Here is a 288,358-nt window from a genome sequence, read left to right as displayed (position 1 = left end):
TTGGAGTTTTTGTCAGCAAACGATGTACAAGAAGGCACGCTTTCTGCCACTTCACTGAGGCAAGAGCAGATAGCATGCTTATAACACAGACCAAATCACTGACCGTAAGAGCAGCAGGGTGTGTTGGTGTGTTTTAAAAAGCTTGCTTTCTTTATTGTTAACTTCGTGGTGGAGGTTGCATGTGAAGGCCGGGCTCTGAATCACTGCAAGAGGTAGGGGGAGGGTGGCAGAGGAATGGACGGCTGAATTGGCTATAAGAGCTATGACTCAAGAGCAAGCAACATTATGCCAGCAGGTATAACAAGGTGAAACAAGTGCCAGCAGGTGCAATGAAAAAGGAGCAATAAAATTACTTGAGTTTATATATACTTTTAAGTAGAATTGACCAAAAACTAAAAAAAACTTTGAGCAAATAAAGACATCTGAAAGTATAAAGAATATTTCCTAAAAACATAGTAGTGGCAGGAGTTTCTACCTATGCCCTTACTCCAGCCCTTCCATTACCCCCTCCTTTAACCCCAAGCCCAGCCCTAACATATCTCCTGCACAATTCCATGCAAGGGGAACAAGGGTGGCCCACAGGCAGGCTTGGGGCTGTCATTTGTATTCCCACAGCAGAGTGGGAAGCAGACTTCCAGAGTTAATCTCTAGAGCTGTAGTGTGTTACTCTTTTCCCTTTCTACATGGACAGAAATTATGATCTCTGAACATGCTTCTCTGGAGACGAAAGACCAGCTTTTGTAATCTACATGAATTTCTGTTTTCTATGTCATTCAGAAAAATCAATCTTTTATTACGTACTGAAGAATTAGAACATTTCATAGCTTATATGCCTGATATTTAGCTTATAAATTAAAATTACTTACAAAGCCCATTTTTTAAGAACGCCATTAAGTCCTTGTCCCAGTTCATCTCAGCAGAATAACATGCCCATTTTTGACTGAAAGATATTAATATTAGAAGGGATCTGTTGATTATCTAATGTGACTGCTTTCATCACATATCTACAGGGCTCCCCTAAATTAATTTCTGTATCAAGACCAATAGTACAGCTAAGTCAGACTGGAAGCTGATCTTGATTTTAAATTTTCTGTTCGGAGAAAGTCCACTGCAGTCTTCAGTAATTTTTTCCAGTGGTCAGTTCCCTTCTCTGTGGTAAATTACTTCAAGCCTAAATTTCTCTAATTCCAGGCAATGGATTTTTCTAATCTTTGCCAGAGAGATTAAAGATGCCTTTATACCAGTTTTCTGCTGTTCAGTAAGTTAAAGAGTTTGACCTTCAGTACTTCATTTTCAGCATATTTTCCAATCCTTTAAGCTCACCCAGAGTTCCTGTCAAACCCTTTAAAAAAAAACCCCAACAAAATAAATAATAATTTTTTTAAAAAATAAATAAAAAAGACAAAAATCCTTTAGAACAGGGTATCAGTAGCAGCAATGAATCATGGCGGTGGCAAGCTGCTGGATCCCAGCACAGTCACATCTGGGGAGCTGTGCAGTGCCCTACTTTCTTCTCTATCAGATGCACAAAGCCCCAAGACAGACTTCAACAAGGAGCTATGGCCTCTGTAGCACCTTCCCTTTTCCCTCTCAGTAAATCTTCGCCTGACTAATGCAAGCTCCCTGCTTTTATTCATATTCTCCTGATTACAGTCCAATGATCATTTTAGCACTTTGGCCATGGTGCACCACAGGAGTTCCGTGTGAATCTGATTATCCATCATAAAATCAAATCCTTTTCAGTCACTATTTCCCAGCATGGAGTCTCTTCCATCCTACAAGCATGGCTCACACTGTTCCTCACTGCACGGGCTTCCAAAAAACATCTTGTTCCATTTTGTAAAGAAATTCAGATTGCTCTCTGTCACCCACCGGCCTTATTTATCATTTAATTCTCCACCAGTTTTACTGGTATAAGAAAACTTCATCAACAAAATGTCATGTTTTCTTGTCTCATTAATAAAGATAATTTGGGGGGGGGGGGGACACCTCACAAGGAACAAACCCTCACCATGATGGTTCCTTATTTACTGTTATAAGACCTATTAATTTCTAATTAAATTCATAAATGTCAAATGGATTTTCTATTGCTTTATTTTCTTAACAAAATGTCTTCTGGTGTAAATGCATGTCCTTTCAAAAAGTTTATTACATCAACAATATTGTCTTGATTGAAAAGAACTTGTAATCTCATCAAAGGATGGTATCAAATTAGTCTGACAAAATTTATTTTTGCAAAGTTCATGCTGATGGACATTAATTGTGTTGGAGCAATCTCAATTTGACAAGCCCTTAATTTCCTGAGTTAGTCCTGTTATCATTTTTAAATATTGGCACAACATTAGATTTTTCCCAACTTGAAACTTCCCCTGTTTCAAGACTGTAATCATCAGCATTAAATGCCCATGGGGGTCTTTTGCTAGTTTGTTTAAAACTATCACATGCAAGTTAATTAGACATGCAGATTTTAAAATGTCTAACTTTAATAAACTGCTGTGTAACTGGTTAAAATTAAAAGGACTACATCATCATGTCATATGACTCTACCATCTGGCTTTCCCTAAATGCAGACACCAAGTGACTGAGATTCTGCTTTTCATGAATTCTTGTCAGTTCCGCTATCATCATGCAGTCACAGAACAATATGATCGTGATTCCCAGTACAACTGAACTCCTTTGACTACCTTTTCATTCTTAAATCTGCTAACCATAGATTTTGTCTTTAACATTTTGCTTCAACTATATACTTTCTAAAATCCAAGACAGTTGTTACTATGACTGTTCCAACTTTTTTTTTTTTCACTTTTCACTATGATTTATAGATGCTTTTCATTTTACTTTGACCTGTACTGTTCTTTCCTTAAGTCACTGCGACAGCATCATTCTGAAATATGCAATCTGGGCATCTAGTAAAATGTTATTCAACAATGGACAATTATCTTTCTCATTTTTCTGTTTACATTTCCTCCAGTTGATTGTCTCAAAATTATTTTCAGCTTTATTAAATTGTCCTTTTCAAACCCCTGAGAATATGTGTTCTTGGCAGAACTCACAATAAAAATGTAATCAAGATAAAATCAGCTTCATCTATTTTTTCAGTTCTGTAATTAACTCTTCACTTCATAAGATCACGTATAGAATTCTGTCCCATTAGATACAATTTTTACTGATATAGGAAACTGTTATGTATAATTTTAAAAATTCAAAGGGTGCCTTAAAATAAGCAGCCTATGTCACATGTCTTTCAAACTGATGTCAACCCATAAAAATATTTGTTCTTGCTACGTACTGTAGCTCAATGGTTGCACAGCCAGTAGCCTTATTCTCTAGCATGTCTGGACATTTCTAACAGACCAAAGCTAGCAATCTCTCTTCTGTCTTACCAATGTGACTTTGATTCTACAGAATCCTTCTCTTTCTTTATCAGTAGTCAGTAATTTGGACCTGAGCAAGGCCATTTTAAAACAGTCTCTCTCCTACTGCTGCATTTTTCATTCAGTCTTTTCAACATAGACTGTTGCAGCCAATAATTTTAACATTATGAGCATAGGAATCTTCCTATTAGTTTTCAGAAGACCTACCTTTATGCTTATAAATGAGAAATTTCCACTGTGTATGTAGCACATAACAAATTAAATGCTGTACATATTAGAATAAAATAAGTTGTAATTAAGCTATGTTATTAAACATTTTTACATTAGCCTGTTATGGTTATATTGGCCATAGACGAGGTCAGATAACTTAACTGAAGTCAGTGTGAAATGCCAGAAAAAGCAGATATTCCATATTTATTCCTCTACACTTCATTTTCTTACAATCATTCTACTGGTTATAATGAGTATGAAGTATGACTGAGTCTAGACAAATGTGTTAAGGGCTTCTATTAGCAAATTTCTTGGTACAGCTGTCATTATTTTTTTAAGTTGCTATGGAGACTTACTAGTTTGAGGCATCACTGTTTCAATGATTTTCCATAGCAATACTGCTTTGGCTCCAGTGCACACCCCAAAACAACTGTGAATATTCTCCAGGATAATTTATCTCCAGTTGAACATACTAAAATACCTATACAACTGCCTAGAATATGGTAGTAAGCAATAAGATTTGCTAAAGGACTGAGCTGATGACATACTTGCTAAAACCATTGTTAGGTAGAATGAGTTTCATAATTAAGATTTCAGTAAAAAGATAGGTAAAAATACATAGCTAGGAGAAAATAGGAAAGGCAGAGTATTCTGTCAAAATAATATTTTTATGCTTTCCCAATAATTTAGATTTTAAACCTCAAGACCAGAACACCCCTGGTAAATCTCAGACTTCTTGGAAGTTAAAATATTCAATTCTGTCAGGTTTCTTCTCTTCCTCTTCATGCTCAAACAGAAATAACTATTTTCTTTTTCCTTTTTAGATAATTGTTGCTTTGTGGAATTGTGGAAGGAATAAATTTTAAGACTTGCATAGCCCAGTGGCAATAGTGTCAAATGACAAAAATCATAAACCACCTTTATATGGACAAAGCATATAGCTATTATATGGATGAATGAAAATCTCACAGTGCAGGCGTATAAACTATTCTGTTCTGAATTTAAAACACTCAGTGCTTGATATGCCTTTCACTCGCTGTGCAGAGATATAAACAGCCAGGAGTAATTGGTTTTATGCCAACAGAAGCAGACTGCAGGAACTCACTCCAGGCTGGGAATGAGGTGGACTTTGCCTCCCAAAAGTTCTGGGGGCAGAGGGCGGGGGGGGGGGGGGGCGGGGAATGCACTGAAAATCTGAAAATTTGCTTCCCACCATTTATTTTCACTGCTGCTTCTCAGCTTTTTGTTGCAGCAGCCTCCATCCCTGACTCCTCCTCTTTTTACACATTAGCTTCAGTGACATTTTATTAGAAAACCCAATACTGGCCAAAATTTGCAGGATGACCAGCCACCCAATACAGCCTTCTAGAGACAAAAAAAGCAGAGCAGTTCAAGCGAAAACCAAAAGGGAAGTTAATCAAAGACATTTTTGCCAGTCCAATGATACTTCAGACTGTTCAGGTCAGTGATTCAAAGATCTAATTCATTATACAAAAAGGCCACAGAATAATTACTTCTGTTGAAGAAGAGAGGACAAGGTTGTTCTTTGACCACTCAGCCCCATGACTTCCATCCTCTTGGTGGGCAGGAGCAAAGCAGAAGCCCTCACATCCACCTGCAGCCCTTGAGTGGGGTCTGAAGGAGCAACAGCCATCCTGTTCCCTCTTATTTCTCATCATCACTAACAGCCACGTGCCTGGTTTGCTTTCCTGCAGCTCTCAGGTAACTCAGGGCTACGGCTGGATATTTTTTATAAGTGTAGCTTTTCTTTGCTAGTTCACTAAAGTCTACTGCTAAAGAAAAAAACCTTTCTGTTTTCCTCTTAATAATTTTATTTCACTATTTGGAAGAAGTACCAATAGGCATCTCCATTTTTTTAGATGTGTCCTGCTTTTTATTTTCCTAATGTTTCACATCGTGAGTTAATTTTCTTTGCAGGTGTTTTGCTTGCATTGCCAATATATTTTCCATTAACACACCTCTTTCTTTGTAAGCACATGCAGACCACATGATGCTCATCTAAGAACTTTTTTTTCTATAAAATTCATGCACGGTGTGTATAACTCTGAGTTTTCACCTCAACAGCAGCCCTTTTTGCTGAAAAAAAAAAAAAAGAGCGTTTCTCTTCAAACAACCTGGACTCTCTGTATGCTAGAGATACTGGCTTACAGCAAGCCAACATTGGGTTGCAAGCCTCTGAGTAGGTTTTGAACTAGTGACTAACAAACTGAGTGGCCAAACCGGTGCTGTGGACACATATGTGTAAGTTAATTAAATTCTGTGATGAGGAAGCAGAATAGAACTTGCATTTATAACCATGAGGGAAAGTCTTACCACTGTATGACATATAGCTTAATTTTTTCAAAAACAAGCCTACTTGGAATATCTCTATTGCAATTCAAGAAGGTAAAGATGCAAGATTGCAGCACCTGGTATAAATGGCCACTGTACAGAATATGTGGACTAGTACACTCTGCATTTTCCCTAACACAGAGTATGTTGACAACATAAAGTGGAACATGTAACCAAATAAATCAGTGCAGTTTGATACCACAGATCTGCTACTTTTTGGTCTGGAGTATGAAAACAGTCTGTATTTTAAGGGTGAACTTGTGCCCCAATCATTTTAGTTGATTATACATGGACATCAAAATGACCAAACTGTGTCAGACCACATGTTCATCTAGTCTAGTAGCCGAAAATGGTCCCTCTAAATTCATAAAATCATCCTCTAAACCTGTGATAGTGTGGGGAAATTCTGCTTATGTAAGTAATGTTTTACTTTGAATAAAAATAGTCTGCGAAACATGACAATAATAGCACAGTTAAAGTCTGAAGTATCTATCCATTCAAACACTATTTAGAAGTGAAGAGTGGGCTTTTTGGTATTATTTCAGCCTCTGAAAAGAAAAGCAAAATCAACATAGTTACAGTGTGTAAGATGGTAATAACTAAGAACTGAAAAAAAAATTCTAGCTTTCTGATGAATTTGTTCCTAGCCCAGGATAATAAAAGCATTGTACTTACAAAAGGGTTGCATTTACAGTTGAGAAAAAGTGTTCCTGCAGTCTCTCAAACCTTTCAGGAGGAATACCCCAGAAACTGAGATATAAGCATTTGTTTCTGTCCAGCAGTTAAAAGCCATATTTTGCAAGGAAATTTTTAATAACTCATGTGACTCTGAATTCATACCAGCAAGTCAGAGCACAGAACTGATCTGAAGTTACAAATTATTGTAGACTAATTGCACCCAAACAATCAGTCCCTATAGGCACAGATGGACTTTCCACTCCCAGAGACTGGTACGTGTCCCAAAATGAAATAGGCATAAATTGAATGACATTAATGAGCATGAAACAGAAAGCTCAATGAGCCTTCCATGCAAAGGGAAATGTGCCCTTAAGGCTTTAATCAATCAGAGCCGAGTATGATTAAGAACCATGAAGAAATGACTAAAACTCAGGGGTAATGGTATTTGAGAGAAGGTATAGCTATGCTTGCGCAGCCTGACTTTTGATCACTTAACTGTCTAATTTTATGTTTGTGTAGTACATTCCAAGAGCACATGTATTGACACTGTGGCTATCAGCAAGGAATAAAAATAGGACCAATGAACAAAAAAAATAACTAGCTGCTACGGTTCATTTTAAAGGACTCTGTCTACTGAACATGTGGGACCAGATTTCATTGCAGTCACCTCAGGAGACACCCAAGCGCCTGAGGGCTTGGAAACACTGGCCAAGCTCTGCCTCGCCAGTGCCTGGGACGAGGGCATATCCATGGTCGATCTGCCTTCTTGCAGTTGACCTGCACCGGGAACAAAAGCCTACTGACGACTGATAGCCAAAAGGATGTATCAATCGCAATGAATTGTGCAGATCTTCAATCCTGCCCTTTCTTACAGGGAAAAGGTTAACAAAATTAACATGAAATTACTAAAACTTGACTGAGATTAACAGAATAGTTCCAATCTCATTAAAACTGTTCAGAAAGTGGCTTGGGGTTTTTTTTGCCATGTGACATCTTCATATTAAAAGACTGACATCTTCACTTATGTCAATCTTTTGTTCCATTTTGATTTTTCATAGAGTGAAGAAAATCCTTCACACAAAAATTAGTATAAATGAAAAAAGAATGGTTTGCCAAAACCCAAATAGGTTTCTTTTTTGAAAACAGGTTTTATATTATTTTTTAACTAAAGAGAGATCATCCTTTAAAATAGCTGTCATGAGAAACTTTTAACCAGATTCTCCTCTATTTCAGGATCTGTACAGAAGTACTAAATTCCTTCTGTAGCAGTGACATTTGGTTTACCTTTATTTTAGGTTCTCTTCACAGGTAAAACATGTAGAAATACAGATTTCTTTAAAGTAAAAGGTGTTGAAAAATGCAGGTAGGCCTCTAATGATACTTCCAATGGCATCAAGCTATGTAATTTCTATGGATAGGGGAAAGATCCTTTTACTCCATATTTCAGGTCCACGTAGCATTTGATATTGGACCTGAGGCAGGGGATCCCGTGTTGTTTGAGGTATTCCCCTGCCTCGTGGTGACCCCATGGACTTTGCAGCATTTATTACTGAGGAGCAACGGGGAGCTGGAGGTTGCACCTTTTGCAGAATGAGAGGTCAAACCAATCCATCCATTCCTCCCTTTGACCATGCAGCCACACCACCTCAGGAAAGGCTCTGCCAAATGTAGCCATGAAGTGACTCCTAAAGTTGCAACTCACTGTTTCAGGGTGTTAGTTCTTTTTCTCAAGTAGATGATCCTTAGACTATAAAAACCTACTGTTTCTGCCAGCTAATGTAGGAAATCCATTTGTTCAAGTTACAGGTGTCTGCGCTATAAAACTGAACGTCTGGATCCAAACACAGCTGATGACTCACTTGGAAAGCTGCTACAGCCACACATAACAGCACTTGTAATAGCAGCGTTCTTTGTTAAAAAAAAAAAAAAAAATTATGTGCAAAAATGAAAGTGGATTCTCCTTCATTTGTTACTGAGCTCTATATTCACTGTTGTGTTTTTCCTGCATAGTGAATTTTATGACTTTAAACTCTGAAGGTGAAAGAGTAAGAAATCATCCCCTCACTCTTGCGATGAATACGTATTAGATTAAGTGCAAATATAATTCTTACAGTAGATGTGCATTTGGTCTGTATTATGTTAATTATACCTCTGTACATCTGCTACCCAGTTAGCTCCCAATATAGCCACACAGCTTCAGTGGCTTTACACAACTGAAAGGAGAAAATAAATCACAGTTCTAATGAGAGTTCAAAACTCCGTAACAGAATTTGCTGGAAGAAATACGAAAATAATTCAAACTGGAACAACTCTGGAATAAAAAAGAATATTTCAGTATCTATTGAAACATGACCTAAAAATGCCAGTAAAGCACTCTGCTTTTTCTATTATTTGAATGGCTAGAAGTCTGTGTACTCTCTAGAGTAAAAGTAAGTTTTCACTCCTGGTAAAATCACAGCATGTGGATTTTTCATTGTGGTATATTTTATGTTACCGAACCTCAGTTTTTCAAATTGACAATTGTGTTTATAAAACACCAGAACTGATTCAAGAAATGTTCAAAATATCAACATTTGTCTTTTAAAGATGAGGCTTCAAGAGAACTAATTAATCAATATTCAACCTCTCCAACCAAGATCTTATCACCTGGAGAGCGTGTGTGTGTGTGTGTGTTTTCTAAGATATTAGCACAGGATATTTATTAATCAGCTTGCTTCAGGAGAATATAGAGATGGGCAAAAAAAGAGGACGTTCTGCATAAAAAGTCAGAGACAAAAACCAGCAACACACATCACATTCACATTTTTGCTGTATTTGTTTAATATTGGACTTGTTCTGAGATTCTGGGTTAATACTAACTGGTTAAAAATAAGCACACAACAACTGCAGAAGCTCCAGTTTTCCAATTGCTATTGTAAGGAAGACAATTGTCCTACTTATGTAGAGTAACCCTGGTAGTAAGAGCTATATTAGCATCTCTACTGATGACTTTCTGAACATTGCGTGATGAATGACTGTTTGGGGAATCAATCCCAGCTGTTTGTTTGTTTTCTCTTGGAGATAGAAGGCGTGTTTGACACTGTTATGTTATCTCTGTAGCATAGCTGCAAAGCAATTCCAAAAAGCAAGATAAATTAATTTTTAAAAGATAGCACATTCCTCCATGTGACACACAGAAGGCAAGTCACATTTCAGCTTTGAATTAGCTTATGAAAGCTATCTTTTAGTTACAATAAGTAAGACTTTAACTGCAGAAACATGTCAAATGAGCAGGGGAGGCCACAATGCCTTCTTAAGTGTTTATAAAATTGCAAGTATAAGCTTCAAAGTATTGGCTTCGGTTTCGGTTGTTTTGTGACATGTGACATATGTGCGACAGGTCATTTATGGTCATGCAAAGCAGGTATGAAATACTACAACCTAGCCCTGAACTCAAGGCAAGAAACAGTTAAAGAAAGTATATGTGCCTGGTAATGTCCCTACAGTAAACCAAATAATCGTATCAAAAATCATCACATAATGGCACAGTCCTCATTCTTCCTAAAATAAGTACTGTTGGTTCACCAGTAATTTCAAATCACTGATACGATGTAAACTTGATAAAAATAAAAAAACCCATAGTGTTCTGTACAGGGTATCGAATTAGTTTTATGTTTTCTGTCACTCATTTAAACAGAGTGGCTTACTTTTGTACAGGTAAGCAGCAGTTTCAGGTGCACAAACAGCAACACATCTGAAAGGAGCCTTATTCCCAAAGGGGTAGCAGCCAATATGTTTTGGACTAGGTTAATATATCCTTTCCAAGGTATTTTCTTTTCCAAAAGAGTTTTGGTTATGTCTTGAGATTATCACAAAGAAAAGAGGGACAGATTCCAAAGGCTTTCCGAAACCAAGAGTTTAAGAAACATAATCAACATATACATCGTTTGATGTTCATATAATAAAAACCTGGAGTGCACAACAGAAACTCACACTCCAAAAATCAACAAGAGATCTTCAAATATAATGCCAAGAATGTGAAATCCATCCTTTGCTTAGGTGTAGTTACAGCAAGTGAGTGTTTTAGAGAACAAAAGCAACTACCCAGAAGCCAGCTGTGTACGTGTTTTTATCACTAAAACAGCTGCTGCATTCGACTATGCCACTGAGAGAGAGTCTCCTCCTCTCCCACTGGCCACTATATTAAGTAGCTTGCTGCAATTGCTGCATAGCACTTGGCAGTTGCAGGCATGGTAACAGTTAGCATTAATAAAAGTAGAAACTGTTCTCACAGTTGTGTGTCTCACAGTCGCATGTGTGAAACATATCACATTTAGTGTAGACAAACTGGACATCTACAGTACGGATGACTGCAGACTGTGACAGAACAAATATCTTCAGCTAAGTGTGTATCCATGTGACCACATACAGCATCGGAAGTTAAGTAATTATATAGTAAGATCATATATAACTATGATGATTACTGAAATCACTACTTACTTATTTTGTGTTCTTTCAGAGCTCAGTGTTGCACTAATAAAAATCAGTAACTTTGAGGGACTGTTTTAATTTGAACATGAATGTCTTACTGCATGAAAAATAATGTGGCTGTATGCATGTTTAGATGTATTTTTCCTTATACCTTCATCTGTAGGGAGGGAATGAGTCAGAGTAGCCAGCATATAGCTCTATCTGTACCTGTCTTTTCCCAAAATATCACAACAAATATTTAAGGATCTTTTCAAGTGACAGAAGTAAAGGTCAGGGTCATCGTAAAGGGCAGTTTGTGGAGGAGGGGATTAGCATTTCTCTAAGTGATTTCTTCTTCCATCTATTTTTTTATATCCTCCACAAACAGACCTCTCTAATTTCAAACACATTTTTTGAATTCTGCAGAGAAGTCAGATCTAAAAAGGTAGCGTCCAAAATAAATGTTTTTCTTGGCTCATACATCAGCTATCCTATCTTTTCTTTTCTAGTATAGACACGGGTGGGAGAAGGCATATGTGTGTGTATATTCTGTATATACACAAATATCAGCGTAGCCTCTATTTAGCATTCTGTACTCACACACTACTTATGCAAAGGTATTGACTGGGAGCTTTGCTACTAAGACTTTTTTTGTCTCTATTTCATTGAAAAATAATTATTTAATAGATTGATTAGATTAGCATTTATCTGTTTTATCTGGCTAGTAGGCTAATGCCAGAAGAAAGTTCCAGGTGCTCAGCTCCTTTACAAAACAGACCTTTATTTTGCATATCCAAATAGAGGGCAATTCTCCAGCATCCCCCACACACACTGAATTCTCCTCTTTAAGCAGCTGTAAACTGTGTGCTAGGTTATCTCTGAATTCATACAGACTGCATTCACTTTTCATTTATTTTTAAAGATTGCTTTTAGATTAGAAATTGGTAAATGGCTTTGTGGAAGGCTGACCCCTCCACTGCCACCCTCTGCCTTGTCACCACCCAGCAATAAACAGCTGCTTCTAAAAGCAAACTAAACACGATGTTTCCTAAAGATTGTAATATAAAGTGCTCATTTCAGTTTTTCTTCCCACTTGTGTTTTGGCAAGCAGTTTTCCAGGTTTCAGATGAAATTCCTCAGTAAATGGTTTTCTCTCTCTCAAAATGTGTGGCCAAAAAGCATAAAGAACCTGATTCTCAACAGCTTTTCAGTTCAGGTCCTCACCTACCATTTTGCAAAATGAAGACAGACAAGGAAAACAGAACCACTGATCTGACAGCAACTCACAGCCATCTAATACAGGTATAATTCATTCCCATTCATGCTGCTGCAGATGGCACCAAATTCTTCTCTCCCTACATATGATACATGGGTCAGTAAAGGAACTTGACCTCTCTCCAACCCACAGAAAGAGAGAAAGGAAGATGAGTGTGTGAGAGGGAGAAAGACTATAGGTTTCTCATGCTTTTAAGCTAGCCAATTAAACTAGAAGAGGAAAGAAAGGGAGCACACTACTTAGGGATAAAGATGAAGGAAAGAGAGTATTTTTATATACTTGCTTCAATGTGGGTTTTGTGCAACCTGTCAGAAGACACGCATGAATTTTACTATTGGTCTTGCTGCTTCTGTGCTTCAGACAGCCATTTGCCTAATAGGAAACTTCCCCTGCTCTAGTCTTCTTAGCTTGGGCCTCACTGTAATACAGGGTATTTTTTAAAATTACATTAATATTAAATAACTCTGATTAAATTGGGTGGTAAAATAGAAAACTGATGATAGAACATCAAGGAAATTATCATAGAATAATAGAATCATAGAAAGGTTTGGGTTGGAAGGGACCTTAAAGATCATCTTGTTCCAACCCCCCTGCCATGGGCAGGGACACCTTCCACTAGACCAGGGAAAAAGCCCCATCCAGCCTGGCCTTGAACACTGCCAGGGATGGGGCATCCACAGCTTCCCTGGGCAACCTGTTCCAGTGCCTCACCACCCTGAAATACTGAAGAATTTCTTCTTTATATCTAATCTAAATCTACACTCTTTCTGTTTAAAGCCATTACCCCTTGTCCTATCACTGCATGCCCTTGTAAAAAGTCCCTCTCCAGCCTTCCTGTAGGCCCCCCTTCAGGTACTGGAAGGCTGCTATAAGGTCTCCCCAGAGCCTTCTCTTCTCCAGGCTGAACAACCCCAACTCTCTCAGCCTGTCTTCACAGGACAGGTGCTCCAGCCCTTGATCGTCTTGGAGCGAGTCCAGAGGAGGGCCACAAACAGGTCCATGTCCTTCTTGTGTTGGAGGTCCCAGAGCTGGATGCAGTACTCCAGGTGGGGTTTCAAGAAAGCAGAGTAGAGGGACAGAATCACCTCCCTCAACCTGCTGGTCACACTTCTTTTGATGCAGCCCAGGATACCGTTGGCTTTCTGGGCTGCAAGCACACGTTGCTGGGTCATCAACCAACACCCCCAAGTCCTTCTCCTCAGGGCTGCTCTCAATCTATTCTCTAACCAGCCTGTATATGTGCTTGGGATTGCCCCACCCCATGTGCAGGACCTTGCACTTGGCCTTGTTGAACTTCATGAGGTTCACACAGGCCCACCTCTCAAGCCTCTCAAGGTCCCTCTGGATGGCATCCCTTCCCTCCAGCATGTCGACTGCACCACACAGCCTGGTGTCATCAGCAAACTTGATGAGGGTGCACTCAAACCCACTGTCCATGTCGCCAACAAAGATGTAAACAGCGCCAGTCCCAATACCAACCCCTGAGGAACACCACTTGTCACTTGTCTCCACTTGGACATCAAGCCGTTGACTGCAGCTCTTTGAGTGCAACCACTCAGCCAATTCCTTATCCACCAAGTGTCCCATCCATCAAAGCCATGTCTCTCCAATTTAGAGACAAGGATGTCGTGCAGGACAGTATCCAGTGCTTTGCATGAGTCCCGGTAGATGACGTCAGTTGCTCTTCCCTTATCCACCAATGCTGTAACCCCGTCATAGGTGGCCACCAAATTTGTCAGGCATGATCTGCCCTTAGTGAAGCCATGTTGGCTGTCACCAGTCACCTCCTTATTTTCCATATGCCTTAGTACAGTTTTCAGGAGGATCTGCTCCACGATCTTGCCAGGCACAGAGGTGAGACTGACCAGCCTGCAGTTCCTCGGGTCTTCTTGTTTTCCCTTTTTAAAAATGGGGTTACATTTCCCTTTTTCCAGTCAGTGGGAACTTCACCGGACTGCCACAACCTCTCAAATATGATGGACAGTGGTTCCTCAAGGCTCAAGGCTGCCCTTGAGCTTCACATTCCCCACCAGCCTCTCCTTGTTGGTGAGCACAAGGTCCAGCACAGCACTTCTCCCCATTGGCTCCTGTACCACTTGGAGAAGGAAGTTACTGACGCATTCCAGGAACCTCCCAGATTGCTTATGCCCTGCTGTGTTTTCCCTCCAATATATACTGGGGTGGTTGAAATCCCTCATGAGGACCAAGGCTTTTGAATGTGAGGCTGCTCCTATCTGTCTATAGAGGGCCTTATCCACCCGGTCTTCCTGGTGATGTGGCCTGTAGCAGAACCCCACTATAATGGCACCTGTCCCTCCCCTCCCTTTAATCCTGACCCATAAGCTCTTGGTCAGCTCCTTATCCATCCCCAGGTGCAGTTCCATGCATTCCAGCAGGTCATTGACATAGAGGCCAACACCCCTCCTCATCTCCCTTGCCTGTCCTTCCTAAAGAGCCTGTATCCTTCCATTCCAACACTCCAGTCATAGGAGCCATCCCAACACACCTCCATGATGCCAATAAGATCATAGCCCTGCAGGCATGCGCACACCTCTGACTCCTCTTGTTTATTCCCCATGCGTGCATTTCCACAGAGGCATTTAAGCTGGGCCCCTGATGAAGCTGACTTACTGGCTGGAGTGGCTGGAATTCCTTTGTGCTGCTCTTCAGGTGCTCTCCTGCTGACTGTGATCCTTCTCCAGGCTCTGGGCATCTGTTGCTGGCACTGGCATCAAACTGGTAGGAGTGGGATGGATTGAGGTTCCCCTCAATCTTTCAGTGATGAAAGAACAAAAATGTTTTGGGCAGAGAGGGAATGAGCAAGTATTCATGCATGGGAAAGTGGTCAGGCTTAGTGAACAACTGATTGAGGAGAAAACAATACACCCTGACTTGAGACCTTGAAGCAAAAGGGTCGGGGCGGGGGGAGGGGTGGTGTACCAGTATCATTAGTTAATGTTGTTGTGTTGTTATTAATTCAGATGTACTCTCATTACTATATATTCACCTGTCTCTAGCTTTCAGTAAGATAATAAAATGGATGAGTCTATGACTCCTACATTTATTTTTCTCCCTAGTAGACCATTCTCACTTCTGCTTCAGATCATCAGATTTTATAGGTTTCACTAGAGGTGCAATGAATTGAAAGCAGCTCCATTAAAAGCAGATGAGTCACTAGGGAATGGACCAGGTGATTAAAAAAACAGGTCACCAGAGTTCACCTGGCATTTGGCTCAGATTATCCCCAAGTCTTGGAAGGCCGCATGAGGCAGTGGGGAGGTAAAAGTGCACTAGGTCAGATCAATTGCCACCGCCTGAGGCAGCTGCATGCTGCAGCACCAACCACAACTGCCCCAATGGCCATCACTTATGTGGCAACAGCTGCAAAGCAGAGGGTGAATGCAGACCCCATCCCTGTCTGGTGCTCCTCAGATGGCTCCGTGTATGCTGGCACACCTGTTGACGGCTGCTGCAAAAGAGATCTGGCAGTGTCAGGCCATGCCTGGAGCAGGACTCAAGAGACGCTGAAGAAGAGGAAGCTCCAGAAGCACCAGCACTGGCCCAGCACTGGCTGTCAGCACCCTTGGGGCAGCAATAACCCATTCACACCAATGACACACCTGATGGTGGGGTCACTCCCCAAACCCGTCACTGACAGCACCCATGCCTCTCCCTTGCTGCAGGAATGCAAGCTATACCCTGCCTGCTCATATTTTTGAGTGCTCTTAAGGGAATATTTCCCTCAGGCCTCTCCCAGTTTTTTCCCCCTGTGGTGTCTTCCCCTGTGTTTTGCCCAGCTGGAGCACAGTTTTGCAACACAGTGCTGATCAGTGCTGAACCCAAGGAGAACTCAAAACAGGACAGTGAAGGCAAAGCCCAAGAGTGCAAGACCATTTTTCTCCACACCTTGGACTGCACCTCTGACAAAGTGCAAAAACAATGCCTAGACTAGGGAAAAACGCACAGACTACATCAGCTTAAAATTAAGACATGCACAGTAACTTGGGAATTTGCTCCTGAATTCAGGCAAAAAGGTAAGGATTCAGGACTTTCTCTCACCATATAGCAAATATGTACAAGAGTTTTTGGAAAGGACTAGGATGGTAACTAAAAGAGGCAGAAGTCAGTTCTGGAAATGAGTTTCTGTGTTGTTTGGCTGGCTTTCAAAGGATCTGATCATTTTAATACTGTAGGTATTAAACTGTTCTGTTAATGATGTGTTAAGGCAGTCATGGATTTACCAGAGGTTCTAGGCAGATCAAGGCTACATCTTCCCCACTGAGCACACAAAGTCTTGGATAGACATCATTTAGTTATGATTTAAATCAAGGAAAACAAGGTAACTGCTTTCTAGAGCGGGATGAATTACTGACATCAATTGTCCTTTTCTTGCACATCATTTTTGCCAGAAGGATGACTGTAAGAAGAATGTTTCATTGCAAATTTTACATAGCTTTTTCATCTTTGGTTTCCTTGGTGCATGGGCCTATAGTGATTCAGGTTATACTATTCTCTGTGGCCAGGAGGTACAGCCAGAGACAGGTTGACTCACTTCTTCAGAAGTGGCCTTTGTGGATGTGGTTTTAGCCAACTGGAAAAATAAACCCTTTTAAACCTACTTGTTAGTCACAAATTTTGCCATTCCACTGAAAGATAGGATGGGTTTGGGCTTTTGAGCCTGCAACATCACCAGCAATAATTTATTGAATGCCACAGTCCTGTATTGCTCCTCAAACACTTTAGGAAAAAAAAAAACCAGTAAATTATCTGTAAAGGTGACATGACAGATTGCAGGCTACCAATGATCCTCTACAGATCGTGTTAGAGAATCACACGTATACACAGAATGAAAAAGCAAGATGGTGTTATCTTTATTGGTGAAGTTCTTAGTAACTGTGGAGATGGTTATTTTAATTGTATACTCAAACATGAAATCTGCCTATGCTAGTTCTTTCATTAGCAGGTTTTTTTATTATTTACCTTGCAATATTAAGAGACAGATTCTTAACAACAGCAAATCCGCACTATTTTAAGAACAGGCCACCAGCATCTATGGAAAGGCAGGGCTTCTCATGTGCATAGCTGCAGATGGGCATTTGGGAGAGCTGTGTCCTTGTCCCAGGTTTATCACTGCTTTGCTGAGTAACCATGGAGAAGTCATTCCCTTGTCTTCTACCACAGCTTGCCCCTCAGAAAAATATGGATAATAATGTCAGGCTTCTTTAGGAAGAACTTTGAAATCTATGGGTGGAGAGCATTATGTAAGAACAAGGTATTACTGGTAATTTATTTATTTATTGCTCAGTTGTGTGGACACTGGTCTACTTTTATCCACCGCTGCACCACAGCAGCGATCACAATAAACATTACACTCTTGGCATCTAAACTACTTCTCTTGCGTTCACTGCCCAAACTCTGGTTCCAAGTCCCCCGTCTCCTGCAGCTGACAGGTGGAAGATCCATCACAGACTCCTGCCAACTCTAGAGCTGGACCTGCCTGCATAAGCCCTGTGTACCCCAGTCCCCCACCCCCTCTGGCCTGGGTCCTTCCTTTCCCCTTCCCAGACTCCATAAAGTGACGTGAGCATCTCACGAGAAGATCCACTCCCCTGTAGTGCCACCTGGTAAGGAGGGCAGCGATCCCCAGTGTACCACCTGCACCGCACCAGCTGAGGTAACAACCCCTTCCTCCCGCTTCTTCACTCTCTATTTGAGGGCTGCCACAGCTTGGGGGGGAAAAAAAAAAAAGCCACAATAGCAAAGCATGGCTGTATTTTCTTGTCTGGAAGCACAGCATCTGACAAGGATGTGCATGACTTCAGGCCATTGACAACAAATTGGATGAATGCTGGTTTGCACAGATATCCAAGCAAGCAGTCACTGCATCAGACTTGGTTCCCCACCCCATGAGGAAAGATTTTCGAAAGACAGAGCACTCTCCAATCCAGTAAGATTCACAACCATCACTGAATTAAAGAGATGGTTTGTGTTCTGGCTAAAGTTATATGCATGTGACTGGGGGGGGCAGCCGTCCCAAAGATGACTGCTTCATTAACTTTGTGAGAAACCTTGCAATTTTAGGATGACGCCAATCTGTTTTAGCTGAAAAACAAATTTAAATAATACATGGGATGAGGTCTTGAAATTGCCACAGAAAATAATATTTTGTGGGCTCAAAACCTATGCAATAATTGGTGACAGGTTCATTAAGTTTTTCCCCAAAGTTTGGTCTTTCTTTTCAACTACTACCATTCATATAATACAGTTCAGTCACCACCAATGGAAGATTAAAGTTCTGACCTAAAAATGAAATCTTCCATGATGTCTTTATTAATTCCCAAGCCACTTACTTCCACTTCTTTTTATCTTGATCTTTTTTTCCCCCCTACATCACCACTGCCTTCAGAACTGCCCGTTTACTAACCCAGTATTTACATTTTTTTGATTCATAATACATCATCATAACAGAGTTATTCTTGGTGGTAGGTCTGTGCTGCCCTCCTCCCTATTTTATTTTTTTAAATCAAAACAATTCTTTACCATAGCAACTTTTCTTGGCTACCTACCCATTCCAATAACTTGCGAGCAGCAAACACTTGACGACACTGATCAGACTCCACTGTCCTTGTGCCAAATTGAAAGGCAACTCCTCCCTGGAACAGTAAATGCAGTCCCAAAGTTACAGGATGAAGTTGTTGCAGGTCTCTCAGAAAGCTCGTATTCTTTAGAAAGTTATTGAATGCTAAGAAGTTGACTGTGCCAAAACTTTCGGAACTTTAGAAGTAACTCGAGGGACCAACTCCTCCCTAAGCCTTTTAATTTATGATAGGAAGGGAAGAGCTATAAAAGCTAACAAACTTTTTATAAAACTGGTAAAGGAAAAAAAAGTATTTAACTCAAATAAGTATCAGACACAGAACAAAAGGTGCCAAAAGTCATGCTGAACCAACTTCTTCTAACAATACTTAAGTCACTGACAGTTTGACATTAGATTTTTAAGAATATGTGAAAGTAAGAGCCAACTTTTTTAATAAGGGTTGCTATTCTACCTATCTAATCATAACTTCCCAATTGCACTTTATGTAAAAATATCACAATACATATTTTCCTTCAGAAGTTTTCAACATATATTTCCTCCATGATTTAAAGATATATATTCTCCAACATTCTGGTGAAGGAAATAATTTCAATATTCACACTTCATACTGCAAAACTTTATCAAAGTTAAACCACAAGAAAAGGGGCTTTGCCTGTTATTGAATGACTTGAAAATGGCTGAGAAAGTATTTATTAAGTATATTTATCCCATCACACTAAGAAATAGCATCGGAAGTCCCAACAAGCCATTTCATACTTCCAAATCAGCACAAAATAGTTTTCAATTAGTTTTGTACTAAAAAAAAAAAATGTTTTCCAATTTATTTTTGGTCAAAAATGCCATCATTAGTCTCTGATAACAAACCAACAACTTAAAGAAAAAAATTCTATCTGCAGTTGGTAGAGTTGGGTCAAGATAAAAAATGTCCAAGAATGTAACATTGCAGTGTAACCAAGAATCTGTGGAGGTCATTAAAAGTGGGAGATTGTGAAGCAGGAGTAGCTACAATCTAAGCATAATAAACGATATCACCACATAAATATTAAAGCATCCCATGAATTATGTCACTACAAAAAGCTGTGGGTTTTTTTTAATTGGTATATTCTCAGTGATACCATTCATTCCCTAATTTTCCTGCAAATTACCATGCTGTTGTAATTCTTTCAAGGTTCAGTTCCTAGTCTTGTTGCCAGAGATTTGCATACAAAGATGAAGATGAATTATGCAGCAGTGGCACAGACTTAGTCAAAGGGTATGGAGCAGTCATGTTCCTCCTTTTTGGAGCAACCTAGCTCTTACTGCTTAGGCCCACACCTCGGGTATTTGTTCTCTCCAAAGCCATGTGAAACGACAGTATATTCATCTCTGCTCCTGAAACGAGCTTTCCCATCTCTGCTCTTTCCTAACATTTACCAGGGCTCTTTCCTGAGTCCCTTCCTTACTGATTTCCAGACTTTGTTCTTTCTATCTATTCATCACCTCAGCTGACAACTTTAGTTGCTCCTTTAAACTTGTCGGGCTCTTCAGGATGTATCTTCCCAACACTTTAAAGGCAGCTCTCTAATGTTTACTGCCCACCTGGTCCAGGAAAATTTTTTATTCATCTTTACTCAGACGCCCACCAAGATGTGTGAGAAAGCGCTTCTGTGGGGCTTGTCCTAAAGTTCTCCAGGTCTCACCCCTCAACTTCGTTTTCCCAGCAGGAAGCACTACCATAAACATGACCTCTGTTGGTTAGATTTTTACTTCTGTGTAGCCCATGAATTCACTTCTGCCTCTCTGTATTGCTAATGTGGGGCTGCCTATCTACTCCTCTTTGGCAACCTACATCCTCTCTTATTGCTGAAATAGAAAAGATTTCTCCTCTCTCCTCCTGTCACAGGGAAAAACTGCTCAGAGCACGTAGCTTAACCAAACTGGAATCAAAGTGTTTTACTGATTTGTTAATGACATAATTAACTGGCAATCAGTGAATCCATACATTCATGACCAATATCAATAGTGAAACAGATAAACCATAATACTATATACTTACCAAATGCTAATAAACACCCACAAGCTTCTAAACTCCCTTCTGTGAGTAATCCCAAGAAGGCCTATTCCCCCCTACACACAGTTAGGTACACACTCACACACTCACACATACAGCGGGGGTGTGGGATACAAGCTCTCCTCTCCTGGGAGCCCAGCTTGCCTTATTTGCAGACACCTCCAGGGGGAGATGTGGGTGCTGTCACTTCATGTGTACCCACACTGCTCCCTACAATCCACTAATGCATGCGCCGGTGAGAAAGCATCCCAGGAGGGCACACACACACTCCCTGAGTGCCAGTCCCTGGTTGTTGCACCCCACGCCATCAGGCTCCTGGCTGGGTGCAGGCTACCCACAGCTCTGATGGGGAGGCTGCGCTGCCTGGCCTGGACAGAGGTCGTGGTGCCAAAAGGGTGACTTCTTGCAGTGTTGAATCAAGTTGTGTCAGCTGCTGTTTACTCTTAAAGGTCTCTCAAACAGAAGATTTTCACGCATCCATTATATATCTTTTCAGGCTGACTACGTTTCAAAAGTCTCTTTGCAAATTCTCAGCTGCTGTTTAATCCAGATGATGAAATTGGGGCAGACGTCCTACCAGTTTTGGATACTCCATGCACATACACACTATCATCACTTCCTTATCTTAGGGTTTTTTTTATCCAGGCCATTTGCCAAGGGTGGGCCATATGAGCATCCACATACCTTCTGAGCAGTTGTTGTTGTTGTTGTTGTTGTTGTTATTATTATTATTATTATTATTGTCTATTGAAACTTTCATACAAGTATGTATCTCATTTTGACTGTTCTTTTACTGAGTACTTTTAATGCCTGAATAATTACACCAGACTTAGGCTTAGGCTATCAGGCTATAGATGCCTCCTTTGCAGCCTAGAGAAGTTAGTTTGTCTGTTTTTAACTCAATTCACAGACTTATGTTTTGTACCCTTCTCTCTGTAAATGTGAGAGCTGCAGGGACAATGGCAACAGCCAATTTGGATGGCTGCAAAAAGAGAAACAGACGTCAATCTATAACCCCAAAACGCTGTGTAAAGACCCAAATCCATGGAACCAGAAACTTGCTAGAAGAATTCAGTGCTTGTCAACATTTTTGTGAGCTGTTCCAAAATGTGACTGGTAGCTGATTCATTTCAAACTGTTTTAGACAGTCCAAGGTTGTTTGGAGTTGTTTTTCTCAGAATGGTGATGGAGTATTTTGGAAAGAATATTACCAGAAGACTGATATAATTTTCAGAGGCTGAGAAATAAAAAACCTAGAGTAATTCAGAGCGAGCTTGCTTTGGTTTTGGTAAATCTTATTTTGTTTGCACTTTCTATCCCTTTCTTAGTTTGTCTTTATTACTTGTTTCAAACAACCAGTGATACAAAGCCATTTGAACCCCATGTCATGGAAGTGGTTTCATTTTAACAATGCCCTCCGATCAATCCAGAATTTCATCTCTATTCCAGCCTCTCCTGTGACCCAAGATATTCTGCACCCTCATAGACCAGTACCTCTCATAAAAATCAAAGGCTTAGGCTTCAACAAAAAAAAGCATCTATATTTTAGCTTTCTTTGTCTGACATTTTTGTCTGGAAAAAAAGTATCACCTTACATCGTAATCACACCAAAATTTTATAAATAAATAAGGTATGCCTTTCAGAAATCAAAACTTGCTTGGTAAGGAGCAATTGATTCCTAACTTTAATAATGGAAGATTCTCTGAACTGCTACTACTATTACCAGAAGATTATATGTGAATCTATTAAAAAAGGCCTAAAATTAGGTTCATCCAGCAAGTATAAAAGTAATTAGCTATATAATATTCACAAGGACTTTGTTGCAGCACCTCCTGTCTGAAATATTTGCACTATTTCATTTCAAGTTCCAGAAGAATGTTTCCTGTATCTTACTTCCTCTACATGATGTCCTGAATTGCACTTGAAGTCTTGCTTAAGATTTTTTCTAAAGGGAGTTACTTAATTTGTTTTGGCACTTTCTCTTCACAATTTTTCCAGTTGTCTTAAAGCTTTCACTAATACTTTTAAAACATGGCTAAGGAAGATACCATGCATTGTAGATGGCAAAGAGAGATCATATCCTATCAGATGAACATTCCTGCTGCTGGAGAGAAAGTATGAGGGATCCTGATTTCTTTTAGAATTTGTTGCTTCACCAGACCTAAAAAAACCCCAAAATTCATTAGCTGTTCCCTTGTAAAATGCATGTGTAAGATGGTGCTATTGGATTAACTATGTTTCTTTCTCCGGCCTACTGTGTGTTTTCTTTTCCTGCACATCTACTGAGAGCTCAGTAGTTCAGATTTAACCCACTGCCAATGTTCCTCTGTTGTATTGCACAACACCTCCTGCATTGAAAGAACAAGATTTTTTTCCCCACTATTATTCTCATGTTCACAATTATAACTTCTTTTATATTGAAATTACTGCTTCTCCAGATGCCTTTGAGCTGGTCTACAGTGAGGGCACCCCACTGTGGTAGAGCAGACAGGCAACTCACTGCCCCAGCAAGAGTTCACAGACCTGCAGTTTTCGTGCACACACAGAAGGCCTCTGCACTGCCAGCTTCTAGCTGCTGAAAAGGGATATCCTGGGAACTCCCAGCTTTCTGAGAAGCAGCTTTGTTTACTTGAACATGATCACTAGGAGTCAAAGAAAGGGTGAAAAATAACAAGCTGCAAAGCTGATCAGAATGTGTGAACCTAAGATGCAAGAGAAGTCCTTGCTTCAGAGTTTTAGTCTTTCTTTTCTTGTAGTACAGTTCCTAGGACCTTTCTCCTTCCTCAGTTTCAGCCCATACAAGAGACAAGCAAACATTACGTTTCTCAGCAGTAGACCCTGGCTCATTCCTCTATTGACTCTTATCAATGCCCACCACCACCTCTTACATATTCACAGGAAACCCACTGTTTTCCTCTGTTTATGCTCCCTGTTGTCCCACTGAGCCATGGCACTTACACTTAAGACTCCAAAAGGCCTCTAAGATAATCATACATCTCTCAGACATGGTATCCGATCTAGTATCTGATCTCCTACTCTCTTTGAATGGGAAGATTTTACTCACCATCTATTCAGCGACATGTTCTCTGTTCCAACTGGTACAAACATTCAGACAGCAAAAAATCTGGCAGTGATCTTTCCAAATTCCACTCATAAAACAATCTCTATTCACTTGACAGATTGAAATGAGATGCTTTACACAGTAAATATTATTATAAGTATGTTTGTGGGCTCTGTTTATGGTCTTCTTATTTCAGTGCAAAGAAAAACAGCTGAGAACAATTGACTAGAGAGCTGCAAAGCACCACAGATTAATAGAAAATGATAAGAACTAAACAATTCAGCTTCTGTAATAGTAAACATGTCTCTCTATCCTATTAAAATTCTTTGAAAGAATTAATACAATGATAGATAAAAGCAAACTGATGGATACAATTAATTTGTTCTTTCCAAAGACTTTTAAAACCCAAATCTCCTAGAAGTGGCTCTTAAGAATACCTGGAAATCATAGATGCCTGAGGGTGCTTCCACATCAGAGTTTTAATTCAAATCACCCCCAATTTCTGTGCTTTGGGTTGCATCGTGGAGCTGCCTCAGAATGCACAAACATGTTTCCTTCCAGACAGAGCTAAACCAGGAGATGCAGGCCTCAAGCAAACCTGTCACACTTCAAATGCTAACCTCCAGAGTATATTAGAAGAGATCTAGTTGAGTACAAACCCCCAAAACTCATGAAGCATGTACATGAGGGACTCCATCTGTTTTGGTCTATAGACTTGCTCCCCCTGAGCTGTTCTGTGGGCTGATGCAGACCTAGCCTGGGGCTCACGTTCACCAGGTGAAATTCACTATACCAACTTACCTATCATAAGCTAGGATGTCCCTTTAGGGCAGTAAAAATTAACCTCATGTGACTGATCATCTGCCTCTCAGGTGGTAAAATAAAATCCCTCAAAGCAACTTACTACACAGGGAGAACTGAAACGTGCTGGGGACGTTGCTGTAAGGGTGCTGGTGGTGGAAAAAGACTAAGACAGCTCGGCACACCAGTGGAGTGAAAGGACTTAAAGGCAGTTAATGGGCAGCAGGGCAGATGGTGGGGCTGGATTTGGAGAGACCCTGGGGGATGAGGGTCAAACTGAGAGAAACGGTGGAGCTTTCTTCAGGTGTCTACAAAACAGGGACTAGCGCTGCTTGTCTTCTGGCAAACTCTCACCCCTTTCTCAGCCACGGAGCAGAGGAGGAGGACGCAGGAATTTGCTGTTTATGCAGCACGCACTCCTCTTACAAAAAACCCTTGTGCCCTTTGGCATAGGCAAAGCTGTTGGCTCTGCTACTGCTGACTACTGTCTACTCTGCCTGCACAGCAAGTTGGCCCTGTCCATCTTGAACGATACTGCCCAAAGAACGAGGGTCTTCACTGGTGTGTCAGCTTACAAGCTGCCTCGCCAGCTTCACTGACTGAGACAGGCTCCAATGGCGCCTGTTACCAATTCCCCTGTGCCTGCAGGCATATCCTCTACAGTCTATATTTCTAACATTTTGACCAGGCTAATTGCAAGTATAACAAATGACAAGTGTCCTGAGATACTTCACTGCAGTCAGATCATTCCTAGCTACTAGTCTAAATATTAAAGGCAGAGAAAAGTGTTTGTAAGATCAACAAAGTCACCAGGTGCCTCTGAGACCAGGCTCTTCTCATCTCGTACTGAGACCCTCCACATGTTTAATTGTTATCCTTGCACTTCTTTAGCATTTCAATCTATACACTTAAAATACATTTCTCTTCCGCTGTTCTCAGCAAAACAACAGGTTCTCAAGACTGCAGTCTTATCTTAAACATTTCCCAGGTATTTTGCTGCTCTTTGGCTGTCCCCTACCCAGCAATGCATCCTGGCCAGCAATCTAAAAACAGAATTCCAGGTAGTGTTTGCACTGGCACTTTTCTGCAGTTCTCTCCTCCCTCTCCGATACAGCTTCTCTGTGTGCAGCATCAAATTACAATGTCCTTTTTCTACTGCCTTATTGTATTGCAGTCATATGAATTTGCTATCTACGTTTAGGCCTGTTTCAATATTCTCTCAGATGTTAGTATTAATAATAATCATCATCATTTTCGATATTAATTCTCCCTAATAGCCTTCATCAACTGCCCACATGTATAATGGTTCTTTGGATCCCAGCCTCATGAATCTATGCTTATTCATAGAAAATATTTTACATAAACTCAGTATACTCTCTCACTGCTTAGAGAAACACCAGTTGAAACAGATCTGCAAAAAACAAGTGAATTAACTTTTGAGGCAAACAACCAAGAAGCTTGGCTGAATGGCCCACATCGGCATCTTTTGGATGTTTCCTCCACTTTGAGGTACTGTGACCTCAGTTATTTTTTGTTTATTGAATATCTTGAAAAATCAAAGCTTAATTCCAGCAGTAGTTACTTCAGCAGGGTTGCTTCAGTGAAAACAAAGGCAGAACTTGCACCCAGTGTGCTGTGTTGGGCCACCACATACTCTTTCTCTCTCTCACTTCCTCTCTATTTTTAATGTCTCCTCTTGCTGCCTTTTTACTGAATAAGCATAGCCAACTGCAAGACACCTTGCTTTCATTTGAAAAAGCAAACCTAGCTGCTCTCCCAGATTTCTCATTTTAAGTTACCTGGAACATAATTTTAAACAGGAATCACATATATTTACTGGTAGGCAACCCAATAATTTCATTCTCCGCAGGAATCTTTGGGTGCATACATTAATGGTATAAGCATGGAAAAAATGTTATTCTGAATGAGAGGCCTAGTGTTTACAAAAGCAGTGTTTGATACTTCAGCTAAAATGGTCCTTTACGGGGAAAAAGAAATGCTGAAGCACTAAAGGCATTAAATACGCATTCTAATCAGTCTTTTAAAAAAAAAGATAAATCATTGCTATCACTGTCACAAAATACCATGGGAGGGTGGAATTTGGTTTCATTCCCCAGCATGTTAAATCATAACTAGGCATGTGTGATTTAATATAGCAGAGTGATTTCCTGATTTGTTTTTAATTGCCAGTATACACAGACTGCATTTTCAGCATGAGTTATTTTTATTTTAGATGAAAGAAAATGGGAACAATAACAAAGTCTTCATGAGAAAATACTTTTCTGTAACATATCATATTGACTCTGTTGTCGCAAAATCGGAGCTGCCTTTGCAGAAAGCCAGTTTCAAGAAATGTCAAGATGCCCAGAAAAGGAAGGTAACTGCGTAAGGTCCCAGATCAAGAAAGGGTTCAACCACAGGTCTAACTTCAATGGGACTTAAATACATGCTTTGTTTAAGCACATACCTAAAAGTCTTCATAAATCAGGGTTTGTTTTATACACACATACATATATATGTATTTATTAATCACTGTTCATTGTAATGGATTCATGAATAAGAGAACCACATGTAATGTATGCCTAACATGGTTCCCACTACATGTTTATGCATAAGTTTTATTCTGTATTTGCCCTATGGCTGAAGGTAGATTGTTAGGCGGCGAATTGGCATTTGTTCATTCTCAGCTCTTCATCTGTATTAAAAGATTCACATTCTACTGTAACATTTTCATTTACATCCCCTTCAGGCCAATAAAAAGCATAATCATTTTCCTCCCCAGTAACTGCATGGCCATCAGCTTTAATTTCAGCACACTTTTCTCTTCCTGAACCTTTTTGTCTGGTAACAGCTGGTCAATATATTTCTTCATTATGCCCCTTTTTGCAAAAGCAGCTATGCCATGCTCCCAGTAATACACCTTCTTGACAACACGTTTGTCGTAATTGTTTCATCCCTTGTAATTTTATGCACCTCCTACTGATGGATGCAGAATGTCTGAGAGGCATATATTATAGATTCTATTTCCTCTACCACGTTCATCCAGTTCCTGTGCAAAATAAACCATATCTATAATAATCATAAATAGTCCAGAAAGACTTCAGTTAAAGTTACCAGGATGGTGGACTGTGATACAGAGTTTGCATTTGCAAATAAAATTCTACTTCATTTTCTCCGGTGCCCTTTCAAATGTAGGTACAAAAGCCTTGTTTATCCATTTGATCCTGGGAGATAAGCAGCAGTTCTAACATGCTCTAGTGAATGTATCTGAAATTGTTTCAAAACAATTGTGGGCTGTTATCAAACAATTTCTTCAGATAATCCAGAAACATCAACAAATTCCATGATTTTTTGATATTCTGGCCAGTCAACAAAGTTATGTGCTGCTTTGAACACGTGTGACAAGCACCGGCTATAGCTAACTACGTGACTGATTAATCATCTCTACAAAATCCAGATGTAATCTCTGTCTCAGTTATGTGTCCTGTTACGACGTCAAGGATTTGAGTCCCATTCATTTTCTGTCACTTTACCACCCAGAGCAATTATTAAAGTTACAAACTGCATTCTCAGGAAGCAGCATATTTTCTGAGGCTGCTCTTTCAAAACCCTATTTATTCAAAGTAATTCTGCACACTAACCCATGACACTCTCTCAGTGCCTTCTCTTCCGTGATTTAAGAGTATTTGAACTGTTCCAGTTCTGGACACAAGTCCTTTGGCATATCCAGTTAAAGAAATACTAGGCTGCTGACAGGTTCTTAAACCATAGAAGCGTATTCAACAGACATGTTAACATTTGGGTAGAACCTACTAAATATTGTCATCTTTGTCAGTGGACTAGACATTTTTTCTTGCTCAGGACAAATTAATGATGATGCTTAAATTAAGGCAAACAAGAGAAATAAAATTTCCATGAAAGTGCTAAAAGACTGTCCCATAGCCTAATCTGATGGGTCAAATACTCTCATTGCTCAAATCGCTGGCAGAGAAAGAAACCATCTTTTACAATTAAGAAAAAGGTAACAAAATCATACAGGCAAAAATTATACTACAAGTAGCATTAGTAATTTTGGTTCCAGTTCAGCAAAGCTCTTTAGGAACCACTTAATTTGTCTGCTCTTATGAATTGGAGTCATAATTAAGATGTTCTTAATCACCTCTTTTATTTAGTGAAGGAAAACATTTTTAAGACCAAATCAAATAGAGGTTGTACCTAGACTACTAATACAAATTAAGAAATGGAGTAAGGGATTGGTGAAAAAAAGGGAATGTAAACTTTAAACCATTTTAGAAATACATGTTAATGCATAATTATAGTTGAAATATTACAATACCTGAAAAAATACCCTCTTCCTACCTTCCCCTGGGGTTAGCTAGCATTAGTATAATTGGCTGATTTTCTAAATGCACCTTCCTTAGGAGGAATATTAAGGCAGAAGATCCAAAGGAGGAGTGCATAAGTGTCTCTCCAAATCATTTCAGGGGAGGCTCTCTATAAACACAGAGCAGCACAAAATGAAGCTTAGGGACATCTGTACCAAATGCAAACTGTTGGTGGAGAGAAGGCAGCTGCCGCAAGGACAGACAAAAGAAGTAAGAACTCTCAAGGACCCATGAAAGTGAGGACGAAAAGTATGGGGATCCAGAGGAAGTATTTAGTTCAGGCAGGAAGTAGAGGTGGTCCTTGCAACATGATTGTCACTGAACTGTCAGATACCAGGTTGAAGGCCCTGGGAGGCCTTTGCAGGCACAATGACAGCATCATGTTTTCTTCCTCTTCTGTGCCAGTGACAACTTACATCTCCTCCTTTTTGCTGTGTATAAAGAAAACATCAAGGAACAGTGTAAAAATCTTAGTGCAGTTACTTTGTTTCTCATGTCCAGGAAAGACAGGTGATGGCTGAAGTCTGTCAGGGCCCTGAATGTACCCAGGTGATCCGCAACCTCTTCCCTGACCCGTTCCTGGGGCTTGGCTGCCTGTACTCAAGGCCAGCTACAATATGGCGCAGCGATGTCACTTTGGGTCAGACTGTTGGGAAAGAGCTGTGAGAGGCCTCTGGGGGGGCCCCCACCCCTGACCTTGGGAGCTGCATTCAGGCTTAGGCCCTTGCTCTTAATTGTTGCTTGAGAGGTGCCTGTGTTTTATGCATGTTTGTGCCTAGATCCCAAAATCCTCTTCTCGAAACAGAAGACAACAAAAACACTGTCCGACAGACCCTTCTACCTGCTTTTAAGACAAATCTCCAGGTGCAGTAGCTAGGTTAAGGAGAATGCTCAGACTGAGGGCTCATCTCCACATGAACGGAGAACTTCTTAACCTCTAGCTAGTGGTTAACCTGCCCCCCTCCAAATGAAGGTCAAAGCATTTCTGAGAATGAAGAAAGGTGTGGCAAGACAGGAGGCTAGATACCATACCTCCTGAAGTCTTGAGGAGAAAGCAGACCACGAAATCAAGAACTTCTATGTTCTGGTCTCTGGATGTGTTTTATTCATCTTACCCAAAACATAAGTGAATATATATTTTCATTCATTGGTAGGGTATTAGTTGTGTGGTAGACACAGACACAATACCTGTTTGGATAATAGCCCACTCAGAGATTTAAAAACTGTTGAGCAGCTGCCTCTTAACCACCCCCACCTCCCACTTCTTTGATCCTTGAAAATATTTACCTTACACTGTAAGCCAAAACCTCCTTCTAGCCAACTAAACTATCAGCTGCACAAACTTTTGAAAAACAGCTCCAAAGTTTTTTCTACCAAAAAAAGCCCAACCTGATTTGTTTGGTAAGATCTGTTCTCTATAAACTTGCTTTGATTCTCTGTTTATGGATCTGTTCCCTTCTGGAAATATAGGATACATCTGCTTGCTTGGTTGTGAAGGGCTTCTGTGTGATGAATCATTCACATATATGCCTGTCCCACATACGAACTGCCTTGCAGAGCTATATCAAAAATTGGCTTAACACCTTATATCAGCAGCTGCAAGTTTGGGTCTGACTGGGAGCTTCTCGACACTTTATACTTTGGCCTGTGTAATCTTTGCTGTTTGAAAGTAAATTTCTGAACCTGACTTCTTTGGGTATTTTGGGGTATTTTTTTCTCTTTGCAGTTCAAAATACACTGTTATGCCAGGATTGTTTTTCCCCATTTACTTAATTTCAAGTACAACTCTGAATTTTGTTCTCTGATAAAATCCTGTATTTACAAATTCTCAACAAAAATCCTACATTTGTACAAATCTTTACATTGACTTCAGGAGGTCCTGAAATAAGTTTTAAGCAACATGGCTAGCAATTTCTCCTGTCCCCACAAATCTGGCATTGTCCCTCTACAGAGCTTTTGCTCGGTATCACTCTTCTTTTCCAGCTCTGCCAAGCCTCCCAATTAAATATATCTTTTAATTTCAAGATGAATGCAGATAAACTGTAACAGACAGGTGTGGAGCTCCTCTTCCATGTAGTGCTTTCAGAGCTCTGAGGCACTTCCTTAGGTAGTATCTGACAGAGTTGCCTGGGTGCTTTCCACAAGAGTTACTTTTTGTGGAATAGCTGAGTTTGGCTGATAAAATCTTTGTTTTCAGCGAAAAGGAACAGAAAAATGCCAAAAAAAAAAGAAGAAATCACTGAAGTATGTAAAATGGCATGTTTAAGTCAGCAAACTGGATCCAAATAACTAAGAGATGAGACAATTATTTGTCCAAAAAGTAAAATGAGGATGGTCACTGCATTCTGAGCATAAATGCCCATGTCCATTGAACTGTCCGGGTGCCTAAAAACAAAAATGTGTTAGCTGGATTAGCCAAAAAAAAAATTCCCTGAAGTGGCTCAGAGAGTAACTAAAAGGCTTCCATATTTTGCAATGTACTTAAAGGGAAAGAAAACTAAGATATATCAGGAAACATGGAGGAAAACTGGCACAAAGCACGGTTATTTCTGGTGGCATTCACAGGGGTTTAGGACTTGGGCACTTTGGTGAACCACATGAAGCACTGGCAGTTGTACCCAGCTTTGTTGTAGGCTGTGCCCAGAACACCTTCAAGGATCAAGATTAAACAGCACTGAGAGTAAAGCAGAATATTTTCATTGGCAGATAACACATAGCATTAGTTTTTTTAAAAAGTAAGTAAACTGGAAGTTAGTTCATTTCCTAGGTTTTATAAGTAAAGGAGTAAAGGAAAGACTTCTGCCGAGCCTCAGCTACTTAAAGCCAACTGCACCCAAAAGCTTCAGCCTTGCCTACAACAGAATTGCTGCTACCCATTTACAGTTTGAATTTACTAATAAAAATATAAAGCATTTATGCAGTTCATCTGCCATGTATGCCATGTAGCTGTGCTGTCAATTTTGTCTACGGCAGGGATTAGACTGGGACGCCTCCACAAGCAGCACTGATCTCTCACTCACACAAAGCCGTATGCAGCTTACTATTAATACTCGAGCAAGCCACGTTTTACCGCTATTTATCACAGCGTGGTTTAGCCAGGAATTGCAGGTTTCAATAAAAATGAATAATTTTACCAGTAAGCAACACAAACTTGAGATGCCCTTCACCGGTCTCAAAATATCTTGTTTTCCTGGATCGCGTCCACAGCCTGTATGTCAATGGTAGCTGTAGCCTAGCTGAAGTGACTCAGTCGGATCCAAGGCATAAAGTGGGGATTTTAATACAGATATTTATGCTGAATCTAAGATTACTTCATTTTCATATAAACTTGTGGCGTTCTGGGTGTAGTTAGGAGCCAGCTCTGATCACTTTTGCAGCACTGCGCTCCCTAAGGGACCCCTGAGGATATAAATTTTAAAACCAGGGCCTACCCCATGCGTCAAGAGGCTTTGCTACAAAAAGAGACTAGAAATAAACTAGCGTAGCTGGTGGAAAAATCCCAAACTTGGCAGAGGCCTCGGCCCGCGGCTCTCAGCCTCCCAACCCAGCAAAACAAACCACTGATAACGCCGAGGCGGGCTGTGAGAGCCGCTGTTCAAAGCGGAGCCGTGCCTCTCCCAAGGTCAGCTATTTGAGGTACAATAAACAGGAAAACATGGTGGCGCCTCACCCCGCCCCAGAAACCCCCGGCCGTTGCCACGGTGACAGCGCCCGCGCGCCCCCGGGCGCCGCGTGCCCCGGCCGTTGGCGTCGGCCGGCGGAGCGGGCGCCACCTGGCGGAGCGGGCGCCACCTGGCGGAGCCCCCGCGGCGCAGCCGCCGCCTCCTGACCGAGCCCGGCCGCCCGGCAAGGCCGGGGCTGCGGTGGCGGAAACCCCGCCAAACCCGCGGCGGAGGAGGAAGAGCTGCCGTCTTGCGGAGGGGTGGAAGCGACGTACAAACTGCCTGATCCTACCCAGGGCCTGCCAGCAGCCTGAGGCAGGGCTGGACCCTCGCAGGCCTCGCTGCCTTCAGCGTCCCTTCAGCCCCGTGTCTCCACAGGACTCCTGTGCATCCCGCCTCTTCTTTCCTACACAGAAATAGTGGGTCCAGGTGAATATTCACAAGCATAGTAGTTGGCAGGCTTCAAAGAAGATGAACCATCAGGTTAAATAACTTGATGGTGTGTCCTTGTATGGCAGTTAGGTCTATGGTACTGAAAGTTTGGGGTTTAGCACCCTCCTCCAGGCCATATGCAGTGCGCCTTCCTCCCATGGGGGGTGTAATTAGAAATCTTGCTAGTCCGGCATGTTCCATGAGTTACGTTGCCTTGCCTGGCCGTGACCCCAAATCGCAACGGCTTTCTAAATTACACCACTTATTTGTCTTTGTGACTGGGGAAGCCCCTCTGTGAGACTATTTGAACATAAGCTCAAACCCAAATGTGAGTAATTCTTTCTAGCAAGAACAATATTGCATTTCCAGGCAAGCAGGATAAGCAGAGAGTTTAAATCTATTTGTTTCAAAGAACTCCACTTTATCTTCTGAATAAATCATTTCAGAGAATAATAGCAATAACAACCTATTCATTTTAGCATCAAAATAGCAAGAATGTATTTTAAAATAACTATTTTTTCTGTCCCAGGAAATGGCCTGCCTACCTCCTTTTTTAAATACTATTTTTATAACTCCCGGTGGCCTGGATTCAGGATAGAGTTAATATTTTTCTCCATGACGCAGTAGGCAGAACATGCTGAAACTTTATGAACCCAGAAGCGTATTCTCTATGATAAACAAAAACAAACTAAAAAAAAATCTCTAAGGACTCCGCAACTCATATGGCTTTTACCATCTGGCACACAGTCCTGGCACACTGTAAATCTTTGCAAGTGGTATCTCCTTTACAGACCCTAATACATAAAACCCATATGCCAGAGGCTCTTAGAGGCCACCCCCTTAAGCTGCAGACATCACATTATAGCAGCGTGAGAACTTCTATGAAGACAAACCTTTTTTGATATTTAGATGGTAAAAAAAATCCATTACCTCTAAACCGTAACAGTATGGATGCTGCCAGTGAGCGAACTTTTAGTGATGGTGCCTTTCTTTTAGAAAGGTCACCAATCACACTCAACACGGAGAGCTGGGAGTTGAGCAAAGGCAAAACAGGAGAGGGGGGTTGAATGTTGAGTGCTTTAAAGATAATTCCAGGGTTATCTCTGGAAAAAATTAAAACAACTCGCATCAAGACATTTAGTAATACAAGATACCGAGGTTACATTTGATGAATACCAACCCTAATGACAAATATACTCTGTGTAAATCTGAGCTCCATGACTTTTGGCAAGGATATTAGCCAGCAGCTCAAAAGTCCTGGCACAGATTATCAACATGCCCATAAGTTTCTGCAGGCACAAATACATCTGTTAAATCATTCCTCCATGCTTCCCTTCACCAAATATATAAAGTTGTGTTGACCGCTTCATCACCAAGCTGTCACAGGCTACCCTTGGCCTGCCCAGCACGGAGGGACTGAAGCCCCAAGGGAGCTCTGAGCAGGTTCCCTGGAGCGGCACGTCTCTTCCCTAGCATCTAAGAGAACACTGAAAAGCAGAAGGCCCTTAAAAAGGCAGATTACCCTGAATGAGGGCCATCCTCATGGATTGCTAGATTTTGATGCCAGAAGGCATAATCAGGTCTAACCCTATGAATAATACACATGTGGGAATGAATCCAGCTCATCTGTTCTCTAGTCTCAGCATCTTTTTGATCTGCTAAAATGAGGTTAATGAAGATATGGGATGTCTGCATCTTCCCCAGTCCTCAGTTTTGCTTTCTCTGAGGAGGAGTCGCCATTTCTTACCTGAAGTGGGGAAGCAGAAGAGCTGCAGAAGGATAAACACAAATTATTTCATAGTTTATTTTATTTATGGGGGCAAGACTTTACCCAAATGTTGAGGTCGTACAGTAGCTCTTTCTGATGGCGTCACTGATGAAGGAACATCCTGTTAGATTGCTGCTACTGTGTCTAGCTTCTCCTAGAAAGTGGTGGTTGAGCAAGGGGGCTTCTACACAAAGAATCAACCTAATGCATGTGCACGCGCAGGGGGTTATACAACTTAAAGAGCATGTTCAGGATGGGGTATAATAAGGAAAAATTAATCTGGTATGGAAAAACAGTGTTTCTTCTCCATTCATACATCCACTTAAAATTTGTAATTAATTACATTTTTGCTTTTAGATAATCAGATAACTGAATCTCTCCCTTGTATATACCTAAAAAGTGAATAGAATTCCTACCATAATAATACCAGCAGCAACTTCCATAGCTATTCATGACCGTTTTCTGTGACTAAGGGCTATACCAAGAGAAGTGGAAGAAAATATCTTTTCTTCATGTGCCACACAGTGACTTTTATCCCAATGTGTACTCTCCATTGTTCACAAGGTTCAAGCAGAGAACCTCTACCAACATTTTAGTATTGTTGTAATATTTTTATTAAAAGGATAAAGAGATTTTTAAATATATCAAGAGATTCTTAAATTGAAAAAGCACTAAAATTTGTCTGGTCCCAAATTTAACATTAAAGCAATAATAAATGAATTTGAGTTTGGTTACAATATATTATTTTTTCATACTCTTAAATTACTAATTATTATTCTGTTATCATCATGTATTCGTCTTACCATAACACCCACAAACTCTGTCATAGGCTAAGATTTCACTGTACAAAGTAACTGTACCACGTAAAAAAAGAAAAGGGAAAAAAAAAATAGCCCATTCCCCAAAGCCTTTAAATTTAAGGGTACATACAACAAGTCCCTTGTAGTACAGGGTTTACAAGCAGGGAAGTAAGAAGAAACAGTAAAGCCAATTTAATCAAGATGATGGACTGACAGCAGTTGAGAGGGTCTAGCTGCTCTGGAAGGATTTGCAGGAAATTTCACACAGGAGAATTTTAAGGAAGTGTTTACAGGCAGATAACATGGTAACTTTGCATAGGTTCACAGTGAAAACCTCCAAAATCTAATGCTGTGCAAGGAGCAGAGTCAAAAAGGCATGTATTCCAAATGTTAACAGGTGGATGATAGATGCTAGTATCTTAACATGACAGGAAGCAGAGGCAAGATCTTAAACCTGATCTGAAGAGATGAGTGGGAGAAACAATGTGGGAGGAAGTCTGAGTGGGAAGAGCAGGACACTGCACTGTAGGGGTTGAAGAACAGGGAGGCCATGTGTTAATGCACAGGAGGGGAAAAGTCTGTCAAAGACAAGAAGGAAACCAGTTTTTGCGGCAGAATTTTTAATGGATCTGGTTCCTTTTGTCAAGCTTAGAGTGGAAAGAAGAACTAGTTTTGAGATGTAGCAGGTATCTCACAAGGTAGAAAGAAATGGCATATTGCAGAGACACTGTAATAGAAAAAATTGCAGGATTTAAGCACAGCACTACTGCACAGCTCCAGAGATGCCTGAGTGGTATCATGGGCCTGTGTGATATTGAAGAAAATGATGTTGCTTGTTGTCTAGGAAAAACATTCTTGGTAAGGATGGAGAATTACAGCTGAGCCTGAATATGAGGAGGTTCTAAGAGGTTTTGTTGGGAGCATGATAAGTGGAATCTCTTTTTCTATTAAGTGTTGAACTACAATTTCTGATATAAATAGGAAAACATATATAACAATATAAGTCTTGACAGTAATATCTACCAATAATATAAAGTGCAGCACCATGGTAAAGTGAGTGATTGAAAGCAGTGACTGTAGTGGAGGAAGTAAGAGGTAAATATGACTCTGGAACTTATGCTCAACAGATGTAGCAGAAACTACAATGCAAAAATGTTCTATATACTTCTTGACATTAAACATTGTTAGGCAAAAAGAGTGAATAAAAGCCCAAGTCAGAGTTGACTGAGAAATTTCATATTATCAGCATTTATTATTAAAGTGAGGAAACCAAAGGCTGTCTATTCATATCACCTTTTTTAGGCATCTTGTTGAAGTTGAGCTTCATGGTGAATTTAAGCTGATCAAAACCAGCCTGATGCTGAGATGCATGGTCCAGCTTTCACCGCATTTCTGCTGATTCTTTTCTATTACCAAGGTAAATCAATTTAAAGTTAACCCTGGAAAAAACATTACTAGTTTTAAGCAACATCAGTGGATTGACCTGATCTCCCCATGACTGCACAAGTCACTATAACTCATGCAAGGGAGAGGGCAGGAATGAGCAGTTCTGGATGGGATGGAGCGGTGAAAGGCAGGACTGCTCTTTTCCAGGGCAGCACCTTTAGATCAACTTAACCCAGGCATGAAACAGCAGTACCAAAGAATCCAAGCTGGTCTAAAATTTAGGTGCTCTGAATGATGATTAGGAGGAGTCTCTAAGTCTCCTAGGCTTTGTGCATTTCTCTCCACTCTTCAACAGTTTTATAGTAAAGAAAAAATATTTTCTACATAAAAGAGCAATGATTTAAAAAATCCTCTTCCATAAACTACAATTTTTCATGGGGAAAAAAAAAGAACTTCTACCACAGATTTTCTTCCACATTTTTCATTCGTTTCAGTCCTTACATTCCACAGAAATGCATACATATTTTACATTAATTACATAGTTCAGATTGTCGGTGATTGAAACACTGTAGCAACTTTTTGCTTTTGCTGAATTTCTCTATCCTTAATTTATTTCCAGATTTAGCAAAATACAGTATCAATTTGAACAATTTAGTTTGCTTTCTGTTTTTTTGAAGTATCATAAAAAATCCATGAAGTTGTTCATATCTTCTCTGTGTTCTGTTTTTCTGTTTTGTTTCATCATTATTTTGGTTTGGTTTGGGTTTTTTTCCCCATAAATGACTTGGAGCTCATGCCTAATACAGTGATCATGCAAAAAGATACATTATGTAGCCAATGAAAGCTTGGCAGGATATTGTGGCAAAAACTCTGAAAATATTCCATCGCATATGTTTAAAAAAAAGAAAAAGGGGGGAAAAAAGGACAAAGGGTGGGAAAAAGAAGAAAAAGGGTGGGAAAAAGAAGAAAAAGGGTGGGAAAAAGAAGAAAAAGGGTGGGAAAAAGAAGAAAAAGGGTGGAAAAAAGAAGAAAAAGGGTGGAAAAAAAGAAGAAAAAGGGGGGGAAAAAAAGAAGAAAAAGGGGGGGGAAAAAGAAGAAAAAGGGGGGGGAAAAAGAAGAAAAAGGGGGGGAAAAGAAGAAAAAGGGGGGGGAAAAGAAGAAAAAGGGGGGGAAAAGAAGAAAAAGGGGGGGGAAAAGAAGAAAAAGGGGGGGAAAAGAAGAAAAAGGGGGGGAAAAGAAGAAAAAAGGAAAAAGCCCCAGCACATATTTTCTGTGAATATTTGGCAATTGAAATTTACTGATATTCATGTTTGCTGAACTTAAAAAATGCAGGCTTGACCACATAGAAGTAGATTTTAGACCATTCATTATTTTATTAAAAACTGCTTGCATGCTCATACAATCAGGTAACATGAATAATGTGTGATTTATCATGCTTACTCAACTAAGCAAACCAGCTCATAGTTTAAATATCTAATAGTAATATTTGTGCAAATTATTTGTGACCCATAAGTGAATTTAAAAATTCATAGAATACATTCCCATTGTGGATAATTTGGGGAGGGCACTGTTACCTGTTGCAGATAAATCTCAAGGAAAAAAAAATAGTTATATTTGTCATTATGAATTAAATGTTTATCTCTGGTAAAGTGGCTGCTGAGCTTATTTGTGGTTAGATCCATAGATGTCAGTGAGGAAAAGCACTGTCCTTTTAAACCTATTTTATCAGCTTTGATTTGCTCTCTAATCTTAATTCCTTTTCCTCCTCTTTCCCCCCTTATTTACTGCTACATTTCTATTTTTAATTATTGGGATCTGAAGTATGTTGTCCATAGTTTGAATTTTGTATCAGCATGCCATATTTTATATCAACATGTCTTAACCCTATGAAGGTTTCATGATAACCATGACATCATAAAAAAAGACTATCTAAATTTAGAAATAGGAAATCAAGTGGGAAAAAAAAAAATGAGAAAAGTCAACAAGGGTTGCTATTGCCGTAATTGCCCTGAAAATTGTGCGACAGATCCATTCCTAGTGAAACAATATGCTGAACAGATCTGTTCTAATGATATTAGTGTACAAAATATCTTTCCTATTTTAGGAATCCATGCAACATCTAAAAAAAAGATGTTCAGAAATCAAATGAATGGAGTATGTAACTCTAAAGTATGCAATTATAAAAAAGATTCAATAAAATAGAAGTGCTGAAACAATTCAAACTTACATCAAAATTTATTAAAACTATGAATATATTCAGATAGTACACACAACACTGTCCTGAATTCTGTGCAGATTCAGAACTATTGAAGAGCAAAACCAAAAAGGCAAGATCGTACTTGTCATGAGCTGAAACGAGGCATAGCTGTAGCTCTTGCTTTGCCTTTGCTGTTGTGACTCTTTTAGTGGTTCTGGCAATACAAAAACAGACTGTCAGAGATCAGTTCATAGCTTCTGCCCTGATTTATTTGGGAGCCTAGCATCCTTCTGAATATCCTGTATCCCATCTCCAGAGGCCCATATTAACCCTTAAAGGCCCCTGTTCAGGAAAGTTAATTTTAAGCATGTCCTTAATCACTTTCCTGAATCAAAACCTAGAAAATTGACTTTGTTAGTGCAATTTATAATAGATTTTGCGGGCACAGTAATTTTTATCTTATTAGAAGAAACAGTCCACCTTGAAGCCTTATCCTTTTTAATAATTGGTATTCTCATCCAGCATTTTTACAGTCCTACATTAACTGTGAAGACTTCCCGTGGAAGGTATAAAATAGCCCTTCTGAAAGATATGAGAAAGTAAACAGCCCAACAGTATGTTCACTGAAACTATGCTGATTCTGCTCTGACGTTCCCCAAAGATAATGGGACATGATCACCCATGTATTTCTTATAACTTTTGTTATTACTGAGGTTGAAGCAGTTTTTCTCCTATCAACCTTCTTGTGCATAGTTACCTGAAATCAATAACTAAAAAAAAGACTTTGCTTTCAAAGGACATTCATTTTCATGTAATACTTGACCCACACTGTTAGACTAGGATAATCTATCTATCTATCCAATAGAATCAGCTTAATTACCTAGAAATTATATGTGATAGGATATAGAATAACCATCCCATGATATGGGATGTTGTTTAAGGAGTTTCTGTATTGCTTGAAAAGAATAAATGTTCAACTAAATATGAAGTAATGTAATAAAATTATCTCCCTGGTCTCTGAGATTCTGATCATTTTATTATTCTTGATTCTTTAAAATTTAAGGAAAATTAAATCCTTTCAACAATAGATAAGGAATATATTTCTCTTTTTAAAGAGATCCTTGTCTATCAAACCTTGTAAAAAGCAACAAACCATCATACCCCATCCACAGCATCTGTTGCTAAATTTGCCTCTTTTCTACTTACTCAAATGTGAGGAATATTTCTGGAGGCCTACATTTTATAGAGTTAACATGCCAAAAGTTCACTGACCACACTGTCATCTTCATAATAGCTTTGTTTGCTAGTTAGTTGTTTCTGAGTGCACTTGTTCAAAAGGATTTTGAAGCTGCTGATGTGTTGTATTTAGTTCTTTTGAAATGCTGAAAACAGTGTCTTATTATGTTTAGCTTTTAGCTTACCTTTGTAACCAGTTCCAATTGTTTAATTTACCCATGCTCTTTTAAGGTGGACAGGAGAAAAATCCTCTCTTCTCAAATTACCTGAAGATTATCCTTCAGTCAGCTGTCATTACATCAAATTAGTAATTAAACAGCTTTTTCAGTTAAACTAAAATTACAGCAGAGAGGTTAAAGTACTCACATGGAACTTAAAGAGTTCAGGGCTTGCCCAAGGGTTCCCTGCCCAGCCTTGGGCAGGACTCTCCATCTTCTTGCACCTAAGCTCATCCTTTGTAAAATGGAAAAAAGAGCCATTCTCTTCTTCCCCACCTTTCTGCATTACTGGGATTTTAAGCAATGATGATCAAGAGCTTTCACTAATTATACAATAAGGACCATCATTTGTTAACAAATTTAACGATTCATGATTTTAAGAATAAGAGTAGTCCCACTAAGACGCTATATATGTGGCCTATTTTTTCAGGGTCATTAGGACTATTCACAAAGTATGAAGCCTATTGAAGCATTTTTGCAATTAGAATGCTATCAAATTGCCTTTTTGCTCCCATTTTTAAGAAAGACTTAGAGCCAGCTCCTAGCTTAGCCAGCTTGATAAAGACTGAGATAGAACGAAAAGAAACTTTAGTTCCCTTTGTAGCATGACATTCTGAATCCAGGCTGAAAGTTAGATCTAAGCCTACCTTTTTATGACACTCAAAATGATACATGTTTATCTCTAAATATCAGGTGCACTTTTCTTCAGCTGTCAGTTAGACTTAATTCTGTTGTTAAAGGATTTGGCAGTTTGCGACTATTAAAAACAGCTTGGAAGGGATATTGCTGCCCTTGGCTGAGTTCTGCATTTTAGCTATATCACTATTTAAAACCTCTGTATTTTCCATGTCACATGAATTCTCAAGTGTCGTCTTTCAGAAGAATGGACAACAGGCTTCAATACAAGCATACAGAGTATACCTATCTTCCCAATATCCTGTCTATGTATTTTATATATTTGCTTAATATTTACTTAAATGCACATAAAAGAGAATAATATCTGCATGTTGCACCAATGAAAAATAGACTATAAAATCATTGCAAAAATGACAGTCAGAATGACAGAATATTCTTTGTATATTCACACCAGCAGCAAAATCTAGGAATTATCTAAATTAAATCTTCCCAGATCTAAAATTCCTAAATAAAGAACAACTCAGGCTCTTCAGCATTTCCCATTTTAAAGTAACGTGCCTTGAAGGAGAGTAAATAAATTTAAGCTATTTTAGATTGGACAGAAAATTAATTCTGATTTGCAGACACCTTCTCAGAGAAACCTGTAATGCTAATAATAGAATTCTAATAATAATAGAAACAGTAATTTCTATTCTTAGCAACAGAAGAAATTCTAAGTTGAGTACTGTGACTTACACTATCTGATACCTAATGTTTCTGAGTAGTTTTTGGGCAGTGGAGTGAATTCCCACATGAGGAGACCATGGGTATGCAAGTATTTGCTCCATCTATGATACAATAACTTTAGAAGAGGAGTGTCTAAAGTAAAAAGAGTATCTTCCTTTCTAATTGAGATGAACTAGCTCTACGGACTGATTTGAAATCATTAATTTCTGCTTGGAATATATGCACTGCCTGCATTTGTATCATGTTTAAATAAGACCTGATCCCTCTCCTACTCATATTGGTTGTAAAGCCCTTACAACAGAAAAGAATTGTGCCTTATTCTGATAAAATACATGTGTTTCTCTGTGTTTATACGTGTATATATATATATATAATATACATATTTCCAAGCAATGAATAATTAAAAAATATGCTCAGAAGATTTCTCCAAGTCTCTTACTTTCTAATATGTTACACCCTTGGTAGAGGCAGACTTCTCAGTCTTTGAATATTTAAACCAATAATAATAATAATAAAACGTTAGTTGAAACAAAAATAACAGAACTATTTGAGGGTGGCTACAGTCACTTCTATACCCAGTTGACCTTGTCCCAATTTTAGCTTTGTTTCCTTTTTCTGTGTGGCTTCTGGGAACCTGCTTTGAAAATAAAATCTACTCAGAGGTCAAATCCTGAATTTCTTACCTGTTAAAACTTCTGTCTAGCTTTGCCTGGCAAAGATTTGAAAACAGTTGCCTTTGCACTCCTCTTTTTTTTCTGAATCAGGGCTAAAGTTCAACTGCTAAGGCAATGAGAACCTAGAACAAATTAGATTATACTGAATACAGTCAATTTGTGCCAAACTAAGATTCATAATAGTGGAAAAAAATTACTACCGGTTCAAGCATACAGCAATTGTAATAGTAAATAATGGTTGTACATTCAACATAAAGAATTTGTGGTGTTTTTAAGATGTGAAAGACCAAAAAAAAAAAAAAAAAAAAAAAAAAGAAAGAAAAGGAGCAAACTAAATTTACCGGAGAAGCTAATATTAGCTTCAGCAAAGTATTTCTGATTCAGACCATATGCTAAGGACTAGACTATGCCTTTAAAATGCAAGTACAGAACACTTTTCCCAGGTTTTCATCCTGAGATGAAACGAGGAGAAAGAGGTAGTACACATGCTGCTTCTTTCATAGGTTAAGGACACATTGTCCAACACTGGGCTGTAAAGCAAGATCAACACAGATATCTGCCTCTTCTTTGTCCCTTCTTGCTCCATAGTGGGAGCATGTGCTACTTGTATTATCTACCTGATAACACTGAGAAAATCACTGGGTTTTTTTCTTTTCCTCAGTTTCTTGCTCTTCCTCAGTTTCTTGATTAATCAAGATATTATTATCCTGACCTCTTTTGTAAAGTGCTTTAAAATTAATAATAAAAATGCTACATTGTTTATCTTAATTTATAAGTGAACAATAGGAAACGATTGCAGGATCACTAGTAATTGTTAGAGCAGTTTTGCTTTTAAATAGCAATGACTGACAGTCTGCTCAGTGATGATCCAGTTTGTACCAGCAAAGCTTAAATTTCTGTCCCTGTTCCTCAATTATGCTAAAAATTTGTATTCTGCTTTGATAAGCTAAAAGAATCTCAAAACTTAAACCTCAAAGATCTCATAAATCAGGGTTTGCTTAGGAACATAATATACATTTATGGTGAAATACTGTAATAAAAAGTCAGAAGGCTTAATTTGTAGCCACCACTGCATTGTGAGCATTTTGTATGCAGAAGATAGACATCTAACTGACGGTTTCCACATAAACTCTCCTGATCGCATAAGCGGTCACAATAGCTGAGCACAAACATTCATGTGTGCAGGCCTGTGCCCTGGTAAGTGTTGCAATTCTCCATTAACATGGTTAATTGCTAAGCGTCAGATGCTGCTACTCAGTATACTGTCAGTGGCTAAGAATAGAACTCTCACAGCCTGACCGAGCAATAGCAAATGAAGCACTCCACAATGCAGACTAGAGCTGCAATGACCTCCACAGTGGCAGAGGTAGACTGTGTACAAATTTGCTGGCCATCCCTTGCCTTTTCCCAAGGCAGCTGCATGCTATGGTACAAAAAAAAAAAGGCTGAGGACTGCATAATGCATCTATGAAAGCCATACTCTGCAAAACCTTCCTCTGTCTCCTGTTGTTTTTACCAGAAACACAGAGGGAAGTATAAGTTTTGCATCCTCCTCAATTTACCCAGAATAGCAGACTCTTAAGTCTAATAGAAATAGCCACAGCATTAAGACAAGAAAGATTTGTGGGCCAGTATGTCCTGAAGGAAGTACATATGGTTTGTTCCTTCTAGCAGTATAGATGTTGTGTGGGACTACCAACAAATACAGGACCGGATGTTATTCCTGCTGAAGTAAATGTTAATAGTCCCATAAGGAGAACAGGTGCTAAGAACTTGTGAAACAGGTGCTACAAAACATACAGCTAAATTTGGAAGAGATTTTTGGATGCCACCTACATGGCAGAGCATGCAGTATTGATTTCAAACTGTTTAGAGATTCATCTTGTGGAAAAACCACACAACAAAATAATTTGAGAGGAAGTCTGCAGCAGGATGGATACACAATCACAAAAATATTGCAGCAATTTCGTAAGATGATACATTACTACATGAACAATAAACCATCATATTCAGCATATGACCTTCTACATGTTGCATTTTATGTCTAGCAAAAGATTTGCAAGCAAAATGCTGACGTACTTAGAGTTTTGAAAAATTACCTTCTTGAGTAGCCAATAGGATACAGAAAGATTCTTCCGAAGAGTATCATGAGTTCTAACATCCTTTAGAGAACAACAATTTGTCAAATAATTTATGTCACAGGTAAACTATGTTCTGTTAACTGAAGTAGTAGATCATAAAGCAATTAGATACACTTGATTTCAAATAAAAATGGTCTTAAAAGAACACTAAAGTAGCAATATGATAAAATGTCATGATTAAAATAACTTTGATTTGACCTACTTGAACATATGCACTATAACAGTCTTGTTTTACAGTGCACAAAATTTCCTGGCAAAGTAAAGCTTTTGCAGGTTTTGCTTTGGTAGGTAAAGAGAAGTAAAAGAGAACATTTCTTTCTTTCTGGCTCTTTTGCTTCATCCACCATCTATCTCAAACCCTAAATGGCAGAGAGGAATATGGCATAAATTAGGCACACAAATTAGCCAAACAAAGCTTACACTACATGTCATGTGCACAAAATTAATGCTAGTCACTTGAACAGCTTAGTCAGAAAGTACAAATGAGAAGTTTTGAGACTTTTATCAGTAAGCCTTCAACAAACTCTACTGAGGATATACAAATGATGTTCTGAAAGGCTTACAATTCAGACAATTCTGCCTGGATGTTCCTCAGATGACTGAACATTTGCACAGATACTTCTTCACCTTTCATTCATTACTTTTCTTTTGAATTTAAGTTAAAATAAAAAATCTGCTTGGAACAGAGGATAAATGTAGAAATTTTCATTTCAGATTGTTGACATTGGCAAAGCTATGGGCAACTGTAATGAAAAGAACTATGCAATGTTAACTTTGAATACTAGTACTGATTCCACCTAAAATACATCAATTTCAGTATTATTTACTCTGCTCCATAATGAGGAAATACGTAGGACTTATGGCTTTTACATTTATGAAATGTTATAATCTGTTCTCGATTATTAATTATTAATGCAATTCATTCAAAAAACTGTAAGGATCAAATTCCTCCCAGAAAACTGAAGCAAAGTAAATTCCAATGGTCAGTTTGACCCAGTAGGCTTACTATTACTTCTGCAGCAATCTTTTTGAAAATGCAGCCTTGGAGGATGGAAAGAATGAAGAAGAATGAGAAAAGACCACAAGGTCTGACACGATGAATTCTTCCTTTCCCTCCTCTGGCTCATTTAAGGACTTTTTGCTTCTTCTTAGGAGTGCATTCCCCAGGAATGAGATAAGATCATTTCCTATTTTGCTTACCAAAGTGCAGAGGGAAGAACCAAGCCAAGGTCTGGTCCCCTTCTGCTCTGGCTTACAAAGCAAGTCTTAATTCTTGGGAGAGTCACCTGCTCCCAAAGGCATGTAGCAGTACCATAAATATTTCAGATACCGCCTGTACTCTGGGAAGCTCCAGGAGGCATTGGGGTCTCACTGGAACAAGATGCCTCCCCTGGGAAGTCACGAGGTTACGTACTGCCTAGCTGTGCTTACGCAGATAACCAAGATTTCTGTGTTGCTTATTAAAACTCAGATTACTTCTTTCCTTTTAAATCTACATTTTTGGTTTCTTATTAACTGTTCCTTTAGCATATTATCAAAGTCTGATGATACAAAGTCCAGTGTGTGCATTCCTTTAGTTTTAGTCCATTTTCCCCAGGAATGTGGCTTGCAACTACGGCATTTGTAAGCTTTTGTGTCACCTATCTGCCAGCCCCCTTACTTTTACACAAATTCAACAGAGAGCTAGAAGACTCATCTGTATTCATTTTCTACAAATCTCATGAAAATAAGTGGCCAGGGAGGTGAGGGGGACGCAGATGTTGCTCTCCTGGCAGGAAAGGCTGCAGTGTGAGTTCAGCCATGGTTAGGCATAAGAGAGTCCACATGGAAATTCACCCTCAGATACAAATCATAGAAAATTAGGCTTCAGTAATTCCATTGCTCATGGAACTACTTGTTTTAGGTAATATATCTACACTGAAAATTCAGATGGTAATAATATCTTTGCTAATTTATAGAGCATTAACACTTTTGTACACTAATGCATATAAACAGCAAGACATATCGATTGCCTGATCCAGCTCCCATCAACATCAAAGGAATCTTTCCACTGAGTTAAGTGGGAGCTGGACTAGACTCATGCAGAGTGTTATCCATCATAAACTTTTATAACAGCAACATTAAAACATAATTTACTCTGTAAAAGACTCAAAAGCAGAAACAAAAGAAACATTTTAATCTGGTTTTAAATGCCATGGTAGATTTTATTTATACAAACAGCAGCATAAACGGAAAACATAAATTCATATTCATAAAGGTATAAATGAGTGTACCATAAGTGCAAGTAATGTTCACTTCCTTCACTACTGCTGCAACTTTATTATATTTTGGAAATGAAACTTTCCATTATGCTAGTTCTTGTTCAGTCACACTCTGCTTACAGAGGTGGTTTTCACTGAAGTACAAGATGGCCAAAGTTATTCTGCTGGATGGAAAATTAATGTATATGAGGTATGGAATTCCATGACTCCTTTTTTAAAACATCTATATAAATTAACATGAAAATTTTCAGAAGACTTGGCTTTCATGGATTCATGGAAGTCCTACAGAGGCTTTGGTAAATGCCTCCATTGAGGAAATATTTCATATCCTCCAGTAGCCTGCTATTCCACCCACGAGAGCATTCATATGTGTTTGAACCTACGTTAAAGCTCAGCTAAGAAGCCATTAACTGTCCAGGTTAGTCCTGTACAGGAAAATCCTGCATGGGGAAATGGAAATTCCATGGCAAGCTCGTAGCAGAGTTTCCGCTGTATTGTTCTTGCAGGGAGAAAAGAGGGGTTGTGTTCCCACAGAATGAGCAGTGGGCTCAGTCCAAGGGACTCTCACAGGATTCATCAGAGTCTAGGAGCAATCACACGTAAAGCTTCTGTGTCTTCAGATTGCATTTTGGATCCTCATCTCCCAAAGAACTGTACAGTCAAGTTCTCCCTCCCTAGTTGCTACTGCCCCAGAAGCAAAATTCAGAAGGTCATTGAAATTTATATAGTTTAAATGTGGTCAGGGCAAAGCTAATGTCAGTTAAGAACTTCTGCTGGTAGGTCTAGGTCTCTGGTTTTGCCTCTCTTCACGGCAAATCCTCAGTCTTATGAAAGAGTGTCCAAAATAGGAGGAAAGTTCCTGAAAAGGAAACACTGTTTCCATCTATAGAATTCATCTTGGGGTTATGTTTTTTTGCTACTGGAAATTGTTTGGACTGCTTAAGCCTACATTAAGCTGCTGATCATTGTATCAGTACGTATGTGTGCTCACCAAATACTTTTTAAAAGGAAAAAGAAAAAGGTTTAAATACAAGCTATAGTTATAGAAATAGTTTCCAGTCCAGGAATGTGCCCTGACTGGATCCTGAATGAACAGCAGGGCAAGTGTGTAAGTCAGCCCTCCTCTCCCATATCCCTGCTCTTCTTGCCTCCATGAAAAGAAAGCATACACATAGGCCAGACCATAGCATGCCCCATCAAGTCCCCTGAACTGGGTAATCATGGGTACCTGGTAGCACCCAAGCAAACCTTGATAGAGCCTAACTGACTTAGAAGACTAGATGCTGATTTCAAATCAATACAAGCATATAGGATTTTACACAAAGGGCATTAATCACCTATATACATTTAAAAATCTAAATTGTGTCTTGTATAAGTCCCACGGGATATAGGTTCTTCAATAGGATTTCTGAACACAGAATTTAAGCACATTAATTAGCCAGGGCACTTTGGAAATTTTTAGATATCATTTCTCTGCTAGTGTACTTTTTTCAATCTCTTATTGAATGAATTTATGATTCACTTGCCTGTGATACAACTACAGCCTGTGAATTCTCAGAAAACAGAAATCTTAAGATCCAATTCTGTTTCCATTAATGACAATATGAATTTCGGTGTTAATTAAATAGGACAAAGAGCAAGGTATATTGTCAATGAAATGGTGACTCTACAGAAAAAAAGCAGACCACAATGGACGATTGCAATTCTGTCTCTTCTGCAAAGATGGTGTTGTGGTTTAACCCGGCAGGCAGCTAAATACCACACAGCTGTTCACTCACTCTCCCCCCTCCCCAGTGGGATGATGGAGAGAATCGGGAAAAAAAAAAAAAGTAAAATTAATGGGTTGAGATAAAGACAGTTTAATAGGACAGAAAAAGAAGGTTAAATAATAGTAACAATAATATACGAAGCAAGTGATGCACAATGCAATTGCTCACCACCCAGTGACCGACACCCAGCCAGTCCCTGAGCAGCTATCGCTGCTCCCCAGCCAACCCCCCCCAGTTTCTATACTGAGCATGACATCATATGGTATGGAATAGCCCTTTGGCCAGTTTGGATCAACTATTCTGGCTGTGCCCCCTCCCAGCTTCTTGTGCACCTGGCAGAGCATGGGAAGCTGAAAAAGTCCTTGACTAGAGTAAACACTACTTAGCAACAATTAAAACATCAGTGTGTTATCAACATTAGACTCATACTAAATGCAAAACACAGCGCTACACGAGCTACTAGGAAGAAAATTAACTCTATCCCAGCCGACACCAGGACAGATGGATCATTGATAAGGGACTCTGTTTCTAAAAGCTAGAGATACTATTGCTGCATTTAAAAGAACATTTAGTCTGTTCCAGTTTTGTTGACTTCGAATTAGTATTTATCTTCCCTAACAGAGCTTTTTCTTCAGAAACTTAAATTATAAACAAAAGGTTTGTAAACTGTCAGGCACTGACTGACACTGCTTCCAGCCTGGATAATGTATTTCCTTTTTGACACTCCTTGTACTAAAATTAGTAGTTTGACTCCTTGTTTCTTATCTGTTTTTCTCCTATATAGGGCAATTGGTTGTATAAAATATTTTGGATTACTATTTCTCCAGTAAAGTATGTCTATTAAATCCTTTCAGGTTCACAACATGTAGTATTTAACTTCATTATCCTTAAAATTAAGCATTAAAATATTTTCTATACACTGCTCCAGATTACTGTAGTAATCGTGTTTGGAGGAAGGAAGGAAAACATATTGCTACTTCCATTTATTTCTTGAAAAAAAAAAAAAAAAGAAACCCAATTTATTTATTTTTAACATTATCTAGACAAGCTCAGCTTGCTGAATAGTATGTATAAAATGATATCCAAAAAAATTAAGGTGAGGTATTTTGCTTAAAATGCAAGTATTTGAGATATCTATTCTAAGAGAAACACATCAACTGATTGCTGATTTTGCTAGAGACCCAATTACTTGGGAGGAAAAGACTTTGGGGCAGGGGGTTGAAAAGTTATGGCAGTAGTATTTAATTTAAAATATTTATAAGCTGACTCCTATTTTACTTTTCTTATCGGGCAGTAAATTTGAGAAAAGTTGTTTCTATAAGAAGATTGCCAAGACCTGCAAAGAACTAAAGAGGACAGCATGCCACTCAGTGCTTAGGAAACAGACAGTTGCATTACAGTTTGGTTTATCCAAAATGGTCAGAAAAAGAGAAGACTGCTCTAGAGGAGACCTGACCTGCCACAAGACAAGACAGTGGAGAAACTGGATAAGATTATTACCAAAACAGCAAGAAATCAGACTGCATTAAATTAGTTAACCATGTCTATGAGTAACTTGCAACAGATTTATCTGCAGGTGATTTATCAAGAAAGATTATCAGAATGATCATTTTCTGAGGAATACAGGAATAGAAATGGAGCATTATGAATTCCTGATTTATTTTGGGTCGCAATGATTCTGTAAGTATTTTAATGGAAGAGGCTTTACCTGGATAGTAGGAATGTAATGCAGTACAGTATATTGTTTGTAGATTCCCCTTTATATTCCTACCTTTATCTTGTATTTTTTTAAGAAGTCTTGTTTACTATCATTCAGAGTGTATTTAGGCTTCCTGTAGTGGCTTTGGTGCAAGGGAACTGACATTACTCATTAATAACATTTTGGAAGGATGTCACCAAAAACACAGAGAAACCCGTCACCAGTTTGGTTTGAATTTGCCAAGTAATTTTAGCAGAAATGTTTTTAAAATATCAAAAAGTAATAATTGACATATATACAAAATGAATTGTTTCAACATATCAGTGTTTGTGTATGTGACATAAAAGTCAAAGGAAAGAAGGGCTAGGCTCTGTAGTTAGATCATCCAGATGAGAAATGGGAGATGCATGCTGCACTCCAGCTTCTTGAGAAGATTTGAAATAGTGTTACTGAGGAGTTGCACTATCCCCTCACTATTCCCAAATAACACTATGAACAGGGCTTTCTCAATGTCTTTGATTGGTACTGTTCATTGTGAGAGGCCTATTCAGAAAAAGAGGGGTTTAGAGACAATATAGTGGTTGGTGGCTGCCAAAGACATGAAACATCTGAGCTCAAACATTGTGCTCCAATACAAAGTGGGGTGTCTCCATCTGGAGAGACTGAGGGTCTACCCAGAGTCATCTACGCTGTGCTGTGGAAGCACTGCTCAGGAAGGAGGATGGTACAGGTTCAAGTCCTCTCAGGTAGAGAAAGGATCTCCTCACCATCTCCCCCCTTCCTGGGCTGTCTGATATGAGGAGAAGCCCTGTCAGTAATACTACTAGGAATGTAATGCTCCATCTCCCTGACTTTTATCAGTGTGCACCTGAAAACTGGAACGCTTTAGAAATGGCAAACTAGCAACTAAATGCTACCAAGACATTTCAGCTTTGGAGGATCAAAAATAAGATTTCCTCAGCTGGAGGAACTGGGTTCCATTCAGTTTTCTGGATTTTAATCTTGGTGACAAGAAATAAAAGTATTCAAATAGCCTTACTGTCTGTGTAATTGGTTTGACAGCTGAACCAAAAAAAACCCCAAAACCCAAAAATAAGCAGACAGAAACAAAACCCCACAAAACTCCCTCAGAGTCTTTGCCCCCCAAGCAAGGTTCTTTGTGTAACGCAGCAGAAATGAGTGTCACCCTTCGAAGAAAAACTCTTTCAGATTGTGTTGAATAATTCATTTTCTGTTTTCTTACTGAATTTCATAACAGTTGGTTGACTTGTCAATAATCCACGTGATCATGTAGTGCACATTTGGATACATGTAAAGATGTTCAGCTTTCTCATCTTCATTTCTGGGAGTATAAAAATTGCCTCGTTATCCTTTAGATTTCCAGCCAACATTTGCTGATGTAGGTGAATGGTCACCGAGGCACAATTATCATTGCTGCCATACCTCCCATATCCCAGAAGAATGTTATTGTTGCATTTGCTGCTGTTAGCTATTGTACAAAATGAAGAGACTTAAACTAAAAATGTCATCTGTTGAGCACATATGCTTTTATTTCCAAGAATCTGGATAATTTAATTACATTATCTATTACAAAATGTGCTTCATACAAAAAGCAGTATTTGAACAAATTATTTTAATTAATACTAAATTTTAATGCATGTCATAAAATGTCTATTTTCCCCAGACAGAATATGCTGTTGTTCACTGATGTGATATGGGTAAATTCATGTAAAAAGAGGATTTAATCTATTAACTACCACTTTGACCAACTGGCAACATTCATTCTCCATCTTTTTGTATGTTCTGTATTTGGTGGCAGAGGATGCTATATACCAGACTGCATCTTCAGTCTCTCTTCTAAGCTAGTGTACTTTCTTCCTTTACTTCTATTTCCTTTGTCTATTACCTCAATTTCTCTGCTAAGGTTACACTTTTTTTATGAAAGCACAGTAAAATCCCTGTACATTGCAATGACTGCATTTAAAGTCTGGGCTAGGTTTCCATCTCTGGATGGAAAGTGCAGCATCAAAAAAAGTTCACTTAAATAAATGCTTTTTTCATTGCCTTCTGAGGCTAACAAAACTTGTGATCTGTCAAAATTGAAAAGGAAATTAATTTCAAAGATATGAAGGTGTAGGAGGAACTCTGCTGCCCTACAGAATTTATGCTGTGGCTGTTAGTTAAAGTGCCTGGGACAGTCGTAGCTGGTGTGGTAATGCACAAAGACAGTGCCTCAAATAATTCAAAAAATCTTTGGGGGAACTTATATATAATATAGCAGAGTTAACTCAAGGAAGAAGTGAGTTCTCTTAAATATCCAAAATACAGAAATATTTTGCAGAGGGTTTTTTCCCCCAGGTTCAACATAAATTCAGTTTCAATTTCATAGGAGTGTGGACAGAGATAGCTACAACTTTATGAAACCTGTGGAAATTGTGTGCTTTTAAACTTGCCTTTCACAAACTTCTTCATAACAGTCCACACAGGGAAGGGAAGGGAAGGGAAGGGAAGGGAAGGGAAGGGAAGGGAAGGGAAGGGAAGGGAAGGGAAGGGAAGGGAAGGGAAGGGAAGGGAAGGGAAGGGAATTTTGAGGAGGCTGCAGGTAGAATATTCAAGCAGGTGAGAAGTGTCTTAGGGCTGCAAAGGCAGCTTACAGATAGCTTCCCTAAATGCCCAAGTTTCCGTTGCTTTACACAGCACACTTCCCTGTGTCTTAGAGAGATTTTGCCTGTATTTAGTAAGGCTTCCCTTAGGTCTCAGGGGAGTTCCAGCTAATTAAAGAAGTATTTGTAGGTGTTTTCCCCAAAAGGTCCCAGTATCTGACAGATGAGACTGGGGACCAGTGGTATGTTGAAGTGTGAAGGTCGCTGTACTACCCAAACAGCACAAAATCACCAGATACCAACTTCCCTGCCATATCTTGCCCATATGATGCAATGATGACCAGCCCTCCTCTTCCCCCGCCACCACTCCCTTCCTTCTACAGCACTGGCTCTGATTGTATTTAAAGCAACACAGAGTTAAAACTAACATGCAATTGTGACAGAAAATAGCCATTCTTGAAGTTCAGCATTTGTTGTTGGCCCATAGAAATTATCTCCTTTTTCTTATTTTAGGTTGAGATTATTTTTATTTGTATTTGCTGATTTTTCAGTCTTTGTGCTTGGGATCTTTTAACAGTATAGTTTTTACCCTCATATATCCTGAATGAAGACCTACAAATATATGTAGATTTAGAAAGAGCAGTTTGACTAACATTAACATTGGCCACTTCAATGTGATTTTTAAAGGTACTGGTGATTTTGTTGTTGTTCTAACAATAGTAATAAAGAGAAAGGAAGTGTTCTGCACACAGTGTAGCTGTGAAAGAAGCAGAAAAATACATCTAAATGGAGTCCTAGGACTACCAAAGAACCCTTTCTCTGCCCCCCTTCACCCAAAATTATATTGACAATTTCTGATTTCCTTTAGGTTTTACCCAGCAGTAAAGGTCATCAATAATCTGTCCCACCTGACAGAAATTGCCATCACACAGTAGAACTTGAGCTCTCATCTGTCTCATCTGAAATACGTGCCACAACAAGCGATGGCAGTCATCTGCACTGTCCCCAAATTGTCAACAAAGCTCATTTTATAGCCCTGTTGCACCTTTGTATTGACTGAAATGAGTGAAAGCTCTGAGCTATAAAACACAGGAGAGGAAAGTGGTTCAGAAAACAGGCACAAATAAAATAGTATTTTGGAATGAATGAGAAGTTTTGCAAAAGACAGGGCACCTGATTGGTCTGATTTGAACTCCAAACAATTATTTCAGATAATATAGTTGCAATTTAATCAAATATTTCCATATCGGATATGAAGTGCTTTGCAGTGAGGTCCCAGGAAGTGAAAAATCAGCCCTGACTGCTCTGAATGGGTTTAAATACAATGTCTTAGAAGAATCTGAGATCAAGTCAACACAATTCCCCAGTGAATATTCTCCCCAGCGGAAGGTTTAAATAAAGACACACTTTGGCATTTAAAGGAATATAATTTAAAGGACAACTGTCAGGTTTAACCTTTTATACATGTCATGACCATTAAATGGATGAGACTATTGATAGACAAATGTATAACAGGAAAAGAACAAATAAAAAAATTAACCTCTAATAGCTTTTAATATAAGAAACAATATTAATAACTAATGTCTAGTCCACATCTGAGAATTGCAAATATCCTGATAATATTCTAAATGTTGACTCTTCCTGGGTAAGCAGTCTTGTGTCCTATTTATTCTACATATGCTATCAATATTGTCATGGTTACAGTCCAGCTAAATTAATAATGTATACATACAAAAATTCTGAGACCAGTTAGATTTAGAATGAACATAAGCAGTACAGTCTTGCACATTGCTTCTGTGCCTACAAAAAGCCAAGTTTATTACTTCAAAGTTCAGAAGAAAGGAGAAATCAGAATCACAGTTGATTAAAGATATGTGTATTTCACATAAGTAATTATTAGCTAGAACTTCATTAAGTTAATTAGAGCATTTCTATCACTTCAGTAGGTGTTCAGTCCTCTAGTTATGTGCATAAAGTTCTTGTTATGAGAAGTTAGCTTCAGTAGGTTTTAGGAGCAAGCCAAGTGCAGATTTTTCTATTAAAAATATGTTCATCAGACAGCCATAGTTAAACCAATACTCTTTTTGTTACTCTTAAGCTTTAAATATCACTTATTAAAAATTGCATTTAAATAGCAAGAAGAAAAAGCGTGGAATATAAACTAAGATGTCTATTTGCATTATTCATGGTGATTTGGAAAAATTAATTGATACAGAGAGAATAATAAATATCCGAGGAGTAGTCCTTCTGTTAATTGTCACTTTTCTTTGCCTATTTTGTAAAAAGAAAAAAACCATCTAAATTACTTTGAGTCCTCTTCTGCACTAACATATTTTCTCTTTGTTGTATGTTTCTTTACTTGGCCAGACTGAACCCAGAGATACCAATGACAAATCTGCCCTGGCTTATCTATTAATACAAAGAAAAACAAAACAACAAAAAAAGACCCCAGAAATTCAGAGAGATGATTTTCTACACTGAAAGGAAAAATAGCAGCTTTCACTAGTTCTAGTTGCTATCTAAAATTCCCATGTGTACCTCATTCTCTTTTATGACAAAGCCAAAATCTCCAGTACAGAAGAGCTTCTAAATGCTATCTCCTGCCATTTAGATGGAGTTAGGAAAGGTCTACTGATATGTTTGCTAATGGTAACTATTAAGTAGATGTATAACTCACTGGGGGATTTTCTATCAAATCAAAGGGCTTTATGATAACTCCTCTACACAGAGCAAGATAGTAACTCAACCATCTCTGTCACATGGGGGGAGGGCATGTAAAATTAGTATCTGAAAGACAAGGGTCTAAAAACACTGCAGATTTTGTAATGATTGCTTAGTCCGCACTATGAGAATGTACTTTGAAGCTGATAGCCCATCCGTCAGGGGTGATCACTCATCATGGAGCCATGGTAACAGCCACCAGATGAACTTTTCATTTATTTGTCACTCATTTTCCTTTCCCATTGAACACTCTGCATATGCATCTACCACTGCATTGATCCCACCAATGTTCTGAGTTTGTGGCAGCCCTGGCCTGAAGAAGCTGGCTCTTCAGCAGAAGTTATACAGATTCATGCTTTTAGCTCTGGAGGACACTGGCCAAAGTACCAGCTCTAACAGCTTCAACTAAAACAGAAAACCTCAGCAGAACTAAGGGAAATGTCTTTGCCAATTTATGGAAGGCAGATAAGTTGGTCAGCTGATACCATACCAGACCATTATCAAAGTTTCATAAGTCAAAGTGGAAACTTAACGCTGGGGTTTATGTTCCCTTTTGGTTTCTGTGGTAAATGGAAATATAAGCTTTGTAAAGTACCACAGGTCATTCTTAACAGCACTGTAGATAGTATGAAGGTAGAAAGGAATGCGTAAGCCATTTTTCTCTCAATTTCTTATTTTTATTTCTTTAAATTTTCTGGATGAGGTGCTTCCTGCTTCAACCTCAACTGTGAGTAAATATAGCTTTAACTGTAGCTTTCAGTGTAGGGCTATGAGGACCTTCATTTCTTCCAACAAATATAAAAGATCAAAGATATTATGGAATAATTTGTAACAGAAATAAGCAGGTGGACTTGAAATACTGCATAATTATAGTTTTTTAAGCTTCAGCTACAGAATTAAAAATACTTTATCTTTTTTATATTTTTAAAGTTTAATTGCCCCTCAAAATTGTTATATTGAGAATTAATACCTACAGAACTTTAAGAATTAAAAGAGTACATTTATATATTTTGTTTGTACTCATTCTGAAAGATTCTCTATAAAACATATGATTCCAATTGCATCACAAGCTGAATCAAGGAACATGCTTTCTTGTTGGAAAGAAAAACTAACAAGTGGAGAGACAGGAAAATGTTATTAAAAAACTAACGTACTGGGCGCTTGATCTGCTGAAGCCTACACTGGATGACCAAAGAAAGGAAGGTGGCTCGAGATGTTTTTGCCCTTGCTTGACGCTGGATATAAAAACTGATTCAGAAGGTGTAGGAAGGAGCTGGACTTTGGTTACATCCTGCTGCCAGTTGTTCTGAGTGGCTTTCAAGTATGTCAGGGAAACTGTAAACTGTTGTCCTCTTCCTGCTCACCTGCTCATGTTCTTGAGACAGTATCAGTGGTTTTATCCTCCTAAAATGTACTGCAAAGAGTAGGATGACAACAGGACTGGAACAGTGCACTAGTCTCAATCTGACCAAGAGATCCAGCTGAAGGCTGAGAAAAACATTTCTAAAACTCAAGTCAAGATGGTGACAGTGCTACACTTTCCCACGATGGACTGTAGCTGAGAGAGTGTGGAAAGGCTGTATATGTCCTGTATAATAGCCGCAGGTGTGATCTGCTTGCTGTTTGCAAATCTAGCAATGAAAAATCACCTGTAGAACCAGATTAACTGGCCAGTAAAAAATAAGTTTTTACAGCTAGTCTGCATTGCTGTGAAGAGTTCAGCGGACAAATCATAACAGCAAATCTTTCTCCTTATTACTACCTAAGAAATCTCTAATAGCTTCACTGCCATAAAATAATAGGAGCCCTGTAGCGGTGTTTCAGGTAGAATTCAAAGATTGGCTTGTGAGAGTTGATTAACCTTTCTTCCAAATTTGTCACCTAAACTCTCTGTATCTTCTTTTCTGAAGAAAAAAAAAATTAATAACAAAAATGCAAAAGGCAAAAATATGTCAGTAGAACACATTAATTATATTAAACCTTAGAAAGTCTCTTGATAAATAAACTCACTATCATGAGTTAAAGCATGCTAAAATCTACCAACTCAGTCTAGAGTCTAGTTAACCTGGGGGCAGGTTATAAAAGGCTGTAATCAGCTGTGGGGGCTAGACCAACTAACTAGGAGAGAAGAGGGGAATTTCTCCTTTAACATAATCTCATAAATAAGGGATTTCCTAGACTGGGGGATCTGCTTCAGCTCAAAAGCAATGATCACCTGAAGATTTCAAGAGAGATGAACCCTTCTGCTTTAAAGGGGATGACTTAGTAGGCTGTTGACATTAATCACCTGTATGTTGAGGGAAGGATTGGGAGAATAGTACCGATGATGTCTTGTGTTTTTATTGTTTTATTGTTAGGAAGTGATAGAACTTGAAATGTCTAGGAAACTGCTGATATCTTGCAAGTTCCTACCAATGGTAGGATGCTATTCCCCATAATTATATCCACCCCATCTTTCCCCTGGCTTGAGAAAACTGTTCTCCACCTCATCTCTACCAGTCCGTACTAATCAAACCATCCTCCTTCCCATCTTTCTTATTACCGAGGCTTCTCTGCTGTTCAGGGTTTGTTTTCCCTCACCATCATTTTCCCAACTTTATGTGAAATGTTAACTGTGTGAGGCAGAAATGTTTCGGGAAGCAGGAGATGCTGTGTTTTCTTCCTAACCATATCGCTGCCCTTGTTATAAGCAAGCCATCTTACCTTCCTGTTTCTTTCCTTAACCCCCACCCAAGCCCCTAAACTTAAGATTCCAAGTTCACACTTGAAAAGATAAATGGTGTTCAAAACACTGGGGCATACAGCAACATCCATTTGCTTCTTTCAGCCAAGCTGGACCAGGAAACCTACCGAACATATCTTCCTGCAGACTGAAAGAAAAGGTATATGATCTTGCATGATGTTGAGTATCTTCTGATATAGGCTGAGTGCATTAACATTTGTTGAAGCCTACAATGAAATCCAGATTTGCAGTCTCTCAATCTACTGAGCAGTTTACAAGACAAGTCACCATATTTCTAATTATGTAAAGAAAAAAACCAGGAGTTAGAAAATAGTAATTGCTAATATACTGAAATCAGCCATGGGAGGCCAACTAATATCACAACACGAATAAGAAAATATTAACAGAAAAAAAGCCAATGATGAGTAAGTAAGGCCTAGATACCCTTGAAAAAATATAGTAATCTGGGTTGTAAAAACTAACACACACCAAACAATTTATATGAACGCTGATTTATACTAACCTTATTCTCTCACTGTAACCACACCACGATAACTTCAGACATATGGACTTTGCAAATGGTATCCAAGCCGTGCATAGTTCTAACCAAGCTGTTAAAAAGCTGAACAGTTAGACTGGCTATTCATTATCCATCAAGAGAAATAATGAAGCTCAAACAATTTATAGAAATACTGGTTTACTTTGGGAAAATGTCTCTGCTTTGCTCTCATAAGCAACATTAGCTTCTTAGGATGGATGGATGAACTAGCAATATCTGATTTCCTCAACATACTTGGTAGATATCAGAAGACAAACTTCTTAATTTGGCATACATGAAGTTGTAGTAATCAGAACAGCCTTTGACCTTGTCCTAAACATTTTTGCTAACCCAAATCATCATCTGCAGAAATCAAGAAGGTGATTATAGACATGAATGAAAGCAAGTCAGTAGGAATAGGTGGCTTTTATGGCCGGTTACATTTATCAGCATGAAAATCTAGAAAGAGCTAGAGAAAACACTGGAAATATACTATGATTTCTTGGAATGAAAGCTTCTATCCAGCTTTAGTGAAGACATCAAAAATAGTTTTAATTTGCTAAATAAATAAAGGGCCAGGTTGAGATTGTCTTAATAACCGCTGGCATCTGTGAGTTCCAGTGGTCAGAATACAGCCACAATACACAACGCTGCCTGAAAAAGTCATAGAAAACATTGTCAGGAAACTCACAGGGGTTTATATAGCCCCCTTGCCATAAAGCAGGATCAGCTATAGTTGCCTCTCAATCAGCTGCTGGTGGCTTGTCTGGGTTATGGATTAACCGTGTTGCAAGACTGGAGACACCTAAAAGGCCCTGCATGAGCCAGCTCACGTCAGCAAGCAGAAGAGTTGTGTCTGCAGGACACTGCCACACCGGTGTACCCCACACCCGCCTGGGTCCCACCCTTTGCAGTCACCGGTATCACCAGACTACTCTCTTCCCCGCTGCATTCTCACTGAGTGATCCCAAAGACCACTTTGCATTCATCTTGTACTGCCTGCGGGTTTGGGGGTAGGGTTGGGGTTTGGGGTGTTTGGTTTTTCCCCTTTTCAGGTTACTCTTGATAATCAAGAGCTGACTAGGCCCACACATATGAATGTACCTGATGAAGTGAAATTTCTCTAGCACAGAAGATATATTTTAGAGATGTTTTCTAGGTATAATCCCCCTAGAAAAAGAGAAATGCGAGATCTTCATTGGCATTAATGTTGTTATTAAACAATCTTTTTTTCAGTGGTTTCTGAATAAGGTTGCCATTCACATATAATTAAACAACCTTCCTTTTAGTATTTGATGCAGCTGCAAAACAGAGGACAAGCTATTTTGCCCCTATTCGAATCAGTAATTTGAAGAGTTTGAAGCTCAGTCAAGTTTTGATGAGTTTGAACTGAAATACAGAGTATTACAGCGAGGGCCTGACTTACCTGGATAATCAGCTACCCACCAGCTTAGTCTTTACCCACCAACTTCAGCCTCTCATGCTTTTCCTTCAAGAGTTCAAAACCATGTTTGGAATGGGAAGTACCTTGCCTAGAACTCTATGAACTTGTCTTGGACATACTAAACTAGGAAATTAGCTGTCACAAATTTTAGCTCACACCCAGCGTATCCCTCATCCTATCTGATTTCATCTATTTCATACTGCAGTTACTGATACACGGCACATTGCAGTGAAATAAACACAGTATTTTCAGTTTTATGTTTTAAGATTTAAAATCTTATCAGTATGCAGCACTATGAAAAGGATTGTAGATGCTGATCTAATCCACCTACTTTTCTGGTGGCCAGATTTTCTGTAATAAAACGGCATATAATCCCTAGAATGACATACTAGTTTAAAAGACTTCTACTTTTCTTTTGTAAACTGACAGCAAATTGTCGTTCCTTGCTAACTGTTCTTATTTGTTAAAAATATTTTCTTCACGCTAAAGAAGCTAAAACCAATGTGACCTTGAGTGGGATCAATTTACATACAAAATTGCATTTGTAGATATAGCAGTTATTTCTCCTGATACGGTCCTGGTAGATAGCCTTAAATAGATATTGACTCCCTAGTTCTTTAACCTTGCAGTTTTTAAGATATATAGTCTAAAATGTTCAGATCTGAAAAAATCCTTATGTTGAATGCACAACGATTTCAGTGACTTAAGTGCAATGTGAAGAACTGCACCTGTAAATGGCCAGTCCTATTCATTTATAGCTTATTTATTTATAATTTTTGTTAATGTATAGTTCCTAAATTTGTGAAAAAGCATGCACAAGTAAATTAGTCATGCAATTGTATTTTAAAATTGCTTATGCAGTTTCTCTGAGGCCATTAAAAAAGCAGGGCCTTTTACTTGTATGTTCCATATGAGCAATCAAAGATGTAATAGGAAAAAGCTACAAACAATTCTGCTTGTCAGTTATTCCAGACTTAAACTTTGAACTACTGAGCTGTCCCAAGCTAGGGATTCAGCTGAGGGGAAAAGCTTATGGGGCTGAAAAAAACAACAGAGGCTACCTGATGGGATATTTATTTATTATGAACTGGTTCAAAACAATTCTTAAAAAGATTGTTTCTATTAAAATGAATTCTCGTATTCACTTTCCCGATTTCCCACCATTTTCCATTTAAGGGTTTTGAAACACCTTGCAGCTACTAACGTAGTAAGTCCATGATATCTCTGTGAAGAAGAGGCACATTATTCTCATGTGTTTTAGACTGCTTCAGCACTGCTTGTTTAGTGGCAGGTTTCATCTTGATCCTTTTTTTCTGGGAGTAGAGATTGCTCATGTGTATAACCTGTTTACGAAAGAGTTTATGTCAAGAGACTGCTACAAAGGAGACACAAATGATCTTAACAGACTAAAGAATAAAAAAGGAATTTAATGTGCAACAAAGACACAATGAGGCACAGAAAAGAAACAAAACATTTGTGTAGGAAAAAAGTACAACTTTGTTATTAAAATCACTGATGTTCCCAAAATTCAGAGATACATAATGAGTTACCAGTATATACCAGCACAGTAGAAACAATCTTTTGACTTGAAGACATTTTGATACTTTACTTAGTGTTGGGGGTGTGTGTGTGTGATGTTTTTATTTTTGGTAGTATAAATGTTATCTTCACCTATGTCATAAAATGAAATCTGTACGTCAGTTGTCATCATTGTGAATATCAGACTTATCAGGAGATTTATGCTGAACACCTATTTTTCACATGGGGAGATTTACTAGTAGGAAGGGGAGTTAATACAGGACTGAGGAATTAGTGAAGGGGGTAGTAGTTTTCTTACAGCACTGTGTGGTTTTGCAAAAGCTCCACATTACATGATGACCAAGAAAGCTATACAGCTCCACTCGATTACTGCTACAACTTCATCCAGCCTAGATGCAGCTTCGATACAACACTAACATTACAGGAAAACAAGCCCAGGAAATTTCAGCTGCTACAGCCTGTTTATCAGAATGCTTTTCTTCCTCCCACAGTTGCATTTAGCAGTATCTACTAACCTGTTTCTAGGGGGAATTAAGAGCTGGATTTCACTTCAGTAGCTGAATTTACTATCTCCTAAGCTATTTGGATCAGCAGACCCCTTAAGAAATCAAGAGGCAGCAAGAAGCAGGGGTAAGTGAATTTCCCTTTAAGGATCCTTCACTGCTTCTTGCTGGGGAAAGCAGGGATATTCACTTTCCCTGTAACATCGTCAGATATCAGATTTGCTGATGTCCAAGGAGTACCTCTTTGTCCCTATGGACTCTTCTCAGGTTTGGGGCAGGAGCATTCTGTACCTTTCCTGTTGAATCTGTGATGCTGTGCAATGAATTATTTAGATTCCTGAGACCAGAAAAGGGAAACACAAGCATACGCATGAGCAGTTTGTGACTTGTACCTAAAGGGCAAGGCATAAGGAGACAAGAACCATAAATTTTGGTCCTTGTTCCATAAATATTTCTGTATTTTGTTCCCTGACACACAGCTACCACTGGATAAACAGTGTATGAAGCAGGGTACTAATCCTGTTCACAGCTGAAGCCTCTCTCATTTGGCAGTCAGCTCAAAAGTTTGCTCTCTTTTTCTCAGGGCCCTGCAACATTCTTATCTAAGCCGTCCGTAGCTTTCCTCTTCATCTGTTTTTGTACTGCTTCTAGCGCTTCTTTGTTCGTTCCCACACAGGCAAACAGGCACAGTAGGTCCAATGAATTCTTTGTGCATTGAGTATACTGCACATCAGTACAGTATATGACTGGTAGGTCTGGCATGTCTGGGAAATATTGAACCGCCTGTGCACGCAATCCAACATGTCTGGGATTTCCATGCTGGCTATGTTCACAAGTCCTGGAAAAATACCTACATATTTTTCATAGACCAGTTCATTTTTCCACATGAAGGGATTAATACACTGTAATCAGTTCACTTTTCATCTTTTGATAAAGTAAGCTTATTGAATTCAAGGCTCTGATCATGTATTGTATTGTGCAGCATCCTCTCTAGCACTGAAATCACTTTTGTGATTCCTCTCTGCACAATCTCGGTTTTGTGAACAGTGTTTTAAAAAATACAGATGCAGGAACTGTATGCCTCATTTGAAAAGCAATCTCAGCGACGCTGTACATAGAAGGTAAAACTCCTTCACACGCCTTGTCAGTAGAAGACATGACCAAAAGGCAGTGTTTCCAGTTCGTAGGAAAAGGTATGTTTTTACAAACTGTTCTCATCCAAGTCACAGTGGGTTTTTTGGTGGAAACTTCTGGTGAATCAAAAGTACTCTGACCCCTGCAGGTGCTTCGGCAAACTGACACGCGAGGGCTGAGGCTGAGGGAAGAACCTGCATTTTTGAGGGAACGGTACAAAATTTCTTGCTTGGTGTGGTGCTGCACCTGGGAGTATCGCCCATGTGCCATAACATTCAGAGTTTGAGTGCTTGTCTAATATGACCTTCAGGGTTCTTTCCTGAGTTACTGCTTTCCAGAATACAGGAACACACAATGTTTTTGGTCACTCTCAAAAGTATGCATTGGGTTTGTTTATACAAAAACGCCGTGCCTTTCATGAGATCAGCTTGCCATTTACTTTCCAAATCTATTAAAAAATGTAGCACAGTTTCAGTTCAAATACCGATGCCCAGTAGATGGCTGCTTCTCGTTGTCCGTTTGTTGTTGAGATATGTCAGCTGAATGGTCCTAGTCCAGGTAACGTATGCTGTATCGATAGTGTTTTATCACAATAATGACGTTTCACTGCAAAACAGACCAACGCCGTGCACACTACTGGGCCTAATTAAAACATCTGTAGCTCTTGAAAAATAATCTTCTACAATTCAGTTTTAACTTCTGAATGGATCAGAATATAGTCAGCTATTCTGATATGGTAAAAACATCATTATTTTTAATAATAGGCAAATATGGGAAGTGCTTTCTGTTAGACAAATATGGAAATGCTTTATTTTTCAGCATCACGTTACATAGTTGTACTGTTTCCATTAGTAATGGGCCTCTGCTAGTAACTGGGAACCTTTGCCACCGGTAGGCATTCGGGCTGGAGTGAACGACAGTGAATTACAGTGCTTTGTAATACACACCAAAAAGGTACGCTGCTGCTGACAAAGCTTTACGCTATAGTTTCTTCTGTTACTGGTAGCAACTTGTCCTTTGCCTTGCTAATGGGGAGTTTCGCCCTTACGTAGGAGCTCCTCCACCGACACGAGAACTGGTTCTTTCTGCTGAAGCGGACGAGCGCGTGGGACTGGCGAAACCGTAGAAGCCATACCTTGGCACTCTCCGTAATAACCCATATTAAGTTTCCAAAACCTCTCTCCTAAAATTTCCCCGCATCGCTGGCACCAGCACGCGCAACCCAAGACTTTCCAGGCTCAGCACCGCGCAGCTGACACAACCCCACCTGCCGAGTACATGACTTCATTCTCCCCATCGCCACAGCTTCGGGCACTCCGACAGCGCAGCGCGTTGCTCCCCAGAGCCGCCTTCGCACCCCGGGCAGGGCGTGGCACGGGGCCGCGGATGCTGCTCGCGGGCTGCACCCCGGGGCAGGGGCCTCCCCTGTCCCTGCTGTCGCTGCCGCCCGCGGCGACCGAGCGGAGCCGAGCCAAGCCAGCGGTTCGCCTTTCGGCAACACCGTTCATTTTGTTTTCCCTCCGCTGGCGCTTTCGTCCCGGCTCGGGGCACGCAGCTCCCTCCAGCCGCCGCCGGGCCTCCCCCGCCGCCGGGCCCAGCCGCCGCCACCGCACCGCCCGCCGCCTTCCCCGGGCCGCGGCTCCGGGCCGCGCTCCCCAGCGCACCGGGCGCCGGCAGGGCCGCGGCCGCCCGCCCCGCGGCGCTCGGCTCCGGGCAGCGGCGGCAGCCGCTCGGCAGCGAGACCGGCCGCTGGCCGCGGGCGCCTCTCGTCCGTGCGCCGGCGACGAGCGCTCGGCCGGCCCGGCGGCGGCCCCGGGCGCCGAGGTCCACGGGCGAGCCGCGGCAGCTCCGCTGGTTTACGGGCGGGCGGAGGGGCGGCCCGGGACGGCGCTCGGCCGCCGCTGCCCCTACAGCGGGGCGGCAGCGCAGCCCCCCTCCCGCCCCCGCGGAGCGGCTCAGGCCCGGCTCCGCACCCGCGGGGCACCTGGTCGGGACCGGGGGCCTGGCTGCGGGGACGGGACGGGACGGGGCGCGGAGCGGAGCGGAGCGGGGCGGCCGGCTGCCCCGCTCCGTGGCGCAGGGGGCTGAGAGGGCGCGGAGCCGCTCCCCGTCCCGGCTCCCCGCGCCCCTCGGGGGGGCAGGCGGAGGAAGAGGAGGAGGCTCTCGCCGCCGCGGCCGGGGACGCGAGGCCGCTTTCGCGACGCCCCCGTCGTCGCCCTGCGGTGGCTGCGCCCTTCGCGGGGCCCTCTCCCTCCCCACCCCCCGTGTCCCCCGCAGGCAGAGGTGTCCCCCGGGCCGCCGCCGGCCCGTCCCCGCTGTCTGGCGCCGCCGCCTCGCTTCGCTCCGCTCCGCGCTCGGAGCCCCGGGCGGGAGAGGAGAGGGGAGGGGCGGGGGGAGGCGGCGGCCGCCGTGGGGCCCAGGCTGCTCCTCGCCTCCGCTGCGTCTCTCCCCAGCCCCAGGATCTGGGGCTGCGCGGGGGGAGGGGGGGGGGAGGACGGGGGAGACGGGAGGAGGAGCGGGCGGGGCCAGCCTGGGCGGCATCCAATGAGGAGGCGCGAGCGGGCAGGCGGGGCGGGGCGAGGGGCGATCACCGCCCAATGGGGGAAGGGCAGAGGGCGCACTCGGAGCGGGGCGAGTCGCAGGCAGGAGGCGAGTCGGGGCTCGGGCAGCGAGCGGGGCAGAGCGGGGCACGGCTCAGTCGCCGCCGCCGCCGCCGCCGCCTGCTCGCCCGGGGGCTCGCTCGCAGGGCGCCGCGCTGCCGGCCTGGACGGCGCCGCGAGACCGGGAGCCGGCGGCAGAGGGACGGAGGGACTGACGGACGCCTCTTCCCAGAGGGGGCAGCGGGCGGAGCCGCCGCCCGGAGGAGAAGTTTGGCTGAAGCGGCCGCCGCCGCCGCGAGAGGAAACTTCCCTCGGGGGGCCGGAGGCGGGGGCGGCGGGAAGGAGCCGCGGCACGCTCGGGTCCGCCGCCCGGCGAGGGGGCTTCAGAGAGGCTCCCCCCGGCCCAGGCCGGGCTGCGGCGGCCGGGATGTACCTGGCAGCGGTCTCGGCGGGGAGGAGGCGCCCGGGCGGAGACGGCGGCTGGCACCTGGCGGCGGCGGGGTGGCTGCTGCTGCTGGCCCTGCTGCTGGGCGAGTCGGGGACGCGGGCTCTCGTCTGCTTACCCTGCGACGAATCCAAATGCGAAGAACCCAAGAGCTGCCCCGGTAGCATCGTGCTGGGGATCTGCGGTTGCTGTTTCATGTGCGCTCGGCAACGTAACGAGAGCTGCGGGGGAGTCTACGGGCTGTACGGAGCTTGCGACCGGGGCTTGCGCTGTGTCATCCGACCGCCGCTCAACGGGGACTCCATCACCGAGTACGAAGTGGGCGTCTGCGAAGGTGAGGGGCGGCGGGACATCATCCATCCATCCTTCCATCCATCCCTCGGGGTGGGGGTGCCCGCTGGGCGACGGGGAGGGAAGGAGGGTGCACCCTCCTTCCCTCCCCGTCTCCCGCCCGTCCCATCTGCGAGCGTGTCTTGCAAGCTTTCCTCCCCCCCCTTCAAAGTTTCACCCTTAATTTCCTTAGCCTAAACTCCCAGGCTCTTCCACTTCTCGCTTTCCGTAAGCGCTTCACCGGTTTGCGAACAGCTTGTGTCAACGCCCGCTGCCCAGCTCGAATTCCTCGATAAAGGGCTTGGGAAGGGTTTGGCAGATGGAAATCGGCGGAGGTCAGTCGTGCACATATGATGCCTGTTCCGGATTCCCTCCTCTGTAAGGAAACACAAAGGCTGATCATCTGTTGTAAAGTTTTTCCTTCCTGTTCCTGCCACTTAATATCTGTCCGCCTCGGTCGATGAGGATAAGGGATGGCTTTTTTCCCTGCTCGGAGCACCACGGGGGAGGGAGGAATCCCCACGGCAGAACTCTTCTCAAAGTCACTTCTGCTTCCTGCCGGCTGCTTGTGAGGTGATGAATTGGTATGAAATGCGAGAGGAGTTCCCCCTCCCCCCTTTCAATTTTTGCATCCGAGTCCTTCACATGAATTCTTCATATATATATATATATATAAAAAAAATTTAACGAAAGACCGAAGACAAATGTTGCGTCTCTTTTTTTGTCTTCTTCCTCCAGCTCTCTTTTCCCCCAAGTTGAGGGAAAACATGGCGCTGTAAAGAGATTACAAATAACCAGTAGTTTGGGATATGTATAAATGTATGTGAGACTCGGAGCGGGAGCTTCGACAATTCTGGAAAAGGAGCGGGAGACGGTCTCCTCTCGGCGGGTAGAGGGCAGTAGAAAGTCCGGAGAGCTGGTGAGGCAGCATCTGTCCAAAAAAAACTTGCATTTAAAATGATGCGCTGTTTTGAGAGAGCTAAAACCGGTCATTTTTTTTAGTGGGCAGCTGACCTCTGTCCTGGCGCTCATTATTAGTTTAAAACTCCATTTGCCTCCCTCACAAATGAAGCGCAAACCCCAGCAGAGCGGGGCAGTGCTTGTCCCGCCTGTGCTAGCACCAATGCCATCGGCCTCTGCTGTTGTTGCTTGGCTGGGACCAACTCCAGGGTTAAAAGCTCTGTCGTTAAACAGTTGAAAATGGCCCTAAACTGCTTGGAAGACCTTGGTTGAGACCATGTAGCTTAATACCTACGTTGCTCTAGTCTCTCTCTCTTCTTACTATTTTTAGTATGTATCGGAAAAGTTTTTCTCAAATAGAAAAGGACAAGCAAAGAGGGAAAAGGTACTCTTAAAAACCTGCCTGGTTTTGGATGAGTTTCTCTTTTTGCATGTTTTCAAAGTAAAAGCTTGGCTTGAACGGCTTCCCCCTCCCTCCCCCCCTCGGTTAAAGGAACTAAAAGCCTGCAGTCATTAAATGCCTTAATGCTCCAACTCCCTTACTGTATCACAGTACGGACGTCTCTGGCAGTTTAGGAGTATTTCATTCCTTTGAAGTGATGCAATCTGTACGTTGCTGTAGTTCAACTCGTAACACGTCCCATCTACTGTTGAAAATAGTATGAAGCATTTGTTGGCAAGATTGCATTTCAATTAGTGTTGTGGTTAGGAACTAGTTCCAGCTGTCCCTATAGGAATAGACAGGGAGATAAGTTATCTATTTAATTTTCATTCTCGTAAATGAAAAGCAACTGAGCCGAACTGTCAGCCTAATAAATAGTCCTGGAATACCTATTACTGAATTGTCAGGAAACTGCCTCATTCTAAGCAGCAGAAGTAATGTGGTGTTCTTCATGGTGCGTGTTGTGCACGAGGGGTGGCAGCAAGGAAAAAGGGGACTTAATGTACTACCTTCGATCACTAAAATGAGGTTGATTAGCTCTATTTTTTTGATCGCGGTGAGCTAAACCGTTGGGCAGTTTGCAGGCACGCATGCAACAGGCTAGGCTGGTGATGCCTGATATGTGAGTAGTACTAAGCCATGCCTTTATCCATTAACGGAATAAAGGCTACTGGGTTTTTTAATCCTGTCTCCTGGGAGTGCAACCCCTTTCCTACCCCAGTTCAGGGAGCAGGAAATGGAAGTGACTTACAGAACTCTGAATAGAAATTGATGGGTTTACTCTCCTTCCTGTCTCTAGCCTTTTCTTTCGCTGCAATTTTTTACACTGAAATGACCCCTGCTGGCTACAGTTATAAGCATATTTTTTTTATCACTTTCGAAGCTTCAGCAGTGTCTTATTTCAGAGTATCACACATACTAGGTTACAGAAAGCGTTAAGAGCTGGAATTGCAGCAGGTAAAAATGCTTGGCTGCTAACTTAGTTTTAGTATTTAATGCACTCGGCATAAGTGAACTCTGTAACACCTGATGGAGAAGTCTCTGTGGCATCTGTCACTGGTAGCCTCTCTTTCTGAAACTAGAAATGGGGTAGTCTTTTGTTAAACCAGTGTCTATTAAGGAAATCTGTTGCTGATTCTGAGTTTTCTTTATCCTTCTAAAACCTGAAGGAAGTCCTTGTTCATCTCGCCAACTTAAGTATTCACATCTTTATGCAGTTCTAAGGCTCCATTTGTGGCATTATCCTGAAGTAGGTAAATGCCCTTCCTGAATGTAGTTGTATTCTCAGTAAAGAATAATTCTGAGGTCAGCTTCCCCTGGCGTGGGTGGGTACTTCTACTGAAGGGTGATCTTGAGAGACTTTAAACATCTCCAGCCTCTCTGTTGGCTTTACAGGGATGCTGCTGGCGTGGCTCAGTGAGGCATCGAGAGCCTTATAGCCCCTTCCAAACACTTCTGGCATTCAGAAATTTTGAGCTCAAAGCAGGGACTGCACTTGCTCTCTGCTGTTGCAGGTAGACCTAGAGCGGAACTCCCTAATCGGAGTTCTCCAGAAACGTGTTTTGCTTTGGCTTCTGCAGCAGTCCAGCTGGGTAGGTCTCCTGCCTTCTAGGGAATCGGAAAGCTTTCGAAAAGCTCTGCCAAAGAAGTTCTGTTACTCTGTGAAGGCATTTCTTGTGATGACTCTTTTCTTGCCTCTGTTTCAACACTACCCTCAATTTCTGGTGCTCTTAGATGAAGAGGCCTTGATTGCTTTGCTCAGCTCTTCTAAGGCATAACTAGCATGTGAAATAATGCTGAAAATGAGCTGATATCTTCAACTGTGTAATAGAAACATAGCTTTTGCATTTCAAGTATATATCATAAAAAAAAAAGTCAATGAAACTGCTAGTTTTACTGAGTCCTTAGGTTCCTTTAAGAATATACTTCTGTATGAGTTAGCTTCTAGGTAGCCATTGAAAGAAGGTATTTCTGCTCCAGTAGCTTACCAATAACATGTAGTACTTTTTTGTTTTGGGTTTTTGTTTTGTTTTTGGTGGGGTTTGGGGGGATTTTTTGGGGGAGGGGGGTACAGTTATTGCTGTATTCTTCTTGCCTACTGTAGCTAACTTAAGGCTTGCCTTGAATACTTGAGGCTTGTCCTGCCTAGTGCGTAGCTTCTGAACCAGGGTTCCCTCCGGACCAGGGGAAAGCTGCTGTAGTGGATTTTAGGCAAGTATCAGGAAATATGTGGGCTAATCCTCTAGGACGATGGTAGGAGCTTGCCCTACTGTGGCTAGTCCTAGTCTCTTCTACTGAACTACAGCTTTTTGGGAGCTTGGAGCATTACTGTCTGACTGACTCCTTGTTGGGACAAGCAGGGAGAGCTTGGGTGTTGCCCCCACCCACCCACCTTTAAGCCTACTGTGAACTAACTGTCCTCCCATAGAAACCTGTAATAGAGTGTGATACGTGAGGGCATAGTATATTGTATGTAACCCAGGCATAGTGAAACTGGAGCTAATGAGAAGAAACAAAATTTTGAAAACTCAAGAGTTTTTCAAAATTGGGAGGAGGAGGGCTAAGGTTTGTTGTTGTTGTTGTTTGGGCATTGTTTTACACATATGCTAATAGAGTTGTCTTCTGCTTTTCTGAAGTAAGAACAACTTCCTTACAGACTTGCTAGTATTTTTACCACAAGTAGTGCTGCTGCTTGTAACTTCTGTAGCTAGTACCCTTGGGAGAACCTTGTTTTCAGTTGGTTTTGGTCCCATGCTCTGTATCTAATGGGTTGATGGACCCAAAGACTAGAACATGATGCTTTGTCTCCAGACAGACTTCTATACAGAATACTTGGCTTCTTGCCTGTGATGCAGTGCAGACCTGTAAAGATCAGATAGTATTTTGCTTTGAGTATGAATTACTGAAGTTCAAGTGATTTAGAAGTTGCATGTGGGTAACCTGGTTGTTTATATCAGTTTGACTGGAACAGTTCTGCCCAGATTTCTTAACATTTTGTTTGGTTGTTTTTTGTCTTTACTCTGGACATTTCCCCAGCCATTCACTACATAACAAATAGACATGATGTCCATGTGTGTACAGAGAACTTCCACCACTAACATCAAGTGTTAGAACTGATGATCTAGTTGGGGACTTAATCAGTATTAAGTGGTGTACCAAATGATTGTTGGCATGAAGACAGTCAAAATGCTTGGTTCAAAGACTGTCAGCAATCCAGACTGTCGGGGGGAAAACATGGAAAAATTATTCATGGTGTCAAAAAAAAGAAAATGTGAAACTGCAATGAGAAGTAAGACTTTGCTGGCGAGTGTTCAGCTTCCGATATGCTAGTCTTGACCACGTTTAACAGTCCCCTTCCCCCACTCCCCAGGCAACACTAGGCACATGCTGACTTCTTATGCACAGGCTGGATAATTTGTAAGCTATTTCTGCTCTGACTTGTGTCAATGCTAAAATCTCAACATCAGTAAGAACATGTAAGTTTGAGTGTGACGTGGAATTTGAATTGGATCAGGTGCTTATTTGACTTGGAAATGGTTTCGTCTCTGTTTCTGGGCATCATGTTTTGATTTTAGAAATCACTTGGTTCCAATATTTCCACAAAAGTGAAAAGGAAAAGTCCAACAGATATGAAGAGGGATATTGATGCAGGAATGCATAGGTTTTTTGCTGTTGTGGATGAGCACACAGTTAAAAACTAGCAATCTCACCATGGATAGGCTGAACAACCAAGTCTCATAATAAATAATAGGGAGTATTCCTCCTAATAGAAGTGGTGTGTTTTTTTTTTTTATTTTAAACCATTTGTTCTCATGTGACTGTATGTTCAGCATCCTCTGCTGATGTGAATTTTTCCCCATAGAAAATGGTTATTTTATTAGGTTCCCCAAAATCATGCTGCTTAAAGTTTGGGTTTTTTTTTTTTTAATTAAGCTAACTTCAAACTTGTCAGTAATTTCTGCACCCCTAGGCATGTTTGCTGTTTTAAGTACCCTCTAGCTGATTCAAGAATACTTGCATAATTTAACTTTTTGTGTAGTACTTAGTCAACCAAAATGTCATTTAACTGACAGGCATATTATGCAATAATTAATCCATTAATATGGTTCAAAAATGCCTTGCTCTCCCCCTCCTTCCTTTGCACCCCCTCAAGAATTCTTCATCTCAAGGAGTAGAGTTTGTAGCATCTTGCAGACAGGACCAAATGTTTCTCTGTTTTAATGGATTAAATACTTTATAGAAGTGAACTATTAAATGTCTCTTGTGACTTGTAAACTGCTTTCATTTGAGAATCCACAGGGAACGTAAACTTGGAAATAGCGAATTCAAGGTTTTGCCTGAGACTTCAGGTGACACCACTTGCATAGTCTGACAACTTTCTGTTTTAAGTCTGCCTTTTGGTATGCATGTATGCATGCAATTTGGAAAATGACTGATACTGACATAGAAGGCTTATGTATGTGGAGCAACTTACCAACATAAACTAAGATGGGAAGATAACTTTGTATAAAAGGCTATCTAGATTTAATCCGTATGCTTATGTGGAATTTAAAGATGGTCCCTGAGGGACCTCTAGTCTGAACGGGCTAGTTTGGCCCTGTTTGGAGGAAGTAAGCCCTTAGTAATGTATTGAGATGAATGGAAGCATTTCACACCTATACCAGAGGTAATATTCAGTCCCCAGCAGCTTTCACTGGGTACTTAACTTCAGAAACTGTAAATCACCATTAACACCTTGTGGGTCATGTCTGTGAGTCTTTCAATAAGAAAACAAACAGGAGAGCATAGGGTTGTGGACAGGAGGAAAAGCACTGGCCCACAGGCATGCATCCATTCCCATGTTTTTAGTAATTTCCAAAACTTTAAGCCTTATATAGCCAGCTACCTTGATACTGATAGTGATAGTGAAAAATCTAGCAACTGTAATGTTTCTGAATCTGGGAGAGCCCATTCTGTTGGATCACTTATCCTTGAAACAAATTAAACTTCAGGGTTTTGCTACAGCCTGTGTTGTGCTCTGTCCAGGATTTTTTTCAGAAAAGCTGGATGTACGCATGTGGAGGTGTTTCTTCCCCTCCCAGATGGGCTGTTATTAAAAGCTGGGGTCATGCTGATAATGGTATTACATGGGCTAACGTAAAATGTGCTGCTTTGATAATAGAAAGACTGAAGTTGATGTCTATCTCTCAGTTAGGTTTTAGAAAAAGAAAAAAGCCTTGACACTAACTCTAAATCCAGGGTATGTAGAGTTTTTCCTGTAGTCTTCTGTGACTAAGAAACTGGGTGTAATTCCTCTGAAACATCCTGTAATTCTGGTGTTCAGTGACGCTTCGTTAATGACTTAAGAGGGGAAAAGTGGCAAAAGGTTTTAGGGTATCAGGTTTCTTCTAATAGTGTGGACTGTTCTTGGTATAGGTTGCTTTATTCATAGCCCTGTTCCAGAATTTGTCTTAAGCAAACCTTTTCCTCGTCCTGTCAGCGTTGCTTCTGCTGAGCAGCTTGTGCAAGCTGCCAGCCAGCTGCTTGGTCGCAGTGAAGCTGATGCACGCTGCTTTATGTGCAGGCTTCTGAAGTGTGTGGGTGCAGTGTGCAACTTGGGGGGGGGGGGGGGGGGGAAGCTATTTTAGCCTCCTTTGGAAAATGGGTACAAAGGTTTGGCCCTTTCCTGAGGCTTTAGCAAATTTTTTTTTTTTTTTTGAAGAGTTTTCTACTGCTAGAGGAAAAATCTGCTAGGACAGCTGAAACACTGCTGTCCATGCTCATTCTAATCAGGGGAGTACTGGCAGAGGCTGTGTCTGACCAATTAAACCCTGGGACACTGTATAATGTTTTCAGTCACCTATTTACAAACAAGACGTCGTTCTGGTCATACTATTAAAATAATGTATTTGCAAGTCTTTTTTTCAGTTGCTTAAATGTCTAGGGGTCAGACTTCAAAACTAATTATCACTTCAGACCATCTTTGGGGCAGAAGGCTATTGGAAACATGGTTCAGTCTAGTTGGGGGGAACCCCAATAGTGAAAGTGTTAAAAAACAAGTAAACAAAAACCTCCAAAACCACTTAAAAAAAAAAAAAAAAGAGGGGGGTACCTGGAGAACTGAAATATTGCAGACAGTGTGGGCAAGGGGAAACTTTAAAACTTGAAATAGTTGTCCACATCACATGCTTCACTTAACACTTCTATTTATCTCCTTGCTTTCCTCACAGCTTCTGGGGAGTTTCTGATAATTGAGTGGAAAGCTGGTTTGTTTAAATACTTTCTGCATTCCTTAGTATGAAATAACTGCCTTGAGACACATGCAGAGCTGCCGCAGTGAAAATGTTTCTCGCTGTACTGGGGATTTGATCATGTGAGATACATGCTCTAGTTTGAATAAGATAAAACAGGCAGTCAAATTTGAGACAAACCTTACATGTATGGTGTTTCTGAGGTATCTAAATGTTAGGGCATGATTTTGCTTTCTAGCTTTGACTAGTAATTTTATCAGGAAGCTGCAAAGCCCTTTTGCAGTGATGTGCATTCCACATGAAGATTTGAATTGAGAAAGTGGACCATTCCAAAAGGTGGAAAAACTGCTTTATCATAAAACTCTCTGCTGTGTTTCTTACATAGAAGTTTCTGCCGGCTCTGGTCACCGATTCATGACTTCACTGAAGGAATAAGTTGCAAGAGGGGAGTGGATTGCAGCCAGTACATGAGCTCAAACTCACTTCAAGGCTAGCCTTCCCTTCTGCTGCTTTTCAAGGTCTGGGGCTGGGTTTCAAGCATTCTTTAGTGGTGATTAGTCATTTCTATTGTTCAGCTCCTCCAAAACATGAATTTCCTTTCCATCGTTCTTTTTTCCTGTTCAAAGAGAAGCCAAAGCCTACTGGCAAGAAGTATTTCCTTTTTTTATTTTAGAAAGTCTGTAGAATCCTTTCAGAGTCTCATACCATCCTAATGAGTACCACTGATTTGAAAATGCTGTTGTGTATACCAGTGTGCTGGAGTGGTGGGGCTCAGATTTGGGTCTGGTTTGATGGCGAAGCTTCTGAAAGGTTCTCCCCCTTCCCAGAGGGCCAGTCTCAGTAAGGATCACTCCTTTGTCACCGTGAAACCTGTTCTCTCTCCTCCTTCAAATGCAGGATTCAAATGGCTGCAAGAGTCTGTAAGATGTGACTGTGACTGTTTCACTTTCAGATCAGCAATGTATTTGATGGTCTCTTTTCTCTTTCAGCATCCTGAGAACCTGTCTGTCATGCTTTAAAAAAGCAGAAATAGCTGAGTAACATGCTGCAGTTAAATGTAAATTATGGGTGTTGACTCGATTCACTCCAGTTTGTTTACTCCCTCAGCCCTGAACTGTAATTTAAGATTATTGTGGGCGCAATGCTTGTAAGTTAGTTTTCAACGGTGATATTTTAGTGACCACTCCAGTGTGTTGCTTGCTGGTTTGAGGTGATGCATTATCTTTATAAACAGTGAAGGAGAATAGCGTATGGTTTCCCAAACAATAGCTGTTAATTCACTAAATGTCCAGAAAGTAAGAGAAAGGTTGGGGCACAAAAGAGAAGATTCTGTGGCAGGCAGAAGGAACCGAGAACTTGAAGGAAGGGAAAGCAGAAATTTAAGCAGTGGAGAAGGTGTGTCTCTGAAGAGGCCTTGCACCTGTTTTGAGAGGATCCTTTGCATGTGGAGACATGTGACGACAATAAATGCAACTATAGTGAGCTACTGTGTGCTTTAAAAATAAGGTTCCAATTTAGTTTCTCATAGTTGCATGCTTTTCTGGAAACACAAGCAGCTCTTCAGGTGAAGAAGGCATAAGTTCTTCAATTGTGAGCATCACGCCTCGCACACTGCTGTGGTGCTGTGTTGTGAGTCCTGGTATGTAGGATTTAGCACGGAAGAAGTGATGGAATGCTGCTTACCAGAGACACATTTTTCAGACTGTTTCCCAGACTGGACCTGTTGTTTAAGGACCTCTTGTTCAACTTGTTAATGCCTTAATCCTCTTCCCTGCTTTAGATGCATGCTATGACAGGACTTGGGAGTTCAGCAACCCAGAGCAGCACTTGAATTATTAGCAAGCTGAAATGTTTGCTTTGTAGAAAGCAAGTGATTATATGAATGATGGAGGAAGATGCAAAAAAGTTTGGAATTAACATGATGCCTCCCATCCCATGGCTTTCTTATGGTATAAAAGCACACTTTAGAAGCATTGAAAAAGTATTATGTCCAAGACTTAACTTTGGTCTGAGTAAATGCAGAACTACCTTACTGATTGAAAAGAGAACCTGCCTGAATGAGTTGGGAAGAGTGGGGAACTGCATGCATATAGAAGTGACTTTGAAAGAGTGACTTTCAAGCTGTAGTTATCGGCCTGCTGGGAGCATTTGAACCGCTTCTAGGTGTGTGTGCAAAAGGTAGTTGAGTGGCTATATACCAACAGCCCAATGTTAACTCAGGACTGCTAAAAAGAGTAGCCCTTCCCTTTTTTTGCCCCTACCTGATCATGCCAGCACAATGAGATGGTGGAAACTGCAGCTAAACTAAGATCAGTTGAGATGAAAACTAACAGTTTGCTTGGGCTGCTCTTCAGCTGGATTGTTTCTAAAAACTTAAGAATGTTAAACACCTACTTGATTTTTGTGTTTTTAAGTGTCCTAGAAGTCACCTGGTGGATAGGATGCACATACTGAGGTTTGAGAGGCTTTTAGATTCGTACATTTGCGTTTTGTCAACCCTGCTTGCAGGGAAGTAAAGCATTCACAGATTATTATATCTCAATTTCTTCCTTCGTATCATCCAGATTTCTGAGAGTTACGTACGAAAGAGCACTCTCCTGAAAAGGAAGCCATAGAGGAGGTCAGACAGAGCATGCAGGAAAATGTGCTGCAGTCTGGAATTGTTCATGAACGGTCCCCAGGTCTCCAAATCACTGTTGTGTAGAAGCTTGTTTTTTGAAATAGTCTGCAGGACATGGTGATTTTGGGGAGTAATAGAGGCTAGGTTATATGCTTCACAGAGCCTAGACTTTGTTCAAGATGTGTTTCCATTATCAGTTGGAATATTGCTGACCTCTAAAGGAACAAGCATGCTCTACTGGACCACCATTTATCTGCATCAAGCAGAGTACTGGATGCCTTCGCATCAAGTAACTAAAGTATTGAATCGAAGTGAAATGCTGGATTTATCCCTTTAGCTCATGCGAGTGCTTTCATGTGGTTGCACCTTTCATTCCAAGGAATTTTGTTTTGCCTATACTGATGTGCCTTCTCAGGGTTTACCCAAAGTGGTAAACAAGTATTCATTTAACAGGACCTTTAACTTCTGTTCATCAAAGGACAAAATCAACTAGGAAAAGGAGTCTCATTAAGTCTGTGTGAAAGATGATGCTAGACTTTGCATTGATTTACTAAACTAAACTAAGCTCTTGTTACATGTTTGCTCCTTCATTGATAGAAATCTAGTTTCTAAATGAAACTCTGTGAAAAGCAGTCTGGTAAAAGACGTCCAGGCTAGAACTGGATTTGCATTCTTCCTGTCTGAATGTGACTCTTTTGTATTCACTCACAGTAATGAAAAATACCTTGTTTCAAGATTCAGCATGTTAGATGTATAGACTGCAAGTATTCCTGAGGGATTTCTCTTGCATCCTCTTAATGGCTACTAAGCTAATTTTTGAGGGGTGTGGCACCGAAGACTTCAGGTGCACCTAGTATTGGGCCATCCGCTTCCTGTGTACCTCCTTTTCTGCTCCCATCTGAAAAGCCATGAGATGTGGCAGGTGAGATATCAAACACTGATCTGTTCTGGAAATCAGATAATATTGTGAGTAATGCCATGGTGTGTGGTGCGTCTGCATTGGGGCATTCTGCCGTGAGTGAGGGATGGCTCTGCTTTCCATGCCAGGTGGGTCCCACCTTACGTGAGGTGAGCAGTTCTCTTGCAACGGGGGCTCTGCTGATCTCTCTGTCAGCCTTGACGTGATCTAGTGCTGAAATACCACAGGGCAAAAACTCACAAATGCTCTGAACTGGTGTGCTGGAAAAGCAGAAGTGTGCTGTCATCAGCACCTGCGTGCCCCACCTGCACTGCACTGGTCTCGGGAGGCTGGTGGCTAGAGCAGCTTTAGGGAGCCAGGGGCAAGGGTGCGCTGCCGCACGGGCCGGCAAAGCTGCGGGCCTGCGCACTGTGCTAGGGGAGGAGAGCCCGTGTGTCAGAAACAAGTAGCGGTTCAAACCATTTTCTTAAGAGCGTTAAACAGACTGATCTGGATGAAGCTGTGGTCCCTGCGGTTGCAGAATTTGGAATGCCAATCTTGGAGCGTAGCTATAGCCCCTTTTGTTCTTGTCATTACATGGATTACTGCTGTGCTTTGTAAAATACAAATTGTCCAGGCTGTATTCCGGCTGCTCAAAAACAGGATGTATTATTGTTCTCCAAATTCTCATGATTCCCCCTCCAACCCCCTTCCCCCCTGCCTCTGCATGCATGGCCTCCTCATGATGAAAGTGTCCCAAGCATTGCTGAAGCAACATCTTCTCTTGAAAGAATTTTAATAGTTTCTCTTGAGGAACTTCTACACTTCCTTTGACTTTTATTGATACAGTTGCTGTATGGGATGATAGCTTAACTTTAACTCAAAAAAAAAAAAAAAAAAGCGCAAATTACTTCCTGGGGTTAATGACTGCTCTTCCTTTGCTGTTTTTATGGAGTAGAAGAGCCATGAGGTTCCCACAGAGGTTCCCTTCTTCATGTCTAAAATTGACTTAGTTGTTTATTCAGTGCTTTTTGTCAGCAGGGTACTTTGCCAACTTATAACAGAAAGCAAGCAGGTGGTTGTACAGGTTGTGCATACCTGTGAGAATCTGCTGTGGCACTTGCTATAGATCATGTACAGTACTTAACTGGTAAACAACTCTTTCCAGGTGTTGGTTGGGTTTTTTCCCCAAAACAGGAAAAATTGCAGGTTAGCGGATATTCTGCATGTTTCTGTGGGTGGACAGTACTTACATGTCAACCTCAGTGTGTGTGTGTGTGTGTAGATACTGTTATTTTCTATCAGTTTTTAGACTTCTATTGAGTGTCAGACTACTGAATGACAAACAGTTTGTGTTTGGCTGTGGCTTCCCATGCTGGAGGACAGCTTCTGATAACCCCAACAGAAAACCCCACTCTTCACAGCTGGAAGATGTCTTAACTTTTTTTGAAGTGTTTCTTGGAAGGATATGTATTGGAAACTTGCTTGTTGATAGTATGTAAAACTGGGGTGAACTGTTAGACGGCACAATGTGAAAGCTGCTGTGAAATATAAGGATGTAGAGATTGAAAATAGATATTTTTTCCTTTTGCCATTGCTAGAAGTCAGTGGACTATCTGTGTGACTATTGTGTAGTACTTGTTTTGGTAGACACACAAGGTTGCAAAATGATCTGGCACTCTATAGCGAAGAATACCTAATGCCTAGTTTATTTTCTTCAGTCCTGTATAAAAAGCATGTATCTTGCTTAAACTTCTGAGTCGGTGGGATGGTGTTGTACATCCACTTGACCTAAGGAAGCTGAGATTTTGTAGGACTGGTAATCTTGGTGGAACTCTGAATTGACTGGATTTATCACTTCCTGGAGGAAAAAAAAAAATCTTGTTGCATGTAGCCTCTTTCTGAAAGGAAAATGGGCAGTTGTACAGTGGGATCATGAGTTATACACATTTGACGGGACTGATTCAAAAGGAGCAGAATTATTTGAGCAGAGAGACTTGTTCCAGCCCAACTGTCCCCCTGCCCCTTGACGGCAAGGAACACGATGTACTTGAACGATTCTCCTAGAGTATGGATGGTAATCCAGGAGTGCTGGAAAACTCACTTTTGGTCATATTACAGAATCAAAGGCCTGGCATCTTGCAGTATTTTTGTAATAGAATTCACTCCACAGAGATAACTTTTTATGTGATGTATTTTTTAATTGGGTTTAGAATGTTCTCTTTCTGACTCAATTTTGACTTCTAGAACAGCTTTAGATTCTGTCCAACATTCTCACTTCCATGATAAATATAACTTCAAGTATCTGTAAAAGTTATTTCAGTTAGAATAGCGCTCATTGGTACTACAGCTATGCATTTCCCTGAGACGTCATAGTTTTTCATACAGATGGAAGTAAACAATTGCAGTAGCTGTAGCAAAATGGGCAATAGAACAGCTGCGAAACATGGTATTTGGCAAATCCCACAGTTTAGGCTAATTCATTATTTTTTTTTAAAATCTGTTATCTTCTGTTTAGCACTATGTTGAACTTGAAGTAAATCACACCCAACTCCAAAGCAGCTGAATTTGTATACTGCAGCCGAAATCCAATAGTAAGTGAGTTTGTTTGTTTATTTTAGATGAAAACTGGGATGATGATCAGCTTCTTGGATTTGAACCGTGCAATGAAAACCTTATAACAGGTTGTAACATAATCAACGGGAAATGTGAATGTGCCACCATTCGGACCTGTAATAATCCATTTGAATTTCCAAGCCGGGATACTTGCCTGTCGGCCTTAAAAAGGATTGAAGGTAAGCACTTGTCTTTGGTAATTCAGAGTTAGTAATTTTTCTGTGCATTTGATGAAAAGCTAGGGTCTAGTTTAATATGTTTTAGGATGACTTGGGTGGTTTCAGATACTTGTGGTCTTGTGCTTTCCAGAAGAGAGTCGTATGTTTTAAAGGAAGATAGGACTTCAGTAAGCTTGGCCTTCCAAACGCGTAGGTTTAAGAATGGAAGAAACTAACACTTCGCGCTTTGTGTGTTACGATGCTTGCAGATTTTATGACTAAAACTGTTCTGTTTATAGTTCACGGTAGCTACCTTTGTGTATCTTTAGTTGTAAAGCAGTGTGGAAAACTCTCTTTAGATGTATTGATGTGACTGAACCATGAATAAACACAGTGGGTTTTAATAGCAAAGGCATAGAAAAAGGAGTAGTTGTTGATTAAATCTGTATCTTTTCTTATATGAATGTATGAATTGCTGTTTTCTTCAGGTTTACATAATATAGCATTACTTTAATGCTCGTATTTTTCAGTTTCCGTGTTCCTTTGATTAGACTTGCATTAGGCCATATATGTTTATGCTTCTGACACATACATGATGTTTGGGGGGGGGGGGGTGTCTTGCTTATGGCTGAACTGGAAATGAGTTGGCTCAAATATATGCAGTTGTAATTAAATTCCCATGGTGTATTTTGAACAGCTATCAAATGTTTGATCTCGGGCCCTTTCTATGATGCTGTAATTACTGTTTATTTTCCAAAGTGTCTAGGAACATGCAAAAGTTGATTAGTGGTGTGAACCTTCTTAATTAGTCCGCTTTAAACCGATGTTTAAAGTCATATTGCAAAAGTAAACATATTTATAAGGCTACTAACCATATTTAAAGTTACAATCTTTGAGTTAAGGAAGTGTGATCTGATGTCATCTATCATTCCTTTTGTGGTAAGAAAATTGTTTTCGAGCTACGGACTTTAAACAAGGAGACCTTGTGCGAAAAATGCAGTTGGCAGAAACATGTTCATTATCATTGGTAATTATGTTGGTCACTAAAGGCACACAAGTGCTTTGTGTGGTTTTTTTGTGGTTTTTTTTTTTTTTTTAGCTCTAGGAAGAGGAGAGGCACAACCTTTGGCCTTTTGTTTGTTACTGTGGTAGTGGGCGGTAGTATATGTGGGTTCTTAAATAACCTTACTCACCACTTCTTTTTTTACTTGTGAATGTGTGTCAGTCTGTAGTAGTTCAGTAGGACTTCTATTGGCATGACAATGCATCATGTGTTTAACTTGTTAAGGAAATATGCTGTGGGATGCCTTTTTGTTTTTTTGCAGACTTGGGAGACATGGACTTAGTTTGTGGAATGGCAAAGCCAAAGCAGGTTGATTCTTGGAGTAGCTTTCCTTCAGCAACATCCTGTTTTGGCTAAATTCCTATTTTAAAAAGAATACAATTTTAAGCCTAGCCACGAGGTAACAATATTCTACATGTAAACTGTGTGGTATGACAGTGATGGTGCAGTTGTTTTTTAGAGGTGTAATTTTCTTTTTTGTTTATTTGTTTTCTTGGTTTTATTTCTTGTTTGGGGGAGTGGGGAGGGTGTTATTCCAAAGCCTCAGACTACAGGGCACCAGTAGAAGAGTTTAGGACCTGTTGATTTTTAATCCTTCACAGATAGGAAGGATAGTTGATGCGAGTGATGAAACAACAACGGTACCCTTAAATACCAGAAATCTGGCAGTTATAACTTGGGTGTTTTAACAGTCCAGCTTATAAGAATGTGAATTTGCATTTGCATCCTCAGACTGTCAAGCCCTACCACCGAGAAGTGTTTGAAGTTAAAGCCATCTGTATTTCCTAATAGAAGGGCAGAAGTCCTAGCATAGCTTTGATTTGCCTGGATTTGACATCAGTAGTCAGTCAAATCTGCCTACTGTGTTTTGCACTGTAAATGCTTATTCCTTCTTTCTCTAATTCGGATTGGGAATTGAGGGCTAACTGCTTATGGAGGTTGTTTCTTTAAATGCATTACTACTTCTTTTGGTAATTAAAATGTATACTTTGTCCTGTACCTAAGGTAATGGAAAAGAAGAATAACTTTTTTCCCCTTGCGCTTGCCACATCTCTTGTTTGGTAAGCAAGCCAAGTCTCTTGGGTATAATGGGATAGCCACTTCGGCGTGTCTGAGCCAGTATTTGCTGTTCAACTAGTTCAGGCTTTCAGAGTTTATAGTCTGAAAGTTAATTCATCCATTTTGGGAAAGTCCACCTGAAACATGGCTTAGGTAGTATGCAAACCAGGGGCTCTTTGAGCATGTTAAAATAGAGAAATCTTTCAGTTTCTTCAAGGCATGCTGGGTCTTAAACTTTAGTGTCATGTAAAAAGGCATGATTCATAAGATCCGTTAAATATGTCTACTTTGGATTTCAGGAAAATCTTAATTACTGATGTATACTTTGTTCTTTTGGCTTGTCTGTTAAAGATAATAGCAGGAAAATTTAAAGCTAGTAATTTAAATCTTGAAATACTCTAATAGAATCTGCTGCCATGGGAAGTGGGACTAAGAGAGGGTAGTCTAACTTCCCTCTGCTTACCACACTTGATATGGATAATTAAATACACAGTATGATTAAAAAGACGTAAGTTGAGCACCTAAATGATGGATACACCATAGTCAGAGTTTCGGAAGAAAACTTAAAGAATGAAAGTGCCACCTAAGCAGCTTCTTCCATGTGTTTTCTACTTGAGGATACTGACTAAGCAATTGAGAATGTTTTGTGTTTTTCCGTGACATGCGTCACCCTGCAAGATTTCTGATACTCATTTTAAGTTTCTGTATCATTCACATGTTGATGAGCTTCCATGACACAACTGAGGCATGAGAAGATACTTAACCCCATCCTGCTGAGGGGAAAAATGGGTCAGGTAGCTTTCCATCTAATTATGGAGGTAATTGGGAAGGGGGAGCATCTATGAAGTGAACTTCTTTTTTGTAGCACTCTTCTTAAAAGCACAGCTGAAATAGATTTATAACTTTACAGAATATTTGACAAATTGAAACCTAGAAAATTAGTAGTATACAATGGCATCTAGAGAAATTCTGGCTTGAGTAATTTCATTAAAGTTGCATGGCTATGACACGTTATCTCAGGCTGTGTAAATTCATTTAACTGAGGACCTCTCTTGCGGTTTCCTGAGCAGTTCAGGTAAGGGTATTATAGAGGCCAGTGGTGCTAGATCAGTGTGTTTTGCTGTTCTGATTAAAATGAGTTCTGTGGCTTTTCTTTTTTTCTTCCTCTCTCATTTGTTTTGTTGGATTTTTTTTTTTGTTGTTTCCTTGAAAGAAGAAGGAAGGGTGCAGTTAGCTGTCCCAAACATACCAAGTATACATAGGTCCATGCATAGGAGATGCTGGTGCTAATGCATAGCGTTAGCTGCAGTTGCTAGCTCTATCAACCTGTATGGCTCACTCAAAGCTACCTTTGCCTGCAGATGTGGAATCTGTTCCATAAATACCTGGCAAATAACAAGCGGTGAGCCAAAATCTGGAGTCCCATTTCCAGATGTGAATGTGTATATGCTAAGGGGTCATGGCTTTTGCATGTACTTTGGTTTCTTGTGTCTTTTTGTGCTTGCACCTTTCCTTTCAAGTACCTCTCTAATCATCTTGTTTTGTTTTGGGGTTTTTTTATCTAGTTTGTCTTAAGCTTTTCAGGCTGTGTGTGGTCTTCCCTTCTGGGCTTGATGTCAGTTCTAGCTTGCTTACTCAGCTAACCCAAAGTTTTCTCTTGTTAGCTTCATACAGGATTTTTCTTTCCCTATTGGCTCGTGTCTGCCTGCCTTCCTGGGCTCCTCATATTTATTCCTACCTTTACTTTTCCCTGCCTCCTTTTCTTGCTTTCTTTGCCTACCTATTTCATAGTTTGCACCCCACTTGACTTAAACAAGCCACATGAGGCAAATAAGACAGCTGTCTGTCCTTCCTTCCCAAAATCAGGCTGCATGGGTTCTAATGTCATGTTGCTTAGAGCTAATTGACAGGACCTGAAAGCCATGTTCTTTATTTTGTCTCCCAAAGCCTTGCTCTGCCCTGAACTGGGGAAGCCTGTAATGAGGAGAGTCTGTTTTAATCTTTACTCAAATGTATGTAATTTCTGTAGAGATGCTGATGTCTATTTGCAAGGAAGTAGAGAGGCTAATGTGGTGTCTCAGAAATACAGGTACTGAAGGCAGTTGTTGTCCCCACCCCATGCTCTTGTTTTCATGCAAAATAGTAGGGTTAGATACATTTGAAAGGATTGGTAGCTAACTTCTAATTAATCTTCGTGTAGATGAACTGCAAATGTTCAAAGACTTGTTACTTGAACAGATTATCATATAGCATAAAGCTCGCTTATGCCTTAGAGGTCTCGCAACTCTATTACCAGGCTTAAAGTGCCTGCTTCTCTGCATGGAGCGTCAGTGACTTTTCATATAGAAGGTTTGTACAGAGGTTGTGAACCATCCTACTGTGAGGAAATGCACACATTTGGGGCTAGAAAGAAACTGTCTGGAAAAGCTATCACATACCTAAATAATAATAGATTCATGTGTTGGGGTGGGTTTTTTTGTTTGTTTGTTTGTTTAAAATGCTTTTGGTTATTGTCTTGATGAGTGCCTGCTGTGATATGGTTCAGGAAATCCTGTGTTCTTGAGCTTGGAAAGCTTGTTTCTATTCAGGAGACTGCTGATGATGACGGCCTGGTTGAACCTGGACTGCTGAAGTGGACTGTGGAAAATACAGCCAGAGGGTGAAAAGTGACGAGATGCCATCTGTCTGCTGAGCCACAGTAAAGGCAAAAGTCTAATAAGTTGCATCTACTCATTCTTGTAGTTGTGATCTGCTAAGAATTAGCTGCAGATGGTACAGAAGAGTCAGTTCTTCAGACTGTGTGTGAGACACTGAGGATTGGGGGGGAGGGAAATGAAAGGGGATGTAATTTTTTTTTATCAAGATACATTTGCAGGGCATTGGTAGGTAGTAGCATTGAAAACTTGTTGTCTAGTGCCAGTCCCATTATCTCAAAATCTTGCCTAGCACATATGAAGAGTCACTAGAAAGTCAGTATCTGAAGTGACCTAGGCTCAGTAGTTTCGAAGACTGTATTCTAGTTCTGGGATCTTCTTTCTCTCCCTCTATGCTAGGCTCTGGCAGCAATTCAGATAGCCCAGCAGAGCTTTAAGGAACAGGAACCTAAGGATATTCTTGAGCCTGTTCGTCCTCCTCTACAAGAGCAGGTCAGGATCTGTGCTCGTGTGAGCTGTGGGAAGGTAGCGTTCCTTGCAGCCTTTTCCCTCCAGAGGCAGTGGCAGGTCTTTGGAATGGTAACTCGCTCTTTAAAAAATGTTCCCTGCTTGAACAGCTATCTCCTCTTCCCTCTTGGAAGTGGGGGGAAAGTCATGGGGCAGAGGCCACAGAGAGCATAAGTGCCACCAGCCATAGCAAAGGTGGTGCTTTTGTGTGTCTCAAGTTCTCTCGGTGTATGCTTGAACTGTAAGGGGAGAAACCAATCAACTTCCTTTATCAGTGCATACTCTACCAAAAGCATAAACATTTTCCATGTCAAAATTAAGCCCAGTCTTTATTCAGAATATATGTGAAGGATAAAATTTGTACCTTTTTTGATGAAAGATGAGATTAATGCTTTAGGTAAATGAACACCCTTCACTTGCATCTCTCTCTGCATGTAAAACCTGCTGCTGATGCAGTTATTGAAACTCTTATTTTAAGAGTTGCTTCTTGGTTACCTGGCTTGCACCTTTCTAAACTGTTCACTGCTGTCCTTCATAGGTGAAAGGAAAAGGCCTTTTAAGTCACTGGTATCTATTAAGCTGGCTTATTGCAACATACCCCTTGCATTCCAGTATTTTTACATGTAACTGAATAACTTTATACTGGCAAATGTTGCAATACCTGTTAGACCAGTCCTGGAATAACAAATATGAGAAGGTAACTTTATTGTGAATGCTTGTTTGGTTGTTGTTAAGTCTGATTTTGTGTTAAACTTCACTTGTGTGGTCTTAATGGCTGCAGCTATGTTGAAAAACTAGAACAGAATAAATCCAACTTTATGCTGAATTATTAGGCAAGGAGGGGAGTGAAATACTTTCAAATGTGCTTAATCTGATACACTTTCCACTCCTGTCGCATAACAATTAACGTATGTTTTTGCTCAAATAACTGAACTTTGAAGGTTGGCATGTATTTGCAATGAGGAATGCAGTTGTGGCAAAGGTCCAGATTTTACCCTTGAACATGCTTGTGAGAGCCAAGTAAATGCATTTGAAGGGAAATTTTCACATAAAACACAGAGGAAAACAGCAGTATAGCTTTCAGGCTTTGTTTCTGAATGCATAGCTACAGAAGGAAAAACCATTTGATGTGGAGATAGTACAGATTAGGAATACTGATATAAACTTGAATACACAGAGAAATCTTCCAAAAACCAAAAGGGAGGCGAACTCACCAATTAATTGATATTGAGGGTCTTGTGACAGTGGCACATCTGGTGGTGCAGTTGCCCTCACAGCATAACAGAGCGGTATTAAATTTGCAGGACTTGTAACTTTTCTGACTCTAGCTCCTCAGAGAACTGTTCACTGATGAAGGAAGTATGAGCTTTTCCTAACGTATTGGCTCTTTTGGCATGTCCTATTTTTAAGATGAGAACATCTGTGCCATGAAATTTCAAGCTAACAGTAAGAAAACCCTGCAGAAGTTTCAGAAAGATATCAAAAGCAAAAACTGACTTTCATATTTCTGTGTTGATGTGGCTGAATACCTAATTTTAGGCTTAATTAGATGATGAATAATGCTGTTTGTATCAATGGGGGAGAAAAACTGCATTGCAGAAACTGTTAGGAGGGAAGATTGAAGAAAACTCTGAGCAGCTGGTTAAAAAAACAAACCTTGAAGTGTTAGCATCACAGAAATTACAATTGTAACTAATACTGTATCTTTACACTTCTGGGTTTTTTTTCTTGCCATTTTATGTAAATGTGTGTTGTTTCTACTGTGTAGTAACTGAGCTTATTTTCCTTCTGTGCTACATTTGCTCCTGTAAGCTGCTGTGCAGATGCCACCCTTGCCTTTCTTCTTCTACATCCAAATTCCTTGGGTATGTCGTGCTTATGGGGAGGGTACTGGATCTTCAATTTGTGACACTTCAGTTTCCTTCAAACTTGTAGTTTCCAAGATTGCTGTGGACAGAAGCGTAACCTTAACTGTAGGCCTTGGGGTAGGACTGTGTGACAAATGCATCCTTAAGAGCTAGCAGTCAGATGCGGATGGTCAAAGCGTGGTTGTTCTTAGAGACAAAGGAGCATTCTTCTTGCCTTTTCTGTTTCATATGCTTACCTGCATTCATCTGAAAGTGAATAGAAGATAACTTGTTGTACCTGGAGCCTCTATAAGAGAAGGAAAAGAACAGGACAGGTATCTTACAGCTGGTAAGGTCTTGCTTTGATAAGTTCAGTGTCTTCCAAATATTCTTTTCCGTGTTGGCAAGTAGGCTGTGCTGAAGTATGTCCACTTTAACTGTAGTGGCAAGTTACAGGTTTTAATGAATGCTTGACCTTAACTTCTGTTAAAGTTGGGGAACAGAGAGAAAATGGAGCAGGCGACTTCTAGCAGAACATTTCCAGATGCAGTGTTGATTTTAAGGAGCAAAATTTATCTACACGTGGCAGAAGAGACCTGAGCAAAGATCTCAGATGGAATGGTGTGTAAACATTAGGCTAATGTCACATACTAACAGGAAGCTATATTCCTGTGGCACTTGGTGTCTTGGGTCACAGGTCTTGATTTGATAGGGCAAGTCTTGTTTGGATATATGCAGTGTTGATGCTGACAGAGATAACTGAGTGTTGGATGAATGTATCCAGCGATAGTGGTGTCAGTGACATACTGGTCAATATGACAATTTTAATACAATGGTAATGTCTCTATAAATAATGAGGAACAATTTATTGGAAAATTAAGTTACCTTTTTTGTTTGATCACCTCCAGTAGACTTCACAGTTGTCTCTTTAAAAGAATGATGTACCAACACTTTGTAATTGTGAATGGTTGTATAGCATGGTGACAAACTATTTTAGCTCTTTGCCTCCAAATTTAGGGCTTGAATTATTTTGTGAAGTTTTGTTGTTGTTGTTTTCTAAATAGAACAAACCACTATGCAGCTTCCACAGCATCAGACTAACTTTTCTGTGCAACAGAATGAAGCGTTACCAGCAAAATGTTTGTCTCTAAGGTGGATGGATGGAGATTAGAGTCGAAGCGAGATCCTGTGAACCAGTCAGGTTTTGGAGAAACTTTGGTGAAGCTGGATAACGGTTTGCAGAGGGGAAGGTGGGAGGGGAAAGGAAAAAAAGAATAGTGTTTCTGGAGCACTTCTGTTGGCTCTACTTCAGACCAGGCTGCAGATCGGATGCTTAATAAGCTTGGTTTGCCCCAGCAGCTTTTAAGTTGAGCAAGGATACTCGTATAGCTGTTTCAACCATACCCTTCTCAAAATGCATGAGAATTTAACTCAGTCAATACTTTGCAACTTAAACATTCCAAAAATATGTATGAGCCTGTTTTTTATCTGTATTCACTACTAGAAGATGAAACACTTCTTCCCTCCATATACAAAAGTACTTGCTAATTAATACAGTAATAGATGTCCCTATCAAATAATTTGCAAATGTAAAATATTTGCTCTGTAAGAAAGCAAAATGATTAGTATTTGTAATGGAATTGTGATAGTAGTGTGATAAGAAAAACAAAATGACTCCCTTACCAAATGCACGTTTGGTTTTGTTTTTTTTAAATTATAATAGTATTTAGTGTTCTGTACGTTAACTTATCTAACATGGGACTTGACATGCCTTTTTGCTGTTGGTTTTTCTATGCTGGTAAATGCAGGGGAGTTTTAAATACTGGTGAAACTTTTGGGGTCTAGCTGAGCTCATGCCCCCATCATCTTCTACCAATGGCTCCTCTCAGCACTGCTGCCAGCCGTGGTGCTGATCTGCAGGGAAAGTCTCTAGTTTGTTTCCCCATTTCAGCAGAAGTGTATCAAAGACTTCAGTGTAATAACCTCTGGAAAATAATGTTGTAAGTCAGATGCTGTCCTAGATCTATCATGGAGTTGTGCATTGAGCACTTGTACCACTTGCTCCGTTGGTTAGTCTGTTTAGTGTATGTTGTGAATTATTTCAAGTGGAAGACTTGGCCTGCTTCTGTTCCTCTTCCTTCATCCCATTGCTGTTACCCATTTCCAGCAACACTGGGAATGGGATACTTAGTCTGGGACCATTTTCTTTCCTAGAAATGGCAAAGTTTCCTTCTGTGTCAAGTGAATACCTAATCAGGTCTAGCTGCGAGGCACCTCTCTAGGAAACTGCCCTTCCATTATTACTGGGTGTGATTATTTTTCTGATAGAGGTACACCTTCGGAGAAGAGCACTACTATTACAACAATTAACAATCATGTCTGAATATCTTCAGATGTGTGCCTAACTACTTCTTATCTTCCCATGGGGTTGGGTGGAATATTTTTTGTTTTGTTTTGTTTTTTTGTTTAGGGCAGGCTGCATTACTAACCTTTCTTCTCCAGGTTATCAATCCTTATTGATCTAGTAGCATTAGGTCTGGCTGATGCTATGTGACAAATCTGTAATCTGCCCTTCCCTTTTTTAAAAGGGGTATGTGTATGCAAAACCATTTCAGGTTTTCCTGTAGCCATGACTGCTTCAGTCTGTATAGCTGTAATCAGTCACTGACAGTCTGATCTAATGACCTAGGCAAGAAATTTTATTTGGAGCCTATTATTCCTGTTTGCCTGTTGCTCTGCCCTTCTAAGTTCAATATGAGCAGGTGTTGCTTGATGGTACCCGTTTGCCCCCCAGAAAACCCCCTGCATGAAACTTTTTTTACAAGTTCCTCTTACAAAGACCTCCAAGAAGAATTTCTCACCCTACACCAGAGTGTTAGCGGGGCACGGCTGACAGTATAAACAAAAGTCCAAACATCTGTTTAAGGGTATGGAAAGTAGTTGTAAATGGGCTTTTCAGGACTCAGCTCCACCTTTCCTGGTGACACTGCAGTGAGATGGTACTCTGGCCAGTATCCTTATGCACTGGACCTGAGTGTAGGTGATATGTGTGTGCCCTCTGTGGATGCTTAAAAATAAAATGTCTGTGCTCCAAATGCTGGGGCATCTATCTGTTCATATATTTTCTGGACACATGTTTGTGCTTCTAGTTATTTATAGAGGATTCCTCTACAAAAATACTTGGGGAGAGAGTGGGTGTTTCATAGGTGAAGCACTGACCTCGAAGTTGAATGGCTTTCTCCAAAATGAACAAACAAACCAACCCCACCAAAAAAACAAAACCCAAAAAACCACCAATGAAACAAAAAAAACCACCACCACCACCTCCCCCCCCGCCTCCAAACCAAACCCAAAACCCAGCCAAAGGCATTCTTAGCCTTAGTGTGACAGGGAATAGCTCTGCCCCGTCCTCAGTTCCCACACGTGTTCTCTTCCCTGTTGTTCTAGATTCCCTCAGGTGTTTATTCAAAGTGTTTCTTTAAATTCTTGCTGTTCAAATCCAAGAAAACTTCCTTTCTCGCTCATGGAGTAGCTTATATGATGTACATTAAATAGCTCATCTAGAATCAGATATGTTATGTCAACTTATGTTACAAGATGTAAATTCTGCCTTTCTGTCCAGAAGAGGTAAAGCTTTCACTAACTCCTAGCTTCAGTTAGGGAGAGAACAAATAGTACTTGTGTACGTTCAACTTTGTTCTAGAGACATGTGAAAATTGTTGTCATGGTGACAAACCAATCTACATAATTTAAGGTGCTAGAATTTAAATGACTTGTCAGATACATATGCCAGAGTCGCAGCCTCTATAAATGAATGTACTAATAAGTGAAATGTTAAGCACGTTTGGCACTAGCATATAACTTTAGAAGGGCAAAGAAAACACTCCCTTGTTTTAAAACAAACAAACAAAACCCCTACCCTAAAACTGGAAACTCAAATCTGCTTTTGACCTCTGGCGAGTAGATGCAGTCACATAGTGTAGTGGAGGAAATGCCTGACATTCTAGCCATCTGAGCTGGGGCTTCCAGCTCTTCAGCACACTCACATGTGTAGGTCTGATCTCTTTTCTCCTTAGCTGTCATTGCAGACTTCTTGTAGAAGTGGATAGGGGACACAATAATGCTGGAAGCAGCACGTTTCATCTTTCTGCTTTGGGTCTTTCTGTAAAACGTATTTGTTGCTTTATGAGAGTTCGGAACATGAGTTCTTAATCTCTTGTATGTTTTTAGAAGCCTGGTTAGAAGATGACTATCACGATTTTACAACTTCAGTAAAAATACTGTATTTTGAAAAGCCAGTCCGGATGCTTCTGAAGAGAACTACTTCAAACATCAAAAATTGTCCAATAAACTTGTGACTGATATACCATAGTGGAATGTTGGATAGGAAACAAGACATAAAATAACTCCGTTAAAACACCTTTTTCTAATTATTGTGCTGTTATAGCTTGTGGGCAGTGTGGGTATTCCTTACCTGGATAGATCACATGCGACAAAACTAAAACAGCAATCTTAATGCTGCTGCTTTTTAAAAGTCTTGTACTCTGTACTGCCTCATCAGCCATAGAGTTAGAGCATATAATTTAGTCTGCGACACTGTTCTAAGCATCCAGTCCTTACCTGCCCTCTGTGTGCAAGCTACTGCTTTCAGCTTCCAGTTTGCAATAACTGGATACCTTCTGGTGGGGCTTCAGTGTCATGCAAAGTAGGTGCACTGGGTAGAAGGACAAACACCTTGAGCCTGGAACTCATGTGCTAGAGCTACAGAGCTATCGGGAGCTAAATCATGCCTCCTTAAACTGGATCTGTTGCTGAACAGGATGCGAGCAGCTCCCGGAAGTCCTGAATAAGAGGAGTAGAATAAGGCAGGACTCCTCATCCCATCTTTCCTAGAAGCTGAAATGAGAAAGAAACTACTTTTTTTTTTTTTTTTTCTTTTTCCCAGACATCTCCTCCTAGTGTTGGAGAGATAAAATGCTTGACAGATCAGTCTGCTTATGCTGTTCCTTATGTGACTTTAGGTGTATTAAGCAAAAAAAATTGAGTTCTTAAGGAAAGTAGAATTTTGGGAGAACATACAAGTAACCAGGGGTGGATGGGACTCGGGTGCTGACTCAAGGGCTATACCTGGACTGTGGGGCTCCATTGCTTATAAAGGAACAGGTGAACTGACTGATTCACTGATAGGTCTGGATCTCTTACAAAGTACGATGTGCATAAAGTCTAAAGACTGAGTCTGAGGTGCAGCTCTAGAGACTCATAGAAATGAGGGAAGAAGAAAATTGATGCCCTCCTCAACGTACAAAGTGTGCTGTTTTAGAAGTTTGTATTACTGCATAAAATTATTCTAACTCTATCAAGATTAAAAAAGTGCATTTCCTTAGTCTTTTAAAAACTCTGTAGCATGGTACTGAGATTCCCAAACCAGGTCTGTGGGAGCTAGCACCATCTAAAGAGATGATACACGTCGATACTGCCTGAAAACAACCTAGTGGCATCTGTGCCATTCTGTCGAGAGCACACGCATTTGTTGAAATGAGGCATAAATGAGGACTCTGGTCAACCTCTAATTAACATTCCCTTATGAGGATTGTCCCTTTGTAAGGGTCTGTGGTTTACTACTGTGCTCTGCAAGTTCCTTGGGTTGTAGCTGAGTTTTGACAAAGCTGTTCAGTATTAACTTGTGAAGTGAGATTAAGTGAAACCTGAAAACTGAGATAAAGATGTACTTTCACTATAGCACATCCCTCACTTCTTTTGAACGATACCACAACGTTCCAGTAATGTGAGTAGCTTTCTACACGTAGACTAGAGCATGAACACTCACTGTAAGAAAGCCTAACGCTTTCTGTGCTGAGCCATCACCAGTTTGGTTCAGGAGGCTGCAGACAGAAGCAGTCTGTGTCTGGCTTTTACTCACAGTCCTACATTTGTGAGGTATTGCTTTGCCAACACATTTATTCCAAGGATCTCTGCTTTCCTTCTCGATCATAGGGACTACTGCTGTGAAAGCTACTAGTTTGTTGACAAGGAAAAGAGCTTTGCTTTCTAGCAGAGATCTAGTGTGTCTTTACAGCTGCAGTCCACAAAACTCATCACTGAGTGATCAAACGTTTTCACATCAAGGTACACGTGCACCTCTTTTCATCAGCGTGGTAGTTCTTACATGCTTGTTTTACAGCTATACCTTACACAGCTGAAATTCAAATCTGTGGAATACAGAGCAAGAAATGAAACTTGCCGAAACCTTCTCCTTTTGTTTTCTGATAGAAGTCCAGCAGACATCTGTGAATCATTGCTGGCTCTGCAGTATTGGCTCACCTGTGGTCTCCTGTGGCAGATCTTCCTTTCTTTTTTTTTTTTCTTTTTTCCTTTTCTTTTTTCTTTTTCTTCTCCACCTGTTCAGGGGGAAAATGGCCATAGGCTACAGCTAAGGAACTTTGGGGGGAGTGGAGGGATTGCTACAGAGCTGGAGGAAAAAAATTGAGAAGGCAAAGGAAAAATGTGAGAAGGATAGTACATACAGCTGTATAGTGTTTGTGATCTTGCTTATGTTTTGGGGGTGGTGGTGGTGTTTGTTTTTGTTTTGTGGGTGTTTTTTTTCTGGACTGAAATGAAAATATCCAAACCTGTTTGTTATTTACGAAGGAATCTGTAGTAGATGTAGCCCAAAAGTACTCATGGCTTACCAGGGTTACAAAAGTTGACAAATGGGGGCTGGAACCTAAAGCTTCTGTAAGGGTAGAGCCTAGCAAGAGTATGAGATTATTTCAAATTATGTTGTCAAAACTCCCATGGAGGAAGCATATCCGTCTTGCACAGAAGAGAGTTGTTTGTTAACCTGGCTGTGTGTGTGTGAGGTGTGTTCTCTGACTGTGCCTTTGGTAAGATTTCGTTTCTTAAAAAGAAAGAAGAAAAAGAGACACCGTATGCTGCTCTGTGCTTTGTAGTCCGGTGGTTTGGACCGATCCTGACTAAGTTGAATGAGTGATACTTCCTTTCTCATCTGTGTTTTGTGTAAACAAAGACTGACCTAGTTTAGGCACTAAAGTGCTTTTGGCTTTCAATCCCAAGTGGGAAGGGGGGCTTTTGAGTTTATGGCCTGGCAAAAAGGGTGGTTTCTGCTAGCTCCTTGCCTTAAGGAGTTCCTGCCTCTGTGTCCCTGTCCCTGTTGCTTTGACATGGCATGCTGCGGGTCCATGCTGTGAACTGGGCAGGGGAATCCCTTAAGCTGTTGGGGCCAACAAAGATTCTTTATTGACAAACTGCGATGCACGGTGTCATGAGGAAATGAGGCTTTTATCATTCTGCTGGTTTTGTCTCTCAGTCTCTCCCTGTTTCCTGCCCAGGATTACTTTTGAGATTTATCAGATTCCAGCAGTTATGACAAATGGATAAGGGAGCTCAAAGGTATTATAATACTGCAAGTACTTGAACATGGGCAGCTGACTATGAGAGAGACTATACAAAATGTCATCAACTTCAATACTAGGCAGCAGAGAATTTACAGGAGCTGCAGGAGGGATGAAGAGAAATATGCTATGAGTATCCAACAGCTAGAAAAGCTTCAATTGAAACTCTCATTATCTTGGGTGCTACAGAGTGCAATTCAGGCTTGGTAATTTCAATGCTAGTGAAATCATTTGTTCTCTATCGTATTCTGTGCTGTTAAATGCTTCCAGTTTAAAAAAAAAAAAAAGGTAATAATAATATGGTAGAAACATAATTTGAGGCTTTAGATGCCACTAGGTGGCAGAACCCCTGCATCTGTTCTGTGGATGTCTTTCTGTGTCGTGATTCTTCATCTGAATACATTGAAAATACTTTTCAGCTATAGTGCAATGAGAATAGACGTTGGTAGGGATGCTTAGATGCTATCCTAATAGGGCTCCTATTGGTTGTTGTGGGAAACGTGCAGGGCTTTCAACACTCTATATCCTTTTGTTCAGACTTCTACCACTTCTGAAAAGCCTGCTATTCAAAGCAATTGCTAGCATTTAGTTGCATTTAGGTGTCAACACATAACTCTTCTTTCCCTGTTTCTTGTTTCTATTGTTAATAGATCAGACATGAGGAGATGACAAAGTGATGTTTAAGAGGAATGCATTATAAGGAGTGGCAGCAGTGGCAGGGGCATGGAGATGGTGAATCTGAGTTTAACCTACGGTGGAAGGCGTGATTTTTGAGTGTTGGAAGCTTGCAGTGTTGTGGAGTGACTCATTTCGGTTGGTGAGATGTTTGTGGCTGAATAAAGTTACCACTTGGAAACAAGTGTATCTTGAAGCCATACCTGTTAATGACTGTCTTTAATAAGGTTCCTCTTCTCTTAGTGCTAGTCTTTGATTGTAATATGCTTGTCATCCACTCAATATTTTAGCTTCGTTTTATTGCTGCTTTGACTTACAGAGCAGCTGGGGAGGTGGCTGAGAACAGCCCAAGAATAGGGCTATTGCCTGCCTGTATTTACTAATAGAGGGCTGTCTAGGTCCTGGGTGTGGGGACATAAATTCTGCAGTTGTTATTGTATGTTTGCATATTGTAATCCTTGGGGTACAGTCCTCATCTTGCATTTGGGGATACACTGGGACCAAGCCAGAAGACATCCACATCCTTGTGATCTACTTTATAAGTATACCATCTCTTCTAATGAAGACCTCGATGGGTGGAGGCCTCGTAATGAGTCTGATAAATACTGAATGACAAATCTAAAAGCAACAGTATGAGTTTCTTTAGGTGCTGTATTTTAGGAACATCTTCTAGATATTTCAATTTGGAGTTTAATTATTAATTGGTTAAAATTGAAGTATCAGATTTCAAAGCAACTTGATTAAGGTTTTCGAAAGGGGTTAGAATCACTTACCAGAATGTGATACCTCTTCTGAATTTTGTATACAGTTGACGCTCTGCTGCAACAGGGCAGTTAATACAGATACTTCTGTTTGCCTATGAAGAAATATGAAGGGGTGTCAGCTTATTCCATTTGTTGGGTACCTGATGGTTAGTTTATAGCTTTATTTTGCAGTTCTGGAATAATCACATGAATGAGAATGACCTTTTGAATGTAGTGTCTTGGAGGAATTGTACAAGTGTCTTATTTCTCAGCAAGTCCAGCTAAAAGTTCACATGCAAAAAGTTTCTCCCCACTTCTAATTTTCTTCCAGTGCTACAGTCAGCTGTGCATGACCTTCTTACTCCTTTGACTTTCTAACGCATTTACTGTACCTACTTCTAACCATCTTTTCTCCAGCCTCCCTGCATCAAATGGTCCTCTCTTCTGATGATCTTGGGCATGCTCACACCTCATGGGCACCTCATTCCTTGCTTCATTCTCCATGGATCTGCTCTGAACAGCTAATCAGGAAATGCAAGTGCTATTGCAGCCATTGTCTAACTCTGCAGCACTACTTTGAGGACCTGGTATGGATGTTTGGGAACTTCTGCTCTGAGTGGTGCTAGGTGTAACTCTCATTCTACTTTGGACAGCATTGGTTTGGTTTTTTAAGGAACGAGATCTTAGGCTGTCAAATGCAGGCAGTGTGGCCTACCTTAAAAAGCTCTTTATTGGTACATGTGTCTGAAGCTGGTTTGTTTTTACCATTCCTTTAAAATCATTAGTGTTTGACTGAAGAGTCTTTGTGGAATGCATAAGGAAACGCTGAAGAAGGTACTGTGAAGGAAAGAAATTCAGCCAAAAATTAGGGTAGTTTGCAGGAAGGTGCTACTTTGGCTGTAGGCTTGTTTATCATAGGAAGGTAAGTTCAAGTAAAACCCCCAAATACCAAAAAGTCATCTGTTTTTAATGTAAATCTATTTTTAAAAATATACTACGCTGACAGAAATGCATCTTGGTGTTCAGAATTATGCGTATAGTTTCTCTCTTGTATCCTATTCACATCATCCAGCTCCATATAATGGCTACCTACAAACCAATACCACAGAGGTGATTCAGCATGCTTTATTTGTGGTGTAAATGCTGTGAGTATTTATGCATAATATAGACTTCTTTTTGAAAATTACTTATCTCTAATACATGCCTTCAGTTTCTTGAAAGCTTATGAGGAGGTTGGTTATTACGGTCATAGCCATTTGAATAGCAGAAGTATGAAATTTTGTTGTTGTTGTTAATTAGAACTTGACATTTCTTTAAAAATTGTGCATAGAAAGCAGTCTTCCTTTCAGAAAGAAATGTGTTGACTGTGCTTTGCTATGCCATGTTGAAAATAGCTGGTGGTTGGACCTTGGCAACTTGAGAGCTCCGATATGCAAGATCTGTGTGATGCCTGGTGAATCTTAATACTGTCATTTAAGGCAGCGTACAGCCTAGCATACTAAACTAGTGATGAAAGCAAGCTTGTACTAAGCAGATGAACTGTGAGCAAGAGTGATGCCTGGATGTAACATCCCAATTTTGTTGATTGTTTTGAAGCGATGATGATTTCTGATGTAGCTGTTGCAGTGATGTAGAGAGAAAATAACTTCTTAAGCAATCCTTGCCAGCCCTCAGATGCTGAAGAGTTCGGAGTCCCAAAGCGTATAGTGGTGGCGAAGGGGACTGTTGGGGGGGGAAAAAAATGTTGTGGGCATGTGGAGACACTGAAAATACTGTTTTACTGATAATACCCTGAGTACAATTCAAAAGATAGCTGTGGAGTATGCATTCAGAGAAGCAGTATTAGAGATAAAGGTGTATTTCTGTCCTGTTGATGAGAGGATGACTAACGTAGAAGAGAAGCTCTCCTTTGTGGCAGAGGTCTTGTGGGGGGTCCTGATGGGTTTTCTCTGTTTAGAGAGAGGAGCTGGAAATCCACAGTGAGGAAAAAAATACCTTGTGCTATCAGCCTTGGGTTACATGAGGCCTTGTTTTGGAGAGTGTGAAACACTGTGTGATGTCTGCCTGTGAGATTGGGAGACACGCTTGCTTGAAGAGGGGCTTGGCTTAAGAACACTGTTTTGTCCTGATGTACAGGGTTGGACTGAGACTGTATGAGTGCAGTGGGCTTTATTTAGAAAGGGTGCTTCTGAATTCCTGAAATAATGGTGATCCTTTAGTTGTTCTGAAACAAGAGGCAGAGAAGACTGACAGTGCTGGTTCGTACGTCCAGATTATGGCTGTGGGCTTGTCAGCCTGGGGAGAAAAGAGTTCTTATTTGAACTGTTCTTGTGCCAGCTTCTGTATGAAGAAGTTTAATTTCAGCCTTGCAGTTCTTTTTCCAGTTCACAGTAGATGAAATTGCTGACTGGGATGTACGTGTTTTAATTCTGCAATATAGCTTGATGTGGGACATTCTTTTTCTGGTTATGTATGAGAGTGCCTTTGGGGAGCAGTGCATCACATTGGTCTGGTCTGGTCTTGTCTTGTCTTGTGCCCCCTTAGGGACTGGTGTTACCCTAGGCTGTTGGCTTCGTATTTCTTCTGTGACTCTGCCTGGCCAAGAAGCTAGACAATAAAGTTTTGTAGGGACTTCATACTGGGTTAAGTAAATTAGACTCGGACTGTGCAGCCAGTGGTTCTTACCAGCTCCAGCATGATCCTTTTTAGCAGGTGGATTAAGTCTATCAGCTCTGCAGTCCCTGGCTTCCATCAGTCTTGAGCCTGTGGATTCGTTGGCACTGGAGAAGGTAAGTCCCTTAAAAGGGAATTTTCTTTGGAATAAAAACAAAAAATCAAACAACCAAACAAAACCCACACCAAACCCAGCATCACTTTCAGATAGTTTTTGAGGAAGTAACTGTCAGTTAGTGCTGTGTGTATTTAGACCTTTATAAATGAGTTTGCTTCCCAAGAAGGCTATCTGAAGTCCACTTTCCATTAAAGCTCTATCATTAATGCTGTACATGCCAAGTGATCATGTTGTGATCATAACTCTTGCAGAAAAGCGTTTCTCAGTGTGGCTTTTCGAGGCTCACAAAGTTTTGCTGGATCCAAGGGCATCACAGAGTGTTCAAGAGCAGTACCATGGCTCTTCCTCCTGTGGCCCTGCTTTGCTCCATTTGGCCAGGGTGGGAGACGAAGAACAGGCTGCAGTTATGGACTGCGAGCTTTTGCAGAAACTACTGACAGCCGTTCCTCTCATCTGAGGGGGACAGGCCTGCAGCGGCTCCTTGGTAGTGGAGCTGCAGCTGATACAAAGAACTGTGCAAGAACAAATGAGCCAAGCAAGAACTGTGCTTTCCAAAAGTTTTGAGACGCTCTGCTTGTGCCTATGAATGCATTGACCTTCTTCCCTAAAGGCAATGGTAGAGTTATTTTTTCAAGTGTAATAAGTGGTTGTTGCCTTCCCTGCCCCCTTAAGACTTAGCAAAAGGGATGCTAAATGTACAGATGTTTTATCTGTGAAAACATGAAGTATCTCTTTTATAGCCATGTCATACAGTTTTCTCTCTGCTATTAAAAAGTTCATAAGCGGAATGTGGTTCTTAATGTCCAAAAAAAGATGACACGATTGAGACTTCCACTGTCTGTGGCTTGAGAAGATATGTAGATATGTGCAATTCTTACTGTTCTGCAGTGAGTCTTGTGTAGGAGTGGAAGCAAAGATGACCGCTGTCTGAGTCAACTCGCTCACCTGCTCCCACCGCAGGTCCTGGCCGCATCGGTATTTAACTGCATCTCGGTTTTGAATTCTTAATCCATAAACCAGGAAATAACAGTTAAAAGGAGGGAATAGCATTAAGAAAACAATGATGGATCAAGAATTTAAGAATCGGGGAAGAGGAGATAAATGTTGAAAATTGTCCCTGACTCACTTTCTAGACATTTATAATGAGAGAGATTTTGGGTTTCTGATGCACACAGGGTTGAAGCTCCTCCGCAGAGGATACTGAATTTTTGTATTGCCATATTTCCAGCCTTTGCCTGGAAGACAGGTGCTGAATCATGAGCCAGTGTCCAATGCAAATTATGGTATTGATGCACTGTAGTTTTCACTTCTGAAGCTTCTGTTGTAGCAAATAGGAGATTATTATAATCCAGGTTATATTGTTGATAGCTTGATTTGGAAGCTTCTCTTGGTTAGTCAACAAACATGATGGAAACTATGAATCTCTTTAGTTTTCTTGTTCATTTTACATATTACAGTTTTCTGCCTGCAGTCACTTTCTTTTACATACTAACATTTGTGTTGACTTTTTCTCAGCTAGTAGAGGGAGCTTTATATTCTGAAGTTTCACTTAATTCACCTCTAGAGTTAACATTTTAGGGAGAAGTTCACCATTCTCCAAAATAATATCTTTCCCCTCTAGTCAAGTCATCTGCTTTATTCTGTGCTGTATTTCCCCAGAAACTATGAAATGTTCCCACTTCAATATTACGCCAAAACTTCTCCTTGCTAATTGCATGTGGAAGTACAGGATAAGTTTTATCACTGTTTATAATACTTTTGTTTCTATACTTACATGGTCAAGAAAAAAAAAAATCTTAAACCTATTTTTAGAGTTTAGTCATGAAAATTGTAAAACTATATTTAACTTTAAAAAAGACAACAACAAAAAACCCCTAAGCCCCCTAAAAACAAAAAAAACCCCAACAGTTGGAGAAGGTAGGAGAAGCAACAACCACTACCTTTTTCTGTCTCTTCCTTATAGAGAAGAGATGGAGGCTAAACTGAATTAATTCCCAGTATTTTGCTCTTGCATAGTCATATTTAGATCCTCCAGTATTGTGCAGCCTGTCTGCCAGTTAGATTTATTTTTTTTTAAAAAAAGTCAGATTTCCTTATTTTCTTTAAGTTCTATGTTAGATAAGAAGCAGGTTACTTTTGCTAGGTCAGCAGACCTGTAATATATACTACGAAAACCAAGCGCTCGGAGAGCTTCCTAACATTTTAGTATGGTGGAAATTTCCTTAGTTGCAGTCATCAGCTCAGAAGCAACCTCATTCTCATGCTTTTGCAGCACGCTCGTCCTTTTAACATGAAGACGAGTAACATAAACAGAAGCAGTCAAAATTGGCTACTTGCTAGTTCTTTTTAATACTCGTGTGAAACACTTCATCCTGCAGATTTAATTTTTGGGGTTTGGAAATAACTTTATTAATAATTGTGACAGACCACAGAGTAGCATTATTTTTTTATAGTCACTTTTGGAATATAAAATATTTGATGTGAATCTCACTTTTTGTCCATTAAATACTTTCTTCCCGCCCCACATTGTGGACAAATCTTTGCTGGTCTTAGTCTTCATCTATAGTATTTCCACAACTGTTTGAATTCTTTTTACACTGACGTGTTTATACAGACATAATTAATTATTTCTCATAATTCCACACTCATCATCATTCCTATTATAATGTGCTCCCATTAGTTCTTAATACCCAATAGTGATTCTGTTTGATTTAATATTGGGAGTTTTCCAGTTGCTTTTTGTTATAGCACACCAATGATTTTATTCATTAAGAATCCTCTTTGTTTTACGTATATGTGTATATAATGTATATGATTTCAGATTATCTGTTCTTATATTCTTGTCAACTGATATATTGCTGACTTAATTCCAAAATGTCAATTTTAAATAGTAACTTTTAAATAGTATCTAAAGTCTTGGTTTAAAAAAAAAAAAAGGGAAAAAAAAAGGACTTTGTGTCCCTGTAAGTTGAACAGCAACACTAAAATATTTTTTGAGTAATATAATATTGTACTCAGCCTCATTCCTGTCTCTGCATTGCCTGCCTGTTGCCTTTTACTTTCAAAGCTGGTGGTACAGGTAAACACTTCAAAGATTGAGGAAGAGGATGCACTTGAGCTCCCCTCAAAGCACTTTAGAGAGGAAGTACAACTGACCCATCAATGAAATTCTCTATACAGCAAATGCTGGTAAGTGTACCAAATGAACTGAAGAAAAAAAAATTGTTGATCTTTTAATTTTAGCAGTCCTGTAATAGGACTACAGTGTCTAGATGAAAATGTATGTTTGCTTTTCAAGTTGAATGGTGCTAAGTTAATCATCCTGTCTTTAATTCTTCCCTTCTCTTGTCTTGGATCTACAATTGTCCATTTCTTTAAGATAATCCAAGAAATTACTTTCCCTAGGCTGCTGCCTTTCTTGGCTGGCTTTCTTCCTTACAGCATATTCTCCTGTTCCTTTCACAGTAAGAATATTTCTCATCAGCAGCTCTACTTATCCACATATGATCTTAAAGCATAGCTTTTTCTAGTGGAGGAGGGAATTGTTTCATGAAGTGTCCATGGAAGTGTGTATGAAAGTGTCTTAGATCTGCACTTAAATCTTGCTGATTATTTACTAACAATGTTGAGTGTTTGTCACACTCAAAGCTTTTTGAATCCTTCTGTAATCAGATTTACTTTCTCTTTCTAAGACGTGGGGATATGTGATCTGATAGTAGCTGAATGTCAGCCGAATAAATCGTAACTGCTCTTGTCCAGGTGCTTAGCTTACAAATTTTTATTTGCATTTGCAGTAAGTTTAGTTAGAATTTGCATTTGGGACAGAGTAGGCACCCTGTCATTTCTTGTCACAGCTTAGCTGATAAGTGCTAGCTTGTTAAGACAAGGTAGTATTAATATGATTTAGAGACCATATTTGTGTCCTTGGCCTCACTGGAAATAATGAAAATTTAAAATTTGACCAGTATTATCCATCCTTGATTTCTACTTTCTTATTATGTTTGTTTCATACAGTACTGCAGTAACGAATACTGTTGCTCTATATTTAAAAATATTTTTCTTCTTTTTTCATAAGCCCAAGAGAGCCCTTTCAATAATAAAATAGTTTTTTGAAACTTGTTTTAGAGAAATTTTCCTTGTGGTAATTTCCTAGAAACATTTACACAGGCATTTTCAAATGCTTTGGGTTTTGTTTGCCTCTGAATTCATCCTCCTTCCCCACCCACAATGATCCTAATACGCTTGTTCATTAATTAATTCTGTTGACTCCAGATGTCTTCAGATGCTTAATTCTGAGTAACTTAAGGTGTTAGATGTTCATTTCATTAACTGAAAAGTTTTGTAGAAGTTTTTCTTAGTCCCCTAATGATTGTATCCCAGTGAGACATGGAAATTTTGTGCAATTCCCCCCTCCCCCACCCCCGAGAGCTGCATGTACTGGGCTTTCTATCAGTAGAGGCTGGAATCATTATTTCCTTTCAGTGCTTTCAAACATGATTCTTGATGGCTTGAGTCACTGTATTTTAAGCAAATCACTGCTTGCTTATCTTACAGACTTTGCTTGCATTAACAAAAGCAAAAATGCTTTCTAAAATACTAGTTGTCCCCTCTGCTGCAGAGCTATTGAACATCCTCAGTAGTATTTTACTCAGTTCAGGCTTTTCTGGTGTTGTCATGCCTGGTAAAACTGCTCCATGTTACAGTTACTGATGTAGTTATAGTGAACCCTGAGAAGCAAACAAGCTTTCTCAGACAATTTTTTTTTTTTTATTAAACATGGATGGAAACCTCTGTTAACTCCAGCAAGGACTGAAGTAAATGAGATGCTGTCTCATGGTAGTATTTTGGAGGGCAAGGCTCTAAGGGGCTTCCTTCACTCCAAGTTAATTTTAAACCAGAATGTAGCTATGAGAAAGCAAAATTCAAAGAACAGAAAACTTAAGACTTTCTGCTTGAATATTGAGAGGCAAACACTGCTTAACAAAAGTTCACTTTTATCTGCTGCTTCTCTCTGAAAACATCTGTACAGAAGTGCCTTCCTTCATACTAGACAAGCGTCCATGTGTGTATATGCTTTTTGTTAACCTTGTGCAAAGGGGCTGAAAACTGAAATGGGCAAGTAAGAAATGCAGTGATGCCAGTTAATGGGAACTTTGATTAAAGAAAGAAGCGGGCAGTGGCATGGCCAAGAGTTGGATGGTTTAGATATGTAAACAGAAGAGAGAAACGACATAGATTATAAAGTTGACAGGTTAAGGCCTGGGTGAGAATGAAAGAGGAAAGGTTGAGGTGTGATGGTAGCTGGTGTGGTGTGCAGAAAGGTCTAGGAATGGAAGTAACAGAAGAGGTGTTAATAACATGACTGAAGAGGATAACTGAGAAAAGATGTGTAAGTTATGTACAGTTTTAAGAAGAACAGGGAGAAGGTGAAGAAGACAGTCACTAAGAAAAATTGTAACGCTGTAGCTGTGGTCCTAGGTAAGAATAAGACAGCCATGAGAAGGCTGCAAGATGCTTCTGCTGCTCAAGAGCGGTTGAGGAGAATGCCTGTCACTGTGAATGGAAAAGTGTCACTCTTAAGGAAAATTGTCTTTCAGGATGATGTGAATCAGTGACAGGGAAAGTGCAGAAGATACCACTGAGCAATGTGAAGAGTATTAATTCCCTGAGGCAGAAAAGTCAGCTGGGGATTGGGAATTTAAGGGCTCTCTTTTCTTTCGATTTTGACAGAAACATGACATCTAACAGAAGCAAGTGATATCGCCATCCTGGAAAGTCATTGTGGTGTTAAATACCTGTTGAAGGGCTTTTGGCAGCCTGATGGTTTACAAATGTGTACAGAGAGTATTTGATAAGATAGATACTGAGTAGTGGCAAGGTGCAGTCTGTCAGGGTGAAGAACTGCAGTATTTCCCACTTACGAGCTTGTTTTCCTGGGTCAACGTATCTGTGTGAAGAAATGCTCGTGCAGTTATTGTAAATAATTGTATATTGGTGGGGGTGGGGAGACAATGGAGTAGTGTTGAAAGCAACTGTTAGAAGCATTGGTTAGGTGTTTGCCTGAAGGTTTTTTGTGTGCTTTTCCAATGATTCTCATACAGTACCTACTGGGTCAAGATTTTTGAATACATAGTGCAGGTTAAATCTTTAGTGCCCTGGGGCGTTTTTTTTTTTAAGCTGCAGGGCTTCATGCTTAATGAGAAATGTTTTAGTCAACCTTGAAGTTTTGGAGGTATTCAACTTCTGGCTTCAAACCGGGAACCTTCAACTCCTGTTCAGTTGTCCTGGCTAATTCCACACGTAGATGGTCTCCATTTTCTTAGGGGTGTTGGGTGTTTTTGAATGGCAGGAAGAATGGATATTGCTTCTGTTTTTATTCTGGTCTTACAAAAGCTAAATGCTTGTTTCCTTCCCCATTTAATATACTTCCTAATGATCCTTTGCCACCATTTTTTTTCTTCTTATATTTTGTTGGTAACTGTGTTACCATCATTTTGGGGGTTTTTTTAAGCACTGTCTGAAAAATACAGATGCCCAAATGCAGACATCTGGCTTCATTTTTGCAGAGAAATTAAATTGTAGCATTTTGAGTTATCTCTGTGAGAATACCCTCCAGGAATAGTCCTTGGCAATCTGTAAAGAAGACACTCCATTCCTTCAAAATTCTCACCTTAGTGGGGTGTTGTCTGGGCCATGCTCACCTTAGGGCATTGGAGCAGGATGCCCAGGGAGGTGGCTGAGTCCTCATCCCTGGAGATATTTAAAAGATGTGCAGATGTGGCGCTTACGGACATGGTTTAGTGGTGGACTTTGCAATGCTGGGTTAATGGTTGGACTTGATGATCTTAAAGGTCTTTTCCAACCTAAATAATTCTATGATTCTAGTGAGCTTGCTGGGTGTCTCTAGTCAATAATTCATACAGATATCACTTCACTGACATGCTGTCTTTATCTCTGGATTCTTTATTTGGCACATAGGATGTTTTCTGTGGTTGGATTTATTTTGTCGAATAATGACAATTTTTCTCATTTACTAATGTTTCTCATTTCACCCCTCTTTCTTAAATAGCAGTAGTTGCTGGTTGCTTACAACTACATGTACCATGCTGTACAGAGCTAAAATAGAAAAAGCTAATTTCTTTGAGCTTTCTGGCTTTATAGAATAGTTTCTGTAAATGATGGTAATGTGACTATCCTTGAACACTTTATATCATTTGTGGGATCAGTGGGTTATTTTTGATTTTCAGCTCCTAAAAGAGGCAATTTCAAAAACTTTACGTAGAGAAACTTTCTTGTAAAGAAATTTAGCACCAGGGAAAGGTGAACCTCAAATAGAAAGTTGATCTCATTCTTGTTTTCTCTCATCACCTTATGTATCATCACATCAACCTCTTGTCTGTAGCTAAGCTTTTTATACCTTTATGTTCCACAGAGATTGAGTTTCAAATGTGATAATGCCAGTAAGTTTGACAGCCTGTGACTTTTGCCTCAATAAAACCCAAATTTTTTGATAAAGCAGTAATACTTGGAAAAAGCATGTTAGAGGCATGAAATCTTACGACAACTTTGTCAGGTGTCCTCATTTTAGATAGGTAAATTGTCTTACATCAGCTCACACAGTTCCAAAAAACACCATTTTGCACTAGTCAATACATTTTACATTCCTCCTCTTCAAAGATTTTTGAGAATAAGTAATTTTTTTCCTCTCTGTACAAAGATTAGATTAGTTTAGCAGATACTTTCATAAATTCCAACAAAAAGAATAGGTGAGCATAACACGCTTGTCCACAACCTTTTAAAAGTTACGTGTATCTAATGCAATTGAAGAATTTACTGATACACAGGTACAGACAGAATAGTTTAAGATGAATTATACACATTGATCCTTTGTACAGTCTTTCCTCTGGAGGTTGCATTAATGGAGAAACATAAGTCCTTTTGTGTCTGTCGTCTTCAAAGAACAGTAGCCAATATAGCTAAATACTGCAGATAGTTGAAGCTTTTTGGCCTAGTAGCACACATCTTATCGCAGCAGAAACAGTCAGTGTCTGTAATAGCAGCAAAGTCCTATTCCTGTGTAACTTGCTATGCCCCATTAAGTTTCAGCTGTTCTCCTAGTGTTTAGACTGCACAGATTTGGATGCGTGCCTTGAGTGTGCATTTGGCCTCCGGTAACTGTTCATAGCAGCCTTTCTTTTCTTTCTGATTTCTTTAGCAGAGGCTCCTATTTAAGAAATGTGTTGCAGGGGAGAAGGAGAGAAATCATCAACAAGCCATCACTCCTCTCCAGCCTCCTACTGCCTCAAGCAACTACTTTCCTTTTATTTCTTCTTCGTTACAGTTTGCTGATGAAGTTTTTCTAGATTCTTACATGCAGTTTAGGTCTCCATGCTATGGAAATGTAACTGAGATGGAAGTGCACAGGCTGGTACTTCCCTAATGACCTTGATTGACAATTCTTTTGCTTCCTGGTAGGTGGGAGCCATAACGCTTAGTGTAAGGACTCTGTTGTAGGCTGGAGGAAGAGGAAGACTGCAATAAACAAGACTACGGTAAGTAACACTTCCTCCCCTCCCATAAAAGTCCTCAACGATATATGGTGATTGTTACGGAAAAATGATTGATTCTAGATGAAAATGTGTCCGTTCTTGAGGCTTCCCAGGAAACTGTCTGTGTTACTTAGGGACACATTTTAAACTCTTAGGGGGTCAGAGTAACTAAGAAGAGTTGTTCCAAGTAATGGGGGGGGGGGGGGTGAAGGGCACTCTGAAACTGAGAGGCTTCAGAGTAGCGGGATTTTCAATCTCCAGCATGTTTCTGGATTAAAAGAGCTCAAATATAGTGTTAGGAAACATATTAAGAATAGGAAGTGCACCCTCAGCAAAAATTATCTGACAAAATCGGATGGAAGAGCATGGTTTCCCTGTAAAAGGAATAAAGACATTTCAGAGTTATGTCTGCTGTTTGGCTGTATAGCATTCTGATGTTGCAGACAAACATACATTCATTAATTGAATTGCCTCTGATATGTGTTTGGGATGATGTGTTTCATTCCAATACTCTTTTAAAAATCTTTAAGATTTCTGGGTGATGGTATGATAGGCTTGAGGAAGAACGAGATGTTGGTGTTCACATATTGGTATCAGTAAAGTCCATAGCACATCTGTTTGTAGCCAGGGGAAGAAAAGTGTGAAATAGTGACAGCTACCTACCTTGTCCATCTGTACATGAGAAAAATGAGCGGTGCCTCTTAAATTCAGTATGTGTTGCCCTTTGCATAGTCTTGCAGGACAGGCAGCATCTCGATACTGTGGGATGAAAACGATTAGTTTTACATATAGCATCAACATCACAGCTCTTTTGCAGTGTTGATTTTCAATGGAAAGTTCATGACTGTGATAACTGTGCTAGAGCCAGCACTAAAAATTACCAGAAAGGTTTCAGGAATCATCCTGGCTGTGTTTCTACATTAAGCTTGCCCCTGGTTCCCTAATAACTTTCACAAAGTATTAGAATGTAATGATAGTACATAGAAAAAAATTTGGTCACAGTAACCTGTGAAAGTTACTGTGTTTTACAAGTAAACTTTACAATAGTTTTACAAGTGTAATCACAAAAGCAGGTTGTGGAACGTTAATTCATCAAATGGTGTTTGCTGTCCTCTGAGTAAGCAATGAGTAGGGATAAATTTGTGTAATCAGAATGGAAGCCTCCAGAAAGCCTTGAACAGAGTTAGTAAGGTCGTCTACGCTGACAGAGAAATTTGCTTGGGGAGGTAAATTTTTACATTATTTGCTGAAATTTGCATGATAATAAAAAAGACACTATAAACAAAGCAGGGGTACAGATGAATTACAAATGTATTATCATATTCATTTACCTTAGGACCTGGGGTATGCAAGAATAAATGGTACACTTCTACAGGATAGCAGAAAGGTTTGTTATGAAATAAAATTGCTGTCCCTTACATCTTTCAACAGTACTTTAACAAGACTCAGAAACATTGGAAGATGATAGATACTTGCTTTGTTAATGGACTTTTTTTATATGCATGAATATAAACTAATCTGGTAATCTTTTGTGAATGTCAAACTTCTCCGTGACCTCCAATTACGTGGAAACATTGCCTTCATAGTATTTTGCCTTAACAAACAAACAAACAAAAAAATATTAGTGATGATTCGTAATTTAATACTTGCCTTGTTTTTATTGTTACCAGCTTTTGCAAGCTAGAGTTAATTTTGGCAACATTATTGTGTTGTCATAGATTTCCACCCTTAATACCTTGAAGCCATCCTAATGTCTTAAAACCATATTAATGCTTGATCAGACTTTCTTAACTTCAGCTCTGGATATTTGGAGTGTAGTCTGGTAGCTCAGCAAACATAGAAGGCCAGAGTATGAAGTTTTCTGTAAGTGTGGCAGGATTCCTTCTGGGCCCTTTGAAAAACAAATATTCTTTCTGCTCCAATTTCTTAATCGGAAAAGCACTGTGTATCTCTGTGGAGCTTGATAAAGACTAGACGGTGCTTATGTATTTTACTATCTCTAATAACAGAGGTGGGTGAGGCTAAAGGGCCAGGCTTGCCAGACTCTACAGAAAAATGGAGTTACCCACAGCTGATTTTAGTGGACAGTTCCATTTTAGCTGAAAAGAAAATAGTAAATTAGTACTGAGAAACTATTGGCATCATCTTGGAGCTGTTAAGTCAGAAGCGTTTAACTTGTATATACTTCCAGATGCCTGGAAGGAGAAACATTTTGGCTATAAGTGTCAAATAGAAGGTGTGCTAAGACTGGCATATATCCTTTAGCCCTTAGTTTGCTGCAAGTTACACAATATCCCTCTCACAAACAGTTCCTCTCTTGCACTAATAGTACTGGAAGGATGTCCAGTAGTAGTTCGAGCTAGAAACGGCATTGCTCTCTGCTTTGATTCATCCAGTTAGCACCCATGCCATCGTACCATCTTAGCACTTCTAATTGGGAGCAAAGGGCATGATAGTCAGCCGGAAGAAGAAACAAACAGAATTGATGCAAGACAGAGGCAGGTCATCTATATTTTTTTTTTTAACCCTTCTTAGAAAACACCAAAAGCCTGCTTAATCACTTTCTTCCCTATTCCTAACCCTCTCTGAGTTGTTCTGAAAATGGTAGTGGTAATATTCTTGCAGGTTTCTGTGCAGTTTTTCTTTCCCATTCCACTTGTTCCCATGTGTTTCAGAAAAGCTGTATTTCTGCACTCTGGCAACAGCTGATTTTCCTTCTCAAAGGAACTATATAGACATGATGAATAACTTCTACTTACGTGTGAAATGTCCCATATGGAGATGATCAAAAGACATTAACTATGAAATAGTGTATGATGTGATGTGGGAGTACCATAGTTACTGATGCTCCATTGGGTGCACAGGGAAAAATATAACCATCTGACTAATAATTGATAGATTTTAGGTGATTATAGCTAATGGTGGTGGTTATATATATATAAATTATGCATGGACCCTAAAGAGAAAAAAATCCTCCAAGACTAGAAATTGTTTTAAATGTATGTTATACTTAGAGTGAGGGGAGAACAAGGCAACTGGTCAATTAAGAAAAACTTTTGTAATCAAAGATGAACAGATTTTCCAAAAACGTACTATAAAACAGTTGGTGAGTGATATGCAAGTAGTACTGCAATGTGAATTAAAAAACAAACAAACAAACCTGATATTTTCTGTAATGAAGCAGGTACCCAGCTTTGTAAGAAGCCAGAAATGCCCGCTGTGACTAGTACATTGGGCTGAAAGAACATTTGTTCAAGAGAAGTCTGGCACCTAACCAAGAGGATTGTTTAGAGTTAAGAAGTAAGTAGAAGTAACCGAAGTAATACATTTTCAAGTGTAACGGTTGCAGGCTGCTTTCCAGGCAGCCGGTTCCAGTGTTTGACCACCCTTCCTATGAAGAATGTTTTCCTTGTGTCTAACTGGAATATCGCGTGCTGCGGTTTGTGACCCCACTGGGCACCTCTTGGAAGAGTTGGATGCTGCCTTCTTTGTAGCTGCCTGTCAGGCAGTTGAAGTCAGCAGTTAGATCCACTTCAGCCTCCTCCTCGAGGCTGAACGATACCATTTCTGTTTGCTTCTCCATGTATGTCGTGTGCTTCAGAGTCAGTTCATCTTGGTGGCTCCTTAGGACTTTCTGCAATGCATCAGTACCTTGTACTGAGGATCCCCAAACTGTACGTCCAGTGTAGTATCCCAAGTCACAGACAGAAATAAGTTTTCTTCAGCCTGTTGGGTAAACTCTTACTCGTGCAGCCTAGTGTCTGGTAGCCTGTGTTGCCACAGGGCCACCCTGCTGACTCGTGTGCAAGCTGTTGTCCAACGGGGCCCCTGGGTTGTCTTGGGCAAAGCTGCTTTCTGACCAGCTGGCCCCAGCCCGTACTGCTGCGTGGGGTTACTTCATCCCAGCAGCAGTGCTTTTGTGTTCGCTGAACATATCGGCCTCTTTCTCCGGCCTGTAAGGATCCCTCTGAATGACCTCCCGTTTATCAGCCGCTCCTCCCAGTTTGGTGTCATCTGCAGACTTGCTGAAAGTGTGTTCTGCCCCATCATCCAGCTTCAGAAGATGCTAAACTGTGTCAGTCACTGTAAAGGTGCCTGAGGAGCACTGCTAGTAATGGGCCACCTGCTGGGCATCAGCTCTGTGACCACTGTGCCTTAAGCCTGGTAGTCTAGCAGGTTATTCACTCACCTTGCGGTCCACCTGTCCAGTCCGTTTCTCGCTTGTTTGGTTACAAAGATGCTATGGGGGACCCATGTTGAAAGCCTTGTTAAAGTCAAGGTAAATGACATCCACTGTTCTCCCCTCACCCACCAAACCAGTCATTTTGTTGTAGGGAGTGATTAAGCATAATTCAATCTGTGGTGGCTGTTCCCAGTCACTTTCTTCGTGTACCTAGAAGTGGCTTCCACAATGACTTGCTCCACATTCTTCTTGTGGACTGAGGAATTTTGTATGTCCTGTTTGCTCTTAGCTGTCTCCAACTTTATCTTTCTCAGCCCTGAGATAGTCCTTCATCCTCACGAATGTGCAATGGCAGAGACCTGGGAGGGCTGAGAGTAGACCTTATCAGGAAGGACTGAGGCAAAGGAGACATAAAGTAAATCAGCCTTCCCTGTATGTTTTTATTGCCAGGTCCTCCATCCATTGGGCAGCTGCCCTCGCTTTCTTTAATCTCTTTGCTGCCAGCGTAGCCTGCAGAAGTCCTTGTGGCTTTTACCCGCACTACCAGTTTCAAATCTAGCCCAACTTTGGCTTTCTTAACTTCATCCCTGTGTGTCTGAGCAGCGTCTCTGTATTTCTCCTGAGTAGCCCAACTCCGACTCTACTTACACTTCATTGCGATTTTGCACACAGTCAGGAATTCCTCATTCAGGAAGTGTCTGGGAAAGGTTGGGTTTATTTTAGCTGTTCACAGATTTGGACTATTTTATATTGAATATAACTCTGCAGACTAAGAAAAGCTTGACCCTTTTTACAAGGACAACAAATTTTAAGAAATGGCTTGCAGCAGTGGGGTTAACTATTTTCAGGTACATAAGCAGGAAAGAGGCTTTTCAAAAAATCAGGCATTAAAAATTCAGTGAAAAGCATCATTGTTTTCTGTCCTTGTTCCCAAGATACTAAGTGGTACATTCTCTTCCTTGATAAAGTTGTATGGAAAAAAATATTCATGGTTGAAGTACAGAAAAAAGCTTTAGAAAACCAGCATTTGATAAAGTTTATTTGTAAAAATTAAAACAAAAAAAGTCCAGATGATGAGCATTTGCAAGTTACTAGTAGCAGTCCTAATTTGGGTTGGTTTTTTGCACTGAGAAAAAATCAGTTTTATTCCAGTACAGTTGTGAAAATCTATGAAAGAAACCAACAATAATTGTCTATAATTTTAAGTCTCTTTTCATGCTTTCCTAGTAAATTCAAACCTTTAGAAAGTTTTAATACCAATGTTTTGTACAGAACGTGTGCTGTACACAGTGAAAGCAAGCAAGACAGTGACCTTGCACCTGGGTCTGTGACCAGTAAGCATTGCAGGGTAGACCAGCACTCCCACAGTCAGTTCCTCAGCAGAAGGTCATGATCAGAAGTATCTTTTTGAGGCTTCTCCCATGGAGATTTCCCACCCTGTGTGTACATTTGAGGGAAGGATTTTGTGTTTTGTAGCTATTCTGCCCTTTGATGTTTGCGTTGACTTGGTGATCTATAGCCTCCTCGTTGTTTTTGTTGGCTATAATTTACTACAGTGATGTCACATTTGTCATACTTACTGTATTAAGTAGGTGATGGGAGTTGTATAGGTGGTTCATGAATCATACAATATTGAGCAACATAGGAAAGAATGAGTGGCAAGAACATTGAGTTTGTTTTCTCTAGTCTTGGTGTTTTCATAATGTCAATTATTTACTTTGTTCTTGAGGGATATTGAGGAATTAATAAGTCTGCTTTAAGCAAGTGCTAATGTAGTAAAACAGCATTTCAGATGCACCTGAAGCTGAAATACTGACATATTGGAAAGCAGCATAAATATAATGAAGGGCAATATTAAATGCTATAATACTGAATGTAAGAGTACCTGTATATTAGGGTACTGCATCATGTTGATAGAGTAGGTTTTTGTATTGTCAGTCAGTGTTCTGGAAGTGGTAATAAACAGCGTATGTATTAAAGCTTCCACGTGATTATGAATTGAGTAACTGCAAGAAGTAAAGTACATTATAAGTATTCAGAGAAACTAGAAATATGTAACGAGCTCTTCTCTGAAGCTTTCTGCCCATACTGTTTATATTCTGGGGGGAGGCAAAAGAGAGGAAGAAATTTTAAATAATTACTGGGGGGAAAAAACCCCAAAAACTGATCGTTTAATGAACAACGTAATGATTGAAAGTCTGTTGGGATACAGCTGCAAGGACATACTGTAATGAGGTCATTTAATGATCAGTTTAAATAGCTATGGCATACTGGAGCAGGAATAAGAGATCCTCCCTGAAGCTCTGCAGAGAATCATCATCTTTTTCACCTTCCTTCCTTCACTAGTTTTTCCTACTTCAAATATATATACCTTGCATCTATTAGTGTTGAGATTTCATAAATGGGAATTTTAGGTCTGGTAACTCATAATTGTTGAAACTTCATTTATCTCCTAGTTTTTGTAATCAGTCTCTCTTGTAGTGATTTCTGTGCACAGAGGAGCATATGCAGATTTCTGCAATTTCAGAACTCCCTGCATTTCTTGTTTTTAAAACAGGCATGTTTAAATGTAGGCATCAGTCATATTTTTAGGATAAAAAGGAACAGTTTATGCCTTTTAACTTTCTGACTCAGACTGTAACATAGTCAGATCTAGCAGTGACTTACAGTGAAAGAACATCCTGGGAACTGCATCATTCAAGAAAATTTGGCACTTTATTTTTACTGTGTCCTTAAAATTTAGTTTTTCATGCAACTCTGTTGCTCATTAATTATAAATTCTTACTTCGGTGGTTTCTTAACAGGAGCTCTTGAGAGTTTAATTGATATTTCATCACCTTAAAAATCATACTCCAATTCTTAGTTTATGAATTTTTTAGAAGAATATTCAGCAATGAAAGGAGAAATATTTTCAGCAGCGAAGTGGTTTTGGGAAGACAAGCCAAGAAGCAATGGGTAAAATGCTTAGGACTAATTTGAAGGACTCTCCCATTAAGTTGCTACTCATGTCAGCTTTCACCTTGTGCTACAGTACAAATGTGGAGAGGGTAGTACTAAGTATAACAGGTTTGACTCTGAAATAGTAGAAATTAATGAAATACAGGCATCTGTTTCCTGGATGTTTTTCTAAAATAAGGGGATCACAGTGTTTATAAGGGAATTCTGAAAGCGCTTCAGTTTGGAGTGGTAGTTCCAACAGCTTATTAATTACTCCTGATCTCATAAGTGATTTTAGTATGTAAAATTCAGCGTACTTTTGGGTTGCAATTTTCAAACACCAAATTCTTGTAGTTTAAGCTGGAAGATACCATCCAATCTGACCTCCAGTTTAAAATGACAAATGTAATTTTAGGAAATGAAACTTAATTGAAAAGATTAATAGCAAGATGATCTGTATGCAATAACCATGAAGATACTCAAATGCAGTGCACACCTTAAACCATAGCACTCATTCTTTCCAAAAGAAATGTTAAATTGAAATTCAGACTCTAAGATGAAAATGGGCATTCAGGCTAGTTGTTTTGGGAATAAGTAATAGAAGCAAGCATGCTGGGTAAAAAATTGCTTGTATATAACATGAAAATTTGTCCTCAGAATAATTTTAACATTTTGGAAAGAGAAGCAAAGATCCTTTCTGTATCTGTTGTGATGGCTTTGCTAGTTTGGACGGTCCTGCTCCATGCTTACAGTGTCTCCCAAACCACTTAAGTTTTCCCTTTAAAAATAGGTTATGTAAGAGTACAAAATACTAACTTAAGTCAACCTGTGTACCATAGGAACTCACATCTGCTTGGTGAAATGTTAAGATTAATGGCTTAAAATCAAACCCATCTATTCTGTCTTTGCAGACTTCTGCTCTCTAACCAGGCAGTTTGCACAGGCTTTCCGAGTCACAGCAAACCTTTCCAAATCCCCACTTAGACCCTGGGAAGATCCTTTTGTCTTTCTCACATCTGTGGCTTGTCTGTTCACCCGTTCTCTGCTTTCTCAGGGATCTCCTATGCATTGGGATCCTGGCTTGCTGTGTCTCTGCCTGCCTGCTGTCTTCCCAGGACTGCAGCAGCTTCCCCTGGCTGGGTATGATTAGCTGCCTCCAGGGAAAGGGGCACTTGTCCCTTCTTTCCTAAGATCTCACCTGAAAGAGTTCAGCAGGATGGACAAAGTAAACAGGTAACCTTCCTCATGGCTATTCCACCACACTCAGTGTTTACCTAACAGAAGAATAACATACTGAGTGACATTGAGTGCTAAAAGTGTGCCCCTGAGTACAGTGCACTGCTGTGGGGATACCCATACACACCCTGAAATACCCGACTTGGGTACTGGAAGAGCATAGCTGTCTTAATGAGCACTTGACAGGTTAATTGGTGGTGTGCTCTCTGCTTTGTCTGGTGTGTCTGTATGGGAAACTGGCAGGAGAGCTCCCCAGCGCCCGGCGGTCTGCCCTGGATTACTGTGGTAGCCCCACAGCACTCCAGCTTACGGTTCACCACAGGGTAGTTGCTTTGTGGTGAACCATAGGAAGTCTGACTTGAGACCGTCGCCAGCTGCTGTTCCCAGTGCTGCTACAGTTCCGGAGGCGGGAGGGAGGCAGACCTAACACAGGGTGGGACAACTAGTAAGGGCAAGGCAAGGATACACATCTAAAAATCAAGTATTTGAAATAAAACACATCTTTTTGCATTGTGATTTTTCTCTAAGGCTTTGTAATAATAGCCCACTCCAAATGTTGTATTTCTGGAGGAAACTTTCCTTTCACAAGGAATCATCATCTCCAGCCAAAGCTTGAATTTTCCCTGTGGCTGTTAAACACGAGCTGAACCCTGCCACCAGTCTCTCCTGCGCTGAGCACTTCTGTTCTTTCAGTTGGGCATAGTCAGCTATTCTGGTTGATAGTTTCATTTTTCTTGAAATTTAGCTGATACCACTAGGCAGGAGTCTCGAATTTCAGAAGGTAACACTTTTAATATTATATCATCAGCATAATCTTGTACTGCAGTCATGCTCATGAATAGTTCTTTCACTTTGTTTTTTCCACAGTATGTATTAAAAATGGATATTTATTCTTTATTGTGAGTTGTAGTAATCAAGTGTAGCAGTTGAATAGGTTGATCGATGTGGCTAGTAGTATAGAAAGACTGGGGGGGTTTTTTGGAGGGGGTGTTTGGTTTTTGTTTGGGGTTTTTTTTTCTTTTTTTTTTTTTTTAATGACATTACCATAATGCATGGCTGGCTGAGTGGCTCCAATTGCATTAGGGGTTCTACAAATTCAATACAAAAGTATTTTTCTGTCCAGCTTACACAGAAAGTAAGTGATGGATACCAACAAATGTGTGACTACAAAGAATCAGGGAAAAGTTATCTAGCATGGAGGCTAGCATTGGAAATGTAGTATTGTCAAGAGCTGTATTTGGTATCTTAGCGGGAGCTTAATAAGGGTCTAGGGATAATGACACTGTGGGACAGTCGTAATCTGAGGGTGGCAGCTGCACTTTGTTCTGGAAGGGAGAGTGTCCATTTGTCCTTCAGCCTTGCTGTTCAACTGTCATCTTCCTCTGTTTTTCTTTAGATTGTGGTTACAGTGGGACAGGATTAACATATCTGGATGATAATTATGCTACTTGAATATTAACCACTTGATTATTAAGCAGTGAGCAAATACAGGTCAGCCTGAAGCAAGGTTGCTTTTTCAGGGCAGTGTTACTAAACCTTGGCTAAGGTATTGTTCTTAGATGTGCACTCTACTTGCTTTACTTTTCTTTTTTTTGACTTGCTCTATATGCATAGCTCTCTTCAGTACTGTGAATACATTTTGGGGAAATTAAGATCAAATACTATTTCAGAGCTCTCCGGGTTTTTGGGGTGGTTTTTTTTTGGGTTTTTTTTTTTTTTTTTTTGGTTCAAGAACCTCACCAATGCTAACTAGCTTGTGTTCTTCAGAAGAGATTTCTAGATGTGCTTGGAACTTTTTTTTAGAACTGGAAAAGTTCATTCTACCTTGTAAGACAACTTTAGTGCGTTGAGTATATAAAGAGAAGTCTTATTTTGGTTATTTTTCTTACAATTCTGTAACAGGAGAAAAGATCCCTTTAAATGGGGTGGGCACGTGAATTTGGAGGATGAAAGTGGAACAGATCTAGAACCTGCAAGCTAAAGCTTAGAAGAGCTCATTAATGTTAAGGCTGGTTAAGCTGTAGATTTTTTTTTTCTACCACTTGCAGTTTCAAAGTCAAGATCTGTGTATCTTTTTCTAAAAAGATTCTTGAGCTTAACTGGAGACAATAGCTGTTATGATATTTTTTGTGTGTGTGTGTATTACACAGGTCAGATTATATAATACTGATTATTCCTCTTGGTATTAAAATAGTTCAGGGAGCCATATGTATGAAATACCACAAAGTTTATTTGAACAGAGTGTAAAGCGAGGGAGTAATGTACATGGGCTACATCAGGAAATGGAAGAGTCATCTGGGCTAGTCAGCATGGATTCACCAAGGTGAAGTCATGCTTGATCAACTTGATAGCCTTCCATGATAAAATGACTGGTTGGGTGGGTAGATGAGGGGAGAACAGTGGACAATTGTCTGCCTTGACTTCAGTAAGGCTTTTGGCACTGCCTCCAATAAGATCCTCATAGAGAAGCTGATGAAGTATGGGCTGCATGAGCAGACAGTGAGGTGAAAACTGTCTAAATGACCAGGTCCAGAGGGTGGTGATCAGCAGTGCAAAGCCTATTTGGAGGCCAGAAACCAGTGGTGTACCCCAGGGGTCAATACTGGGTCCAGTCCTGTTCAACATCTTCATTAATGATCTGGATGATGGAGCAGAGCGTACCCTCAGCAAATTTGCTGATGATACAGAACTGGGTGGAGTGGCTGATACACCAGGGGGTCATGCTACCATGCAGGAGGACCTCAACAGGCTGGAGAAGTGGGCTGGCAGGAGCCTCATGAAGCTCAGCAAGGAGGAGTGTCAAGTCCCACATTTGAGAAGGAAAAACTATATGCCACGGTATACTCTGGGGGCCACCCAGCTGGAAAGCAGCTTCGCAGAAAAGGCCCTGGCTGTCCTGGTGGACACCAAGTTGACCATGAGCCATCAATATGACCTTGTGGCGAAGAAGGCTGATGGTAACCTGGGCTGTGTTGGGAGGAGTGCTGCCAGCAGGTGGAGGGAGGTGATCCATCCCCATTACTCAGCACTGATGAGGCCACACCTGGAGTGCTGTGTCCAGGTACTTAAGTACAGCTCTAGTGCTTGAATTGTTAGGCTTGAAATTGGAGCTTCTGTATTTCTGTCTCCTGATTTAAACAGAATAGTACCACTTGTCAACCTCTGTGAGCAAGTTGTGCGCTCCAAACAAAACTTTTGCTTGTATGGTAATATTTTAGCAACGCACACCCCTGCCTTAGACACAAAACTGTTGACTTTGTTGTGTGGAAGAAAAAGTGATTTTTTTTTTTTAAAAAAAAAAGCCTCCTTGCAAGGGTTTTTATGCCCTCTTCCACAACTGAACTTCTGTGTAGGTTAGTCAAGGTGAACTTCTGTGTAGGTCTCCTCTTTGAGGAAGAGGATATGTAATATCTGTTGCTGGGCTGAAAAAGATGCAGTCTTTACTGCAGGCGAAATTTTCCAGGGTGTGCTCATAATGGCATGTAAGACAGGAAGGGACTGCCTGGATCATGCCGTTCTCTCCTTTGAACATAAAGACTAATCATTGTTGTCAGTACTACTTCTAAAGTAAAACTTCAAGGGTTTTGCTTAGTTTAAAAAATTGTGGACTAATATAAATACTATCCAATTCGGAAATTGTGATAATCATGAACCAAATGTTTGAATTTCATCTTCTAATTTCTTACTGTGCTCCCACCTTAATGTCATCAAATTGCAAGTGTTATATTATGTAAAAAAAAAAAAAAAAAAAAAAAAATCTGCATTAAATGATAGCTTTAATAGCGGCATTACAATATCACAGTATTGTAGGAAAATGTCCATTTTTTCCAAAATAATTTTCACATATTTTTGAAAGTTTATTGCAATATTCTGCCCTCAAACCTTGGAGGAGGAAGATATTATTACTAATCCTTAGAGTTTGGCTTGATTTTCATGCTACTGCCATTCTAGTTTGGAAGAAAATGGCTCTTGGTAGTGTGTCTCACCTCACATACAATGTTCATTAGCATGTACTTTCCCTTCATACTGGATAGGTTTTAATTTCAAAGTCCAGCTGAGACATTCTTGGCTTGTTTCAGAACTGTAGAAGAAGTAACCATGAAGCGTTGTCTGAAAAAATCTAGTCATTGAAACAAAAGGTTTGAAAATATGGATGAAAGCTTTCTCTGCATGTATTTACATTTTTGGGGAGGAAAAAGTCCCAACAAATGTTGGCATCCAAAATTAATTTTCCCAAGTAATTATGTTGCAAATAAATATGGAGTAAGGGCAAGAGCTTTTTTTGTTGTTCTGCTTTTGGGGTTTTGTACCCTTCTCCCTGCTGTTTCCGTCAATGTCCTACTTTGCCTCAGCAATCTTTTGGTGTTTTTCTGGTTCACTGAAAGTGCTAATACAGTTTAGTGTCTTGACGGTGTGAAAATCCTGACTTGCACAGTAGACTAAACCTTAACTTCTGTTAATATGATGATAGGTGCTTTAAATTAAAAAAGATGAAAGATACTGTAAAGCTTTTTAGACTGTTCTCCATTGCCCCGTGAAGTTCTTAATCCTTTAATTCATGGAGCTAATTTAAAGCTAAGGAAATCTTGCAAAAGTACAGGATTTTTATTTTTAAAAATGCTTTTCATGTCACACTAGCTTGCTCTAGCAGGAGAACTTCAGCAGGATGAAAATGTTTTAATGTGCGAGATGTTTCCTAGACACAATCGTTTCCTACCTGTCCTCCATAAAGCCTCATTGAGGAAGGTGTGCAGATCAAGTTGTGTTCCCTTTTGTCATGTGCTGTTCCCACTGTAACTTTAAAGCATATGGATAAGTAATCATCTGCCACTTGTCTGTGTTACAATATTTGGAGATTGATAAAACTGCTGCTTGACTTAATGAGGGCACTTGAGCTTCTGTCCCTGAAGTAAAAGGCCTTGAAAAAGCAGCTTTGTAGAAGAGCAATAAAGAGCTTAAAGCTGCCCCTTCAAACAGCAGTAGGAGCTGTTTAAACCGTCTGACAATTAATGCTGGGTGCTTCCAGTATGGAGAGTTTCTTCCCTCTGCTGGCTGAATGGCTCCAGCTCCTCTCACCCCCCTTCCCACTGTCTATTCAGGTTAACTTCTCCCAACCCCTCCACCAACCTCTCTTCTACACTGCAGCTTTTACCTTCTCCCATATTCTTCTGTACAACTTACGGCACTAACAAAGTTCATAAATAATAAATATGACTATATCCCTTCTCCCTACTTCCAGCCTACTTAAAACAGTCTTTTTCATAGCAAAGTTTTTGTACGGTGTCTAGCAGCACCAAAGCATACTCTCAGCCTTGACATGGTTATAACCATATAAATGTAGGTTTAGTATAAAAATTGCTCATAATATTAAAAAATTAGCAACTGATTAAACCTTTCTGTTCTACAGAATTGTGTCCTTGCATCTTAATCTATTTTCCCATGTCTACTTCCTAAGAAAGGACCTGAAAACTGAGTGTTTGTTATCAGTATTATATTTGTCCTTCTCATTTTTCTCAGATGTGGAACATCATTTTAAATTCTTCCCATTTTATACTGGAACAGAGTACTACTGTACATGGTAAAATACAGTGGTACTCCTGTTCTTGGAAGGGTTGAAGATTTTACTGGACTCTTTGGATTAGATTAGTTTCTGCTAGGTGCAGTTCTGATACATTCTACCGGTTTTTAACATGCCAAAAGTATGGAGTCATTGCATTGCAGTTAATAAGGGAAGGGAAGCTGGGGAAGACAATCCAGGCCACCAGAGGTCTGAACTGACTTTGCATATATCCAGGCCTGCCCATAGCATTATGTCAGCATGGGGAAATTGGCTTCATAGTTTAGTTACTTCAGCTGGATACCTCACATTGAATGCATCTGGGTGGTACAAAGCTCCTGGTCACTGTTACACAAGCTTGTGTTTTATTCTACGTTTTTCTGACTCTTTCTGCATCTTTCACAGCACGTACACTAGGCAAATAAAGATGCAGGGTATGTAATTAAGAGCTAAACATATGATGATTGTCTGCCAACTATTTTTAAAAGGCAAAACAATACTGAATTTAAAAAAAAAAAAAAAAAAACCCCAAACAAAAACCACCACCCACCCAGAAAACCCAACAACAAAAAAACACCTTTTCTGCTTTTCTGTCTGTCAGGTTGCTAGTTAATGGCAATAATTGGCTACTGGCTTGACTCATCCTTACCGCTTACCCTTTAGGAGCATTTTCCCTGTATTTCAAACTCTGCCCTTATTTGACTGGAGTTCGCAACAGACTTAAAACCTCTCAGGTAGAGGTGCTAGCAGATTATATAGGCTTGGGAAACTAGAATAAAAAAAGATCAGCTTACTTTCAGCCCTGGCAAGAAATGCCAGTATTGCTTCTCTTCTCGTTTCCTTGAAGAAATCCAGGTTGACGTTGCTGAAATCTGATGTTTTTTCTCCTTAATAGTAAAGCCTGGGGATAAAATACAAAGAATTCCAGGTTAAAGGGCTTGGTTTGCCAGTTAGAAGCAACTAAAATATGATTTCAAAGGGAAACAGTAAATAGCCTTTACTTGCATTTCATCATCGGAAACTGTGACCAAACCAGAGACTTTTGATGCTATCTTAGTTTGTTGTTTTGGGTTTGGTTTTCTTTTTCCCTATACAGTCTTTCAACACAATGTACTTTTTGTTTTAAAACTTTGGGAAATATCCATGACACTTGTGGCTGCGTTTCAGAGAAAACCACAGACACGTACATCTGAAATGTTCTTGAAATCAGGAGTTGAGGGGCAGTGTGTTGAATGGGCTTGCAGAACTAGTGACTGGGTGGCAAGCAGTATCAATAGGCTATTTTAAGACTTTCTTTTTTTTTGGAATGGAATAGTCCAATGCTGCTTTAAGGAAAAATAAATTAAAAAAAAAATCATCTCTTGGCTGCATTTATCTTGACATAAATGATTTCCAAAAAGTGAACTGTTTCCATTTGCAAAAGAAAGCAACTTATGTGGACTATCCAGGCCTGAAGAAAAGGTCATGATTCTGTAATAGGCGAGTGTGTAGGGTACTGCATTGGTCTCTTGAGAATATGCAGCAGTTACATATGACATTGGGAATGGTGGTAGATGGGGTAAACCTCTCCAGATGAAAAGGGATTAATGCAGTGAGTAGACAAAATAAAAGGAAATTAGTAAAATCAAGTAAATGGGGAAAACATGTATCTGAACAGGGCTGAGTGCTAAATCAAAATAAACCTGATAAATTGCAGCGACGAAGAAGTCCTAACTTTGATTCCCAAGGAATATATATATAGAGAAAGAGAGATATAAAGTAAAAATTACTTGGTCTGCCTCAAGATAGGAGAAACAGATGAACCTACTGCTCCAGAAAGTTCAAATGAGCTTTTTGAAATCAAATCTGAATCCAAGATGCTTCTTGCTATTGACAGTCTGTCTCGTGTTTACCTTCTCTGATGACGATATGCGTAAATGTCAAATAGAGTATATACCCAGGCACTTGAAACACGCCAGCCAGAGCAGCCCGACTGCTTGCAGGCGTACTGGGGTAGCTGCCACTTCCAAAGGGCAGTTGTTCTTCTGGAGGAGATTAGAAGTTGTACAGTTACTAATGCCTTCATTCTGCCTCCTATTTCTCTTGTATTTTACAATTGCCTGTTTGTTGGATTTGAGAGATAATGAAGTAATTTAAAAGATTAATTGATTTCATAACTGAATTTGCATTCCAGGGATTCTGCAATTGCAGGAAACTATTCATGAAAAAAATGCCTTTGTGTTAATTCTAAATAGCTCTATAAATATGAAACCTGATTGGTTTTATGACTGTAGCCTCTAAACAAATAACTCATCTGTCTTCAACATGATTAATTATTTTAAACATTTAGGGTGAGATTGATTGTCAAAGGAGATTAAGATGTTTTTATCTAATATTTTTTCAATACAGAATTTAGAATTTAATTAAGATGTTGCTCTCCAACTGTCTTCTACATGGAAGAAAATATTCTGTTTGTATACTTGTTTAATTAACAGTAGTTATTGGCAATAGATCTGTTGAAGGTTTATACTGTAGCACAGACAAAAAAGATTAGTAGTTGAGTTTGTAATTTTTTGTGTTTAAACCAAATGGTATAAACAAACTCTTACATTCCTTGTTATAGAGCTTAGACTGGTAATTTCATGTCTTTTTCTTTATGTTAATAGATCTCAAGGCCCAGATTGTGATAGTGTGCCATAATGGATGTCATTTTGTGGTGCAGTGTAATGGTCTATAATTTTCTTCTGACATAACAGGATTTTGGAAATTGGGGGAGAATATTTATATAAACAAATGCCACTTGCTTTTCCCCCAAGTCCTAACTTTTTTCAGATACAACGTGTGTTTTTATTTTGGTTTTGTTGTAGAAGTGATTAAATAATTACATAGATACCATTGCTTTGCTGTAGATTGACATGGGTATGGAAATGTTAGTTCAGAAAATACTGATTTAATTTATTGGATGCGGCTTTCTCATAGTTTCTTCTAGTTAAAATGTATCTGTTGTTCATGAAATTCGTTCATATTAAAACTGAATTCCTCGTATAGATGTTTATAGTTGGAATGTTTCCAGGAATTTCTTTGGTATGAAATCTTCTATTTTATTAAAAACACACTAGACGACTGTTTCCAAGCTTGGGATATGTAATTTGATTTCCTTTAAAGTTTCAAACATTTTCGTAGAATTTAGGATCTAGTGAGCTTGACCTATCTCAGCTTCCTTAAATTTAATTTTACTTTTTTGTTCCATTTTGTTTGTAGGTGGTCTCCCCTTTCCACTTTCCTGGTTGCACAGTGGGGCTTCTCCCACTGCTGCTGATGCCTCAGATGGTCTTGTGGGAGGAGCAGCCTCAGCCGTTCTGCGGGTGAGTAGAGGCTGTTGGGATGGAGGCCTGGACAATAGTGCCTCTCCTCTTACCTGTTCTTCTTCTGTTCTACCCTGGCAGCACGTGAATTCCCCTCAATCTTTAACTATATAGCATGCAACATTTGTATTTCCCTCCAGGTTACAGGCATGCTAGAGGTCTCTTGATGTATGTTTTCATCTGGAGAAAACTCTAATAGCCTCCCAGTTATGTGGTTATCAGACTGTGCCTTTCTGTAGCTCCTGGTTAATCCGTTAACTTCTTTCTTCTCCTTGCACTGTGAAAGAAGCATCCATTTTCATGTGCCTTTCAGTCTCTGTGGTTCCATCAGTAACCTTGGTCACAAAGCTGAAAGACCAGCGAGTGTTACAGATTGTGGCTTGAATGTATTCCTGTGCTTGCTCTGTTTCTTCCTGTACGGTTGATCTGGCTCTGATGAAGTCCTGCTTTGTTTAGTAGAAATTGGTAGAGAGGTGCAGAACTGCCCCTTAAGGATGGGATAGAGAAGAACAAACAAAACCTCAGAGCTCTTTTCTTTTTTTAAGATCTTTCACAGTACTTTATAGAGCTTCTGTAACCCATAGATTTTTGGAGGTGGTTAGCTAAAAGAAAATCATAGGTTGAAAACAATCTATTTAGTTCTGCCCCTTTTACAAGACCCGTTTCTTTCTTTTGTCTGAAGGAGTTCAACATGGTGCTTTTCTTGTTGGTTGGAAGTGATGCTTGATTCAACAATTTAGACAAGCTTTTTCAAATAAGTTTTCTCTTTCGTAAAATAGTGGGATTGAAAGTCACCTTCACACTGGTTGGCTAGCAGCTCCATTTAGGATTTACATAATGCTGTCTTTAAAATAAACCACTACAGTTCAAAAGGTATATGATAGCTGTTAGTACTAAATGAGCATCTGAGAGGTTCATAGATAATGATTTAGCAACAATAATCTGTTAAAGCCTTTAGTAAGTGGGTCCTTGAGTTTGTGGACCAGCACTCAATGGTAATTTGCGGAGACTGCAAAGATGCCTAAATGAGAGTCTGAAGAAGGTAGTGGTAAAAGGACCATTGCCGTTCCCTAGCATCTTCCACCATTATTTAAAATATAGCACCTCATGTCCACAAAAAAATGTGCGAGCAAGCAAAGTAAAACAAGAGAAGACTTCTGAAGTAAATGTACTTTGAGGCGTAGAAGGCTTCCAAGGTTTCTGCATAAGTTATAAGTATTCTGTTTTACTTTATACAAAGATTTATTATTTCAATATTTTTAAGAGTAGTTTATTTAGTTTATTTATTAGAATCTGTGTTCTTTTCCTTAATCAAATAGTACCCAATGTTTTTGAGTACTCGGTATTTGATTGGAGTACTATTTGATGATATTTCATCTTATACACAAGGCTGTGGTCAGTTAAACTAGATTTAGTGAATCCTTTCTCAGTGCGGTGTAAGTAAAGTTATGTTAAATTTGGAGTAAAACCAAATGCATTGTTTACAAAAGGAGGTTAACCTTATTCATGTTAATTTGGAGCTTTTCTCATTTCAAGTTGTAATTGATAGGAAAGCTTCGAAGAAATTTTGTCCTCAATTTCTTGAGACTTTTTATGGCTGACGTTTCTTCATCTCAAGATCTATCTTGACATTGACTGTATATTACTTCTTGTTACTGCTATTTTTGCTCTGTACTTAATTTTGATATGAAAAATCCTTCCAGAAAAAGAAAATAGTCTAATGTTGTATTTGGATTGTTGTCCCATCCAGTGCTAAGTAATGTATTGCTGTCATTGTATTAATGTGTTAGAAAATACAGTAGATTAAAAAAAACCAAACGTTACTGATACCATCTAGGGTGGTAAATCATAACATACTATTTGGAGATTCTTGTATCATGGGTTTTTTAATAATTTCTGCAGAGAGCAGCAGCACTGTTGTATAACAATGAGTGGTAATGTTGTTATAATGATATTCTAAGTGGTGACTGATAATATTTTTACATTTTTATGCTTGTTTTTTATGTCTCCTGACCAAAATCATCTCTTAATACAAGTAAGGAACTAAATCTTATCTGTACTCAAATTAAAATTTGCCATCCTTTTCATCAGTCTTTTGGTTGATACGGGTTTACAACTTGCACCTCTCTGTGTACTTAATCTGTTATTAGAGCAGAAACATTCATTAATTTGACGATAGTGGATATAAGCTAGAAGTAGACAGAATGTAGATGTAGTATCTAAGGCCATTTTGTTGATGACTTTTTTAATCCCTGTATGATACCCCAAATCAATGAAAGAAATCCCTGGTACTCAGCTGTACATTACTACCGATTCTGGGTAACTGAATTGTATGTTAGGTAGACGCAAGATTTGAGGGGGGAAAAATGCCCTTGTGTGTTATAACAGATATAGTCAATGCACAAATACCACATCTGCATAGTTAATATAGCTATTTGGTGTCCGTGAAAGGAATCTTCTCCATGTTAAGAAGTGTCCGATGTGAAGATTTTTGGAATTTCATTGCACAGCTATGTCCCTTCACTCTATGTGAAAAGATCTTTGCAGTATGAAGCTAAATATTACACATTTCTCACAAACATATCTTGAAAGCGTTTCTCGCTATTAGACTGAAGACTGAAAATGGTATGAAAACTACCTTTGATGCAGATATTTGCAAGCCCGCTGTAAAAAGTACGAACAGATAGAGAAATGAGTAGGTGTAGTGCTTGCAGTGATCTGCAGTACTCGACTCCTCGGCGAGTGATAGGAGCCATTTCTGTTGCAGGGAAATTGGTAGTGGGCAGGTAGCCAAAACTGCTTTGGCTTGCCGAGACGCCACTGAGGACCAGGATGCTGACCGAGTCCAGCTTGGGATTGTTTTGGGATGTGAGCGAGCGAGCAGCCCTGCCAGGTTTCCCTCTGCTCCGTGCGGTGCCATTGTGCTGCCCGCCTGCAGCCGTCGTGCGGGCGGCCTGGCTCTTGCCCTGGCTCTGCCTTCAGGCAGAGGTCCCTGCTGCCGTGTCAGTTCTCTTCTCTTCGCTCTGCCTAGCGTTAAGGGGAGGATTTTGGCATTGACTGCACCAGTGAATAAAAGCCATTTATACACTATGATACTCCTTCTCAGCTTTATCGCCTCCTCCGCTCCTTTAAAATTCTCCCGAACTAGGATATTGCACATCTGATGGTAAATTTTGTTGGTAGCACAAGAGCTTGTTTTGTGCTCGATTCTACGCTCAGGCGCAGTTGTATCAGTCTCTTCAGTTGCTCAGTAAAACAGTGTCCTGGACTGTTTGATATTCTAGTAAGCTCTGCATGTTTTATAACAATATCATCATAAAAAATAGCGGCAGAACTTGATTTGGATAATTTTTCTCCTGTATGTGCTTTTATGGATGAAGTGGATGAGTTCATTGTTTGTTTTGTCCTGGCAATAACATTTCATGGAGAAAGCATTCTTTCTCTTTCTCCATAAATACTTGGAGCAGGTGTGCTAGAAGAAGCTGAAGGGTGCTCCGAGGGTTGAGTAGGCCTCGACCCACTTGCAGTTTCATTTTGCTGTGCTCTTGATTGATTGCTTCAGGCCTGTTCCTCAAGGCCACGCTCTGTGGCAGGTTGATCAACACTTTGGCTGGTTGTCTCCCTCATCGTCATGATGGGTGATGTCTGGCGCTTCTGCAAACGTAGCCACCTTCTTAGAAAGAAAAGGCTTTTTGGCTGCATCTTTTATTTCTTAGTTTCATGCGGCTTCTGTGATGCCATTGGTCCTGTGAGGAGATCAGGCTCAGTTGGCAAGGGGAATGCTTGCGGTGAACGCAAACGGTTCTTGCTATGCGACATTACCTGTTTGAAGATCCGCATTATCCTTAGTCTTCGCCATGTTTTGCGGTAGTGCCGTTCCTCATGATGTACCAAACATAACTAACTCTTCCCAAATTTGTCGTACGTCTAAGTAACTTGTCTGACTTCAGGCGAAATGAGTATTTCTTGTTCATTTACTTGTAGCTTGTTTCAGTCATGCCCCGAGAGACTCTCCCTGTGGGAGGTGTTCTGACTACCTCTTCAGATACAGCGCAGTAACAAACACCTTTGCTTTTGAACACAGCAGAGCTTTTCGGATTTATCTGGATGTGTGTTTCTTTCTCATCCGTGTTTGTGGTGATGTGGACAATTAGAATATGATTGAAGAGATTTGAATACTCTAGGAATATGACAGTAGCTTTTTTTTTTTTTTTTTTTCTTGAAGATACAGGTCTGGTAGCTCTTTCTTTTCCAGTGCTTGTTTCCAGTGTCCCTTTATACTTCTGATTTACAGTTAACAATAATAAACAGGACAAAAATCCACCAACATATTTTATAGCTGTTGTTAGTGGTAGTAGATGTGTGAATAATATTGTAGCAAATTCAGTGATCACTTTGGTGAGTGGGTTTTCCAGGATGATAAAATGTTGAGGGGGTTTTGTTTGTTTTTTAAAATATATGTATATATATAAATATACCCATATATAGAGAGAGATATATAAAAAACCCCATATATATATATATATAAAAAAAAAATCCCTAAACTATACATATAGACCCATCTGACTAAAATTTCATCATACGATGTAGCATTGGTTTGTAACCCTGATGTATCAGCTGCTTCCTGAAAGTGTTTGGTTTTTATAACGTGAACTTCAGGGACAGAAGATGCTACTGATGTAGAATACGGGATTTGTGTGTGTTTGAGGAGGGAGAGAGGGAGAGGGGTCTTTCTGGAATAGTGTAGTTTATTGTTTTGGTATTTTAGCTTATTTGTGTGGAAATCTTCCTACCATTTGAATTCTTAAAGAAAACAGCTAAGTAGTTCATTGCTTATGTATCGTTTCAAAGAAAACTGTGTATCATCTCAAATGTTATGCATAGTTCAGCATGGTCAGAAATATATGGAGCAAAGCAGTATGCTTTGTGATGAGAAAAAATGCACTGATGATAATGGAAGAGAGGTGGGGGGGTCCCCCAAAGTTTATCTAAAAGTCTTAAAATAGTAATATTGCAATTACTTTTTTCCCTTTAATCAATGATATTTAAATTACTTTATTGTAGAGTAATATTGAGGCAGACTTCTTTATGTGTAATGAAGCTGCTATATAGTGACTGTGAAGGTACTATATATCCAGGACTAAATAAACTTATGTTATAGACTATAGACATTTCCAATTGTCTGAACCTTATGTTTGTATAAATGGCTTGACAGTTTTATTCATTAACATTTGTCTGAAAACAATATTTAATAATTTCCTTTCTCTCCACTTTGAAATGTAGAGTAAGGTATTAAGCATTGTTTGTCTTAATATTTGTTTACAGCTTGAATTAGTAAAATATTTTTGCAGGTGACTGTTATTATGAGCACGTACATTTCTACTTATTTTCTTTTGTTCTTTAATTGTGAAGAGGTGTTACTGGCTATGCATATGAATATTAAATAGTTTTAAAGCTTTGGGTTTTATCATTAATGAGAAAATTATTGGCAAAAAATTGAACAGTAAACAAATCAATTTTACAGCACAAGGAAAATAATTTTAGGGTAAAATCTGAAGTCAAATTTTGAAAAATCATATTTAAACTGAATAAGCTTTTAAAAATACACTTTTGTTTTCTGCTGCACTATTTTGATTTCGTGTTCCTGAAGAACTGGGGAGTGGGGGGGGCGGGGGAGACTATCTTGTTTGAAATTCTTGTTTGAAATTCTTGTTCTGAAAATTTCAATTTCATTTGATATTAAGATGGTAACTTCTGGTATGAGCTTGGAAACATAGTTCAAGTATGATGTTTGGTTGTTCCCATATATATAGGAACTCCAGCTGGACTGTATCTAAATGATGTTTACAGCCTCTGTTACTAGAAACAGCATAGCTAGAAATAGCATACACATGGTGTAACACCCTGCCAATTATTTGGGGTCCATGTAGTCATTCTGCTGTTTGCGTGTTTAGTATTCCAGAAGGTATTTCCATACCCTTTTCTTCTCTAATAAAAACTCAGTTTTTACCATCTGATATTTGGACAGAGCCTTGTTATTCATAATCTGTGTCTATTGCATTTTTATTTTTCTCAAAGAAATCTCTGTGCTTTGTACTTCATTGGATTATGCAGTTTGCTTCTGCATTCACGTGTGTAGTTGCTTCAATTATATTGTGCCTGGTACAGTAGTAACTAAACCCATATTGTAATCGGGAGGATGCATTTAGTCTTTAAGTAGTCTCTTTCCTTTTCAGTGCTATGAATTTGTTTTCTAAATCTGATGCAATTATGTTGAAAGCCTGCCTTTTGGGTTTTATATTAAAGTTGTACTTAAAAGCATCTCTTATTTATGAGCACTGCCTCCCTACTTACTTCCTTCTTACTACATATTTTCTTGAGTCAGCAATGATGAATCTTCGACTCTGGCAGCTTTGGGCTGGAACCAAGAACAAGAAACTACAGTACTTTAAACAAAAAAAATTACAGCAGACAGCAAAGGACACAGTTTTTAGTGTTTGGTGCAAGCTAGGAGTGTAAATTTACAGTGCATTATTTGTTAGGGTGTGACTCCCTGTATATACTCTTCTGTCATACGGTCGCTGTGGGCTAGCTTGTGCCATTTGAGAGGTAAACTCCTTACAATTGATTTACTTTTACTTTTTCTTAAAAGCACAGTGTTTATTCCACCACTGGTGGAATACCTCAGGTGCAGTAGTAGTCTTAACACCTTAGTTGTGTTTATAATAGTTACGGCTTTGTTCCTGTCGATAAAGAGTTCATCAGAATTTCATCTCCTGTCACTTTCTGCTGTTCTGTGAAAATGCCTTTGTACGAAATCTGAGTTGACTTTCACTGTCATTGTGCTGATGTTTTGATGAAGCAAGAAAAGATTTCCTTTTAATAATTCACATTCTCAAATGGCAAAGTTTAGACTGCTATGCTCATCCTTGTTACTTAAAATACGATTTAGCCTATTAACACCATGCTCTTCTGCTTTCTAATGTTTTCTACCTATTTTTCCCCATATTGTTGGGTAGATGCAAGATATCTATCTTCACTGGAAAATATGTGGGGTTTGTTTGTTTGAAGATGAATGTGAAGCTTAGAAGCCAAAGAAGCATGCCCCAAACCTTGCTGTGTCCCACAAAAGTTACATAGGAAGTAGTTTCATCGTCTTCCATCCTGCATCACGCTCTCCCTGTTGTATTCCTCTGCTCTTAATAGTCACAATCTCAATGGCTTTGATTTAGTAACTAATAGATGCAATGATACTTTCCTTGCTGTGTTCACTGAGAATGTATCTGCCAGTTTTTAATATTCCAGCTGTACCAGTTAAAGCACAGCGTTTCAGGTGTATCAATCTATTTTTTTCAATACTTTGCCAAAGCTAAAGCCTTGTCTCTCTTCATTTCTTCTGTATATTTAAGTGCGTTACTTTCAATGTTCAGTTGTTGGCAGCATCTGTTTCTCAATTTCTAAAGCACCTGTGCTTGGCTCCAATAGAATATTTATAGGAACTGGAATTGGCAAGTCTTATTTCTTTCCAGGATCTTACGTTAAACTACAGTAGATATGTGGAAAGTGGCTTCTGTAATTGTCTGCGGTTCAAACTGTTTTACTCTGTATGAAATTATGTAAGTATTAATTGATGAAGGGATGGAAAATTGGTTTTACAGTGAACTGAAGCTTCTAATCCCTGAGCAACATAATGCAGAGGGAAAGATGGTATTTAATTTTTAATGTCTAATGAAGTAGCCTCAACTGGAAAAATTATATTCCTGTGAAATGCTACGATGAGTACACTCTTAAAAATACGAGCTTAGATTCATATGCAGAAAGGGGATTTGAACCTCATTTCTTCCGCATTTAAGGTGGTGAGTGTGTGCTTACTGTTGATTCCGAAGGAAAAAATGAAATGGTCTTTTATCGTGAGAAAGTGCTGGCATGTTGTAGGTGCTGATCCCCAGGACAGGGTTTAGAGCCCAAATCCTTCAGGAAGGTCCCCTTGTGGTAATCGCCACACGCCATTCTTTTTCCTCATCCAGGTGTTTATGAACTCCCTCTAGGGCCTATGCAAAACCTAAAGAAACTTAGGGAGAGGTGTATACAGGGTTTTGACTTACACTCAGTATCACACTGCCTAAATGCATTGTACTGTGGCATGTAGTGCAGGTGATCTTTCAGAATATGATTTGAGAGAAAATTTTTTCTTAGTTGTGTTTCTCTTTGAGGAGAGTAAATGTGCAGCTGCAGACCTGTCCGGTTTCTCTTGGAAGTTTGTTGCTGAGCCAATATGGCAATTATGAAGTACTTAAGAAAAAGCACAACATATTCTAATACGCTTGTCGCAGAAAGAGTGGTCCAGTTGTGTAAACACGATGGATAGCTTTGCTAGCGTGATACTGCTGAAGTCAAGAGAACCGGCAACAACTGAAGTTGCCTAAATTTTGGTGGATTAGGTCATTAAGGCACTACTGTGGTCGGTTTTTGGTACAGCCATACTGTGTGGAACAAATAGGCAAGTACACTGGGTATTTAGTTCTCTTTATGTTAGTGACTAGGTCAGGACCCTGTTTTATATCCTGTTTCAGGTGCAAATTTGGTATTACAAGCCCTCTCAGTTATTTATGTTCCTGTCTCTGAAAGTTATTTAGACAATTATTGGGTTCTGGCCATCTTTCTGGTTTTTGATTGTGCATGTCAAGTGTGCTTTCAAGCTAATGATGAGTTCTAGTTTTTGTGCTTCTGCATGTGCACCTTTAAACGTAGGCGAATGTATCACTTAAAAATCTTCTTAAGAGGGCTGACAAGTTGTGTTTCCCTCTACTCTTTGTTTCTTTCTGTGTGCATTGTATGGTACAGCACAAAAAGGCTGTTAAAACTGCCATGGTAGTTGCTGTGCTCTTCTCTTGCGTTCTTTGTGGTGTTTCCTATGTGAGGTGAGGTAGGTAAGGAGTGAGCTATAACTAGTGTTGAGATAATTTAGCAATTTAAATATTTTTGTCCTCAGTTGTGTAGCTCTTCACTGAACTTTAAACGTGTAACTTGAAGTGCTTTTTGCTACCTTTGCTTCTGGATGCTTTCAAACCAGAGTGAGAACAACAAAGTGCATTCCTAAAGCAAATAATTGGTATAGGTTTTGTTATCTTTGAGGGCTTTTATTAAGTACATTGTAATGTTTGTGAGGAAAAAAAACTTCCTGCAGTGTTTTCACAGAAAAGCACTGCCACAGGCATGCTGTACATCAGATTTAACTTTGACGATGATGATTTTTGTACTTGGAGATAACTGTTAGGGAATATTCATTATATTCTTTCCTTTATTGGCTGCCGCTTTTGGTTTTGGTATGACATTATCTATCAAAAGACACATTGTTTGTAGTTGGCCAGGATACAAACCATTAAAAAAAATATTTGCAAAGGTTCAGTAGAGATTTAAGAAAAAACTTTCTCATTTTAGTTCTCTGAGGATTCAGTGTGCTTTGGACATGAGAAGGCTAAGGAACATTTCATGCAGCCTCGTAACTCTGCGTTGTTGTCAGCTGTAAGGGTTGAAAGCAAGGACTGACTTTTGTGCTTTTACTGCTCCACTCACACTTGGACAGTGTGGGGAAGGAGCTTGTTTGAACTGAATAGAATAGGGATGGGATCTGAAGAAGGGGAAGGAAGACTATGGAAGAGGGAGAGGACTAGGAACGTAAATGTGAGGTGACTGGAGATGAGGGAACGGTGGCAGGAATTCAGAAAGGAAGAACTGGAACAGATGGGGGAGTGATAAGGGACTGGCGTTTGAGGAGGAGATGGGGAGAGGAAGATCCGTGAAGGTCTGGGTCTTTGCATGTTCCATCTCAGCAATCCAAGCTTGGAATAATTGACAAATTTCATGTATTTGTTAACAAATACCAAGTAAGTTTGGTCTTGACTCACTGTAATGTTGGTCCAGATAGAAATTCATAACTTGCTCTAGCTTGCAAGGTGTTATTATTAGAAATTATTTACAAACATTGTAAATCTGTGGTGAATCTAATAAATATCCTTCCTATTGATGAATTAATGCAATTCCAAATGATGTAAATTTATATTCCATTCTAAAAATAACTGCAACTTTCTAAATGTCACCTCAAAAATCCTTGAATTCATGGGGTACAAGTAAAGTTACATTTGAAGGGATCCATAAATACATATTTGTATACATGTATGTTTTAAAAAGTCTTCCTACTTCTGTCATGGAGAAAAATGTTTCTGCATTCAATTATTTACTAGGCAACAGTAGTGGGGCTTGGAAATGCAGAAACTCATGTCCGGATTGTGATGTGGGTAGGGCTGCTCTGAGAACATTAGGGAAAACATTCCTCTAATAGGAAAATACAGTATTTAACTAAATTCTAATCCTCTTTGAATATCTCAGAGTAATCAGAGAGGGTTAATCTCTTAAAAATGCATACTTTGGGGTGGGTAAACCTGTACCCCATGTATGAAGGCAGCAGAATACTACCTTGCAAGCTAAGTTCTGGTGTTAACTTGTGCTGGTTTGGGATGGGATAGAGTTAATTTTCTCTGCAGTAGCTTATACGGTGCTATGTTTTGGATTTCTGATGAAAACAGTGTTGATAACATACTGATATTTTAGTAATTGCTGAACAGTGTTCACACTGTTCTGCTCTGGAACTGGCAAGGGATCGATCGGTTGGCTGGTGGTGAGCAATCGGGGGGTTTTTGTATCACTTATTTTTCTTTGTTTTGTTTTCCTTTGGGGAGTTTTGCTTTTTCTTTTTCTCCTTCTCCTTTTTTACTTATTAAACTGTCTTTATCTCAACCCATGACTCTTACCCTTTCAATTCTCTCCCCATCCTACTGGTGGGCAGGCAGTGAGTGAGCAGCTGTGTGGTACTTAAACTGCCTACTGGGGTTAAACTAAGACATAACTTCAGTTCATTTAGGAAGGTTCATCAAAATGAAGTCCTGAAAAGTTTGATTGATTGCCTGCTGAATGTTTCAAGTTAAGGTGAAGTAGTAATGTAGACTCTCACATGCTTTCAAGATCTGCCAGTGGCTTTTTGCGTTGTTTCCTCTATACATGCTTTAGGAGTTTGCTTGCTTATTTTAAGACTTCACCATATTCGTGTAAGGTTTAACATTTTGCTTCTGTATTTCACTTTGACTTCTTGCTCTGGAATCTAAAGTATTACGGTGTCCTGGTTTCAGCTGGGATAGAGTTAATTTTCTTCCTAGTAGCAAGCATAGTGCTGTGTTTTGGATTTAGTATGAGAAGAATGCTGATAACACGCTGGTGTTTTAGTTGTTGCTGAGTGGTGCTTACATTAGTCAAGGACTTTTCAGCTACCCTTGCTCTGCCAGGTACACAAGAAACTGGGAGGGGGCACAGCCAGAAGAGTTGATCCAAACCGCCCAAAGGGCTATTCCATACTATATGACGTCATGCTCAGTATAGAAACTGGGGGGGTTGGCTGGGGAGCAGGGATTGCTGCTCGGGAACTGTCTGGGTATCGGTCGGCGGGTGGTGAGCAATTGCATTGTGCATCACTTGCTTTGTACATTATTATTACTATTATTATATTGTTGTTATTATCATTACCATTTTACTTTATTTCAGTTATTAAACTGTTCTTATCTCAACACAGGAGTTTTCTTACTCTCAGTCCTCCGATTCTCTCCCCCATCCCATCGGGGCAGGGGGAGTGAGTGAGTGGCTGCGTGGTGCTTAGTTGCTGGCTGGGGCTAAACCACGACATGTGGAAATCCTTTTGTTTGATACTACTGCTCATGAAATTGAATCGCTTTACTGAAGTCGAGAGTGCAGCAAGCCTGCTACAGTTGAAATATCTCCATTCCACACAGATATATGCTGTAAGATGATGTTTAGGTATTGCTTAATATGCAGTGTTGTTGGGTTTTTTTTTAATATACAAGATTCTATTGTCCTGTCAATATGTCCTCAGTAAATTTTCTTTTAAAGTCCAAGCAGTATTTATTTTGTTTAAAAAATATTGCAAATAATTCTAATTTTAAAAGGGAGGAGAAGAGATTCCAGTGTTCTTGTTTTTCAGGGGGAAAAAATGTGGTACATTACACGTTTGGTCTTGCTCAGTATGCAGATCTGAATTTAATGTATATATGTATGTATATTAATATAGCAGTTATTTTTATATTGTATTAAATATTTATTATAATATACATGCATTATAGCATTAATATATGTATTATACATACATAAAGGAAAACAATACTTAAACTCTAAAAGAAACACCTTTGATATATTACAAATTTACAAAAATAATTTTCTTTTTGCACCACTTGTAAAATAGATTGTTATTTTTATTTAATTATAACATGAGGCACAGAAGACATTAGCATAACAAGTATTGCCCACTTACCGTTGGCTACCGTGCAACTTTTGTTCCCTTTATTTTCAGATCATCATACGCTGCTATGTTTTGTAATAATCAACTGCATATCCACTATTGGGGAACTTATATGCCCAGTGTTACAGGGCAAACACAGAGCTTTGGCCATGGGCATGAAAGCAAGTTTATTTGTTTTATTTCAGTGTTCATTGCAACCAAGTTTATTTTTGAAGGCAAGCACTTTGTAGTTGAAGTGAAAAGGGTTTCTTACTGCAAATCTTCCTCGCTTACATTGGGTTCTTGTAGGCCAGTCATGTATGTAATTAAACACTGTGTAGGTATAACTAATACATATCTGTTTGTTTATTCTGTGTGATCATTTTGATTTGATATGTGTCCACACAACATAATAGACCTGTCACTCAATGTAATCGAAAGTTTCTGATAGCTGAGCTGTGGTTGTTAGTATAGGTGGGTGTGTTTAGATGGAAGAATGTAACCTGTTGTATCAAAGTTTGGTATGTTGGAACGTGCCTTCTAGATGACCTGTATAAACAAGGCTGTAGTCTTTTCAGACTTGTCTGGACAAGAACATGGATCTGAAGAGGGGCTGCACTGACTGAGTGAAGATGAAGGAGATAACTCAGACTATGCCAGCCTCTTGGGGGTTTTTGCTTGGAAGCAGATGAGTTTTCAGGATAACTTAAGGTTATATTAAATATTCTGGGACAAATTCATCTTTGAGCTGGGGGGGAAGAGTACTTTTGTTCTCCTCAATTGTTACTCACTACCGATATTCCCCCACCACACACCGCTCCAGCCCATGCTCAGGTACTAGAAATAGAAATGTTGAGATGAGAGGGAACGCTGTCGTAACTCATCCTAAGGCTTCTGGCACTATACCCTTATATCAAATCAAGTCAGTAAATTATTGAAGAACATATGTTAACTCTAGAAGGAAGCTTATTTGCACATTAGTGTCCATATAGATTTCTCTTAGCTAACAAATTAAGCAAAGTCCAGAGTTAATATTTAGATCAAGAGCAGAACAGGGCATCTGATCTAACTACGTGGAGATTATATTGAATACTGAAACTGTGAAGGCGGGATGGCAGAATGTTAGGCAGGATTGTTTCCTTCACAGCCCAAACAAGCTGAAGTTCCTAACAAAAGTAATAAACACTTCTATGAATACAGCAGTAAACAAAGTGTAGTACTCTGACTATTTCCTCTTGTTTATTCAGAATTTGTCTACTACAGGTAAAGCTGAATTCAGGCTGCGATTTAAGAGATGAGGAGGACATAAATTCCCCACTGCAGTAGGAATTTGTGGACAAAATTAATTTCTTTTTTTGCAGTGCATAAGCCCGTGCTACTGCTGAATGTTTGAACAGCTTCAGGAGACATAACTGAGGTGGAGGAAAGATAAAAAATGAATCCAAGACTTAAAAGAAAAAAAATCTTTGAACTTCCCTTATCACATTTGTCTATCATAAACATCTAGATTTCAAGTTCTTGGAGTTTCCGTTTGGCTTGCTGGACTGCAGAAGCCGATGACCTTAAATTGTTTTACTAATAAAGAAAAGGTCACACTGGGAGCAATGTGTTACTGATTGTAGAGATTTCTACCCTCATGAAAACTGTAGCAGGGAAAAAGCTTACCTGTCGCAGGCAGGAGTAATGGCTTGCCCTGATCAAGACGGACAGTGCAGCGAGTTGAACACGAGTCAGCAGTGTGCCCTTGCGGTGACGAAGGCCAACTGCATGCCAGGTTGTGTTAGCAGGAGCGCAGCCAGCAGAGCCAGGGTGGGAGACACTCATACCTTCTCTTCCGTGCTCGTGAAACCTCATCTGGAGTCGTGTGCCCAGTTTGGGGATCCCTAATACAATACAAGAAGGATGTTTGAGTAGGAGGCTAGGGAAGACTATCTACAGGGAGAACAGGTTTTGTTCAGCCTTAAGAAAAGGAAGCAGCAGAAGGGGCTTTGAGGCAGCTGAAGGCAGCAGTATACTTAGTTACAGAGAAGATGGAGCTAGGTGCTTCTCCAAGGTGCACCGTGGAAGGATGAGAAGCATCAGACGGCTGCAACAAGGAACACTCCAGTTAGATGCTGGGAGGTGCTTTGTGAAGGTGGTCAAATGGAGGGACAGGCTTCCCAGAGAGGGGTGGAATTGCTGTCCTCAGGGTTATCCAAACTCACCTGGACCTGAGCAGCTGACCTAGCATCAGCCCTGCCCTGAGTAGGGAATGGGACCAGGTAACCTCAATGTCCCTTTAGACTGGAACTACTCTGCAGCTGGCAGACTTGGAAGAGCTAGATCCTCACCAAAGGTGATGGAGGGACTCAAGAGTTCTGAAATGGCTTGCCTTTGGGAAAATGCCCAGAAATTTTACTTAGCAACACTTAGCATTCTTGAGAGCAGTTGTGCACTGCTTATTACCTGCTAGGGTTTGTTCTACAGGACCTGTTCCAAACATTGGTGGACAATCACGGCAAAGGGTAAGAATATTCCTGTTTTGCGGGGGAGGAGCATTTTGGTGCTGTATTTACAAAGCAGCATATGCAAGACACTGTTGTGGCCTTGAACACTTTATCATTATGACACACATTCCTGTGTATCTGTTTCAAGAGAAGTCTGATACTCTCTCATAGTGTCAGGTGCAGAAATGTTTGGAAAGGAAGTCCTTGGTATTTCGCTCAGCTATCCAGCTACTTTACGATGGATGTCTTATTTATAGAAGCTCATAATGGAAATTTAAAGAGCTCAGAGTATACAGGAAGAGCACAGGCCTTACAGTGTACTGGAGCCCAAGCATGTGGTTTGCCTGTTACATATTCCTACTTCTCATGATGGGTCAACATAGACAGGTAAAGGCTGCTAGTATCATTACCGTGGTTTATGTTTGGAAATAAGTAGTCCTTTCTCAAAGAGATTTGGTGACCCCGTAATACTGTTGTGTTGAACATCAAGTTCTCCAGTCAGCAAACTTGCCTTTTAGAATTACTGATCCCCTTGGTGAATGACCAAGGTTATTTCTGATGATGGAAAATATGATCCAATAATGAATATAATAATGAGAGAGATTAGGGGCCACCCTGAGTTGTTTTTCACTCTTCCTTGCAAAAGTCATGCGAGACTATTGCAGAAGTCTCACAAGGGTCTTGTGCTCTATTTTTTCTCTTTATATGTCAGTTGAAACAGATAGTTTCTATGAGACATTAATACTTTACCCACTTCTTACTCTGTGGTTGGTTTAGCTGCTGCCTTTATCTCCTATATCTATATCTTCTTTCTTATGATGCATTGGGACAGCTTGAAAATTTACTCTATAGAGCTCACCCTGCCAGGACAGTGGTTGGCTCTTCTACCTGGCCTTTGAAATGGCTGCCTTGTGAAAAAATTCTTTGTGAAAGATTAGCCAAAATGTGTTTTCTTCCATTGTTGCTTTACTCCAGTCAGTGTAATAAACTTCTAGCAAACTAACTGCATCATAGGTATATCGACTAGAGTTTAAGGGTTAAATAAAGAAGAAAATGAATGCATCATACTTCAGTTTAGTCTGAATTTTGACTACCTAAAACTTGGTAAACTGAAGTTTCTTTGCAAAACACCAATTTGCAACTACTTGCCAGTGTGCTTAGTGAATATTCATTTGATGGTTCTTTGTGTTATCTTCTCTTCAGCTGATTCTAGTCAAGGAATTATACTGAGATGCCATTTTTCTACTGAAGAAAAACTTGTGCATTTTTTTTCCTGAATATTCAGATTTTTCTAGCAGCTGTATAGTGTTTTCAGAGACATACTAAGCAGTTGAGCAGTTTTCGCTTGGTGTTTTTTGGGGTTTTTTTTTGTAGCACGTAGGGATCTTGATTGAAAAAAGGATTGTGTTGTACAAAACATTGTACCACATGCGGAACAAGTTCCCCTGCATTTGTGAAGCAATTGTGTTTATAAAATGAGTGGTAGATTGGGAAGTGGAACAGGAGCAAAATAGCTTGTCTGAATCACAGTGATGCTAAAATTTTGTCTTGGGTCTTCTGAATTTTCTGTCTGTTGGAGAATCCTTTCTATCCATTGGGTGTCTCTTGGTTTGGCTGCTTAGTTATGTAAGCCGCTCTGTTCTTTTGGTGTGTTTTTGTTTGTTTTGTTCTCGTGATGCTTTGGGGGTGGGGTTGGGGGGTTATTTTTGTTTCTTTTATTGGGGTTTTTTGGGGGGGGTGGGGTTTTATAATTATTTTTTTAGTCAGTACTCTGGTACCACGTTGTAATGTGCAGGACATGAGACAGTATAAATTCACACAAGTACTTGGAGGTCTTTGATTACAAAGTCAAGCATCTAAGGCAATTTATGCTAGCTGAAGATTTGTTCTTAAATCTTGCTAGATACATAATTTATTTCTAAAAAAAATGTTTCCATATTTCTTAAACTGTGCATTTACAGGTTATTTAAGCTTGTCTTACTGTCCGTTTTTATGTGTGATCTAAGTATTGCTTGTTTTGCAGCATAATAGAAATTGTGGCTAGAATGTGACATTGACTCAATTTAATTAACTTTTTTTTTACTTTTTTTCTGAAATAGTGCTTAAATGCTATTTTAAAATGTCTTGAGATCTACAAGATGATTCAAGAAAATTATGTGAAATGGGAGAAGGTCAGCATATTAAAGGTGGTATTTAAAAACCTGCTTCACAGGACATTAGGTGGGTTAAGCATAAGGTTAGGATCAGTACTGCAAGTTAAGTATGTGAAAGATTTATAATACAACTTACTAGCTTTGCTTCCTTCTAAGCATTTACCTAAGGCATTAGTGGGACGCAGTACATGGGGAGGGTATGCATGTGGTAATATATAGAGTAAATTTTCTAACTTTGTTATATTTCAATTATTCTTCCTTTTTATGTTGATGAGATTTGAAGACATGCTTCAAAGGTGACAGAGTTGACATACTTGCATCCTATTTTACCATTACTGACATATCAGTGTTATTTAATCTTGTTTTTCCTGCATGCTTATATTGCAGAGATTACTGATAAATCTTTGGTAAGTCTCGATCCAGATTTCCATGAAAGCAACCATTTATTCTGTGTTGAGAAAATGCATTCATTTCATGATTAAAGGAGGATTGTTTGATTGTCAGCAGTAATACTAGGTGGTATGTTATGCACCTTAGTCTTTTTGTTGAAAAAAAAGTGTTCATTTTGAGTTATGCTAAGGAAAAGTGTCATTTTGAGTTATGCTAAGGAAAAGTGTCCTTTAAAACTCACCTCATTAATACCACCTTCATTAACAATTAACATCTACAATGGCTTTAACTAAAGATCTGGTTTTGAGTATAAAGAAACATTTTTCATTCTTTCTCATTTACTTATGTTGCTGTTGGTTTAATAGAAAGACTGTGAGGACTGCTGTTTAGTGAGGTGTACTGTGGAGGTATCTTAAGTGACATGTGAGATGCCTCATCGTGTAGCAATACTAGATTTTATTCTCTCTGTTGTCTCTTTCCAGCCAAATGGGGAAAAAGAATGAAAACACAGAGTTGTTTAAAGTAGCATCACTCGCATGCATAAGCATCAGCATCCATGGTATTTGGTAAAGCTATTCAGTTGCTTTTGCTTTCTTCTGTTACTTTGTTGGATGTCAGCAGGCTTTCCTTGTTAGTACTGCTCAGGCTTTGCTGACTTTTTGCAGTACCAGTTCTCAGCTTGGCCTGTGTGAAGGAATATGTTCTCAGCCTTTTGATTGCTTAAATTGTATTGCGTGAGTTTATATGATCCATGCAGTGTCTTGGTTGTAAGGATCATTGCATCTTCTGAGATGTAATTTCTTATTTGCTAGTAACCTCAAATACTATTTCTTTTTATTCCTGTTTTTCATTAGTCTTGTTTGGGTGGACAATAATTTTGTTCACAACAGCTATCAATTAAAATTCCTGTCTTCCTGCTTATGTTGCCTCCCAGAGTGTGTTTATCGGGTAGGATCACTATCGTTGTAACGTGAGAGTGTACAGAACTGGTCCCTTCCTCGGGGCATTCAAAACTGTGCCTGTCCTCTTCCTACTTGTAGAGTTTGTCCTGGTGCCGTGAGGAGTCTGTCAGCTCTTCAAGTACATCATAGGTGGTGCTCTCCTGTTTTGGAGATGCTGACATAATTTTTGTGGATTAAGTGCCATCTCACATAATTGACTGGTTTATTTATAAACTAGTACGCCTTGTCTCTGGATGTTACACTCTGTAAAATAACATGTTTACTGCAAAATTATATGTAGGATTAATGTACGTTGATTGTGTTAGATTCCTGAGCCATGCCCTGTACAGGGTTTGATCTAAAAACATCTTTGGGTGTGACTGAGTCCTAAACTTATGCAAGGAGTGCCATCATGGAAATCTTATTAGAAATAATACTGATTTCCTTCGCTTCACTTATAAAGGGCAGCCGTACCTGCAGTTTCCTGACAGTAACTTCTGTCAGTATGCATAATGTTTCACAAAGGTATGTAACCCACATTTTAGTGCTCATAAATTGATGAGCAAGGCTTAGTCAAACTGCCCTAAGAAATTAGGCTAATTAAATACTTCTACGGTTGAATTTCTTAGATTTTTCTTTTTCTAGTTGTGTCATGGAAGTTGGTATGCAAAAAGCCACAATACGCTTTTCTTTGGTGTTCAAGAGAAAATAATATTTTGTATTAAGGTAGATTGTTACAGGAACCAAGTATGTTGCTGTATATTATACTAATGGAGGTGTATAGTAAGAAAGACAAAAGGTTAGAAAAGATGTGAAGTAGATAGTTTTGGGGTTTGCTTTAAAGAAGGCATAAACAATAAGTGGATAACTTAAGAGGAAAGGACAATGAAGAAGAAAGAATAAGGAAAGTGTAGGGTAAAGAATCAAACTAAATCTCTGAGCCAGGGTAATTTGTGATACTGTTCTAGTTTGATAGTTCTGCTAAAAAAAAAAAATAAAAACCGCCACACTTGGGAAAAACTATACTTGCAGTCATCTAGATCATTCCCTTTTAAGCTGCTTTTGGAAAAGAGTTTTCTAGCTAGTTAATACTCAACTGTACGCTTCAAATGAGATCAGAAACTGAACCTAATTAAAGAATGTTGCAGCCAACAATATTCTGAAATTGAGAGATTATTTTTATATATTTGGCATAGGATTGTTGGTCGTCTTCCAGACTCGCTCTCTTTTGTTCGTAATAAAAGGTGTTGGCATTCATCCAGCTTGAAATAGAGGGGTCCAAGTTTAATGACTACTGCAGTCAGCAAAGTCCTTGTACTAGTGTTAACAGCAGCTCAGCGCTGTGTAAGCTCTGACTTTCTGCTTTTTTGTAGTTTTGGCATTTAATTCCCTCTATGAGATGTTGCTGCTTTGAGGTAGAATAAGGGGTGCTGCAACAGGGTGGTGATACCTAGTAGCATTTAATGTATGATGGACGTAAAGCTGTGTTTAATTCATATCGTCTATTTTGAGTATTTTATTGATGTACCTGAATAGCCCTGTGCAGGCACATGTTTAGTGACTACATGAGGAATAAAGACTGTGGATATTGCATGTTTCTCGGTTTGTGTTAAAAGCAATCTGGCTTGTTACAGTAGGTTTTGTATGGCAGTATTGCAGTATGGAGCAACTTGTTTGCCCTTCCCATGCTGTGGTTCCTTGTGGTCTTTAGTCTGTTTGAGGGCTGGTTATAGAATCATAGAATCGTTTAGGTTGGAAAAGACCTTTAAGATCATCCAGTCCAACTGTGTGCATGTGACTTATGTTGCTTTTTTTTTTCCCCCATAAATGTGCAGATATTTCTGGTTCAGATACTACTGTAGTTTGGAAGCAGGAAGAGTAAGATGATTCTCAAATTTCCAGTTGTCTGTATGTTTATTTTTCTAATCAGTTCTCAAAAATTTCTGTGCAAACAGTTGGACAGCTGTCTTCTCAAGCTTAAACTGCTTAGATCTAACACCAAAATTAAAATTTTATGTGCTGCTTTTTGTCTTTTTATGTTGTCTTTCCCAATAAATATTTTTTTTTCTTTTAGTATTTGTGTGATTGATAGTTAGGAAAAAACAGAAACCCATCCAAGCTAGCACTTAAAACAGGTATTGCAAGCAGGAACTTGGAATTTAACAAAATTCGTTGTGTGATGCTCAAGTGCTTTATTTAATTCTGTTTTTCCTAGCTCACACGTTCTTTGAATTAAAGAAAGCCTATATCCAGAGAATATTATATTTTAAATATTCCATATTTTTACATGGAATATGAGAAATTGCCTCCAGTATAAGAACCAAAGAACAGAGTGCTCTGACTTCTTCTACAGCCGAGTCTTCTGATGGACTGCTTAATTGTGCTTCTTGCATCTTCATTGTTAGATGTGGCAGTTTATTAGAAGACTTTGTCTTTGGAGAAAAGGTAATGTTTTATGTGGAATATCCACTATCTCTGTATACAGTGAAATGCTCTTAACTAGAGTTTTGTTAAGTGTCATTTCTCTGCAAAAATAAATCTTATAAAAACCCAGATCTGCTTTTTCTGGAGGACTGAGCTGTTTAATAAATTGTTTCATGTTGACAATTTTTCTTGTAATATGGAAACGTAGTAAAAATATTGTAGAATCTCTTCACTGCAAAGCACTATGAATTTTTACGTAAGAATTCACTTTGTCAATATAGATTTCACCCAAAATTATAATGGCCCCTTTTGCTTTGCTGTCATACTTCTTACTATAGCTACAGCTCTCTTTCTGTTGTCCTAAGTAATGCATAGAAATTTTCTTTAGTAAGTTGATGCTGGTTTGGTAATTGATGACTTGCAAAGTAGTAGTCATAGTAGTTGGTATTAAAATCCATTCTAGGGAGACAAATGTAACAAATACTCATGTTTTAAAAAAAAAAAAAGGAAAAAAGTAAGAATTTAGGAAGATCTCTGGTAATACAGAAAATATTATATAATACAAATGCATTTAAACTCTAAATTTAGAGAGGCTATTTAGAAGAACTTAGGAAGAAGCCAACCCAGAGGAGTCAAGAGAGATGAACCATAGCAGCTGAATAATGAAAGTGTCTCAAAATTTTGGGGCATTGACCTTGACTATTGGAAGTAGTCAGCTTCTGTTTGCCTAAAAGAAGGAAACTGTGCTTCTCTCTGTACTCTCTGGTAACTATGGTATCTGAGGTTAGTAAAGAGAAGAAAAGAATGAAATATTGAACAGAGTTGATTTTTCTGATGTTATGCATCTTGAGTGTTTTTGCAAAAGAATTTAAGAAATTTGTGGTTAAGCTGCTAACAAATATACAGAGGTCCTTTGAATGTAATAGCTAGGAAAACTAGTTTGCATAATGGAGTTTACTTGCCAGAAGTATCTTAAAGCATTTAAGTTGTCATTTTATTGTGTGGGGGTTTGGCTTTTGGGGTTCGTGTGTATGTGTTTTTTAACATTAGCAGAGGTCAAAGAACTTGAAGAAAGTACATATCTTAAATTTATTTTTATCAAATCAAAGCAAAACACTGAAGGGCAGACAGGAGTTGATTCAATTTTAGTAATAACAAAAAGTTGTGTTCTTTGAATGTTAAAACCCTCACTTCTAGGTTAATTTTTACACTTCAGTTCCTTTTTTTAATCTAGCTTTAGAAAGCTAATTGTTCTTGCTGTTCTGAATTTTATCTCAGTTGCTAACTTCTTACATACGTGAATTCTCATTTCTTTATGAAATTGTGTGTTTATTTTGATTGTAGTTTGCATTTATTGCAAATGCAAATGTTTTCTGGGTCCTTGTTATGCTTATGTTTTCAGACTTTGATTAGGAAGCAAACAGTGATTTGAGAATACTACTTTGGGTGTGGTTGTGTGGTATAGCATGCAGTTCCGTACTCCTTATGTCCAGAGCTGCCTCCAGAAGTTTTTGTCCTTTGTGGGATATAAGTTACGTGCTGAAATTCAAATCTCTTTCTCCCTGTCACATAAAGGTGTGTGTTGCAGTACTTCTCCTTCAGTGAATACTTGTGATTATTTCTCCAGATGTCAGCTAGCTTACACTTTTCTTAAGCTACATTAAGCAGAATTGCTCCAAATATTTGTGCTTTATCATCCTTTTGGTACGCATCCAGCATTACCTTTGGTTTGCAGCTGCTTATAACACTGCAATAAAGAGTGCTTTCTGCTTTAGGTAAATCTAATACGGGTATACATTTTTGTAAGTAATTGAAGTGTATGCAGCTTATACTGGTTGTGAATTTAGTGTCTTCATTTTTGGTTTACTTCCAAAATGTTTTGGCATTCTCTAAAGTCTTGGCTCTGTAGCTGAGACCACCTCATAACTGTTTACATACTCTTTCTTTCTTTGGAGATTCCAGTTGATTTGCCAATATAAAGATTGACCAATAGTAGGAGTAGTATCATTCATCCAGAATAATAGGCTCTCTTAGATAAAGAAATCACGATGTACAATGTTATTCCAGTCATGACAGTATTGAAAACACTTTTTTTTTTTTTTTTTTTTTTTTTTTTTTACAATGGAGGCAACCCAGCTGTAAATCTGACTACAGGTAGCTAGCTATCTGCTCATCACTCCATCTAACTTCTGAAGGATTTTCAGTACTGAAGTTTAAAGGTGCTTATATTGCTATGGAAAGCAGTGCAGTTACCAGTGGAAATGGATCCTGTCCCTGGGATGGCAAACCTCCCCTTGTGCGCTGTGCAGTGGTCTGGACTCATGTCCTTCTCTGCATTTACAGTTCTGTCAGAAAGCTAATGTTGTCCCTTTAAGATTTGTATTAAATTAGCAGCTTGACACCAACAAGTTATATTGAAAAATGTTAATATATATCTGTTGGAAGCAGGTTTTAAATGAAATGGAAGAAAAGGAAAAACTACCTTTGAGTTTTCCAGATAGGACCATTTCTAATCCTAACAGAGAAATGCTTTGAGCTGGGAGGTTTGAACCCAGATGCAACTACTACAAACAATACTGGTTTCATAGAACTTGCATTTGCATTTAGATGCAGGGTACCTGATGTCTGATAAATCCTCATTGACTCTGTTAAAACCCTTTTTTTAGGTAGACAACAGCTTGGGTTAAGGCTTGATTGCAATTCTGGTGTGCATTTGGTTTTGAATTGCCACCTTTCTTTTTAATATTTTCAGTACAGGAAAAGACGAAAGTTCAGGAAGTGGAATTATAATGTCCTAATAGCTTTGCTATCCAAATGGGCTTATTATCTTTCTTGGCTCTGGCTGTCTTGAGTGGCATAACTGTTGTTCCTGGTTATTTGGTCCTTGAAATGAAAAATCTTTGGCAAATCTGTAGTGAACACCATGTTACAAAGATGTATATTGACAAGTGCATATTTAGTAAAACTTGTGTCTATGACTGTCTTTTTGTGTGTGACGCTTTTAACCCAGGTTAGTTGCAGGCGGTTGCTGTTACGAGAAGATGAGGCTGTAATATGGGTGAGACAGGTTGCTCCACTGTGTAGTACGTAAAATCCGGAGTGTCAGAATGCCTGAAAGCAAAGCAAAAGTCGTTTAAAAAACAGGATGGATTTTAAATAAAGTTTAGTTTTAGATAAAAGGCCAGGCTCTATTCCTTTTTTTTTTTTTTATTTGTAGCAGTTCATCCATATACAGTACTGTGCATTTTGTATGTGTAAGGTAGTCTCATTTTTTAATCTACTATAACTGTCCTTTTGATTCTTGAAAATCCTTTGGGGTATTTTGCATTCCAGTATCGATCCCTGTCTGTCTGACTGCTTCAGCTGGGTAATCATTTTTTCTTGTTTATCCCTAATCCTTTTAATATTTCCTTCCTGCCACTGTATAACAGTATAGTATGCCTATTGTTTGGAATGTGTTTCAATGATGACTGTAAGACTGTACAGTAGAATTGGCTGTATTTTAGCCTAGATGTCACAAAACCAGTTTACAATGAAACAAAAACGCAAAGCTGAACAACATGTGTCTTCAAAGCATGTATGCTGACCTTAGTGTCTCACTTTGCTTAGTCATACAAAATGTTCATCTGATATGAGCCATATTCTATTTTGAACTGCTCTGAAAAATGAAATATGAAGGTAGCTATTTCAAAATGCTTCTTATTCTGTATTCTTCTTAGGGACCTAACAGAAAAAATAAATTTTATTCTCTGTGTATATACATACGTATATGTATATCCATACGTGTACGTATTAAAAACTTGTTTTTAAAGGAGCAGCTGTAGAACAGTTTAAGTATCTCAGCAGAAGCGTTCGGACCCGAGTCTCCGATAGTTGTCTTCAGCTTCTCCTTGGATGAAAACATTCTGTCCTCGTTTCTATGGTGACTAAGTAAAGGCATCTCTGGTCACACAAAGTTTTGACAAAATGATAAAAATCCCTCCCTGAAAAGGTTTCCAGAAAAGCGTGGAACTGTTTTGTTTCACCTGAAGAATGAGAAGATGACCCTCCCACCCCTGTTGGGGTTTTTCTTCTCCATTTCTCCCACACTAGGTTATACCTTAAGATCCTTTCACTGTGCTAACCAGTGCTTTAACTGTTCTGCTTTTCTCATTAACTAAACTTGGCATATACTTTCTCTGCGTGTCAAAACAGAGCATGCAAACATAATGAAGGAAAAGAATTCGATACAGAGGTGAAAGCGAAGTTTTTAATTCTTCTTCAGGAACGATTTTTATTTCCATACTACTTTGGTACTAGCCAAGGTGGGGGGGAAGGTATGGTTGAGTTTTGTTACAACTGCTCTACTTTAACAAAACAAACAAAAAAACCCCAAGATCTAGACTCCCTATATTCAGTGACTGTCTTAATAAAAACACCTCTAACTTGTGGCCAGTTTGAGTGAGTATTGTATAAACCTTTCAGGAAGGTAAAGAAGTTACCGTCTCTCAGAAAAAGCATTGGTTGTAACAGAAAGACTTCAGTACCTTGCCATTATACCTCCCCTTCCCCATAACAACCTTGTAAGGTCATGGGAGACATAATTTTAAAAATACTTAGTAGCTTGTGATATGGAGAAACTTTATGGCTGTTGCTTTATGACAGACTCTTTCTAATGTTAATGGGAAATTAAAAAAAAAAAAAAAAACCCCAAACAAATCCTCATCTTGATTTCTTCTTTTTATTCTGTACTTTGAAGATTGCTCTCCTCCCCCTCATGCTCTTTATAACAAATATACTGTGGCTGCAGTGAAAGGTCAGTTTGAATGTTGTTGTGCCTTGACTTCTGAGATGCTACAACTTTCCTGTGTGCTTCTGAGATGAAAATCAGATGTTTTTGAGACATCCCGACTTTTTAAATGAATGATCCCTGTTTTAATATTAAAGCACACAGCACGTTGTAACGTACTCAGTTCTTATTGTTCAGTCACACATTGTAACTTAAGTGGTTCAGTTATTCTTGGTAATCATAGGGTGTCATCTGTCATGTGCTTAGTAACGGCAGGTTCTTTTTGCAGGCTAATTGCAAAGTAACAGCAAGTAAGCCTGAACTTTCAGACCCACAGAAAGTAAAGTCTGTCTTGAAATGCAAATCTGTGCAAGTCTGGTACCTGTAGTAATTTATACCTAGAAACAGCACCGTCACTGGTAAACTGAATAATTTTATATTAAATGGTGTGTAAGGCTGCCTTTTAGAATAAATAGGAAGTTTGTTTCCAAAGATTGGAGTCTTATTTTGAATTCATCAAAATGTCAGTTTTCCTCTTTGGATTGTGTTCAATTCATTAAAAATGCTTTCTTTCCAGATACATTCCTGAATTTCTTTAAAAGATTGACTGGCTCAGAATAGATAGTTTGTAAAAAGCTTGATTGATCCAGACTCTTCCTTTATCTCTATAGAGGCTCTTTGTTGGCTCAGGCTGGTGAGATGTCAGAGATACCAGAACGCTTCCAGCTTCGGTGGTGTTTGATGAAAAGGCTGTAAAGAGAATGTGTCCCACAGAGAAACCTCGTCAGCAAACCAACTGATAGATTCTGTTCTTTGTGTAGTCATTCGAAATGCTGCCTTTTTGAACATAAAGGCAACGTTTGCAGCCCACTAAGTTTTTCTTAGTGGGTTGTAGGTTATCTTTTCAGACAGTTTATGAGAAGTTTAATGGATGCATCCTTGACAAGTAATTGTTCTCCTTGTTAATGGTTTCTTTTTTTTTTTTGAAGGAGAGACTGAAATGTGATTAAGTTGTATATGCTTTTTCCATTAACTGTGTGATTCTGTGAAAATCAAACAGGAAATGTGTGTACAACTCCTCATGTCATTAAATTAATTGGTGAGTTGTATAAGGAATTTCTTGCCTTGCTAAAATGGTCAACTTATTAAATAAGACCTATCAGCTGCTTCAAGGGTAGAGGTAGAACAATGTTTTATAAAAATATATTTTAATTAGTGTGGTAAGTGTCCTGAGTACAAACTCTTAATTACAAAACCAGACATCTGCTTTAACAAATAGTTTTACTGTCTTTCTACATACAGTTAGGGTTGTATGAAATTGTTCTTGTGAGAGAATCTACATCATGGATTAGGAGACCGTGACATATGCGTATCTTCTTGCCATGTAATATGTGTGTTAAAGAAGCTTCTTTGTTCAGGAATAAGTATCTTGTATATTTGCTGTGCTAATTTATTTCATAGTAAGTCGCATACATAGTTTTCCCTTTCGTCGAAAATCTAATTTTTTAGGTTTGATACACTGCTTTGAAAAATGAAGTTCTCCTATTTTTGGGCACACATAGTAGTTGTTTATATTCTATTTATTATCATAATTAAGATAATAAAATACAGTTTAAATCCTGATACCTTGTTTGACTTTGAAGATACTTTTGATGATTTGGTTAGGAAGATCCTGAATTGTGTAATATGCTGTAGCTTAAAACAACATGTGGGAGGCAGGTCAGTGCTTCATAGCGTGTGTGTGTATTTGACAGAGAAGCAGTTAGGTTATTGTTGTGAATCTACCTTCATCTATGGAGAAGCTGCTTCGAAATAGTCCCCGTTTGGTGTATCAAAGGGGTAAAGTAGCAAAAATATCACTGGCGAGCGATTTCATAGTTGTTTTCTGTGGAATGCAGCTTGCCATTGCCCTACCTTTCTGTCTTTTGAGATAGTCTGTTGCTGTATTTTTAATTATTCTGTTCTGACATGTTTTCTTATGTGTTCTCTTTTGTAAGGGCTGGAAGTGTTTATCAGTAAAGGGAAAAAAGCTATTAAATGATTCCTCTTGTTTCATGAAATCTTAAATAGCTGTATGTAATGGAATTAAATGAGGAATCCTGCTAAAGCAGTGACGTTTATCGCTGTATTAATGTTTGTAATTTATTTTGAGAACAAATTCAATTTTGATGCCTTCTTCAGTCAAGTAATGAAAACGTAAACAAGTTTAGTACAATGAATTGTAGAAATATCTTATATACAAACCTTTATCCCTATAAATAGAGAAGATGGCTATGCTTGCTGTTTGCTGAGATAACAAGAAGAAAGACTTTGAAACTTTTCTTAATGGTTGCTTAAAAGTAATGTCTTCTATTCAGGCTTGGTCTCAAAAAGAGGAGCCCTCATCAGCTTTTACTGAACTGCAGTAAAACAGAACTCCCACCTTCTAATATTCCAGTGAGTGCAGGGCTCCAGATGCAGTTATGCTGGTGTGGTGCTAGCTGATTCAAGTTTTAACTAAAATACAGTAATGCTATACTGGGAGCTGCTGGATTTTCATGTTTTAGATAAAGATTGTTTTTAGAAGTATGAAGTAGGGACTCTACAAGGAAACACTTTAAATACTGTCAATCACATATCATTTCAGCCACTTGCTCGTTTCCACAAAAGGAAAACTACATCTAAAGTTTCTTCACCTGCCCTTGACTCTGCTGTGGGCTGGAGTTAGGGAAGCTGAAGGACAATTACCTGTTGGCTGATCCAGCTTGAGTTAATGTATTTGACTTTCCTGTTGCTCAGTTGCATTTGTATACTGGGGAGGGAATGTTTTACCATGTACATAGTTTGAGATCATAATTTGGAAGCATAATACTTACACAAGTAGTAGTAGGGAGGGATTTTTCTTTGTCTAGTTTTCAGGACTATGAAGTACAAACATTATAGTGACACTGGATTAAAAAGAAGAACTTAAGTTTGATTTCCAAGTATCTGCTGGTGTTATGTAACCTGGTATTAAAACACAAACATGTCTTTGCAAGGTGGTACTCTGAAAGCAATGTTGGTTTTGCTTAATAGTAGAGTCCTGTTGTATTCTGTTACAGCTAACTACATTGAGCACAATAATGTGGAAAAGACTACCAAAGATAATAACTATTAAACACTCAGTGAACGTTTTGTACAATAATACTTGTCATGGTTCTCTATTTAAAATTTCTCTCTTCTACTTCTTATGTGCGATGCTTCTTGCGTGCTGATAGCGACATACCCTTGTTTTCTTCATATTTTTGCTAGGTGATCCGATCAACTCCAACAGTAGGCTTTGCAGTGGTCTTCAAAATAAATACATCTAGAGTCCTGAATAGTCTGAATCCTAACAGTTTGACATACATTTCTGACAAACCTTGCATTTCTGAAAGTTGGCTTAAATTGGCCAAATACAAACAGTCCTTTGGGAAACACTTATTTTGGTATAAATACATGTATGCATGTAAATGCAGTCAAGTAGAAACTGTAGGCAAACTTTTTAAAATATGTATAATACGATCTTTTCACAAGAGACACTGCATGAGGATGGGGTTATCTGTTAGTCATGGAAATCAGAAGATCGCTGGATGCATAATGCTAGGGCAGATCAAGTAATGAACAGTGTGAATTTAAGGGTCTGTCATGAGCGTGAACTTTAAGGGCTGCTACTGCACTACTACTCTATCACTTCTCTGTGCATGATTGAACCACATGCAGTGGGAAATGAAACAATTTTTAAAAGCGAAAATGTCAGGCCTTTTATTATATGCATAAACTAAAGAATATCAATAAAATACTGAAACTAGTATGTTATCTATTATTTATACAACTTTCTGCAGTGAACCTCTGTAACCAGTAATGTTCAGTCTGAACAATGTGTTTAATAAAGCAGGCAAGAACCTAAATGTAAGGGTAGGTTTAAAAAAAATTGGTCTTACAAATGTTATTTAAAGTTCTAGGTAAAGTACATATCTAGCCTAGGCTATTTGAAAGACAGATGGAAATAGTGGGGGGTTTAACTGTAAGAAAAGTTACGACGCTATCTAGTATCACATTTAAGTTAGTAATCTCTGTTGCTTGTAAGAAAGAAAGTGCTTGTACATGAAGGAAATAAGTGTAGTTATTTTTTTGATTCTGCTTTGCTATATTTGCCAACTAAAATTGAAGCAAATGTTTATATTCATGATTTCCTTTTGCAATTACTAATGCTAAGACCTAGATTAATATTTTTCTAAGTACTTATATGTCTAGGCATTATATCCCTTTAAGTTTAACTGAAACTAAAGCATGGGTAGCAATCAGCCATGTAGACAAGCAATACTGCTTTGATTCTTCAATATGACCTAGAATTCCAAAGCATATACTAAAATTAAGTGTAAAAATTATTCTCTGGAAACAAAAAATATTGCTGTTATTGACATTCAGTGTATGTTTGGAAGTGGAATTATACATTTGCTGTGTTGCTTTTAGTTTAAAAAAACCCAAAACCAATATCCAACAAATATCCAACTTTACTAACTTCAAAAACACTAGAGATTAGTTTTTAAAATGGCATTAACTTAAATATCAGGTTAATTAAGCTAGTGTTGCTTTTACTTGTTTCTACTATTCTGCATCTAACTTCAATGACAACAAGCAAAGTAGTTGATTAATTCTGTAGGGGTAATAGTCACATTTGTAATAGAACCATCTAGTTTACAAACTTGCAAATAGCCAAGGAGTAGTACAAACAGTTTATAAATTCAGGTCTGTTTTCTGTTGTTGTGGGGTTTTTTTCTGGTCAGGCCTGGGAAGGCTCCCTGCGTTGCCTCCAAACACTTAAAGTCACCATGTCCTGTTGACCTAAAGATGCTGCTCTTCTGAGTGTCTTGAATCGACTTGTTTCTTAACAGTGCTCAGGTATATTGAGCAAAGTGAGACCCTCTTGGATACAAGCAAGTTTCTCACTGTTTGCATTATGGAGTAAATTGGTCATGGGAGTGGTCTCATTTTTTTCCCAGTGTGGCTTAGTCATTGGAGGGCATGATACAACATTTTTGCCAGAATTAAGATTTGTTTTTTTGAGAATGGGGAACCTTGACTTCTTTTCCAAGTTTTGGAAGAGCGTTACGTAGTTGTCCAAGAACCTTCTTCTGTGTCTTCATTCTCTGTCTTATCTCGGTGTTTGTCCAGCTTGTCACCGTTCCCACTAAATTATTGACCTTGCTCCTCAATGTTTCTTTTCTTATTGCTATATGCCTGCAGCCAGTGCCTCAGACCTCTAGTGCCTGTAGCCAGTGCTAGTCAAACCTCTTCTCTTTTACTATGCAAGCCACTGAAGTATGTAGGAACAACACTTACAATGTGAGCATTGAGAGCGTGTACAGAAAAAATCCTCTTTTGTTAATGTATGGATTCTCCGAGTATGTTAGCTGTTGAGCTTTTAACCAGATTTTTGAATAGATGAAATCTGAGTTCAGGTCATTCAAGTTTAATAAATCAATCAATTAAAATCAGTTGCTCATAATGGAAAGTCTTAGGAAACTGAAGGTGTAGGTGTGAACATCAGGGCTGTGCATGATATGACAAGTTGTTTCTTAATGTCATGGCCAAATGTGTAGTTTCACAGCTGGTTTTTGAGGCTGTGTGGGTTCAGCAGTCACGCACATTGCACAAATTAGAATTTTTGTAGAAGATTTCATAACGCAACTGCCATCATGCTTAAAAAAATCTTGGTATTTGCAAATTCCATAATTTTTGCTAATCAGTTCAGCAGCAGAAGTTTCCTTTTTATTGTTTTGGGGGGAGGGAGAAGAAAGGGAGCTTTATCTGAGCTCATCTTTACAGGCTCAGTACAGTGTTTTATTGACATTTATGGCATGCTGATTTTCTCTCCCTTTCAGAAGAGAAACCTGATTGCTCCAAGGCCCGCTGTGAAGTCCAGTTTTCTCCTCGCTGTCCAGAAGATTCCATCTTGATTGAAGGCTATGCTCCTCCCGGTGAATGCTGCCCACTCCCAAGCCGTTGTGTGTGTAATCCTGCAGGCTGCTTGAGGAAGGTTTGCCAGCCTGGCTATTTGAATATCTTGGTTTCTAAGGCATCAGGAAAGCCAGGGGAATGCTGTGATCTCTATGAATGTAAACCAGGTAAAAGTGGACACGATATTTTTTTTATTTCCCATTTTTCTAACTGTCTGACAAGCACAATAATCTATATAACTGCATCTAAAAAGGGTATATAGCCTCTAAATTCTTCTGATTCTTTTTCAAAATTAAAATTATTATATGTGGGCAATACCCATTTAAAAAAAAAAAGAAAGAAATATAATGATAAATTTTACTTTCTTTTTTCTTCAGACATTAATTTAAACTGAGCAACAAGGGAAAAGTAGTCTAGTGAGAATACTGCATTTCTGTGGATGCTACTAGTGAAAGTGACATACTTTATATACTGATAAGATTATACAAAGGTTTTTCATAGTAGGAATATATTGTGCATGGACAGGGAATTAAGGTTTCTGTCTTCTCTAGATTACAAAGTGATGACCCTTAAAAACTGGAGAGCAAAAGGATTTCGGAGGAGCATAGTGAACATTTTCAGTATTTACCCACTTTCCATTTCATGAGAACATGAATCACCCTTTCTTGTGATTTATTATTCTTGGTAAAGTGGAAGATGTAATTCATGCTTCTTTTTATCCAGGCTTTGGTAAAGATGAATAATAAAAATAGAGGGATGAAAGCAGGCATATAAAATGTATAATCCAAAATTTTATATGCAAACAGGTTCAAGTATGCTTAAGCTGTGCCTTTTTTATGCTTGTTTAACATTTTCTGAAATCCTCCACAGAAGATTGTACAGTCTTTGTATCTTCTAGGGATTCTCTTTGTGTTTTTCTAATATCCAATGCAAATCTGCCTGTGTGGAAATTTAAGCAAACTTTTTTGTTCTCTGTCCTGAGTAGTTGGTGAAAAAGTCTTTACAATAATTTTTGCTCTGGAATGTTTTGCCAACCTTAGGCTTCTTTCATCTAGAATTAGCTGTAATTTCTTATGGTATGGTTTCCTTGGACTCCTTCCTTGTTATGTTGCCCCTCTGTAAGTTTTCTTAAGTTTATCCGCATGTCTTTAAAATGCGGTGTCTAAAAGCAGACTACTATTTTGGGTGAGTCTTCATCAGTACTAAATACTGTAGAGTAATTACTTTCTGTCTTCCATGCAAAATTCTAAATAAGAGCTGACACTTTTGCAAGAGTTATTTAGTTTGTGAAATGCTGTGATCCCAAGATCTTTCTGTAGTATGACTGCTACTGAACCACTATATTCGTACATTTTAATTCTGCCTATATATACTTCAAGTATGCCTTTACTGAATTTTATCTTGCTGACTTTGGATTATTTCTTTGTTCTCAAACTAAATGTTAGTTCTGATCATGTCCTCCTGATGTTATTTGCATTCCCATCTTGTAGTTTGCAAATCAGTCCAAACTTACCTTTGTAGGTTACTTCTTGAAGGTTGTTTTCAGCTTGTTAGTATCACAGAATCTTCAAATTGAACATGTGATTATCTATTGCATTAGTGGATTTACGTAATGTGTGCATGTTGTTTTCTGAAGTAGTTTGTATTTTTTGTTGTAGGGAGTTAAGAGGTGAAGGTACATGGGACTGGAAGAATGAAGTTGCATGTTAGAAGGGTAGAAGAGCACAGGCTTTGAAGAAATTGGGAAAGGAGACTAATGGAATTTAAGGGGAGTGTAGGTTTTGCAGTGGGGGTTAGAAATTGAGGCTAAGGGAAAGCAGAGAGTTCTCCCCTACCTTGGAAAGGTGATGGTGTGATTCTTAGGCAGTGGCTAAGAGTCTGAGGAGTGTAGGTGGGTACTCTTGCGCATCCCCGCAGTGATAGGTGATGAAAGATGTAATGGCTAAACTACAAACTACAAAGTGGGGCCCCAACTTGTTGCGGTGCCTTGGTTTTAGGGAAAAAAAGGGAGTGCTATTAATATGGAATTATTAGTCACTACATAGCTGATTTTTGTCAAGTTAGACTTCAGTGACTGTCCAAGTTGACTTTTATAACTTTTATCTACGTGTTTGTTTCATTTGTTGTTTGACATAGCGGGAAGATCGCAAAGGTAAAACAAGCCAACACAAGACTGGAAGACAGGGAAAGGAGTAGGTGAATGTTGACAAATCTTAGTAGACTACAGATTACTTACCACGGAAGGCAAATCTTTGCAAATATGAATTTTTTCCCCTTTTCAGAGGAACCTCGTTTTCAAAGAGTGTAAACTGTACTTGTACAGATGACATAATTTGTACTTGATATATGAAGAAAATTATAGACTAAACAAATACTGAAATCTTTTTTCAATATTTCCTTTCTTATAGAAAGTTTAGGATTTTTATTTGTAAATGTGCAAGTCAGCATGAATCATGCTGGTGTTTTGCCATCTAAACTGTCCCGTCATGTTCACCACTGTCTGTGGTTTTAAATACATTTCTTTGTTTAAGGACAGACAACGGAATGTCTTGTTTTATTAGGATTGTATATTCATAGGCTTATAAAATTATAGAATAATTTAGGTTGGAAGACTAGATGACTCTGGAGGTAATCTAGTCCATCCTGCCTCTCCTGCACTGTTTTATGCCATTTATGCTCTATATGTATATACATGCACTACTGTATATGTAGTAGCATATAACTGTTTTTATGTATGTATGAACACTATGTTAATTATCTGTGTGGATTTGCTGAAATAGTCATCATAAAGTGAAGTCAGATAATGCTCCTTACCTGGCAGGAATATATATTCAGCCCATGGTAAGCCTGGTAATAAACCTTGTGTCTTCAGGGTTTGACTTGGTATCACGAAGAACCGTAGGAAAGAAGAGTTGGAGAGGAACTGAACTAGCAGTGCTCTGTTTCAGGTTTCCTCTGTTTTTAATGCCATGTTGCTGAAAAAAATGGGACAAGGGACAGTATAAGGCCTGGTAGGTAAGTGTTCAAGCACAGCTTCTTATGGGGCTGGTGTCACTAGTTTTACTGAATAGTGTCAGCTGGTCTATGGAGTTTACATGTCGAACAGAGAAAACTGTTTTCCATGCTTTGCCACGGACCTAAAAACTTTAGTTCTGTGAGTGGTGCTACCATAACGCTCTTCCTGCAGCTCCGTGTCTGCATAACCAGCCTCCATAGGGGTTTTGCACCAGCAAGGTTTTTCTGGTGGAAACAAATTGCCAGAAGCTGGGAGGACTGCTTGCTATGATAACAGTGCTGCCTTATGCCAGTAAGTGTTTGCGCAATTAAAGTGTAAATTGTGTTTATTTCTGTTCCTTAAATAAGATGTCACTGCTCTCAAGTTTACAGTGGCATTTGAGTTTGGAGCCTTCTGCCGAGAACTGCGTATGTTCCAATAGTGTGATTGGCAGCCAAATTAATGAAAGGAAAATAGGAACTGTTTCCTTAAGACTAAATGCTAGAATAAAAATGAAATCTTTCATTTTGAGAGCCACTTCCTCTTCTACCTCTTTTACTTTAGGAATACAATGATTAAAGGCATTGGCATTCAGTTAAACAGAGAAGAAACTTAGTAGCTTGGTCATAACTGTCTATTAACCCACAGATTAATTTGTCTTAAATGTTCTTAGCCGTTGCTCCACCAAGCATCTCACCACAGTTGCGGTACCTACTGAGAACAAGTATGTCATGTCCCTTTTGTTTTGCTGTGGTTGCTAAGCTCGGAGGTGAGATAACAGTGGTCTGATGCCGCAAGCAACCTACTTTGTTCCTACGAGCTGTGTATGACTGGCCATTCATCAGCAGTGAATTTACTGAATGAGCACTGAATTTAGTTTTAAGCTGGGAGTTACAGTTCTTAAAAAGTATTCTCAAAAATAAGTTTGTCTTTTTTTTTCCTTAAAGATTGTTTGACCGAACCGTCTCAAATAGAGCTGCATAATGTGTTAATAGTAAAAATAAAAAAAACCTGAAACCAGATTTGTGGGGGTACATGTTCCTCTTTTGTTAAGAAGCTAAAATAGTATGAGCAATGCTGTTTTAAAAATAATGTTTGTTTATTTAAAGATGGAGTTAAAATCTAATTGAAAAGGTATTTTGCTGAAGTTGTGACAGGAACTCTAGCTGCCACTTCTGAATAAGGAAAGTCAATAGTTTGCTGTGGCAGTTATCCAACAGATGGTTGTTGTACCTTTATTGAGAACTTTTTTCCTGTTGTATATGCTGAGGTGAGGAGTGTCATCTCTTAGTTTCTGACATCCTTGGGAAAGCATTGGGAGATGTCTTGTCACGCTAGACAGAACCTCTGTTGAAAAGATCGCTCATTTGTCATTCTTCTAGCAGTCTTTCTGGCAGAGCTTTCATTCACTCACCTTCTCCAGTGCCCCTGCATGGCCTGAAAATTACTCTTACTGAAATGGAGGGTTTTTTCTGGTACCATATCTTGGTTTAAACACAGTTGTAAAGAGGATGTTATTGTTTGGCTTACTGGTACTGGACCCCCAGAAAGCTGTGACTTTTGGAAAAAGGTGAAGTCTCTCCTGTGCTGAGCCACTTTGTTGCATCTTCACTGAAAGAAAACTGCAACATGTTTATCAGTTCTTGAAGGTACATATTTGTCAAACTATGTATTTAAAGCCTAAAGCTTCTAGGATAGACAAAAATAATTTTGTTTAGACAGGATTTTAAATTTTTTAGCTTATAATAAAATATATAATAACAGCTTATAACAAACCTGCTCATGAAAAGTACATTTTGTAATTATTGGAATCAAAGATCTGAAAACAAAACTAGTAGTTCAGTGGCAAATGTTTGCCATCTTATTTTTTAGGATGGTAGTACAGCTGATCTAGGGGACATCTTTTTAAGTAATGAAGAATCCAATTATAGTCTCTTCTGTAACCTTACAATATTTTCAGCTTATCTGGAAGTTTGGCTCAATATTTTTTTTTCCAGTTTGAGAAACCCATTTAAATCTGAAAAAGTAGGAACTTTTTTTCCTTCTTCAAATATCTTTTGTCTCCTGTCTCTCTTCATCTCTCTCCTGTGAGGAAAGGCTGAGAGAGCGGTGGCTGTTCAGCCTGGCGAAGAGAAGGCCCAGGGGAGCTCTCCTCAATGCATATAAGTACCTGAAGGGAGGGTGTAAAGACAGAGCCAGGCTCTTTTCAGTGGTGCACAACGGCAGGACCAGAGGCAGTGGGCACAAACCAAAAGAATGGAGGTTCCCTCTGAACATCAGAAAACTCTTCTTTTTTTATCGTGGTGGTGACCAAGCTCCGGCACAGGTTGCCCAGAGAGTTGGTGGGGTCTCCATCCTTGGAGATATTCAAAAGCCATGTAGGCACAGTCCTGGGCAACCAGATCTGCGTGGCCTGGCTTGGGAAGGGGGTTGGACCAGATGACTTCAAGAGGTCCTGTCTGAGCTCAGCTGTTCTATGATTAATCTAATAATGTAATAATAAAGATCTCCCAGTTTGGGGAGAAGGCTGAGGTGAGGTATGAGTGTGGATTACAAAATTCTGTGGGTGGTGGATAAGCTCAGTACGTACCGTTTGTTCAAGAAATCCTACTCATCCTTTCAAGAATTGGAGGATGCTCTGGTACGAGTAAGAGATCAGTGTAAAATTAGTAAAAATGCGTAAGTCAAATCAAACAGGGAAACCACTGAGTGACTTACAGCCACTTAATTACATGAGAATTTTCTATTTGAATGCTCTTGACTTGGGGTTTGTTTGTAATTTTTCTCAGGTTTGTACTTTATTAAAAAAGAAAGACTGTTTGGGATGCTTTTCAGTGTTAGTGAGCCATGTACTAGTGCACTATAACCACTGGAAAGAATTTGAACTATTTAGGAGGAAAGCACCGTAGTTGAGACTTGGTGTTGTGATTAGGGAGTTTCCTTGTGGTTTTTTCTCTCATTGTCATTAATGGCATATGGAAAGATAGACACAGAAATAGCTGTACAGTAGCAGCTTGTTGGTAGAACTTGTTGGCTGTTTTGTCCCAGACTGCTTACCTGGGAAGGAGGTGGAGGGGGCCTTGAATCCAGGGAGGTAGAAAGGTTACTAGTTTAAATTTGGGAAACTGGACATTGGTAGTTACTTGGCACAACAGAATCGTGCAAATCGTATTGGTTGCGTTGGGTCATGCTGGTGAGCTCGTGTTTCTCAATGCCTGTTGTGACAATGGAGGAACTAGATGTGTTCTTACAGAAGAGCTTCTCTTACAGAAGAGCTGTTTCAAATGTGTTATTTGTTAATAAAATAACACATAAAACTCTTTTTGAGGGGTTTTTGAAGTGAAATGTTATAAAACTAAATATAAAACTAAATATTCCTGTCTTAATGGCAAATAGGTATTTTTCTGTGTTTATGAAGAGATATAAAAGTTAATTTGATAATTGCCATATCGAGATTAGTAACTGGAATCTTTCCATTTAAATTTAGTAACTTTCTGCATTGCTCCACAAAATGTACTTTAATTAAATTTGTGCGTTTCTCAGTGAGAACAACTTGAACCTGTCAGGTAGCTCTGATTTAGCAGATGGCTCTGTTTCCCAAATAACTGGAAAAAGGCAGATTCTGCATACCACTTATACAGAGGATACTCACATACTATGTACTTTGGAAGTTAATGGTCTTGAGGACAAACCTACTGATCCTAACCTTGATGAGCTGCAAGCTGGTTTCATTGAACTTGTGCTTTCATTTAAATGCTTAATGAAATATGCTAAGTAGGTGTAATTCTGAGACTCATGTCTTATTATGACTGATTGAATTATTATTGCTGCGTATCTCTGAGGATCGAGCCTGAAAAACGTAGGGCTAGAAGACAGAAAATGGGACTTTGAAAGGTATCAACTCTTGTAAGGAGTGTGGTGTAGCATTGCCAAGCTGCTTTAGCACTGCAGTAAGCGGTTGTAATAGTGTCAATACTGAAGTTTAATCAGTAATCAGGGATATCATACTGCATAATTTTCGGTCTGATAACATTCTGCTTATCCTGCCTACTCAGTCAGTAGGTAGCTTGTGTCTTTAAAGAGGGAACCATGTTTTATTCTGTATTTTTTTAGCATAATTATGATAAGGGATAGCAAATATATAATGCCTGAGCTTGTAGTGTTTGTTAACATGGGAGATTTAGGACCAAACAAGATAAGGATGTGTTTCAACTTTCCTGAGTTTGACTCATAGGATTAAATGTATATTTAGCCTGGTGTTTTTGTCTTTTGTTTTGGTTTGGGTTTGGGTGTTTTGGTTTTTTTTTTCTTTTCATTTCTAAGCATTTGTTGCTTTCTAAAAAGCATCAGTCAGTCTTACTAGTTATGTGGAATTCTTCATCTCTTTAATGCAGATAGATTTGGTAATTTGCATTTCGTTTTTGCCATACATAAATACCTGAACAACACAACCTGATGGAATAATCCTTAAAAATGTAGTTTACGTGTACAGGCATAAATCCATAGTGTATCTTCAATATTTTTTAAATTTCCTATAACCCAATTTTACTCTTTAAACAGACTTCAGTCAGGGAGAAATTAAACAAGGAATTGTCTGCTGGTTTAAAAGCTGTGGGGAAAGAAAAATTCTCAGTGACCTAGTATATTTCTAGTAACTAATATTATTCGCAGGTGTAATGATTGTTTAAGGTTGCCTGTCTAACTTTTATACATTTTTTGTTAACTAATATTAGTTCAGTTGCTCCTCGAGTGAATCTTAAAGTGAAAAAGTGAATCTTAAAGAGAAGGGATGTCTTCTTGTAACGTTACCTACTGAGCGTGTAGTCATTAGATAATTTTTCTGACCTAAATTAAAAGGCTGATGCATAACTGGTTGCTTGTGATGAAGTAATTTGCAAAAAGCTTCTAAAGCATGAATAAAAGGAATTTTCTTCTCCCCTTCCTCCACAGTGTTCAGTGTGGATTGCAGCACAGTCGAATGCCCTCCTGTTCAACAAGTTGTTTGCCCACTGGATAGTTACGAAACCCAAGTCAGGCTGACGGCTGATGGCTGCTGTACCCTGCCCACAAGGTTGGTGTCTTGATGGCTGAGTATTTTTAACTTGTTCTCTACAATTCAAGTACTATAAATACAGGATAATAATGCAAACTTCTGTGACAATAAATGTTAATACAGAATAAAAGATACATGAAGTAGGTTAGAGGTATATCAGGCTGATAAAAATATGAAATCTATCTTTTTGAAGCAGAAGAAAATGCTTCTCAGTGCAAATGTGTGAAGCTGATTTTTGCTGAAATTATTTTGAGGGGTTTGTGCTTCTAGATTGATTTTTTTTTTCAATGTATTCAATTAATTTTACAAAAATTAATTCTTTTGAGAAACTTTTGAAGGTCTTGATGGTAAGGAATTAAATGATGGAGATGGGAGAAATGCCAGAGAAAATCTCACCTAGTTAAAGAAAAAAAGGTGGTTTTTTGTATGCGGAAGACCACGGTAAGAAGCTGAAAGACGGTGGCTATCTGGAACTGTAGGGAAACAGAAGTTTCAAGTACTTGCTTCCATTTTACTTCTGGTGTTGTTCACGTAGGTATAATTTATCACAATTCAGAAAAATAAAGACAATATGGAGTTGGTTTGTTCCAAAATTCTGCACCACAGTTTCAGCTTCTGTTTTTACAACAGACTTCCCCAAACCTGATTCAGCAATATGCCCAATAAATATGAATTCAAGCCAAAAGTACCATCACTTGAAAATTTTTTACACAAAAAAGAAAATATTTTTTGTAGATTAACTGGTGGGTTTATTTGTTACAAAGATCTTTGCACCATACAATATTGCTATGTTCTTAACCCCTTCTGAGATTGTAAAGGAGTGATAAACTTGCAAGGAATTCAGAAAGTAGAAAATGGCAAAGGTTGTGCAATGAATTAGGGATCTTCCCTGTTGGGTACCCTTTGGGTACACATTTAATATGGTAATTTCTTTGAAACTGTTGTTTCCATAAAATAGGAGAGTCTCTTATTGCACGGAGAGTTAAAAATATATCTAATTAAAAAAGATAGGGAAAAAGATGTGAAGAACTTAATGTAGTGCAGTAATCCTGTCTATTAAAATTTGAAAATACATTTCTAAACATGACAAATTTTATTTGTAATTGTAGAATACACATGGTAGTCTGCTACTCAAAAAATACTTATCCTTATTCAGTGAATGCTGCAAGTGTCCTTTCATTTGGAGTTGTTCTCTTTGTTTTGTTTTCTGAATTTTGGAGCAGAACGTATTATGGATTCTCAGTATCCTCCCTTTGTTCTTTAACATATTCTCATTAGCCTTCCTAGGAATTACGATAATTCCATATTAGTTGAGAGCTGACCTAGCTAGTTAGGATTGCACCGGAATCTGTAGATTTTAACTAGTCATTGTACTGGCATTGCTGCCAGTACAGCTGAGCATGTTCAAGACAACTAGAATAAAATGCAACTAAGGACTGCATTCGGAAAGATAGATTATAAAGTCAAAGAAGCAATCTCAGATTAAACGCTGATAAATTTCTAGTTTAGATTAACACTCGGAAACCTTGACACAATAGAAAACTTAATGGTAGATTTTTATTTCCAAATTCGTTTCAACTTGCTGGATTAAAAAGTGATAAATAGGCCAAATTATTTTTGTTTCCCAAAAGTAAAATTGTGTTCCATTTTTCTGCAGTCTAATACAAATTGTGGTTTGATTTTTCTATTGCTTGGGTGGAGGGAATGAAAAATACCTGCTTTATTCTTTGTAGATGATAACTTCAGTGTTCCTTCTATCAGGCAACACAGACTACCAAGAAAATAAAACTTTATTTACTTCAGAAAAATGACCAGTTGGAAATATTTTCTATTTCTGGCGCACTCATGGGAACTGATCTTAAATAAAACACCTAGAGCAAACATGTCCTTGAAAGAATCTTTTTCTTTCTTCGATAACGTTTAAAAATAAAACCAGTTGGTTTGCTGTGTGTTAACTGTAACTGATGTCTGAAATGCACTTGTACATCTGCATGGTACTTAAGTGACAAAACCAGTATTCCCATCTCCTGCACACAAAAACTCCAATTGTACAAGCTGCCTTAGAGTGTGTGAATTATTAGATAATTGTGAATTGCACTGAAACCTCTTCGAAATCAGATTGCTGTGCATTACTGGGATCAGAGTTTAACAAGGGATCAGGGCTAGGATAGATGCGTTCTTAGCTCCTGCAGTCTTACGATCGGATCAGGATTTCTGAGGGGGTTTTGTGTTAATATCTGTCCTCCTTGATGTGTAAAACTGCAAAAAAAGGTAATTAGCATAACCTAGTCCTAGGTCTGCAGGCAGGCTGAAACAATTACAGGCGTCTTATACTCCTCCATTAATTTTTAATTTTGTGGCTTAGTCTATGTTGCTGTATATATTTATGATGTGGGTTGCTAGATTTTTGGGTTGCCTTAATTCAGTCAAAACAATAACACACTTTTGAATAGAGTGGGTGAGAAGGAAAGAAGAAAAGCTGAATCTGGCAGCAGTAAGATCCTATAGATGCTTTACATGTTGTATGCCTACTAGAAATGTCTTCAGTTATTTAGATTTTAATATACTACTGTGCTTCTTAAGGAAGACAGTGCCGTAGTCGTCATTCATGTGCTGTAGATAAAGATATTACTTGAAGCGGGGAATAAAGGAACACAGGCATGGGGATAATCAGAAAAAAAAGACTAGATTAAGGTTAAAGGGAAGAGAAGTATATGTATGAAAAGAGAGCGAACAGAAATGGAAACGTAGTTCAGTTACTTGGAATGTGAAAGTCAAACCATTTGAATTCAGGTTCAATATTTCCTCAGATTTGAGGAAACACTGGAGCTTTATATTTGAAGCCAGGGTCTATCCCACATGAGACTTGCATTTCAAAACTATAGAAAAAGTCAAATAAAGTGCAGATTTATTGATGAATGACTCTACACTGGGAAAAGGAGATATTTTTCCTTAATTCTGGAATTTCATACTTAACTCATTATGAAATACTAACATTGCATTGGCTGTGATTCAGTTAGGATCCCCTAAATCCGTATCGTATCTCTTTTTAATCATTAGAATTAAGTTCAAAAGAAGTGGCACTGTATGTTTTAATGTACATTTGAGAGTAATTGTCGTGGTTTAGCCCCAGCCAGCAACTAAGCACCACGCAGCCGCTCGCTCATTCCCCCTGCCCTGATGGGATGGGGGAGAGAATCGGAGGAGTAAGAGTGAGAAACACTCCTGGGTTGAGATAAGAACAGTTTAATAATTGAAATAAAGTAAACCAGTAATGATAATAATAACAGTATAATAATAATATACAAAGCAAGTGATGCACAGTGCAGTTGCTCACCACCCGCCGACCGATACCCAGACAGTTCCCGAGCAGCGGTCGCTGCTCCCTGGCCAACACACCCACCCCCCCCACCCCCGTTTATATACTGAGCATGACATCATATGGTATGGAATAGCCCTTTGGGCAGTTTGGATCAACTGTTCTGGCTGTGCCCCCTCCCAGTTTCTTGTGCACCTGGCAGAGCATGGGAAGCTGAGAAGTCCTTGACTAGCATAAGCAGTACTCAGCAACAACTAAAACATCAGCGTGTTATCAACATTATTGTCATACTAAATCCAAACCGCAGCACTATGCCAGCTACTAGGAAGAAAATTAACTCTATCCCAGCCAAAACCAGGACAGTAATTTATTAAAAGCAAAGAGATAGTGTTTCATAAGGTCATAGTCTTTAGACTTCATGAAACTACTTTTGTTAATATTGCAGACTTTTTCAAGAAATTACTATTATTTGTTTCATTTTACTACCACTAAAATAAAGGCTTAGTACCAGGAGAGTATCACTGTTAAGGATGGATATCATGTAACTGTTAACAAATAGCTGACAACTTCACATACAACAGGACCAGATTGACTTCTGTCCCCAATCTTGTTCTTGGCTGGTTTCTTGTATGTAATATGCTAGGAAAACAGAGATCCTGAAGCCTGGTGTTAAGTTGGTATTTGTTTTAGAGTGAGCTCTTGAATGCATATTCATAATATTGAAAACTCCTCTAGCAGTGCCGGGGAAAAGTGGGAATAGTAAACAAAATCTGATACCATAAGTTCTTGAACTTGCATTCAGAGGTTACATTTAGTTTCACACTTACTTCTAATGCAATACTGCAAACGGAGCAGCCTGCTGATTTGGCATTAATATCAAAATACCGGTTGCTTCAGCTTTCACCAGACTGTCATGAAACACCTTAAATTTCCAGCTATTATGTTAGGAAAGCTAAATGATATGTCTGTCTCTGGTCTTGATAAAAATGCTCTCTTCTCCAAGGAGCTTATCAGATAAAAATGTACTAGAGCTCTTACAGAGAATGTGTTATCACTGTTTTGTTAATATAATTTGTCATCTTCTGTTACAAAGTTAAATGAAGGGATGATCAATATGAAGTGTATAGAATCTGTTATCTTTGGATATATCCAGTTTTTCTGTTGTGAATTAATTTTCTTCAGATTTTCAGATCCCTTTGAGAATTTTTTTGTAAGTGCAAAAATCTTTATCAAAATCTGATTTTTTTTATCTATGAATAATGGAATGTAACAACAGGAGATGATAACAGTGATTAGTGTTGGCTTATATCTTTATTGCTCACATGGTTTTGTACATTTTTCATGGGATTATATACAAAGGAGTAAATGGCATGTTTGGGGAGCTTTGCACCGAATATTTTTGGATTATCTTTTTTTTTTTTCTGGCTGCTCTCTTTATTAGAATTATTTGTAAATTTAGTTTTTACTAGGTCTCCTCTTCTTGCTCTAGTTTCATCCCCCTGCTTCTGTGCTCTTTGTCCTTCATGTAATCTAAGTATAGTCTTTTTCCTTTGCTCCAGTTTCCATTATCCCTGCTGTAAGCTCTTACAGATCTTGGAACCTCAAGTTTCATTCAGTGCTCTGTTATCATGGAGATCTTTTTTTCAGCTATTCTTGGTCAGCCTTTTAATAGAACCAGATAAACCAAGAAAATTCTGGAGAACCAGAAAGATATTAGTGCTGTGACAATATTAAAAGAACAAAAACTAAGTAATTAAAGTCTGGTTATCTTGACATCAGTTCTGAGAAAAATAGTGGGAAAACTAGTAGAGGATTAAATTGAGAAGGATTAAAGGATGCATTTGTAGCTAAAAGCAACTGATGTTGCTTTGACAGAGGCAGTTTTATGAAACTTGATTCTGTCTTTTGAAGATACTAAGCCTGCCTTAAAAATGTGACCATCAGAGCACCTTCTTTCTCAATTTCTGTCTTCTGTAGTCACCAGTCCTTTTCCTTGTATTGGATTCTAGCTTTTAAAAAAATAATAGGGCTTTTTAATTAATATAGTCTCACAGGGCTTACTTTTACAAAATGGAAATGTAACGCCTTCCCCAAACTACTTAACATTGAAGAAAAACATTTCCCACACCCCAGCTTCCCCCGGATTTTGGAAGTGAATTAGTCCCGATGAGTCAGTGTCGTGGTCCTTTACCCCCTTGAGGTGAACTCTTGCAGTCTGCACATGCTGGGTTGAATATCTTGCTGATAATATAGGATATAATAATATCCTTCTGAGGGGAGACGAGCATCCAGGAGTATGTTCACTAAATCCCAATAGTAAGTTAGCTTGACACACTTACTTAAAAAGCTCACACCATAAGCCTGAATATGTTCTAGATTAGAAAAAGTTCAGAAATAATTAATATATGTGTCCATCAAAATCTCCAGCAGTTTATTTTGTATCTGAGTCTTAACTTTAAAAAAGCATTTCAAGGTTGTTGGTGGTGGGAGGAGGAGGGGAAAAAAAAAGAATGTAAATGAAGCATAACAGGAGCAGATAACACATTACAGAGACACAGAAACTTTAACAGCAGTGAACTGTTTAATAAATCTAAATGAAACAGGAATACAGGTCTCAATGACTATGTCATATGTCAGAAAAGCGAAGAGTTTTTTACAGATACAGTCTTGCAAGACTGGAGCCCAAAAGACTTGAGCTTGAGGGATGGGCAAATGAAGAACTCTCTGAATTGGACCATTTCAGTATTGCTTGGTTACAGATAGCTGGATGGTGCTGCAAATGCAAAACTCTGAATTGGCTCGAGTAGTGTGGAGGAGTAGGATTATAGGTTTATTGTTTAGAAGAAAACCTCTGAAAAAGTTTCTTAAATTAATTAGTCATAGAACTTTTTCCTTGTTTGAATAGTCTTTTCCCTGTTGATTTTTCTTTATATGGGGCTAAAATGTCTCAATCTGGGCTGCTGTGAATGGCAATGCCACAGTTTGGTCTGCAGTACAGTAAAGAAGTGAAACGTACTTGACCGGCAGAAGTGTTAGTTCTCTGGACAGTGTAGTAAAATATTGTTTTACATTGTAATCACCTACTCAGTCCTGTTGGAGGGGCAATTTATAGTTCATTTTGTTTTCCCCAAACATAAAGCTTTACTTAGAAAACAGCCCAGCTCTGCCCACCCCACCCCACCCCCAATTCTTAAATACTCGTATTTTTATACAGCTCTGGAAAATGAGTGATACTTCAATGTAGTAGCAAATAATTTCTTTACCCAAGGTATATATTAAGCTATATTTGGATAGAAATTTAATACAACTTAGGACAGTACAGAACCAGATTTTATTATCACATTTAATTAAGTAAAATTACCTTTCAAGGGATGAAATAGTAAGAAAAAGAGTAAATTTACAAAAACATGTTTCATTTTGAGAATGATCTGTTAAATTAAGAAAACAGTCTTTCTCATCTGTCCTGTACTAAAATATTTTTAACCTTAGTGCCCTTAATTTAGCAGTTCTAAAAACATTAAGGAATAGTAGTGATTTATATTAGAGAGAGTCTCTAAATTTTGTGTACCATTACTGAATGGTTTCTGATTCCAAAGGAAGAAATTGCCTATTTTATTATTTGTATTCTTTTTTTTCTAATAGAACTTTGTGCTGTCTTAGGCACAATATAGGTGCCACTTGAGAAATTAATCATTAAAAGTTTCACTTTTATTTTTCAGAAAACTTGTAGATATCAGTTAAGCCAACCATGCTGTCGTTTCATGTTAGTGAACTGAAACAGAGGTCCTATGGCAGCTGTTTATGCAAAAATCACACCTCTTCAGAGGTCATTTAAATTTATTTATGATTTTGTTATCCTTCTAGATTACTTTGCCCAGTAAGCAATTGCTTTTAATGTACTTTATCCCCTGTTATCACACTTGGACCTGTTGTCACTGTATCATCTGTAGTGTCCACAACCTCTCACGGCATTAGACCTACCAACCGATATTCTGTATTTCATGTTACACCGGTGTCTAGGGAATCCTAGTGGCAGCTACACATAAACCAGCACAGTTCTTCTCATTTTATGGCAGCCACCAGAATCATAACTGGGAAGTCTATGGTTGTAAGTTATCTTTTAAGCTATTACCAACTTATATTTGCATTATTTGAGAGTACCCACACACAGCTAGTTGGATAAAGTTTTTCTTCTGATAGCATCTGTAGAGGTGGCCTCTGAGTCCCTGATTGCCTTTGCACCTATCCTACTCAATAGGAGGGGTAAAGTACACCCTTTCTGTTCATTCTTCCTAGCTGCTTGGCTGGGCCAGATCTTTTCTACGTTGTTCCTTATCAAAATTTGACATGATTCTTGCATGTTTGTCTAGTGTCTTTTCTTAGGTCTTACTGTCTTTGGAAGACCTTAATTTTATGGTAAGTTGTTTGGGTGTTCACTACAGGATTCACCACTTCATTTTTCCCAACCCTCTTTAGAGGGCAGTCATGATTTTTCTTTTTTTTTTTCCTCTTTCCCCCCTGTACCAGTCACCTCTCTTAAGCAACTTTTGCTGATACAGAGGTCTCCCTTGTATTTGTTCTAGAATTTTAGATCCTTCTCCTCCACCCATCTCATCCTCAAGAAATGGTATCCAAGAGAAAGTGGTTGTGGATCCCAGTTTTTGTTAAAGGAAAGTTCAGCTGGAACTGGTAAGACCAAATACAAATCCAAGCACCTGTATCTTCCTGAGATTTCTATTCAGGGCTTGACTTCTGTGTAACCTGGGTAGGTGGACCAAAGGTCTAACTAAAGCATGTTAAGGGTTCTGCAGAAGCTTTGCTGTGCCTTCAGTTCTTTCATCAGCATCTTAGAAACTCTGGTTTCTAGATATCACGGCCAATTTCTTAAGTTGTTCCTCCTGTACTTTAACTCTAGCCGACCACTGCCATCTCAAGTACATCTGACCATCCAGTACCATGTTGCTGTAACACTTGGTGTTGCATCAGAGCCTCTGTTGCTTACTGAAGAGGTAGGTTTTGTATCGAAGGAATCTACATTGGTGCCAGCTGAACCCATTGCACGTCAACCTCAGGCTTGCAGGCAACTGTTTTAACAGTTGATGAAAAGGCTAAATAAAACACTGCAGTTCTGTGAAGTTTCATAATACCTGGCAATAGGTGTTTAGACTTTTTCATTTATTTTAGTCTTTAAGGAGAAATCCTCAAAAGTTAGGAAACAGCAAATATTTTTCCCAGGAAAACCATTTTTCTTCATTCAGGTCTGCTAAGTGAGAAAGTGGTATCCAGTCCTGTTTGCAGACTGCACTGTACTGAATATCCACAAAGAGCAAGGATAAAAGGGCACGTGTGTGACCTTTATAGGTGACGCATGCTCCACATCCATCTTTTCCACGTTGGTCTTCCAGGAGATGTAATGAATTGCTGAATTCAAAGTTCAGGCACTCCCCTTCTTTCCTCCCTTAGGACAGCTGACTCAGCAATTCTGAGATGTTCTCAGTGTGATGATAGTTATTGCTGTCTTGGTATCCAGCCTCACAATGTCAGTTGTTTCGGCAAGCAACCACATATTCCTGAAGTCCACAAATGAGAAAAGATAAGTGTGTCATTTTGGTTTTTTTTTTTTAAGCTATCTCAATAAAACTTGAACAGAAGCTCTTGAAACACAAGACATTTCCGGAGCCTGGAATGGCATGGAAAAGCTAAACATGGAATAATTACTGGGGTTTTTTTCCTTTTAAAGAAGAGAGAGTGGACATCAAATTAAACAATCAGATAAATTAAGTAGTAATGTGTTTTGGGGAGGTTGGTAGGGTGTTTTGCTTTTTTTGTTGCTTGGTTTTTTTTGTTTGCTTATGTTGAGTCCCTAATGGCTTAGTATGAGGGAGATAAGTCAGTGAGGAGTAAGAAAGTTTGGAATTACAAGAATATTGAAGTTAGTGAATTAGTTATAAAACTATTATTTGTAAGTGATTTTTGACCTGAAGTCCTTAGGAATTGTGTTTTATTTGTAAGACGATCAGATATTTATAATTCCTCATTAAAAAGTAGTGAAATAAGAGAAGAAATAGACTCTTGTAATACCAGATAACTAACATTTGTATAACATCTTAACTAGTATCTTATCTTTGGTTATGAAATATTTGTTATATTACGAAGGGTGAGGCTGATAAACCTAAGGAAAAAGTAACTGAGGTACGTAGTGGTAAAAAACTGAAGACATCTTCAGCAGGGAAAAAATAAGCTGGTATGGCAAAATATGAGAAAAATTCAGGGTTGGACTGGTTTATATTGTGTTTTATTTTATACACTGATGAATTCAAAAGGTTCTGCACGTATATCATTGTACTTGAAAAAATCCATGCACTTGGAAAGTCAGCGCACTTGGCCAGTGGTTGTATGCCTGCTGGTTGCATGGCGTGACTTCTGTGACTGTCCTCTTTTCCTGTCTCATCCCTCTGGGAAACAGACCAGTTGATTTAACATTACTCAAAGGATGAAATCAAGTCTTTTTAAATGAACTCATTGGATTTTAATAAGCCTTGGAGAGATGGTAGTCTACTTGATATGAATGCTGATTTTACAACTTTTTCCCTCGCTTAGCATCTATTTGCTATTTCCTAACACTAATAATATCCAAAAGATGCACAAAAATAATTCCCTTTCACAGTATCTTTAATTAAAAGCTAGATAGTTGCCTTCTGTAATATTTAAATGTCCCCTGTGTATAAAGATTATTATATTCATGGAAAAATGCACTGTTATATCAGGTATCTGTGTGTAACAGTATCCAGAATTTTAGAAAGAAATACTTGCTTGGGGAGCACACTAGCTTTGATTTCTCAGTAAGTACACCCATTGGAGAATTAGAATAGGAGGAGCTTCCATATGACTCCCTTAATTCATAGAGAAGTGATGCAAAACTTTTGAGCATTTGAAAATAGTCCGGTAATAAGTGTTATATGCAGCTTTCACAGTTCTTCTGCCATCTCTTTCTTCAGTTTTATTATTGATCTCCAAAATAAAATACTAAAAGCTTTCCAGGAAAAAGGAATATTTTCATTACTGACTTGCTTAATCATATCTTTAAAACTGAAAATGCAAAATGTATAAAACAGTGACCCTGAACTTGTGGACAAAAACTCTCTAGTCTGTATGTCTGAAGATTTAGGAAAATTCTAGCTGAACTTCTTGGGTGGAGGTGTCCCAATGGCTTTGACTTTGCCTGCAGTGTCACTTTCTGTGTAGGACTGGAGTTTATCTTTTCTAAGACTAGCATTTGGTTGATTCTGTAAGCTGTAGCTTGACCAGTTTAAAACTCATCATCTTGCCTACTTAACTCATGTCGTGGCTTCAAGTGTAACATGGACATAATCCTTCACTAATTTCATGAGATTGCTATGTTGATATTCAATTTTGGTGTATCACCATCTCTAATACCCTATGCTTGATGATAGAGAGGGTCTTGCATTTAATCTCTTTTCCTTGCCACTAGTTCATCAAGCTTTGATAATACTGGGAGTTCTCTTCTGAAAATTCCTTATTTTACAGTATCCTTAAGTGTTTACATTATTAACCGATCAGTGGGAGTTTTCTCTATTTCATTTAGCTAACATAAGTGCTAATAATGTTAATGCAAATTGTATTATATTGCTGCAAGTAAAAGAAGAAGAACTCTGATAAAATCTCCACAGGAATGTGATGTATGTTTCAGGAATGCTTTTCTCTAGTCTCAGTGCTTCAGACTTAATTTTGTTTTGATCCTCAAAATAACCCTCTCCTCAACACACCCCCGCCCCAACCTTCCCATTCACTGGTACTAAATCTTTTTTCCAGGGTGCCTGTTCTTATTTTCATAGCCATTATGCCTTGTGGCTGGAGAACTCTTTTGATCCTACCATCAAAACAGCTTTTCTGAGGCTAACCAAGCCCTTCTGTCTTTTCATCTGTTTAATAACAGAAGTAAATGAACCAAGATAACTAGATTTTAAATAAAAATTGTCATTTACAAGTATTCAGTCTGATTTTTTTTTTCCCCTCTTACTTTCCTTTTTGCACTTTTGGTGACATAAAACAAAAAGGAAAATGATAATATAAAAGCAAAAAAAACCTAAAACAAACAAAAACCCCTCAAACGTAAGAAAAAAAAAAGTAATGAAATTAGTTCTATTTTTCAGAACTTAAAAATCAGGCTGTTTATATTACTGAAGCAGTTACCTTCCTCAATACGCAAACCATTGGTTAATGAACAGCATATTGTTTCTGGTTCTTCATATACTGAAGTTTTCCTTGCTCAGTTGTTGAAATTTATAGGATTATTGTTGCTCTTCTTTTTTTAACCTGAAAAACTGGAGACAATTCTTTTCACCAGTCAGGTTGATTCTGTATTTTCAAAATTTCAGTACAGCTGACTTCTTACTTGGGGTTCTTGGTTCTTTCCAGGCCATCCCACCACCTTTTCAGGCTGCAATCCATGAAGTCTCTTGCATGACCGATTCTCCTTTTTTCTTTTTTTTCTTCTTTCTTTTCTTTTTTTTTTTTTTTTTTTTTCTGGGCCCTCTTGTTAGGGGACATTGCACTCTCTTACAGGACTGTTCTTTCTTTTTAAAAGGACATGTTCTTCTTGACTTGGCTTGAGTGCTGTTGTGGTATAACATCCCAAGAGACATGATTCCTTAGAGACTTTGCTAATAAGGTGTGTGAGGGGCAGATACGGAGTACCAGCTTCTCAGTACCTCAAGTACTGACCTCCCTTTAATCTTGGAAATTTTGGATGCCACTGTGCTATGTGATGTTGCAGTGGTGTCGCCGCAGGCTGTGTAAAGAGAGAAGGCAATGTATAAAGTTGCCTTCTCTCTGGGAAGGTTTTGTTGCAGTAACTTCTGCTGTATGTGTCTGTCTAGGCAAGTTACAGTTATAGAGGGAGCAGCTTGGAAGTAACATTGTGCCTTGCAGATCAGCAGTTTGAACTGCTAAATTTTATAGAAATTACTTTGAGAAGGTACCGTGGGCACTATCAACAGGCTTATCACAATCTGGCCTGCTAAACTTCTTCAAACCTTATACTCAATACCAAGGCTAAGATACACCCTGCAGGTGGATAGCTGCCTGTGACAGAGCACAGAGCTGGACTACAACTTCTCTTCCATCTGTCCTTCTGCTCCAAAAGGCATTTCAGAAAAATCTAGTACTATAAAGCTAATTCTGCTCTCTTTTTGAGAATAGGATCACTTACTTCGAATTTCCAGATGTTGTCGTTTTGGCAGTGCGACAGCTGTGCTCAGCTACCAGAATTCCTTGGGTTTCTTCCTGAAAGACTTCTGTCTCCAAAACAATGTTTTCCATGCTAATAGCCTGGATGATGGTCAAAGGTTTTCCTAGCAGAGCTGGCTGAAAAGAATGCAGACTATTTAAAAGTCCATCTGAGACCATTTGCTACTTTGACATTCTCCTATGCATGGATGATTTTTTAACCAAATGGGAAGTCAATTTATAAAATTTTGGATCATGGGGTTTTTGCTTGCTTTCGCTGTGAATGAGTATGCAAAGCTTTGATTATGCTGAATGGGAGGGAGTCTTTTCTGCAGAAAGGAACATTGGCTCTCACCAGTCTTTTAAACTTTTTTTTTCAGCCCTTCTTCAGGAAGATTGTCCTATCTTAAGTTACTTAATCTGGTGATTACTATTTATTTGTTGTTTGGTTTTGTGGGGGTTTTTTGGTGGTTGTTTTTGTTTTAAAGCAGTTGACTGGGAAGAAAATAAGAGGGGAAAAGTACAAGTTATTAATCTAATCATTTAATATTCTTCTGCAACTCAAAGCATCAATGATAATGAATGTGAGGTAAAGAACAGAGAAGATATAGGCATACCTGAAAAAGCTTATTGTGAAGGCAATAAAACTAAGAGTGGTAATTTCAGCTCATGAGACTTGGAAAATCAAGGTCCGCAACTATATTTCCATCACGTGTTCCATTTTCTCTGTGGAAGACGTGAATTTTCAGGAAGTTTGATCTACCTGTTTTCCCAGAGGTTATCTGGATGTTGAATATAGGGTGATTGAAATGAAACCTAGTATTTTTATCTTAATACCACTTTTAGATTGTGTCTGTACTTTTTTTTTATGTATGTTTTAAGAGATTTTTTTCTTTAGTAATAGTAAGTGCTTATTTCTGTGTTTCGTTCTTCTCACAAGTGAAAAGCATCTTCCAAAGCTATGTCTGCTAGATAGGTTAAGGTACAAATTCCTTGAACCTGACAGTGCTAATTGTTTTCTTTTTTTGCTGATTGCTAGAGGTCATCTTCTTTCTTCCCTACCCCCCCCCACCCCCGCCTAATAAAAAAGATGAGCTATTAGTACAGAATTCTGTAAGATTACTTGCCGAGTCATCTTAAAGGGAAGCTGCTGTCACAAATCCTTCAGGTTTTTTGATCCCATGTAGTAGAAGCCATAATGCTTTTTTACTTCTACATCTCTGAAGGCAGAGGGCATACAGTAAAGAAAATAATTAGATTCCCCCCTTTTTTTTGTATTTACAAATAGGTTGAGAAGAAAATGTCGAAAGCAAAGGTGCAATAAATAAAACTTTGATTTCTGTACTCTTACTATTTTGTTGGTTTAGTTCATTATCCTTTACTGTTATGGTAAGCACAATATTATCAATCAAAAAAATCCTTGAAATGCCTGTTTTAAAACTGTCACTATACTGTAATACGTATGTGCACATGGAGTTAAATTGCTTCACTTTATCTTGACATTTAATGTTATTTGTGAAATGTGAGCTAATTAATACTGTTTTTTCAGGGACTCGTTTATCTCTTTGTAGTAACACACTGCTATAATGCAATATTTTAAGAATCCTTTTCAGATAGTAGAATACAGGTTCTGTGAGATTCCTTGACTGTACTTGTTTTTCTTCTTGCAAATTTCCCTTTGAGTAATACTTTACAGTGGAGAATATAACAAGGTTATCTAACACTGATGAGGTTAAAGGGAGAGATGTTAAAACCCTGCCTGTTGAGAGGTGGCTCTTCCTTGTTCACTGGACCTGGTCTGAGATGAAATGGCTGTTAGGCAATGAGAGACACATGCATGGTAGAGGAGAACCAAACTTCTTGCTTTTTAAGCATAAAGATTAAGCAAATGCATTAAGTGCTGATGATGCTTCTTACTAATGGGTGGTGGTTTAATTTGGGGGTTGTCTTGGAATACTTAAAATATTTGAAATAGTTATTAACAAGTAGAGTTCTTATTTTCATTTCTTTAACTCATAATTACAGGATCTTTCCTTTTGAAATTAATATGTATTTGTAGTATGCTAAATTAATCTACAAGGTTTTTTTACAAAAAAATCAAGTGCTGTTCCATGAAGTTTCTCAGCTATGATATTTGCATATTTCTCTTTGTTCATTTTGCCTTGCATTTCATTGAATCATTGCTGCTTATCCCTGTAATTTGCCCATTGTTCGGGACAAGAACTCTGTTAAATGTAAACTTACCAAAAGTCCTAAGTGTTTGACTTTTAAACTATTATGTTAATCATAAAGCAAAGAATCTGGAAACAAACGTAACTATTGTTTATCTACATTTTATGTCTTCCAGTTCTTCAGGCTGTTTTCTCAAATAAGCAAATAAATACTACTTACATGGAGAAAATATTCTTTTTAGAATGATCCAATCTCTAGAACTAGCCACAGTATTTAATATGCCTAGTCTCCCGCATTATTTGGCATCTCATGTAATTGGTTGCCCCTCCACAAACTGAGGGCAGCACCATCAAAAACCAAGACAACCTGCAATTATTTTCATTTGGCTTAGATTTAACGATTCTGCATGGTCTTCCTTTCTCTTTAATTATTCCCTGTATAAAACTGGATATAATATGGTTTCCTAATGAGAGAACACTCTTCTGATGAATGGGTGCAGTTACAGCTATTGGTGTTTCACCAGTTTCAATTTTTCAGAGAGAATTGGTGGAGAAGCCTAATTTTGCAAGTCTGGAGAATACAATAATTTTCAAACAATCTGGAACTACAGTTTTCAACTCTTTTTTATATACAGTACTAGAGAAGTGTTGGTGTTGCACAGTACCACCTTCTTGTTTGCTTGACCAGCAGAGTTCCGATGGTTAAAAAAACCAAACTTCAGGTTGATAAGCTATCTTGGTTGTTGGGTTACTATACTAAAAGGTGATTCTAAGGTATGAATATGCTAATACTGGAATTTGTGCTCTAGCTTTCCATTTTCCTCTTGCTTATTCTTTCCCCTTATACATGGCTTCATTTATTTATGGGTTTTTCCTTACTGTTCTTTGGTTTCAGGTGCGAGTGTCTTTCTGGTTTATGTGGTTTCCCCATGTGCGAGGCAGGCTCCATTCCCCAGATAGTCTCGCGTGGAGATGGAACACCTGGCAAGTGCTGTGATGTCTTTGAATGTGTCAACGGTACGTGACGCTTTCTCTTGCACTTGGAGAGGGGGATTTTATCTGTCTGTGGGAGATATTTGGTTATTTTTACCATGTTGTGAAGATCTAAGAGAAATAATTTTCTTGATGTTTGCTCAGTAAGAGGGAACTGGAAATTCTACTGAAGATACTTAAGTGGGCAACTGTGTCATTTGTAAGTTGTCATGTTTCTTAAATTTCTAAAGCACTTTTCCCTGTGATCCAGGGAATTACAGTTTTAGCAAGACTCCCTCACTGCATGTTTTTCAGGCACTCTTTTGCCAGTAACAAATACTAGAGTCCTTTTAGAAGTGAAATTTTTGCTGAGCACTGCAACTGCTTGTTACAATGCCATAAACAAAAGCATGCTGTTCAGGCTATGGGGTTCGCATTAAGAAACATTTGCAAAGTAATTTTTAACACAAATGAACAACCTTTGGAAATTTTAAGTCAATTTAAGAATGGACTGATTAGCATTCTTTGCTTCCTGATGTAAATGTTTAGAAAATGTTTAAAAACCATGAATTTATTATGCAAGTGACTGTATCTCAGGACTGCTCTATGCTATATATATAGAACTGCATATATGGTGAGTTGGGAAGAGACTTAGATATTTGACTATTGGTAGATGGGGAAAAATACTCTTGAAAGGTTGCATGCTCAGATAATTTCTGAGCATAAAAAGTTATGTGTTGGTGCAGTATTTACTAATTATTATTTATTCAGCAATATTTAATCTTGTTTAGTGGTGCATGTATCATATATTTGAAACAGCTTTTATTTTACATTCTTCATTGCATATAAACATACATAGAGACAGACATTTCCCCAGGAGAATGTTTGTGATATTTACATGCAGTAGTATTTTAAATAGTCAAATGCTGATTCAAAAATAATACTTAGTACCTATAATGGGACATTATATATGAAAATTAACTTCTTTCATATGAATAAAAGAATTTGCCTTAGGAAGAATCACAGATTCTTTCACTTTCCGATTAATTCTTTCACTATTTGGGATAAGATTGTAGATAACTGTAGAATTAAATGAACTTACCTAATTTTTGTTCATCTACTGCCAGTTATATGAAAGTAATATTCATCTTCCTTTGTTTCATATTTGTGTCATTCTGTTAAAGTATTGTTTCTGAATTTGATTTAACTGTGTGGCACACCTCAATGCAGTGTTTGATTCAGGATTTACTTTAGTACTTTGAGCAAGAAATGCAAAGCCAATTTCTGATACGATGTCTTTGCTGGTGTAAAACAGTCTCAAAGGTACAAACCAGCTGGCTAACATTCCTGATTCTCTTCAGTCCGCAAGTAATTTGTGGGTACTGCTATCAAAATTGTTGCATTATGTATCATATCAGGTGTTAGGTGGAGCTGTTTAAATTGTCCCTTTTTTTTGTCCTTAATCATTTTCATATCCTATTTCCAAGGAAGAGTTATATTCATTTTTCATGGTTAACAGTGAATTTGAACTGTCTTAGCACTGTTGCCCTGTGCATCGCCTCATTGCTCACTGTAACTCACTCCAAAGGTTCATCTTGCTTTTAGGTTGGGATTTCTTTTTGTCTCTCAGGCTGTCCCATTCCTAATCACCTTAGTAGCCTATGAAGGCAGAATATATTGGAAGAAAAAATAGGAGGTTTTGAAGGGAAGTTGATGCCAGAGAGGGAAGTAGAAAGGCCAGATTGGAGGAAAACGAAGGTTTGTGGGAAGAGATAGTATTTTGTCTTGTTTATGTTTTTAAAACATTAGTATTAAAATATTACAGGCAAGTATGAAAATCAATTTTTTTAATAAGTTCCTTTTTAAAAAAAAAAAAAATCTGAGAAACCTGGTCAGAAAAGTTAAATACTTGTGGGTTTGGTTTTTTGTTGTTGTTGTTGTTGTTTTTAAAGGGCATTTTTCTATTCTACTTAATGCTACAATCAGATTTTAAAAAATAATGCTGTATGATGTGACTTGAAAGTGCTTTAAGTATATTTAGAAGTGGAAACTTCCAGGTGCAATTATTAATGATGCTTCATTTTGGAAAGAGAAAATAGTTGTAAGCCTGAAGATGATAAATATTTTTATCAAAAAGCTGGGAGCAACTGTGAAACTACTCATGAGGAGTTCTGTATGTGACATTTGGATAGTATGGCAGATCATTTGTAAAGAGGACAGAATACTCGTAGAACTTGATCTGCATTGCTTTATAATTTGGGGTTTTTCAAGTGCATTTTAGGATGGTTAGGTGGTTCTTGTATCAGGGACGAATATTGCAAGCCACACCTAAAATTTCTAAATTCCTAGAAAACTGATTCTGACAAAAACTTACTAGATAAATGCTTAATACAATGACAAACTGGTAAAAAAAAAAAAGAGATAGATAGATATATATCTATATCTATGACCCCTACCATTACTTCTGTCAGTTTAAAATGAAGAGGGGGGGGATTGTTGTTCATGAGACTAATACTTGAATATAATATCCATTTCTGGTTTTCAGAAGGGTCTTGAAATACTAACAAGTGCAGAAGAGATATAGTAGGTATCAGTAACAGATGGAGGAAATATCTTACAGTGATAGGCTTAGATCAATTTCTTCACTTCATTAAAAAAAATTGCCATCAAAGTAACAAGAGCCAAATCTGTAAGATCTAGGACATGCTGTTCTCAGCAGTGAGGGTGGTTAGCTGTTGGCACAAACTGCCGGGAGGATGCTGAATTCCTTACCTTCATCCTTTCCAATTAGGATTAGATGTCTTTTTAAAGAGTGTGTTTTAATCAAATGCAAGTTAATGGGTTTATAGACGGCAAGTGGGGAAGTTGTGTAGTCAGTGTTACCAACGAGTTCCATTAGTTATGTCTGTGTTTGAAAACCTCTGAAAACAGGCAAGAGGATGGAATAAAAAGGACGTGCACAGTCACATTAGTATAGTTTTCCTGCTGTTATAACATCTATTTAATGTTAGAATTAAATCATTCTCTTGGAGGAGGGTCAGAGGGAAAAAAAAAAAAACCTGTCAGGAATAATACTGATCATTTGAGTTACCTTAAAATAAAGGCATCCATTACAAGTAAGTGTACGTAGATTGCAACTCTTGTTGACTCCTGTCTCTGACTTCTGTCAATCAGCGCTTCCACTTCTCAGTAAGTTTACTTGAATACAGCCGCTACTTTAAAAGGTTCTCTGATTGCTTTGTGAAAGATGGTAAATTGCATGTGTGAGAGTGGTCCTTGTTAATGTGTCCATGTGGTCCAAGGTTGAGGGGACCAGGCTGCTTTCTGCCGCAGCCATGTGTGAGCTGTGATTTGAGAGTCCAGCCTGGCCAGGAGTGGCTCTGGAGCCCCACATCACATCCCTTTTCCCCGGAGGAGAGGTGTGGCCTTATGTTGCCCTGTTCATTGAGAACGGCACTACTTGATGTGTGCACGAAAATAACTGGCATTGATCCAGGGAAGAAAGGATGACAACTTCCCCTGGGACTGAAGGCTGTGACTCTTTCTATACTGCTATTTCAGCCTGTACTGATGATCACATGGTGGTATAGAAGTGATCTCTTAAATCGTCAAGCTCATTCACTTGATGTGACATATAACCTGTGTTTTATAATCGCTTCTGTAATTTTTTTTTCCTCATTTGAGAAGATGCCACTGACATAAATGAGGCATGTCTCTTTTCTCTGTGTCTCCTGGCTTTCTTCACGTTTGCATATCTATAAAGTGGTACTGCATTGGAGGAGAGATTAAAATCCCTCCTTAATCACACTTCTTGCCACCTGTTGATGCACTTACTTCTCACAGCAATTACAGTTCCATTATTAAGCTCATGGTGTGGAAAATTATAAAGGTGATTCTACTACTTCTAAAGGGAAATAAGAATCACCTGTTTCTAAAGGGAGCATCAATGAGTACTGAAGGGATTTATATCAGGTCAGCAAGGAAAATCTTCACTAAAGAAGGAAGAATGGAGTCCGAGTGAAACACCTCACAGACACCAGCTAATTACCACGGAGTTCCCATTATTTATTGCACTAACCCAGACAGAACTCACATTGCACTTTCATTAAACTTATTTTCCATGTGCCCTTAAGAAACAAAGATTTGACCAAGGTAAGAGAGTCTGTCCCAGAGCAGAGAACTGAATATAGTCCCAATCCTAAATAAACATTACTGCATATTTCTCTCTGGACATCCAAAACCACAGGATTTTGTGGTGGACTTCAGATAGACAACTGCTTAAAAATAACAAGATGCAAAATGCAGCTTGTGAGGAGCAAAAGATAACAAATTGTTTGGTAGGTAATAAAAGGAAGATTAATATTAAAGGAAGATAATCTGATGCCAAAAAAGGTAGAGAGATTTAGTAGTTGTGGGATGGGGTTTTGGTTTTTGGGTTTTCTTGGTTTTTTTTCAGTCAGAACATTTGAACAGTATTTGAAAATCATGGCTTAATCACCAGCCACAGCAGTGTGAGAATTTGGTCTAGTATAGTGAAAAAGCAGGTCAGTCTGTCAAACCAAGTCAAATGTTTTAGGTCCTCTGAACCCGGATTATACTCACTGTAGTCAGATTGGGAAAAGTATCTGAAACAATGCAAGTCGTTATTAGCAGTTACATTTCAAACAGGAAGGAAAAGGAAGATGCAGAAAACTGAAGGCCAGTCAACCCAAAACTCTTGGCAAAAAAATTCAGTCTATAGATGCATGCATATAAATAAATAAAATGTAGATAATTAAAAGAGGAGGGGTAGCACTTGTCAGTACCACAGCTGGATGTCAAACCAAACTCAAAGCTTTTACAGTGGTTCACCATGAGTGGGAGGGCTGGTCAATGGGTGGGTAGTAGAGACTGAGTTTTAAATAACATGAGGACAAAGTCTAACTCACTTCTTTCATTTGTATTAGTGAAAAACAAGATGCTAGATAGATTTTGTGGAACTGATGGTATGTCATATATAAAGAATATTAGATGCCAGATGGTGCAGTTCTGTCTGGTTTTCAAAGTTAAAAAAAATAAAGTAAACACTTCTAGTGTTTACTTTGGTAAAATAGTGATGTGTTTTATCAAAGCGAATTTTCTTGGTAAGCTACTGTCTTCACTAATGTTGTGACTCTCAGATATTTCTAGATGCTTAAACTCGGACAAGGTTGCCAGCAGTTTGGAGGACAAGGTTAGAATTAAATATTTTTCTCAAAGAATGGAAGAAATGGTTAGACCTGTTGTAACGCCAAACCACAGCCTTGTGTTACAGGTTGGGCGATTCTTTTTTCCTGCAATTTTTAACTTCTCTCATGCACTAGAGGCTTATCACAGATGTACTGGCAAAGAATGATGGCCTATCCAGTACCTTTTAGTGGTGCTGAGATTGTTTCAGATGCTTGTGTCCTGGTAACATGCCTAGGGCTAAACTGATCACAACATCTATTTTCTCTTGTGATAGACTGACAGAGACTACTGGGATTTAAACGCATTCCTCCGTTATGAACAACGTGGCTTGCTTCCAAGAATTGCTTGGCAATTTTATCAAGAAAATCTATCACTGTTTGGGGGTTTTGGAGCACAGCCACAGCCCTCAGTGGCCACGGCTCCTCCCTTGGCTGTCCTAGTGGTTTTCTGTGGTAGGGCTGTAACCTACTGTGGGATGTTAATAAGTAGCACTGCTTAATTGCCAGAAGGGAGATATAAACAAAAGGGGGATAGCCTAGAGGAAAGCCACAGAAACAAAAAAACACGAAAAGCATGACCTGATGAAGAAAAATTAAAATTGAGAGAAATGTGTGCATTTTATCTGTAAGAGAGGATTGAGGAAGGGACACCCAGGATGAGTCCTCTTAGCAACAAATGTGCACATTGGAGGAAGGTAAAAAACAGTAGGACATACACCTTAAAGATGGGAAAAGTAAACTTGGGAAACTTCCTTGCTATTTGTTTGCTGTTTCTGTCTAACCTGTATTACTCTTGCTGTGATTTGAGCTTAGTAACGGTAGTTAAAACCATGGAATTGTTTAATAGGCAGGTTGCAGTTTCTTCATTAGCAGTGGTTTTAAAGAAAAGATTAAGCCGGAGATGTATTAGATAGAGCGGATTCTATTGGGGGATCTTTCCCTGCTCTTTTCCATGATACGGTGACTTGGAAATAAGTCTTCTGTCTCTGTGGGGAACACCTCATGGTCTTGTGTGCTCTGTGTAAAAAAGACTTGTATATCAACCTACACAAGAGCTGTCTTCTGAACCTGCCTAAAGATTACTGGATTGGGATCTGCTGCTGAGGTGGACAGAAAATTTTAAGACTGTTGTTGAAAGTCAGCACTGTATATAGATTGTGACAGCTGAATATAAAAGTGGTTTCTAATGTGATGATATGGACTTTCTCTGCCAGAAACTTTACTGTAAAAATCTGATTATTTCCATTTTGTTTTAAAGGTGAACTTCTGAGTTTGATTTTCTTCAGCGTCTTGAGAGTCTTTTAATATCTTTTACAGACCTCAGGTGTCACAAAATAATGTTTCTCTCCTGTAAGCTGTGCATGTATGTATAAATAATTGTATAAATGCATGCATAAATAATTGCATTGATTTACAAATAATAGTTGCAGGTTTGTTTTAATTCTGATATCTCTGTTTCTGGATGACATTTTTAGAAGATGCAGGACCAAAGGACTTTCAGAATGGTCCTGCAGTTGTGTTAATAGGGAATACACTGCACTAAGCAGTACAACCTGAAGAGTAAGAACTGAAATACTTTCTTTTTTCTACCTAGCTTTTTATATATTTGCAAGGAAACAAAAGCATACAGTGTGTTGTCCTTTAACATCGTTATGGGCTAATTCCAGTGAAACCCATCCTTCAACCCCCTTCAGTGCAGCTTCTGAAAAACGGAAAGCTTTTCTGTATTTTGTTTATACGGACACAGGACTCAAGTTTATCAGTTTCCTTCCCTTTCATTTAATTGAAAGTTCACAGCACTTACCCCAGTTCCTTCCAAGAGTCTGGTGCAAATCCTTCTGTGCGCTGAAGGAACGTCTGCAATCATGAACATTTTAATCCTTTAAACAACAGAAAATTGTTTTGAATCTCGCTTCCGCTTTGAGAGGGCTGGAATTTCTGATACTAGAAAAGAAAGTGCCCAAAGAAATGCCTACAGACAGCCAATGCCTGAAGCATCTCATGCACGCGGCATAACCATATGCAGAACTGCTGCCTCATAAGGGATGGATTGCCAAACTTGCATGTGTTTCTGAGCTGTTCCTTGACTCTAATCAAAGAAAACCACAAGTATGGGGAAAGTACAGAAATCTCAATAACAGAAGTTTTATTTTGGGCTAGTCCAGCCAATAGAACTGTATTTAATTAGATTTAAAAGTACAAGACAAAATACCTTAGAAAACCCATTTGATAAAACAGATTGTGTCTGTTTAGTGGTTCAGATTGGTGATAAAGGTCTTAAGAAATAAGCATGGGTTATGTCTGTGTACTGTGAGTCTGTGTCGTTCGCTGCGATGCCGACTTTTAGGGCTCCTGCGCCCAGAACAAAAAACTGTGGCTGAGATCTGTAGAGCTAAATTTGTGCCAGAATTGTTTCTCATTCAACTCTGTGGCAGGAACCTTAATGCCAAATCAAGTCCAGTCTCTTAGTCATGCTTAACTTTATGTAGGAGCAGAGATGTGATATCATCTGTCCTTCTACAGCCAGTATAAACTCTGTATTGTTCTGGGTACCGTCCTCTCTGTCCTGGCTCCCTTCACAGGTGGGCAGTTGTACGTCTGTGCTTGGTCTGGATCGGTCTTGTATTACTGGGTTATCTGATAGCTGGCAGCACCTAATTCATGTTCACGAATCCAGGGCCTGGGTGTCTGTCTTATGCCCATAGTTTCATTGCGGTAATCTCTGTCAGAAAAAAGATTTGGGGTTTTGGATATGGTTAAGCACTTTGTGCTATGAAGTTCAGTCAATTTAAATTACTTTGTCACGCAGCGAAGCTTTGGTACTTGAAGCATTCTACCTGTAGTATTCTCTGTATTACCAGAATAATGAAGTAATGGTTACTGGCCTTTAGGAAAAGATGCATTTATTTAATGTTAGCTTTATGTTCTTTCACTCCTTTGTGGCTGGCCATATGTAGTTCAGTAAGGCAATAAAATTAGCACTTTTTTTCTTTTTTTTTTTTAAAAAAAAAGAGAACTGAGAGAATCTTCCAGCATATCATGGTGGAAGAAATGTATCATTACAATTCCACAGCATGGTGCTCACTCTTTCATTAGGCTTCCACTTTACGACTATCTAAAGCTAGAGTTCTTCACTTAGTGCTTGTTTTGGCTTGACTGAGTCTTAAGACTGCAGTCTTACATATGGTTCTAACAAAAGTAATCCTTGTCTCATAACTGGATGTATAGGCTTAGGTCAATAGTTTCGTATGAATGTATATGCTACCATAAATCTGGATGGTAAAAATACATGTATAGTGAAATTCTACGGTGGTTTTCATTGTAGGAATAAAACGTACCGTTTCTTTTCAGGATTTACAGTTCCTTGTTTGGTCTTGTTTGGACATTTTAAAAATGAATGATAATTCATGGAAGATGATGTTTCTATTTCTAACTAGGCAGGAATTCAGATCTACTGTTTGGGGCGGGGGGAAATCAGTAAAAAATCTGGAAAGCTGCAATCAAAACAGTGAAGTCAGAAGCAAATGGATTAAAGGCCTTTTGAGTTGTGTTGGCACTTTTTCCTTTTTGAGAAGGTTTTTAGACTAACAGCTTGAGCTACATAAACTTGAAATATGTCTCAAGTGTTTGTTTATGTGAATTGCTTTCTAATGAGGTCATAGCTGTTTTCCCGGACACAGTGGTATTTCCTCCTCTTACTCTTTTTTTTTTTTTTTTTTTTTTTTAAATGCTGCTTTCTACATTATGCCTTGAAGACAGAACAGGCATATAAAAATCAAACATTGCTCAGGATACTTCCAAGTTTCAACTCTAATGCTTTACAATCATATTAAATGACTTAAGGCTGGAGCTCAATATAAGCATATGTGGAAAGAAATACTAGAGTCCCTGAAATGCTTTAGCGTTTTAAAGAAAACCTGTATCATTGTCAAGAGCAACTCAGATGAAAAGTTTTTAGCCCCTAAAAGTAAGAGGATTGGGATGGGTGGAAAGGAATCTGCAAATCCTGATTTTTTTATTTAAATGTTTTTCATCTCCCATGCGCGATTGAGCACTAACCAAAAAAGAAAAATCACCTGACTGCAAAGTGGGCACAGTTTTGAGCCCTGTGTGGCTAGGCATTACACATGTGAGTAAATAAATAGTCTTTTCCATGTATCCTACAGAAATCGGCAACATAGGCAATTGTCCTTTCTTTCCTTTGCTATGTTTAGTTCAGATGTAATGAAATGTGATGAGTTTATCTACAGTTTGGTAATGTTTTTAATTTTGACTTTGTTGCTGACATAAATAGCTTCCTGTTTGCAGAGCCTTTGGCTTTTAAGACTGCTAGATTGGTAGCTTCTGAAAAAATATATCTATTTACTAGATGCTCTTTTACTTTAGGTAGCTGTTTTCCGGTATCTTGGGTTAGTGTCATAGAAGACCAAAAAGTTTATTCTGAAGCGGCGAAGAGGGAGGAGGCTTAAGTCACTGAGTAATGTAACGATGAAACTGTGAAGTCGTGATTTCCTAATGACTACTGTGGTGTATTATAGTTGAACGTAAATTTGGAGTGTTTCTTCTGTATCGTTTTGAGTCATGATTCAGCCCTGGGCTGTGGAGCTGCACAGTGTTGTGTGTGTGTCAGCCTGGTTGAACAGATTATGCTCTGCTGGCAGTAGGTGGTGGAGGGAAGATCATATGTGTGCAGTAATTGCAAGGTCAAAAGTCCTAAGGAGACCTTATGATGTATTCATGATATTTATATGATAAAAGGTGGTTAAAACTTTTTTTTAAAAAACGCTAACGAAGTCAATAGGCAATGTCCTTCCCAAAATACTTCGGAATTTTCAGAGGCTTTTAGTTTCCCATGAAGCTTGGATTTAATCATATGTTAGGGCTCTTCTGTAGATGGAGGCATAAAAGAAATAGTCTTGCGTTTTTGAAACACTAAAGTGATCACATAAATATTTACTACAATTGAGGTTATTTTCTGTGGGGAGTATAGATGTGAGCTGACAAGTACAGCTCCAGGCTGCCTGAACTGAGAACAATTCAGTTCTGCATAACAGATCATGCAGTCACAAAATATGTTTGGTTTTTTTTTTTTTTTATTTAAAACATACCCCTATGGATTGAGCAGCTTTAGTGCAATTTATCCACCTGTGTACTGAGTCCTGCAGAAAGGAAGATTAGGCTTAAGAAGTATCAGAAACTCTCTTAAAACAGAAGAATCTATTGCTTCATGTGCTAAAATTTGAAGTAGCTTCTGGCTCATGCAGAATGAGAAATATTTAACACCTATGAAGAAATAACAGTGCCTTAACCTTCCTTCAGTATTTTAATTTTTAACATGGATACTTTTAATTGTAAATAATTGCTCTGAAAGTTATTTTGAATAGCATTTTATTTTCTTCCATTGTTGAAACAGACAATAAAATATACCATGTTCTTTTAAAAAATCATATTTGAGTTTAAAAAATGAAAGAAGAATCAGCTGTCTCTTTATATCTGTTTTTGTCAGTAGCAACATGAGTTTAAATATTTCCCATTTATCAATATCTGTAAAATAAATTATTCTTTCCTCCTCCTTCTTTCAGAAGTGAAGCCAACTTGCATATTTAACAGCATGGAATATTATGATGGAGACATATTTCGAATGGATGCCTGTCGTTTCTGTCGATGCCAAGGTGGAGTCTCTATCTGTTTCTCTGCCCAGTGTGGTGAGCTACACTGCGACAGGTACTATGTGCCAGAAGGAGAGTGCTGCCCAGTGTGTGAAGGTACAGTATCTTTTTAATCATAGAATCGTTTAGGTTGGAAAAGACCTTTAAGATCATCCCTATTTGCTTATTAATTCTGTTGCTTTTTTAATTTGCTCTTTCAATACAAATAAGCAAACAAGTGCTTTATTTTGTTCTTCTAAAGTTTGCAGATTCCTCCTTAATTCAGTGTATTTCTACATTTTTGCTGTGTCTGAGCGTGCTGTCTTTTTTTTTGCAGTGCTTCTCTGATGTTGACACTCTGCCCTTTTTATGTAGAGCTGTTTGGGTTTCCTTTCCCTTCTGCATTGGAACTTCCTCAGACATGGTCAAGTGTGCAGTACTTCTTGGGGGGCCTTCTTCCCAAAGGATGTAGGAAACTGTTCCTAATTTCTGCACCAGGTATTTAGACAGGCTTCTCCAAAGCAGCAGTGGTGGCCCTAAGACACATTTCCATTGCTTTGCAGCCTGCTTCTTCCAGTCTTGTTCATTTCAGCTAGAGAGCAATGCATACACCTTCTCTTCTCTACAATTATGGCAATGAAACAGGGCACTAATCTGATTTCAATGTTTTTCTCTTCCTCCTTTGCCCTATTCGACAGCCTTCTCCTCTGGTTGCTAGGCCTGCAGTCATCCTAAAAAGGATTCTGTGGGAAATTTCATGTTGACCCTCTTGCTTATGCTAGAAAATATTTGACTCATCTTCTGCCAGAATACAAGCAAGATTCCAGCAGAAGGGAGATGGGACTCGTGCTCTGCTCTTGGGTCTTGCCCCAGTGGGGGTCAGGTTATGGCCACAACATAGACAAAGGCCTGTGAAGCGCTCCTGGTCCCTGTTTAAATGTGAATTTAGGAATGACTTCCCAGTATGCAAAATAAGCTGGAAATCTCAAATCTCCTCCTAAGAGGATAGGAATCTAATTATTAATGTCACTTTCAGACACTTTGTAGTGTACTTAATTTCAGTATTCCTGTAGTTCCTTGCAGGAGCAAATAAGCCAAATGGTCCATTATAGTTGTGCTTTATTCCAAACAGAGAATTATGAAAGTAAAGAGCCTCGTAAAAATGAGTCTGAAAGAGGCAGCTATAAGAGTTGGACCTTGTCAGTCAGCACAGGATCTAGTGAAGGATACTGTTTTGGTGGCTTGTTTTGTTATAAACTACTGAAAACTTCTTCAGAGATTTAAAAAAAAAAACAAAATCTGGATGATGAAATACCAGGGTGGGTAAGGTAGGAAGTCAGGAGTCATTCTTTAAAGAGTATTTGTATTTTTATGTATTTTAGTGTATCGGTTCATATCAGATAGGTTGATACATGGTGTTCACATGCAGAGAAGTTGACATACAAATGCTGTAGGCTTAAGTATTCTAAAGAGATACCAGTCCATGTTTTCCCTGTGTTTAAAATCTGGTCTAGAAATTCATTATTGACTATAGTTGGAGACAGGATGCTAGACTTCTTGGTCTTTCCTAGTAGAGTTGTGCCTATGCTATTAAGAGCCTTCAAACTGTGGGGAGAAAAAAAAGATTCAGTGCTATACCATCATTTAATGACAGATTGAAAAAGTGAAATGACAGATTGAAAAAAAAAAAAATGACAGACAGAAAAGGCATGTCTGATGAGGTGAAACCCTTCCTGAGGAAGTGCAGACCCACTCCTGAAGAAATTGCTATATTTGAAATCTGTTGGGTTTTTTCCTATAATTACTATTCTTTCACGTATGTGAATATTCTGAGATTTGGCATTATGAAATCATTCTGAGAATGTATATAGATACATAAGCAATGTATCTATATATCTGCTATATCTGGGCTCTCTATAGCAGCTCTGTCATACTCAGATGTGGATGCTGATTTTCCACATTGGACTTAGAGTTCTAGATATGTCCTTCATCCTCTTTGGTGATTTAAATACTCAACTGTCTTATGATTTAGCAATAAATTATTCTGCCATATCATCATATAGTGTTAAAATTTGATTTTTCCATTTTTGCAACCTTTGAATCAGACTACCAAGAAAACCTGTTAATGTTTCATTTTGGGTTTGATGAGTTTGCATGTATTAGGCCTGCAATGCAAATGTATTCTTAAGACAGGTCCTTAGTAGATAGAATAAAATGGGGTCCTTAGTAGATAGAATAAAATGGATAATGACTTATAATTATTGAGTACAATCTTCTTCAAGCAATGGCTGTGATTTAATTTCTGCTCGGCTGACTGAGATGCCAAGTTGCAGGGTCTTTTATCAAATCATCTGGTGCTGTTTGACTTGCTTGTTTTTTGTTGTGTGCTTTTCTGATAGGGCTTGTAGCACTAAATCAAGCCAGCAGGTCAAGGGCGGTGATTCTGCCCCTCTGCTCCGCTGTGGTGAGACCCCGCCTGGAGTAGTGTGTCGAGCTCTGGAGCCCTCAGCACAAGAAAGACATGGACCTGTTGGATCGGGTCCAGAAGAGGGCCACAAAAATGTTCAAAGGGGTGGAGCACCTCTCCTATGAGGAAAGGCTGAGAGAGTTGGGTTTTTTCAGCCTGGAAAAGAGAAGGCTGCGAGGAGACCTTATTGCGGCCTTTCAGTACTTAAAGGGAGCTTATAAGAAAGATGGGGACAAACTTTTTAGCAGGGCCTGTTGCGATAGGACCAAGACATAATGGTTTTAAACTAAAGAAAAGGTAAATTTAGACTGGCTGTAAGGAAGGAATTTTTTACAGTGAGGATGGTGAAACACTGGCACAGGTTGCCCAGAGAGGTGGTAGATGCCCCATCCCTGGCAACATTGAAGGTCAGGTTGGACAGGGCTGAGCAACCTGATCTAGTTGAAGTTGTCCCTGCTCATTGCAGGGGGGTTGGACTAGATGACCTCTGAAGGTCCCTTCCAACCCAAAGCATTCTATGATTCTGTGATCAAGGAAGTCTGATTTCTCACTTCTGAAAGATTGGATAGTAAGATATATGTTGTTTATTTTCCTGGTTCTTTTAAATATTTAAAAAGAAGAAAGAAAGCGCTGATTGCTTTCTTAATAACTTGGGTTATGTTAAGTGACACTTAAATTGACAAGGTAAGTCTTTTAAATGGGCATGATGTATACTTAACAGCCTGCCCATTCATGCTTTTCTAGTTGGTGAAGAGCTGGCATTTTTTTCTCCCTGTTCTCTTTCTATTTGATTATTTTATGACTGATCTTCAAGGTGATTAATTTTCTCCTATTGATGTTTTCTTGATGATAGAAATATAAAGAAATATAATGCTTTCTTCTTTTCTGCAATAATTTGAAATGGTAAACTACCTGTGCATTGTGTAGTACAGGCACAAGCCCTTCTTGCCTTAGCTCCAGGAAGAATTCTTTCTCAAAGTCCTGTAGGATTCCTCAGCATCAGGAAATGTAATTTGCTGGGCTCAATTTATAGCTTTAAATACTACTGACCTTTTAAGAGTACTGGGAACTTTGTGCTTTGACTCACATAAAAGACTACTGCAAATAACACGAGTCTTATGGCTTTTCTGTGCTTTCTCTGTATTTCTGTGTCAATCAGAATCCTATACATGAGTTGAATGATTAAAATTAACTTCATTTGTTTGTCTCTGATTTCTTTTTGGCTAGGTCAAAATAGTTAATTACAGATGCAAGGTAATCCTAAAACAAAAAAGATGCTAAGTTAAAAGATTCGGAAACATCTTAATTTTTAAATGTCTCATTTTCCCAAACACCTGGTTTCTATGTTGGCTTAACCCAGTTTGCTAAAATTGGGACTATCACCAAAATTCAGGATGGGAGTGAATGCGAGGTAGAGGTAGAAGTTGTGCACAGTTTTACTCCAAATCTTCAGGGTTTGATAGTGTCATAAACTTGACACAATGGCTTATAATAAGACAACAGCTATTAGCACTGCTACTGGTTTTATCTGTACTTAACATGGATTCATGGATTGCGTTCCTTCCAAAGGGGATTGATGAAACTTCAGAGTCGTGTTTTTTTGGGTTTTTTTTTTTTTCCCCCTTTAGATAGGACATCTCTTTTCTCCCAAATCCTTCAAGCCTAACACTTTCTGAAAATTGACTTGTGGGTAAATGACTTGTGCTTATTTGATGTCTGCTATCCGGTGTCTGCTAAAAATGATTCTTTTAGTTGTGTTTATTCTTTTTAATATATGGAATTTGCTTTAATATATAACTTGTATTATTGTTTGCTTTGAAAACTTGACGTGATTACTGTACATTCTCAGATATTTAATTTTGGAGTGTAACAGTTATCTTTTTATTAGCTGCCATGATAAGTTGCATACATTCACATAATGCGTATATTTTTACTATGAATGTCAGTGTCACTTATCGCATTTCTGAAGAGTAAAACATGTTCTTTATGAAGGGTAAAAGCCACTTTTATTTCAAGTCATGAATCAGCATATACATGTCGCATTATTTATTTGCATGAAACCTGAGGAGAAATCTTACATAAAGTATATCCTCCAAAATTCCGTTATGTAAATACCTGAGTCTTAATTTGATTGCTGGCAGGTAAATGGACCTTGTAGCTTTTAAGGGTAAAAAGTTCCAACTGAAATAAAATTGAAAACTGAGCTAGATAATCTGTCCAGGAAAACTAGTATATCTCCAAAACTGTGATGATATGTAGCTTAGGGCAGACTCCTTGTTCCAGCAGGAAATATGCCAGAGGTCTCATCTATAAAATAGCGGTGCGATGCTGGCAGGAGTAATTCCAGCAGTTCATTGAGGTGTTTTCAGTTCCCCTCAGAATTTGTTAAGTTGGTACAAAAACTGGATCAATAGATGCAAGATCCATTTTCTTTTGAAGAACAAAATCAGAAAATCCAAAAACTTAGCCTCTTGAAAAGCACAACCCAGCCATTTGTAGATATATTTTCCATACTAGGTCTGCTTGTTGCATACAAAATTTGAGTTGAAATAGTTAAAAATACTTGAATTTATGGATGTTCAGTATAATTTGACTTAACTTTTTGGACAGTAAATTTCAATATTGAAATATCTAAGTTGTTACCTATCTTATTTTGTCACTGTATACCACAGTGTGGTTCTTTTAGGCTTTGATAGTGGCTGCACTTAACCATTTCGAGATAATGTAAAATCATGGTATTGCAGTTATTCATATATAAAGTTTAGGCATAAAAGGGAGGATAAAACTTCTTGTTCTTTTGCAATTCCTCTCATTTCAGACCCAGTTTATCCAGTAAATAACCCTGCTGGCTGCTATGCCAATGGTCAGATCCAAGCTCATGGAGACCGCTGGCGAGAGGACGACTGTACTTTCTGCCAGTGCATCAACGGAGATCCACACTGTGTTGCAACAGCCTGCGGGCAGAGCTGCCTAAATCCCGTTAAAGTCCCTGGGGAGTGCTGCCCAGTTTGTGAAGGTAAGATTGGTATTTCCTCTATTATGCTTCAGTATGTCATGGCTGCTGCTTACCAGGTAATTCCTAGTTTACTTTAAAGTTTCGGAGGATTGAAGTAGCTGGTACAGCGTTGCCTGTCACCGAATAAATTAGTGAGGGCAGAAAAAATAAGCATGGTTTAACTACAACTGTATGTAGCAATACGCGATACCTTTTGGCCCAAAAGAATATAGTAAGAGATCATTTGAGATCAGCGTGGTTCACTAATTTTACTCTTAGTTTTGCCTAAAGCTTATTAATAAATGCAGAAGTTAGAAGATCAAAATGTTCATCGGGTGGTATTACTGATAATTGGATTATTCCTGGTTTCTTATTCATCAGTGTCATTTAGTTACAACTAAGAATCTCTTTGCACAATATAGTTTGATATTGGACATAATTGTTCTATGAATAAAACATCGTTATTTCAGTGAAACTTACAAAGGATGATGTTATCTGGGAGATAGATTGATTTTTAGAGTTTAAAATGCAGTTTTCATTACCTTGTGGAAATACATGTGTCTTGTATAACTGACTGAGTTTTTAACTACATGGTCAATGCTTGCCCAGCCTGGCAATGGAGATGTGAAGATTTGCAAACTGATATATTAAAAAAAAAAATTATATAGAATAATTTAAAAAAAAAAGTATGTACGTTCAGAATTGCTTTTTATGAGTAGTTGTTCATCATGAAAACCACCAGATTGCTAAGTTTAGAAATGACTAATCTAGACCTGTCTTCAGAGCCATCTTCACAGTGTACAAACGCTTGTGGGTGCTCAGTGAGCTACCACTTATGTTTTTCCTGTTCCATCTCTGATAGAATGAAATTAATTTTGTGTAACTGCATGTGTCTTGGGGCCCTTCTTGGGTTGCAGTATCCATCCAAGTTAACTGGGATACTTACTTTTTAGGATAAATCTGAGGAACATAAAGATTTCTTACAGGTGCTCTTTCATTCCAAAATTCACATCACAAGATATGAAGGTGTCTGATAGTGTATAAAAGCTGCTGGTGAATTGCAGAGTTGCTACTTGCACTGAGTTGATTTTCCGATGAGGAAGCAGGTTTTTTAACTGCTTTTAAACCCTAGTGATCCCCTCATGATGGATATCCCAGAGTATGTGCTGTCACCCCTCATTATTTAGCATGTAAGTGAGCAAGCTTGGGAAGGTAGTACAGAGGGAGGAGGGTTGGTGGAAGTATTTTCAATATGTTGAGGGTTTTTTTTCCTCCAATGAGAGAAGGATAGACAAATGTCTCCGTTTTCCTGGTCCAGATTGGAGAAAATGGATGAGAGATAATTGGATTAAATGCTTAATCTGTATGAGACTGAGATAATTATGATGAACTGTGGGAAGCAAACACAGGGTAGTGCGTAGGCTTCCATCGTTCATTACTAAAGGTTGCAACACAGCCAAGCTGGTGCTTCATTAACGTACCACACTAATGCCTCTATAGTGCTTTCAGGACACAAGTTAGCTCGTCTGGACTACGTTAGGTAATTCTGTGCTATAGCATGAAGTGGCTAGCAACTGCTTAAGTCCATGAAAGTTGGCTTGTTGTTGGGGGGGTGTTTAATTTTACTTATGATACAATTTATGTCAAATAGATCAAGAATGACACAGTAGCACCTTGGAGTCAATATTTAAATGAGATTCTTGTGTCATCTTCATTACATTTTCTCAGAAAATAATCTGACTTGTTATTTTGTTTGTCATGGTAGCTGTTGTATGATGTACGCTTATAGTCATCTGGTTTTCAGTGTGTCATCTGGAGGTGGGTAATACTGAATGGTCTTTTGAGTGATTTCCTAAATTTTAATATATAGTATCATATTTTCAACCATGCAAGTTATTCAGGAAAGGGATTCAAGGGCGAAAGCAGCGTAACTTAGTGATATGTTCAATAAATGGGCAAAATTAATGTAAACCTAGCAGGTGATTTTGAGATATCTTACTAGTGATTGTAAGGATAAACATACCTCTTTTTACACTTCTGTTGTGAATGGCTCCCGGTTCTCACTCATATCTCAACTTACGCTGTAAAATGCTTAATCCATAGAGAATATTACCATAGTGAAATAATGTTTTGTTTGTAGATCAGTTTAAAATGACTGTGTATAGTAATTCTGAAGTTGTATTATACGATCTCATCATGAATATACTTTACTTTTCTGCTCTTACATGTATTGTATGTTACGTTTCTTATGCTATAGGTCTTACTTTTTGCATGAATGACTTCACTTCTTTAGGACTAGTGCAGAATGTAGGAAACAATTACTTTTCTGCTAGAATCCTAATTATGCTTCAGCTCTAAAGCAGGAAGAAGACCGATGCCTGTTGAAAACTATTATTTTTGTCAATTTAGTTGCTGATAGACCAATTCAAGTCGATACTTCCATTTAAATATAGGCCTCACATTGAGAATAATAAGGCAGAGACTTTATATGCTTATCACTATTTTTTAAGTATGCATTTATTTCTGATTAGACTTCTGTTTACATGTAAAAAAGATCCAGCCTGCCAGCAGCCAGCTTCAATTGTGTGAACTTACTGTAAGCATGTTAGATATTAGCTCTTTAGTATGTGAAACAAAATATTTAGTCAAAGATGTTTCTATCATTTATTTTGGTTTGAATGTTGAAGAATAGAGTGGTTTGTAGGACTTGTAGGACATGAAACTGATGGACAAATTCTAATCAAAGCTGCGTGTGGATCTGGCCTGGCTGCAGCTCATCCAGACTAATTGGTTATTAGTAATAGTCACTTCTGACTTCCCCTGCTCTGTCTTCCATGTAAATGCTGCTGCACCTACAATTCTGCCAGTTCAGGTGTTTCCTGGCTGGTTTATAATCAGTTTCAATGAAAGGAAATATCTGTTCCCGTAGAACAGATATTATTTATATTGTATATAAATTATTTATATTTTATATATATATAATATATATAATATATGGTTTATTTATATTATATATAATATTATATATTATTTATATTCTTGCAGCTATGTAAGGATAAAATTATTCTTGGATTACATACTTAAAAATTTTGTGGTCGGAGAATCAAATACAATGTAGTAGAAATTCTCTGAACACAGGTTCTTGAAATACCAGCATGGTATGTCAGTGCACAAATGTATTCAGCCTATGAACATAGTAAATTCGGACTGAAGTAGACCATTCCCACTCCCCGATGAAGAAAATCCTGGTGTTCTTACTGCAGCAGTGAGAAAACCAGAGTGCAAGGATTTGTAGAGACTGAAGCTACACAGAAACACCTGTTCACAGCTTTCTAAATTAGAGATCAAGGAGTAGCAATTGTGATATATAATATTACCATACAGAATTGATTTGTATCAGTTTTCCACAGTAAACCATTTTTAATGCATCTTCACACGCTGCTGTATGCATATCCACAGTGTGTATCCTGTATGTGTGTATGTAGCCCACAGGATACACATTCCAGTGTTGATTCAACAGCCAAATTTGGTTTGAAATGTATAATTTTTTGAATGCTTGTCTGCGGTTTGCTGGACTTGAAGAAGAGAGTAACTATTCAGCTCCCTTCACCCCCTCCATACTTGAATCTTGTCTACCCATGCTGTTGGTGAAAGGGGAAGAGTGAGAGAGATGCTAGAGATGCTTTACACTGGACCTCCCAGGGGAGATTGGCAGGGAGGAAGAGACAGGAATATGGGGTAGGTGTGTGGAGGACAGGGATATGTATGGGTGTAGTGCTCCAATACAGTGGGTTTGTATATGGATTTAGTCTTCAAATCTGTGGGCAGCCTTTCTTGGGTTGCATTGTAGTTGGTATCCACTAGTGTCTGTGCTGGGACCAGCTCTGTTTGATGTATTCACTAGCTCAGATCGAAGCAAAATTTACTTTATCTACAGACAACAAAGCCAAAAAGGGCAGCCAGCATCTTGGAGAGCGGAGTATGAATTTGTATGCTTGTTTTAAAGCAGAGAGTTGGCAGAAAAATGTTGACCAAATTCAACAAGGGAAAATACAATGCACTACAGTTGGAGGAGATTCTTCATGAGTCCTGACCAGAGTAATTGTTAAATAGCAGTTCTCCAGGAGAAGTCTGGTGATTAAAGGGAAAGCAGAAGTTGAATGTGGATTAACAGAGCCTTGAGAAGGCAAATACCATGCTGAAATGATGATCAAGAGTAGAGTTTGCAGGACCTGAAGTAATCCTTTTTGCTCTCTTTCCTATGGGTGGGTATGTCCCTAGCTGACACAGTAGGCCCTCGGTGGTTTTCTGGACATTGTTCTTCTGAAAGAGATCATATGTAGGCAGGCTGGAAAGAGCCAGCATGAGAGCAATGAGCACAGTCCAAGCTTTGCAAAACATGTCCTAGGAAGACAGACTGAATAAATAAGGTTGGTTTAACTTAAGGAGAAAATGGTAAAGTTGGAATGAGAAGGTGTTGGTCTTCAAGTGCCTAAAAGGTTATTGCAAAGAAAAAGATAGGACAAGAAAGAATGGAATTGAATTGCAAGAGGGAAGATGTACTTTAGAGGAAAGCAGAAAGTTGTTGAGGAAAACAAAACTCCTCCTGTGGCATGTCGTGACTAAGATTGTCCTTTTGATGCATTCAGGGCATCGCAGTTTGTATTTTCAGCCTCAGTGAAAGGAGATTCGCTCAGGAAATTGCATACATAACTGAAAGCAGTAATAGTAATTCATGTGGAGTTTTCAGTGTTTATGCAAGTGATGGCTGTGGCTCACCAATATATAGCTGCTGGGCTTTTTTAAGTAAACATGGAAGTGATCAAAACCATTTTGGCAAGACCTGTTGTTACAGTATGTCCACCCCTGTCACTTCTTGCCAGTTTTGCAGCGCAGCAGTGCCTGTGGGTTGTGCTGGGACAAAGGGTGTATAGATAAAAGCCCAAGGTGTGAGCAGGGGGCTGGCTAATTCGAGGCGAGTGTGTCTGGGGGAAGGCGGCAGAAAGCAAAGGCTAGCGATAAGGCATGAGGCTAGAGACAGAGGCACATTGAGACAGTGTAGTGTGGAGGGGGAGGACCTTCCTTCATCAGCTTGTCCCCAAACTCAAGCTCTTCAGTCAGTGCAGCGTTTCAAGGCAGGCACCTCCTTTCACTGGTGAGAGCTGGGAAAAGCAGGCCCATCACATTCTGTGGATCCAACACAAAGAATTAGTTTTAAGCTTCTGATGGATGCTTCTGTATAGCTTCTATAGCTGCTGTAATGATATTGGTCCTTTGGGATTTGCCTTTGTTTAATCTCTTATCTATTTAGTCTGTTTTTTCTTTCTTTGTTTTCTAGACTGTCTTCATTAAGAGCCAAGGCTTAGGTAATCATACTGGACCCCTGTACTTTCCACACAGTTTTAGAGCCAATAGCTTCTTGCAGTATGAGGAAATCTCAAAGAGAACCCATTTCTACAGGTTTAATGAAAACAGACAGCTGGGTCGAGGGGAGAAAGTTCTTTTTCAAGTGCTGTAAGGGACCGCAAAATTTTGGTACGCGCTCACACTTCTTTAGACTCAGAGGTTCTTCTCAGGAGCTGGTCTGTGCACCTGTCCCATTGGAGGTAACCAGATCCATTGGCAATCAGGTTTCTGCTAATACTGCTGTTTACAGAGCTGCTTGCTTCTCTGTTGGGCTCACAATTGTTTATTTTCTAAATAAAATTGGTGTGGTTTAAATAGCAATTCCATTTTTAATGAATTGTACAAAAAAAAGTGAATACTGGAGCTTAAAATAGCTATTTAGTTTCAATATATAATACCTTATGAATAACACCAAGCAAGCTACAGTGATAGAAATAACCAAGTTTCCCCTCAGACCATTTGTGTCTGTGGACAGCCATCTGCAAATTGGAATGATAGTCATGTTCACGGAAAGTAAATATTGGGTTGGATAGTATGACAATACCTGTTTGTTTGGTGGTTTCTTGTGGGTTTTTTTTGTTTGTTTTGGGTTTTTTGGCGGTGGTGCTGTTGTTTTTTTTTTTTTAACAAGATATTAAATACAAGTGCTCAGCCCTGGCATTGGTGCCAAAAATGTCCCTTAGGAAAGTCTACGCTCACTTCCCTTCCCTTGCATCTCCCAGAGGCTCAGGCTATTCACAGGGAAAGCTGCAACCCAGTCCGCTGATAGGCAGTAATTGGTTATCTTGCAGTACGTCCTTCTGTGTGAGAGCCTTCAGGTACAGGTGGCAGGGTGCCAGCATAAGCTGTGAATGAGAAATTAAGTGTTAAACAAAATCCCCTCGGAGGATTTTCATGAATAAGGCCCGCATTACTTTGCTGTCATTATGGCTGACACTTTATCTTTACAAAAAGAAATTAACATTTTCGTCAATAAAGGGCTCCAAACTCTAGCTGAGATGTAATTCAGTTCAGTTCCTTTAGCATGTCCAACACTTCATTAAGTAAAAACAGGCAGCAGAGTCCAGTGAAAAGAAATTTTGATTCATTCAGGATGAAGTCAGTGGTAGTGAGCAGCGTTCACCGGTGCAGGATTTGGGCCCAGAGATCTCCTTAGAGCGTGAAGTATAGGTTATTGTTCAGCAGCAGCGCTGTAGCTCTCAACCAGCCTTTTCATCAAAGTCAATTAAGGGATGCAAACGCCGTGCTGTAGAGAATTAGGCTTACATTTGCCAGATCGTGATTTAGTACAGTGGTTTTAGACACGGCAGCTCAGGCTGTTGAACCACACAATCCAGGGTGTAATGAAACCTACTGCCAATGAAAGTCTCTCCGAGTTTAAGAAAGTCAGGAAGACAATACTGGTATAAAATAACCTTTTCCTAATTTTTCAATGATGGATTGTTAAGTTCAGTGGAAAACTACTGAAAGGATAAATAACCAAAGAATCCTAATGAATATATATCAATGCAGCTAAGGATGTCTCACTTATAAAGAACCTCATAGATCCTCTAATTAATTCTTTTCAATGCCTATAGCATTCATAGATTTGCCCCAGATGCACACTAATTTAGTGCGTTTGCTGTATCTTCACCTAATAATGATAACTGAATGGCCTTCTTACCTGTTTGGACATTTCTTGATAGGCAGGCTTAATTGATTCTGCTTTAATAAAGATGGTTATTTCTTAGTGTCATTCCACCTAAAATTGTCAAAAAAGTCTCATCAGCATTAAAATACATTTGAAGGGTATACATGCCTGTTAAACCAAAAACTGGAATAATTGATTATGACAGACAAAAGAATTTAACTTTGCATCTTGGGAGAGGAAAGTCTGTGAGTACTTTGATTGCATCACTGCAAAAAAGAACCACCACCACCCTCCTCCCCATGCAGCTTTGGTTCATAGGAGGCTTCTTCAGTTTGCTGTGATAAAAATAATCTTGGATTATAATAGTTACTTTTGAGGAAAAATACATATTTAAGTAGTTTCAGGTTGACAGTATGAATAAAATTTGAAACAAAAGCCTGCCAAACTGAACTATGAGTCTGAAAATATATTCACTAATATTTCCAGAGTTACTTGTGACATTAGAAAATTATCACATCTTAAGTCTTTACATACATTTTATAAATAGTTATGTGATGCTGAGTTATTGAATGCTGATAGTTAACACAGATAGCTAAACGCTGGGAAAAAAAATCCTGCAAGGCATTAGATACTTCAAACCCAGGAAGGAAATTCTCTTGCCCAGGGCTGATATTTTTCATGTAATGAACTGGAGGGGCGGGGATGGCTGGAATGCAAACTATGAGGATGGAAAACATTTAGTCACTCTTGGAATGATATGAATGTTTTTACAGGAAGCTTAAGTAAACACACATGCTGCTGCTTAGTAGGCTGCAGTTAACTTTTTTGGACAACAGACAAAATTCAAACAAGTACACAGACTCGAATGAAAGGCTGTTGAGCAGCACACCCTTCAGGACTAGTTTTTAGCCAGTTATCATGTAAAGCATTAGGTAGAAAGTTAGCGTGCTGTTCACTTGCCTTTTTTTTTTTTCCTTTAAATTTTTATAGTAGATGCTTGAATGCACTGATGCTGTATTTCTTTAAGTCGGTTGGTGCTGGTTTCGTAGGATCAGAACATCTTAATTCTTTTAGAGATAGTTTGTGTTATAAAATACTACAGAAGAGGGAGCTATTTCACTTTCCTCAAACACAGCCATGTTCACTATCGATGTTAGAGGTCTTTCTCCATGTGAAGAACATGATTTTGACTCATTTTTCCTTCCTTCCCCAGAAGAGGCTTTCCTTTCATGCTCCCAATGAGATATTGGGCTTTCTGGAATCCCCTTCTGTTGAGCTTATTCTTTGTACATTGCTAACACTTTCTCCAAATATCCCAAGACTAATCACTGCAGGATCTAAATGCAATGCTATTTCATATGAGTTCTTCTCTCTGGGGTTAAAAATCATCGTGAATTAAATGTGTAAACTTCAGAGAGTTATTTTTTGAGCTTGTGGCTGAGCACAATAAGACCTTCGTACAAAGTTTCTTATTGTTGTCCCTTCTAACAAAAAAACCCCACCCCATTGGAAATATCAATGGGCAGAACTTAAAATTATTTTATTTGGTTTCCCATTTATACTGAAAAGGGTTTTGGTTTTTTTTTTTTGTGATCAGTGCTGCTGGCCTAAAGGTAGGGAGAACTATACATAGTGGTGCTCACAGGTGGATATAAAGCTTCCCTGTGCTATACACTGAAAATGTGTTTCCATGTTCCAGTTTCTTAATAATATTAATTAATCTGTTAATCTATTTTATCTGACTGTCTTTAGTTAAACTATAGACTGCTTCACATTAACAGGATGGGAATATGAAAGAGGAGGTTGGGGAGTTGTAGCACTGAGCGGTGAAGCATACAATTCCACTTCTTATTCTATAGTTATGACTACATAGTCTTCACATTTAAGTTTAGGATTATTTTTAGGCCTGGTGGCTTCATTGTGCTGCACAACAGTTATTTTGGCATGTTTGAAAAGTTCATGTGCTGGTATGAACTTGTATGTTGAGACTATCTTGATTGTAATTTACCCTTTCAAAAGCACAGATGCTTTTTTGCATGCTTTTTTTTGCAGGTTTTTTTTAAAATGTTTTTCTTATACATGGGAAGAAATCACTGGCGACTTTATCTTCCAGTTGCATGAGCAATATTCTCCAAATAATTCCTCAATATATCTTGATTACAATATACAGTATTTATTTTATAAAGTAACTATGAAAACAAACATCTTAAACTGCTTTTAAGCATGGCAGTAATAGTCAATGTACAAATACTGAATAAATACAAATAAAATACAAAATAGTATTTTGGTGCATTCCAGGGACATATTTTTCTTAATGTCTATTAATGTAAAAATTGTTCGCTTGACAATGAATTTTTAAGGCCTCTGTTCCTAAATTCCTTATAAAAGATAAGTACTTGTGTAGTAGTTTGCAGTCTTACAATGGAATTGATGAAATCCATGGTGGTTTGGGTATTCAAAGAAGGATCTCAAAAGATAATTTTCAACTTCTATATAGTGATATATATTACAGAGCTTACAATTTTGCAGTTTTGATGAAGAAATGTGTTTCTGTGATGCACATTGAAACCTCTTTGTTAGTGTGAAGTTGGCTGGAAATGCTGGTTTTATATGAATACAGATAAATTTATATATCAAAATCCAGTAAGGCAAGAAAAACATGCATGCATACATACATGAAATGCTTGCAGCTTTGGGGTCTGAACCCAGGTGTTTGCATACTTTTGTCATACTTTTATGGCAAGGAAAAATACAGTAATTTTATTATAATAGGGAAAGCTTTTTTCCCCCTTCTGTATTGACAGGCCAACATTTACAAGTGGAATTAAAAACTGGAATGATTGAGTAGTGTAAAATACCTGTCCCTTTACATTTCTAGTACTTTCGGGTTAAGATACATGATGGTCTAGATTTCTAACAGTTGATTAGAAGCAGCTGTAGAAGTTCCCTATTTATTTTTAAATTAATTTCTGTTTAAAAATGTTATGTTGTCGTGGTTTAGCCCCAGCCAGCAACTAAGCACCACGCAGCCACTCACTCACTCCCCCTACCCCGATGGGATGGGGGAGAGAATTGGAGGAGTAAGAGTGAGAAACACTCCTGGGTTGAGATAAGAACAGTTTAATAATTGAAATAAAGTAAAATGGTAATGATAATACTAACAATATAATAAGGATAATAACAATAATAATATACAAAGCAAGTGATGCACAATGCAATTGCTCACCACCCGCCGACCGATACCCAGACAGTTCCCGAGCAGCGATTGCTGCTCCCCGGCCAACCCCCCCCAGTTTATATACTGAGCATGACGTCATATGGTATGGAATAGCCCTTTGGGCAGTTTGGATCAACTCTTCTGGCTGTGCCCCCTCCCAGTTTCTTGTGCACCTGGCAGAGCATGGGAAGCTGAAAAGTCCCTGACTAGCATAAGCAGTACTTAGCAACAACTAAAACATCAGTGTGTTATCAGCATTCTTCTCATACTAAATCCAAAACACAGCACTATGCCTGCTGCTAGGAAGAAAATTAACTCTATCCCAGCTGAAACAAGGGCATATGTTTAACAATGTGCAGAAGAAAAAAACTTAGAACTCAATAGTTACTTCCCTGCTTAAAACCAATTTTGTAAAAGCCTGAGTAGGTATTTCCCACACGTGGTATTACTGCAAGTGTGAAAGAAAACCTGTTTTGAGTTAAAATATTGCATTCCAAATGAAACAAAGCAAAGCGCCTTTTTTAAGTGTTTTTCATGTAAAAAATATAATAATAATAATAATAGTAAAAATACCTTCCAAGAGGTGAAGCATGGGCAATATATGAACTTAAATGGGGACAAAAAATGAGACTGATTAAAGGTGGTTGTGGCTGTCGCTAAATAACACTTCAGAGAGGATGACTGTTGAACTGCCTGGAAGAAATTTTGCTTCTTGAATAAAAAACTACTCTTTAAGTCATTAAGTAGATTTCAGAGAGATGGTATGAGGCAAATGTGTACTTTTATTGCAGAAGGAAGGTAATCAGTACTTGGCAAAAGCATACAGAAATCATCAGAAATTGAAAAGTTTATCTTTGAATTTCAGTTCCCTGATTAGCATCCATCAAGGATGTTGCTGCTTTCCCTGGAAATGTCTTCAGTTTGTGTGAAAGTGATACTCATAGAGTCATGCAAGTTGGAAAGGACCACCAGAGTTTTTCTAGTCCTGCCTCCTGCTCAGAGTAGGTCCAGTGAGAGGAGGATCTCAGGGCCTTGTCCCAATTAAGTTTTGAGTATTTTGAAGGATGGAGATCGCACAACCTCTTGTAGGACTCTGTCATAGTTTGACCACCCATGTGGTTTAAGGGAAAGAACAAAACAACTTTTGCCCAGTTGTAATTTCCCATGTTCACGCTTGTGTTCTTTGCCTCTCGTCCTAGCCTGGAGCACCTCCAAGATGAGCCAGGCCTTGTTGTCTTTGTACCCTCCCATTAGGTAGTGGTAGACAGCAGTAGGGTGCTCCCCTCGCCCTCCTTCTCCAGGCTGAACAAGCCCTGGTCTCTCAGCGTCTTGTTGCACACCACCTGCTCCAGCCCCTGACCAGCGTGGTGGCCTGTGCTGTACTCTCTCAGGTGTGTCAGTGTCTCTCTTCTACCGAGGAGCCCAAAGCTGGACGCGACTCCAGCTGTGGGTTCGCAGGTGTTAGAGAGGAAGCATCATGTCCCTGCACCTGCAGGCTGTGCTCCTGCAGGTCCCTCTTGTCCTTCACACAAACCAAAACGAAACGCTTGGTGCTCTCACAATACATGCGGCTTTGCAGTAGTACAAAGTGCAATCACTCTTTGTTTTCTGGTATGAATTCAAGGGACAGAGTTCAGATTTTAAGCAACTAAAGGTATGATAAGAAGATGGGTATAATTTTTCATTCTGGTACCAGCCTTCAGGGGGATTTTTTTTTTTTTTAGTTCTCTTTAAAATTAACTAAAGAATTATGTAAATGGAATCTCCTCCAAGGTTAGAAGGAAACAGGAAATCTTCAGTGAATCATTCATTTTTAATATTCAGATAAACAGTAGAAGTCAACAAGATTGCAATAAACTGTCTCTGATTTTTTTTTGTTTGGTTTCTTTTTTTTTTTTTTCAGGGCTTCAGCAATCAAGGGTGAATTTTAGTTTTCTTTCTCTTCTTTTTGATAACTTCAATTGATCAAACTGTGTGTATAATAAAATTCTAATTCTAAGAAACTCTTTTTCCTCTGCTCTCACTGAAACATGGGTGCATCAGTTTCTCTCCATTTCTGAATACTTCAGCTGAGCATTATCTTAATACCTTACAACCTATCTAAGTATAACAAGATCTGTGTATGAGGCACAGTACTAGACCAGGTCAACCATCCTGTGTTCTTGTGTGTGTGTATATATATGGTATTTCACTTTTTTAACAGAAGAAAACATCTGCTCTTTGTAATACAAGCTATGTCACATCACTCATAGGAGAAGTGGGAGGTCTCAAAACCCAGAAAATAGCAGAAAAGAGGGGCCTGGCGATTGGGTTTGTTCCTATTACAAAAGTATCCTGGATAGAAAAATATCAGTGAAAATATGGTCTTATTCTACCTTGCCACCATTTTTTTTTTTTTTTTTTTTTGCGATGCTCCAGTTTTTATGTTGGTATTGCTAATGTGGGCTCTGTAAGGACAAAGCCAGCTCCAGGCATTACTTGGATGTCACCGTCTTTCTTTCTTTCCCAGTAAATGCACAGTTTGATTTCAAGCTGGGATGAACAAGATTCACGGTTTTGATCACATACCATAATACTTTTCAGGGGGACCAGTCAGACTGATAGACCACCAGTGGCTGAAATATCCACTGTGGATTTCAGAATTTTTGAAGTTATTTTTAAGTAAATGGCAGTGTAAAAAATTAATTCAAAGGTTTTTATCAACCCCTCCCAGCAGGCAAATTAATAATCCTCTGCACTAAAGTTCAGCATAGAAAGTATCAGGCTCAGAGAGAGGATATGGAAGCAAGATGTTTTAACAGAAATCTGCATTTAACCTTATCTATAAGCACTTGACATCAGCAAAATCTGTGCTCTATTTAAAAAATCCATTGTTTTCATCCAAACTGTCTTCAATCCCCTTCTCTTTATTTTCTTCTTCTCCTCTCTTTCTACGGTATATTTTTATTGTTGTAAAGCATGCAGACAGAAACAGTGCCCGTTTTTCCCACCCATTGTCTGTGCATTGGTGCACTGGATCTTTCTTCTGCCGTTTCTACCAAGAGCAGCAGTGAAAGCCTAGCTCAGATCATGCGGTGGTAGATGCTTTTTCAAGCTTAGCTCCTGCTTGCCTATTCAAATAGCCAGAAGCCTGGCAGAGCAGAGCTGGCTTTATTTGTTGAGTCTTGTCTAGCGAAGTGAAAAGGGCCAGTATTTTTTTTTTTTCTGGCTGCATTTTTGCACATGTGGGGGTAGGGAATGAAATTATTTCTTTTGTCCTCTGTTTGCAGCTTATTGAGGAGCAGGCATGCATATAAAATTACTGTATCTCAGGGCTTACCTTCAGGGACAGAAGGGAGAAAAAACACATTTGTAAGCTTGTCTGGAAACACTGAGGATGCTGAGAGTAGACACAAAAGTGGGAGGTAACGGAATAGTAAAACACAACAAATAGAGGACTAACAAAAACCTTTCAAATTAATGTAATGACAGTTTAATTTTGTCCCTTGTAAGAAATACCACATTACTGGATGTATTAAGGGGACAAAAAATTGTTGTGTCTGTGTGTCCACAACACAAGAGCATCAAAACACAGAAGTATAGCTCTGAAAAATCACCACGAAAAATATACAACAAAGATCTGCTGGGTTTTTTTCCTAGATACTAAATTATACCTGCAAATGAAGAGAAGTTATCTTGAGGGGTGAACTTCAGTGATGGGGTGGTGGACCACAATCCTGTTTCTCTCTAGGTTTAGTTTACACCCAAGTGGATCGATGAATACTAAACTCCATTTCAGCCTTCAGAGAGTTTTTGTGGGTTTCTAACTACATATTTTTACCTAACTGTTCTACAGTCAGATGGTAAACCTGTAGTCTCCTTCAGTTCTCCAGCTTGCGTTACTGTCTATGAACTTTGCTTTGGGTAGCATTAATGATTCATATGATCTGTAGTGGTTTTAATTACCAGTGAGTATAAGCATTACTGTGGCTTCTTTGTCATTTGAAGTGTAGGGTTTGGGCTGACTGGCCAGTAACCTGAATGTAGCTTCAGGGTAGCTGCTGTATTCTGGCCTTCTTCATGTTTAGGGTATTTTGGGTAGAGAATGCAGTGAGGTAGGAGAGGAGGTTTTCAGAATAGGCACCAGATGCTAAAAATCAGTTTGTTTGCAAAGCTAGTTTATATATTCTGAGTACTAAACAGATGGAATTCATTAATGGAGTTTCTGGAATGTATTATATTATTGATATATATCACTATGTGCTCAATCGCTAAACTAATGGTTTGCTGAAGTTGCAAATTTTAGATATTAGGCATGAATGTGATTTAGTCAGTTTACTGAATGAACTTGAAAACAAATACGAAATGTTCACTGAGATTAAAAGAAGTCTAGTTTGGGAATCTGTGGATTCTGAAATACATTGCCTATTATGGCTACTCTTCCATACTACATGTGCAAACTCAGAGCTGTGAAATGAGTAATTTACAGAAATTTTTAAAATCTTTTATTTGACCCACAACCTAGTAATCTGTATTAAACTCTTAGAGGAAAAAAATTCTGTAGAAGTTTTAATTTCAGTTAGAAGTGCTTTGGGGGTTCTACAGACACACAGATGCCATTGTCCAAATTTCCAGCTTGCATTTGAACAAAGCTGTTGGTGGTATTTTATATATGTATAGTGTGTATAGCTACTCTTCCTACAAAAATTACACAGGCAATGGAATTTGAATGTTACTTCGAAACTTTCAGCAAAGTGAGGAATCTGAACCATGACCTCCAAGATAGAAGTTGGAAGTCATCTAACTTCACTGTAGTGCCTTTTATGCGGTTTTTCCCTCCAAACTCTGTACTTGGCTGACCTAATTTAAAAAGGATTAAAAATGTTCATCTGCTGTATAAACTGTTGTGAAGGGAAGACTAGGGCTGGGGAGAAGCTATGAAAGCTGAAAATTGTGAAAGACAGTGAAAGCAGAAAAGCACATTCTTATAATGGGATGACTTTCACTTGACTGGAAGGCATGGGGGCAAAAGCTACCTGCTGGACATGGAGCCAGTAGGCACAGAAATTTGCATTTTGGTTAACAGTATATAGTTCTAAAAACTTAATCAGTGTTGAGTAGTATTTTGACCTCAGTCTGAGAGTAAAGACTAGCTGCCTTTAAGGATGACAAAATCTGCCTTTCAATGTATTTGGATTGAGGATGAGAGATAGCAAGATGTGGCCACCTCCAGTCTATGTAAATGTGCATTCTGTATAAAACATATTATGGTTTATTGCCCTGATGGTTAGTATACCGTTTCTCCATATTTTCACAATTTATCAATTCATGTATTGAATTTTTCTAAAATGTCGTTTCCTTTAAGTCTTCATTTCTTGAGATAGAGGAACAAGATAAACTGAAACAATTGAAACAGTAAGACGAAAGCTCACAGTTAGTTCTTTAGAAGTCATGCAATTTGTGTTCCTGAATTCTTAGTTTAATGTTAATAATGCTCGTAAGTATAAATTCATTGGTTCTTAAGTGCTTGAGTTCTATGAAAAATACAAGATGGACTAAAATAGTCTCACAGAGCAAAAAGTCATTTAGGAAAAGATAGGTGTTTCATGCCTTCTGTATCCCATTTTATGATGGTAGTGTTGAGGTTCCTTGTTGTTTTCCATAAGTACTTGGATATTATTTTATTTTAAAAAAAGTGTATACTAAAGCACATTAATATTTCTGGATAGCATATATATTAAAGCAAATTTCATACTTCAACATATTTAAATGGTGTCCAAAAGTAAGTATTATATTGTTCATAACTACCTAATAGTTGGCAATAATATCCTCAACTTCAAAAGGCATTATCTGGTACTGCAAAGTGTATAGTGTAAGAAATTGTGTTTTCAATGAGTAGATGTTAAATGGTTTTCAGAGATCTTTCACACACAGTGTATCTTACATTCCCTTTTGGTATTCAGAGTCTCTTCTACTCTAAATTTCAGAAGTGATCTTATTCACACAGAGAAAGTTTTGATCTCCTGAGTCACATGCTTTGATTTGCAGCTTGGTAGTATCAATCAACTGAGCTTTGGAGAAAATTCTGGTCGGTTTCTAAAGTAAAAAAATCTGTATGAAGTTTCAATGAAATACTTTTGGAGAAAAGGGGGCAAAATAAGTATTTTACATTCAGTTTTAAACTGCATATGCAGGAAAGCTGATTTCATAGTGAACAAAAAAAGTAGTATTTTTTCCTGTTTCAATATTTCAAAAATTTTATGCAGCTTTATACTGTTTGGGATGAGTGTACATCACTTCAAAACAAAGCGTGTTTCTTGAATTGTTTCAGAAGTACCAAGAATGTTCATTAATCAGAAGCAAAATTAAAAATTATTCTCTTCACTGTTGCATTGTATATGGCTTTTTGTGAATTTAATTAAAATACTCAAGTAATCTCAAATTTATTTTTTTTATTTTTTCTTACCCTCAGAACCAACATACATCACAATAGGTCCACCCACCTGTGAGATTTTGGTGAACTGCACTTTGACTGAAAAAGACTGTATCTATAGTTTCAAACTGGACCAAAATGGTTGCCGCATTTGTCAGTGCAAAACTAGTGAGTATGCAGAAATACAGTGGCTTCTAACTTTTATATCAAGCTGTATGTGAAAACACTAGTATGCTGGTTTTTCCATTCATGATGTTGATTATATGTTGTGTTAGTACACGTGTACTTTATAGTTGTTCGTCTTGAAATCGGTTCCTGATTTCTGGCATAGCTTGTTTGCTTGCTTAAAATGTGTTTGAAGGAAAACACAAAATGTCTGACTTCAGGTGAAAATTAACAGCTAGGTAGAAAAGGTAATAATTTGGGACTTAATATTCATTCAGACTTTGAGAAGGCTGATAAGACTTCCACATTTCATTTTCCTCTGTGTATGTAAAGAGTTTAAGAGCATCTAGGTTTGTGCACTTCAGAAACTCCTGTTGCTAAATAGCCTGTTTTCAACTTAGCTTTTTTTCCCTCAAAACTTAGGTTTTGAGGACAAATGTTTGAAAATTATATGCCTGGAGGGATGGTTTGTGTATATACAAACGTATCAGTATATAATTTTATTTCTATTACATGTTCTTATATTTATATTATATGTGTGTAATACTTTAATTAGGATTTATGCAGGCTTTAACATCTATTTCTTCCCCAAGGAAAATCACTGTGCCTTGTGAGAACTTTGTGTGTATCAGTGAAGCAGCAAAAATGTATTTTCTGTATGTGTTTCCTTAAGAATTTGGTGTTTACAGCTGAAATATAAAGCAAGGTCGGATTGGTTGGTGGAATTGCCCAACAAAGGACACCTGTGCAGTACTAGTCTCAGCTGCAGGATGCATCACTCTGGCTGCCAGCCCAGCCTAGGAGTGAGTTTAAACTCTCTTTGTGATTTTGTTATAGTCCTGCAGCTTTCTTGTAGCTCTGAGGCTTTCACAACTAAAGTATTACTCCGTTCCTCTTCTTTTGATTTCAGTCTGCCCGTTCTCAGCCACTTTCTAAACCAATATGACTATTTTAGGGGTCCCCAGTAGAAATGGTCAAAATAAAACTCCTAATTGATACAAACTAAAGAGTTTTAGGATTGGATTGGTGTTTTGCTTGAGCAAGAATAGGGTTTATCCTGGCTTTTTTTAACTTCTTTTTTCTGGGGAAATATGCATTTTTTTATTTCCACAAGGTAAAGGACAGGACATCTTAATAACAAGTAAATATATGGCAAGCAATAATGTGATTATGGTAATTCAGAAATAATACCTTTGGTTACAAGTTGTGTTCGTGGCAAGGACCACTTTCCATAGATGGCATCCAGGCTATCACATACATGCCTTACTTTATTCTTCCTAAGGACAAAATTAGAAATGTTAAGTTCTGCTTTTAACACTGTCATTTGATTTTTTCCTTCTTTTTTTTATTGTTGTTAAAGTGATTGGGGAGTTTGACGCAAACAACAAGATGGATATACTTGGCAAATTTCATCATCTATGCCTGTGTGTGCAACCCTTCCCTCCAGTTTGGTGCACAGGAGACCCATCACTCCAAAAGATCATTTCTTTTGTCCTAGATTACCAGATTGCATGTGTACACATACCACATCCCACAAAGTCTCTGTTCTTGCTTGGAGTGTTTCTGATTAAATAGTGCTTAAGAACCTCTTCAAGGGAATTTTTCTCTTGCCAGATTTGCTTGAAATTATTTTCATTTTGCAGTAGCAAACTGTCTGGAGCAAACTTAATAATATCATTTGTCTGTCATCTTTTTTTTCAGTTAAATAACTTGAATTGTAGATTGCCTAAAAATCTCCTCAGTCATTCCAAGAGGGGAAACCTTTATTTTCTAAAGGAGTGGAAAAAAAAGCACAACTTGGAAGTCTTTATCACTTGGTGGTTATCAGTCAAAATGACAGAAACAGAATTTTTCTATCATGTAATGTCTCTTGTTTGCAAGGCTCTGGACAAATGAGTGTGTGAGCACTGAGAAGAAAGGAGTTTTAGGTTAAATACGCTGAAAACATGCTGCGCGAGTTCTCTGTGTTTTGAGATCCTACGTACTTTCATGTCCAAACCAGTTTAGTTGAATCTTGGCTCTCTAAGAACGTGAGAATGTGTATTACCTTTAGCTCATGTAGACTCGTGGACTTTTGGGAACATCACTGTCTGTACTGCACCCACTTGTTTCTTGCTGGTCTAAGCTGCTTGGCTGAGTCAGATTTAAAGTGCCTGAGTAAAGGAGGCCCACATGCTCCCCATTACCATTTGAAGTCATCATATCCTAATTCTACTAATCTCTTTCCAATAAAGTTTCCTTTTTCTGCTAATTTCTCTTTTGAGAGCTCTGCTGAAGATTTGTTATACTTCAGTCTATTTCAGCCAAAATAAAATCAAGATGACAAAGTGGAAGAACGTAAAGCTGTAAATCGTTCCTCATTATTTTACCTTCATTTATAATCCTGTAGCGAGAAATAAGTACAAAAGGTTTATTTGAAATAATTATATTAAGTACGATATGAACCTTGTTTGGGGCTTTATTGTAATTTAGTCTCAAGTTTATCCAGCTTGGCTCAAGCCAACTACAGAATGAGAAGGAAGAAAGAAGCAAATCATAACATTTCTAGAATACAATTTTAATAGAAATAGTTTACTTTGTCCTTTATCCTTCTTCCTGTTTTTGCAGTGAATGCAAAAATATGCTGTAACAACATGCAGTGAAAACGTACATGCTGTAGATTAAAATAAAATAAAAAAGCAGAGGCAGACCACAGTTGTAAGAGAAGGGAGGAAAAAACTACCACTGAGCAAAGAGTGAGCACAGATAGATATGGGGGGGAAGTTCCAGTGAGTAGAGATGGAACCACAAATGATGAGGGAGAAGGAATGATCATACTGACTGGGAGCATATAGAAGCCAAAGCAGCACTACATTAGGATAAATGGAGAAAAGTATAATCCAGGATATAGGAGGAACCACTGCAAAATACCAAGAATAAAACTAAAACAGTAGGAAAAATGTGAAATTAATTACAAAAAAAAAAAAAAGTAAGATGATATAAGAACAAGAAACAAATAGAGAAAAGTAAATAACCAAAAATTGTTACTTGTAGGGTGCAGCAATTGCTATTGTCTTTGGAGTGTCTAGGCCTTTGCTTTCATAGGGAGAACTGGAGTGGATTAAAGTCTTTAGGAGGAGGAGTACATTATGGGAATGAAACAAGACCAGCGATCAGCTCTTTGTGAGACGGGATTCCTGTTGCTCCAAAGAGGACTAATGGGCACATTGAATAATGCCTGCTGATTGCAGTAACATAGGATTTAAAATCTCATAGTTGCTGCTGGACACTAAATCATTCTTCAGTGAGAGTCTGCAGTGAGGGCCAGTATTTTATCTGGCCTTGTCTATTCCCTGTATTGTATTCATGAAAAAGAAATAGCCTTTAAAATCTCTCCTGCAACTTAGACTCTAGCAGTTTACCCCAAATGAATTGAAAGTGAAGTATTGTTCAGGGTATAACTGCGAGCATGTATGGCTTTAGGTTTTTTTAACCTTTCAAATCTTACTAAAATTGAATTAAATTAGAGCATTGCTGTTAATTTTAAAAATTGCTTGCTTCATTTAGAAGGCTTACCTTTGCGGTTACACGATGCAATTGTCATGCAATTTCACTAATTCCAGGCTGCTTATGGAGAGACATGATTGTAGAAGGCCCAAGACAAGTTGTTTTCCCTGTGCATCACAGTGCACCATCATCCACTTCATGTTGTGGCCTCTTGTCTGTCAAAGCAAACCATGAAATCACTATTCAAAAATTAGAAATCTTGGTATATTATGTGCTTGCACAGTTCTCTAGGCATAAAACCACTCCTTTCCCCCAAACACACTCTATGTGGATACAGAAATATTTTTGGAAGAGTGTTGATACCTTTTCCTTAAATGCAAAGAAATTGTATTCTACCACAGAGTTAAAAAGGAGGTACTATGGTTCACTCTATACTAGCAGACATCTGCAGCATGGACTTCAATATTCTGGCAAGTCACACCATCTCGCTTTATAGCTGATGAAGCGGAGTGGAATTCCAATGTGGAATCTGGGTTTGGCAGTGTGGGACTTGGTTTAGTTAGGTAGATATTCAAAGGTAGGATTGGAAGGTTTGAGAAAGGTTAGGTAGGTGCATCTACGGGCTGTCTATAAATAGTAGTGGTTAAGGCTCTGAAAAAGTATATGGAGTGACGATGGGAAAAACCTAAGAAAAACTGTGCAGGGACTGCAATGGGAGAATACATCTCAACTCCTCTTTTCTGTGTGTTAATGATTCAGTAGTTCAAGTTTGGGATGGGTTTTCCTAACCTTTTCATTTTTTGTAGACAAAACTTGAATATTTCATTCTTTTATTCCTGTAAATAATCCATACTCAGGGATGTGTTCTGAATACTTCAAAACTCCTTCAGTGTTAATTTTGTCCATTTAAATAAACATATGTTTATTTCGATATCAAACTAAGGTGGGACAAATACACTAATCATGCAAAGTGTACACTTCAGACAATGCAAAATTCCTGGAAATGGTAAAATAAAATATAAATTACATAATACTTTTCTAGTTTAGTAACTATTATCTCCCATTGTTACCTTCATTTAGCAGCAAACTCCATGGGGAAAAAAAAAACAAAACCCAAAGACAGTGCAGGTAGTCTCCCTTAGTGCAAGGAGAGTGCAGCTTGTATTTTTGAAGAATTTTGTAGACCTGGCAGGAAAAGGATGTTTTATTATCCTTCTGCAGTGATGTGAAAGGGAATAGCTATTATATATCAGACCTCAGGTAGTGAAATACAGCCATGGAAAATTGGGGATGAATACTGTTTCTTAAAAATTTAAGGCTTAGATCAGAAAAGAAGTAGGTATTCTAAGTAGAACGGAAATGTTAACTCTGAGTACACATGTGGAAGATAGTGGAAGTGCTCCCTGAAGAGGGTGGAATTATAATGAACTTAAGTACTCATGCCAAATAGATATTGTCTGTCTTTTGACTAGAAGAAAAGTCTTCAGTGGGGATCTCTGAAGATTACAACAATATATTGGTTTTAGTAATGTTTACAATATATCTAATGCAGTAGAAGCAGATAAGAACTTTGCTTGACTTGACTTGACTTTGAGGGTGGGTGGAACCAATGTGCTGCTAGAAGGTTTGTGGAAGCTTGATCATTTTCCAGTAATTCCACCTTTGAGATATCACTGCTACAAATCCATTTTCATGATGTTATGTGTTATATGTAAATCCTACAGTTGTTCAGAGCAAGTATCCAAGCGGGTAATTTGCCTCAACGGACTCATGAGATTTATCTTTTTAAACAGGGTTTTCTAGCATCACAGTGCCCAGTCCCTTCATTTTTATCCAACTATTGTGAATCGTGAGTTAATTCTAACGAAAGGAGGGAGGGTTAGTGTGGATCTGTGGAGGCAATATATTCAGAGAATTCCAGTTACTGATAAGTAACCTAGTTTTCTCCTTCATAAATTTGCCTCCCCAGATCCCCACCCCTGAAGATTAACCAGCAGTAGCAATCCACACCGAGAGGACGGCTGAGGAGTGCTTAATTATAAAGGTACTGTGAAACAGTTCTCCTGATATGATCTAGCCTCAGCGTCAAGAAAATAATGATGGTAAAGGTATGTAGCTAGCTTTGTGTAGCAATGCTACAAATTTTAAAAAAAATGGACACCAGCCTAAGCCAAGTTGAAATACTGACATAATTCTTGTCAAGTATCTCTTAATATTCTCTGGCAGTTTTATTTTATCTGTGAATTAGAGGATTGAAAATGAAAAGTATTTCAACAGGCTGTGCATCTCTAGAATGCATTTTCAAAAGCTTTTAGGCTAATATGACTTTCAGTCTTTGCAGTACAATATCAATGTGTCCATATGTAAAATAATAAATTGGAGAAAACTAAATATCCCACTTCAAGAGCTTAGAGTTTTTATATGCCATATATATGCTAGAAGAAGGAAACTGAGAAGTCTCTTTTTTAACTAAGAGTTAGCTGGAATTACAATCAAGCTATTAGAAGTTCAAACAGAAGACCTTTTTTAGACCTAAACATGCTATTCATGGAATTGAATTTTGTTTACTTTTCAGTTTGATTTTTGAGCAACATCTCCAAATACTCATAGGTTCATGCAAGGTGGGGATGTGAGCACTCCGAAATCAGGAATAAATCATGCATCTGATGGTTTGAATTTAGGCCAAAGAATTGTGATTCCTTTTGAGATACGTTGCTTCTGAGATACAACGCAATTTCTCCTTCTCAAGCATGGTATCTGAAATATCTGACTGCTGAGTGAATCTTTACAAGTGCAAAGATTCCTAACATTGCGTATCCTGGGACAGAATTTTGTTGTTGTCTTGTTTGCAGGGTGGGCCCTGGTCTATAGTAGGTCCATGTTGGTATATCAACTGCTCTCCCATGCTGATTTTTGTACACACCTTTCTCTCTTTTAGTAGCCAGTGACTTACTTGGTCTTACAGTGATCTGACAACCTTTTAAAACAAGAGTTGATGTTAGTGTTGAGAATAAGATGCTTAGTGCAAAAGAGTTTTAAAACACCAGATAGTTTGTGTGCAGTGTGCTGTGTAGAGCCTTACCGTATCTTGGTACTCATCTGTTCTTAAGAGAAGACTTTCTTCGTCAGAGAGTCTTGTCCCATCCCCCATATCCCAAACAGATTCCCCTTAAACAGTATCATGCTCTTTTGAAACTCTTATATTTCTTTTATTATAGTCTGTGTGTATGAAAGTGTTTGTGAGTGGGTGAAGAAAAGGGGAGAAAGAAACCACTGTATTTAAAAGGAGTTAATGGGCAATGGTGACCAGGCTTAAAAACCTTCATGCTAGTATTTGTTCATTAATAATTCACAAATGGTTTTTGGAAGACCAGTTCATCTTCAACTGTTCTTTCCCTTTCTAGTTATTCTTTTTTTTCCAACAGTATCTTATTAAGTTGATCCAAATGAATCCAGTAATTTGAAATTCCCGTATCCCGGTCAGCATATAATGTGTTAAATTATTGCAAACTGCAGAGCAAAGTGTTTGTTAGAACTGCAGTGTTTAGAGGGGTCAAAGTCTATAAGCAATAGTTTTTGCCAGTATAGTGAGGTCTAGTGAAGACTGTGACTAGAAATGTGGACCTGTTGGTAGCTGATTTTGCTGCTGCTTTTGTAGTCATGGTTGCACATAGAAAAGAAAACTTCATAGCGTTGTTGTGTGGGCTGGATACATTGCTATAAGTATTTGGTGCATGTTTGTCCTCAAGCAAGTATTTGTTCCTAGCAGGAGGCTATTTTGATAGTGTCATCAGTTGAGGACAAACAGCCTTTCTGTGATTATTGTCCTAGCTGTCTGCTGTACTTCAGCTGAAATTCTTCCAGAATTTTATGTGGTATTTCAGCTAATGTCTGTCCTCACATTAAGAAACTAAGTGTTTGTGGTAAAGATACAGTTATATTAGCCTGAGACATTCAGGAACACATTCATCTTTTTCTAAAGTTGCAACACTGAGATCAACCAATATCCTGCACCTGAACTCTCAGTTTGTAGCACAAATTCTTGTTTATTCCCTGTGGGCGGCATGACTTTATATGTTTTCAGTGTTACATTTCACCCCACTATTATTATTTTATCCCCCTAAGATGGTCTGTTACCTTGTGTAGAAGGATTGTTTTCCGTATTGACATTTCCTCATTGATATTTCATATTTCATAAGAAAAATCAATGAACATTTCTATTACTCATGTAGAAGAACTCTACCCTCCAGCCAGATATTTCCCTAAGCAGCACAATAAGAGATGTCTTTCCTTTAATCGGTTTCCTAGTCATCATTTTGTTTCTGTTTTAATCTTCTACCTCCTATCTAACCATTAGTTTAGTTCCCTAGGTGATGTCATTATAACTAGTCAGTCAGGGAAATAAAGATGGCTTATACTATGTGATCAGAAGCTTGATCCCATTCTGTTAGAGTTGCAGTGACATGCAGATGCATAATGCAGTTCTCGAACTCCGAAAGGTAGTTTTCCTTCTGCGTTAGCTTTCAAAATGTTTCCTATCTCCTTTCAGACTGATTAACCCGATACACTTTTGAAGCAGTTATTAGCCCAGTTAGGGCTCGATCTCTTTGCAAATAGGTTCCATGATTTGGGATGCAGGTTCCTGATGAAATTTATCTAAGCAGAGGTGGAGAAAGCTCCCAAACAAGTAACCTCCTAACATTTTGCCATAATAAATTTCCTCAGTTCATTGCAATTGACTTTCATGAACTAGTTCTATTTATTCTTTAGTGTTTGTCACTTGAAATGCAAAACCTTAGGAGAAAACCTGTTTTTACTTATGCTTTCATAATGAACTTGTGATTATTTTATTAATGATTAATTTAAAGCTATAGCTAAGGCTATGGAGGTAGTCAGGATGACAATTGCATACACTGAATATGATTCACATTTGCAATATTGCTTGCAATCTTTTTCTCTTTTTTTTTTTCTTTCTTCCTTTCTTTCCCTGAGAGCTACACTCTGCTCTGTAAAATTGATGGTTCGCTATGTTTTCTGAAAAAAATGCCCGGTTTAAAACGGTGGACTGGGGTTTTCAACAGACCTGTGCAGCAGACATAAACTTTGTGTGTGTACCAGATGGTACTTCAGTTTGAGACTGCCTGCAATTGTCATGTTTTTAATGTTTCAGTGGGAGGAATTTAGATGATTAAATGTGAAGTCAGAAAATGGATCAGAATTCACTTTCTGATTTTCATGACACTAAATTTCTTCATAGAGAATGTTTTTCAAAAACTATTTAGAAGCTATTTCCACAGCTTGTAATGTCATAGTATCAGAAATTTAAGTATGATAACGTGTTCATTTTAGTAATAACCATCTTACAATCATAGAATCGTTTAGGTTGGAAAACAGCTTTAGGACCATCCAGTCCAACCATTAACCTAATGCTACCACTTCTACCACTAAACCAATTAAGGGTAGAGTAATAACTGCTTCCTGGCTTGGTAGCTGGATTATTTTTTAATGGAAGTAAACTAGGAATCATTAAGGTTGGAAAAGGACCTCTAGGATCGTCAGTCTAACCATCAACCCAACACCACCATGCCTACTAAACCATGTTCCAAAGTGCCACGTCTACCCGTTTTTTGAACACTTCCAGGGATGGTGACTCCACCACCTCTCTGGGCAGCCTGTTCCAATGCTTGACCACTCTTTCCGTGAAAAAATTTTTCCTAAAATCCAGTCTAAACCTCTTGGCTTGAGGCCATTGCCTCTCGTCTTATCGCTACCTACTTGGGAGAAGAGACCAACACCCACCTCACTACAGCCTCCTTTCAGGTAGTTATAGAGAGCAATAAGGTCTCCCCTCAGCCTCCTCTTCTCCAGGCTAAACAACCCCAGTTCCCTCAGCCGCTCCTCATAAGGCCTGTGCTCCAGACCCTTCACCAGCCTTGTTGCCTGTCTCTGAACACGCTCCAGCACCTCAATGTCCTTCTTGTAGTGAGGGGCCCAAAACTGGACGCAGTATTCAACGTGCAGCCTCACCAGCGCCAAGTACAGGGGGACAATCACCTCCCTGCTCCTGCTGGCCACACTATTCCTGATACAAGCCAGGGTGCTGTTGGCCTTCTTGGCCACTTTGGCACACTGCTGGCTCATATTCAGCTGGCTGTCAGCAAGCACCCCCAGGTCCTTTTCAGCCAGGCAGCTTTCCAGCCACTCTTCCCCAAGCCTGTAGCGTTGCATGGGGTTGTTGTGGCCCAAGTGTAGGACCTGGCACTTGGCCTTGGCCTTGGCCCATCGGTCCAGCCTGTCCAGGTCCCTCTGCAGGGCCATCCTACCCCTGAGCAGATCGACACTCCCACCCAGTTTGGTGTCATCTGCAAACTTACTGAGGGTGTACTCAATCCCCTCATCCAGATCATTGATAAAGATGTTAAACAAGGCTGGCCCCAAAACTGAGCCCTGGGGAATACCACTTGTGAGCAGTCGCCAACTGGATTTAACTCCATTCACCACAACTCTCTGGGCTGGGTCATCCAGCCAGTTTTGACCTAGCAAAGAGTACACCTGCCTAGGCCATGAGTCACCAGCTTCCTTTAGGAGAATGCTGTGGGAGACGGTGTCAAAGGCTTTACTGAAGTCCAGGTAGATGACATCCCGCAGCCTTTCCCTCATCCACTAAGTGGGTCACCTTGTCATAGAAGGAGATCAGGTTGGTCAAGCAGGACCTGCCTTTCATGAACCCATGCTGTCTGGGCCTGATCCCCTAGTTGACCTGCACATGCCTGTTGTGTGTACTCAAAGATGAACCACTCCATAATCTTCCCTGGCACCTAGGTCAGGCTGACAGGCCTGTAGTTCCCCACATCCTCCTTCCAGCCCTTCCTGTAGATGGGCATCACATTGGAAAGCCTCCAGTTGTCTGGGACCTCCCCTGTTAACCAGGACTGATGATAGGTGATGGAAAGTGGCTTGGCAAGGTCCTCCACCAGCTCCCTCAGTACTCTCAGGAGGATCCCGTCTGGCCCCATAGACTTGTGAAATGTCCAGGTGACATAGCAGGTCATTAACTGCTTCCTCCTGGATTATGAGGGCTCCATTCTGCTCCCCGTCCCTGTCTTCCAGCTCAGGGGGCTGAATGCCCTGGGGATGACTGGTCTGGCTATTAAAGACAGAGGCAAAGAAGGCATTAAGTACCTCAGCCTTTTCCTCGTCCTTGGTGGCAATGTTCCCCCCCCGCATCCAGCAAAGGATGGAGATTCTCCTTGGCTCTTTTTTTGTTGTTAATGTAGTTGTAGAAACATTTCTTATTATCTCTTACAACAGTGGCCAGATTGAGTTCTAGCTGGGCTTTTGCCTTTCTGATTTCCTTCTCGGAAGGCATCATTTTTAGCATCTTATTAGAAAGACTCTGTCAGGAGAGGTCTGTGTAGGTTACTCTGATGTCCTCCTGTAGCGTTGACATAACACTATTAAGTTCAGATGTGAACAGTGTTCTGTATTGAATTCAGCAAACTTTCCCTGTACGTTTGACATAGCCAGAATTTTTTATCCTTTTTGGTGTCCATTCCTGAGAGGCAGTGATGGTTAGTCAGCCATCCGTCCATCCCAAGGCTCTGAAGAGCCTTCCTTTCCTGGCCACTTATCCTCAAAAGAATTACTTTGTAACTCGCTATGGAAAACCTTGGGAAAATGTTGCCTTGAGATGGGATCTTCTGGTTAGTATGTCAGCTGACTATTTGAGTTTTAAGTATATTTAATATCATAAGCTACTTGGGATGAAACACTGTCTTCCTCCTTGTATAGCACTGTCCTAAACACCTTGACCCTTTTAATAAAATATGTTAACTTTACACATAAAAAAATTGGTTTGCATTTCTGAAAAGTAGTTTTACTAACCAAATCAAAGTAATTAAAACAGAATGGAAGACTGAAAACAAAAACATACTTGTCTGTGGGATATTGAGGAATCATTTTGCTGTCTTCTATAACTACATACTCAAACCTAGGTGTTGCACTTTGATAGCTCTCCTTAACACACCTGGAAACAAATAAGACATATCCCAACTCAAAAATGTTCTTGTTGTTTCTATTTTTTTAGATTTTTTTTTTTTAAATTTCTATTTCCAGTTCCTTTCACTTTAAGATGCCTATTCATTTCTCCCATCCCTTTGCATTTGTAACTTTTTGTTCCTTGACCTGTCTTCCATGAGCCTGATGTTTATGGACAGCCACCTAAACACTTCATCTCCATGACAAAGTATGCTTCAGAAAATGAATGGTTCTGATCAATCCAACCTGTGATATTGTGGAATTATTCACTGATCAGTTATGAGCATCAGCAGGAGATATCATAACTTACACAATATCAATGGTCATAACTGAGATGAATTCTTCTTGGAGATATTCCAGTGTAGGTGTACTTTTCCATACATTCTTTCAAGTCTAACTTTAAAAATTATGACTACCTTATAAAGTCATGCATAATGAAAAGATTAGTTAATTTTATTATCACTACATGCTGTCAGGGAATAGTTTTGTACAAACATCCTACTGTAAAAGCTTCTTGAAAAATAAAAATTTTCATTATTTTAACTGGCTTCAAGGAATGTCTTTCTCTTTGTGTTACATGTACATCACTCTTTACCAGAGGAGAGTATCTGAATTTCCTCTGCATTATAATGTTTTTAAATTGGCATTAGTGGCTACATGTTAGAAAGAGCTAGTATTCGTGATAGATGAGCCTGAACTCTATCCTTGAAAAACTTGTAAGACTTCTTCATGAAGATCTTTGTATATGTGTGTCTGAGTAAAGCAAGAACCTGAGATAAGGGTTACTATTGTTCTCAAAGGTTAGATCTGATGGAGAGTAAATGCTTAAATATTGTGACACTGGTACTCTGCTGACAAAGACAACCTCTAGAACCAGATGTGAAAGCTTCTGGCATTTCTTCTTCTGTATTCTGAATGACAAATAAACTTGCACCCTTTTAGCTTCAGACACCAAATTTGCATAAAAGTGAAGAGGTAGGAGCCATGAACCTTACGATGATCTTCATCCTACTTGAACTGAGAACTGTTGCTTGGGGTAATAAGGCTCTTATGTTACATGGCACTTGTATGCCCAAATTTCACCGCAGAAGTAAGCAGTGAATTTGCCGGTTTTCTGTGAGGCTTCAGTCTCACTTTGGGGTACTAAGAAATACAACCTCTTTACCAAATGAGCATTAACCTGGTAGAATAGATAAGGAAACACTTAGTTTAACCACATCTGGTTAAGTCTGCTCATTGCCTTTGTAACTAGGTTATGCTGTATTTTGTGGTCTTAAATGCAATATTACAAAAAACAGAAGAGAAAGCATTTAAGTAAAGCAAAGATTCCTTCTGTTTACCATGTATTACTGTGTTAGAGACATGAAGATTATCTTTGCATTTCAGACCCACAGAAGTAGTGTAAGAAACAGAGTAAGTCAATGTGCTGATCTCCTCTTTGGAAAAAACCCATCCCTAAATGTTCACATCCCTAAAGGAAGGTGGTCTTCAGAGCTCTAACAAGGAGCACATCTGGAGGAGCACTCTGCCACTGCCCTCCATATAATAAGCACTTTGTAGCGGTGTGGATGTTTGAACTGGAGATGAGCTGTACTTTGAATATCACTCTGAAAATTGACCCTTTGGATATCGCCCATCAGATTCTTCTCTTGAAGAATCTCAATTATATTTCCCTCATTTTCTGTTTTGATCTTACTTTGGTTATTGTAATAGTGGTCATCTTTTTTCCTGTGTTTTGAATCCCTAATGTAACAAAAATAATTATTTTCTGTTTCGTCTCACCTCCACAACCAGTAAATGAATTTTGTATCCCAGAGTATGTTAAGAGTGTTTTTTCTGGCACCGATTCTTTCAAGAAGAACAAAAAGAAACTGATCATTCTCAAAATAGTACGTTCCAATGAGAGTGAATATAGTGACCATTGTTTATCTCTGTACTGGAGAAATTGAGATGCCAACAATCCAGCATTTCCTTTACACCACAAGAGGCTGATAAAACGTGGTAGCGGACTTCAGGAGACAGGTCTTTTAGTCTAGCATCTCTAAGCTTAGATCACCTCTTAGGGTATTACAGTTATATTTTTGAAAAGCAGGTCTTAATCACCAAACAGTTGACAGCAAACAGCGTAAGGAATAAAAGTTGTTAATATATCCAAGCCTTTCAGTTCTATTTAAACTAAATAGAGGAGAATTAAAGATGGTCTATATTGAACAGAAACCTATTAAACCCATATAATGTGTTGAAAGTATATGTTATTTTAAATGTTTTATTGAACGCCAACAGTCACAGATGTTGGACTCCTTTGGCTGTGCATCTATTCATAAAATCATGTCAGTTTAGGGTACCAGGTAGTACTCCCCAAGTTCTTGCCTGGAACTGAACACATCTTGTAGTGTCTGCTCATACAGTTTGGGTCATTACTGGAGAATTCTGACAAATATTTTAAAATTAGGACAGTCCAAAGGTAAGGCTTACCAGTATTTAAAAAGTTATGAAGTAAAAGGGAACAGAAGACTTAGTCTGCTAAAGATGCATTTGTCTGGTATAAACAGTTTTCACATTGTGATAACCTGCATGTGTCCTTTTCAGGGGAGGAGCTGTGCACTGGCCTCATTTCGGGCTGTTCCTTGGACTGTTCCTTCGGCTTCCAGACTGACGTCCACAACTGTGAGATCTGTCAGTGCCGACCGCGGCCTAAGAAGTGCAAACCCATTGTATGTGACAAGTACTGTCCCTTTGGATACTTGTACGTATTCTCATTCTGAAAGCGTATTTAATATAAACCCTGTATATATTGAAAATATGCAAAATCCAGGCATATATACTTGTGTTTAGTTTGTGGCAAAGCAGGGCAAAATGTAGGAAAATAGAAATGTCATTACTTGATGTGAGATTAAAGTATTTCTCAAAATGGATTTTGATCAAGAAATTGAGAAACAACAACTAAGAAAACAGTGGCAGGTTATAAAAGCAAAGCAGTGCTTAAATATTTTTGAAGAGTATTTGATGAACAAGATGAAAAAGCTACTTAGAAGCAACGTCTCTTGCATGTAGCTTTTTGAAATTCTGTGTGCATGTTCTGCTGTGATACCCTTTCATTTTGTAGCCCATTTATTTTATTCAAATGATTTTATAATATTTCAAGGGTTTTTTTAACATTGATACAACAGTGGACTGGTTTTAGTGAGAGATTTCTGGTAGTTACTTTACAGGATTCATGAAGAACAGTACTGTCTCTTATTCAGGTTTTTGTGAATGTGTTCAAAACCTGTATTGTTGCTAGAGTTCTTTCTCCATAAAAGGAAATATTTGTGATATTTATTCATCATTTATTGTGGAACAGGTGACAAAAACTGGGCAGATCTTTTGTCAAAGAGAAATTTCTTAGTAATCAGTCTGGTGGCTTCTATATATATTTTACCAATACATTCTGGTTTTGATGGGTCCATTCCATGTTACTGCCTGCTTTTCATAAAAGTTTCATTTCAACCTCATAACAGCTGATCTTCAGATAATGTTCATATGTAATTTGTTTTCTTAGGATTTGTAATGAAGTTTACTAATGTTGCAACTCTTAGTGTTTGACACTAATACTCCTTTAATATCTGGTTCATCTCAGAGTTCTGTTTGACACTTGTTCATAAACGCTGCAGGTTTTTATAACACTAATCTATAGTGTAGTGTATAGTATACAATTTTAATAAAGTTTGGAGGAATCGAAATATGGTAGAACCTGAATGATCAAAGAGGTACCAGAGATTTTAGAAAAATAGAAATCAGGCTGTAACATAGTGATATTCTCACAGATTTAATCAGCTCTGCTCATAGATGGTGCCAGTGAACAATTTGTATTCTATCCAGTTGTGCTGCCAAAGTTTTTAAAAAAAAAAAAAAAGAGAGAGAGAGAATACCAGCCTTACACCTTCTTTTAATCATCATGCTATTCTTAGCCACAGAGTGGTGTTCCACTTAGGTGAATACAGCATTCTGGTTGACCTCCCTCTTATTGCCTGTACAGCTCTTGCATTATGCATGGTGCTAAACAGGAGGTGGGATTACATCAAACAAAAAGCAGACCCATATCCCATGGAATAATAATGGCATAAATATGCTGCAATACACAGCCAAAAAAAAAAAAAAAACCCAAAACCTAAGAATGTTTGAAGAATATGTTTGCCTTGCTTTTTTTTCCTACTTTTGAAAGACTGCTTCACTTGTATCCTTGAGGCAATCCTAGTGTAATTTGAAAATACCTACCTAACAGCAGTCCAGCAAAACAAAGTCAAATAATAGCATTTAATAGAATCCTGTATCTATTACTTGAGATACAGAATTAGGCTTGCCTCTGTTTAAGTAATGGAAGTTTTTGCAGGAAACGGCGTTCATGAGAGTGATAAGATTGAAATAGGACAAAATGAGGGAAAGACAACAAAGATTAAATCAAACTTCACTTCTGTCCCCAAAACTCAAAGTTTAGTAGATGAAAGAGGAAAAGTAAGAATTTAAAATGAAGAGGTTAATGAAACTATCTTCAGGCACATTGACTTCAAGAATGGCTGAGAGTTATTTTCAGTTTTGCAAGTGAGAGAAGGTAGAGCAGGAGGGAAGCTGCAGAAAAGGGATGTCAGTTTTGTCATCCTGACAGCTTTTGCCCAGTGGCTTCAAAGGCAGGGATGGCTGAAGATGGGTAGCAGAACGAAAGAAATGTGAAAGATTGAGCACAAATACTGATTGGTTAGATGTCTCAGTTTTTTAGATAGGATAAAGTTGCTTACATTAAGGATCAAAGGAGTGAACTCCATTAAAACAAGTAGAAAGCATGCAGAATTGCTTAGAAAGCATCTGGGGAGAGTGAAGTTTGAACCATGCCATTGAGCAGGCACAAAATCCAAGGTAAAGACTCTTAAAGCTGGGAGCTTTAAAGAGGTAAATGGTGTCGGGGTGTCTGAAACTGTGAGAACTCTGTGACAGAATCAGCAGGAAGGGTGGCTGGGGTGAGACAATAGCAATAAAGGAATACAACTGTCTTTGTTTTGGGGGGAATTGGTGTGCATTTAATGGTGTAGTATTCAATGAGGGATCCATCAGTTTCCCAACAAATGTTTTTCCCAATTTTAGTGAGTTACCATATTAGAGGAATATGTTTATTAGCAGACTCATGAAAATCATTTATTGGGTTTTTTTCCCCTATTTGTCTTTAATTTCTTCATTACCTTTCTTTTTCCCCCATGTATCTTGGGAAGGTACAGAAAATTACACTGTCTGTATATGAAGGGAAATAGTGCACTTGTGCCTAGAGTTTGAATGGTATTATCTGTCTTCCTGAAAAAAGACAAGCAAATATTCAGTATAGGATTCTCAGAAGCAGTATATTTATGGTGCTGTGAAGAGATGCTGTTGGGCGGTGCTCTAGACTCCTGCCTACCTTCACCTGGAAGCTTTGGAAGCATTAGTGTTCTTGATTCTCTGGCTGCTGAAAAGTTCTCTGGTTTTCTCTGTTTCAGAATATGTTACTGTGTGTCTGCCACTTTTTATATTGTTTTTTGGCATTCCATCTGCTAGTTTTCAAGTAAGCTTTTTGTCTGCTTATTTAAGATTTTCAGAAATATCTCTGTAGTTTTAATAGGTAAGAGAGGAAATCTACTGTACTTTACCATTGTTGGAGGAAAAAAGTTAACAGGAATTCATGTTATAAAAACATAGTAATTATAATGGATTTCTACCTATCCCGCCAACTTCTTCACAGTTTTAGAAGTTATTCGTTCTACTTTTTCACTTGAAAAAAGAATTGAACATCAATAGTAGTCACAAGCACATGCATCTATATTATCTGCTATGGCTTGAAAGTACCAAATGCAGAGATTTCGCCAGTCACATGGAGGGAGCACATGCCAGGGATGGAGACCTGTACACCCCATAGACACACTGAACTTAAGGGTGACAGTTTTCTTTACTTGATCAGTCACTTCTTTAGGGGATGCTTTTGCTTTAAAGATCATGACGTGTAGGTATTTAAAGTGACCTGCTGACCTTTTACAAATTATTTTGGTCATCTAGGAAGAACAAGCATGGCTGCGAAATCTGTCGGTGTAAGAAATGCCCGGACCTGCCTTGTGGTAAAGTCTGTCCGATGGGCTTCCAGCAGAACAATCACGGCTGTGTTATCTGCAAGTGCAGAGGTAGGTGTGAGTGCATTATCACCTCTAATTACAACTTGTTTTCAAAACAGTTGGAAGCTAGAGCAAAAGAAAAGGAATACTGCTCAGAATATGTAAGAATTGAAATATGGTAACTGGTGGGGGAGTCGGTTCAACTTTGCTCAAAGGAGTGTATTGTTTTGCAGGTGTTTGTTATTATGTGCGTTCATCTTGGCTTCAACAGAAAGCCTCAGCTCCACTTTCATCTCCCATGACAAAGTCACAAAAATCAGCTCGTTATCATTAATAAAAATTAGATCAGGGTCTTAATAAGTAACTACTAGAAATAAGCTAGTTGAAGGGGGTTTGGTTTTTTTCAGTAGCAGTGTTCATCTTAGCTTCTTCACCATCATCTTTCCTTTACAAACTGGAGTTTTGGATTTGATAGATGCCCTGTATGCAACCTAAAATTAGAGTACTGTTTCTTAGACACTTTTCAGGCGGTCTCGAGGAACAATGAGTAGAGAGAGCGCTTACCCAGGAGAAAGGACTGGGTATTCTTAAGCTAAAGATTTTACACGTGCCACATCCCGAACTTGTAACTACCAAGTTTGAGGTGGAGATGGAGATAAGATGTTCATTAGCTGTCTGCTTTAGTTTTGTGCTGCTTTTAGCATGTCTCTTTTTTAAGATATTTTCAGTTTGTGTTTTGTATTAGTCTGGGTATCAGGCTTTCTTCATTGCTCATCTCTGAGTGTTGCATTTAATAACTTTTTGTTTGTCCTCAGGCTCTTTCTGATCCTAACTGCTCTTTCACACTTATTTTCTTTGGCTCTTACTTGTGTGTTTTGATTCCTACCTATAGGCAAGTAAGTTTGAGTATTTTCCCATTGCTTTGTGTAATGACTCCATTCTTAACTTTTTTAGCAGCTATTTCTTTTGCATTTTAAAAAATGATAAAATATAATAAGACAAGCTGTGGGAACATGGGACTGGAAAAACGTGCAGGAGTTCCTGAAGTCACTCTCTGTAGTTGAAGGCAAACATGCAATCATATAAATCAGAAGGATCTGACATTATATTCTCTCCACATAACATCATACACTGCAGACAATTACAACAAAAGTTTAAGACTTCTCACAAAAAAAAATTAAATGTTATAAATGTACCTTGCAGATATGAGTAGAGAGATATTTCACTGACATAAGCTGCAATATATGACTTTTACTAGAAATAAAAATTTTAAAAATTTAATATGAAAGGGTAACTGCTGAATGGAGTCTCATCGAGACAATTCTCATCACTTACCTTGTCATTCGTCTCCATGTTCACAATCAATACACTTTTCCTGATTGTCGTGATGCTGTGATGGAATATACACAAGGTGTTCTCTTAGGTGTGACATAATTACATCCCAGACTATAAAGAGATGCAACTCTTCGGTTACTTATTATGTGTATGCACACTTTTAAGTGCTTTCCTTAACAAGGATGGATTTTAAAACATGCATAAATATTTAGCAAAAATAACTTGATCTCTCTCTAAGTAGTATTTATTGTTTTCATGATGATAAAGATACCAAGCCATGAACATATCACTTCAACATCACTTCATTAGCAACTTGTCCAAGAAAAGTTAGAGCAATCACCAGTATGTTCTAGGGGAGCTGTGAGTCCTTACTTTTTGACCCAAAATCCCTAAGTAAGAGGAAGGAATGGGTAAATCCCCTGCCTGTGAATTAGCTTCACTTTCTAAATGAATTCTGCCCGAAATAGCTTATGCTAGGATTAATAGAACCATATAAGTACAGAGCTGGGGTAGTCCTCTGGAAAACTGAGAGTCCGTTTCTCTGCCCTCGCATAAAATAGAGTGTATCTGGATAATCCTTGACAGATGTTTGGCTAAGTTTTAATTTATTAAGGATCTCCACTCTCAAAAGAAAAAAAAAAAAAAAAGAGAAAAACCTCTCTAAAATAGTATTTTCCTGTGGTTACCAATGTGACATTTGAAAATAAATTTCCTAATATTTATGTCTCCCTTTCTACAAACTGAACCAGTTACTTCTTGTCCTAAGCTCAGCAGACATACGGAACAGCTAAGCACCCTTCCCTTTAGACTTATTGCACTATTTAAGGGGTTGTAACTGGAGCCCCCTAAATGTTTTATTTTGGCGGGGGGGGGGGGGGGGGGGGGGGCTGTTCCAAGGTCAATAAACCCAGTTATTTTGGTCTCTCATCACAGTTCAAAACCTGGATATTGTACTTTATCAGTAGCAAAAACTTCAAACTAGTAGAGATAGTAGTACTGCATTTAAATTTAGAGTGCTCCTGTACTTGTATCTTAGATTGAACTTGCCTCCTCTGTGGTGGTATGACATTACTGACTCATTTTTACTTGTAAGCTATTATAATTCCAGATCATTTCAACCATATGTCTAGTTATCCGATTATTCCCATTTTGTATTTGGGCATTTGGTTTCTTCTTTAAGTATTATCTTTTGTACTAATTTTAATTAAAAACTGAAAAGTGAAAGCAATCTCAGTTTGTGAAGTTAATTTTGAATAGTTGCCTATGTGCTTGGGTTGTTTCTCCAAATTTTGGAGTATACTTCAGAATATTTCAGGAAAAAGAGTTTGATTATATCAGATACTTTATTTATTAAGGAAGGGGAAGGGTATTACCATCTAAGACTTTCATGTGTCAATAGTCATTTTAATGTAGGACAGTATTCCACTGATATTAATTCAAATAGCAATTAATGTATAATCTGATACTAAAGTATAAAAGTGTAGTAACTGAATGTAACTTTTTTTCATGGTATTTCTGTTCATGCAGTAAGATGAAGTCTGTTTCAAGAAGTATTTTGTCCTTATGCCGTGGCTTTTCTTTTTAATTCACAAAATGATATAGTAATGTAATTTCTGTGTATTGGGTTCCTACACTGATAACATGCATCAAACTAATTTTGGTACCATCTGCTTGTGGTTCTTAGACCGCCTTTGATAGATATGCCACAACTGAAGAAGCGCTGACAAACATGTTAGTAAAAAAAAAAAACAAACAAAAACCAAAAATACCCTTGCTAAAAATACATATAAGCATTACTGGTTTTCATACTGCATCCTTTTTTAAACAGAAAATGAAATAAGCAACGTAATACAAATAACCTTATACATATGTGTCAGCAGAACATGGTTGACATACCACTGAAAACAAGTCAGTTCACTGACAAACTGATCCTAAATCCTTCATCATCATAATGATGTGGCTGAGGGAGTGTTGGGCTCTAAATTCACTCTGCTGATTAACAAAGAATGTATTGAGGCTGAATCCTGCAACACTTAAATACCCCGTAAGATACAAAAGAGACTTTATCCTCACTAGACCAACTGCTTGCATGTTCTGGCTGAGTGCAAGTAATGCAGCAGTCCAAGCTACTCTATTCTCATCTCAGTAAAAGCTGGGAATGAGGGATAAAATTGTCAAAGCAGTTATCTTCCAAACATCTCATTCATCATAGTAATGTAAACAAATAATTTCTCGTAGGTGTTTTATGTAGTTCCAGTATCTAGCATGACCCCATTAGAACTTGCTTGTAATTTTTTGTCATTCATGACATAAGACCATCCTTAGCTCTTGTAAATGTTTTTATAGTCTACTCACGCTCAGATACTCATATTATAGATAATTTAATACACTATAATATTTAAATATTTCATTTTAAATACGCTTTGTGCTTTCTGCTATTTCCCTCCATTGCATTTCTCTTTTTCCTTCTATTATTTAGCCAGTACTACATTTCTGTATGATTAAAAACAGTATAGGCACAACAGAAAGAAGTGGCTATATTTTCCAAGGAAATACATTCTACTACATCCGACCATCCCCTTCAGTATATTTTTTAATTGTTTCACATGTGGTGTTACTTTATTTCTAAGCATAAAAGATAGAATTATTAATCACTTGATTTTATGTGTGCTGTAAAAATAAATGCAATCCAGGCATGAACTTGGTGTATTTTTTTTCCTAAGCAACCCATGCTTATCAGGACACTTCATTTTCCTTTGATTTTGTGCAGAGGCAACCGCTTCTCTTATGCCTCCCGTTAAAACAGGCTCTTGCCTGTCAATGGATGGGCGCCGACATGAGAACGAGGAGAGCTGGCATGATGGCTGCAGGGAGTGTTACTGTCACAACGGACGGGAAATGTGTGCCTTGATCACTTGCCCCGTTCCTAATTGTGGCAACCCCACCATACATCCAGGGCAGTGTTGCCCATCATGTCCAGGTAACATGCTTTCTTCTGTATGCTTTGTAGTTGGGTTTCATTTCACGTGTTCTGTTTCCTAATACATGAAAATAATCTCATGCATCATTCAGTAATAGGTATATATGAAGGTTTCTGTGCCCAAAAATAATATGATGAGGGGCTTTCATTAAGACCTCGGATGTGAAAAATGGGAACTTAAATATTGAAAGCATATGCATGTTTTGGGTCCTAACATGTTAATTTTTGACACATTGAAATCTTTAAACTAGAAAAAGTTTCTAGTCTGTATTAGCTATAATAGCAAATTTATACTCATGTACAATTTTGTTACCTATAATAGCAAATATTATAATAAGCCATTACATTTTCTTAATTTGAAGTGGAGTTTTACCAAAATTCATCTCCTGATCTATGTTTCACAACCCCTTGAAGGAATACACATTTAAACAAATGTCTTAAGTAATTGAACATTATCATTCTGTGTTCTGAGGGAAGGCTCCTGTGCCACCAGCAGTAGAAGATTATTTTAATGCTTTAGGTGGGAAGGCCAAGTACAATTAGTGTTGCATTCCAATACAATTTTAATAATGTTAATATGAAAAAGTCTATGAAAGATGTTAGAGTGTGGGTAGAGTATAAGATTAATGCCCTCTGTCTTCAGAATGATTTCTACAGTATTTTCTGTGCTAAACAGATTAATTTGTAATACAGTCATATTGTCTATGACTTTATAGGAAGTCATGTTACAAGTAGGAACAACGAAGCTCATGGTACTACTATAAGCAAAATGATAAGACAGCACTGGCAAGCTATAAGCAATTACAAACTGTTTCAAGTATTTTGTAAAGAACGGGAGATCCTAGGGGCAAAATAAGCAGCCAGATCTTCTTTCTGAAAGTGACAGAGAAGAGTGTATCCTCCCCGGGACCCGAGATAACCGATCTCTTTAGATTACTTAGACAAATGGTGATCTACAATTTAGTTCACACCTTGTGGTAACTGGAAAAACACAGTCCCCAAAAAGATGGGGGACTCCAAAAGGTCTGTCTGCCTTTCAGCCTTTCTCAGTCTGCACTGCTCTCCTCCCCTCAGTATCAAGACCGGGCACTGCAGTTCCTGTGGTTCCGTGGCTAGCTGCGGTGTTGCTTTTGGCACTGGCTTTCATGGAGCCAGAGCTATATTCAATACTAAGTAATTTAGCAGTGGTTACTGAGGCCAAGCTCTTAGTGCCTAGCATCTTAGTAATGACAACCATTAATGAAATTTTTAGCTGAGATGAAAACATTAAGGAGGATACTCCCACCTGTTATGCACACTAAGGGAACCATCCTTTGCTCACTTCCTTCTCTTCCATTATCGAGTATCTGGTTAGTCTGACAGGGAATTTAGAAATCAGAAGAATTTTAAAGAGAACCTTGGTGTTTTATCAGCTTGGAGCACATTTTTTGGCCACAGCAGTATGTAGTGTTGACCCATATGCATCCCATCAGGTACTGTCATTCTCTCCTCCAGCTCCCCATGCACACGTACATCCACCGTCTGTCTTTAAATAGTACAGTTCTCTCCCCTATGAAACCTCAGTGCAGCAAAAAAAATGAAGAAAACAACAAAAAGATTCAGTTGTGAATATTGTTCCAGGAGGAGCAGCCAAACAGCAAATAATAAATACAGTTTATTACAGTTTATTAAAAATTCCTAAAGTCATGTCACTGGACAGGGATGTTATTTTCAACACACACTAGCTGCAATTCAGGGCTGCATAGAACTGTTGCAGTACCTGCAGTGGTCAATCACCTTTTCACAATGATCTGTGTATTATTGTATTATAAGAACTGCCCACTATAGGAGAAGATCAAGTTCGAGACCATCTGAGGGTGCACAAGTCCATGGGACCTGATGAGATGCATCCACAGGTCCTGAGGGAACTGTCAGATGAGGTTGCTAAGCCACTGTCCATCATATTTGAGAGGTTGTGGCAGTCCGGTGAAGTTCCCACTGACTGGAAAAAGGGAAATGTAACCCCATTTTTAAAAAGGGAAAAAAAGAAGACCCGAGGAACTGCAGGCCGGTCATTCTCACCTCTGTGCCTGGCAAGATCGTGGAGCAGATCCTCCTGGAAACTGTACTAAGGCATATGGAAAATAAGGAGGTGACTGGTGACAGCCAACATGGCTTCACTAAGGGCAGATCACTAAGGACAAATTTGGTGGCCACCTATGATGGGGTTACAGCATTGGTGGATAAGGGAAGAGCAACTGACATCACCTACCGGGACTCGTGCAAAGTATTGGACACTGTCCTGCACGACATCCTTGTCTCTAAATTGGAGAGACATGGCTTTGATTGGTGGGACACTTGGTGGATAAGGAATTGGCTGAGTGGTTGCACTCAAAGAGCTGCGGTCAACGGCTTGATGTCCAAGTGGAGACAAGTGACAAGTGGTGTTCCTCAGGGGTTGGTATTGGGACTGGCGCTGTTTACATCTTTGTTGGCGACATGGACAGTGGGTTTGAGTGCACCCTCATCAAGTTTGCTGATGACACCAGGCTGTGTGGTGCAGTCGACATGCTGGAGGGAAGGGATGCCATCCAGAGGGACCTTGAGAGGCTTGAGAGGTGGGCCTGTGTGAACCTCATGAAGTTCAACAAGGCCAAGTGCAAGGTCCTGCACATGGGGTGGGGCAATCCCAAGCACATATACAGGCTGGTTAGAGAATAGATTGAGAGCAGCCCTGAGGAGAAGGACTTGGGGGTGTTGGTTGATGAGAAGCCCAACGTGACCCAGCGATGTACACTTGCAGCCCAGAAAGCCAACCGTATCCTGGGCTGCATGAAAAAGAAGCATGACCAGCAGGTCAAGGGAGGTGATTCTCATCCTCTACTCTGCTCTCGTGAGAGCCTACCTGGAGTACTGTGTCCAGCTCTGGGGCCTCTGACACAAGGACATGGACCTGTTGGAGCAAGTCCAGAGGAAGGCCATGAAGATGATCAGAGGGCTGGAGCACCTGTCCTGTGAAGACAGGCTGAGAGAGTTGGGGTTGTTCAGCCTGGAGAAGAGAAGGCTCTGGGGAGACCTTATAGCAGCCTTCCAGTACCTGAAGAGGTCCTTACAGGAAAGCTGGAGAGGGACTTTTTACAAGACCATGTAGTGATAGGACAAGGGGTAATGGCTTTGAATTGAAAGAGGGTGGACTAAGATTAGATACAAGGAAGAAGTTCTTCACTATGAGGGTGGTGAGGCACTGGAACAGGTTGCCCAGGGAAGTTGTGGATGCCCCATCCCTGGCAGTGCTCAAGGCCAGGTTGGATGGGGCTTTGAGCAACCTGGTCTAGTGGAGGGTGTCCTTGCCCACAGTGGCGGGGGTTGGAACTAGATGATCTTTAAGGACCCTTCCAACCCAAACCATTCTGTGATTGTAGGGGATGGTATACTTCATATGGATGGGGACAGGTTAGCACATCAGTCTTGCATTAGATAAACATTCAAGATTCAAAATTTAAAATGTAGGATGGTTGTTCCATTTCCAGCAATTCTGTTGTTAAGTCCCCAAGACTCATTCCTGATTTCACTTTACTATCAGCATACTTGTGCATATTGATTTACCTAACACATACAGAACACCTCAGAGCATTCAAATAAGAATAAAGTTAATTTTGGTCTTTCAGCAACACTGGTTACTTTGTGTAGGCAGAATGAGTTCGGGTAAATCCATTCATAAGTCTAATGTTCGTAGAAGAAAGATCAGTATGAGATTAACAGTACCTATCTTCTCACGCTATGAATTTCTTGTGGATGAGATCAGTGTTCTGAGCACCAGCAATATTTATCTTTTGTATAAAAGAGCACTTGCTTACCCAGTAGTGTCCATTCCTTTGAGATACAGTGTCTGTGTAGGTTTCTGACATTTTTCCTGCTTTCAGGGTGCTAGTCACCTAGTTTCTGTGTTAGCAAAGTCATACTTGGTGTAAACTCTTAAAATGCTAGAGCAGACACAGCATTTTCTTAAAGTGACTGCATCTATAAGTGTATGAATTAATATGGCCAAATTAGTCCCAGTGTGGTTTTGTTTCCCACACTGAGGTTTTATATTTGTTAGAAATGTACTTCTGATTTTATTTTGCAATGTATTGATTCCCCACTGATGTTGTTAAATAATATCATGGCTTGCAGTAGATAGGAATGCAGTTTGGAATTGTGAGACTGTGAGCACATCACTCAAATGTGTCTGGCATAAGGATATTGAAATAATTAGCAACCCTGATGTACTGAGTTTTGTGGCAGCTCTCAGAGGTCATTTTTCAGACTGAAAAAAAAGTGGTTAAGTTCAATTCCATATTTAGTTAGTTTTCAACACAGCAAGATACACCTTGACTGCTACAACGTTCATTATAACTGTGTTTCTTTATATTAAAGAGGCTTAAGTGGATTGTCGCGATCCTTGTGAAAAGCTCCAGGTTTTCTGTAAGATTTAGAAAGCCATTAACTGCTAGTGTTTTGCAGAACCATGCTATCCAGAAAGTGTGTATTTGTTTGGCTAGTTGCTTCTTCGGGAATACAGTAGTTGTACATTTGTAGCAGTTCAGTTGCAGTGATATATCAATATCAATGCTGCTAAGGGAGCAGTAAGCAGTACCATATGTACAGCAGTACTATCTGGTTATGCTTTTCTGATTATGAACAGTACATGAACTGTAGTAAAACAGGCCTGTGACTTTGCAGAGAACTAAATGCAAAGGAGATGACTCAGAAAATTTCCAGAAAATAATTAGTATTGCCTTTGCCATGGTGAGTTAGGATGCTGTTGCATAAAATGTAATATATTGTTCCAGTGACAAGGCAGCAGACAAGCTGTCTCACTTCAGGTAAATGCTACTGAATCACATATGTGGTTCATAAATGTAAGCAATAGCAAAACCATAGTATAAGCAAATCAGTGAAAGATAAAACAATTCCCTGAAAGAAGAAATGTGCGAGTACTTTGTGACTAGAGTCAGATCATCCAGAGTCAGGTTCCTTGATCATTCTCCAGAAATGAAAACAAATAATTGAGTGGTGTGTCTTCTACGTGGCAATGTCATGGAACAAAGGGTATAAACACTGTTTTCCAGACAAGTACAGCAGTGCTACAAATGTGGAGAGAAGCACATGCACTTTGTGAGCCTTGGCCTGCCTAAATGACTAGAGGAGCTGCTATCTATTTAATTTTTCTGTCCTTAACCAAGATATTTGGATTAGGATGATGTTCACATTAGGCATCTTTATAATTAAGGAGGAAAAAGGGACCTTCAGAAAGTAGTTTAGAGATGTAGAGTCGTTACCTGGAAGTCACTTTCTCTTCCCCTCCATTCATAGCATAGGAAACCTGAGGCAGCTCAGTTCTTAACGTAGGCACCTAACTTAGTTGTCTGGTGTTAGATGGGTTGAATTCAGGCTGAAGGACAACATCACTTACAAGTCTGAAGCCTCATGTTGCAGCGTGTAGCTTTCGAACTCATGGCTTCTGTAGTTGAATAAACTGTGCAGTGTGAGGCATCTCGATTCCTATACACAGTGCATGGAAAAAGCTGGTGGACTCACTCCAAGTCCAGAGTAGCCAGCGTGGTAAGCAGGCAACTATTATTGCATTTATTGCCATTGCATTTATTGCCCCTTATGTGGGGGTGGGCTTCAAAACGTTCTAAGCAGAATATGAGGATGCAGTTCATGGCATAACCTTTTCTTGATGGTAAGTGCTTAAACACTTTCAAAGTGCAGGACAGGTTTCTTTTTTGTTTTAAATCACCAAGAGGTAAAGAAAGTTCCCCCACTTTCTTAATCCCCCAGTGTTTGGAGGACACTCATGCTGAACAAGGGAAACAGTTTCAGTTCCTTTCTTAACTTGAAGGAGGTCAAATCTATTCTCAAAACTGCCTGGGTTAGAGGCTGGGTGAGTCTTTAGCCAGGGCCGTAGAGATAATGTTTTAATTGTTTGAAAATTAATTGTTTGAAAAAGAATTAAGGTTCATCTGGTGAGATACAGTCACTGGAAATATGAGTCTACACACTGTGGCATCTCCTTGGGTCCAGTTTTCAAAGACTGAAGTTTTGGGGTTTGGCTTCTTATTTTTTAATGGAACAAAGTGATGAAGCACTTCCACCAATGTTAAGTGCTTATATGTCTTTAGGGGGTTGGGTGGGGCATTCTGTCTTTTTTTTTTTTTTTTTTTTAATCTGGCACCAAATGGTACAGACACATATCACTCAGGAAACATAAAGGCAGACAGTTGAATCTGGACTTTCTAAATCCGAAATGAGAAGCATACTTACCCATCTTTTCAGGAATTGCTAATATTTAGCAGTTAAGAAACTGTCCAATCAGTATAATTTTTCAGAAAATAACAGTTGTCTCTTGGAATTCCTACGTCACAGGTTAGTTTAATTTTTTCTGAAATGTCAAGAATGCTTGAAGTTATCTCTGATTTATATTAACTAGCATTTATTCAGACTGATTCTCAGATTGTTTCTTGTTTATATTTTTCCCATTTTCCATGAGATGCAGGTGACATAGTCAAAAGTGACGTAAAGTCAGAAGAGCTTTATTAAGAATATATTTACAGCTGGTTTTGTTATTCCTAATATTTTTCAGTAATAGCATAAACTATTAATCTTGGCTACATTTGTTAATCACTAGAGTCACAGTTGATTTTTTTGCCTGTCTTCCAATTCTGTTTTTCCCAGATGAAATAATTGTGCAGAAGCCAGAGCTCACCAGTCCGTCGATCTGTCATGCTCCTGGTGGGGAATACTTTGTAGAAGGAGAGACATGGAATATTGATTCTTGCACACAATGTACATGCCACAGTGGACGTGTCCTCTGTGAGACTGAAGTCTGTCCACCTCTTCTTTGTCAAAACCCCACCCGCACACAGGACTCCTGCTGTCCACAGTGCCCAGGTATATATTGACAACCAGCTTTCATCGCAGTCCTTTCTTGATCTGAGACTGTATGATGTGAATATTGAACGCTTCAAGCATTCAGATTCAGTGTTTGTTCTTTAGCAGTTTGGAGTGAGAGCCTGCAGTCCTCTATTTCAACTGCAAAACTTGACTGTGTGCAGGAGATATCTTATATGTAAAAGGGAGTTGTGGTCCTGAAGTTTGAAGATCTTTGAAGGCAATCTAATAATGTAAGGGGTGCATGAGAACCAGAATCCTTACTTGGAAGGTTTGTGAAATATGCACTGGCTCGTTTATGGAAACATGCAGGATTAGAGAAACTTCGAAAGTAGTCAGAGCACTAGGCAGATACAGGCTTGTTTCTTTTCCTTTCTACATGCTTTGGTTTCTATGAACCTTTTTATTACTCTCTTGTCTGTTTGGGATTTGGTCTCGAACTGTTTGCTAGTACCTTTACCTGGTATGATTTGAGAGTGGCTTCAGGGCAACTGAGTGATATCAAAGCATTCCAGCCCAGCAGGTGTGCCAGATTCCTCCTAGACTGCCTCACAGTGTCAGGAAGGTAACAGGATTTGCTTTCCCCCGAGGAAAGAGATGCAATTTATAAATGAACGTGAATTCCTATTTTACATAGCAAATGGGGGAGTTTATTGCAGTGGAAATGTATTCCAAACCTGTGAATTGTATGTAAACTCACTGAGAAAATATTTGTCTTTATTAAAAACAAAATCTAAAAATTTTACTTTAGGAAAAAAAGAAAGGTTAGGTTTTGCCATTTCTTCTACAGGGTGTTTGTTGCTTTTTTGGGTGGTTTTTCAATAAAAAGGTTAGCCAGTTTTCCTGACTTCCATTTTTCTCATTATTAATTACAGTGAATATTTGCTTAACTTCAAGATACTGTTTGGAGGAGCTGATCTTTCCTCACTGGCTATATGAGGAGCTTAGTCTCATAAGTTATGCAGTCAGATTGAGAACCTGATCTGAGTGCCCTTATGAATCCTTTTTTTTCTTCTCTTTTTCTTATATGTTCTCTGCACATACAGTCATATTTCTTGATCCATAATGTCTGTTAAGATATAGCTTCATTGTAGCAATATGTCTCCCCCATGCACAGGCATGAGAATTAAAGCAGACCCTTTGGCATCAAGCTGAAGCCTGATCAAGTTCCATTTCTTTCTCAACAGCTTATAATTAGCTCATATAAGTCCACTAGCAAAGGCAACAGCAGCGTAATAGCTTTTCACTTTCTATCATTTGCAGATTTGAACTGACACGGCAGAAGCTGGAATTCAGGTTTTAGATTTAAAATCTAATCTCTCTAATTGAAGGTGAATTCCTGTGTACCTTTCAGTTCAGAGCATTCGGAGTGGCTTTCTGAGGGCCTGCTTCTGATGGTGATTGTTTTTCACTTTGCTGTCCTGTTTTCTCTTTTTTCGTTTTTTTTTCTTTTTAGTAAACTCAGTAAAGGTCTATGTAAACTTTATTTTAGACCACATCATGAGATCCTCATCACACGTAAGGACTGAAGAGACATAAAGCTCTGTCCTTCTAGTTCTTCTGAAGTTGCGAACCAGTGTGTCTTCAAGAGTGAATCCTCTGTTGAGGAAATAAGAGAAGTTACCTGCTCTAAGTTAAATAACTTAACCTGTTTATATTTACAGATGAGCCTCTTCAGCCCTCTTCATCAAGCAATGAGAGCATGCCCAGTTATTGCAAAAATGATGAAGGAGACATTTTTCTGACAGCTGAGTCCTGGAAGCCCAACGTCTGCACTAGCTGCATTTGCATGGATGGTGTGATTAGATGCTACTCTGAGACTTGCCCACCAGTATCCTGTGAGAGACCTGTTTTGAGAAAGGGACAATGTTGTCCTTACTGCATTGGTGAGCAAATAAAAATAGTTGATAACTTGCTGTTCCCTTTAGGGAATAAGAAGTTTTATTTCCAAATTGAAATATATTTTCCCTGTTTTGGGGAGATACAGTTTGTGCCTTAAGTTGAACTGGAGAGTGAAATCTGCATTAGAGAGCTTTGAGGATCATGATTTGTGGTTTTGGGATAGAAGTGCAGGAAGATATAAATGTAATTTGCCTACAAACTTGAGAGGACATCCTCCTGAAAACCTGGTAATATACCTTACTAGATGAAAACATTACACAAAAATTGTTTTATTTAAAGGAAGATCTGCCAGGTAACACATATATTATGTCAAGATATGTGATAATATGAGGAAAATATTAATTATGGCTGCACAAGATAAGCTGAAGCATTATGAAATTTCATAAAATGGAGAAGTGTTAATCAGGCATCTAAATTAAAATACAGGCAAAACCAGGAAGTTCATTAAAGATAGTTATAGAAGAGGCAAAATAATATATTTGAGAAAAAATTAGGGAAAATAATTTTTTTTTAGTACTAAAAATGCATAAAGAATTAAGGGCCATGCACTGGTTTTGAATTTGGAGTTGAAGTAAATGGTGGATGCTGTAGATAGTGAAAATTTTTAGAGTTGCAGAATTTGAGATTCCTGATCACTTTTTCATTGTATTTTGAACGTGAGTATTTATTTACAGATGGCTTTTTTGTGAGTTTGTAGTAAGTACAAAGGCTGTAGAATGGATGCTGCTGATAGAGAAGCATTGTATAACGAACTTACTGAAATTAAGTCTTTGTAGCATTGTTGGAATGCATTCAGAGCTTACTATAACCTTCATTTCCAAAAGTAGTAAGGGGAGATACAGGAGAAAAGAATTCAGTAAAAAGGAATACAATAAAATAATCGTTAATTGAACATGCGAATCAACTTGCCCATCTATAAACAATACAGTTCATCAGAAAGATGTCAGAAAGGTCGTGAAGTGCTTTCAGATATGTACCATTGGTGTAGCTCTTGAAATCTTTAATTCGTTGCAGATAAAATATCTTAACAGTTTTGTAGGATATGCAAGGAGTTCCATCAAATAAATGCCTGGAAAAGTTAGAAAGTATCAAAATTTCAGTTGCCCTTGGAACCCTGCTTAGATTCATGATGAGGATGTTTTGAGGGGAAAATACTATGTTATCCTATTACTGCTTTCTCATCATGGTTTGCATACAAAATGGGGAGGATTTAAAGCTTCTTTGGCAGCTGTCTTTCTACAGGCTTTTCTTCCAGTGATTGCCTTTACAACCATAAAGATCGTTTTAATCTGGAATACATTTTAACATTAAATAAAAAAAACCCAACCCCAAAGTGTATGCAAAGTTGGGCAAACCAGTAGAGTTAGAACATGAGCCTTAGTACGGTACTAGTGAATTCTTTACATCAAGGAAGGGATGCACCACAGGGACTAGTGCCATGAACTACAAAAATAAAACCTCTAGAACTTTGTGCCTACCCCTTGCGTGTCAGGTTTACAAATACATACACACAACATGTAGATATGGCTTTAATTAATTCACTTTGAATCCCATATAGTTGCATAATATTGCAAGTACTTAAATGTGTGAGCTGTAAAAACCTAATGATTTTTTTTTAATAGGAACTGCTCAGCAATACGAAATACAGAAGCCGGATTTTAATTAGTGCTCAGATATGAAGACTTTAAATGATGATACATTTTATTAATCTAAGCTGTACTATGTTGTCAGTATGTTTTGTGGTCTACATAACTGAAATTCATGGAAACTTACTTTTTTAATCGTTTCTATGAACTATATACTCTTGCCTGTAAGAGAAGTAAGGTCATGCATTTAATTTTTGTCTTCCTGGTTCTTACTGTTTTACTCTTCATTTCTTGAGAACTGTGAAGCATATCTTTGTACAGATTCACCCTTACTATTTGCATGTAAAATGTTTAGTAGGCATCTCTGTGGAAACAGGTCTTCATTTATTGGAATTTCAAAATTTATGCAGGGTTTTAGCACTGTATTTTATTCTGCTGCTTTCTGGATCCAGATCTGGTTAGTGCCTAACAAATTAGTATAGATGCAAATTCAAAATTTTCCAGGCCTCGGATGCTTTACTGTTTGTCAGAATCCTCAAATTCATCCTGTGTGTTCCACATTCTTCTTTCTCATGCAAAAAAAGATTAATTTGGAAAGATAGCCTTCTACTTTAGAGCAGATGAAGGGATATCTATTTGATTAGAGACAAGATTAGTCTTCTGTGGAAAACAGAGCAATGACTGTTTGTTTACCAGATGAGATTGATTTACTGGTGCAGCTGGAGGAAATTTGAGAGAAGACAGGTAGGGGTAGACACGGTATTCTGAACTGCGTTTTTGTATGTGGGTTTCTTACTGCAAGTCTCTCTTGTTTCCACTGTCCTTGAGCACTTGGTGTTGTGGCCTTCATCTTTATCCAGTGTTTATACTCGCATAGAGATGGACACCTAAATGGGACGCACACACAGGATAATACTTTCTTAGGACTTAAAATTTGTCTCCTCTCGAGGTTCAAAGGTGCAACACTGTTCTTGTGATTTTACTCTTGTTCATTCTTTTAAAAAACATTTACTGTATTAAATTGTGATGTGTTCTTTACAAAGTTGCAAAAGCCTGAGCAAGTTAAAGGACTTTTCCAGCCAAACCAGCTGCTGAGTTGAAGAAGCTGTCCTGAGTGGGGCAAGGTAGCACTTTTGGGAGCACATCAGCCAGAGTGCTCAGCTTTAGGTCTGAATAGATAATGAGCAGTAGAGGACTCGGGCTGCGTGCCTCACCCTCTCCCCAGACACCTACTTTGTGACTGACACAGGGCTCCACTGGCTCTATATGCCAACGTGCAAGTCATCTATAGAAGAACCTAATGTCCTTTTCACAGCTTGCAGACACCTTTTCCTCCCACTCTTCCTTTCCCATGTCCACCCCATATTCACTTACAAAATCTTCTACTTGGAGAGGCTGGGACCCATACTTACAGCCATGGAAGCCATGGGATACCTATACCAAGGCCCTCTGGAACATTTATGCTTTTCAGATAATTCTGTTAGTGTTTTCACAGTAGTACTTCTTGCTGGTCTCCTTTTGCATTTAAATTTACTCTGTCCAGATCTGTTGCACTGGTCTGCTGACTGCTAACCTTGTTATTCCAGATGATGTCAGTCTATTAAGTTGTCACTAATTAAAAGCTGTACTGATGGCCAAATTATTTAATAAGGCTTTTTATTTATGTTTGGGAGGTAATTCTAACTGACGTATTTACATATGTAATCTGTGTGAATGTTAAACCAGTATTTCTCTGACAGCTTAAGAAGTTACTCTGCGATTTCATTCTGTTATCTCATGCATATGCTTAATCTGCAAATTCATGTCATCAGCAGGTTTCCTCATAATAATTTCTGCCTCTAAGAGAAAAATGTAGTGAGACACTAAGATGAAAATGAGGTGCTGCTTGGCTTTTGGAGGTGTTGCTGTGTAGTTTTATTTTGATTATCTATAAAGTGCTATAGCAGCAAAAAACACCTTAGGCTAAGCAATTCATAACTGTCTTCTCAGCAAAACAGAAGATATACTGCAGACCACCTAGAAGGCTTGCATAGGATGCAGCATAAAAAAAAAATGGTGCGTTGAATGCTTAGGCAGAAAGTGTAATGCTTCTTCTAAGTGTTTTCCCAAGACCTACTTGCTTCATCAAGTCCAGGTCCTTATTACATACTGTGTCAAAATCTACCTGAAAAGATGTTAGTTTTACAGCTCTCAATCTTTAGGAAAGGTGTTCTGTAACCTCACTTTTTTCTGAGGGTTGAGATCACACCAATTTCCAATTAATATAATACTAACCATGAAAAAAATGTACTGAGTTTGGTTATTGCCCTTTTCCTGGGGTTTTCCACTGATGCAGTTACGGGGAATGATCATGTCCTCTTTTAATCTGTTTTATCATAATAAATAGTCTAAGCGCTTCTAGATATGTCACCTAAGAGTTGCTTCATCCTTCTTGGCATCCAGCCTAATCTTTTCTTCAACTATTCCAGGCTGAGTTCATCTTTCTGGAACCTTGGTAATTAGAAATGCAGGTAGTCTGGTTTTTTTCATAGTTAAATAGGATTTACTAGGAAACAAGGAGGAGTAGGAGTTGGCATGCCGTCTTGAACAGCCAAACATTAAAAAAATCAGTTTTTCTTAATTTTCACAGCACTTTTGATATCATCATTTCATGTCCCAATCATCCATCCTCTAGCCTCTTGCATGAGGAAAATGAGCAGAAGCAGCCCAGGCTAATTATGTACTTCATAAAGAAGCAGAAATGACACTTTTTAAACAAAGATTTCCCAGATGATGTGGAGAGGGTCTTTTAATTACAGCTGGGATTTCTTTGTAGCTTTTGTTTCGCTTTCATGTTTGGGGAAGATAGCAGATTTGTGTGGAACTGGCCATTACTGTGTGATCACACCGCTCTTGTTTTCATTCAACAGAAGATGCAGTTCCAAAGAAAGTGGTCTGCCACTTCAATGGAAAAACGTACGCAGATGAGGAACGCTGGGACATTGATAGCTGCACACACTGCTACTGCCTGCAGGGTCAGACTCTCTGCTCCACTGTCAGCTGCCCACCCCTCCCTTGTGCTGAACCCATCAACGTGGAGGGGAGCTGCTGTCCCATGTGTCCAGGTAATGTGATGTGACAACCCAGATTATTGTAATGCTGCGTTTCCAGCACTGATAGTAAGGCGTTTTTTAATTGGTGTTCGAACATCAGTCCATCTTTGAACAGAATGAGGAAGACAACAGACACTTAGACTTCAGGAAAATGAATATTCTTAACAGATAGGCATATTGTGCAAATACATAGTTTGAATTTTACTTATTCTGAGAACTGTGAACTCAAAAATTAGTTGCTTGTCCCTGCTCTGTCCTTTCACAAGGTTATGGAAATACATTAGTGAAGTAGGACAACGAACATTCTTACATCTCTGCAGATTCTGTCAGTGATTAACATTTCTGTCTTTTCCTTTGTTACTTTTCAACTATTGCATTGCTTTATTTATCATTTTAACTTGGCTTAAAAGTAATATGAAATTTTCTTAGCTATGGACACAAGGGACATAAGAATTGCAACTGGTTTTTAATGCTAGTCCTGACAGACTTATGCAGGAGCTTGCTCATCTTAGCCAGTAACTACTTCCAATTCAGCAGTACTCCCTCTTGCAGTTCTACTTTGAGGATTACAAAAACAGGAAGGCAAAGAAACCAGCAGTGACAGTTTACATATCAGCTAGGAAGATGTAGCCTTCCTGTGGTATTTTTGTTGTTTAGTATCACAAAGGAGCAAATGTGTGTTCTGAAATGGTATTTTCAAAAGCAAATTTGTCCACATAACTATATCATCCCGTTGACATTAGGCTAATGATAATGGCAGCAAGCATGTATCCCATATACAGTATGAAACAGGTTTTAAAACAAAATCCCAGGCTAGTAATGGTGAAAATTCTGAAACAAATGAAAGGATTTATAGGACAAAGCACTGCAGATGGCCAAGTATGTTTTCTGAATTAAGAGCAGCACTGGGAAGTTAAGCAGCCTGTAATTTATGAAACACATTTATCTCATTTCGCAGAGATGTATGTACCTGAACCTACTAACATCCCCATTGAGAAGACAAATCATCGAGGAGACATTGAACTAGAAGTACCAAACTGGCCAACACCGAGTGAAAATGACATCATCCACATTCACAGAGGTAAGATCCGATATAAACTGGGCTAACTTAGGTTTGTGTTTATTCCCCTTGTTTTAATGCATCTACTTGTTCTATTTAGGTAGCATCTGTGTAATGCTTTGAAAAGTGGTTATCTGAGAATATGCTTCAGTGCGGAACTCTTATATGCATTTTTCTTTGAGTAAAGACGAGTCAGTCTATTAAATTATATTTATGCAATTTGGTCTCATTACCATTCCATCTTCAGCTTGGAAGAAACATCTGCGTTGATATGATAGAGTTCTATAAAATTAAGAATGCGATAAAATGATGAATGAGGAGTGATTCTGCAGTGTCTTTTCTGATACAAAAACTAGAAAGCAGACTGTTGTCAGGCCACTGGAGTCAACAGACCTTCATTTCATCCATTTCACACTCTTATATTGATAAACAAAAAGGGGAAAACATGTACCACAACTTAACATATATCATAGACAAATGCCAGATTAAAAAAAAAAAAACCCACTTCACAGGTATAATGACACAGGGCTAATAAAGTTGTCTAAGGATGTAAATCCAGCTTGTGTTTAAAACTGTACTGAAATCATTATTCCAGGGTAGGGGGAACCCTCTATGACACAGTCTTTGTTAGCCTTTTCTAACTGAAGGACTACCTAAACTTGTATTTTTATTTTTTTTTTTTTTTAAATCCAAGGATGATCTCATAGCATACCATTGTTTGGTGGCTAGGAGAAAGGATACATGAAATGTAACTGCTTTACAAAATTGTAAGCTTACACTTACGTAATTACAGCGTTTTCATTTCTCACAGGCATTAGTAGCTGGCTTGCAACTATGCTGGCTGGGGATTATAAACACACACTGCAGACTGTGTGGGAATGTTGTATATGTCATTGAAAATTGCCTTTCTTTGGAATTACATGCAAAACTTGCTACAGTCTAGTAGACTGCCAGCAGTCTGTTTTCACAGGCTGAGTGGTGCAAGTATTGTAGTATGTTCTCAACAAATGAGAGTGTACACATCAGAACTGTCTTATCAGGGCTTTTTTTGTTGTTTTTTTTTTTTTTTTTTTTAAAAAAAACGGGGGGCTTTCATCCTAAGCCTTCCAGGTTTTCCTCAGCATAGAAACACAGGCTGATTTTTTTACAAGTGGGAATTTGGTTGTGATCAGATATGATGATGCGAACGCAACTGAGCTAAGAGGTTACTGTCAGACTTGCTTGTTATTGTGCTTTAGATTCCATCCTATTTCCTCTCTTTTTGACAGCCTTTTCCTGGTTAATGTAGTCACTATGTAAGATACTGCCTTTCAGTTGTTCTAATTTATATGAATAAGGTGACATTTCAGGAGAGAAAGTCCAAATTCATGTGAATGACGAGATCCACAACTGGGACTTTCATAATTACATTCTTCTTTATGGTTAAGGCCTATTTATAATTACTAAAAAATGCTCACATTTGCCTTGCAGACATGAGTCATCTCCAGGGAGAGTACAGAAGTGGCGGTGGACCACACCCAAGTGAAGATGCATCGGTTAGCTCTGTTGCCTTGGTGACAATTCCAATCATGATAGCGCTGTTACTGATCATCATCCTTTTGCTCATCAATCAGAAAAAGCAGTGGATTCCAGTGTCCTGCTACAAAGCTCCAACAAAGGTGCCACGTTTATGTCTGTTTCCAGGCTTTCACTTTTTTTGGAAAACAAGATTAACTAGAATATTGTGTAGCATTAGTAGCATAGCATTGTGTAGCAGTAGTTGAGTTCACATCATCTGAACTCTCTTAAATTATTTTCTCTTTATGTCTTAAACCATTTTGTACTAGTCAGTCTGTTGGCATTTATTTAGTCTCCTAAATGATTTTTTTCACTATCAAATGAAAACATTTCCTGCTTCATAGAGTAATGATTTGTCACTAGATAGAAATCAAGCTCAGCAAAAAAATTTTAAAAAACCCCAACAACTATGTATATGTGTAGGTAAATACATGCAATTTTCTTATCTGCAGTCTTAAGAGAATACTTTTGCTTCTTCACTTTTATCCACTTTAAAAGTATTGTCCAACATCAAGTACTGTATGTACTAGTAATGTTTATCACATTTTCTAATAACAGCATCGTATGGTTCTGGGATTAATATTTTAAGAGAGATCTCCGGAAATATCCACATATTTAAGTATTCTGAGACTACCAAAAAAAGGAAGAAGCAGGTAGCTTGGAAATGAACAGTGAAAAGAACATTGTTTTGCTTTGAGTAATATTTCCGTCAGCAGACTAAGCCCTTACTCCATATTCAAATGCCATTTATATCAGTTCCCCAATTTATCCCACTTCTATTTCCTAGTTCTAATCAAACAGACTGTGTCCATGCTTGGAACACAATTTGAGAGCATCTTTTCTTCAGCTCCATCTAGAAGACTAATACAGTAACTTAAAAAATTAAGTGTCCATATTCTTTCTGTCACTGTTGCAGAGCTTTTTAAAAAAAAAGTCTTTTCACAAACAGTTTACAAATATAGTCAGAGCATAAAGTTCAATTCAACCGTAATTAAATAGGAAGCATGAAGAATTGGTATTATTCCATTTCCAGTCTTTCAAGCCAAGTAAGCGATACCAATTTCTGAATTTCTGAGGAATGCACTTGAAAATCCATTTTTAACTCTAATGTATTCACTCCTAAACTCTCAGAAAGGCTGCTATGTGACAAAATAGTTGAAGCTGAAGTGAAAGTCACAACTTTCTAACTGTGGAACTATAACTAATAATTCCACATACTTTTTTCCTTATGAAACATCATTTTCCTCAAACACTTCTATTGCTGAAACATTTTTTCAGTGTCACCAAAAGGCATCATCCACACACTAAGAAAGCTCACTTTAAGTCACATACAGATTCAATGCAAGACCTTGGATATATGGAAACTCAGGTTTCTTGTGAGGGTCTTTGTCATAAATGTAGCTTTCTTTTAAGGTTTCTTCAACTAGGTGTCACTCATTAGTTCCTCCTATTCCTTGCTGGGTGACTGATGGTTCCTAGTAATAAATATTGGCAAGCGTGTTTTGGCTTTTGTTTTTTCTGTTCAAAATAGTCCAGCTATTCAGTAAAGAACAAATCAACTGTGCTTAAATCATATCAATACCAAAAGAAAGATTATAGAAAATATGTTTAAAATTACAGATGGATGGCTAATGTTTAGCCCCGATTCTGTTAACATCAGTAAACCTCAGGACTTCTTTGTGAATCCAGTCCACAGACTTCTTAAGAGCCAAATGTAAAACATTTTACAGTCATGTTTTGTAACAAATATCTGGGCAAAAAAAAACTTTTTGTGACAAGGGTTACTGAATGTAAATTTTTAGTAATAAAACCCCTTCTGATTTAAGTCTTGGAAAAAGGAGCTACACCAGTGGAAACCAGAATTTTTAAGATTTGTAACATGCTTATAGTGTGAGCATTGTCACTAGCTTCGTACATATCCATCTGCCTGTCCTCCCTCCTTCGTGCTTAGCCCATAAACGTTGAAGGTAGTGTGCACCCAGCACTGTTTCACCTTCCTCTCAGCTGCAGAATCTTTCAGTTGAAGGATTCTCAAACAGAGGACTAGTAGGACTGGATATGGGAATATCAGAGCTCCATTCAGAAGATGAAAAAGGTGATTCAGAAGAGGGTGTTGGTCTGTTATTGTGCCTGGCATAAGCCTTTACCAAGTTTAGCAAAAGTCCAGACTCTTTCACTGCCGATTTGATTTTGTTTCGTGCTTATGGACTTGAACCGTAAACATTTTTTTAATTGCGAGTGGAATACAAACATTTTTTAACTGATTCAATATTCCTTTTCTGTTTTAACAGCCTTCTTGCCTAAACAATCAACTGGTATATGTGGACTGCAAGAAAGGTACCATGGTCCAGGTGGACAGTTCTCAGAGGATGCTAAGAATTGCAGACCCAGATTCAAGATACAGTGGATTTTACAGCATGCAGAAACAGAACAACCTACAGGCAGATAATTTCTATCAAACAGTTTGAAGAATTGCACCCTTACCAAGGATTTAAGAAAGAGAGAGAGAGAGAGACTAAGTCTGCTATTAAAATAAAGCTAGATTGTGCACTTGCTTAGTGGATTGTATTGGATTTGTGACTACATGTACAGCTCTAAGACCTTACTGGGATGAGTTCTGACTCAACTCCTGCAATGTGCCAGAAAAAGCATTCCCACTTTTCCTTGAGATAACTGACCAAGTGTTTTCTTAGAACCAAAGTTTTAAAACTTGTTAAGATGTATTTGCTTGTAACATAGCTATAGAGGTTTTTTGGGAGGGGGAATCAGGGGCTAGGGGTAGGCAATGAGGTAAAAGGAAGCTTCAGAGAAGCTGGTCACGCTTGGCTGGAGAAGAAAATGAATAAAGAATACTGCCGAGCAGCAGGATAGTGTTATTTCTTGTTGCTCTGAAATTGCATCTGTTGCAGCAAAGCCTAACCCCGGGTGAAAAACAATATGAAAAGGTCTGATATTTTTTTTTTTCCAGCTGTTGCTACAGTAATATACTCCTAGAACAGAATTTGTCACATCACAGGTGTGGTGTAGCTGCAAATATTTTTCTATATGATGAGAAGCTGCAGTAGTTAACGAAATAGCAAGGAAAAGGTTATAGCAGAAAATAAAGGGTGGGTTTATTAAGGATGTATAAAATTATACCTTGTGCTGCTTTTTGTTTTTATTTTTGTTTTCTTCAAAGCTGATTGGCTAGATTAGCCAGATTTTGGCAGAGTTAGCAAATGACTGAGGCCTAAGTAATTCCTGATATGAGCACTGGATCTTTTGACAGCAGTATTGAAGGAAGGAAGGAAAAGTCAAGAACACCATGCAGTTCCAGGGGCTTTTGTTTGTTTGTTTTGTCTGTTGTGGTTTTGTTTTGTTATTTTATGTCAATCTCTGGTTGTTCATACAGGAGAAGGAAAAATATTTTTGTTGGACAAAGCTCTTGCTTACAAGAGAGTAAAAAAGAGACTGTTTTAAGGTTGTTGTTTTTTTCTTGTTGATGTTCTTATTTACTGGTATGCAGATTTAGAAACTACTTCCATGCTAGGAAGCTGCTTAATTTTAATTGTATATTACTCAAGCACCTTTTTTGAAGCTCAGAAAAAAAAAGGAGATCATGCTTCTTTAAACTTTAGCATTATAGGAATATTTATGTAAATATAATTATGCTAAAAACAACAAAAAGTATTTGTATGTTTGTGTATATATATGTATATACAAATGCATGTAGGTATACATATGTATATATACATGCATGTGTATATACACTATACATATATATACTGTATATATAAAATACTATGTATACAGTATATATTTTTTCTATTTTTTTTCTTGTTGAATGTATTTTTATCTGAGAGAGATTTTACCCAGAGCAGAAACAGATAAACAGGCATTCCATATCAATGCTTAATCGCTTGTGAGTTTAGGAAAGACAAGAAAAGAGCATCTCATTCTACCTACAGTTTGATTTGATTTGAAAGTGTTTGCGCGCGTGTGTGTGTGTGTGCACTCTTGTGTTTGCGTGTGTACAGTACGTGCACGATTATAGCAGTAAGCGTTGCTCTTGCTACTTGCTACATTTCAGGGTGTTTCTTATTTTTCTTTTCCTGCTTAGCCTTAAAAAGGCTTTTTAATGAATGCATTGGCTAGAGACACTGATGACGATATACATGCAGCACTAATCAGCTCCATAGAATAACACCATCGGCTCCTGGATTTTCTTTTTTTTCTTTCTTTCTTTTTTTTTTTTTTTTTCTCCTTCAAACAATTGTTTGAAACAACTACTGGAATAATGTCCACATTAAGCTGGAAGTTTGTTGTAGCTTGCCTCATTTATAACTCTGTATAATACAATGTTAACTTTCCAAACAGGTCTTGGCACTTTTATACTAATTACCCATTTGTGCATTGCCTTTTTTCTTTTACAAATGCTTGTCATAAGAGACACAGATACCCAGTATGCTTAATGTGAAAAGAAAATGTATTTTTTGTAAAGGAACTCTCAAGTATTGTTGTAAATACTTGGTCAGAGGTTGCTGAACTTTAAAACTGAAAAAAAAAAAAACCCTAATTTATTATTATAATGACCTAATTTATTAATCTGAAGATTAACAAGTTTTTTGTTTTAGAATATCAAAAAGGTGTTCTAGCTGTTTGCATCAAAGAAAAAAATAGGTGTATCATTAAGGGTCAACATTTTTTCTGCTTATATAACTTCCATTTCCAACCACCAATAAGAAAAAATGTAGTCTCCCCAGTGTTTTGTACTCAATCTGATATTGAAACAGAGATGTTTCTGTCCAGTAACTACAAAGATTTTGTCAAGACAAAAAAAAAAAAATCCACTCCTTGCATAAGAGTAAGCAGTCTTTATCCAGAAATTGTAAATGCTTGCTTTTGTTTTACAATCAAGGCCATATTCTGAAAATATTAGCAGGATATAGGACATGGTGTAAAATGTTTTTTATTTTTATTATTTTATTATTATTATTTTAAAGATATGATTTATCCTATGTGCTGTATCCATTACACTCTTTTACTTTGGTTCCTGTTGTGCTCTTGTAAGAGAAATGCAAATATAATTTTCTGAAAAATAGATGCATATGTGGCACTCGGAGTGCACTGCGGTTCAGCAGATTGCTTGTTTACTTTTTTAACTGTAAGGCGGTTTCTTGTAATTTGGCTCTTGGCAGCACAATAAAAAAAATTTTAAACCTATTGATGCATATTTTCTTAAATTTTCATACTTATTACTTCCATACACGGGTCTTGAGACATTGGTTTATGTCTTGGTATTATGGTGAGGTTTTTTTCCCCTGGGACTAGGAATTTGTGATATTGTCCTGCTGACCTGAGGTCAGAACAGTTCAGAAAATACTGCGGGTAAAGAACAGTTAAAGAAGGTTCTGGGGCTTACAGTAAAGAATTGTCACATCAGAGGGATTTGTGGAATTCCAAATAGCTTCAGCACCCAGTAAAGAGCGATCTCTCAAACACAAAGTTAGGCCTTTGCCCTGCAATTGAGTCCATCTGTTGTACCTGTCAAAGAGCCATAATCGATCAGCCGGGGCTGTGAGATGGGGTCCTGTGGAAAGTGCGTGGAATCAGAATTTGCACTTCAAGGACTTCCCGAGCCACAGATCATTCATTTACCTATTAGCCTGTAATATTGTTTTCTTCTATTAATTTCTAAATTAATGGACTTCATGCAAAGTTCTGGTGTGTGACTTCCTGAGGCAAGGAGTTTTTCAGCTTAACTACTTGCTGTGTGAAAAACTGCCTCCTTTTCTTTCCCTGAACCTACCCCTTGATGGTTTCATTTGGCATGCCTTACTGTCTGCATTTAAAGCAGCAGTGGATCGGTATCTATATGTCACCCATTAATTTCCAGACCTGTATCTTCTCTCCATTTTTTCTATGCTGAAAAGCCCAGGATGATTTTCTGGGAGCTGTTCCATACCTTCTGGCCGACCCTGCCGTTCTTTGTACTTCCCATTCTATTACATCCTTTGGAGCTCAAGGGCAAAGGGACTGAAAATGGCCGTGTTGTTCAAACACGGTACACCCTGGAACTAGCATCGTATTTACCGTTTGGATTGCTGCTGACCACTGAGTCAATCTTCTTGCAGAGCTAGCTGCAATAATCCAAATGCCCAAGTAGTAATAGTTACTGCAAGGCCCATAATTGACTTCCGCTAGGATAGATTGTTACTCTTGTGCATCCCTTAACATCTATATATGGTGAATTTCCAGTCATTTCCTCTCCCTTGCTAGTTACCTGTTCCCGCATTTTTGCTCCTTCCCAAGACTATGGCAGTGGAAGACGATGTCTTCTAGAAGAGCATTTTCAAATTCTGCCTGCAAACGTTTTGCTGTTTCATCAGAATGGAACAGAAAACATCATTGTGCTAACGTATAAACCAATGGTGCGTCCACATTTGAATGCTCAAAGTAGCCCTGGCCTCCTTTGCCCTGCTCCCAACGTCAGAAAGGATTATTTGGAATGCCTGCGTATGCTAAGGTTTGTCAGCTTGAAAAAGCTGTAACTGAGGCTAGGGTGAAGGTCTTCGAATACTTCAGTAGCATGCAGATGCGTAATAGGGAACGGATTCTCCACTCACTGTGTCTCCTTCCAAACATGCAAGTAGAAGTACAGAAAGAAACTTAAAGGAGACTCAAAACAAGGTCAGGAAGTTCAGCAGAGACAATTCTTTCTGCATGCTGTGGGATATCAGAAGTTTACAGTGGTTAGAAAAAGTACTAGATTTAAAAAAAAAAAAAAAAAAGTCTATCGTAAGCTGTTGCACGTAAGGGCACAACATAAATCTAGCAGAGGATGGGAATGGGAGTGGCTGCTAGCAAGAACCAATTCTCTCCAAAACTTAGTTTTATGCATGTTAGGTGGCTGGGCGGAGGGAGAAACGACAGCCAGAAGCCACCCGTCCCGAGGTTAGCGGGTGACAATGAAATGGCTGCAAACGCTCCTCCTCCCCCTCCCCGCTCCCCGGTGAGCTGCCCCAAAAGCAGCTGCCGCGGGCCCGCGGCTGTCGCCCCCCGCGCACGGACGGAGCCCGGAGCCGCGGCCCGGAGGGTGCTCGCTGGCGCAGCCGGCTCCGGCTCTTCCCTCGCCGCGGCGGTGTCAGGGCCCGGCCCGCCCCGGCCAGCCCCTCCCCGTCCTCCGCTCCGAGGGGCCGGCACCGCCCGCCCGAGCTGGCCTGGGCGCTGCCGGGCTCGCGGCACCGGGCCCCGAGGGGGGGGGGGGGGCGGCCCCGCCTCGCGCCCCGCCCGCCGGGCAGCCCCGCGCCGCCGCACGCCCCGCCCCGCGCTGCGCGAGGCGTCAGGCCCGGCGTCTCCGGCTGTGGCGGCGGCAGCGATGGCGGCGGCGGCCCCGCAGCGAGACCCGGGCGATTGGCAGGACTTCTCGGGCTTCCAGCCCTCGGCGGGCGGCGGCCACGAAGCTGCCCGCGACAAGGGCGGCTGGGGCGGCGGGGATTTGGGGGCGAAGTTGTCCCTCTGCTTCGAGCCCCCGCCGGCCCGGGCTGGCGGCGGCGGCGGCGGCGAGAGCCGCGTTCCGCTGCGGCCCCTCACGGAGCAGAGCGCCCTGCAGGACGACGAGTGAGTGCGGGCCCGGGGGCAGGCGGGCAGCGGGAGCGGCGGTGGCCGGGCCGCCCGAGGGGGAGGCCTGGCCCGGCCTGAGGGGCCGGGGCCGGGGCGCGGCGCAGGGTGCGGGGCCGGGGCAGCGCGGGCTCTGTGGCTCGCCAGCCCTGCCCTGCGAGAGCGCTGCCCCTGGGCCCTCGGGCCTGGCCCGTCGGCTCGCTGAGTCCCGGCGGGGCTTGCGGGCTGCCGGAGTTGAAGCTTTTCCGCGCCCGCGGGCCTGGAGCCGCAGCCGCCGGGCCCGGAGCCGGAGCCGGAGCCGGAGCCGGGCGCGCATGTTCAGGCTGCGCGGCGCAGGGGCGGCCGGGCCGCCGGCGCTGCTTTGCCATCGAGCCTTCTGGTTTTATTCCCCTGACCCCAGCGAGGTGTGTGAGCGTCCCAGTGCCGCTGACCTCCGGGGGCAGAAGAAGTAGCTGTTCTGAGGTGACTGAGGGTAGCGTTTGTTTGGCTTCTTGCGAAGTGCCCGCTGTTCCAGCGTTTGAAATTAAACGTGGCAAGTACGGAAAGCAGACGGAGAACAAAATCTCAGCTGCAACTGTGATAATTGGTTTTTTTTTCCCCTGAGCAATCAGAGCCTTTCTGATCTATGCTGCTTTCCTGTTTTCAAGATTATTTCACAAGTATCTACACTTGTTATTTTACAGTAAATTTCAGTCAGCTTATGTTCATTAAAAAAACTGCAGTTTTTCTTCTATTTTGAGGTAACTAAATTGTATGTCTTATTTTAAGAGAAGGAAAAAAAAAACCTGTTAGGAAAAGACTAGGCATGCATGGTACAAACAGTGGGCTAAGTTCAAAGAGCCATGAATCAGAGACGCGTTGTGCAGCCATGAGGCTCTGACTGCCCTTCTGTGTCTGGCTCAGCCATTCCTCTGACCTCCGCCGAGCCTAGCTAGGCAACCAGTCCAAATGTGCACCCACAGCGTAGCGCTCAGAGGCAGGGTTTGTTAGCTGGCTTGAGGCAGCAACTTGCCAACAGGGCTCCTGTGTTTCAAAATCTGAACTGGTGCACCAGAACAGGGCTGCATATGCAAGCCTCTGGTACAGCCAGAGAGGTTGTACACTGTAGACACAGTTAAGATCAGCTGTAGACAAGGGTGGTGGGCTGAGCTCAGCAAGAGTACTTCTGGATAAAACAAAATTCGTGCAGAATTTTAGTATAATTTCTGTATGTTCGTTATTCTGTGATAAATGGAAAGAAAGACAAAAAAGATTTGGCTCATAATTTGCTACTCAGCCTCTGCTAATTCCTGATTTTAATGTGCAAAAGGCAAGGAAAACAGGAACAACGCTAAGAATGGAATTTATAGCTGAGCTCAAATTTCATTAAAGGATTCATCCACCCCCAAAAAAGATTTTGAGTATGGTTATATAATTAGTAATGAAGCTGTCTCTTCATCGCATTCTTTTATTTCACCGCTGTGCATACACTGTTGGTTTAAAAAGGGAAATAAATTACGTTTATCAAAAAACATTTTCTCTTAGCTTCAAAACGTTATAAAAATGTTGTCAGTAACTTGTAGATGAATATTTAGGGAGGAAAAAATAGTTGTTGGTAGAAATATACTATCATTACAAATATGTTTACTGCTGATCAGTTGCTGCTTGTTTTAAGGTCTGTATTTTTGTTCCTTTATTCCTCTCCCCAGGATTTGGAATGCTTTGACTGATAATTATGGTAACGTAATGCCAGTTGACTGGAAATCTTCCCACACCAGAGCTTTGCACTTGCCAACACTGAATCTCTCAGAAAAAGGGGTAAGTTATGATCAGCAGAAGTACCCTCTTTGGATCTTTTATACTCAGCAGGGAAATAAAACAATTTGCATTTGTATAAAAGAGTGTTGCTGTTAAATAGCTTAAGACATTTTTAGTGCTTGTCATTATACATAAGAGGTTTTTAAAAATAAAAAAATCAAACCACCATTGATGTATGTTTGCATCTCCTTGGGTTGGAATAATTCGGGGTTAGTTTTAGATGGATGTTCATTAGAGCTACGGCATGATAGAAAAAAATTGCAAAATGAGAAAGTGTTTCACATAAAATCTTTCTACTGTCTGTTTCGTGTTGAAACATGAAACCTTTCTGGGTAAAGGAGGAAAAGAGGCAGGTGTACTCTGGTTTAGTAAATCAACTGTGGACTTCTTTTTTAAGTTCATCTCATTCTGCAATCAGGTGGAGACTAAAATGGCTTTTTTTTACAGGAAAGGTGACCCAGGACACACTGAAGTGCAAGAGTTTGTTTTGTTTTGTTCTTCTTATTTAACAAGTAGAATAGTTGTCTGGGGAGGGAGCAGGGAATGAAGAGCTTCAGAGAGGTTTATAGAAAGGGTTGTCCTCTGATCTTCTTAAAAGTGGATTAAAATGCTTCAGGAAGAAAAGCTAGGAAGAATTCCTATCTCCCAGGTCTTCTGAGGAAACGAGTGGTTTATCTTTTAAACATAGTGAAGTTGAGTTGTGTTGTAAAAATACCTCTGTGTGTAACCTGAGAATAGGGTGATGCTTTGACTTCTGCCATCCGTTACATAATCCACAGCTGCTTTTTACTCTGATGGGAACAAAGGTTGCTCCGCTGGAGAGGACGCTTTGGGGTTCAGCAGGGGAAGATGGCAATTCGGAACTCAATTCAGTTTGAGTCTGATGATTATCTCTTGAATTTGACTTGTGTTTATTCTCATTTTTGTTAGAGTGTTTGTTCAGATTTTCTAAGTGGTTTTAGAGTAATTAAATCCTTACATTTAAAGTAAAAAGACTTATAGCCCCCCATGCTGTGACCTTGTTGCGTGACTGAAAAATGGACTGGAAGACTGATTAATTTCTTGATAAGGAACTAAGTACAGTATAAAAAAAAGTTTTATATAGGTTTTGTAAGTTCTTTGCAGGAAGTTATGAAGGAGCTACGTTAAAAAAAATGTAAAGTGGTATTGCTGAATTAGAAAGAATCTTAGGTATGCTGCCAGTAGAGGGAAAATCAGTTTATGGATTAAACATATCTCAAGTTTTTTCAGCTTTCACTCCACCTGGCATGCCTTTTGATGTGTAAAGCCCATCTGTTTGGGAGCGTTTGACATACTTTTTTTCTACTTCTCTGTGTTTGAGCAGTATTTCTGGATATGTGACAGCACATATGGACCAGCTAGTAGCTTGTTTTAACTTTCTTACAATGAATACTGACAGCTAAGCAACACTTCCTTGATGCATTTGAAACTAATAATATGCTGTTGTGCTTGTGCTTAAAGTATTTCTCTTCCTGTTTTAGTAGGGAAAAAAAATGTAAGGTGAACGAGGCCGATTCATCTTTGTTGCTTCACATCACAGATCTGTGAACACTTTTACATGTCTCTGATGGTGAAAGAAGTAGTTGGGTGGAAGTGTTGTACAGTGGTACAAGGAACAGGATTGCGCAATTGCTTGTTTATTGTATTTTTGTTAGATTACTTTTAAACAAGTCATTCCCTGGTAGGAGTGTGAGGACAGAAACAGGCATGGAGTGTGGCTGGGTGGAAGGCCAGGCGGTCCTTTTGGCATCAGCTGTAGCTTGGGCTGTTCTTAGGTGGCTTATTAGCCTAAACTATCAGAGTATAATCTGATAATCTCTCAAAACGCTCTTTCTGGAGATATCAGGAGGGGAAACTGACCTCCTTCTAGATAAACTGTTACCCTTGCTTAGCATCCCATAGTTTTGTCATAATCCTATGTACATGGAAAAACATTTGAGGACTGCAGATGTTAAAGAATGTCAAAACTGGGATATATCTGTGCAGTAGGTGAACAGATATTCTTAGTGGAGCCCTGTCACTGCATGGTTATTGGAATTCATATTCTGGAAAAAAGTGGGCATTTGACTTCATTCTGATGGCTGAAGAAATACAAATTGTGTGATTTCCCCTATCAACTAGCTATCTGGGGATATCATTAGCATCTTCAAAAGTAATCTGAGAACTATTAAGGTTTCTGAAGAAACTGGGAAAATTAGAGGAATTACAACAAAAATTGAAAACTGATACAGTGAGGCCAAGGACTTTATACAGCTAGTCATAATGCTTGTAAATTAGCCCAAAGATCAGTTAAATTGATGAGCTCAAAATGTCAAAGGTTAGGGATTGCAGCTTTTGGGGGCTGAGGGGCTTTTCTCAGTTGGTTTGGCTGGAATCTAGTAACAGACAAAGTGCAGAAAAAGCAAACAACTTCGTAAATAAACTAGAATATATCACTGTGTGAGAGTAAAATATACCTGACTCATTAAGGAGGGGACTTAAATCTTTTCTTTCGCTATACGTACATCTTTGGTTTTGAAGAGTGATTGTAATTTGATGGTATATGTGTGGGAACAGCATACTTCTGTTTCTTTTTGAAAAGGCCCTGAGCTATTCAACGATATATTTTTAAAATACTCTGGGATGATAACTGTTCTGTTTCTTATGACAACTTTTTTGCGTTTTTTATTATGTGAAAAAGTAGAACTATAAAAGCACGTAAAATAACAGGTTTGTGTAATGTTAGAGATTGTAGATAGGTTTTCACCCCACACTGACAAACGCCTATATTCGTTTAAGATTTAAAGATCTACATTGGATGACTGCCTTCCGTGCAGATATCTACACATCATTGTGCATGTGGTCTTTCTGTGCTGAGGGTATTTAAAGACTTTAAAGACTGACAGCTCTTTTAACTTTCTCCAGTCGTAGTTTTGATTTCAGTTGTCAAGGTACTTCAGTTTCCAGGTGTTTGACAGCAAGAATCATTGGTTCCATTGTTATGGGCAAGGAATGTGTTTCATTCTTAAAATTCAATATTAGTTCCTCTATTGTTTTTTAAATATGTACGTGTATTTTTTGTGTCTCTATTTATATAAATACACATTTTCCTGCTTTCTAGGTAAATGATAACTTGAATCTTGACCTATCAGATGATGAAGAGCTGAGAGAACAGTTGGATATGCATTCTATCATTGTTTCCTGCATCAATGATGAACCACTCTTCACAGCAGAGCAGGTAAAAGTGTTCAGCAAAGACAGTGTTGTTGGTGTAGTATTTTCTTTTAGTCTGTAGTTACTTTTTGTTCTTCTTCCTTGCTGTTCACCATAGGGTGTAATAATGTGTGAGATATTACTATGTTATTCAGATTTGAAGAGTATTCTAATGGTTCAGGTGAGGTTGACAGTCCAGGGTCTTTGAAATCTTTATAAATTTCTTACCATGAATTAGTCAGAAATACGACTAAATTAAATATAGGTGTTAAGAAGCAAAAATATTTTCAGAATGTTTGTGGTATTGTAGAGTTTGTAGTTTTCCAACATGACTCTATGGCCGTTCGTATCTTCATGTGGCTTTGTGGTTAGTGAGAATTCTTTTAAGTTTTTGCCTAATGTGAGAGCAGATCAATGGTTCTGCTACTAAGCTTTCAAATTACTTAGTGTCTAAAGACTGCTGTTCCAAATCTATGGATTTACTGAAGTTATCTTGAAAATCGCTCTTCTGAGAAAGGTTAATAATTGTCCATTAAGATCCTGCTTAATAAGCAAACACAAGAATATATTTTTTTGTTGTTTAAATGGTTACCTGTGAACTCTGAACATAGTTATTAAGAGCACAAAAGACAGGATTGCTTGAACTGCCTCAGCTCTTTTTTACTGTGAGGTGGATCTCAGCACTGTACAGCCTTTAAACCTGTAAAAGTTGATGTGTATTTATTCAGCTGTTCAGTTAATAATTTAGCCTGTAGAAGTATGGTCATTTCTATACTGAAAAGTAAGCGCTCTCTGCACAGGATTTCTGTTCTCATACTTTCTGTCTGGCTCAGGTCTTACACCCAGGGATGCAAATCAGCTTCAGGTTATGATGGATCAGTTCGTAAAACTTCTCATAAGCACAGCAGATTTTCAGGTTATTCAGAGCTGAATTTTTTTTTTTTTTTTTTTTTTCTTAGAGAAGTGTAGTGAAATGGGTGTGGGGAGGTAATTGATTTTTGTTCTTGTTTTTGTTTTCCTTCAACTGAATACTCAGGAAAGATATTCCAGCTTGCTCTTTAGTTCAGTTTTCTTAAGCAGAACCATGTGTACTTTCATATAGAAATAACTGTGTAGTTTCAACACACTGCTTGTTACGAGATCACCAATTTACCTTGAAAAGGTAGGCTTATTCTCGGAGCGCAAGGATGGGGAGGAAAGGTCAATATGATTTTGTTGATTCTCTTCTGTCTAGTCTTGGTATTAATTTCATCCAGCAGCATCTTCACTAATTGAAAGTAAAAAACCCCTTAAGTTCTTAACAGCTTTGCTTCAAATTGCAGGCTGTTTCTCTTTGTGCAGGAGGGTTTTCATAAGGATTTTCATTTTTTGAAGGTGATTGAAGAAATAGAGGAAATGATGCAGGAATCGCCTGATCCAGAAGATGATGAAACACCCACCCAATCAGATCGGCTCTCCATACTTTCCCAGGAAATTCAGACACTCAAGAGATCCAGTACGAACAACAGCTATGAAGAGAGTAAGCGATATTTATTTAGTATTTTGCTCTTATGCTTATTGAAAATAGTTTAAAGGGTAAGTTTGCCATGCTTTTGATTTATAGTAAGTCCTTCTCATGAAATATCTGCATTCAAAAATATTTTCAAAATGCCCTGAAAGAATAAAGTAGATTTAGAACATAAATAGAAGACTTATCTTTGTCAGCTTTCATAACTTACAATGAAAATAAGACTTTATAGAATTTCAACTTCAAGCAAATATGCTGAAGCTTGATTCACTGGAATGAGGTCCCTTCATAGGTGAAGTGGTAAGTCGATCACTTTTATTAAACTTTATTAACTTCTGTATTTTAAAGTGAGACACTTTCTTGAGGCCAATACACTGTGTTTAAGAAGATCAGCTAAAGCTCTTGAAAGCTATGCAGTAAATAAAGAAAATGGTATTTCTTTGGTACTGTTTCAGTCACTGCAACATATCTTGATATACAGTAACGCAAAAATAAGGCAACTGTGGCTTTTTTTTTTCCCATAAGGATTGTGCATATTTTTATCTCTTCCTCTTCCATTCCTCTTCAAAAAGCTTAAAAGTTAAAAAAAACCTCCTTTGTATCTTCTTCTACTCAAATGAAATCTGTTCTTCCCTACACAAAAGGAAAGGAGAAATTACATGTATAGTTTAATTGTAATAGGTTGAATTGTATGTAAAAGAAACCTGTGATTAACCAGTTTCATGATGGAAATTTGTTTCATCTGCATATTTGTCAAAATCAATTCTAGAAGGTGATAGAACACAAAGGATATTTGCTAGATGATCCTTCTGCTTTGGTCCCTCTTACAGAGTTTGGTGCTTTCTTTCCTGTAGTCTGGGTCAGCAATATAAATTCTGTAGAAGATTCAGAAAACTGGCTGACCTTTTGTGACATTTTGTGACCTTTTTACAGGCTGGACTGATGGGCCGTGGCCAACTGTATGAGGTTCAACAAGGCCAAGTGCCGGGTCCTGCACTTGGGTCACAACAACCCCATGCAACGCTACAGGCTTGGGGAGGAGTGGCTGGAAAGCTGCCTGGCCAAAAAGGATCTGGGGGTGTTGGTAGACAGCCGGCTGAACATGAGCCAGCAGTGTGCCCAGGTGGCCAAGAAGGCCAACAGCATCCTGGCTTGTATCAGGAATGCTGTGGCCAGCAGGAGCAGGGAGGTGATTGTCCCCCTGTACTCGGCGCTGGTGAGGCTGCACCTGGAATCCTGTGTCCAGTTTTGGGCCCCTCACTACAAGAAAGACATTGAGGTGCTGGAGCGTGTTCAGAGACAGGCAACAAGGCTGGTGAAGGGTCTGGAGAAGAAGTCTTATGAGGAGCGGCTGAGGGAACTGGGGTTGTTTAGCCTGGAGAAGAGGAGGCTGAGGGGAGACCTTATCGCTCTCTACAACTACCTGAAAGGAGGTTGTAGTGAGGTGGGTGTTGGTCTCTTCTCCCAAGTAGTTAGCGATAGGACAAGAGGAAATGGGCTCAAGCTGCGCCAGGGGAGGTTTAGACTGGAAATTAGGAAAAATTTCTTTACGGAAAGGGTTGTCAAGCATTGGAACAGGCTGCCCAGAGAGGTGGTGGAGTCACCATCCCTGGAAGTGTTCAAAAAACAGGTAGATGTGGCACTTCGGGATATGGTTTAGTCTAGTCTACCCTTGATTGGTTTAGGTGGGCTTGGTAGTGTAGGTTAATGGTTGGACTGGATGATCTTAAAGGTCTTTTCCAACCTAGATGATTCTATGATTCTATGACATGACTTCCAGTTTCTGCTACAGTTCACATTTATTGAGAAGATCCCATTTTCATGATTGGACTCCTAGCTGTCTCAACACATACATTTCAGGAATGTGAAAGTAAAGTATATCCTGCTCAGCAGGGCTTCCTGCTTTCCTGACAGTTCCATATGTCCTTAGGTTTGGAGCTAATCAAGCTTGCTTGGTATTTCATATCGTATTTCTTTTGCTTTGCCTCAGGAGTTGATCTTATCCGTTGCATCTTTATGGTTTAAAGGTCAGCCTTGACCAAACAGTGCCTTGACTGACTTTGGTAGATAATTTAACTTTGCTGCATCAGTCTCTCAGAATCTGCTTTCATGTATTTGAAGTCACTATTTTATGAAAAGCTCTTGCTACCTTTTTAGTGTGTGAAGCTGCTTAAGAATTAGTCTGTATCTCTGTGAAATTGTTGCTGGGTTTTCCTAGAAACTGTCTGGCTTTTATAAGACAAGTCAGAGGTGTTAATGTTTAGGATTGAGAGCAGGAAATCGAAGCTTGTATTTACTTTTTTCTTGGATAGGAAATGACATGCATTAAGACAGTCCAAAAATAAAACCAGTTACAGCTCTGCTTACACAGGTGAGTCCTTTAGCCTACATACGTAAGATTTAATCCAAGTAGTCTTCTGCATTTGAATTATTCTGTCTTCACTCACCTGCATCAGCTGAGTAGTTCCTATGTAGCCTTTTTGTAGGCTTTGATAATGACAACTGGTCTATCATAAACAAGTCAGGATTGCGGTTGGGTAATCTGTACCTATGTTTTTGAACGATTGTTACTTAGGCTGTGAAGCTGGTTCTTAAGTGTTGGGACTCAATGGTGCTCTCTCTAGTCTTCTTTCACAAAAACAAAACAGTGGTGCAACCTATGCTTTTTAGACTGTCCTTTGTACTGAATGCATATGGAACTTCTGTTAATTTTCACCACAGAGTATAATCAGTTCCACAGACTGTAAGGCCTATTCTGCTACTTGCACCCACAGAGCGTCAGATAATCTTGTCACTGAATTTACCTTTCTTCCCCCTGTTTATGTTTGAGTTGATGTTGCTATTGCTGACAACCAGAGCTGACTTTCCAAAAAGTCTGATGCAGCTTTGACCAATTCAGCCTCATGCTTTCTCAAAGCTATTAATGCTTATTTTTGATTGAAATGAGCCTGTTGGCTAATTTTGATCTAGGTCTTTGTTTCAGGCAATACAAGGCCATGCTTTTGACTACAATCCCCAGACAAAGAAAATTTGGAGGATTTTGTTGTTTTTTCTACTAAGTGCATCTAAAAATACTATCATAAAAGCTTGGTGCAAGCTTTTATTAATATGCATGCATACCTTAGCAATATCCCCAAGAAGATTCCCTCGCTCAATAGAGTGTAGTTTCTGTATTACTGTAAGTGGAAAACCCAAGGATTCCAGAAATGCCAAAGTGTTGATTGTTGTGTCAGAAAATATGGAAACCTTTTACTTTGAACGGTGAGTGTAGGTGGAAAGTAATAGTTAACAGAGGTGTCAGTATTAGAAATCTAGTGCTTACTTCAGCTTCCTTAACTACAGCGTGCTCTTCATATTTGCAGATTATCTCAGGTTTCTCAGAAATAAGAAGAAAGTTTAACCATCTTCTTGTTGCTAATCTAGTTGCCTCTGTGATGTGTTTATTCCTTTAGGAATATTGTTTTGTTCTATGTAGTTTTAGAATTGAATTTTTTGTTCTGAAAAATTTGAGTACTTTTTTCTTATAATTCCCACAAGTATTCTCATGCTTAAAATCTTGACGGATTACTTTTTATATAACAATTTATAGGAGTAAAAAGATTGTCTGTTGCTGAATTAAATGAACTGCTGGAAGAAATTGAGACTGCTATTAAGGATTATTCTGAGGAACTGGTACAACAGTTGGCTCTACGAGATGAGTTGGAGTTTGAGAAGGAAGTGAAAAACAGCTTCATTTCTGTCCTCATCGAAGTACAAAACAAACAGAGAGAACACAAAGAAACAGCAAAGAAGAAAAAGAAGCTGAAAAATGGTAGTCCTCAGAATGGCAAACAAGAAAGCGGTCATATGCCTGGAACAGTAAGAAAAATTTTGTAACTATTTATACATTCAAAATATTTTGTTTTTTCCCTATGGGAATTAGTAGTCCTAGGCCATATCAAGATACCTGCTGTACCTGCTTCCATGCCCTCATTCGTAGACAAGGCTTAGGCACTTCCTGCTGAGATTAGTTTTTTCACAAGGTTATATAACATTTTACTCTTGTCATACTCAAAAGAGATTTTTTTTTATTGTTTGCAAATTAGCCTCAAATCAGCATACCTTTCTTGCAAAAAATACTGTCTTTGGATGTACTGCTGTGTGTTCTATTGTCTATTGGCAAACTCATTTATCTGTTTGGTTTCACTGTGTGAATTTTAGTATGCGTGTACCACTGTTAGTCTTGCAGGAAATTCAGTATTATTGTTGGTGTAGTTGTACAGATATTTAGTGATCATGTTGGGTTTTAGGTAGGAAAAAAGTAACAGTCTTACCCTGGTTCTCTTGAAACCTGTCACAGAGTTACTACATCCAACAAGAGACAGGGGTAAGGCCAAAATGTAGTGCAGGTCTACAGGAAGGAGATAATTTGATTTATTCTTTACAGAACATAGCAACAAAAGGAAAAATGTCTTTCAGAGTTTGAATAATAGGAGGCAGAGAATGAAAGAAAGTAGGTTATTATCTTGTCAATGCAATTTTTTTCTTATCTGTCTAGTATAACTCTAAATTACTTAAGTAGGATATTAATGTTAGAATTTCTTAGTGTCTCTTATAGGATGCAGAATATGTGGTTATTGTGTTGTAGATCTTGGCTAAATCCCAGAAAGAATGCTTCAGTTTGACATCAGAAAGTTTTTGAGTTTGTTTTTCAAACATAAGGAATAAACATTTGTCATGAAACATTAATTCTTCAGAATCTGTTTCTAAGCTTACAAGAATAAGATACCTGTGATGTAATCCAAACGGAGTTCTGATCTTGTCAATCTAATGAAAAGTGTTTGTGTACGTAGCTGAGTTTTAATGGAACTCAAAGAAAGTGTATGTCTGGAAAATAATGCAAAATTACCATCCCTTTGCAAGAGCACAGTGAAAAGTTCAAATGTACTCCTTTTTGATTGTCCGTCATGGAAAAACAAAAAATGGTATTCTAACTAGAAAGAAAAATAATTTTTTGGTTTTGAAACTTAGGTCAAGTGATTCATAAGCTATTCTGGTTGGTTTCGAGTTTGGAGACTTGAGTGATGCTTTTAAGTACAACTGTGCATGGTCCGAACATAAGACATTCTCATATTTGGTCGCTTCAAGGTATAGATGTGTCAGATTACTTTCTGAGAGCGATTGAACAAACCAGCTCCCAAGTAAGACTGTAGGCTGCATATGTGTGTTTCCTTTGAAAAAGCTTTCACTATCACCAAGTACAGATTTGAGAGCCTTCTCCCAGAAAGAGGTGCAAGCTTCCTTCCTTCAACGCTCCTTTTTTTTTTTTTAAGGAAGTGCTGAGAATGCGCATACAGATAGTATGTTCAAGTAACTTTGTGAAGAGTGACTTTCTGTTAATGTATAAATTAATAAATTTATTAACTATAATGAAGTCTTATTTAAATACAAAGCTTGGAAGTAGGGTTAAATTTTCATACTCTTAAGAAAATCAATTCTCCTGTAGATACTATAATTTAATTTTAATAAATAGAGGTTTTAATTCTTTGTCCTTGTACAGTCTTTGGGTAAATCACTTTCTTAGACCTCTAAAACTTTTACCTCTCTCACAACAGCAAACTGGGGAGTAATTAAAAATAGTCAGGGCTTGAAGATACTGTTCCTTTAAGCAGGATATCTTACGAGTTAAGATGGCTTTGGCAATATCTATGTGTATTTACTGACCTCATTGTGCTTTAGAAAGCAAATAAATACTGTATTCCAGCACATTGTATTCCCCCCCCATAAATAAATACATCCAGATAAGCACGCTGAGTTGTGCGCATCATACTGCCCTGTGTCAGCAGCTCGACAGTTTATTCTTTTTATGTTCTTGTCAGTTGCTGATTTTTGTATCTCATGCTAACATCAAAACTGTTCTGATTTTTTTTTTTTTTCCACTTGTCTTCGCCAGCAAGCAAAAAGGATTACAGAGTTCAAGAACAAACTGTGGTTGGATTATATATTAATTTTTCTTTACTTGGATTCCATGATTCCATGTAATGGAGCTTGAAATTAATATGGGTGTGTTATTAACTAATTGTGCATATTTTATCATATTACAAAAAATGTGGAATACTAATTGTTGCTTCAGTTGTGGAAAAGGAAGCATGAAAGCATAAAATGTTTTACAGAGGTAGAGCTGAAAATTACTACCTCTGAACAGTGTTTCTAGAAAGTGCTTAAAATCTGAAAAATTGGCATCAGCAGTGTCTCTAGAAGTATATTGCTAACCAGGAATTTTAAAGGAGCTTGTACTGTGAATTAAACTTTCAAAAATACTATTTTTTTGCATTTCAGAATGAAGCAGCCTTAAAAGGCAAGTCTTGATTATTGGGTCTCCAGTGTGAAGATTTTGTTTTATTAAATTTTGATGTAGATATACTGCTTAATTGCCGTTACGAGGTTTGCTTTATAATTATAAAAATTAATAAGGTGAATGAAAAAATAGAAATGTGCTGAAATACATCTTAGAGCTTGTCTTTGTCATTCATCTTTTATAGTCTTGATAAATGCTGATTAATAGTCTTCTGAACTTTTCTCTGTCCCCTTTTTTCTTTCTGCTATGTTTTCACTACTTTTAGCGCTTCAGCATGGAAGGGATCTCAAATGTCATACAGAATGGCTTCCGCCACACGTTTGGAAACTCGGGTGGAGAGAAACAGGTGCTGGGCTATCTTTGTTTTCCTCATTCTTTGCCTGCACTTTCGGTAGGAGCTGAGATCATGAAAATTGACATTAGTTGAAGATAAATGCTGAAACAGGAAAAAATAGGACAAAAATGTTGGAATCTGTACTTTTTCCCTGCCTCAGGACTCTGATCAGCCTACAGTCTCTCTCTCCTCAACAGCTCAAGACTCTATATCCTGATAGCAGGACTCGATATCCTGATGCGCTGAAATAATAACCCTTATTTCTTACCCCGGACTACAAGTCTGTTTTGGCAAAATGCATGCTTCAAATACATTGCATGTCTGTAAAAATCTAATATCTAATCGAAGAATAAGTGTCAGGTTAGCCATAACATTTCAGCCTTCAGCATTAAGGACTTGGGTAATATCTCCAACTGAAAAAAGGTTTTGTTTTCTTTTTTCCTCAGATGTTTAGAGCTGATATATCTAAAACCAGAGTAGCATCTGGAAAATGCATGGACTGTATTGTATGGTTTTTTGCCTTTGAAAACTGCATGATGTTAAAAGCGGCCAAATGTGTGCAATGCAGATTACTGATATAAAATACATAAGCCATAGGCAAGTTTGTGTCTTTTCATTGACTGTTTAAATGTTGAAATATATAGCACAGAGACCCAGCTTCAGTGAGTATCACTGTAGATGTTACATACACCTAAGAAGCAACATTCTTATGCTTTATTTCAAAGTAATACTTAATTGCTTGTTTCAGAACTGTAGTATGTATTTTATTAAATGCATTCTGTATTTTAGTAAAGCGTCAATGCTTATGCTGTTGTTTAGGCTTTTGGCACACATTGCAAAATATTGGGATTTCACATTATTTAACACATACCCACTCATTACAGTTTATGCAGCTGTGTCAGAGGAGTGTGTTAGATTTTTTTGCTTTTCTTCCTTTCTTCCGTGCCCCCCTGCCATGAGAAGTCCATTAAGTCAATAAACTGCCTGGTAGTTTAGAAGTCATGGCTGATTAGGCTTTTGTGTGGAAGATGAGTGGAGTATCCTGCAGAGTAGTTCAGGAGGTAAAACAACTTCTCTCAAGTCATTCCTGGATCATGAGGTTAGAAATCACGGACTTACCCTCTTTCTCAAGCAAGGTGTATATATACGAGAGTTCATGAATACATAGATCCAGCTGTTTGTCCCTAGCTTTGGGGATCTTGAACACATGGATAGAGCTTACCTAACAGAGTTTTTATCACTCTACATTATCTCAATACTGGTAAAGCAATAGCTGTTATTTTAAATATAATGTATTTTCATGAAGTGAGCATATTTAGCTGTGCCAGCCCCTCTTATTTCCGGCTAAAAGACTTCTTTTGTATGCATGTCTCTATTCAAATACACCTTTTCTTCTTTGACTGCCTCCTAACTTTCTAGACATAAGTAGCATAATAATGTATTAACAATAACACTGATTGGATAACTCTTCCAGTCGTTTTTTGTGTTAGTTTACTAATGTTATTCTTCATGTCGATCATACTTTGCCCCTGATTTATCTTATACTATATACTTGTTAGCAGGGTTATGGGTTTTTATTTCCCTTCCTGTATCCTAAAGCCAATCATGGAAATAACAAGAACTTAAAATGAAAAATAGGGGAGAAAGGTAGGAAAGATACCAGCTCTTTTCTGATTTAGTCCTGGAAATCCATTTTTCTATGGCATTTGGCTTTTGTTTGGGGTTGGTTGGTTTGTTTTTTGTCACATTACCAAACGCTGGCCCTACTTTTAAAATATTGGTGTCATCTTCTTATTGCAGCAAGTTGCAAAGTAAAAAAAGTATCAGATGTTCAGTTGCGTAGTGCTGCTCTCAGACTATTCAAGTGTTTTTTCAGGGTGTATTTTCATTCTAAACTCGTGTTCAGGTGTTTTCTGCTAGCAGGGAAGTGTTAGTTACCAATCTGGAATTGTGCTCAAAAAAAAAAAAAAATATGCAAGGACAGACAATTTTTTGTGTACCTTAAAAGGTAGAAGTTCATACACATAGAGTCACAGCATAAGGTTTATGACAAGTTTGTACAGTTATTTCAGAGCTCTTCAGTCTTTAATTTTAAAGGTATTTACCGCCTTTACTATTTTCTGGGTAGTATTACTCTGGTAGTGGGTACTTTCCTTTTTAAAATTTTAGTCCTTTTGTGTGTGTGTGTGTTTGAGACTTAAGTGAAAATGGCTTGGAATTTTTTGGTGTTTAAAGAGAAACTTCCAGTAGTGGGAACTACCTGTTCCCATCTGATCATGCAGTTGGAAGAAAACACCACCAACTGCATAAAAGCCATTGAAATGCTGGTAGCTCTTTCTGTGATCATATTTCCAGAAGAAAATTCAAGATAGTCATCTTCATTTTGATTTTTAGGCGTATTGAATGCTTTTTACGGGTGATTACAAATGCAGTGGGAATTGCTGCTTATCATATTGTCAAATCTGCTTCAAAAATTTAGAGGTCACAGTAGACTTAACACTTGGGCATGTCAGTAAGCTACACTCTAGTAATTTTTTCTTCCTTTTCATAATATGTTATCCTTCACACAGCAATTCAGGGCATGAGTTTTTATGGTGCTATTATAGAGACTTACTGTTGCAGCAGCAAAGTATTGATGAGAAAAACAAGATGATTTCTAGAAACTAAGAAAGACACTACTTTTTTTTAATTATTACTATTAGGAAAATTGGAAGGTGGAGTTTACAGGAGAAGGAAAACAGGGAATATTGGTATTTGGTCCAGTGAAACGTGTCCTCGTAATTTGTTGTCTAGGTAAAGGGTAGAATGCCACTTAGTTCTGAAGGCTGGAAAGGACAGCCTGGGGTCTGATTTCTGAGGTAGTAGATCTACTTTCATCTCTGACATTTACAGATTTAACAGCCTTATATCTAGCTATTGATTCTGGTAATTTTACAAAGAGTACAAATCTCTAATGATACCTGTTGGTTACATCTGCTGGAAAAGAAATGAAAATTGACTGTTTCCTAAGAAGCAGTGCATGCTTCCCTCTGCTGTGCTAAGTGGATTTGAGAAAACACAGAAGGAATAGTTTGGGAGAAAAGTGCCCTGTGTTTGCATAAGGTCTTGGTGAGGGCGTGTACTTACTGGAAAGAAAGAATTACTTTCTGGTTTTTTTTTTTGATACAACTGGTAACACATGGTATTTATATTTTCTTTTTTTAAGAGCAAGTGTGAAAATTGTACATCTGCATTTATAGTGGTGTTTGAGGGGAGGTGGAGGGAAGGTTGTTCTTCCAGCTTTTATTTCATTGTAGGAAGTACTTTAAATACATGAAGGACTTCTGGTTGACCTTTGGAGGGAGGAGATGAAAGATTTTACTACTGGTGGCTCTGAGGAAGAAATCTAATGGACAAACTTTTTACTATAAACAGCTCCAATCCTTTAAATACTTCTTTTTAGCTGCATGACTTTCACAGTGATGTTCACATCATTTGTGGAAAAAAAAAAATTGGCTTTTGTGATAACAGCTTTGGGATAGGAGTGGTAGAATCTTAATCTTTTGTGAAATATGATCTTTTGAAAAGCTTTTATTTGTGGCTAGCAATTTGAATTGCAACAATTTTTTGTAAAACAAAATGTAAGCAACGTAAATTGCATGAAAGGACTGTCAAGTAACTCTGTTTTTCATTTGATAGTACTTAACAACCGTCATTCCTTATGAGAAGAAAAATGGACCCCCATCTGTTGAAGATCTTCAGACATTAACCAAAAGTGAGCATGTGAAGTTCCTTTCCTCTTTGTATTTCCAACTGTGATTGCTCAAAACCAATGAATCATACAGTTATCTCTTCCCCCTTACCCTGTGGCACGTATGTAAAGTTGCATGATTTTTAACCATGCATTTTGGCCAGTTTTTACTTGTTTTTGGAGCCTTCACGGTACATTTGTTTTCTAGCAGTTTTCTGAAACCCTGAAGGCTAGAATTATTTCAACAGGTGGGCCTTGTGGAAATACCACATCACTGAAGTTGGCAATACTGTCTTACAGTACCTGATATGCCCCTGTTTAAACTTGCTGTGCTTCATTGAGGTTATTGTAATGACTTTCAAAAATTGGAATGGCTGTCAGGACGCTTACAAGTAGTTGTCTAGTGATTGCACTTGATTGCCTTTAAATAGCCTGCTTCTCTCTGGGGTTTTTTGGTTTTTGTTGTTGTTAATAAATTCTAGTCATTAGGGAGTATAAACCAAAGAGTTTTGACAGTGCTTTGAATTCCCCTTTCTTCACATCTTTTTAGGCTAGATCCTCAGAATTATTTATAAGTTCTAAGTCCTCTGAGTTTTTATTCTAATTTGCATGAAAAATAAGGTTATATTTAAAAAAAAATAATTAAGGTGGTTAAATACAGCAGAGCATCTCTGGGAGTCAGTGGTGTCTCCTTCATTTGAGGTTTATAGGAACAGTTTAAATGTATGTGGTAGAGTGTGTCAATGTATTTGATCGGATTTCAGTGCAGGGCTTTGGATCTAACTACGTCTTCAGGTACTTCCCAGCAGCACAGGTCTGTGATTCCACAGGTGGCTGAGGGCTGGTAAAAGGCTCATAGGTTGTTTCCTGGAGAGAGAAAATAAGTATTGTGCAAATTCTGGAGTAAGTTAAATGTTTAAACAAGAATTAAATTTCTTCTATTTTTCTGCAGTAGACACCCTTAGCTGGTAATTCATACTTATTTTGTGACATATATTTTTCATTTTATATTTACTCCTGCAGAGAAATTTTATCGTCTTGCCATATTTAAATTTCACTTGACAATATTCTCAGAAACTCAGTGTTAAGCAGAGAGAGGTTAAAGCCTCCTGAAAACATTTTGTGGCGTTTGACGGTTTAGTAACAAAATGTCTTGTACAAATGCACTGTATGTGCCTTCTGTGGGCTGGTTGGAACTTGATCCTGTGACTCGGTTGCAGATTTCTGACTCGCTCTCTGTGCTGTTGTTAAGGCAGACAGTAAAGCAGGTGTTTGGAGTTGTTTGGTTGTTTTTTCTTTCAAAGCTATGTATTATTCTGCAGTTATAAACACTAATATCTTTCTTCAACATAAAAATTGAAATAAAACACTTGTTATGTTTCAAGTTCGGAGTCTCATACGAGGAATTTGGGGCTTATGAAATACTGCTATTCAGTATAATTCTGTACTTTTGATTCTTTCAGTCATGCCCAGAGCACTTCATAAAGGATCGTCATTGTTTTGGTTTATGGAGTAAGAAACAAGCTTAAGTGTGTCAAGTTGAGATAGTCCAAATGTTTTTTCTTCTCCAGAAATATGCAAGGATGGACAATTTTGACTTGATATAAGTCACAAAAATGGAATTTTGGTATTATTCTAAGTTAATGCCAAATTCCTCCAGAAAAGTGTCATTATTCCATGATTCGGGATGAATATCAAGGTAGTAAGTAATGGAGCATACTTTTTTTACCTAAGATTTCCAAGCCTCTAGCACTTGTTAGCGTATTTTAGTTTTGGATGTGGTAACCTTCTTTTGGAGAGATTTTTTTTTTATAGGGAAGTGGTACTTTTTTTGTTGTTATGACTGGTGACATTTTACTGTAATAATTAACCACGTAAAAAGGGTCTCTTGCATCCATCTACTGCAGAGTTCAATGAGAATTACACAAGTGAAAGGTGGAGATATGATGTGTCTCATTTTATCTTCTCATATTCCAGTTAAGATTTTTCTTACTGATCTGATAGTAATATCCCTATGAGTAGTTGAAACAGCTTCATGGTATTTCTTTTGAGAGTGTAGTCTTTATGACTAAACATCTGAATTTTTTTTTCCATACTTCAGTCCTGCATGCCATGAAAGAGGACAGCGAGAAAGTGCCAAGCTTGTTAACAGACTATATTTTAAAGGGTGAGTACATCTTAGCAGGGTTTTTTTTATTCTAAATTAACTTAATGTACGTACAAGGTGTGTTTGAAAAGAGTAGTCCTACAGCATTCATGAATTATGTTGCCCTTCTATCAAACACAGCTCTCATTTATATTCTCTTCTATTTTTTCCAAGGTTTCTGAGCATATAATTCATAAATAAAATGTGTTTATTTTGTTTGTGATAGTATAATATAGCAAAGTATGTGGTGTGTATTCAAATAGCTGAAGGAATGTCAGCAGGAGCAGAGCAGTCTGGCTTACAAAGTTAAATGGGTGTAGTTAAAAACTTGTGTTGTACAGGTTTTTCAGAATCAGAATTCAAACTGCCTATGGTAGTCATGGATTTGCTAGATAAAGTGCTTATAGCTTCATTTTAAGTGTTACCTTTTACACTTACTTGTTATACCTTCTTCACGTTTTATTTAAAAGGTTTGTGTACTAATCATTTATTTTCCAGTCTTATACATTGATTATATTAGTAGAATGTCAGGCATTGAAAATCACTGCTTGCTTTAGCTTTAAGGAGTTGTTCCAGGTAGTTTCCAGGTTATTAAATTACTTTTAAACATTTTTCTTCTGACTTAATTTTTGCCTAGATCTTACTAATGCTTATGTTCTTATTTAATTCTTGACATACAAATGGTACCATCTTCTTTAGTGTTTAAAGTTTAGCATATGCATCAAAATCCCAAGATCTGAAGAAACAGATGTACAAAAGGATGATGGATGCCTTTTTATTTGCCACCCAAATGTATGTTATGTCTGCTTCATGTTCATATGCTGCGAAGTTTTTTCTCTTCTTTTGGTATCATGCTTTCCAAGTCTCGCTGTTTTTTTTCAAATACAATCATTTGACTTAACTTGCTCCATGTGATTTTTAAAGGTTTTTGTATTTCTTACACAGACTTCTAATCACACTCATCTCGCAGAGATTTGAAAGTACATTCAGGTTAAAGTAGTGGATGAAATTTAGTGTGCTGTTGCTTCAGAAAATCTGAAAGGAGAGTCACGCAGTATTCTAGCTCTGACAGACTTCCTGTTGGAAGGGGCTGATTTCTAAGTTTCATGTAGTGTTGCAGAACTACCACATACGATAAGAATGCGGAGATCCTTTCAGTTGATTCCTTTGATTGCTCCATTGTTTACTTACCCTTTCTGAAGATCCTTCTTATATTAGACAGATGTATTTGCTTATGCTGAGAGCCATTTAGGCTCAAGATCAAGGGTTTTTTCATGGTGATGGCACTTAACTTTAGTTTTGTGAATCAGAATCTTTGACCGAAGAGGATGAACTGTTGTCAATAATTAAAGCTATTTGCTTTTCATAATACATCTGGTAGAAATTGATTGGAATGAATAGTGCTTTTTACAGCGTCTGCTGTTATTTTTAGATGTAGCTATCCAGAAAAGCTTTCAGATTACTAGGATACTGAGAAGAAATTGGCTGCCTAGGGAAACGGAGCAATCTTCTGCACAGAAAGCTTATAAAAGTAGATCAGCTGAACATAAAACAGGATGATCTAGGAAGCTTGATACTGAGGTTCCCTCCTACCTCTGTCTCTGCAGGCTCGTGAGTTTAAAATCATCAGGGATGTTCTACTAGCTAGATGCAACAATTACAAAAACGTCATGCTCACATTAAATACGTTGGATCAAACAGGTCTTTATATACAAGCACTCTTGTCTCTAAATTGTAAAACACAAATGATTGGAGTACGAAAAGTAATCACTCACTTGCATCACTCATACTGAAAGGAAAAGGTGATTTCCCCTCCACTGCCATGTTTTCATTACTGAACAGAACTAAGCCTTTCTCGCTCTTCTGTGGGTCTGTTTGCATGATGGCAAGTAGTCATACAAGCTAGTGAGCACAGAATTTTACTCTTCCTTTCAATGTAGCCTTAACTAAGATTCATATTTCTATGTTAAGATTATGTTAAAAATTTATAGCTCAGCTGACGGTGTTACGTTGTAGTGTAGATTTATCCTGTGGAACAGGCAAAGTCTTCCAGTTGTTTCTGAAGTTGTAATCTGTTTCTCTTCTTCTTCTGCCACTAAAACTTCTGGCCTGAAGCCTCAGTGAGGCTCCATACATAGCACAAAATATTCCCAGCTACCTGTCTATTGTCTGAAAATTATTTTTAAAGCTTGTTAAAGGGAGATTAGATGATTTTAAACAATTGCTTGAAGCAACTTTCAGCTCAGCTTTTGTACCTGAAGTTCCAAGCTACTCTCTGAATTTCAAAATATAAGGAGTGACCTACTTTTTAAAGAATCTGCTCTCTTCACTAGAAAGTTTAAAAATGTCTTGGCAAGGTGAAAATGATTATGAGGATTTAGGGGTTTAAATTTGTTTTCCAAAAGAAACAGAAGAATAACAAGTTCTGGACCCAGTAATAATAGTCCATATGGTATAGTGATAACTATTAATTTTACATTTGTTTACTCTGTGATCCAGCTGTTGTCTTAGACTGAATGGATTCCATTTCTTTTTATTAAGCTTTAATCAAGAAGTGACATTTTGAAATGTGTGTATTATATCACCAAAGATACTTAGTTCTGTTAAAATCTGTTAACTTCTTGTTCCTTTGAGGATCACTTTTTCCAATCTTACAACAAAAAAGCAGGCAGTAAATTATATGTGACAATAGGATATGTGTAGCTTTATGGGAAATCCAGTTAGTGTGGCATTTGTCAGCATAGGTAAAACCTTTTTAGCTCTGTATTCTATTTTATACAGCAAAGAAAAAAAAAAATCTTACAAGTAAGTTCTTAACAATTTTTTTAAAGCAGCACTGTCTTTTTGTTCTGTGGTATTTAAAAAATTAGAACATGCTAGTCTTATGTGGGTGTTATGGCTGTCCACAGAATTAGTAATAAACTTGCCCAGATATTGTTGATTACTGTTGAAAAGTTACTTAGCTTGTTTAGAATCAAGAGGTGAAGAAAAAATACCAGGAAAAAAGTGATTCTAACAATTGCCATAGTATTGTTGGCGTAATGTAATGGGACAAATAAAAAAAAGAATGCTGTGAACCTGGAAAGTTTAATGGAGCCATAAGATTGAGCAGTAAGTGTTGATTTAACAAGAAATCTTGCCAATTTCACTGATGTTCAGATAAAACTAAAACAGTGAAATAAGTTTATATTTTCTTTGAATTTCATGGTGTTCTGTAGAAGTGTCACTATCTTGAATACCTTGAACTAAATGCCAAAATAATGCTGAAATTTGTGAAAGACTAAATTTGGATCATGTAGGAAGACACACACAGACCCCATCCATGTGTGTTGTCTAATACTTGATATCTTAATTTAATAATGATTGAGTAAATTTGTTTTGGCAAGGCAGTTTGGCCAAGAGCTAGAGCATGGACTAGAACTTGAAGGAGAGTTCTGCAACCAGATCTGATATTGACCTTCTGTGTTACCGTAGATCATTCTTGCACTTTTTTTCATAACCAGCTAATGCTTCTGAAACTCTGGAAGTAGAAATGCTCAGAACATTGGATGTGCAAATGTGGTATAATAAAGAAGTTTAAAAGTCCAATGCAACTCAGTGCATTTCACTTTAGGAAATAAGAAAACTCCGTGTGCATTTCTGAATAGGGTTATTAGTTTCAAAATTATTTCTGGTGTTCGCTTCTTTAAAGCATCCTCTTTTCCCAATTTCTTCTGCTCCCTTGTGTCCCCCAAAATGTCGTAATTTTGTCCTCATGCTTAAGTCCCTCTTTCCAGTGATCAGTTAGCTCTCCCCTGGATCTATTCCATAGGGAGTACCTCCTCAAAGGTAAGTATCCCAAAGCCAGACTATATACATATTCCATATAGAGTCTTGTACAATGCAGTAACTTACCTTCTCTTGTTCACATTACTCTTGACGCAACCTAAATTATTCTCAAGGGGATCTTTTTCCTTTTGTGGGATTTTGTTTCTTTTTACTTTACAGTGAACATTTTCATCCTGAAGTTAGTAATAATGAAAGGGACTTAGTGATTTGCTTTGCAAGTATATTGTAGTTCTTCTCCCACCAGTGTATGATTCATATTCTGTTTTTTAGATTTAGAATGAAAATAGATGGTAATGTGAAATTGATAAGCATTTACAATTGTGCTTACATTTTTCTGAATATATTTTTAATATATTGTTGTTATATTTTATCACTAGGGATCATGGGTGTCAGTCTCTTTTCCCAAGTAACAAGTGATAGGACAAGAGGAAAAGGCCACAAAAAACCACAGGGGAGGTTTAGATCGGATATTAGGAAACACTTCTTCATGGAAAGGGTTGTCAAGCACTGGAACAGGCTGCCCAGGGAAGTGGTGGAATCGCCATCCCTGGAGGGATTTAAAAGACGTGTAGATGTGGCGCTTGGGGACATGGTTTAGTGGTGGACTTGGCAGTGCTAGGTTAATGGTTGGGCTTGATGATCTTAAGGGTCTTTTCCAACCTAAATGATTCTATGAAGTAGAAACTGAAATTTGGAGGAGGGTGGGGGAATGCATTTGCTGACAGGGAAAGAAATATCAAACGAACATTCTGAAATTCTTAGTCTTAGAAAACACATTTTTGGACTGAAGCTGGCAGCTTAGTAAGCTTGCTGTATTTAAATGCTGTTTGTGCTTATCTTTCTACTGATCTTTTTTGATGGTTTAACAAATATAATGTGCTTTGAAAACATTGTGTTTGTTTCTGTTGAAAGACCTATGCAAGCAACCAAGCAGCAAAGTTTCTTGTGTACAAGTTAAGCTGTAAAGTAAGAAGCACAGTTGGAGATATTTTTGTCATATCTTGTAGTTGCATTGTTTTTATGCATTGTTGCATTGTCTTGTTGCAACAAGAATAGGTACCATATCCTTAGATGAAAGCATGTTTGTATTGAGTATACCCTTTGAATTTTTTTTTTTACAGAAGCTTTCAGTCTTTCTTCTTGCATGTGTAATGTAATGACTTTCTGCATTATGTTTTATTTGCCAAGTACAATAATGCAACAAGTGATAGCATCTGTAATCCTTGAAGTATGCAAGTTTAGGCTGTTTTCTGAAGAAAATGCCTCTCTGGAAGTCATGTTGACTTTCTCTTCAGCCTCACAAATAATTGCCAATTCCAACCACACAAGGTAGAAAGAAGTGTTATGGGAATAACTGCACTTCACAAATACTGTAGGGAACTGTGTCTAGGTAGGAGAAGGACTGAAATCACTGTTTCTTTTGAGCTAAAGGCTACTGGCTTTGAAAAGCCACCATCCAATTGGCCAGATAGCTTTTATATATTCACATAGAAGTGAATGCACTTAGAGTAGCTCCCATCAGTTTGGGGGCATGAGGACAAGAGAAACAATATGGGGAGGACCTGCTGGGATGGAGTTCATAGCAAACAAAGTAGAAGCTGAGGAAGGGGAGTTACCTAGTTTTATTGTTACAGGGGTAAGGAGGAATATCTGAGGAAATCTGCTGGAAGCAAGGGTTCCTTAGTTTAGCTACTTACAGAACAGATCAATGAGATATATGAAATGTTAGCCAGTAGATATACACAGAATCAAAGTATTAGGGATAAGTTGTCTGGTATTGCATCTGGACACATTATTTCAAGATTATTAGTTTTTATTTTCAGTTTTTACAAAATTTGAAGGTTTAACTTCATGTACTGGGATAATTTTTGAATATAACGTACTACCAATAATTATACACAAACTGAATAAATCATTCTCTCTACCCCTGCAAGGTTAACTGTTTTTTCTCCTTAATTTGAGAACATGTGTAAATGTAAATAACTGTGACATTCTCAAAACATAACTGTTATATATAAGTATCTATGTATTTATAGCTGAAATAAATGCATTTGAAATCAGATGTATACTTACAGTAAACTGTTCTGAGATGTGCTTACTGCTGAGCTTTGTGTTCTTTTCCAATTGTCCTTAAACAGAAATTGTGACATAAAAGTACAGTGCTAACATATGCTATACATTACTACTGAGTAAAATGCATGAAATATGTCTAGTATTGTTTTCTCTCAGGCGTTTTTCTGAATGTAGATGTTAGGAAAGCAGAATCATGTTCCATCTTTCAGCTTGCTTTGCAATTTCATATCTGATCTTTGAAGCTTCTAGTAAAGGCTTAAAAAAACCACAGTTTTTTTGTTTTAATAAAGCAAGAATTTACCCCTTGTTCTACTTTTAAATTATGCAAATTCAGATAACAAAAACATTTATTTTCATGCCTTCGAAATTTTTGTTTAATTGTTACACCTGACTTCTTTATTTGCTTTTGTGTTGTGCTAGCATTGGTTTGAAACCTGGATTGCTCTGAGGTTTGTGTCTTACATGTGAAACAGGAATGAGAAACACATGAAGGACATGTCTTATCTTCCCACTGTGTGATTCACGTATGCGCACCAGAATTAGAAAGTAGTTAGAATCTCAAACTGTCAGTGCATATTTTTAAAATATAACTGCATGCGTCACCTTTTATTTAATATTCTGTTTTCTAATAGAACACCTCAAAAAGCACTCTTTAAGACATGACCTTTAGTTAACTCATTTCTGGGTAATATTAGTTAAAGCTAGTGGGTTGTGTCACTTAATTATCTTTTGAGAAGAGGATGATATCTTAATTGCCAGTTTCAATTAATTTCTAGATTTTACCATGTTACTGATAGGGTAGAATTCAACATTTAAGTATTTTTAGTGTTCGAAATACATTGTACACAGACTAACTTCACTGATGTTTATCAAGACATATTTGTGGTTCTCTTGCAGTACTATGTCCTACATGAAGAGGGCTGCCTTTCAAAATTCGCCATGCTCCTTGCTGTGATGAGAAGCTTTCTGTGGATGTAACTCATAGTATTTTTTTCATTTGGCACTATACCTAAACCAGTATGCATTTACCTCCTCTGTGTGTGCGTCGACTTTCTGATCCTACAGTAAGTCTTCTGGGCATGACAACTCATCCGTTTTAATTTAATAGTGCAATGAACTGGAGCAGGGAACAAACATTGTACAGTTTTACTCACATTGTTCTGGCTTTTTAAAGTCTATTTTTACATTGTATAGCATGTAGTAAATCCTCCTGCACATTTTGTTGTTGGAAGGAAAAGTAAACTTTGAATAGTGTAAATAAAATAAGCCTAGTTTTAAGGAATCTGTATTTAAAAGCATCCTTAGTTCCTACAGCAAAGATGCAGAAAGGATCGCAGTCAGGCTCGGACTAAAAGCTTCAAGTGAGTTCTCCAGGAAGCACTCCAGAACAATGTTGGTGGAAGCCAGCATTCGACACTTCTTTTAAAACTGTATCTTTGAATTATACAATGGTATTGTTCATACAGTTCATATAGAACAAATCCAGATTCTTTGATGGTTTGGCATAAGTAATTGGTGTGTTACCTATCCTTGTTATCTAACACAAACATCCAAGTAATGTCATATTTCATACTTGTTTATTTTAATTATTAACATTCATGTGGCTTAGATATTCTCTCATATTGCTGCTATAATTTTACTGTTTTTAGTAAGTGTTTGATCTTAATGAAAATGCTTCAATATATAAACATTTTAAAAGGCTATATCTTTTTGAAGTACATGTACAGTTTGAAAAACTTGCACCTGGGTTCCAAGTTAGTATTATATTGAGACATTGGTTGTCATGTATCTCTAAATTTTACTACAAATCTCTCTTGTAAATTGTATGCACTGTCTCCTCTGTGACGATGTATCTGCATTCAAACAGATGAGAATGTATTTTACAAATCCTGTAAAAGAAACCTACCCCATAATCTCAACATTAAATACTTGTCACAAATAATTTTGCCAGTCTTAAAGATTAGATTGAAATATAAGGAGTACTAATAAAAATAAAGGAACTGTGTTCTAGGTTGAATTCCTACTGATTCTACACCCAGATTTATATACCATGTATGTGAAGGCACTGGAAGATAAGGTTCTAAAGAGATAAACGTGTCTTTTCTTCAAACAATTTTTGTCCATTTAAAGTCTTCAGTCTTTTTGTTAGTTTCTTTAATACTCAATTTTATCATCACTACCAAATACTCATTTTGATCAGTAAAACATACTCAGTTTGAAAATAGTTCTCATAATGCTTTCTCTATTTTCTAAAGGCCTCAATATATTTTTGTCTTTTGTGCCTTTTTCGGTTGGTAAAGTTTTCAGCTTAAAATTCTTTCTTCTTCTTTCTCCCCCACTTGACCACCAATGGATACTTGTCAGTCTGCTCAGGAATAAATAGATCCTCTGCATAAGTCTGTCATATGTGAAGAAGGTTTTTTTTTGTTGCTTTATTCTACTTCATTTGTGGTTTCTCTAACAAGAAAGCTGCCATTTATTTCTTTAGCTGATGTGTTACAAACTCATTATGGCATGCTTTTTCTATAGAAATATTTGATGTTGGCTACTGATGCCTGGAAATTGGCAAAGGGGATGACCCTGCTTTGCTTCATTTTTTTAAAGAAGATGCACATGTTGTGAAACACCATGCCTCCAAATGAGATCTATGCGGAGATGTTTCGGTCTGCTTTTGAGGCTTGAGGTGACAAGGTAGAACAAAAAAGAAGACAATTAAGGGAAGAATAAAAAAAAATAAAACCCTTTTGACAAAGTTTGTGTTGTTTGTTGTAGCAAATCTTGGATGACTTAAAGTCACGAAACACTAAAAGTAGTAAAACTTGAAAGACAACCCAACACTCTAGGCCAGAAACAGCTTTAGTGAGCTAAGCATCTGCTTGGGCATATCATGCCCCTCATCAGATTAAACAAGATTTAATTACGAAAAGTACCTGTTTACCTTGCAGGTAGAATCCTGGCATTAAACAACAGCTGCCAAAGGTGGCAAGTATGATATGTATACACACCTATATATGTGTAAGAAAAAAACAGATCTCAAACATTTGAATAAAAAGAACCATGCAGATATGCTTTTCTGCTGAGTTCTATGTACTTCATATTCACTATTATGCATCCTTTTTCCAGATGCATTATCAAATCTTGCATTCTTTCAGGGAGCTGGATTTCATTATTATTCTTAGTTTTAGCATGTGGTAACTGTAAATGGCCAGCCAAGAATTGCTGCTGACAAATACCCTAGAAGGTATTTGTAAAATGTAAAAATACATTTTTACTAAAATCTGTTCCATTTTTAATCTGAAAAGTCCTGGAAGCAAAGTCTCGTTAAAGTTATTGAATTTTAAGTTACTTAAAGTTAGGTTATTTGTATCGCTTGCTTTAATAGCCCTTTTTTGGGCTTTTTTTTTTTCCTTTTTGTTTTAATCCAGCCCTTGTTCTGGGTTTCAGCTATTTCGTTTGATATAAG

General features: G+C 38.7%; 2 protein-coding genes across 2 annotated transcripts; both read left to right on the top strand.

Annotated features, from left to right (window-relative positions):
• Nucleotides 1-67,070: 67,070 nt before the first annotated feature.
• CRIM1 (cysteine rich transmembrane BMP regulator 1) lies at nt 67,071-254,799 on the top strand. The gene is made up of 17 exons (XM_075708174.1): nt 67,071-67,422; nt 81,190-81,363; nt 157,290-157,532; nt 165,311-165,431; nt 181,048-181,169; nt 191,914-192,096; nt 197,265-197,462; nt 214,146-214,274; nt 228,384-228,540; nt 231,852-231,973; nt 236,010-236,219; nt 242,919-243,134; nt 244,799-245,020; nt 249,532-249,726; nt 250,673-250,795; nt 252,245-252,432; nt 254,623-254,799. The coding sequence occupies exons 1-17, from the start codon at nt 67,071-67,073 to the stop codon at nt 254,797-254,799; spliced, it is 3,132 nt and encodes a 1,043-aa protein (XP_075564289.1).
• A 4,889-nt stretch (nt 254,800-259,688) lies between these two features.
• Nucleotides 259,689-287,312, top strand: FEZ2 (fasciculation and elongation protein zeta 2). The gene is made up of 8 exons (XM_075707449.1): nt 259,689-259,930; nt 261,619-261,727; nt 264,849-264,965; nt 266,315-266,459; nt 270,037-270,305; nt 276,797-276,872; nt 278,950-279,015; nt 285,793-287,312. Exons 1-8 carry the CDS (start codon nt 259,689-259,691, stop codon nt 285,807-285,809), a joined length of 1,041 nt encoding a protein of 346 aa, XP_075563564.1. The 3' UTR covers nt 285,810-287,312.
• The last annotated feature ends 1,046 nt before the right edge of the window (nt 287,313-288,358 follow it).

Source organism: Pelecanus crispus, chromosome 3 (genome assembly GCF_030463565.1).
Source record: "Pelecanus crispus isolate bPelCri1 chromosome 3, bPelCri1.pri, whole genome shotgun sequence".
Lineage (NCBI taxonomy): Eukaryota > Metazoa > Chordata > Aves > Pelecaniformes > Pelecanidae > Pelecanus > Pelecanus crispus.
The sequence above is the reverse complement of the archived record's forward strand: the minus strand, read 5'-3'. Positions and strand labels throughout refer to the sequence as shown.

Coding starts and splice junctions, on each gene's coding strand:
- CRIM1 (XM_075708174.1), top strand. CDS start 67,071: ATGTACCTGGCAGCGGTCTCGGCGGGGAGGAGGCGCCCGGGCGGAGAC. Junction 67,423..81,189: donor CGAAGTGGGCGTCTGCGAAG/GTGAGGGGCGGC, acceptor TGTTTATTTTAG/ATGAAAACTGGGATGATGAT. Junction 231,974..236,009: donor TGTTATCTGCAAGTGCAGAG/GTAGGTGTGAGT, acceptor GATTTTGTGCAG/AGGCAACCGCTTCTCTTATG.
- FEZ2 (XM_075707449.1), top strand. CDS start 259,689: ATGGCGGCGGCGGCCCCGCAGCGAGACCCGGGCGATTGGCAGGACTTC. Junction 261,728..264,848: donor TGAATCTCTCAGAAAAAGGG/GTAAGTTATGAT, acceptor CCTGCTTTCTAG/GTAAATGATAACTTGAATCT. Junction 266,460..270,036: donor GAACAACAGCTATGAAGAGA/GTAAGCGATATT, acceptor AACAATTTATAG/GAGTAAAAAGATTGTCTGTT.